The sequence below is a fragment of the Mirounga angustirostris genome, unplaced genomic scaffold, assembly GCF_029215605.1.
Source record: "Mirounga angustirostris isolate CCGP_5_RB_7025 unplaced genomic scaffold, mMirAng1.0.hap1 SCAF_9, whole genome shotgun sequence".
Lineage (NCBI taxonomy): Eukaryota > Metazoa > Chordata > Mammalia > Carnivora > Phocidae > Mirounga > Mirounga angustirostris.
Genome location: NW_026991717.1, coordinates 86925151 through 87213508, shown reverse-complemented (window position 1 = coordinate 87213508; position 288358 = coordinate 86925151). Strand labels below are relative to the sequence as shown.

The 288358-nt window shown below is 37.5% G+C and overlaps 6 protein-coding genes across 49 annotated transcripts in view; 2 read left to right on the top strand and 4 right to left on the bottom strand.

Annotated features, from left to right (window-relative positions):
• LOC123861542 (uncharacterized) overlaps positions 1 to 63960 on the bottom strand; it is a 1204655-nt gene extending 1140695 nt beyond the window's left edge. For 2 of the 22 annotated variants that reach the window (XR_008508113.2, XR_008508116.2), the window contains exons 1-3: positions 63834 to 63960; positions 46283 to 46312; positions 45543 to 45578 (exon numbers count right to left, since the gene is read on the bottom strand). The gene's annotated coding sequence lies outside the window, so the exon portion shown is untranslated. The other 20 variants (XR_010405161.1, XM_064570981.1, XR_010405160.1 and 17 more) reach the window with 17 other exon arrangements.
• Positions 63961 to 64138: 178 nt separating this feature from the next.
• On the top strand, positions 64139 to 98247 carry FBXO33 (F-box protein 33). The gene is made up of 4 exons (XM_045900760.3): positions 64139 to 64927; positions 93270 to 93380; positions 93919 to 94604; positions 96197 to 98247. The coding sequence occupies exons 1-4, from the start codon at positions 64320 to 64322 to the stop codon at positions 96466 to 96468; spliced, it is 1677 nt and encodes a 558-aa protein (XP_045756716.1). The 5' UTR covers positions 64139 to 64319; the 3' UTR covers positions 96469 to 98247.
• Positions 98248 to 108891: 10644 nt separating this feature from the next.
• Positions 108892 to 218285, bottom strand: MIA2 (MIA SH3 domain ER export factor 2). 13 transcript variants are annotated; one of them, XM_054513689.1, is made up of 29 exons: positions 218183 to 218285; positions 202140 to 202273; positions 199399 to 199485; positions 195549 to 196764; positions 187419 to 187622; positions 187212 to 187312; positions 174727 to 174855; positions 170827 to 170848; positions 170642 to 170730; positions 161309 to 161380; positions 158087 to 158197; positions 157226 to 157297; positions 156572 to 156676; positions 152122 to 152244; positions 150293 to 150398; positions 147825 to 147871; positions 146965 to 147055; positions 144740 to 144878; positions 140488 to 140589; positions 139475 to 139535; positions 138916 to 138951; positions 134731 to 134798; positions 133384 to 133466; positions 131755 to 131883; positions 127687 to 127845; positions 114834 to 114956; positions 111411 to 111469; positions 110535 to 110769; positions 108892 to 109460 (listed from the first exon to the last, which is right to left on the bottom strand). In XM_054513689.1, exons 4-29 carry the CDS (start codon positions 196489 to 196491, stop codon positions 109294 to 109296), a joined length of 3576 nt encoding a protein of 1191 aa, XP_054369664.1. In that variant the 5' UTR covers positions 196492 to 196764; positions 199399 to 199485; positions 202140 to 202273; positions 218183 to 218285; the 3' UTR covers positions 108892 to 109293. The 13 variants fall into 13 exon arrangements, 11 of the variants coding, with proteins under 11 accessions (XP_054369664.1, XP_064427042.1, XP_045756708.1 ...); XM_064570972.1 differs by lacking the exon at positions 218183 to 218285 and adding an exon at positions 208516 to 208667; XM_045900752.3 differs by lacking the exon at positions 218183 to 218285 and adding an exon at positions 204869 to 204984.
• Positions 218286 to 233569: 15284 nt separating this feature from the next.
• PNN (pinin, desmosome associated protein) lies at positions 233570 to 240583 on the bottom strand. Its single transcript, XM_045900745.3, has 9 exons — positions 240324 to 240583; positions 239576 to 239647; positions 239109 to 239177; positions 238549 to 238621; positions 238337 to 238431; positions 238093 to 238168; positions 236992 to 237147; positions 236772 to 236910; positions 233570 to 236113 (listed from the first exon to the last, which is right to left on the bottom strand). Exons 1-9 carry the CDS (start codon positions 240434 to 240436, stop codon positions 234651 to 234653), a joined length of 2256 nt encoding a protein of 751 aa, XP_045756701.1. The 5' UTR covers positions 240437 to 240583; the 3' UTR covers positions 233570 to 234650.
• A 72-nt stretch (positions 240584 to 240655) lies between these two features.
• Positions 240656 to 258372, top strand: TRAPPC6B (trafficking protein particle complex subunit 6B). Of its 7 annotated transcripts, none has more exons than XM_064570979.1 (8): positions 240698 to 240842; positions 244587 to 245136; positions 252433 to 252500; positions 253235 to 253352; positions 254588 to 254671; positions 255991 to 256084; positions 256554 to 256702; positions 257192 to 258372. In XM_064570979.1, exons 3-8 carry the CDS (start codon positions 252466 to 252468, stop codon positions 257204 to 257206), a joined length of 495 nt encoding a protein of 164 aa, XP_064427049.1. In that variant the 5' UTR covers positions 240698 to 240842; positions 244587 to 245136; positions 252433 to 252465; the 3' UTR covers positions 257207 to 258372. The 7 variants fall into 7 exon arrangements, with proteins under 7 accessions (XP_064427048.1, XP_054369659.1, XP_064427049.1 ...); XM_064570977.1 differs by having other exon boundaries at positions 240700 to 240842; positions 244587 to 245111; XM_064570978.1 differs by lacking the exon at positions 254588 to 254671 and having other exon boundaries at positions 240656 to 240842; positions 244587 to 245111.
• A 4091-nt stretch (positions 258373 to 262463) lies between these two features.
• GEMIN2 (gem nuclear organelle associated protein 2) lies at positions 262464 to 284331 on the bottom strand. 5 transcript variants are annotated; one of them, XM_045900747.3, is made up of 10 exons: positions 284129 to 284331; positions 283660 to 283744; positions 282183 to 282272; positions 281273 to 281332; positions 278235 to 278348; positions 276530 to 276574; positions 275331 to 275399; positions 270057 to 270167; positions 268066 to 268124; positions 262464 to 262921 (listed from the first exon to the last, which is right to left on the bottom strand). In XM_045900747.3, the coding sequence occupies exons 1-10, from the start codon at positions 284296 to 284298 to the stop codon at positions 262882 to 262884; spliced, it is 843 nt and encodes a 280-aa protein (XP_045756703.1). In that variant the 5' UTR covers positions 284299 to 284331; the 3' UTR covers positions 262464 to 262881. The 5 variants fall into 5 exon arrangements, with proteins under 5 accessions (XP_045756703.1, XP_045756704.1, XP_054369656.1 ...); XM_064570975.1 differs by lacking the exon at positions 262464 to 262921 and adding an exon at positions 264982 to 265422; XM_045900748.3 differs by lacking the exon at positions 270057 to 270167.
• Between the last annotated feature and the right edge of the window lie 4027 nt (positions 284332 to 288358).

Below are 288358 nucleotides of genomic sequence, written 5' to 3'. Positions count from 1 at the left end.
CTAAACTCCATTTCTGCTGTTACCTGGCTCCCTGTGAGGCTCTACCAGTAGGTGGCATTAGAGGGAGAACAGGAGATTGAAGGAGAAAGAAGGGACTTGCTCCATCCTGTCGGCTTCTAGTTTTCTTCCTTTCTTTCTATTCCTGTGAGCATTAGTCCATGACACTTCACCAAGCAGCTGCAGTTCCCTTCTACAGTGTTAACTGAGACCGTTTGCAGGCTTTCCAACACTGGCAACGTCTCCAGCCCCCAACGTAGTAAGCACCAGGCATGCAACATCCCCCTCCTCAGAAGTTGGAGTCCCCATAAGGTCCCCCCTCTACATTTCCAGATTTTAACAACCACTTTCCTTGTTCCCCTAACCCTAAGGGTGGTGCTAGCTGCTTCCTGCAGTTGCTATTTCTGTAATATCTTTGAGGTTTTTTTTTTACTCTACTAGTTGCCTGTTCTTTAATTTAAAATCCCTCTGTTCAAATAACTGGTGTGGTTTCTGCCTCCTGACTGTACCTAGACTGATGTAATTGTCTTACTGATTTTTAAATTTGTGGACAATTTAGGGTTATATCTTAATTGTATGTAACATGCATTTATTGTATAATGTTATTTAGTGTAAATAACGTATTTTTCAAAAAAATTAATTTTAACAAATATTATAGATAGAAATGAAAATCAAATAAGTTTAATTTTATGAAAAACTTGCTGCTTTGCCCTTATTTCTTTTTTTTTCATTTTACTGCAGAATAATGAATATTTCATCAGAGCCTCACTGGCCTGTGGACAGCCATTTGGGAACTACCTACTTAGTACAAAGGACTAGGTTTTAAATTAAAATGTTTCACTTTGGCCCAGACTCACACGTTTAGGTGATATAATTGACATTTCTGAGCTCCAAAATAAAACCAGATTAAGTCCTAAATTTACTTTTGAAAGATAGGATATAAATGCCAATCATAAATATTCAGTTTGAGGTGGTTAATTTGTAAATCTCTAAGATCAGCCTTGCTCCTTTGGTATCTTTCATCCCTACAGAACTCTTAAATTTAAGATAAAAATCTTCAGTTTGGTCTCAGTAATGTACTTTCTTCCTTTATCATTTACAAACCCATAAAGTTAAAGATGAATAAGTTATTACATGTAAAAGACTTCTGGGAAGGAGACTCCTTCCTGGGACTCAACCTGTGCTGGGGGTTCTGATTTTAGCTATGAATTAAAAATAGATCCGTTCTTGGTAGCCAAGGGCATCACTCATTAGTCTGCCTCTATCTACCGTTCTTGGTAGCTAAGGACATCACTCATTAGTTTGCCTCTATCAATGGATTGTCCGACCGATCAATCGAAAGAATGTAGGAATGAGTAAAATAATGAATTAAAAAAAACCTTCTATCCCAATCTTTCCATTCTACTTGCTTAACTTATCTCAGAGCACCACCTTATTTCCATTATTCATGCTCACATATTCTTTTCCTCTTTTTTCTCATCACACATCTTAGTGATCTAGAGCATCTTATCTTCTGTATTCTATATCCGTAATTTTGCTTTTATCTCTGAATTTCCAAAGTAACAATATTTACCTCATAAAAGGCTAAATTATATGGTCTCAAGGGTTGATCTAGCATGGATGTGGTCTCACAATAACCTAATTTATTGGACAGGGATTATGTTTTGATTAACACCAATATTTAATTTTTTTATGTATGTGGTAATAGTGAGAGAGCCAGTGATGATTTTATTTTTTTCTTTCCATAGAGTACGTCTTTTCTGGCTAGATAGGAATACTTCACTGATCATAAAATTGTTTTGGTGAGCATAGATTTTAGGTATAGGGGAATAGTATGATCCTAAAACATATTTAAACCAAACGGTTTCAAATTGTCCAGTTAAGCCTTCCAATTTCTGGGATGTGTTATTTTGTTAAACCATAATTATATTGACTCTTTTTTTGGATACTTTAAAATTTTTATTACCATTTTCTTTGTTGAAACTTGTCATTTTGAATTACATTTATTTCAACCAAAGATAATTAATTTTCTCTGAACTTTGATCTCACCTTCAGTGTAATTCTAGAAACATGCCATATTTTGGTTGTCTCAAATGGATATGATTTTTTTTAGCTACTTCTTTTTACTTATTTATAAAACCTTTTGAATGTTTGTCAGGAAAAAATCACAAATGATCCTTAATGATGAAAAAAGTCAACAAAAGAAATTCCATCAATTTACAACAAATAAATGAGCAAAGGTGATTAAGTCTATGATGATACCTGTGGTGGACACCTCATGTGATTACTGTCTAAATGTCCAACTCAGAAGAGTTGCTCATTACCTGGAATGATCTTCAATACATGGAGTGGGTACCCAGTGACTACATCTATATACTGACCTTGACTTTCTATCTAATTGACTTATCCAGGATGGTTTATCTGATTTGACCTTGCTCAATCAGATTCTTTCTCTCAAGAATTTAAAATTTGGAATTGAGACATAAAGAGTAGAAATTTTAGGAACTGGATCAGATCAATAGCAACTTAAACACAGTTTGTGAACTCCTGTGTTTGAGATCTCTGGTTCCTTTGCTCTTGCCCTTTCTTGGTATATGCTTTCATATTATTCTGGAATTCTGTGAGCTATCCTAGTATCCTATAAATAAGGGTATATTTTGGTTTAGACTAATCAGGATTGACTGTAGTTTCTTGCAACAAAAATACCTCAGTGGAAGAAAAAGGAGATGAACACTGAGTGAAAGGGGTGTTCTTAAATTACCAGAAATTAGAAAGTAGAAATATGCTGATTAAAACTATGTTGAAAATAAAATCTTAGGTTGTTAAGGCTTGAGGGAATTTATTCTTTAAATGTTGCCTTTAACAAACCCTTTTGTAAATAGTAAATGCTATTCTGCTTTGATTTAAGCGGCTCATTCCTGTAACGGCAGCATATCATTAATCAAAAAATATCTTTTAGTCCAATTCATGATTATTAGAACTGCTGAAAAATAGGAGAAACATATTTTATTTGACACCTGTATTATAAACAAACAATCTTGCAGTCTCCCAGAGGGGAGAGGAATAACTTTAGTTACTTTCAGAGTGTTTCAGAGTAATACCAATCTATAGATTTGGGGAGAAATATGAAATAGTTCACTATGTTTGACCCACATAACACCTAGCTTTCCAAACTGTTAAAGATGAGCACTATTGTATTGTCTCAATCAGAAAATGTGGAAAAAGGGCGCCTGTGGCTCAGTCGGTTAAGCGACTTCCTTCGGCTCAGGTCATGATCCTGGAGTCCCTGGATCGAGTGCCGCATCGGGCGCCCTGCTCAGCAGGGAGTCTGCTTCTCCCTCTGACCCTCCCCCCTCTCATGTGCTCTCTCTCATTCTCTCTCTCTCAAATAAATAAAATCTTAAAAAAAAAAGAAAATGTGGAAAAATAACTCACTTCGGTAAATTTTGGTTGTATATGTTGCTAAGATAATAACTTACCTTTATTCATTCATTCACTTATTCTATAACCATTTATTGCATGCCTATTATGTGTTAGGCTCTGTACTAGTGTCTGAGATTCATCAGTTAAAAAATAAAGATCTCTGCTCTTGAGATGCTTACATTCTAGTTTTAGAATGGATTTACTTTTTTGTTGTTGTTAACTCAGCTATGTTTCTGTTGGCTTTTAACCAGTTTGAAGCTCATTCAGATTGTATCAGTCAGGATTATTTAGGGTACTGGTAATGTGTGGGGGAGAGACCGATAGTGGACAAGCATCCACTATACAGACATCAAAAATTATTTAAAATGTCTATTATTTTGTATTGGAATTCATTGAGAATTGTAGAACAATGTTCATATTTTGATTTTGGTTAAAAAAGAGGAAATTAATATGGCAAATTTAGGAGACTAGGAGATTCATGAATATATATGCATATTTATAGATGCCAAATAAATATCCATTTGCCCCCCCATACACACACACACACACACGCACTATATTGTATGAATGGTCTTCATTAGCTATTTTGTCAGATCCAGCTCACAGGTTTATTTAACTATTCTTAGGAATTTTAGCACATAGGTATTTTAAAAAACACAAGATGAGCAGAAGCACAGTTTATCACTTTTATAAGTTACAGTACTGATATGTAATTAACTCTAATGAATTCAACAGTCATAAAGAAATTATTAATTGATTTTTAAAACTAAGACCATTGTCATGGTTAACTAATTGCTGATGGGCATTTTCATTTCACAAACATTACTTCTGTTTATGAGAGTATCCATGCTGTGTTGTTGCTGGTTCAGTCTGCGGACTTGATCTATGTGTCAGGTTGGAAGCTGCAGACCTTCCTTGTTTTTAGTCATTAGGCCTGGGCTCTTTGTGAAAACTCTAAGAACTGGCATGGTTCATTCTCTGTTCATTCTCCTGAAAACTGCATTTTCTTCTTGATAGACAAATTCAACTTCTACCAATAAGCAAAAGATTTAGAGCAGCAGTTTTTTTATTGTTAATTTAAATTTTACTTAGTTAACATACAGTGCAATATTGGTTTCTGGAGTAGAATTTAGTGATTCATCACATACATACAACACCCAGTGCTCATCACAAATGCCCTCTTTAGTACCCATCACCCATCTAGTGCATCCCGCACCCCCCTCCCTCCATCAACCCTGTTTGTTCTCTATAGCTAAGAGTTTCCTATGGCTTGGGGTGCTCGGGTTGCTTAGTTGGTTAAACGTCTGCCTTCAGCTTAGCTCATGATCTCAGGGTCCTGGGATCGAGCCCCCCATTGGGCTCCCTGCTTGTCAGGGAGTCTGCTTCTCTCTCTTTCCCTGCCCCTCCCCCTGCTCATGCTCTGTCTGTCTCCCAAATGAATAAATAAAATCTTTTTTAAAAAGTTTCCTATGGGGGCGCCTGGGTGGCTCAGATGGTTAAGCATCTGCCTTCGGCTCAGGTCATGATCTCAGGGTCCTGGGATCGAGTCCCGCATCGGGCTTCCTGCTCCTTGGGAGCCTGCTTCTCCCACTGCCTCTCTCTCTCTGTCTCTGTCTCTCATGAATAAATAAAATCTTTAAAAAAAAAAAAGTTTCCTATGGCTTGTTTCCCTCTCTCCTTTTGTTCTTTCCCCCCTTCCCCTAAGTGCATATGTTCTGTTTCCTAAATTCTACATATGAATGAGATCATATGGTACTTGTCTCTGACTGACTTATTTCACTTAGCATAATACACTCTAGCTCCATCCACATCATTGCAAATGGCAAGGTTTCAATTTTTTGATGGCTGATTAATATTCCAGGGTGTGTGTGTGTGTGTGTGTGTGTGTGTGTACGTACATATCACCTCTTCTTTATCCATTCATCAGTTGATGGATAGACTCTTGGGCTCTTTCCATAGTTTGGTTATAGTTGATAACACTGCTATAAACATCGGGGTGCAGGTACCCCTTCAAATCTGTATTTTTGTGTTCTTTGGGTAAATACCTAGTAGTGCAATTGCTGGGTCATAAGATAATTCTATGTTTAACTTTTAGAGGAACCTCCAAACTGTTCTCCAGAGTGGCTGCACCCATTTGCATTCCTACCAACAGTGTAAGGGTTCCCCTGGCTCTGCATCCTCACCAACACCTGTTGTTTCCTGTGTTGTTAATTTTAGCCATTGTGATGGTGTGAGGTGGTATCTCATTGTGGTTTTGATTTGTATTTCCCTGATGATGAGTGATGATGAGCATCTTTTCATGTGTCTGTAGCCATTTGGATGTCTTCCTTGGAAATATATCTATTCAGATCTTCTGCCCATTTCTTTCTTTCTTTTTTTTTTTTTTTTTTTACTGGACTGTTTGGGTTTTGGGTGTTGAGTTTGATAAGTTCTTTATAGATTTTGGATACTAACCCTTTTCCAAATAGGTGATTTGCAAATATCTTCTCCTATCCCATAGGCTGCCTTTTAGTTTTGTTGACTGTTTCCTTCACTGTGGAGAAGCTTTTTATCTTGATAAAGTCCCAGTAGTTCATTTTTGCTTTTGTTTCCCTTGCCTCCGAAGACGTGTCTGGTAAGAAGTTGCTGTGGCCGAGATCAAAGAGGTTGCTGCCTGTGTTCTCCTCTGGGATTTTGATGGTTTTCCTGTCTCACATTGAGGTCTTTCAGCCATTTTGAATTTATTTTTGTGTATGGTGTAAGAAAGTGGTCCAGGTTCTTTCTTCTGCATGTGGCCGTCCAGTTTTCCCAACACCATTTGTTGAAGAGACTGTCTTTTTTCCACTGGATATTCTTTTCTGCTTTGCCAAAGATTAATTGACCATATAGTTGTGGGTCCATTTCTGGGTTCTCTATCCTGATCCATTGATCTACGTGTCTGTATTTGTGCCAGGACCATACTGTCTTGATGACTACAGCTTTGTACTATAGCTTGAGGTCCAGAATTGTGGTATCTCCAGCTTTGCTTCTTTTCTTTTTGGAGACTGCTTTGGCTCTTTGGGGTCCCTGCCGAGCAGGGAGCCCGATGCGGGACTCGATCCAGGGACTCCAGGATCATGACCTGAGCCGAAGGCAGTCGCTTAACCAACTGAGCCATCCAGGCGCCCCGGGTAGTAGAGACATTTTAACAATGTTTGTCCTGCCAATCCACGAGCATGGAATTTTTTCCCATTTCTTTGTGTCCTCTTTAGTTGCTTTCTTTCATAAATGTTCTAGAGTTTTCAGAGTACAGATCTTCTACCTCTTTAGCTAGGTTTATTCCTAGGTGTCTTATGGACTTTGGCGCAACTGCAAATAGGATTGGTTCCTTGATTTCTTTTTCTGCTGCTTCGTTATTGGTGTCTAGAAATGCAACAGATTTCTGCACATTGATTTTATATCTTGCAGCCTTGCTGAATTCGTTTATCCGTTCTAGCAATTTTTTGGTGACGTCTTTTGGGGTTTCCACATGGAGTATCATGTTGTTTGGAAATAGTGAAAGTTTGACTTCTTCCTTGCCGATTTGGATGCCTTTTCTTTTTGTTGTCTGCTTGCTGAGGTTAGGACTTCCAGTACTGTGTTAAATAGTCATAGCGAGAGTGGACATCCCTGTCTTGTTCCTGACCATAGAGGAAAAGCTCACAGTTTCTCCCCATTGAGGATGATATCAGCTGTGGGTCTTTTGCATGTGGCCTTTATGATGTTGAGGTATGTTCCATCTATCCCTATGTTGTTGAGGGATTTTATCAAGAATGGATGCTGGATTTTGTCAAATGCTTTTTCTCCGTCTATTGACAGGATCATATGGTGCTTATCCTTTCTTTTATTAATGTGGTGTATTATGTTGATTGATTTGCAAATATTGAACCATCTCTGCGGCCCAGGAATAAATCCCACTTGATCGTGGTGAATGATTCTTTTAATGTACTGTTGGATTTGATTTGCTAGGGTTATTGAGAATTTTTGCATCCATGTTCCTCAGGGATGGTGGCTTGTCATTCTCCTTTTTAGTGGGGTCTTTGTCTGGCTTTGGAATTGAGATAATGGGGGCCTTGTAGAAGGAGTTTGGCAGTTTTCCCTCCATTTCTATTTTTGGAGCAGTGTGAGAAGAATAGGTATGAATTCTTCTTTAAATGTCTGGTAGAATTCCTCTGGAAAGCCATCTGGCCCAGGACTTTTGTTTGTTGGGAGATTTTTGATTATTGATTCAATTTCTTTGCTGGTTATGGGTCTGTTCAAATTTTCTATTTCTTCCGTTTCAGACTGGGTAGTTTGTATGTTTCTAGGAATTTGTCCATTTCTTCCACATTGCCTAGTTTGTGGGCATATAATTTTTCATAATATTCTCTTATAATTGTGTTTGTGTGCTGTTGGTTGTTATTTCTCCTCTCTCATTTGTGATTTTATCAATTTGGGTCCTTTCTCTTTTCTTTTTGATAAGTTTGGCTAGGGGTTTATCAATTTCATTAATTCTTTCAAAGAACCCATTCTTGGTTTTGTTGATCTATTCTACTGGGGTTTTTTTGTTTTTATATCATTTATTTCTCCTCTGATGTTTATTATTTCTCTACTTCTGATGGCTTTAGACCTTACTTGCTGTTCCTTTTCTAGCCTCTTTAGGTGTAAAGTTAGGCTGTGTATTTGAGACTTTTCTTGCTTCTTGAGGTAGGCCTGTATTGCAATATACTTACCTCTGACCGCATTTGTTGCATCCCAGAGGTTTTGGACTATCATGTTTTCATTTTCATTTGCTTCCATGTATTTTATTTCTTCTTTAATTTCCTGGTTAACCCATCACTCTTTAGTAGGTTGTTCTTTAATATTCATGTATGCGTGGTCTTTCCAAATTTTTTCTTGTGGTTGAATTCAAGTTTCGTATCATTACGGTCTAAAAATATGCATGTTATGATCTCAATCTTTTTGTACCTGTTGAGGGCTGATTTGGGACCCAGTATGTGTTCTAATCTGGAGATGGTCCATGTGCGCTGAAAAAGAGTATGTATTTGCACTGCTTTAGGATGTAATATTCTGAATATATCTGTTAAGTCCATCTGGTACAGTGTGTCATTCAAAGCCATTGTTTCCCTGTCGATTTTCTGCTTAGATGATCTGTCCATTACTGTAAGTAGGGTGTTAAAATGCCCTACTATTATTATAATATTATCAATGAGCTTCATGTTCTTTATTGGTTGATTTATATATTTGGGTACTCCCAATTTGGGGGCATATTTACAGTTGTTAGATCTTCTTGATAGATAGACCCCTTAATTACGCTATAATGTCCTTCTTCATCTTGTTACCACCTGTGCTTTTTTTTTAAGATTTTAATTTATTTATTTGAGAGAGAGAAGGAGCAGGGGCCAGGGCAGAGGCAGGGGGAGAAGCACACTCCTTGCTGAGCAGGGAGCCCGATGCAAGGCTTGATCCTGGACTCCAGGGTCATGACCTGAGCCAAAGGCCGACACTTAACCAACTGAGCCACCCAGATGTCCCAGTCTTGTTACCGTCTTTGGTTTAAAACCTAGTTTGTCTAATATAAGTATGGCTACTCCAGCTCTCTTTTAGCGTTCATTAGCATGATAGATGGTTCTCCATCCCCTCACTTTCAATTTGCAGTGTGCAGAATCTCTTCGGGGCTGGTTGGCTCAGTCGGTTAAATGTCTGCCTTTGGCTCAGGTCATGATCATGGAGTCCCAGAATTGAGCCCCGGGTCAGGCTCCCCATTCAATAGGGAGTCTGCTTCTCCCTCTCCCTCTGCCCCTCCCCACTTGTGCTCTCTCTCACTCACTCTAATAAATAAAATCTTTAAAAATAATAATATAAAATAAAATAAAATGGGTCTCTTGTAGGCAGCATATAGATGTTTTTGTTTTTAATCGATTCTGATACCCTGTCTTTTTTTTTTTTTAAAGATTTTATTTATTTATTTGAGAGAGAGAGAATGAGAGAGAGCACAAGATGGGGGAGGGTCAGAGGGAGAAGCAGACTCCCTGCTGAGCAGGGAGCCCGATGCGGGACTCGATCCCGGGACTCCAGGATCATGACCTGAGCTGAAGGCAGTCGCTTAACCAACTGAGCCACCCAGGCGCCCCTACCCTATGTCTTTTGATCGGAGCATTTAGTCCAATTATATTCACAATGATTACTGATAGACATGAATTTAGTCCCATTGTGTTACCTGTAAAGTTGGTGTTTCTGGTGATGTTCCGTGTTCCTTTCTAGTCTTTGTTTCCGTTGGTCTTTTTTTCCCCAAAGAGTCCCCTTTAATATTTTTGCAGGGCTGGTTTAGTGGTCACAATCTCCTTTAGTTTTTGTTTGTCCTGGTAACTCTTTATCTCTCTTTCCATTCTGAATGACAGCCTTGCTAGATAAGTATTCTTGGCTGTGTATTTTTTCCATTCAGCACATTGAATATATCATGACACTGTCTTCTGGCCTGCCAAGTTTTTGTGGGCAAATCTGCTACAAGCCTGATCTATCTTCCCCTGTAGGTTAAGGACTTTTGTTTTCCCTTGCTGCTTTCAGGATTCTTTCCCTGTCTGTGTGTTTTGTGAATTTGACTATGATATGTCTGGGTGCTGGCTGGCTCTTATTGAATTTAAAGGGAGTTCTCTGTGCTTCTTGGATTCCAATGTCTGTTTTCTTCCCCAGATTAGAGAAGTTCCTTCCCCAGATTAGGGAAGCTATAATTTGCTCAAATAAACCTTCTGCTCCTTTTTCTTTCTCTTCTTCTTCTGGGACTATGATAAAAAGGAATTTAAGGAATTGCTGGGTTCCCTAAATCTACATTTGGGATTGAATACCTTTCTTTACCTCCTTTTTTCAGCTTCATTATTTTCCATAATTTTATCTTCCGTATCACTGATTTCTCTACTTCATCCATCCTCATTGTCATGGAATCCCTTCTGTTTTGCATCTCAGTTACAGCATTTTTTATTTCAGCCTCACTAGTTTTTAGTTCTTTTATCTCTGCAGTAAGGGATTCTCTAGTGTCTTCTATGCTTTTCTCAAGCCCAGCTGGTATCCTTATGATTATTGATTAAATTCTGGTTCAGACATCTTACTTGTATCTGTATTGATTAAATCCCTGGCTGTGACTTCTTCTTGTTCTTTCTTTTGGGGTGAATTCCTCCATCTTGTCATTTTGCCTGGGTTACTGTTTTTTGTGTGTGATTAAGAAAGCCTGTTGTATTCCTGCCCCTGAGAGTAATGGTTATATTAAAAAGAGATAAAAAGAGATTTAAAAAAAAAAAGGAAGCTAGATCCTAGGTCTGTTTTGGTCTGCTTGTTAAAAGAAGCTAGATCCAAAAAACAAAAGAAAACAAAATAGCTGGATCCAATTTCCCTTAGAGCTGAAGCTTTGCAGCACTCTATGATCAGTAGATGTGGTCCATGCAAAGGGTTTGTGCTGGTGTTCTGGGGGAGAGACCTGCTGAGCTGATTCTCAGGCGGACTTGCTCTAGTGGATATGCATTTGCAGGGTGCAGTGGGGTGGGACTTGAGGTAAGTGACTCCAGTCTCCACTGGGGAGGTGCTGCGTTACTGAGGCTCCCTGGTCATTGCTGATGGACAGTGGGGAAAATGGCATCATCCCGCTCTCTCCTCCCTGGAACAAAGAGTTTGAGCCCACCACTCTTTAGGAAGCCCTCACAGAAGAGCAATCACCCCTCTTGTGTCCCAGACTTCCATCAGATCCCTGCCTTCACCCTATGTCCCACCTGTCTGCCTGCCAGGTAGCACAGTACTCTTTTTTTCTCAGTTGTGCAGTTCGGTTTCAAAATCAAATTTTATGGACCCATGCCACACAGACCTGCACTGATCCTCTGGGGGAGGGTCTTGCTGCACTTTTGCCATTTGCCAGTTTGTCCCAGAAAAGCAGTCACACAGCCGAGCAGTGGTTCAGAGTCTATGGCAAAGCATAGCAATAAGCTGGCACCAAGGCTTGCTGCCCTCAGCTGGTGTCTTTGTTCCTATGGTAGGGAATGGGCAGCATGTTGGCACTGCCAGGTCTTCTGTCCCCGGAGAGGCCGTGCCACCACTCCCAAATGCACTCCAAGAAGGGGTACTCTTTCTCCCCATGCAACCCAGGAGATTCTCAGACCATGCTGCCTGCTCCCAGGTCTCTGCCCTCCTTCCCTGCAAAAGCACCATTTAGCCCCCAGGCACGACCCCATGACTCAGACTTCTAAAACTTCAGACTTTGCACTCCACTGCTTATAATAACTTGAGGTAGGCAGCCCCTCTCCTTCTCCCAGTCAATGGTTTGGGGGAAGTTTTTAATTCTCTGCCTGTTGCTTCACTTCCTCTCTCACTCCTCTCTCTACAATCAAGTCTCCCTCCCCTCCATAGCACCTGTAGTTTTCCTCCCCCAAATCAACTCTCTGCAGTCCCCATCTTCCACAAAGTGGTTGTTTTTCTACTTGTGGATGTGCAGTTTTCTCAGTCCTCAGACTGATTTCTTGGGTGTTCAAAATGATTTGATATTTATCTAGCTGGGTTCAAGGAACGAGCCAAGTGCAGGGTCCCCCTACTCCTCTGCCACCTTAACTCCTTTCCAATCACCCCTTTTGACAAATGTACTTCATTTACTAAGTGCTTACTGTGTATCAGGCAATACTAAGCATTGAGGATAGAGATATGTATAATACTGAACTGAAAACAATCATAATCTAGTAATCAAAACAGTAACAAAGTGCTCAGTGCATGCAATAATAGAAAAATATATGCAGTAATGAAATGGTCAGGAAGATATAAATATCTTGGAAGGGTGAGAGTAGACAAAAGCTTCACAAGAAAGTGGAACTATATCTGTTTGTTGTTAGTGTATAGAAAAGCAATTAAGTTTTGTATTTTGATTTTGCATCATTCAACTTTATAGAATCCATTTGTTCTAATGGTTTCAGACTGGATCTTTAGGTTTCCTATATATGTCATCCACAAAAAAAGACTACTTGTTCCTTTTCAATTTGGATTATTTTATTTCTTTTTCTAGTCTAATTGTTCTAGGTACGAATTCCAGTACTATGTTGAATAAAAAGCAACGAGTGGGTACCCTTGTCTTGCTCCCAATCTTAGAGGAAAAATTTTCAGCTTTTTACTGTTGAGTATATTAGCTTTAGAGCTTGTCATATATGATCTTTGTTATGTTGAGGTATCTCCCTGCTACATCTAGTGTGTTGTTTTTATGGTGAAAGGATGTTGAATTTTATAAAATGATTTTTCTGCATCTATTGAGATGTCATAGGAGTTTTATCCTTCATTTTTAAAGTGGTGTATGATATTATTTGTGGATGTGGAACCATCACTCCATCCACAGAGTAAGTCCCACTTGATCACAGTGTATAATGCTTTTACTGTATTGTTGAATTTAGTTTGCTAACATTTCATTGAGGATTTTTCATCTACACTGATCAAAGATAATAGCCTGTAATATTCTTTTATTGTAGTGTCAAGATCTAGCTTTGATATCAGGTAATACTGACCTATTAAAATGAGTTTAGAAGTGTTCCCCCCCACCCCTATTTTTTTGGAAGAGTTTGAGAAGGATGGGTATTAATTCTTTAAATGTTTGGTAGAATTCACCAGTAAACCATCTGGTCCTGAACTTTTCTTTGCTGAGAGGCTTTGGATTACTGCCTCAATTTCCTTTCAGTAATTGTTCTACTCAGATTTTCTATTTCTTCATGATTCAGTATTGATAGGTTGTGTTTCTAGGAATGTATCTGTTTATTCGTTTCTTTCAATTTGTTGGGGTAAAACTGTTGGTAGTGTTCTCTTATGATCCTTTGTATTTCTGTGTATATCAGTTGTTAGGTCTTCTCTTTCATTTCTGATTTTCAATCTTTTTTTCTTGATGAGTACAGCTAAAGGTTTGTCTATCTTTTCAAAAGTCAGCTCTTACAGTGATCTTTTCTATCATGTTTTCAGTCTCTGTTTCATATATTTCCACTCTAATATTTGTTATTTCCATCTTTCTACTAACTTTGGGCTTAGTTTGTTCTAGTTCCTTGAGGTATAAAAGTAGGCTATTTGAGATCTTTTTCCTTAATGTAGACATTTATCACTACGTCTCTCTTAGAACTACTTTTGTGGTAATCCCGTAAGTTTTGGTATATTGTTTCCTTTTTCATTGTCTCAAGATACTTTTATTTCTCCTTTAATTTCTTTCACCCATTTGTTCTTCAGAATCATGCTGTAATATCCAAATACTTGTAAATTTTTCAGTCTTCTCATTGTGATTGATTCCTACTTTCATACTACTGTGGCCAAAAAAGATGCTTGATATGATTTCAATCTTCTTAAATGTATTAAGACTTGTTGTTGCCTAATGTGATCTATCATGGAGAGTGTTCCGAGTGCACTTGAAAACGTGGATTCTGTTGCTTTGGATAAAATGTCCTGTATATGTCTGTTAGGTCCATCTGGTCTAATATGTCATTTAAATCCAAGTTTCCTTATCGATTTTCTGTCTGGACAATCTATTGTTGAAAGAGGGATGTTGAAGTCCCCTTCTATTATTGTACTGCTATTTCTCCCTTCAGATCTGTTAATATGTGCTTTACACATTTAGGTACTCCTATAATAGGTGCATATTATTTACAGATGTTATATCCTCTAGATGAATTGGCTCCTTTATCATTATAATATTGACTTTTCTCTCCCAGTTTGACAGAGTGGTCTCATGTAGATGAAGCTTGTCAATTAGTTCAGCCCAGCCTCCTCTCTCTCAAACTTTTATGACTGCCCAAGCCATTACCTCTGTTCTTAGTGGCTCCCAGTATGGGTATGCAAGACCCATCTGTGTCACAAGGGGGAGGATTATAGTCAGCACTTAAATGCAGGCTGATTACAACCTTGACCTTCAGGCAGCAACTATAAAAGTATGTAGTTCAGCCCCTTTCAGGGAGAACCTGGGTAATGGGCATTTTTGCCTTCCCTCTTTGTGCCAAGCACAGGTTTATAGCCAGAGAGGGGTATTTCTGTACCCATGTAAAAACTGCTTGTTTGCTATAATCCTATGGGATTCATGCATGCAACCCTGTTGGCTATCAGAGCTAGGTGGCTTGGGGGCCCATCCCTCAGGCTGTAGCCACAAAAGCTGGGGGTCCATACATGTGTACAAGCTTCTTCCAGAGAGATCTTGGCCACTAAGTTTAAGGCTGTGGAAATTTCCAACAGCTTTCCCAGTCTTTAGAGGATATCACAGCCAGTCACTAGATACATGCTAAATTAATAAGCCAGACCCTCAGGGCACCTGGGTGGCTCAGTCCTGGGATCAGCCTCAGTGGGGAGTCTGCTTCTCCCTCTCCCTCTGCCCACCCCACCACCACCCCTGCTGGTGCACACCATCTCTCAAATAAATAAAATCTTAAAAAAAAAAAAAAAAAAGCCAGAGCCTCAAACAATAGCATGTATACAGTCAGACCCTTTTCAGGGAAAGACTAGAAGATGGGTGTTTTTTCCTGCTCCCTCTACTCTGAGCCTAGGGAGACAGTTGTGTCAAGCGGTCACACACCCATTAAGAACAGCTTCTTTGTATGCAATAGTCTTGTGGGTCTTGTAGAGGTAAGCCCTGTTGGCTTTCAGATCTAGATGTCTTGACTCTGCTGGTTTCTGCACATTAGATATAAAAGCCACCTCTCCCAATTTAACAGAGTGGTCTCAGGTAGATGAACTTCATTAATCAGTTTAGCCCAAGCTCTTGGTAATCTCTCAAACCTTTATGATTATCCAAGCCACCACCTTTGTTCTTAGCGGCTCTCAGCAGGCAAGGGTGTGCAAGATCCATCTGTGTCACAAAGAGGGAGGATTGCAGTCAGTCCCTCAGTTGGGAGTCATAAGTTGGGGTGCTAGATGTGCAGTCCAAAATCTTTGTTCCCCAAAGAGAAGCTGGGATTTGGGGGTTCCCTCTCAATTTTATGACACTCTACAGGAATATGATTTGTGGTGAGTGTGTCTCAGCCCTTCCAACCACTAGGTATTTTCTCTTCCGCCCAACGTGTGGAGTTGGCTCAGCTAGTTTTTGGATTTCTTCCAGAGGGTGCTTCTCTCAGTGTAGCTGTACATTTGGTACATCCATGAAAGGAAGGATGTTCAGGAGCCTCCTATATGGCCACCTTGGTCAAATCTCCAAATGCTGGCTATTTCTACTAGACACTGTGGAATGGCTCATTCAGTACATGTTCTAACACCTTCTTCTAGTACTGGGGCTAAAAAGCTTAAAAACTATTGCCCAATCTCTTGCACTTAGGGTTCTAGATTTCATTTAAGTTCCTACAATCAGATGTTAACCTTGACTTCGGCATCCACTTGCATTGATGACTTGAAACAGCAGTGGCATAGTCTGGGACGGCAGCTTTAAGTGCAGCTTCCTAAGGTGGCAGGTTATTTTTTTGTTCATAGTAGAAACACTGGAGCTGATAGTTGTGGTGGTGTCTTTCTGCTTTAGCGCATCCCAATTGTGGCAAACGCAACAATCCCTCTTCAGCCAATGTGGGTCTGGGAACTATTCCTGGAAGCTCAACCTACAGTCTGTAAAACATTTAATACTCCATGATGAATCTCTTTCTGCTTAAACAGTTAGAGTGAATTTTTATTTTCCACAACTGAACACTGACCAAAATACTATTGTTATTTCTTCAGGAGAAAATTTCCATCTGGAAGAAAATGATTTGTGACCAAGATGGCAATTCAGAGACAGAATTCATCAGATATTTGACTTTAAGTCAGTGAAGTGGGAACCACACTCATAAATAAAGAATGGCAAGCAATGGTTTGTAATGTGCTTTGGCAGGCATTTGGGGTATTGAAATTTGGTGTAGCTTTTAAAAGTATATCTGAATTCCTTGACTATAACTTAGTTTAATTAAAAAAAATGCTACCGTTTTTTTGCTATATATTCCTTCTTATAAGCATGTATCAGGATTGTTCCACATAAAAAATCTTCAAGGAGCAGTAACTACTCATCTGCATGCACCAGCAGAACCTGGAAAGGTCAAGCACTGGGTCTGAACTCCCAATAGGAATCATAAGAGAACTCAGAATCCAGGTCTCTTTATTGCTGGGACTTGAAAGCTGTTCTGTCTGAATTTAGCTGCCCTTCTTTCTTCACCTCTGTGCCCATGAAAGGCTCTCAGTATCACATCCTCTACCTTTAACCCTACTTCAGTAGTGATTGATGAACAGCTGAGGAAGATGTGTGACACTTTCTGTGGCTTTGACTTCATGATCATTTTCTAGGTGAACAAGCTATAGCTATAAAATAGACCCAGTAAATTTTTGTAGCAGATAGTCTGGAGACAACAAGTATTTATTGAGTGCCAAAGTATAAAGCATTCCAGGTAGTTGAGATGATAGATGATAGATAAGATAGATAGACAGATAGATAGATATAGATAGATAGATAGATAGATAGATAGATAGATAGATAGATATAGATAATATAAATATAAATATAAATAAATAAAACAAACAGATCTAGTTCTTGCTCTTAACTAACAGACACTGATCATTTTGTTTCTGTTTCTGCTTACTTATAATGTCACTGTGATGGAAATGAAACAAAAGGCACAGATGCAGACCTTAATCTGAGATGTGTTTCTGTGTTACACATACAAAATAAAACTCAGCTAAAATCTCTTTTACTGTAAGTAATTTCCTCCCAATAATTTATGCAGACCTGAAAAAGTCTATAGAGTTTAACCATTTTATACTCCCTATGTGTGGAAAAACTAACAACCAAATAAATCCTCTATGGAAATTTTCTGTATCTTGACAGGGGTTTGGGCAACCCTGGCTTTCGCATGAGTCAAATTTTATCTAATGGTACACTTAAGATTTGGATATCACTGTGACATAAATTTTACACCCCCCCACACACAAATTGAAAATAAATATTAAACTCCAGTTAATTACATGCATGCTAAAATGTCTAGGAATGAAGTATACTTATACCTGAACTTAACTTTGAAATGCATCAAAAAATAAAATGGATGGGTAGAAGGCAAATATAACACCATATTAAGAATCATAGAATCTAAGTAAACAGATTCTTTCAACAACTCTTTCAAATTTTCTTTATGTTGAAAATTTTCATGAAAGTTTGGTAGGGGGGAGGGAATGGTCCCCTACAGCAGACCAATCACAATTTGCAAATTGGTACCAATCCTGGGACCACACTGAGTTGTACAAATAACCCTATGAAAAAATAAAACAACAGCAGAAAATAATACAAATATGATAGATCATGGAAAGAATGGATTTATTTTCTAGGCATAAAGAAAATGGAAGGAGGAGGAAAGAACATAAGAAGTTCATTCAATAATACCCTGCTAAAGAAAAACCTGCAACCACCAGCTGAAAACCCTGATGGAAGTTCTTACAAAAATATCTGCAGGGTGTTTTTTAAAGTATTTTTATTACACTTGAAAACAGAAAGATTGTTTTGCTTTCTACTTCAGGGTAATAAACTGCCACTACTAAAGGAGGGGGATCGCACTGAGTGAAGGGCCCTCTACTGTAGAGCACCTTGGTAGGTTTGGAGGTAGGGGTAAGATAGGGAGAGAAAAGGTGGGAGAGGGAAAGGAAAAGGAACAGAGAAATATGACGGAGATGAGAAATATGAAAAGATGAAGGAGAGAGGGAAAAGAATTTGAAGTTCCAGGGCCAAGAAGAGAAAAAGAGGAACCCACTAGATGAAGTCTGAAACAAATGAATTCAGTAAAACCACATGGTGGTGGGTGGCCAAAGGACATTCTGAAACCTGAGAAGCTGCCTGATTCATTTGAGGTTGTTTGCATTGCTGCTATATAAATTCTGCTTGCTATCCTTTCTTCCAAATCTTCACTAAAGGCTCTTAAACTCATGAATGTTTAATGTGAATAGGCTTTTAGGCAGGGAGTTCAGTTTTGTTTCTGGGTCAATGGAGTGCAGAAATCTTGAGGAGGGCTTCAGATTCCCACAGGCCTTGGAATGAGAGGTGTCTAAGTCAATTTTACAGAAATCTCTAGGGCTCAGGATGAATGGGAAGGAGGGAGAGCAGACATTGGTTTATTCAAGGAAAAGCTGGCCTGCAGAGAAAAAAAAAACTCAAACCCACTTTTTCTCTCCATTTTTAACCCAGAATACCCTCATTACCAGGTTTGGAAATTCAGGAGTCAGTAACTTTTGGTGATCGTCTTTTTTTCATGGGGCAACACTGCCACCTACTGGTAATTGTAAAAAAAAAAATTTTTTTTTTTTTTTAAATTTTATTTTATTACGTTATGTTAGTCACCAAACATTACATCGTTAGTTTTTGATGTAGTGTTCCATGATTCATTGTTTGCGAATAACACCCAGGGCTCCATTCAATACATGCCCTCCTTAATACCCATCACCAGGCTAACCCATCCCCCCACCCCCCCTCCCCTCTAAAACCCTCAGTTTGTTTCTCAGAGTCCATAGTCTCTCATGGTTCATCTCCCCCTCCGATTCTCCCCCCCTTCATTTTTTTTTTTTTTTTAAGATTTTATTTATTTATTTGAGACAGAGAGAGCACATGAGAGGGGGGAGGGTCAGAGGGAGAAGCAGACTTCCTGCTGAGCAGGGAGCCTGATGCGGGACTCGATCCGGGACTCCAGGATCATGACCTGAGCCGAAGGCAGTTGCTCAACCAACTGAGCCACCCAGGCGCCCCGTCCCCCCCTTCATTTTTCCCTTCCTCCTATCTTCTTTTTTTTTTTTTAACATATAATGTATTATTTGTTTCAGAGGTACAAGTCTGTGATTCAACAGTCTTACACAATTCACAGCGCTCACCATAGCACATACCTTCTCCAATGTCTATCACCCAGCCACCCCATCCCTCCCACCCCTCACCACTCCAGCAACCCTCAGTTTGTTTCCTGAGATTAAGAATTATGAGGAATTCTTAATAATTCTTAATCTCAAAAAAATATTTTATAATAGTTTTAAACTTGCAAACAGAGAACTGGGGAACTTTTGTCTTTCATTTACTGACAAACTCTTTCTTTGTGATGGAACCCAAACTTGAATAAGGTTCTTTGTCCTCAAAGACTTTATATTATCTAATGGAAAACTTAATAAAAACACCTTCTTACCTTTAAGGATTCAGGCATCATTTCATCAGGATAATCTTTCTTGACAGCAGGTCCCCACCCTTCTGAGGGAGAAAAGGACTACTCTCCTTCCCTTGGGCTCTACTCCATCCTGTACACATTTCTTTTTTAACACATACTATATACTACTGTACTTATTTTATCACAATTATCTGTCTCCCAGATCAGACCATAAGCTCCTTAAAATTCAGGTACTGTATCCTTTCCACATTTATATTCCCAGCACCTAGAACAGAACCTGCACCTTATAGCTAATAAATATATGATAAATGAATAAATTAATGACAATCAAAAAGCACAGGCAAGGTAAGTAGCACTCTATAAAACTTTTATTAATTAAAAACAATTTTAAATAAATATTTGAACTCCAGATGTGCACATTATGTACTTCTTTGTGTATGTGGTATCTTTTACCTTGTCCAAAAAAACTACATTTTACAAAATCCATATACATGAAATCAACAGGATAAAGAACATAAAGTTACCTTATCAGACAATTTTCCCATCAGTCTATAATCCATAAACTCTTAATTATCATAGGATAATCTAAAATAAGACACTAGTGGGCTCTGTCATCAGCTCTTAAGAGAACCAAGTTAAGAAGAAACATTCAGAGTAAATAAATTTTATCTGATAATGAGTCAGCACTGCTAAGGTATAAAGGAATCTGAAACATGTTCTATCTGAATTATCCATATTAATTACATAACCCAGGATCACAGAGTTGAGTTTGAGATCTATTAAGATCCTCCTATCAATTCTAGGGAACTCCAGAGCACCCAAGTCTCTCCCTGGAAATTAATTTCCCTATGGGGAAAGATAATTGGCCCTTGACTAAGCCTCCTGAGTCTGAATAAGAACTAAAGAACTCTCTCCTTCAGAATTCTCTGGGAACACATTTCCAGGGAACATGGCCACTCACCTTCAGTCAAGATAGGGACAAACAGGGGCACCTGGGTGGCTCAGTCATTAAGCGCCTGCCTTCGGCTCAGGTCATGATCCCTGGGTCCTGGAATCGAGCCCCGCATTGGGCTCCCTGCTCAGTGGAGAGCCTGCTTCTCCCTCTCCCACTCCCCCTGCTTGTGTTCCCTCTCTGGCTGTGTCTCTCTCTGTCAAATAAATAAATAAAAAATCTTTCAAAAAAAAAAAATAGATAGGGTCAAAGAAATATGCAAAAGAAGTGGCAGGGGGCCAAGCCTTATGACACAGCCCTGTTTCACAGTGTTTCACAGGGTTCTGCACACATGCATCGTCAAGCAGATAACCTGGACACCTTATTACACAAGCAAAATCTGATGCAAATCCCTTCATGTTCTTCCCATTTGCTTCAGATTTTCTACTTTCCATCCATTCTTCTTTCCTTATCTTCCTAAGGTTGATCTCATCCTTTCCCAGTTAAGTTTTGAGACCTTAATTCATAAACCATCTCTTTAGCCTTCCTCCATTTCCTCCACCAGGTCTCCCTACATACTGAAACACCAAATCTCTTTCGTCTTGAAGGAAGAGAGCCCCCATGAGTCCTGTTTCTGAAGACCCCAGTGACGTATCTTAATCTCTTCTTCCCTTCACTGTCAACCTTCATAAAAGACTTTACTTGCTGCCACAATTCTCTTCTCCCTCTTATAGTACAATTCTTTGAGATCTGAGTTTTTGCAGATTCATGTGTTGGTACTTTACCCAAAATTACCAATAACCTCCAAGTTGTCATATTCAGTTACTCCTACTCGATTTCTGAAGCCTTTGACAATGATTATTGCTCTTTACTGACACATACTTCTCCCACTTTTTTGCACTCCATTCTCTTCCTACTTCTCCAGATCAGTTCTTCTCAGTTTCCTTCCCTGGAACTTCCTCTGCCTTCTACCTCTAAAATAGAAGGTAAAAGATGTACTAAGCAGTTTAATCCTCATCTTGTTCTCACATGACATATTCTTAGGGATTTCACCTATTATTTCTGTCCTTCATTGATCTGATAAAGATCTATTAAAGGTCAACCATGTGACAAGTACTTTCCTTAGAGCTTGTGATTTAGCAATGAACAAGAACTAATGAGATCCCCATTATCATCCACTGATACTCTAGTGTGCATGTTTGTTGGAAGGGAAGGGTGGGTAGTGACAGATACCGAACAAATTAAAAAGCAAATGAGTAAGAAAGTATCAAAATACATTTCTAAGCCTGTCAGAAAAAGCCTCTCAGTTTAGTTCCCAAGGCTGGCATAGATCAGCCCCAGAACATCTAGCTAGGGAGCTTGCCAGCTGAGGTTTCTGAGTATGGGAGAGGATCACAGCTCAAAGTGAGTCCACTTAAGCTGAGCTGACTCTAACTTCTGGCCAGCTCTCTAACACTAGAGGCCATGTCAGCCAAGAAACATTACTAGGCTCTGACAAAACTGCAGGAGAGGAGTCCCAAGTGTTGACAGGGAGAGCAGCAACCAACAAAGGACATCGCCACGGCAACACTGGGAGCCTTGAGACAATATGTGAATTGAGAATCCTGATTGCTTCAAGCAATAAGATCATAGAAGTCACCCCTCCATCACATACCAAGATGCTATCTTAAAGTGACAGGCTAACTGAGACCCCAAGCAGTTATATTAAGACATAAGCATTGTTGAAAGGAAATTTTAAAATTCTTACATAAGCCTAAGTTTTAAACCTGATTTAAACAATTTCCTTGTATTTTTTGCTGCTGTTGTTTAATTTGCTCCCTCATACTCCCATTCTCCCAGTAAGCAGCTGGTTGAGGACTGTAAATGGTATATTAGAGCAGTGATAGCACATAAACTCCTCCCTGCAGTTGAGTTTTGAAATGGCTATGTAGACTTATGACATGGCTACATGTTTGTTTCTAATTCTGACCTCCTGCGTAAGTTCCAGACCAGGATCTTTATAGTCTGGTGGTCCAAAACAAAATGTATCTCTCCCACCTACAGACCAACTTCTTCCTAAATCCCTCCCATCATTAAAATGGATTCCTGATCCTCCTATTGATTGAAAACTCTGAAGTCTCCAAACTGTCACAAACCTAACCTGAAACACTGCTCAGATATGCTTATTTATATATTCACTGGCACTCTGCTAACTCAGGACTTCTTTAACTCTCATCTAAAATATTACAAAGTCTCTTAACTGGTTTTCCTGGGGACAGGGTATGAAGACTGGCGTGTGGGAGTGGACACAAAGTATGAGGATCTTTATGTCACATATTAATACTACACTAGAGAACACCTACCAAAAAAGAGGCACGAAACAACCAAGTATACAGAATACTAACCACCAAAATCATGTAGCTTCTGCCACTGTCACCTTAGTGCTGGTTTAATGGACAAAGTAGCCATGGTGGCAGGCTCCGACAGTATGGGTTCCTTCTCACCAAGGCTGATCTAGCCAATTATTACTGCAGATTATCCAACATGCCAGTAACAGAGACCAAAGCTGAGCCCCTAATATGGCACACTGCCTCAAAGAGATCAAGCAGATACTTAGTACAAATTGATTACATTGAACCCTTTTCACTCTGGAAGGAAGTGATTCACCTGACAAGAATCAACACATATTAGTAGTATGGATTTGCCTTAGCACCACTTCCGGAGAGCTAACATTTCAGGTCCACTTTAACTATATCCTATGTAACATTACTTCAGACCAAGGGACCCTCTTTATAGCAAAGGATATAAGCAAAGACCATGGGATCCACCAGTCCTATCACATACTGCAACATTCAGAAGCTGCCGGCCTATGAGCAATGGAAGAGCATTCTAAAGGCATGACTGAAGCACTCCTTTGGAGATACCATGTGGATAGTATCCACCCTCCTCCAAGATGCAGTTAAACTCTAAATCAATAACCATTATATATGCTGCTGCATCTGTAATAAGTAAAATACATACAGCCATGAAACAAAGAGGGGGAAAGTAGGAATGGCCTCATTTGCCATCATTCCCAGTGACCCATTTGGCAAGGTATATGTCCCTTCCCAGCAATGCTAGGTTCTATGAACCTACAGATCCTGTTCCTGTTCTTACCAAGGGACACACACAGCCCATTAAACTTTAAGTTACAACTGCCACCTGGTCACTTCAATCACCTTGGGCCAAGAGACCAGAGGGCAAGGAAAGAAGTCACCAATCTGGGAGGAGTAACTGACTTTAGTCATCAGGAAGAGATAGGACTTCTATATTTTTATCAGCCAGGGAAATATATTTTTATCACCCAGATGATAAACACGTTTGTCATAAGAAGAATATATATGAAAGGTGTCTCTTCATACTCCTTGCCTAATTTTGACAACAAATGGACAAATACAACAGCCACAGTCTGGAGACTATGGTTAGCATGATGACTAGGCCTCAGAACCTCTCAGATATAAGGGACTCAATGACCTCAGGTAATCTGCCTAGGCCAGCAGAGGTGTAAGCCAAAGGTAAGGGGAAATCTAGAATTGGTATCAAAAGGATATAATGAATTATTAGTTGTGGCCCCAAGACCAGCGGTATCAAGAAAAACTGGAGTTAAGGAGTTAAGTCCTACTTACCTACCACTCCTATTTCCAGAAAGAGATCAACCATAATCCTGGAGGAGCTATTCCCAGATGGGATAAACTTATCATATGAAGCAAACAGACGATAATGGAAACTGTCAGGATGCACTATCCAGGACTTTCTTCAGGACCGAGGCACTCTTCCCCAGGTATGAAAATACCGTATGCAGCAGCTCACAACTGGCATCTCCCCAGCAACTGTCCTCGATGGAAGGGAGCTTCCTCACCCGAGGGTACGCCCCTTTCCAGAGGAAGCCCACATCAAATAAATGGACCATGAGAGGTACAAGAGTCAGCCCCCTTGCCTCAATTCAGAAGAACTCTGAAGAGCCATCTCAGGTCCAGAGTTCCACATTTAGAAGATGAACTGCATCACAGTTCAACTTCTCTCTCTCTTCCAATCCTGCCTTATCCACTCCCTTATGGGTGTGAATTCTTCCCAAAGTACTCCCCAGTAGATCTTCTGCATGCACTCTCTGTCCTTTCGACATGTTCCCATTCATCTTTGAGCAACTCCTTGCTTCCTGGCATGTTAAAACAATGCAGGCTCACCTTCTACTTTTCCTGCCCTGGAATTAGTCATTTCTAAAGTAGTAGTATTCCTGAATTAGAAGAGAAAGACTGTAAGAGAAATTGGTGAATCTAGTTTAAAGCCTTTCAAATCTCTTATTTGAAAAATCTTCACATTGAAAGCTGGAGAAATCCGAATGCTTCTTTAGAACTTAACAGTAAGCATTTTCCATTTGTCATTATTCAATGAGACTGAACCATGTACATACTGTCAACTTTATTGCTTACCACTATTTCCTCTCTTTTTTATCTTCTCATATCCTACAGTTACTATTCACTTTTGTTAGAGTATTTCCTCAAGACTTCACTAATCTCTGAACCTTGCACATCTGTAAAAATCTTTCTCCCTGACAAGTAACTGACAGTTTAGCCTACTATAGGACTCACGGGGTATAATTCTCTCACTATTCCATTCATATTATCCTATCAGCTTCTAGTCTCCAAAGCTGCATACAGGAAACTCAATCTCAGTCTGAATTTTTTTCCTTTGCAAGTAACATGGTTTTTTTAATCTAGAATCCAGTAAGATTTTATCATTAACCTTGGAGTTTGAAAATTTTATAGGCATATCATATCAGTTTTTCTCATTAGCCCTAATTAAAACTCAGGTTGGGGTGAGGGAATGGGGTACCCTTCAAGATACAAACTTAGGTCTTTCTTCTGATACAAGGTCTATTTTCTCTCTCTTTTTTTTTTTTTTAGTTTTTTAGTTTTTGTGGAACTCCTAATATTATATCTCTTGGATCTATGAAGTCTGTCTTCTCTCATTATTTCCTTTTAATTTAGGTTTTTGGGGATTTTATTTTTAACAGAGTTACACATGTGCATCATTTAAAACTTTACAAGACTTTTTATAGAAAACATCAGGCCCCACAGATTTCAAATCCCCCATGTTCTCTAAAACTTATGTAAATCTTTTCTCAATACATGCAAACCCATTAGGTATTTTACTAATTTCATCTTCTTAAAGAAGTCTCTCCTTGGGTTTTCTGACCTGTTTCAGTCTAAATTGGTTTATTTTCAGGCCTGCTGCACAGCTGTCATTTGGTATCTCTCTTCACCAACACTCAGTAAATTCCTTTGCCTTTCTTTTCTGTTAGATCCTATTTCTTAAATTTTGTTTTCTTCTCCCTTGGCTTACATCATTACTTTGATAATGCACAAGTTCCAGTAATTTCCATAGAAACGGTGTATGAAAATTGAGTTTTTAAGTCAATGTCTTTGTCCTAATTCATTTTTTTTTTTTTTTGGTATGTATTTATTCTTAGTTTTTAGATATTTCTTCCTCTTGATTTTTCCAACCCACTAATTCAGGCATATCTCCAGGGTAATTCTTCCTTAAATTCATCTACTTGAGTGGCCATGGAGTGCCCATATTAAACATTATTTCGGAGTGTATCTGTGAGAGCTGTTTCCAGAGATTAGCATTTGAATTGGTGGACTAGTGGATTGCCTTTCTCAGTGTGGATGGATTTCATCCAATCTGTTGAGGGTGTAAACAGAATAAAAGATGGAGGAAGGAGGAATTTGCTCCTTTTTTCCTGCTTCATCATTTGAGCTGAGACCTCTTATCTCATCTCCTGACCCTGGACTGGGATTTATACCACTGGCTCCTCTGGTTCTCAGGCCTTCAAATTTGGAATGGATTACTCCACTGGCTTTCTAGGGCCTCCAGCTTCAGACAACAGATCGTGGGAATTCTCTGTTTCTCTGGAGAACCTTGACTATGACAGATTTTGGAACCAAGAGTGGGGTGCTGCTGTAACAAATGCCTAAAAATGTGGAAGTGGCTTTGGTACTGGATAATGGGTAGTGGCTGAAAAGGTTTAGAGGTGCATGCTCAAAATATGAGCATTAAAGGGTAATTCTAGTGAGGACCCAGAAAGAAAAGAGGAGAGCCAGAGAGAAAACCCCAATCATCTTAGAAAATACTTAAATAATCCTGAATGGAATGCTGATAAAAATATGGACCACAAAGCCCACTATGATTAGGTTTCAGATGGAAATGAGGAATATGTTATTGGAAACTGAAGAAAAGATGATCCTTATTATAAAGTGACAAAGAACTTGGCTGAACGGTGTTCATGTTTTAGTGTTTTGTGGAAGGCAGAACTTGCAAGCAATGGAACTGGATATTTAGCTGAGGAGATCTCTAAGCAAAGTATTGAAGGAGTGACCTGGTTCGTCCTGACCACTTACAGTAAAATGTGAGAAGAGAGAAATGATTGGAAGACAGAATTATTAATTAAGCAAAAAAAAAAAAAGGAACTAGAACTTAAAGATTTGGAAAATTTTCAGCCTATCCATACTGCAAAAAATGAAAACGTATTTTTGGAAGAGGATACTAAAGGTATAGCAAAGTGACCATTTGATAAGGAGATTAATACCTAAACCACAGACCTAAAACATCCATCTCAAGAGAAGCCAGATGCTGTTCTTTAAGACAAGGAAAGACTACCACCACCACCCACCATCAGGGTAAATCAGAAATCATCAGAGCTCCCACTGCCATCACAGGCCCAGAGTGCAAGAACTCAGGGGACAGAATGGTTTCAAAGGGTGAGGCTGCCTTTCTTATAGCAGTCTAAACTAAAACAATATGCAATCTTACTTCACTCATTGAGAGAATTTACATTTTAATTTGTTCATAGTTTTATAAAAATTTCCATAGAGCAAACTATAACAAATATTTAAAAGTAAGTATATTACAGGCCATAGTCACTGATCATAATTCAATAATACTAGAAATAATTTTTAAATGGTTTGAAACATCTTAAGACTTGAAAATTAACTGTTGATCAAAGAGGAAAAATCACAAACTCCCTAGAAATTAATGAAAAAATAAGTACATAAAAATGTACAGAACACAGCAAAAGCCATACTTAGATAAAAACTGTTTCCCTAAACCCTTTCATTATGAAGACAAATGACTACAACTGCAGGTATGTTACATTTATCTTAAGGTTTAAAAAAAAAGGCACAAAATTAACCAAAAGAAAATATAAAGAGTGAATGAATAAAAATAACAGATATAATTGGTGATACAGAGAAAAAGTAGGAGAACTGATAATTCCAAAAGATTTTTTTTTAACTGCCTAAAGATATAAAGCAAAACAAATATTAGCAAGACTGGGAATAGAAGAAATGTATGATTTCCCAGAAAATAACAAATAGCCCAAATTAAACTAAGTAGAAAAGCCAAACTGACTAATTACCAATGAAGAGACTGGAAAGGTGACCATTATTTTTTTAATTAATTAATTTATAAAGATTTTATTTATTTGAGAGAGAGAAAGAGACAGGTGCAGCACACGCCCAAGCTGTGGGAAGAGCAGAGGCAGAGGGACAAGCAGACTCCACGCTGAGCACAGAGCCTGATGTGGGGGCTCAATCCCATGACCTGAGATCATGACCTGAGCCAAAATCAAGAGTCCAACGGTAAACTGACTGAGCCACCCAGGTGACTATTATTATTATTATTATTATTGTTGTTTTTTTTTTAGAAACAGGGATCCCTTTAACACCATTTTAAGAGCTATTTTTTTTAATTTTTTAAATTAACATACACTGTATTATTTGTTTCAGGGGTATAGGTCTGTGATTCATTAGTCTTACACAACACCCTGAGCGTGACAACACATACTCTCCCCAATGTCTATCAACCAGCCACCCCATCCCTCCCACACCCCCTCCACTCCAGCAACCCTCAGTTTGTTTCCTGAGATTAAGAGTCTCTTATGGTTTGTCTCCCCCTCTGGTTTCGTCTTGTTTCATTTTTCCCTCCCTTCCCCTATTATTTTAAATAACACAGCCAAAAAACCTTTAAATCTGAGTTCTAACAATTAAGGAACAAATAATTACAATGTTATTTAAATTATTCCATACCAAATAAAAGATGAAATGTTTCCCAATTCATTTCATGAAACCAGCAAAACCTTATTACCAAAACTTAATTAAAAAACAAACTCTGAAACTATATACCTTCCTAATTATTTCAGTTACTATGGCTATATGAAAAAAAATAAATAACCCTAATACTTACTGACCAAGACACCACTTACTTTGCTCATGAATCTGCAATTTAAACAGGCCTCAGGGGCGCCTGGGTGGCTCAGTCGTTAAGCGTCTGCCTTCGGCTCAGGTCATGATCCCAGGGTCCTGGGATCGAGCCCCGCGTCGGGCTCTCTGCTCCGCGGGAAGCCTGCTTCTCCCTCTCCCATTCCCCCTGCTTGTGTTCCCTCTCTCGCTGTGTCTCTCTCTGTCAAATAAATAAATAAAATCTTTAAAAAAAATAAAATAAAATAAACAGGCCTCAGAGAAGATAGTTTGTCTCTGCTCCACTTAGTATCAACTGGGGTGGTTCAAAGGCTGGGGACTGAAATTAAATAAAGGCTCATTCACTAACACATCCGGTGGCTGATGCAGTCAGATGAAACCTTGGCTGGTTTCACATAGCTAGCTTCTGTATGTGGCCTAGGCTTCCTTACACTATGGTGGCTAGGTTCCAAAGGTAAGCATTTTTTTTTATTATTATTATTTTATGTTAATCACCATACATTACGTCATTAGTTTTTGATGTAGTGTTCCATGATTCGTTGTTTGCGTATAACATCTAGTGCTCCATGCAGAACGTGCCCTCCTTAATACCCATCACCAGGCTAACCCATCCCCCCACCCCCCTCCTCTCTAGAACCCTCAGTTTGTTTCTCAGAGTCCATAGTCTCTCATGGTTCGTCTCCCGAGAGAGCCAGCCAGAAACAGTACCACCTTTTATGACCTAGCCTTATCAGTCATACAGTATCAGCTCCTCCACATTCCATTAATCAGTTCGAAGGCCAGCCCAGGTTCAAGAGGAGAGGAAATAAACTCAGTTTCTAAGTGGCATGGTTCTAGAAGAACATGTACGACTACAAATATTGTTGAAACCAATTTTGAAAAATACTATATGCTACAGTCCACCTTCTGGTCACAGCAGTTCACATCCCTCCACATGCAAAAATATATATACTTGTTCCCTCCCCCAATACCCACAACTATCAGGCTCAGGCTTGAGGTCCAGGTATGGATTAACTTCTTGGGTACAGTTCCTTAAATATAGCCCCTTGAGTACAGTTCCTCTTGATCTGAAGAACTATAAACAAAAAAGATAAGTTATCTTGCTCCACAAACGTGAATACACAATAATGGAGCAGGCATAGGCCCATTAAAAGTTTAAGACCCAGCTGGGCATATGCTGCTAGTTCCTCAACTAAGGAATGAACCATGTGACTCATGTCTCCCCATTCTGGGCTGTAGGTTTCATGGTAATTAGCTATGTTCTTGGCATGCTTCTTGATTGTACAACTTTGAGATCCAAAGGCCTTTTTTTCATTTTGTATTATCTTTGTGCCTTTCAGTCTAAATTGATATAATCCTTTTAAAAACTACGTGGATCATGAGAATGAGAAAACAAGCCACAGGGGCGCCTGGGTGGCTCAGTCGTTAAGTGTCTGCCTTCAGCTCAGGTCGTGATCCCAGGGTCCTGGGATCGAGCCCCACATCGGGCTCCCTGCTCAGCGGGAGGCCTGCTTCTCCCTCTCCCAGTCCCCCTGCTTGTGTTCCCTCTCTCGCTGTGTCTCTCTCTGTCAAATAAATAAAATCTTTAAAAAAAAGAAAAAGAAAAAAGAAAACAAGCCACAGACTCAGAGAAAATATTTGCAAAGACTCATCTGATAAAGGACTATTACCTAAAATACACAAAGAATTCTTAAAACTCAACCGTAAGACAATGAACAACCAGATTAAAAACTGGGCAAAAGATCTGCATAAAGACCTACCAAAGAAGATATACAGATGGCAAATAAGCATATAAAAAGATGCTAAACATCATATGTTACTAGGAAAATGCACCTACTCTGCACCTACTAGAATGGCCAAAATCCAGAAAACTAACAACACTGAATGCTGGTGAGGATATGAAGTAACAGGACATCTCATTCATTGCTGGTGGAAATGGAAAATGGTACAGAAACTTTGGAAGACAATTTGGCAGTTTCTTACAAAACTAAACATACTCTTATAATACAATACAGCCATCACACTCCTTGGTATTAACCTAAAAGGCTTGAAAATTTATATCCACACAAAAACCACCCTGGGAACAACCAAGAGGTCCTTCAGTAGGTGAATGGATAAACCATGCAGACAATAGAGTATTACTCAGTGTTTAAAAGAAATGAGCTATCAAACCATGGAAAGACAGGGAAGAGCTTTAAATGCATATTATTACTAAGTGAAAGAAGCCAATCTGACAAGGCTATTAATACTGTATGACTACAACTGTATGACACTCTAAAAAAGGCAAAACTATGCAAAGAGTAAAGATTAGTTTGTCAGGGGCTGGGGGGAGGACTGGATGAATAAGCAGAGCTTAGAAGATTTTTAGGGCAGTAAGAATATTCTGTATGATACTGTAATGGTGGATATATGTCATTATACACTTGTCCAAGCCCACAGAACATACACCAAGAGTGAATCCTATTGTAAACTATGGGCCAGGAGTGATAAAGATGTGTCAATGCAGGCTCACTGATTTTAACAAATGTACCATACCAGTGTATGAGAGGGACAAAGAATATGGGAACTCTGTGCTTTCTGCTCGATTTTGTTCTGAACCTAAAACTGCTCTAAAAAGTCTTTTTTTTAAAACTGTATGGATTTCTTATGAATCAATTCATAATCCACTCCATTAGACAAAAGCCACACCCATAAATTTCAAAATAACTCCTTGAGCTTCCTATAAGGTCCTGAGGGACAGTGCTCTTAAAATTCTTAGAGAACCTTTTGTTTAATAAAGAAGATCTATGAAGCACTGCAGGTCCTCAGGTCCTTAAAGAGAATACTGTCTTTGTGAAGCATGACATTAAGTTTCCTAAGGCCTCAAAAAAGAGTTTTATAATCATTCCCTTGGCTTCATTGTTAAATGACAATACTCTAGATTTGATCTCTTTCTGACAATACTCTAGATTTGATCTCTTTTCATTAGACTTTTCTTTTTTCTTTTTTTCTAAGTTTTTTTTTTTTCCCATTAGACTTTTCTTAATTTGAGAATTGTCTGCCATCTGGAGAAACTAGAAAAGAGAGTTTTATTTTTGAACTCAGTAAGTTCTAGTTCCTTTATATTTAACAATTCTCTCCTTAGTTTATCTTTCTTACTCCAATCAGACTACTTTAACAAAATGCCAGAGTGGCTTATAAACAACGAAAATTTATTTCTCACAGTTCCAGAGGCTAGAAGCCCAAGATCAGGGTGCCAAAATGGTTGGGTTCTGGTGAAGACCCTCTCTTACATTGCAAACTGCCAAACTGTCACTGTATTCTCTCATGGTGGAAGGGGCTTGTCAGCTTTGTGGGGTCTCTTTTATAAAAGCACTACTCCCATTTATGAGGGCTCCAGCCTCATGACCCTAAGCACCTCCCCAAAGGCCCCAACTGCTAATATCATCACATGGGCATTAAGATTTAACCTAAGAATTTTGGAGGACACAACCATTCATACCATAATACTCTCTTCTATCATATTTTACTATAAGCAGCAAGAAACAGCCAGAAAATACCCCCTGGAAATACCTTTATCATGCAATTCATTGCCATCATGCAAACCATTTCCTATTTTCCACATTACCATAGGTGACAATGTTGCTGAACTTTCTGCTATTACATATCAAGGATCTTTTCACTAACTTCAAATTATATTTTTTCACTTTCCTTTAAGCCTTCACTGACTTCCTCAAGGGCTATCAGGTTTCCACCAACAATCTTTTCAAAACCCTCCCATCTTCCGCCCACTGTCTAGTCCTAGTTTGGTTTCAGCTACTGCTATATTTTTAGGTTTCTGTTACATGGCACCCCACTTCCAAATACCAGAATTATTTCAGTTTCTATAACTGCATAATGAATTACCCCAAAATTTAGGGGTTTAAAAGAATATTATTTATTTTGCTCAAGAATCTGCAATTTGGGCAGGGCTTTCTGCTCCACTCAAAGGAGATATAAACAACAACAAAAAATTATAGACGCTTATAACAGATGTCAGTGTATATATGAGGGGCACAAAGGATTAGTGGTTAATTCCATCTGGGAAATCACAGAAAAAGTAACCCTGAGCCAAAGTTGGGTGCTGACATGAAGAGGAGAAGTAATATCAAACAGGGGATCATATACAAAAAAACTGCAAGTGTATTGATATAAATAAGTCCATTGAGGAAAGAGAACAGAAAGGAAAGAACTAGTAAGAGGTGAGGCTAAAAAGGAAGGCTGGGAACAGACAATGTTTTTATAGGAGTAAGCAAGAGGCCTGGAATCAAATCAGCTCTAACACTACCAGAAGCTACACCATGCAGAGTAGCTGCTACTGGGAACTATTGGGAACTGTGAAGAACTGCAGCTGCTAAAGAAAGGCCCCTAAGTTATAAGAAAGAATGCCAGGAAGTGCTGTCATGGAGAGAGGTTGTCAAAAGATACCACTTTAGTGGTACCTGATAGAAAAGCTACCAGGAAGAAAAGCAAGAAATGTCTTCAGCTGAACAGCCACAAGGTCAGGCTGGAGTTCCCTATGCATTCTGTATCTCTAATTCAAACACCCACCTTCTGCTTAAAGAGAAAGAAGGCTGCTCCCACTATCTACTTAATACGCAGAGGTAGTAGTGACTATGAGAATTTCAATACAACTTCTCTCCAAAAAGTCAACAGAAACTCAGTGAGGCCTACAGTTATTTATACAGACTGGATTATTCTCTCAGGTTCATGATGAAAAGCATAAACCTGGAAAAGAAGGTGGTATTTCTCTCTCCCTCTGTCTCTCCATGTATGCACATCAATCTCTCTTTAACCTATTAGATTTCTTTTTTTTTAATAGGAACTCTGTGCTATTTTATTTTTTTCATAACCACACATTAATAGCTTACTTCAAAGCCACCAGAAGCCAACAGCATGAACCTTATACTAAATCCTGGCTGTCTAGTACATGTTTTCTCTTAAAAGTGAAGTTTTTATTTGGCAGTGGCACTTTTTGGAATAGAAGTGAGAACAACATTTAAGAAAAGATTATTACTCTATAAAATAAACACTATCTTAGTGAGCCTTCCTTTCCAGACAGATACAAAAACTAACTGCACTCCCTGTGCCTAAAGGAGTCATGATAGCAACAGAAGATCCTGTCAGTTCTTATAGCTCAAGTGGACAAGAATTATACTGGAAACTTCAAATAGAATCACTGGTGCAACAACTGTAGCCACTAAGATAAGGATTTCAAGTAGATATGTATAGAGAATGGAAGCAGGAAAAATTGTCTCACGTTAAACTGACAAACCAGAGCACTACTCCCCATAACCTAAACCTCACTTATACTTAAAAACAAGCTTGTACAAAACTTACATAGAATCTAATCAGATAAAAAAAATTTCTTTTTTTTTTAAGATCTGGATTCAGGCAGCTCTCGCAGAAGTTGCTGGATCTCTATTTTACTGTTTCAATACAGATATGACTCAGTTATTTATCTGTGTTTTTCTGATTTCTGCTCCTGTAACCAACAGCCTTATTGATGTACTTCTGTTAAAAAAAAAAAAAAAAATCACCCTCAACAAAGTAGAGATAGAGTACATAGCTCAACATCATAAAGGCCATATACGAAAGACCCACAGCTCCACAGCTAACATCACCCTCAACGGGGGCAAACCTGAGAGTTTTTCCTCTATGGTCAGGAACAAGACAGGGATGTCCACTCTCACCATTACTATTTAACATATACTAGAAGTCCTAGCCTCATCAATCAGATAACAATAAAAGGCATCCGAATCAGCAAGGAAGAAGTCAAACTTTCACTATTCACAGATGACATGATACTCTATATAGAAAATCCAGAAGATTCCACCAAAAAATTGATAGAACTGATACACGAATTTAGCAGAGTCACAGGATATAAAATCGATGTACAGAAATCTGTTGCATTTCTATACACCATTAATGAAGCAGCAGAAAATGAAATCAAGGAATCAATCCCATTTACAATTTCACCAAAAAACAGTAAGATACCTAGAAATAAACCTAACTAGAGAGGTAAAAGATTTGTACTCTGAAAACTACAGAACGCTTATGAAAGAAATTGGACACAAAAAAATGGGAAATAATTCCACGTTCATGGACTGGAAGAACAAACATTGTTTTGTTTTGTTTTTAAGATTTTATTTACTTATTTGACAGAGATAGACACAGCGAGAGAAGGAACACAAGTAAGGGGAGTGAGAGAGGGAGAAGCAGGCTTCCTGCTGAGCAGGGAGCCTGATGCAGGACTTGATCCCAGGACCCTGGGACCACAACCTGAGCCGAAGGCAGACACTTAATGACTGAGCCATCCAAGCGCCCCAGAACAAACATTGTTAAAATTTCTAAACTACCCAAAGCAATCAAACCTTTAATGCAATCCCTATCAAAATACCACCAGCATTTTTCTCAGAGCTACGACAAACAATCCTAAAATTTGTACAGAACCACAAAAGACCCTGAATAGCCAAAGCAATCTTGAAAAACAAAACTGGAGGCATCACAATTCCGGACTTCAAGCTCTATTACAAAGCTGTAGTAATCAAGACAGTATGGTACTGGCACAAACACAGACACATAGATCAATGAACAGAATAGAGAACCGAGAAATGGACCCACAACTATATGGCCAACTCATCTTCCACAAAGCAGGAAAGAATATCCAATGGAAAAAAGACAGTCTCTTCAACAAATGGTGTTGAGAAAAGTGGACAGCAACATGCAGAAGAATGAATCTAGACCACTTTCTTACACAATACACAAAAATAAATTCAAAATAGAAGAAAGACCGGATGCCTGGGTGGCTCAGTTGGTTAAGCGTCTGCCTTTGGCTCAGGTCACAATCCCAGGGTCCTGGAATCAAGTCCCACATCAGGCTCCTTGCTCGTGGGGAGACTGCTTCTCTCTGCCTGCCACTCCCCCTGCTTGTGCTCTCTACCTCTGACAAAAAAAATAAAATCTTTTTTTTTTTTAAAGATTTTATTTATTTATTTGAGACAGAGAGAATGAGAGAGAGAGAGAGCACATGAGAGGGGGGAGGGTCAGAGGGAGAATCGGGCTCCCTGCTCGGCAGGGAGCCCGATGCGGAACTCCATCCAGGGACTCCAGGATCATGACCTGAGCCGAAGGCAGTCGCTTAACCAACTGAGCCACCCAGGCGCCCAATAAAATCTTTTTTTAAAAAAATGGATGAAAGACCTAAATGTGAGACAGGGAGCCATTAAAATCCTAGAGGAGAACACAGGCAACAACTTCTTTGACTTAGCCAAAGCAACTTCTTACTAGAACTAAAAGGCAGCCTATGGAATGGGAGAAAATATTTGCAAGTGCAAATATCTGATAAAGGTTAGTATCTAAAATCTATAATGAACTTATCAAACTCAACACCCAGAAAACAAATAATCCAGTTAAGAAATGGGCAGAAGACATCTCCAAAGAAGACATCCAGATGGCTAACAGACACATGAAAAAATGCTCTCAACATCACTCATCATCAGGGAAATAAAAATCAAAACCACAATGAGATACCACCTCACACCTGTTAGAATGGCTAAAATTAACAACACAGGAAACAACAGGTGTTGGCGAGGATACAGAGAAAGGGGAACCCTCTTACACTGTTGGTAGGAATGCAAATGGGTGCAGCCACTCAGGAGAACAGTTTGGAGGTTCCTCTAAAAGTTAAACATAGAATTATCTTAGGACCCAGCAACTGTACTACTAGATATTTACCCAAAGGATACAAAACTATGGATTTGAATGGGCACATGCACCCTGATGTTTATAGCAGCATTAACAACAATAGCCAAATTATGGAAAGAGTCCAAATGTCCATCAACTGATGAACTGATAAAGAAGACGTGCTCTCTCTCTATATATGTGTGTGTGTGTGTATGTGTGTATACATATATAATGGAATATTACTTAGCCATCCAAAAGAATGAAATCCTGCCATTTGCAATGGTGTGGATGAAGTTAGAGAGTATTATACTAAGCAAAGTAAGTCAGTCAGAAAAAGACAAATACCATATGATTTCATTTCTATGAGGAATTTAGGAACAAAACAGATGAACATAGGGGAAGGGAATTAAAAAAGAGAGGGAAGCAAACCATAAGAGACTCTTAATTACAGGGGCACCTGGGTGGCTCAATCGTTAAGCGCCTGCCTTCAGCTCGGGTCATGATCCCAGGGTCCTGGGATCGAGCCTCGCATCGGGCTCCCTGCTCCGCGGGAAGCCTCCTTCTCCCTCTCGCACTCCCCCTGCTTGTGTTCCCTCTCTCGCTGTGTCTCTGTCAAATAAATAAATAAAATATTCAAAAAAAAAAAGACTTAATTACAGAGAACAAACCGAGGGTTACTGGAGGGGAGGGGGGAGGGGGGATGGGCTAAATGCATGAGAGCACTTGTTGTGTTGCGCACTGGGTATTGCATGTAGGTGATGAATCACTAAATTCTACTCCTAAAACCAATATTACACTATATGTTAACTAACTAGAATTTAAATAAAAATATGAAAAAAAAAAAAAAAGAAAGAAAGAATCTCATGGACCAGCAACTAGGTCAGGGCCCCTATGAGGGCAGTGCCTTCATGGCTGCATCTCGTAGGCTCCTGACCTGGCTACAGCTGCAGTGAGGAACACTGGATCCAACAATCACCAAGCAGCTGTAAATGAGTTGGCAGTTATATGAAATGCACAGAGCCACCATATACCAGGAACTGCCTAGAACTGCTTCCATGGCAGAGACCGTAACCATAACAAGTTCTACACAAACAGAGCAGTATCCCTCTTTAGAATTTCCAGGCACTAATATATTCTCTTCTCAGCTCTAAGACCTCAGCCCCAAATCAGAGGGAACAGGAAAGTCCCACTTACCAACTTACTGCATTAGTGTCCTCTGAAATTTACATTAAATTATCTTTTAATTATTTATGTAGTAGTTCTATTTAACAGCCTTTTTAAAATGGAAATCTTTGGATAAAATCTTGTAGACTGCTGGGCAGCACAAATCCTTATATTCTTTTGATGTACGCAGTAGTTTCTTTACCCCAAAATTGTCCCTGGAAAAATCCTAATACACCTAAAAGGACTCACATTCCACTCCAAAATAAATAAGCAAAAAGTTCCCCATTCTATCCAAAAGAAAATAAACGAAGATATTTTTCCTTTGTTCAGCTAAAAACCTTTTGAAGGTCTTCTAGCTGCAACAGAGCTACAATAGTTACCATTTGGACTAGATGATTAGAATCTTGCATAATCTGTTCTCAGGAGTGAACAAATATATTTTGGTTATTGACAAAAGGACAGACAAGCAGAAAAATAAAAGCAATTGTGTTTGGCTAGTGGTCTGGGTAGGAGGAGGTTGGGAGAAAAAGGAGAACATTGCAAACTACAGCATTAGACACCTACTACAAAGCACACTCTCCATCACCCAGCTTAAAGATTCTCAAAAAAAAATCTATTTTCTGCAAAATCTTCCTAAGACACCTCACAGAACTGCAATACCCATTTTGGAGGCAAGTGGTCTAACAATAAAGAAACAAGAAAAGGGAAAATACACAACCCCTAGAAGAAAACATAGGGGAAAAGCTCCTTGATATTGGTTTTGGAAATGATTTTATATCACACCAAAAGTATAAGCAAAAAAAGAAAAATAAGTAAGTGGGACAACTTCAAACTAAAAATTTCTGCACAGCAAAAGAAACAATCAACAAAATAAAAAGGCAACCTACAGAATGCAAGAAAATATCTGCAAACCACATATCGGTAATGGGTTACTATTAAAATATACACACAAGGAACTCATACAATAGCAAAAAATAATCCAATTTAAAAAATGGGCAGAGGACCTTAAGAGAAATTTTTCCAAAGAAGACATAACAAATGGCCAACAGGTATATGAAGAGATGCTCAACATCACTAATCATCAGGGAAATGCAAATCAAAACCACAATGAGATAACTAACACCTCACACCTGTTAGAATGGCTAGTAACAAAAAGACAAAAATTTTGGCAAGGATGTGGAGAAAAGGGAAGACTTGTACACTCTTTGTGATAACGTAAACTGGTGTGGCCACCCTGGAAAACGGTATGGAAGTTCCTCAAAAAATTAAAAACAGAAATATCATACAATCTAGCAACTCCACTTCTGTTTATCTGAAGAAAACAAAAACATTCATTTGAAAAGATATATACACACCTATGTTTACTGTGGCATTGTTTACAACAGTAAAAATATGGAAGCAACCTAAGTGTCCATCAAAAGATGAATGGATAAAGAAGATGGGGTAAACATACATATACAATGGAATATTACTCAACATAAAAAAAAGAATGACATCTTGCCATTTGTGACAACATGGATGGACCTAGAGGGTATTACACTAAGTGAAATAAGTCAGACAGAAAAAGGCAAATACCATATGATTTCACTTATATGTGGAATCTTAAAAAAAAGGGGGGGGAGGCAAACAAACAAAACAAAACAGAAACAGACTCATAAATACAGAGAACAAACTGGGGGTTGCTAGATTGGAGGGGTGTAGGGAATTGGCAAACAGGTGAAGGAGATCAAGAGATACAAACTTCCATTTATAAAATAAATCACAGAGATGAAAAGTACAGCATATGGAGTATAGTCAATAATATTTTAATAATGTTGTAGGGTGACAGATGATGACTACACTTATTGTGAGCACTGAGTAACATATATAAATGTCGAATCACTACTGCTTCCTGAAACTAATATTGTATGTCACTTATACATATCCAATTACATATATATATATATATATATGCGCACACAAATGCGCACACACACAACAGAATATTATTCAGCCATGAGAAGGAAATCCTGCCATTTACTACAACATGGATGGATCTTGAGGGCATTATACTAAATGACATAAGTCAGACAGAGAAAGACAAATACTATATAACCTCACTACATATGGTATCTGAAAAAAGGCAAGCTAATAGAAACAGAGTAGAACAGTGGTGGGCAGGTGCCATAAGGGGCTGCAAGGTGAGGGAAATGGGAAGATGCTGGTCAAAGGTACAAACTTCAGTTATAAGATGAATAAGTTCTGTTGATCTAATGTACAGTATGGTGACTATAGTTAAAAATACCATATTATATATCTGAAAACTGCTACAAGAATAGATCTTAAGGGGCACCTGGGTGGCTCAATCGGTTAAGCATCCGCCTTCAACTCAGGTCATGATCCCGGAGACCTGGGACTGACCCCACATCAGGCTCCCTGCTTGGCTAGGCATCTGCTTCTCCTTCTCCCTCTGCTCCTCCCTTCTGCTCATGCGCACACACATGCTCTCTCAAATAAAATCTTTAAAAAAAAAAGAATATGTCTTAAATGTTCTCACCAACAGACACAAAAACAGTGATTATGTGAGGTGATAAAGGTGTTAACTAACCCTACTGTGGTAGTCCTTTCACAATATATATCTGTATCAAATCATCACACCGTACACCTTAACCTTACACAATGTTATATGTCAATTGTACCTCAATAAAGTGGGAAAAAAAGAAAATGATTAACAGAAAAACAGTGTCTATAACACACAAATAATGAGCAATTAAAAATGTCCATTAATTTTACAAATTTATCCACCTATGTAAAATCTGTTTGCCTTCACTGACTAAACATTAATTTAGAAGAGTATCATCTTTTTTTATTTTTTTTGAAGATTTTATTTATTTATTTGACAAACACAGAGGGAGAGAGGGCAGTAGCAGCAGAGGGAGAGGGAGAAGCAGTCTCCCCACTAAGCAGGGAGCCTGATGTGGGACTCGATCCCAGGACCGTGGGATCATGACCTGAGCTGAAGGCAGATGCTTAACCAACTGAGCCACCAGTCCTTAAATGAGTTCAAAACCATGCCATATTAGAAACTGTCTCACACACAGGAGTCCATCAAAATCCTAAAGGAGAACACAGGCAGCAACCTCTTTGACCTCAGCCGAAGCAACTTCTTCCTAGAAACATCGCCAAAGGCAAGGGAAGCAAGGGCAAAAATGAACTATTGGGACTTCATCAAGATAAAAAGCTTTTGCAAAGCAAAGGAAACAGTCAACAAAACCAAAAGACAACCGACAGAATGGGAGAAGATATTTGCAAATGACATATCAGATAAAGGGCTAGTATCCAAAATCTATAAAGAACTCATCAAACTCAACACCCAAAGAACAAAGAATCCAATCAAGAAATGGGCAGAAGACATGAACAGACATTTTTCCAAAGAAGACATCCAAATGGCCAACAGACACATGAAAAAGTGCTCAATATCGCTCAGCATCAGGGAAATCCAAATCAAAACCTCAATGAGATACCACCTCACACCAGTCAGAATGGCTAAAATTAACAAGTCAGGAAACGACAGATGTTGGCGGGGATGTGGAGAAAGGGGAACCCTCCTACACTGTTGGTGGAAATGCAAGTTGGTGCAGCCACTCTGGAAAACTGTATGGAGGTTCCTCAAAAAGTTGAAAATAGAGCTACCATATGATCCAGCAATTGCACTACTGGGTATTTACCCCAAAGATACAAAAGTAGGGATCCGAAGGGGTACGTGCACCCCGATGTTTATAGCAGCAATGTCCACAATAGCCAAACTGTGGAAAGAGCCAAGATGTCCATCGACAGATGAATGGATAAAGAAGAGGTGGTATATATATACAATGGAATATTATGCAGCCATCAAAAGGAATGAGATCTTGCCATTTGCAACGACGTGGATGGAACCGGAGGGTATTATGTTGAGTGAAATAAGTCAAACAGAGAAAGACATGTATCATATGATCTCACTGATATGAGGAATTCTTAATTGCAGGAAACAAACTGAGTGTTGTTGGAGTGGGGGGTGGGGTGGGAGGGATGGAGTGACTGGGTGATAGACATTGGGGAGGGTATGTGCTCTGGTAAGCGCTGTGAATTGTGCAAGACTGTTGAATCTCAGATCTGTACCTCTGAAACAAATAATGCAATATATGTTAAGAAAAAAAAAAAGAAGAAGAAGGTAGCGGGAGGGGAAGAATGAAGCGGGGGAAATCGGAGGGGTAGACGAACCATGAGAGACGATGGACTCTGAAAAACAAACAGGGTTCTAGAGGGGAGGGGGGTGGGAGGATGGGTTAGCCTGGTGGTGGGTATTGAGGAGGGCACGTTCTGCATGGAGCACTGGGTGTTATGCACAAACAATGAATCATGGAACACTTCATCTAAAACTAATGATGTAATGTATGGGGATTAACATAAGAATAAAAAAAAAAGAAATACAGAATAAACGTTTGACAAAAAAAAAAAAGAAACTGTCTCACACATTTATACATTTCTCAGATCTCAACAATAATAGCATTTCCTTGTAGGCTACAGTAAGAATTATGATCTTCACCTTGAGGGTCACAAAAAGTTATTGACACTTTTTAAAGAGAAGAGGATGTGATCAGATTTGCATTATAAAAGGAAGACCCCAGATGTAGTATGGAGAATTAACTTCTGATATGTGTAGGGGTGGAGGGGGGGTTACAAGGGGTAGATGAATGATGCTATTGTAAAAATTGGTTAAAATATTATTGCAATGGTACATGAGTAGAATCTTGGATAATAATCTATGTCCAGATTATTATTATGCTAGTGTGGTAGCAGCAGGAAAAAAAAAAAAAAAAGGATGAATTGCAGAGTAGTTAGAAAGTAAAACTGACAGGACTTGGCTTTGCATAGCATACAGGGAATGAGGGTGAGGGAGCTCTCAAAGACAGACAGCTGACCTTAAACAAAATGGTTTCAACTGTGCAAGTCCACCTACATGCAGAATTTTTTTACAGCACAGTAAATGTATTTTCTCTTCCTTATGATTTTCTTTTTTTTTTTTTTAAAGATTTTATTTATTTATTTGAGAGAGAGAGAATGAGAGACAGCATGAGAGGGAAGAGGGTCAGAGGGAGAAGCAGACTCCCTGCCGAGCAGGGAGCCCGATGCGGGACTCGATCCCCGGACTCCAGGATCATGACCTGAGCCGAAGGCAGTCGCTTAACCAACTGAGCCACCCAGACGCCCCTTCCTTATGATTTTCTTAATAACATTTTCTTTTCTCTACCTTACTGTATTATAAGAATATAATATATAATACATATAACATACAAAGTATGTGTTAATTAACTGTTTATGTTACCAGTAAGGCTTCCAGTCAACAGCAGGCTATTAGTAAAGTTTTGGGAGAGTCAAGAGTTATATGCAGATTTTCAACTTTTCAGGGTCAGCACCTCTAACCCCGACATTGTTCAAGGGTCAACTGTATACAGGTTATATAGATACATACATACATACACACACACATACACACACACACACAAAGGAAACTATAAAACTTTATTTTCAAAAGTAAATTTTTAAATATATAATGTAATATATCAATTCCTTAGAAAAGATGGCTGAACATAATTCTCTACCTCTCTTTGAATTAATACCCTTTGCAATATGACTTCATAGCTCTTCCCATCAAAAGGTACAGTCTATTCCCTTATTCCCTGAATCTAAGCTGGCTTTTTCACTTGTTTTGCCAAGAGTCCAACAGAAGTGACACTGTAAGTTCTAAGCCAGTTTTAAGTCTGTATTTCAGAAGTCCTTGCAATTCTGCTACCTTGCTTAGATCCCTGAAACTGTCATGTGAATAAGTTTAGATTAGCCTGCTGCAGGATGAGAGAGACACAAGGCCCAACTGCCCCCAATGCCTCAGCCAAGAGCTCATCACTCTCATAAACACAGCCATCTAGTTAAACAGCTGAACAGAAATGCATGAGGGAGCCAGGCTGAGACCAAAACCATCCAGTTAATCCCAGCCTAATCTCCTGATCCACAAGATGGTGAGCTAAGTAAATGGTTGCTGTTTTAAGCCACTAAGCTTCGCTAAACCTTAGGAAGTTTCCTACACAACAAAAGACAACCAATAAATCTATCTAAGCTTTTCAGAGATTTATACTGGCCAGCTAGCTAGATTTAGTGATTGACTGAGTGATAAGAACCAGAGTAAAGTCAAAGAGCAATGAAGGAACACTGAGAGCATCCAGGCCCCTGCCTATACATCCTAAACTAAGCTTTCCAGTTGATGTAACTCACCCACAGAGACAGAGCCCTCAGTCAGCCTTCCACTCAGAAAGGAAACCTATCAGAAGTATATCTATTTATTCAATAACAGAGAAAACTCACATCAGCTTCCAGTAATCATCAATGTATTCTTTATTCTTAAAAACAAGTTTGAAGAATTTCCAAACATATAAAGAAAACTGGGAGCAGGGAAGAAAAAAAAAGAAAGAAAGAAAGAAAGAAAAAGAAACTAATTTCAGAGATCATTCTCAAAGATTATTAGTCCCAAAGAATATTCAGGAAGAAGACAATGTAAAAAAATTCTAACTAGTATCTTTACAGAATTTTAGGATAATGTATCTATAAAACATGAACAGGATGCCATAGAAACAAAGAACACTAAAGGAACAGAGTTCTTTGAAAATAAATATGACTGCTGAAAACATTTTTCAAAAGAAGGACTGAAAAATAAAGACAAGGACATTTCCTAGAACATACAGCAAAAAGAGAGAAAAATACAGAAGAACAAATGATACAAGAAATGGAGAATAAATTAAGAGATTCAATATCAGACTAAGAGAAGTTCCAGAGAAAGAAAAGCAAGAAAATATAGAGGAAATAATCAGTATGAGACAGGAACCCATCAAAATCCTAGAGGAGAACACAGGCAGCAATCTCTTTGACCTTGGCCACAGCAGCTTCTTACTAGACACATCTCCAGAGGCAAGGAAAACAAAAGCAAAAATGAACTATTGGGACTTCATCAAGATAAAAAGCTTTTGCACAGCAAAGGAAACAATCAACAAAACTAAAAGGCAACCTATGGAATGGGAGAAAATATTGGCAAATTACATATCAGATAAAGGGATAGTATCCAAAAATCTATAAAGAACTTATCAAACTCAACACACAAAAAACAAAAAATCCAGTCAAGAGATGGGCAGAAGACATGAACAGACATTTCTCCAAAGAAGATATACAAATGGCTAACAAATGAAAAAAATAAGATCAATATCTAGACATATTCTTTAGATTTCTGAGCATAAGTTGTATAAGGAAAATATCTTAAAACCTCCCAGAAAGGCAAGAAATAAACTGGCATCAAGCTTCTCAGTAACAGCACGAAATTCTAGAAGGCAATATGGCATGTCTTTAAAGTTCTGAAGGAAAAATGTTTCGAATTTAAAATTCTATATCCACAGGTCCATCAAGTATAAGGATCAAAAAAAAAAAAACATTTTCAGACACTTAAGAACCATAAAATTTGTTATCAGGCAATGTTCTGAAGATACTGAAAATGTTATTCAGTAAAATGAAGTGAGAAACAAAGAAAACACTGGATCTAAGAAACAGAAGATCTACCCCAGGATCATAGCAAAGAAACAAAAAATCCAGAATGATAACTCTGCAGCCAACCTAGAGAGTAACAGATTCCAAATGGATCAGAAAGACAAAAGGCTCTAAAAGGACTGTCACCAAGAAGAAAGTAGATTTTGTAACCCAGTATGACAGAGAAGGCAGATAATTTTCAGAATGAAGGTTTCTTATTCTTTTGTTAATCAGAAGAAAAAACAGTTAAGTCCTAACTCTAAAAGGAAAAACAATACATAAGAAAGTCAAGGTTCAATTATAAAGAAAATTAAAATATTACATAATTTTGAGAAACTTACATAGAAGAAAAAATAATCCATTTACCTTGATCCCAGAAGCATTATCCTCAGGGTGATGACTCTGAACACAAAGAAATACAATCACAATATATACTATTTGGTTCTGTATTATATAATCATAATAAGTTAAACAGTTAAAAGTTGTTTAATGGTTTTAACTTTTAAAATAAATTGAAAGCATGGAAGAGTTAACTACAATTACAAAAAATTTTAACACTAATAGAAATTACTCATATAGTACTTATTATGTACCAAGTCCTATTTTAAATGTTTTACATATATTAAATTATTTAAGCATCATAATAATCTTGTGAAATAAGTACCATTATTATCCCCATTTTACAGCTGAGGAAAGTGAGGCACAAAGAGATTGAATAACTTGCCAGTTCATACAGCTAGGATGTTCTATGGCCTGGATTTGAAACCAGGCAGCTTGGCTCTAATGTTTACATTCTTAACCACAATGTTATATTGCCTTCTTTAAACAAAATATAACTATTATCAACTGATAATTTTAAAGTAAATAGATATCTGACAGAAGTTAAAAGGCAGAAAGGAGGTAAAAGAGTTGAAGTAAAGGGTATAAGTGATAATACCCTCACTTTATAAAATGAGAAATAAGAGATACTGTTAATAGCTAATGGAACATGAAATGGAGTTTTAGGTATACTGGAATTGCAAAGATAGAGAAAATAACATCAATAATATATAACTATATAAAATTTGAAGTAGCACAAGAGTAGCATAAATGAACTAAATCCTCACCTTTAATGGCAGGTCATCAACAGTTATTGCCTTAGATGATGAATCAAGAAACAGTGATGTAAGTATATTATTTTAAATTATAGAGGCATTCATTAGAGGACAAAAATAATTAAAACCTGCTTGCAGCATTTCAGACAGGCTAGTATAGTACAGCATTTAAAAGTATAAGCTTTTGGGCGCCTGGGTGGCTCAGTTGGTTAAGCGACTGCCTTCGGCTCAGGTCATGATCCTGGAGTCCCGGGATCGAGTCCCGCATCGGGCTCCCTGCTCGGCAGGGAGTCTGCTTTGCCCTCTGACCCTATCCCCTTTCATGTGTTCTCCCTCATTCTCTCTGTCTCAAATAAATAAATAAAATCTTTAAAAAAAAATAATTAAAAAAAATAAATAAATAAAAGTATAAGCTTGGGACACCTGGCTTCAGCTCAGGTCATGATCCCAGGTTCCTGGGATCAAGTCCCACATTGGGCTCCCTGCTCAGTGGGAAGTCTGCTTCTCCCCCTGCCTGCTGCTCCCCCCTGTGCTCACCCGCGCGCTCCCTCTCTCTCTGACAAAATCTTTAAATTTTTTTTAATAAAAATAAATAAATAATAAAAGTATAAACTCTGAGGGTGCCTGGGCAGCTCAGGCGGTTAAGCGTCTGCCCTTGGGATCCCAGGATCCCAGGGTCCTGGGATCAACCCGCATGGGGCTCCCTGCTCTGCGGGCAGTCTGCCTCTCCCTCTCGCTCTGCCCTTGCTCGTGCTCACTCATGTGTGCACGCTCTCTCTCTCTCTCAAATATATAGAAAAATAAATAAAATCTTTAAAAAAAAAAGTATAAGCTCTGGATCAAAACTTCCTGGGATCAAAACCCAACTCCTCTACTTAGTATTAATAGCATTACTGAAGAAGGTTACTCACTCTTCTCGATTTCCTTATCTGAAAATGGCTAATTCATTTGGATATTATGGTTAAAAGAGTTAATACTTATAGAGCATTAAAACTGTGACTAGCCAATGTAAGTTAAGTCCTAAATAAAGGTTAGGTAGCAGCTATGAATTAGAAGAAAGAACACAACACATGAATGAACAAGGACGCTCACACAAGTTTAAATTTAGTTCCCGATTACTTAGCCGAATATCCAAAATCTTATCAGTAGTGAGACGGACGCTCAGCAGGCATAGATGTAGAATATCTCAGCACTGCTTCCACTGGCCTCTAGAGTCCTGCACTACCAGCAGGAGGGCAAGGTAGGGTCTGGCAATATCGGACAAGCCGAATTGTTATGGTTCTACTTCTCTTTTAAATTCAGGGCTTACATCATCATTTTGGGAAGAACCACCCCTAACAAGCCATATCCTTTAATGGGAAGAAATTACAAACATGTGGGTTCCTGCTGGTTCTTGAGCCAAATCCAGTGCCGATAAGGCCGCAACTTTATTTAAGAGGAGAAAACAGAATCAATATCCAGATGTTCCCAAACATCCTTGCTTCCTCCAAGTCTCTAGTGTTTGGAAAAACTGTTTCTCCACAGATTGCCTCTGAGGAGTAGAACTGGGATTCTGATCTCTGTAGAAAACATTGAAAATCATGGCCCCTGTGATATATCTCATTAGCTCACGAGGAAAAAAGGACACATATAAAAATATGACTTTACAACACAGACAAGATAAAGGGAATGGAATAAAAGATACAGAATTTTACAAAATAAAACTGAGTAAAGAGAAGTCAAAGCATTCTAAGTAAAAGGAATACAATGAGCAAAAATAGGAAAGCAACAATGCAAAAGGAGAGCTTAGGCAACATAGGTACTCCAGTTTGACTGAAAGAAAAGATTTATATGAAAATACACTGTGAAAGGCCATGGAGAACCTGCAGCCTTTGTGGGTATGCAACAAGCAGAGTTATGAAGGAGTAAGGTATTTCAAAATGTTTAATCTTTCTTTCTACACTTATCTCTCTAGATGACTCAAATGGTCTCATAATCTTAAATATTATCTCTACACTGATGACTTCCAGACCTCCTTCCTGAACTTCAGTCTAGTATACCCACATGAACCTAGACAGTCTTTCTCAGCATGGATGTCAAGCAGGCATCACAAACTTAGCACATGCCAAGCTTAACTCCCGAAAATCCCCTGCCAAACCTGCTCCTCTCGGAGCCACCTACATTCCCAATTAATGGCAATTCCATCCTTTAGCTGCTCAGGCCAAAGACCTTCAAATGATCCTTGACTCTTCTTTTCCTTTTGTACCTCACATCCAATCCATCAGAAAATTATGTTGGCTCTACTTCAAATATTCCCAAACCAGAATACCTCTCACTACTCCCACTGCAATCACTGAGGTCTGGGCCAGCGTTATCTCTGACCAGGATTGATGTCAAAGATCCTAACTGATCTCCCTATCTCCCTTTGCTCCTCAATATGGGTACCACAATGATTCTGTTAACATGTAAGTCAGATCATTTCACTTGTATGTTTCATTAAGAGTAAAACCACACTCCTAATATTGTGACCTACAGTCTGTGTCTTCCCACTCAAATCTCGCTCCCCTTGATTCCTACTACTAATCTTCCACTCTGCTCCTCCCCAGTATTCAAACATGCCAGGCACACCTGTACCTTGAGGTCATTTGCACCTGCTGTTCCCTTTGCCTGGAACACTCCTTCCCCAGATATTCCCTCCCCACTCAATTCAAGTCTCTATTCGAATGCCACCTTTACAGAAGGGCCTTCATGGCCACTTTATCCAAAATGTCAGCCTTTCACCCTTGATACTCCCTTCATATTCCATCATTTTTTTTTCTCCTTTGCAGTTATCACCATTTAACACACTATATATTTTGCTTACTTGTCATTCTTCTATCCTTACTAGACCAGGAGTCATACATATCTGTTTGTTTTGTTTGTTGATTACTCTATCCTTAGCACCTAAAAGAGTCCTTGACACATAATAAGCACTCAATAAATATTTGTTAAATGAATGAAAGAACATGACAATACTGTATAAAATACATTACAAGGAAAAGAAGTTATAGTTAGAATACCATATTCTCAAAAACATTTGTTGACTACCAACCATGATGCAAGTCTTTTGTGGGATACAAAGATGAAAAAGACAATGATGAGAAAGAGACACAATCAACTATAATCCAAAATAGCTTTTCACAACTTTCATGTGAAACTTACAGAGAAAGTGGTACGGATGGAAGTGGAGGGAATTATGCTAAGTGAAGTAAGTCAAGCAGAGAAAGACAAGTATCATATGATTTCACTCATATGTGGAACATAAGCAATAGCACAGAGGACCATAGAGGAAGGGAGGGAAATCTGAAGGGGGAGAAATCAGAGAGGGAGATGAACCATGAGAGACTATGGGCCCCGGGAAACAAACTGAGGGTTTCGGCGGGGGAGGGGATAACAGGGTGATGGGTACTAAGGAGGGCACATGTTGTGATGAGCACTGGGTGTTATACACAACTAATGAATCACTGAACACTACATCAAAAACTAATGATGTACTATACAGTGGCTAACTGAACATAATTTTAAAAAGATACTATTCATATTAACAATGAAAAAAAACAAAGTGGTATAAAAACTCAAGAGAAAATTCTATTGCTAGGAAACTACTGCACTAATACAGGCATCAGGTGACCAGGCACTATACTAGATAGAGTGCAGTAACAATGGAAAAGAATTAGAAGTGATAATGATCATAACAACGGACAGAAATAGTAGGATTTGATGACCAGCTGAATAGGGAAAGACATGACCACTAAGTGTCAAGCTTAGATAATATAAAGAATAGCGGTGCCATTTAGAAGGAAGGAAGGAAGGAAGGAAGGAAGGAAGGAAGGAAGGAGAGAGAGAGAGAGAGAGAAAGAAAGAAAGAAAAGAAAGAAAGAAAGAAAGAAGAAAGAAAGAAAGAAAGAAAGAAAGAAAGAAAGAAAGAAAGAAAAGAAAGAAAAAAGAAAAGAAAAAAGATAAATAAAAGGAGGGATGGGGGAGGAAAGGAGGGGGAGAGAAAGGAAAGGAAAGAAAAAGAGAAAAAAGAAAAGAGGAGGTTTAAAGTGGACGGAAAAATGTTAAGTCCAACATTAGACACATTTTGTTTGAGGTAATAGCAGACCATACAAGACAAAATTTCAGGACACAGTTCTAGATTCAGAGCTGTAACTCAGGGTTAAGAAATACAGACTTAAAAGTTATTTTCCCACAGAGAGATAACTGAACTTTCTGAAAAAGGTAAGATTTCTAAGCAAAAGACTAAAGGCAAAAGCCATGGGAAATAGGCAAACTTACAGACAGGGGGAGGAAGAGGTACAAATGAACATGACAGAGAAAAACTTGAGAGGAAGAAATAAAACCAGGACATCTCACTATATATACATATATATATATATATATATATATGCCACAGCTATAAAAATTTATCCTGGCTTTTAAAAAATAACAAGTTACCATCTACTTTCATATTTAATAATTTTGCAAATATGTTCATTAGGTACTCAAAATCTCAGATGAAATCAAAGCAATATTTCAGTTCAATTTTGTCTTCAGAATTGTCAGACTAGTGCAATGAGACATTTTCCTGGTAGCCTCTGAAACAAAAAAAAAAACAGTTGTACTTTTGCACATCTAATGGAGCGTGGATGTAAGATAAAGAATATGATACAAGACTGTCACCTAGGAAACCACTTAATATCATGGCAAATTGCTCAGCTTTATAATGTAATTCAACCTTGCTCTGTATCTGCCCCAGTTCTATATATAAAAAGTATTCAATATATATTCATTTATACCGACAGCAAACAGGACAAGTAACAAAACAGAGAAATAGGTAAATTTTAAATAATTAGTTGAGGGGAAAGAAGGGAAATGGGAAGCCACTGTTTAATGGATAGTATAGAGTTTCAGTTTGAAAAAATGAAAAAGTTCTAGAGATGGGTGGTGGTGACAGTTGTACAATGTGACTATACCTACTGCTGCTCAACTATACACTTAAAATGGTAAATTTTATGTTATATATATTTTTCTACAGTTAAAAAAATAACTAGTTCAGCTCATATTTTGTGCTATAAGCTAAATGTTAATTCTCCAGGAGAATATAGTTATATCAATATTTTTTTAATCCTATGTCTCTGAATTCATAACTATAATTCAGCAATGAGGAGAAAAAGCTTTGATCCAAGATGAAACTGACAAAGGAAAATAGAGAACAAGATGAAAACAGGTTTTTTTAACATTTATACTTTTTTTTTAATTTTAATTTTTTTTAAAGATTGTATTTATTTGACAGAGACAGACACAGCGAGAGAGGGAACACAAGCAGGAGGAGTGGGAGACGGAGAAGCAGGCTTCCCGCGGAGCAGGGAGCCTGACGGGGGGGCTCGATCCCAGAACCCTGGGATCATGACCTGAGCCAAAGGCAGACGCTTAATGACTGAGCCACCCTGGCGCCCCTAATTTTTATTTTTTAAGTAAACTCTACGAACTGTGGGACTTGAACTCAAGACCCCAAGATCAAAAGTCACGTGCTCCACTGAATGTGCCAGCCAGGCACACCAAAAACAGGTTTTTTTAATTCAAAATAATTCTTATGAATTATTCTTCCTTATTTTGCTTAGCTTCATATTAAAGCTTGAATAAATTTGGCAACAACATACCAATAAGCCAACCATCTAAGTTCTTAAAGGCTGAATTAAAAAGAAATGCTCAAAGAGGCAAAATTTAAAATGTACTCACTACTACTAGTGCCATGAGAAATCAGCAACAGACATATGGGAATGAATGATCTTTAGCATACAATAGCTCAAGCAGTCACCAAATAAACAGGAAATGGTCATGGTATCTAGTATCTGGTTAGCTCCCTGTGTGTGCACTTGATTTTTAACTCTGCCGGGGCTCTTCTCCCTCGCACCTCCTCTGTGGTACAAAACATATCAGCACATCTCCTCCATTTGTAGTCTAAAACCTTGTTATCCCTCGTAGAAATGATGCAATGCTTTACAACCATCCAAATCCTATTCACCCTTCAAGAAGAAATCTCATCTTCTTCATGAAATCTTCTACCAATCCAAAATACACTGATCTCTTCATTGCTAAATTCTCATATCCTTTGTAGTCTAAATTAGTACTTCCTGAACTATCTGTAGTAAGATGCCATTTTTAAAAATTTTCTAATCCATTTTGGACTGACACTTTCAAAAATGAAATTACCAGCAATTTTTTAAACCTGGAAAATAGAAGTAAAATTTTTTATTATAAATTCAATAGACATAAAATTACTGTCAAATTTCTTTTTTTAAAGATTTTATTTATTTAGTAAGATAAGAGTGTGCATACAGACAAGTGCGGGGATGGGCAGAGGGAGGGAGGGGGAGAGAGAGAAAGAATCTAAAGCAGACTCCGTGCTGAGTGCAGAACCAGATGCAGGGCTCAATCCTGGATCCTAAGATCATGACCCGAGCAGAAATCAAGAGTCAGACAACCGACTGAGTCACCCAAGCTCCCACTGTCAAATTTCTATAAATGTTTCTAAAGCTAATTCTCAACTTCCACACTTATATTCCAGCACAGTGATAACAGTTAGTGCACCAGTGGTCTGCAGTCTGCACTTTGAGTAGCACTGATTTAAACAACTCTGGGCTTCAGTCAATGAATCTTTATTATATACTTAGCATAAACTCTTCACTATCCTAAATACTGGAGGGTAATCAAAGAGGTACATACCATAGGCTTTTTCTCTAAAACTGTAATTTCTCCTCTCTTTTGTGGGAAAGAACAAGTGTGAATCAATGATAAATAATACAGATAAATAAGTTTTGTTTCTGTTCAAAGGAAAAGATCACTGAAGTCTGGAATAGTGAAGACAGTACACTTAAAAAAAAAAGTGAATGGGGCACCTGGGTGGCTCAGTCGTTAAGCATCTGCCTTTGGCTCAGGTCATGATCCCAGGGTCCTGGGATCGAGCCCCACATTGGGCTCCCTGCTCCGCGGGAAGCCTGCTTCTCTCTCTCCCACTCCCCAACTTGTGTTCCCTCTCTCCCTGTGTCTCTCTCTGTCAAATAAATAAAATCTTTAAAAAAAAAAGTGAAACCTTAAGCCAGCATCTCTATTTAAATAGGACTCAGATATGAAAAAGATGGTAACTCCAGAGAGTGGAGATTACATGTACAAAGGCACAGAAATAAGAATCAACATTCTATGTTGATAACACAATGAACTGAACAGCTCTCACTAGAAAGTCAGGTATTGACAGGCAGGGGACTGAAAGCCAGGCAGAGTTTACATAGGGAAAACTAAGCAATGCATCAAAGTTTCTCAAGAAGTACCACAACAGAATTAGTGTTCTAGAAAGGTAAGCCATTAGTGGTATCAAAGTTGGAATAGAGCAGGTGGAAATTCTTCACTTGCAGGGATCATATATCATACTTTTTTACATATCCTACAGAATGTAGAGAAGTGCTCAGCCCCTGGTGGATAGTAAATGCATCTTCCTTAAGTAGCACATATTACAAAATATTTAAAATTCTACTAGAAGTACTAATTGAAGATATTCCATCTTTACTTCACCTGACTCCTGAAGATTAAAATAAAAAACAATGGGGGCGCCTGGGTGGCTCAGTCGTTAAGCGTCTGCCTTCAGCTCAGGTCATGATCCCAGGGTCCTGGGATCGAGCCCCGCATTGGGCTCCCTGCTCCGCGGGAAGCCTGCTTCTCTCTCTCCCACTCCCCAGCTTGTGTTCCCTCTCTCACTGTGTCTCCTCTGTCAAATAAATAAAATCTTTAAAAAAAAATAAAATAAAATAAAAAACAATGTATAGATACTTAAGCCTGTATAACAGTAAAGAGAACTCAGCTTGGAAAGAGTTGGTCATTGGCCAGAAAGAGATTTCAACAAGTTTCTGAGAGACAGAAAGTAGACAGGAGTATACTGACAACTTAGAACATAATATACTAGGAGGAAGTTGCAACTGAGCTGATAGCTGACCTGCTCACTGAAAGCCCAGAGAGATTCTAAGCTCAGAGACACGTTGTTTCCTAAGGAATATTAGGAAAGGGGTGAGAAGATTGGCTAAGAGCAGAGATTAATTGAAGATCTCAATATAGAAAAATTGTACCAATCAAATATACTACCTACCCTCCTCTTCCACCTCCACTCACAAAGCATACAAGGAGCCTAATATTTACCCCTGGCCAAAAACAGTAAGAATGTAAATTATTCTTTGCAGCAAAGATGGCCATCTGTTGACCAAAATTCATACATCTCCTCTTACAGTATAAAGTTGTCCCTAAGAAGTAACTGCTTAGCCATAAACAGCATCTCTCAGACCCTCCTGCATGTAGGCAGGCACATGTGACTAAATTTAACCAATGGAAGATAAGGAGAAATAATGTCATTTCCTTACCAAGGCAATCAAGTGCCTTCTCCAATCTTTCCCCCTTCCACTAGGAGACAGAGAATCACAAGGCATTTTAAGGATGGCAGAACCACAAGACAAGAAGGAATTCTCAGCAGGCAGAGAAAAGCTACCTGCTGAAAGGAAGGCCCTCACTGGACCATTAAACAAGTGAAAAACTATTTTATTAAAACATGGAAATTTTCAGGTTTATTTGTTTCAGCAACTAGTAGCCTTATTAATTAGAGCCCTTCTCTTAAAAGGAAAAAAGAAAAAAATATCACCATAAAAATTAACTTTACACTATGGTTTTAGTGACTCAGAGACAGGCGTTCCTCTTTGTGGCATCTGGAAGACCAGCAGCCTGACAGCTTTCTGTACACCCACACTAAAGGAAAGACTGCCAACTGGCATGTCCCACCATAAATACATATTAAGATGACAAACTAGGCAATTGGAATGGGAGTGACATGAGTAATTAGGACCAAGAGGTCAGATGTGGTAGACTGAATTGTTCTTGTACCTTATCCTGTAAGGCTATAGGCAACCAAATCATGCTTTCAGTATTCTGCCTTGAAATTTCCTTGCCCAATGCTAACTTCATTAGTTACATCTGTTATCTTCTATGTTACTATAGACAACAATTTTATAAAATGTTTTGCTACTGCATAATACAGTTTACCATTTTTTCCAGCCTTCTATAATAGTTTTCTTATTGATCACCACCCAGTCCCAAAACAAATGACATATTTTAAATTTCTGTTACAGCAACACCTTATTTCTAGGTACCCATTTTTATATTAATCAGTTTTTTTATGCAAAATAAGCAGGCATAAAATCTCAGTAGCATACATAAAATAAGCATATATTTCTCACTTAGAAATAAATTCTTCAGGTGAATTGAGGCAGCTCTGTTTCAGGCTGTCAGTAAAGTTGACATCCTCTCCATGTCTCTCCATCTGGGGCTCAATGGTGGCCAAAAGATGACTGGGACATATTTTATTATACAAAGGTCGGAAACCCCCAAATTAGAAACATTTAATGCCTCTTAAGGCCTACATTCAAAACTGGTGCACTGTCACTTCCTACATTCTCTTAGCCAAAGCAAGCTGTAAGAGCAAGCCTAAAATCATTAAAAGGGGTATGGGGGAAATTATACTCTTCCCATGACAGTAGATGAGAGAGGAGTAACTGCTGAATAGTTACCTAATCTGCCATAATCTACCCTCCTGTATACAAAAGACTGTGATGCTGTGCAGCAAAAGCTGATTAATCTAAGAACCAAGAGAAGAACTAAACTTGTAATTAACTATCCAAATATTAGTAGGAAGATAAGGAGAGATGGGGGAGTAATTAATTGAACTAAGTCTTCATCTTTTATAAAATGGAGTAGATAGATGATATTTAAAGTTAATCAATCAAGGGATGCAGGAAAAGCATGTAACTTAAAATTACCTAAAGAAAAAAAAAATTTTTTTTTAAATTACCTAAAGAACAAAATACCCAAATAGTTTAAAATGTTTGTTTCTGGGAGTAGGCCTCACAGCGGCAGACAAGGAATGAGAAACTGTTGTTTTTCATCAAAAGTATTTTTTGTTGTTATTACCATGTTCATGTATTACTTCAGTTAAAAAAATATATATATGAATTTTCTAAATTTCTAATTTTCTAAAAAATTAGAAACTTCTTGTTTAAAGGCTAGATTTTAGAGATGTTAAAATCTTCCTGTATATAAAGTAAATACCATGGAAGAAACTGTATCCTTCAAGTGAATGGAAAACTTATTGTATTTTATTTGTGGTGTAAAAGAATGAGTTCCCCTCACCCCACTCCTCCCCTATTAATATTCAACATATGTGAAGAAGTAGTTCATATTCCTAAAGAATCCAGTTAAGAGCTGACAAATTTTTATATTTAGAAATCTGATATCATTGTGGCTTTTAAAAATTCTTAATTTGAAAAAAAATTACTTATAAAATTTAATACATGATATGCCACTACCCACAATATAAGGAATTGGCACAAATACAATCCACTGAAGAATGTATTATACATACAACAAAAGCAAAGTAGAAAACAAGCACTAATATATTGTATCATTTAGACAATAATTAACTCAGACTAGGGACAGAAAATATAGGTCATTCAGGTCAAGAATTCCAACCATGGCAGATGTCACAATCAAACATGGCACTCTTCCCAGTAGAACAAGAGAATAGTTTCAAAATCCAAAATCCTCAACATAGTACTCCTCAGCCTCTAAAACTGATTACAGTTGGCCTAGCAAATGGAACCCCTTTGCCCTGGAGCAAAGTAAGATTCCAATTAATGTTACTGTATGAAAATATTCACTTCATTTCTCCTTTTCAGTACCTAATAGCCTTAAGAGATTTTCCCAAAGGAATAAATAATAAATTCCTCAATGAGAATATTGCACTAATTGCACCTATATACCATGAAGTATATAGGTCTTCATGACAAAGTCTTACAGCTATTCAACTACTATGACCTGGAAAAGTCTGGTGGGTATTCCCAGGAGTAAGGAAAACCAAAGAAACTATTTGAAGACTAGTCAATAACTATCGAAAAGATCTGTTATCAACATGGGCCATTTTTGTTCAATACAGAGTTCAAGGCATCTCTGGATAAAAAGTCACTGAGCCATGGTACCCACTGTTCTAGATAGATTTCAGAGTGGTTGCTGGCCCACACCATTTCTGAAGAAAGCTTCCCCTCTTCATCCTTAATCCCCACATCTATCTGTACAAAGCATCAGCACATTACTCCATCCTCCTAAATTCAGCTAATTGGACTAGGGCAGTGTGAAAATTAATTAATGGAAATCTCACTAAAATAGAGTCAGAGGTTCCACAGAGGAGTTCTCATGCCCTACCAGTCATCATCAATTGCAAATCCAACAGGAAGAGATGGACCTTGCAGGTGGATACTACCCCATTGCCCCAGCAAGAGGAAGAAAGCCTTTCCTCCTCCATTGGCAACAGCTCAGCCAATGAAAAACCACTATACTTCAAATTCCCAGTTTACTATAATGAACTTTTTGTTTATAACTGCCTTTCCAACTTCCCCCCTTCCTCTATAGAAGAGTGTTCCTCTCCTTTTTCAGGTTCTGGCATCAGTTTTGCCATAATTTGCTTGTCCTAGATTGCAATTCTCTGCTATTCCTGAATAAACCTATTGTTTACTGGTAAAATAACTGGCAGTTTTATTTTTAAGGTTAACAGCAGGAACACTTCGCTGTAATCAATAGGAATGCCACCAACTTTTTAGTATCCTATCTCCCAAAGATGACCCATTCAGATTCTCTCAAGAATTTCAGGTGGAGACAAAGGACTAATTTGCAAATGAAAGTGAATATTTGCGATAGAAGACCTTGTAGACCAGTAAGGGCCAGCAATCTGGGGCCCTGGGCAAATGAGAAAGTAAAGGAAGCTTACTGAAAAAAAATGAAAGACATACTACTGAACTCAGAGATGAAGAGAGTAAGCTTAACTCATGTTTTTATTTCCCCCTTCTAGTCCCTGGGAGGCTCAGGTATGCTCTGATATGTGTTTATGGATATCCCCTAAACTCCCTATAGTTTCCATTTAAAAAAAAAAAAAAAAGAAGAAGAAAGGAAAATAAAAAAGTTCCCTAATTATTTAAGCTACTTAAGCAACCAAAGGAACCCAATTAAAACGATTACTTAGAGGGCGCCTGGGTGGCTCAGTCGTTAAGCGTCTGCCTTCGGCTCAGGTCATGATCCCAGGGTCCTGGGATCGAATCCCACATCGGGCTCCCTGCTCGGCGGGAAGCCTGCTTCTCCCTCTCCCACTCCCCCTGCTTGTGTTCCTGCTCTCGCTATGTCTCTCTCTCTGTCAAATAAATAAATAAATAAAACGATTACTCAGAGACAGTGCCCCTTGAGTAATAGTCCTATGTACCCCATTGCGGGATACTACAATGTAAGCTGTACAACTCCAACTAAAATAATTAAAATCAGCCAGTTACTGATTTTAACGAGAAGTCAAGGAACTCTATTGGTTGAATCAACTGCATCAAAAACAGCAATACTTAGTTTTTAATATATTTTTAGCAACACAAATTACCTCTTAAAACACCCATCCTCTAGCATAAAGGCAAGAAATCAATAATGCTATAAAATAGACACACTAAACCTTTTTTTTCCTTTAAATTCTAAAGGTAAGAATGAAAAAAAAAAAAAAAAAACTCTGGAAGTGGACTTAAAGCACAGGAACTAGCTAGTAGGCCTGCTATTAGAACACAAAGTGACTCCAGCCCACATGTATGAGAGCTCTCAGGTAAAGAAGCTGTAACCTGGTATCCTACAGGTAATCTGGTTTTGTGTAGCCCACAGAATATTCCTAATGTGAATGAGCTAGCAATCAGGACATTTCTGTCTTTTTTTTAAAAAATTAGTATTTTAGTGTCTTCTGAAAATCTAGAAACCTTCAACTTTCCCAGTGGGGGAAGAAGCATCCTCTGGTAAGTTACAGTCCTCCCCACTCACTATCACATTGCTCAGGACCCAATTCTTCTCTCACTGCCTCTGTCTCTTTTAGAAACAGATTTTCCAATTCACAAACTTGCACAACAAATTTGTGAGTGGCTTGGTTAGAATCAGTTCTGGTATCAGCAACATGGTGCACCTACGGGGGGGAAAAAAAACTGATCCTTTCTCCTGCAGCCAGCTCACCAGGGCAGACCTTCCCTACCCTAAAGATAAATTCCCTTCAATCCTTCACTTCTTTTTCCTATAATATGACCTCACTAGGAACCATTCCAATCCATCAGACAAGGGTGGAGAGAAAGGAATCTGGTTCCCAATTCTATTTTCCCAGGAGGCTCCTGTGCCTCTAAGTAAATTTATGGATGCATGCTAAGAGATAATTGGGAGGAAGTTATGTCATCTCAATTTGCCAACAGTATCTGAAACCCAAACCCTGTTCAGAAAAAAACATTTTTTCAAAAGATGTTTGCATTTAGGCAATTTTCACACTTATTGGTAGTCTTAAGCATCTTTTTATGATGTAGCTAAAATAAAATCTGTCATGGGTTTTTTTCTGCTATAATATTGCAAATGATTCAGCATAATAAAAGTTATATTTTTATAACTACTGTTTGACAACTTGCCAAACAAAAATGGAGAAAAGGCTACAGTACAAATATATTTAATAACCTAACAAGAAAAAGCACCAAGCTTCGCATGTTAGAAAAGGAAGAATATAAGAATAGTAAATGTTTAGTTTCTCTCCAAAAAAACTCCACATTAATACAAATTAAGATAACTTCATAAAACTTGAATCAATCACAATAAATATAAGAAAAATGGAACAAACACTTGACCAACAACAGATCAGACCACATCAACCCACCAGGGCACACATCTATCTTGATGTTATAGCCTTATCCACCATTCACTGCCTGGGTTTCAGATCCAAATAAGTATGGGTAGTTGCTATAGTGACAATATGCCGCTTTTGGAACCAGGAGCTTAGTACTACTGAGTATTTATGAGCTTTGTAACGTCAGTACTTCCTCCCACACTTTGAATCCTAGTTCAGACATTATAAAATGCAATTTCATGCTGCTGTTCAGAAGTCAATTTTGTTGGTTTATCATAAAGTTTATACTTTAGTATATATGTCAAGAGAAATAGTCTAACTCGTAAAATTAACATGCTAAGAATACACATACTCAATAAATATTTGATTAATGTTAAAGATGTTGGCTTATTAAACAAGTTGTATCCCATCATTGGAATTTTTGGTTTTATTATGGTAACTAGGCAAAAACCATCTTATTAATTCATGTCTTAGCTTTTCATTAATAATAGTATTACCACCATTCTTCATTTAACATGAAAGTAAAAAATAAAAAAAAAAAAACACTGAGAAGCTGACTTATTTTATAGCAGATTGATATATTTTTATTTCCTTTAGGAACAATTCCTAATAATTAAAAACTAAGTATTAATGGTATCCAAGAAAAATGCAGTTTGTTTCTAGCAAAATGCTAAGAATAAGGAAAAATAATCTCAAATCCATCAGAGGATATCTCAAGATCTTCAAAAAGTCAGAGCCTGGAAACCCTCATACATTGCTTCTGGGAAGAAAAATGATACAGCCACTTTGGAAAACAGTTTGACAATGTCTCAAAAAGTTATACACAGAACTACCATATAACCTACCATACACTTTCCTAGGTATTTACCCAAGAGAAATGAAAACACATGTCCACAAAAGACTTGCACATGAACGTTCACAGAAACGTTATTCGTAATAGCTGAAATCTGGGAACTAAATATCCATCAACTGGTAAATGGGTAGATTAAAAAAAAAAAAAATCCATAAAATGGAATACTATTCAGCAATAAAAAGGAACGGGTTCATGACACATGCTACATCATGAGTGAACCTCAAAAATGTTATGCTAAGTGAAAGAAGACACAAATCATATATTGTATGATTCTATCAGTATGAAATGTTCAGAAAAGGCAAATTTATAGAGACAGAAAGTGCATTAGTGGCTGTCTGAGGAGTGGGAATTAGCTATAAATGGGCACGAGGTATCTTATTAAAGGGATGAAAATGTTCTAAAACTGATTTACAGTGATGGCTGCACCATTTGGTAAAATTACTAAAAATCACTGACTTGTATACTTGAAATGGGTGAATTTTATGATATGTAAAATATGTCTAAATAAGTTTTGTCTTCTTAAGTCAGAGAATATCAGAGCTGCAGGGAACTTTGTCAAAACTCTCTATTTGTACAGATGGAGAAAATGAGGCCCAAAGAGGTTAAGCAGATTGTTTAAATGTCACCTAGCTAGATCATAGCAAAAGCAAAAAAGATCAAAATCTAGCCTCACTTTCCAACCCAGTCCAGGGTAACATCTACTAAAAATGCTCAAGGAATTTTTTTATTATAATAATAATCACACAGAATTCTTTGAGACGCACTCTAGAAGCATCAAATTTGAGACTCAAAAATAACTACGGGCACCTGGGTGGATCATCGGATTAAGCTTCTGACTCGATGTCGGCTCAGGTCCTGATCTTCAGGGTTGAGATCAAGCCCCTCCACCAGCTCTGCACTTAGCTCAGAATCTGCTTGAGACTCTTTCCCTCTCCTTCAGCCCCTCCCCCTGCTCCCACTATCTCTCTTTAAATAAATAAATATTTTTTAAAAATAATAACTAATTAAAATATACCAAAAATCAATGAATACATGATGTTAAAAAAAATAAATAAAAGCTAGAAAAACTCATTTGTCACTCCTTGAGGCCCTAAAACTTACTTTCAAAATTGGTAATAAAAGAAAAACATCTAAGTATTTTTTTTCTAACTTTCCAACAGAAGCTGTATTTTGGAGTAACTACATGTTGCCAGTTTATGAAAGAAATTCTTTCTATCCAGAAGAATGCAAATTAATAAATATAGATGAAAGAGTTAGAAACTATCATTTTGCAAACCCTAATAAAATTATGATTCCAGCAAGAATTATCAATTATTATTAAGGGCATTAAGTGAGTGGTTGATAGGGGAGTTAGACATTTTTAGGAAGCCAAATAACATGTTACAGATTACTTTAAGGAGAAAAATAAAGCATAAATTTAGGAGGGAGATCAAGATGTCACCAACTTAAGCCATTAACATTAATGTCCAGTTTTATTAGAAATTCAAGGACTAGAGAGATAAGCTAAATACCAAGAGAAAATAGTCAAAAAATTATAGAAGGGGAGATATTTTACAGGATAATGTCTCCTCTCTTTAGCTAATCAAAGGGGAAAAAATGTGTTGGGGGAATGACTATTCTAGATTAACAGAGACTTGAAATACATAAACAAAAACAAGTGTGGTCTTTAACTGGATTCTGGTTTGGATAAAACAGCTGTAAAGGTCATTTGGGAGATAAATGGATAAATATGAAGAATTATAATATTAGATATTAGAATATTAAATAACATTAAGATGTTGTTTAAAGTGTGATAATATTTTTGTTATATAGTTAAATATGCTTTTATGGAGATGCGTACTGAAGGACTTAGAAATGGAATATCTAGAGTTCTATGGTTTTACTTCAAAATACTTCAATGAGTTTAAGAAATAAAAAATTAAAATCCAAGTCTCAACTTCCTAATTCACTGTTGTTGCCATAAGTATTCGTTATTCATTAAGATATAATAATAATTACATAGAAAGAACACTTGCAGACAGAGGTTCAGAGAAGTGACCTACCAGAATGACAGCTTTTTTTCTTACAGGTACTTAGCTGATGAGAACTCACAGGTAACACTATATCGTTGGCAACATGTTACGTGCAAGGCGCCAAAAGCCATCGAAGCAGCATGAATGGAGAGTTTTGCCCTCAAAGAGCTAAAAATATTTAGAACAGTTTCTTGGTGTTTACTAAGAGAACAAGGCTGTTCCAAGATCATAGTGAAGGCTCTGGAGCGGCAGCCTCACTAAAGCAATCCTCAATTATTACATAAAAATCACTTACTCCTTTCTGACTTCACCGCCCTTTACAACCAGCTAACTACTTCCCAAGTTGTGATCAAGTTAAGGGACACTTTTAAAAATCCTTCCCTGAAATTACGGGCTCCAAACTAAAGAAAAGCTTTACCATAACCATCAGCTTCTTTTCAACTAGTGCTTTTAAGTCTCAGAACCGGGAACTCAGAGCCTCCCTCAAATCCCGGAGAAGAGGCTGATAATCCACCACAGACCGAACTCATTTGCCTCTTCTTCCCTCTCTCCCTCAAAATCCAACGGGGGGCGCTCTCCTCACTCCTTCCCCACAGACCAGATGTGCGCAGAGGTCATCTGCACGGCCGGACCAGTGATGAAGGTCCACCTAAGGCCTCGGTCTGTGCTCTCGGCCGCCCCGCGCCGCGCTTCTCCTCTCCCGACACAGCCCGCCCGAGTTAGCCCGCGAGTCCGCCCGCTCCCTCTCCTTAGCGGCTCTTTCTCTCGCAAACTCTTAACAGTACCCTGCGCGGGTGGGTCCGCCCAGAAACCCTGTGCACGCTGACACTTTGGCTCTGAGTCCCCGGCCCAGCAACTGAGAAACTGCGAGACCCCTCGCACTGACCCGAATTCCGCCAATGCCACCGCCCGAACGTCCAAATTAACTAACTGACTTACACACTTGATGGGACTCAGCCGCCACTAGGAGATGGGACGAGCCGCCTAGCGCCCGCACCAACCGCGCTTCCCACCCCGCCCCGCCGACCTGCGTGCGTCAAAAGTCACGTGCCGCGTCTCCCTTCCCTACCGGCAACCAGGCGCTCCCCTCTTCCGGAAGTCGCGCTCCTCCTCACAGGGCTCCTCCCACCACCGCTGACGTCAAACTCAGCTTCTACCACTGCTCTGCCTCCGCCTCCAAGCGCGGGGAGGTCTGCCGTTTCTTTACGATAAGTCCCGCGCTTCCTGGGCCCTAAACACTACAAGAGAGGATTCTGAAGTTACTGAGTGTGTAGGCCTCGGACTCGCGTGAGTACAGTTTAAGGGGCCAGAAGCTGGCTATCTAGAAGCCACCCCCTCAGAGACCTTCCCCCCTCTCGGCAACTTCTGCTGCACTTGGTTCCGCCAAGACCCACGACGGTTCCGCCCCCTTCTTCCTTGTCATTGATGTTGTTGTTCTTGTCAGTACCGCAGCCCCGACCGCCGGGAGCTCGAACCCGAGCCGGGGCCGCCCGGGTGGCGCGGTGGCGGCGGCAGCGGCTGCGGCTGCAGCAGCTGCGACGGCTGCGGGGGCTGCTCCGGGGACTGCGGGGGCGGCCGGGGGCTGGCAGCCGGCGGCGGGGCCGGATGGCTCTGTGCGGGCAGGCGGCAGGCGCCGCGTCGCTGCCCAGCGAGCTGATCGTGCACATCTTCTCCTTCCTGCCGGCGCCGGACCGGCTGCGGGCCTCAGCTTCCTGCTCGCACTGGCGCGAGTGCCTCTTCTACCCTGCTCTCTGGCCCCAGCTCCGCATCTGCCTCCGCGTCTCCCCCGCGGAGCAGCCTCGGCTCGAATTCCTCATGCGCAAGTGCGGCTGGTTCGTGCGAGAGCTGCGTGTTGAGTTCGCCGCCGAGAATTACCTGAGCGGTGGCGGCGGCCCGGGCGACGGAAGCGGCGCGGACACCGGGACTGGCGGGGAAGAAGTCGAGGCCCTGCAGCTCTCAACCCGTTGGCTGGAAGTGCTGCGCACCTACTTGGAGCTGGTGCTGTGCGTGCTGGTCAGCATCCGGAACAACAGGTAGGTTCATCGTGGACCTTCCATCCATCCTCCTTTCCCCTCTCCCCTTCTCCCGGGGCCCCTTGTCGCTTCCCGCCTGTCACCCCGAAATAGATTCGGTGCGGATACGCCCGTCCGGATTTAGCTTTGCTTTCTTCAGTGATTGCGGGTGTCAGTTCCAACCCGGCGATTCACTTGAGGCGGGAGGGCATAACGGGACTCATCATAATACTTTATAAACAGTGATGGGCTTGGTGTTTGTCAGACACCAGTCCTGGCGCCTTTCAAGAACTGTCTCATTCATCCTCTCCGTGGCCCCGGGATGAAGCTGACAGGCGCCGTCATTCTTCATTTTACAGATGGGAGAGCTGAAGCTTGTGGGGGTGAGGCCTGTGAGTCTTGAGAGAAAACAAAACATAACCTGGTTTTTCTGATTCTGAACTGTCCATTCAAAATAGTTCGTGGTGGGGGGAGAAATAGGTATGCTACTAGTGTCTCATAGTTACAAGACTCTCCCTAAAAGAAATCTCTGACAGCCATTTTCTTACCAGGAATAGTTTTCATTAACTGGGCCAGGCACAAAGAGTAGGAGGAGTGTTTGTTAAAGGGATGGGGGAAGAGCCTGATCATCAGGGTTGGAAGTCCCTCCCCTTGCACCTCCAGACTCAACTTGTCCCCAGTGATTCACCTAAAAGTAGCACAGTACAGCTTAGTGTTTGTGTGTGCTAGGGGAACTGCCCAGTGCCTGCAAAGAGTAAGCACGTAACTGTCCTGGTTTTGCACCAGGACTTTATTGTAATTCTGGGACTAACTTCCTATGTTCTGACCTATTATCTTTATCAGCATTTCCCTTTATTTGTTGTTCTCTCCAAAATCCTATCAACTTAAGTTTTTTGTATCTGGATGTTCTAAATAACCTTACAATTAAACTGTGAGTCGGAAAAAAGTTCAGAAGTTCTAAAAGGAGCAACTGACGTGGTAATAATAGTTTAGCAGTTTACAAGTACACTATCTTATTTGATCCTTTCAGTGACCCTGGGAGTTAGGCAAGGCAGCTTATTATCCCTATTTTATAGAAAGGAAACTGACGCAAGTGATGTACACATTGTCATACAGCATCATTTTTCTACAAGGGCAGTGTCCTTCCTTTTGCAATAAATACATCGTGTTTAACATCACAGGTTATATTGAACAGGGTTGAGAGAAGGTACTGATTTAATATGATTTCTGGATCTGAATCAAATGAGTGGAAGATAAGCATGTAGCTCCAACTTGTACCTGGAGCATGGCTCCATCATTCCGGTGGCCTGTGTATTTCCCCAGCTTTTCACATCAAGCCATTCCATTTTCTTACTTTGGTTGTATGTAGCAAGAGAGGCTGTAAATTGGAGACTCTCAGAGTTGAATGTATGACTAGAGGACCAAATGATCCAGAGTTTAAAAGATTCAGAGTCACTGAGCACTTAAACTACTGATGAGACCAAGAGTGGGAGTGAATTCAGTGAGTACTAATTAGATTTTTCCGTTCTGAGATCAGATGGCACTTCTGAGCGAACATCCAAAAAAAAAAAAAAAAGCTAGCCTTTGGTCCAAGTACGAACAAGCCTTACAGAGTGCCTAGTTCCTTTTAAGTGTTTCAATAACTGGTTGGTTGGATGGATAACGTTATATAGGCGAAATAGTGGTACATCACCTCTTTCCTTTGTTTAATTCTTCTCTTTCTCCTTTTCTTACCCCTACCACTTTTTTTTCAGCTTTGTTGAGGTATAAATGACCAAAATGTACCTACCACTTTTATTAGCATCCCAATCTACCTGTCTATAATGCCACCTTACGCCTGCCCATTTGGGTCAGCTCTCACTTCTATGCAAATACAGCACACTGTCATCTCTGATTTTAAGGTTTTCTTGTTATTTACAGTAGGGATGGTACTGTGTGTTGTGCTGCTTTGGTAGCACATTCATGTGTGTGTCTGGAATGAAAATATAGTATTATTACATGTATTATCTGTACTAGTGATACTTCAAAGGGTTTTTTAAAATAAAATATCTTTATATGTTTGGAAATAAGGTAATTTAACCTTTATTTTTGAAAATGTCTTGAGATATTCTAGTAATATTGAAAGTGCTAACATGAATGTTAAAAACATAAATGGGACTAGTTTTCTCTCAACTTGAACAAATTTGAAGTGTTTTAGATCAAGTTGTTTATTTGGTAATTTTGTTAAAGCCTATACTTATTTCCTTCTGTAAACACTTAAACTACAGGCTCAGGTTCAGTGAAGAAGAAAACAATTTCATGTGATTTTGGGGTTTTCCAAAACCATTAAATTTAATAACTAATGAGAAAAATGAACATTTGATACTGTTCTTTACACTTCCAAGTTAAATTTACAGTAGTTTTGGGTCTTGATTTCTGCCATTTTTATAAGTACTAAAGGGGGAATTGAAACCTACCAGTTCACCAGCCTGATGCTTCCAGCCTTTGTGGTGAATTCCTATATATAATCTGTACAACTCAGACTGTTATTTTGTTGTGTTCCAGATATTTTCATGTCCTCCACAAAAAGAACTAAAACTATAACCTTGGATTGTGGGAACTTTTCAAGGGTACATTTTAGTTTTGCTTGATTCCTGGGTTTCATATGCACAGGTACTCTCAGAGTGAGTGTAGCCTCTTTATAGATATCTTAGATGTTAGGAACAACTGATGAAGATCAAAGAGGTGCAGAAATGCCTCTCAAAGGGCAAAACACAGTCCTCTAGGTTTCAGAGTTCCCTTCCCTACGGGAGTCTACAATATCTGCCAGTATTGTAGGAAACAGAAAGTAAGAACAGAAATGCAGTAGGTATTTCTCATTAACTGTATTATAAGTTAAATAGGCTGAATTTCTTCTGCAGTTGTTCCATAAGAAATTGTTCTTAAAAGTTCAAAACAACACATGTAGATATTCATTTTTAGAATTTAATCTGGTTGAGTACTGCCTATTGAAAAGCTGTATTTGACTACTTAGAAAAAATGAGTTCCTGGACAATAAGATTTATAATAATAGCTAATAGACTCAATTACTAAAAATACTTTTTTTTTTTAAAGATTTTATTTATTTGTCAGAGAGAGAACAAGCAGGGGGAGCGGCAGGCAGAGGGAGAAGCAGGCTCCCTGCTGAGCAAGGAGCCCGATGTGGGGCTTGATCCTAGGACCCTGGGATCATGATCTGAGCTGAAGGCAGACGCTTAATTGACTGAGCCACCCAGGTGTCCCTAAAAATACTTATTTTTAAACAGCAGGCATAGGTATATTGTCATCATCCAGTTCATGCTTTTCTGGACTGTATAAGTATTTTACATGAGCTTTGTTGGATGAAATTCTAAATTGGGGGCAGTACTTTTATTAAAGATAAATATTGCAGTAAGCCATAGAGATTTTGTACAGGGGACATTTTCTTGTTAAAAATCTGGGCTACAACTCCCAACTACATATATGTACATTGACCATTTCATGGCTCTGCTGGCTTACATAACCTCTCAGTAGTAGAAGTTCTATTAATAATTCTTAGATTTTGTCTTGTTGATTGGCATGTGCAATGAAGAAAAGCCTTACCTTTGTATTATTTTCTCAACATCAGTCTACAAGATCCAAAAACAGATAATAAGGCCATTTAAAAATACATCTTAAAATAGTTTAAAAATTCTTTGGACATTTCATATTATTATCTACCATGGTAGGAAATGCCTTGAAGGTGTTGTGTTCAGCAACCCTCAGCCTTATTTTTCTAGAAATATTTTCCCTTCTCATAATGTAGTAAATACATGTAATAATAGCATCTTTCTTATGAGAGCTTTTATTATTTGTGTAAAAAGCCCATTTGCAGAATAAATATTAAAATATATTGGGACTCTGGGGCTCCTGGGTGGCTCAGTCGGTTAAGCAGCTGCCTTCGGCTCAGGTCATGATCTCAGGGTCCTGGGATTGAGCGCCATGTGGGGCTCCCTGCTGAACGGGTAGTCTGCTTCTCCCCCCCCATCCCTCCCCCCTCTGCTCATGCGTGCTCACTCTCTCTCTCTCTCTCTCAAATAAATAAATAAAATCTTTTTAAAAAAATAAAATATATTGGGACTCTGACCAGTATATACTGTCCAAGAGGTGATTGCCCATAGAGAGGAAAGCTGAGATGATGCATATCCAACAGACTGCTTACCTTAAAACTGACAATATAAAGTGGTTCCATAGGTCATTGAGAAAGGAGGAGATTCTAACCTGTTAAAGAAACTAACCTCCTAGGAGGGCTGCTGAGAAGAATTAGGGTTCTCCCTAGTCCATAGGTACATTCTTACAATGACTGAGAACTGATAGTTGGAGAATATGAAATAAAACTCATCAAAAGATTGTTAAAGTAAAATGTTATTTTTTCTGTGTTAAATGAAGCTGTGAAGTAGCTTTTGAGTGAAGTGATTAAATTATTACCATTTTAATGTGTTAGTTCTGAGGCAGCCTTGAAAGAGCTCACCCAACTTGATAAATTTATTTAGGGCCTAAAATGATAGTTATAAAAAATTTGGGTTTTTTTCCTCCAAATATTGAGAGCCTACTATGTGCCAAACAGTGAAGACAAACTTCCCTTTCTCGTGGAGTCAACATTCTAGAGGGGAAAGAAAGAAACAAGTAAATAAGTGAAAGATTATTTCAGTTGTGAAAGTAAAAGAGGACTACGTAATAGTGACTAGGTGGCAACAATAGAGTAGCGAGGGAAAACATGTCTGAAAAGGACATTTGAGCTTCAATGTGAATGACACAAGTCACCCATCTGAAGATCTGAGCAAATAGCATTTTAAGCAAGGGGGGGAAAAAAAAAACACACTAAGCACCAAGGCCTTGGGCCAGACAAATTTTTGCCCTGTTGGAGCAATAGGAAAGAAAGTATGGCAGGACCATGAGAATGAAAATGGGAGAATCAAATATTTTCCTATCATTACTCTAAGAAGCACTGTTTTCTTTATATTGTTAAATGATATATTAATAGCATGTTCAATAACAATTTTAAATGTCAGTCTTATTTAAACCTTTTTTGTGTAATATCTGGGATTGGAGGATGATGGTAATTCTTAGAAGGTAACTGAGTAAGTGAATTGTAAACCAAATGCTAGGAGATTGCTTTTAGCTACCAGATCCTAATAAAACTAATAAGGAATACTATGAGAGGCTGATGACTTATATCTGGTCCCTAAAATTGTGCTGTAGAGTTTGGTAGCCGCTAGTCACATACAGCTTTTGAATTTTTAATTTCATAAGTAAAATTAAAGATTAGTCCTACTAGCCACATTTCAAGTGCTCAATAGCTATATGTGGCTAGTGGCTACCATTATTAGACAGCATGAACAGAGTATTGCCATCATGGCAGAGAGTTCTGTTGGACAATATTTCTTTAAAGTGTTTGTTTTTGTTTGTTCCATTTGGCTGTGGTCATTCATTAGCATTTGTGAGAGGAGGAAATATGTTATAAAAAGTGTTATGTGGATGTAAATATACTTGGTATTGAACATGGACTAAGAATGGAATTGACCTGAAAGAATTTCTTGCAATGATGTAGATTATTTTAGCTTTTATCAGTTTAGAAAATGAAAACATTACATTTTATGAGCTCCTTTACCGCACTGGGAAAGGTTTTAACCTTTTTAAGAACATTATTTTAAAGTATCAAGTTTTCATGTATGTAACTTTTCCATAGGGAATTGGCTGTACTAACTTCAATTCAGAGTGGCTGTGTTTTGCATTTTTCCACTGATACTATTTATTACATCAAAAAAACAATTTTGGGGGTGTGTGTGTGGCTCAGTTGTTAAGCATCTGTCTTCAGCCCAGGTCATGATCCCAGGGTCCTGGGATCGAGCCCCACATCGAGCCCCGCCCCGCATCGGGCTCCCTGCTCAGCGGGAAGCCTGCTTCTCCCTCTCCCACTCCCCCTGCTTGTGTTCCTTTTCTCACTTTGCCTCTGTGTCAAATAAATAAATTTAAAAATCTAGAATAATAATCATAATAATAATTTTGGATCCTCTGAAATAGAAGGAAACATGCTAAACTTACTGCCACAGATAAAGTTCCCCAATTCTGAACCACGAAAGAGAGAACAAGGTCATTATGACCAAGATATCAAACTTTTAGGTCCCGGTTGTACTAAACAGTCCAACAGAATCCCAGAAAAAAAGATGAAAGGTCTTTAGCCTTCTGTAGTTAGAACTTAAGGAATATTTCTTCAGCTTATAGGTGGTTAATATTTTTTTCTTTTCAAAGAATTGCCCAAACTAAACCATTGAGTACCACAGGCATACCTTGTTTTATTGTGCTTTGCTTTATCGCACTCGGCAGATAGTTTTTGTTTTTGTTTTTGTTTTTGTTTTTGCAATTGACATTTTGTGGCAACCCTGCATGGAGCAAGTCTGTTGACACCATTTTTCCAACAGTACTTGCTCACTTTGTGTCTCTGTGTCATATTTTGGTAATTCCCACAGTATTTTAAGCTTTTTCATTATTATTAGATTTGTTATGGTGATCTATGGTTAATGATCTTTGATGTTACTACTGTAATTATTTTGGGGTGCCACAAACCATTTCCACATAAGATAGCAAACTTAGTAAGCGTTGCGTTTTGACTGCTCCAGTGACCAGCCATCCCTTGTTTCTTTCCTTCTCGGGCCTCTCTTAATCCCTGAGACACAATATTGAAATTAGGTCAATTAATAACTTTGAAATGGCCTTAAGTGACAGGAAGAGTCACGTGTCTCACTTTAAATCAGAAGCTAAAAATGATTAAGCTTAGTGAGGAAGGCATGTCAAAGGCCAAGATAGGCCAAAAGCTAGACCTCTTGTGCCAAATAGCCAAGCTGTGAAAAGAAACCTTCTTAAAGGAAATTAAAAGCGCTGGGGCACCTGGGTGGCTCAGTCAATTAAGCGTCTGGCTTTGGCTTAGGTCATGATCCTGGGGTCCTGGGATCGAGCCCCACGTTGGGCTCCCTGCTCAGTGGGGAGTCTGCTTCTGCCTCTCCCTCAGCTCATGCTGTCTCTGTCTTTCTCTCTCTCTCAAATAAATAAATAATAAAGTACTATCCCAGGGAACACACAAATAAGTGGAACAGCCTTAATTGCTGATATGGAGAAAATTTTAGTGGTCTGGATAGAAGATCAAACCAGCCACAACATTCCCTTAAGCCAAAGCCTAATCTAGAGCAAGGCCCTAACTCTTTTCAGTTCTGTGAAGGCTGAAAGAGGTGAGGAAGCTACAGAAAAAAAGTTTGAAGCTAACAGAAGTTAAGGAAAGAAGTTGTCTCCATAAAATCAAGATACAAGGTGAAGCAGCAATTGCTGATGCAGAAGCTGTAGGAAGTTATCCAGAAGATCTAGCTAAGACAATTAATGAAGATGGCTACACTAAGCAACAGATTTTCAATATAGACAAAACAGCCTACTGTTGGAAGAAGATGCCATCTAGGACTTTCATAGCTAGGGAGGAGAAGTCAGTGCTTTGCTTCAAAGCTTCAAAACACAGGTGGACTCTCTTAGGAGCTAATGCAACTGGTGACTTTAAGTTGAAAACAGTGCTCATTGACTGTTCCCAAAATCATAGGATCCTTAAGAATTATGCTAAATCTACTCTGCCTGTGCTCTATAAATGGGACAATGAAGCCTGGATGACAGCACATCTGTTTACAACATGGTTTACTGAATATTTTGAGCCCACTGTTTAGACCTACTTCTCAGAAAAAAAAAAAAAAATCCTTTTAAAATATTATAGCTTATGGTAATGCACCGTTCACCCAAGAGCTCTGATGGAGCTGTACAATGAAATCAATGTTTTCCTTTTTTTTTTAAAAGATTTTATTTATTTATTTGACAGAGAGAGACACAGTGAGAGAGGGAACACAAGCAGAGGGGAGTGGGAGAGGGAGAAGCAGGCCTCCCGCAGAGTAGGGAGCCCCATGTGGGTTCATGACCTGAGCCGAAGGCAGACACTTAATGACTGAGCCACCCAAATGCCCCTCAGTGTTGTTTTCATGACTGCTAGCACAACATCCATTCTGTAGTAAAAAACTTATATTTTGGCTCGAGGAGTAATTTTGACTTTCAAGTATTATTATTCAAGAAATACATATTGTAAGGCATTCACTGTCATGAATTATGATTCCTCTGATAATCTGGGCAAAGTAAATTAAAAACCTTCTGGAAAAGAATCGCCATTCTAGATGTCATTAAGAACAATCATAATTCACTTGAAGAAGTCAAAAATAGCCAACATCAGAGGAGTTTGGAAGACCTTGATTCCAATCCTCATGGATGATTTTGGGTTTTTTGGGGTTTTTTTGTTTTTTAAAGATTTTATTTATTTATTTGAGACAGAGAGAATGAGAGAGACAGAGAGCACATGAGAGGGGGGAGGGTCAGAGGGAGAAGCAGGCTCCCTGCCGAGCAGGGAGCCCGATGCGGGACTCGATCCTGGGACTCCAGGATCATGACCTGAGCTGAAGGCAGTCGCTCAACCAACTGAGCCACCCAGGCACCCCTCATGGATGATTTTGAGGGGTTCAAGATTTTAGTGGAGGTAGTAACTGCTGATGTGGTGGAAAAATAATAAGAGAACTAGAAGTAGAAGTAGAGCCTGAAGACATGACTGACTTGCTGCAATCTCGTGATAAAACTTTAATGAATGAGGAGTTGCTTCTTATGGATGGGCAAAGAGAGTGGTCTCTTGAAATGGAATCTACTCCTGGTGAAGATGCTGTGATGATTATTGAAGTGACAAAAGATTTGGACTATGACATAAACTTAGTTAATAAAACAGCAGGATGGTTTGAGAGGATTGACTCCATTGTGGGTAAAATGCTATCAAACCTTGTATGCTACAGAAAAATAATCTGTGAAAGGAAGAGTCAATTGATGTGGCAAACTTTATTGTCTTATTTTAAAAATTGCCACATCCACCCCATCCTTCAGCAGCCACCATCCTGATCAGTCAGCAGTCATCAACATGGAGGTAAGACCCTCCACCAGTAAAAAAAAAAAAAAAAAAAAATTGGTGAAAGCTCAGATAATGGGTTTTTAGCAATAAAGTATTTTTTAATTAAGTCATGTACACTTAGACATGATGCTATTGTACACTTGATAGTCTACAATATAGTATAAAAATAACTTGTATATGTCCTGACTGGGAAACCGAAAAATTCATTTTGACTTGGCTTTATTATAATATTCACTTTATTGTGGTGGTCTAGAACCAGACCCACAATGTCTCAGAGGTATGCCTGTATATGTATAAGTTTTTATAAAAGGCATCATAAAAGTTGTGATGGTTGTTTAATTCATAGGGAAATTTTTATGCTAAAAAGTAAAAAGATACCTCTTTTCAGTGGAATTTTAATATATATATTTACAGTATACATGCTGCAAAACATACAACTTAAATATGTATATGAAAATTATACATATATTGAAACTGTTGTTGAAAAGTTAAGTGCACACAACCTGTTTGAGAAAAGAAGGGAGGGAGCAGCCTTCTGTGTCTCTCTGGGAAGAGATTCCTAGAGTAAGTAGCAGTAAGTGGAGAAGCTCTACTGTGGGACTTTGACCAGGGGCATGCTTGAGTAAAATAGTAGGAAATGCCTTGGGATATAGAACACTGCCTACCACATAAAGGGGAAGATGAAGTAGAAATCAGTAGCCCATTATTAGGCTCTTGTAAGGACTTTGACTTTTACTCTGAGATGAGGAGCCATGAAAAAGTTTTGAACCGAGGAGTGACAGGATCTAATATTTCAAAAGGAACATTCTAACAGAACAAACTTCCCCCAGAGGGAAGGGGAATGGAGGGATGGGCAAAATGGGTAAAGGGGAGCAGGAGATACAGGCTTCCAGTTATGGAATGAATAAGTCATGGGAATAAAAGGCACAGCATAGGGAATATAGTCAATGATATTGCAGTAGCATTGTATGTTGACAGATGGTAGCTACAATTGTGGTGAGCCTAGCATAATGTATAGAGAAGTTAAATCTATTTTGTACACCAGAAACTAATGTAACATTGTGTGTCTACTCAAATTAAAGGATTAAAAAAAAAAAAAAGAAGAACATTCCAGATGCTCTGTTGGGAATAGTTTGTAGCAGGACAAGGGAAGAAGCAACAGGCTGGGCCAGGAGGCCTTTACTGTAATCCAGGCAAGGGATGATGGTGCTGTGGACCAGTGTGGGAGCAGTAAAAGTGATGGTAGTCTGATTCTGTATTTTTATCTGGATGCCTTCTAGAAATAGAATGTAAGTGTAAAAAATTAGACATAACTGTTTAATGAATATTACAGTGTCCTTTTAATTACTCTCTAAATATGTCTAAAAATATTTTTCCATTGGCTATTTTTTTTTTAAATCTTTTTTTTTTTTTAAAGGTTTTATTTATTTATTCATGAGAGTCAGAGAGAGAGAGAGGCAGAGGCAGAGGGAGAAGCAGGCTCCCTGCCGAGCAGGGAGCCCGATGCGGGACTCGATCCCAGGACCCTAGGATCATGACCTGAGCCGAAGGCAGATGCTTAACCATCTGAGCCACCCAGGCGCCCCTCCATTGGCTATTTTTATTCATTTTGTTTTCCTTTTGTGTTAATGATTTATGTATTTTTTTTAAAGAAAATACCTAGGTATGAACAGTTTGCTTTCCGAAAACATGGCTTATCTTTGCTATTTAGCTCCTTGTACCACGAAATACTTTCAAACAATGCCCTGTTCATATAGGCCTTATGTAAATTTTGATCAGTCTGTTGAATTGCTCCAGAAACTTCCTGGTCTTCCTTACTGCAGTCACTTGGAATTTTCCTTTCCCTCTTTTCTCCTCCCTCACTTCCTGCTTCATATAAACCCATTACTTCTTTTTTTTTTTTTTTAAAGGTTTTTATTTATTTAACAGAGAGAGACATAACGAGAGCAGGAACACAAGCAGGGGGAGTGGGAGAGGGAGAAGCAGGCTTCCCGCAGAGCGGGAAGTCCGATGTGGGACTCGATCCCAGGGCCCTGGGATCATGACCTGAGCCGAAGGCAGACGCTTAACGACTGAGCCACCCAGGCGCCCTAAACCCATTACTACTTTGAATTTGCTTAAGTCTGGCCCTCATATGAGTTACAGGCTCAAGATGATGGGACTAAGTGGAAAGGAAGAAGCAGGTAGTACTCTGCACAAGGGTTCTTTGCCCCAAATCACTGGTCTCATCACCTGTAACCGTAAGCCCAGATAAATCTGTTTTCCTACCCAGACATTCATCATGTGTACTCTTCTATTACATCTCTTCAGTGGACAAGGAAAAGGGGAGGAAACAAGGGCAGAATTGAGCTACCTTTTATTCAGATGTTGCTAGTTACTTGAAAAAATAATCAGAATCTCACTCTTAGAAACCTCAAAAGGACAATTTTGCTTCAAGGCTAAGAAGAAAGGTAGTCACCTGAGGCAAGAGACTTTGATCTTCCATAGCTTAGACCTACCTTCTCAAGCCATCACCCTCCTGATATCAAACTCCAGTTAGAGTCACCACAACAGTCATGGGCCTGGGTAAGGTCCAGGCATATTGCCAGGACTGCAGAGAGCTGAGTAGATGTGTTCTTTTTTTTTTTTTTTTTTTTTTGCATTTTTTTTAATTTTATTATGTTAATCACCATACATTACATCATTAGTTTTTGATGTAGGAGTAGATATGTTCTTAACAACCCACAAAATGCTAAACTAGTTTTCCCAGAGAAACAACAGTATTAAACAACCATAAGGGTAGGTACCATTATTATTGCTATTTTTTTTATTATGTTATGTTAATCACCATACATTACATCATTAGTTTTTGATGTAGTGTTCCATGATTCACTGTTTGCTTATAACACCCAGTGCTCCGTGCAGTACGTGCCCTCTTTTTTTTTTTTTTTTAGATTTTTTTTTTTTAATTTATTTATTTGACAGAGAGACAGCAAGAGAGGGAACACAAGCAGGGGGAGTGGGAGAGGGAGAAGCAGGCCTCCTGTGGAGCAGGGAGCCCGATGTGGGGCTCGATCCCAGGACCCTAGGATCATGACCCGAGCCGAAGGCAGACACCTAACCGACTGAGCCACCCAGGCACCCCAGTACGTGCCCTCTTTAATACCCATCACCAGGCTAACCCATCCCCCCACCCCCTCCCCTCTAGAACCCTAAGTTTGTTTCTCAGAGTCCATAGTCTCTCATGGTTTGTCTACCCCTTCGATTTCCCGCGCTTTATTTTTCAGAGGTACAGGTCTGTGATTGCTATTTTACAGACGCTAAAACTGAACCACAGATTAGTTAAGTGAACTTGCTAGTTATACAGAGAAATTACTGCCTGGTTTTCTAATTTTTTTAATGAAATTTTGTAACACACACAAAAAATAGACACTATGAACCAACCTGTCACCCAGATTCAGTAATTTAAGGATTTTGCCACATTTGCATTCATTTTATCTTTACTGAAGTACTTTAAAACAAATCCAAGATATCAATGTCCTTTTACACTACACACTTCAGTATAAAGCTCTGAAAATTATGGGTTTTTTTTTTACATAAACACAATGCCATTAATACACACTAACAAAGTTATTAATAATTCCTTATTCTCATCCAATTTTTTTTAAATGAGTCCTTTTAAAACCTTTATTTCTATGCCAAGAGACTAACCCACTCATGGACACTGGGAGTTTAACTGCCATAACTTTTCACATCATTGACACATAATACATATTTTAGTAATTGAATGAACAAAGAGTAGGAGAGAAGTCTATAGGCTGAGTTTCTAAGTTGTAAGTTCTTAATATTTATCTGACAGCTCTAGATCTAAAACTGATGGCTTTTTGAAATAGGATTAAAAAAATGCAATTAGGTTGAAGAAATTCATTCTCTTTTGGCAGTAGTATGGCCTATTGCATGGTTCAGGAGATTGATTATCAAACATTGTTTATGGTTTTGTGCTTTCACAACACATCTAAGATGTGTTACAGGGGCACCTGGGTGGCTCAGTCAGTTAAGCATTTGCCTTCGGCTCAGGTTGTAATTCCAGGGTCCTGGTATCAAGTCCCGAATCAGGCTTCCTGCCCCGTGGGGAGTCTGCTTCTCCCTCTTCCGTGCCCCTCCTCCCACTGTTGCACACACTCATGCACATTGTCTTTCTCTCTCTCTGTCTCTCAAATAATAAAAAATCTTTTTTAAAAAAAGAGCTAAGATGTGTTGCAAGAAGGACTAGTAATAGTAAGTAGGTTGTATACTATTAATATTACCTTAGGAACAGAGCTAAACTAATTTGAAGAAGTGAGATGAAAGAAAACTTTGTAACCAACTGTAATGTTTTCCCAATATGTTTTTATTACATGTCTTTTGAGCAAGTGCATGTTATAGACATTGTGCAGGAAAGAACCCTGTTTGTTTTTTTAGTTCATTTGCTGATTCGACAACAGATAAATGAGTAAATAAACTAAATAAATAAAAAGTAGGTCAGATTTCATATTTAAGTAAAAGGATTATGTGGCACAATTCCCTAGTTACTGGTATTATCTCATGGCCTCCAAATGAGGCATCTGTTTATTGCCATGGTTCAGTATATTCTATTCTAGTGTTGTTGCCAGATGTTCTTTTCAGTCCTGTTTTTACCATCTGAAACAATAGTGAGCCACCTGGAGGCTATATGCAGTTTTCTTGGCTTCACTGTATGATCACAATATATTTGAAAGCTGCCATTGAGTTGTCAGTGTTTGTTTTTTTCCCTAAAGGGAATCAACAGTAGTTTAGAGGTTTTCAGAGAAACATATCAGCAGTCTGGAAGACAGGATAATAGAAAGCACACAAGCTAAACATCCAAAAAGAGGGAAAAAAAATTTAATTTTTAAAATTAAAAAAATTTTTAAATAGAACAGATTAAGAGATCCCTTAAAATCCAGTGAACAAGTGTTCACATTATAGGGGTCCCAGAAGAAGAGGGAGAAAGGTGTAAAAAACTTATTGAAGAAGCAATATCTGAAAACTCCCCTAACCTAGGGAGAGAAAGAGACATCCAAGTCAAGAAGCAGAGTTCCAAACAAGATGAACCCAAGGAGGTCCACACCACAGCACATAATAATTAAAATGTCAAAGGTTAAAGATAAAGAGAGAATCTTAAAACCAGCTAGAGAGAAACACAAAGTTACCTAGAAAGGAAAAACTATAAGACTATCAGCTGATTTTTCAGCAGAAACTTTGCAAGCCAGAAGAGAGTGGCAAGTGCTAAAAGGAAAAACCTACAACCAAGAATATTCTATCTGGCAAGGTTAGCATTCAGATTTGACGGAGAGATAAAGAGTTTCCCAGAAAAGAAAAGATAAAGGAATTTATCACCATTAAGCCAGCCTTGTAAGAAATGTTAAAGTGACTTCTTTTTAAGTGGAAAAGAAATGGCCATAATTAAACATAAGAAAAATGAATAAAAACACATAAAATATGACATATACACAAAAGTGGAGAAAGGAGGAACACCTGGGTGGCTCAGTCAGTTAAGCATCTACCTTCGGCTCAGGTCATGATCCCAGGGGTCTGGGATCAAGTCCCACATCAGGCTCCCTGCTCATTGGGGAGCCTGCTTCTTCCTCTGACTGCTGCTCTCCCTGCTTGTGTGTTCTTTCTCTCTCTCTCTCTCCCTCTCTTTCACCTGCTTCTCCCTCTGCTGCTCCCCCTGCTTGCATGCACACGCGCTCTCTCTTTCTGACAAATAAATAAAATCTTAAAAAAAAAAGTGGAGAAGGGAGTAAAAAGAGAAAAGAAGGGGAAAAAGAAAAAAATCTTTTTCTTTTAAGAATGTGTTTGAACTTAAATGACCATCAAATTAATATGGACTGCTATTTACTTCAGGTAACATAGATGAACCTCATGGTAACCACAAACCCAAAACCTACGATAGATACACCAAAAGTAAAGAGAAATAAAGCCAAATAAAACCCTATAGATACTAATCAATCAGAAAAAAAGAGCAAGGAAGAAAGGAACAAAGGAGAACTACAAAAACAACCAATAAGAAAAACTTTTAAGTGGCAATAAGTACATACCTATCAATAATTACTTTAAATGTAAATGGCCTCAATGCTCCAATCTAAAGACATAGAGTGGTGGGATGGATAAAAAAAAAAAAATAGGACTGGGGCGCCTGGGTGGCTCAGTCATTAAGTGTCAGCTTTCAGCTCAGGTCATGATCCCAGGGTCCTGGGATCGAGCCCCGCATCGGGCTCCCTGCTCGGCCAGGAGCCTGCTTCTCCCTCTCCCATTCCACCTGCTTGTGTTCCCTCTCTAGCTGTCTCTCTCTCTCTCTGTCAAATAAATAAAATAAAATCTTTAAAAAAAAAAAATGGGACCCATCTATATGCTACCTACAAGAGACTCACCTCAGACCTAATGATGCCTACAGACTAAAAGTGAAGGGATGGAAAACATTCACCATGTAAATGAAAGTTTAAAAAAGCTGGAGTAGCAATACTTATACAGAGAAAACAGACTTTAAAGCAAAGATTGTAACGAGAGACAAGGGCATTCCATAGTGAAGAAAGGAATCAATCCATCAAGAAGATATAACAATTGTAAATATCTGTGCACCTGATACCGGAGCACCTAAATACATAAAGCAGATATTAATGTACATAAAGAGAGAAATTGATGGTAATACAATAACAGTAGAGAACATTAATACTCTATTTACATCAATGGATGGATCATTCAGACAGAAAATTAATAAGGGAATGTCTTTGGTTTTGTTTTGATTTGTTTTAAAGATTTTATGTATTTATTTTAGAGAGAGACTGCACATGAGCGGGACGGGCAGAGGGAAAGGGAGAGAGAATCTCAAGCAGACTCTGTGCTGAGCGCAGAGCCTTACATGGAGCTTGATCTCACAACCCTAAGATCACAACCTGAGCTGAAGCCAAGAATTGAACACTTAACCAACTGCACCACCCAGGCACCCCCATAAGGAAGCAATGTCTTTGAATGACATGTTGGACCAGCTGGACATAACAGATATATACAGAACATTCCATCCAAAAACAACAGAATACACATTCTTTTCAAGTGCAAATGGAACATTCTCCAGAAGAGATCACATACTAGGCCATAAAACAAGTCTCAATAAATTTAAGAAAATTGAAATCATAGCAAACATCTTTTCCAACACATCAGTATAAACCTAGAAATGAATCACAAGGAAGAAACAGGGAAACCCACATACAGTGGAGACTAAACAACATGACACTAAACAACCAATGGGTCAATGAAACAATCAAAGAAGAAATCAAAAAATACATGATGACAAATGAAAATGAAAACACAATGATCCAAAATCTCTGGGACACATCAAAAGCAGTTCTAAGAGGGAAGTATATAGAATACAGGCCTAAGAAATAAGAAACAAGAAAAAACTCAAATGATTAATCTTACACCTAAAAGAACGAGAAAGAGAGAACAAAACCCAAGGTGAGTAGAAGAAAGGTTTAATAAAGATCTACCATAATATAGATCTTACGCAACTTATAGAATAATAAAGATCATGGTAGATGTAAATGATATAGAGACTTAAAAACAAAAACCTCAATGAAACCAAGAGCTGATTCTTTGAAAAGATAAACAAGATTGATATACCCTTAACCAGACTCATTAAGAAATAAAGAGAAAGGACCCAAATAAAATCAGAAATGAGAGAAAAAATAAATGAGAGAGGAAAAGTAACAACTCATACCACAGAAATACAAAAGATTGTAAGTGAATACTATAAACAATTATATGCCTACAAACTGGACAGCCTAAAAGAAATGGATAAATTCCTAGAAACATATAATCTTCCAAAACTGAACCAGAAAGAAATAAAAAATCTGAACAGACTGATTACAAGTAATGAAATTTAATCAATATTCAAAAACAATCAAAGAATACAAGTCCAGTACCACATGGATTCACAGGCGAATTCTACCAGACATTTTAAAAAGAGTTAATACCTATTCTCAGAGTATTTAAAAAAAAAATAGAAGAGGAAGGAAAATTTCCAAATACATTCTATAAAGCCAGCATTACTCTAATAACCAAACCCGTACAGACACCACAGAAAAAACTACAGGCCAGTATTCCTGATGAACCTAGGTGCAGATATTCTCCACAAAATATTAGCAAACTGCATACAACAATACATTGAAAAGATCATGCACCACAATTAGGTGAGATGTATTCCCAGGATGCAAGGATGGTTCAGTATTCTCAAATCAATCACATCATACACTATATCACAAAATGAAGGATAAAAGTCATATCGTTTCAATAGACACAGAAAAAGCATTTGACATGATTCAATATCCATTCATGATAAAAAAAACTTTCAACAAAACAGTGTTAGAGGGAACATACCTCAACATAATAAAGGCCATATTTGAAAAGCCCACAGCTAACATCATCCTCAGTGGTGAAAAACTGAGAGCTGGGCGCCTGGGTGGCTCAGTTGGTTAAGCGACTGCCTTCGGCTCAGGTCATGATCCTGGAGTCCCTAGATCAAGTCCCGCATCGGGCTCCCTGCTCGGCAGGGAGCCTGCTTCTCCCTCTGACCCTCCCCCCCTCTCATGTGCTCTCTGTCTCTCTCATTCTCTCTGTCTCAAATAAATAAATAAAATCTTTAAAAAAAAAAAAAAGAAAAACTGAGAGCTTTCCCTCCAAGGTCAGGAACAAGATAAGGTTGTCCACTCTCACCACTTTTCTCCCAACATAGTACTAAAAATCCAAGCCATAGCAATCAGAGAAGAAAAAGAAATGAGGCATCCATATTGGTAAAGAACAAGTTAAACTGTCACTACTTGCAGACAACATGATGCTATACATAGAAAATCCTAAAGATTCCATCAAAAAATTACTAGAAATACTAAATGAGTTGAGTAAAGTGGCAGGATATAAAATTAATACCCAGAAATTGGTAGCATTTCTATACACTAACAATGAAGTTGCAGAAAGAGAAATTTTAAAAAAACAGCGCCATTTACAGTTGCACCAAAAAGAATAAAATACATAGGAATAAACTTAACCAAAGAGGTGAAAGACCTATACTGTAAAAACTATAAAACACTGATGAAAGAAACTGAAAATGACTCAAAGAAATGGAAAGATACTCCAAGCTCATGGATTAGAAGAACTAATATTGTCAATATGTTTGTATTACCCAAAGCAATCTACAGAGTTAATGCAATCCCTATTAAAATACCAACAGTATTTTTCACAGAACTAGAATAATACTAAAATTTGTATCAAACCACGAAAGCAATCCTGAGAAAGATTAACAAAGCTGGAGGTACATAATTCCAGGCTGCAAGTTATAAATCAAAGCTGTAGTAAAAACAGTCTGGTACTGGCACAAAAATAGACACATAGACCAATGGAACAGAGTAGAAAACCCATAAATAAACCCACAGTTATATGCTCAATTAACCCTCAGCAAAGCAGGAAAGAACATCCAATGGGAAAAAAGATAGTCTTTGCAACAAACAATGTTGGGAAAACTGGTCATCTACATGCAAAAGAATGAAACTGGACTACTTTCTTACACCATACACAAAAATAAACTCAAAATGAATTAAAGGCCTAAATGTGAGACTGGAAACCATAAAAATCCTACAAGAGAACACAAGTAGTAATTTCTCTGACATCAGCCATAACAATATTTTTCTAGATATGTCTCCTAAGGCAAGGGAATAAAGGCAAAAATAAACTATTGGGACTACATCAAAATAAAAGCTTTTGCACAGCAAAGGAAGCCATCAAGAAAACAGACAACCTACTGAATGGGAGAAGGTATTTCTAAATGATATATCTGATAAGGGGTTAATATCCAAAATATATAAAGAACTAAATACAACTCAACACCAAAAAAAAAAAAAAAAAAAAAATCCAATTAAAAAATGGGCAGAGGACCTGAATAGACATTTTTCCAAAGACATACAGATAGCCAACAGACACATGAAAAGATGTTCAACATTACTAATTAGGGAAATGCAAACCAAAACTGCAGTGAGATATCACCTCATACCTGTTAGACTAGCTAAAATCAAGAAGACAAGAACAACAAGTGTTGGTGAGGATGTGGAGAAAAAGGAATCCTCTTGCACAATTGATGGGAATGTGAATTGGTACAGCCACTGTGGAAAACAGTGTGGAGGTTCCTCAGAATACTAAAAATAGAAATACCATATGATCAGATAATTCCACTATTGGGTGTTTACCTGAGGAAGATAAATATATATGTAGATAGACAGATCTATATAGATATATGCTCCCCTTTGTTTATTGCAGCATTATTTACAGTAGCCAAGGAATGGAAGCAATGGAAGTGTCCATAAATAAATGGATAAGGAAAATGTGATATATATATATATACATATACACATATATATACATATATGTACAAAGTGGAGTATTAGACAGCCATAAAAAAGGATGAGATCATGCCATTTGAGACAACATGGATGAACCTGGGGTATTATGCTAAGTGAAATAAGTCAGACTGAGAAAGATACCATATGATTCCACTCACAAATGGAATCTAAAAGAAGTGCATGAAGAAACAGTAAATACAAACAACAAACTGATGGTTGCCAGAGGGGCGGGGGCAAGGGGGTTGGGCAAAATGGGTGAAGGGGAGAGGGAGATACAGGTCTCCATTTATGGAATGAGTAAGTCACAAGGGTAAAAAGTAGAGCATAAGGAATATAGTCAGGGATATTGTAATAATGATGTAATGGGACAGGTGGTAACTATACTTGTGGTAAACATAGCATAATGTATAAACTTGTGAAATCACTAAGTTGCACACCTGAAACTAATGTAATATTGTGTGTCACCTATACTCAAATAAATAAATTGCTTTTGTGAATTCCTAAGTAATATTTGTTTGTAAAATAGAATATTTGAAAAATTCAAGAGGGGCGCCTGGGTGGCTCAGTCGGTTAAGCGGCTGCCTTCAGCTCAGGTCATGATCCTGGGGTCCTGGGATCGAGCCCCGCGTCCGGCTCCCTGTTCAGCAGAGAGCCTGCTTCTCCCTGTCCCTCTGCCTGCCACTCTGCCTGCTTGTGCTCGCTCTCTCTCTCTCTGTCAAATAAATAAATAAACTCTTAAAAAAAATACAAGAAAAATAAAGTAAAAAATTCACCAGAGATGATCACTGGCAAATATGATGTATCTTTGCAAAACTGGAATAATAATCTATGTGTGGTCTTGTACCTTTTTCCTTTAATATTATACCTTGTTCATTTTTCACATCATCAAAATCCTGTCATGCACTACAAAGGTAAAAATCCAGAATACTGACAATACCAAATACTGGCAAAGATGTGGAGTGATAGGAACTCTTCTTGTTGCTAGAGGGAGTGCAAAATGGTACAGCTACTATGAAAAAAAGTTGGCAGTTTCTTAGAAAACTAAACATACTGTTAACCATACAATCCAGCAGTTGTCCTACTTGGTATTTACTAAAAGGAGTTGAAAACGTATGTCCACACAAAAACCTGCTCACAGATGGTTATAGCATCTTTATTCATAATTGCCAAACCTTGGAAACAACCAAGATGTCCTTCAGTCGGTGAATGTATAAATTAACTTTAGTACGTACAGGCAGTGGAATTATTATTTAGCACTAAAATGAAATGAGCTATTAAGCCATGAAAAGACATGGAGAAACCTTAAGTGCATATTACTAAGTGAAAGAAGGCAATCTCAAAAGGCTATATACTGTATGATTCCAACTATGTGATATTCTGGAAAAAGCAAAACTGAAGACAATAAAAAGATCAGTGGTTGCCGGGGGTGGGGAGAAGAGAAAGATGACTAGGCAGAGCACAAAGGATTTTTAGAAGAGTGAAAAACTGTGTACGATATTATAATGATGGATATATGTCATTACACGTTTGTCCAAACCTGTAGAATGTACAACGCTAAGAGTGAGCCCTAAGTTACACTGTGGACTTTGGGTGATTATGATGTGTCAGAGTAGGTTCATCCTTGCTTAAAAATGTACCATTCTGGTGAGTGATATTGATAATGGGGGAGGCTGTACATGTGTGGGGATAAGGAGTATATGGGAAATCTGTACTTTCTGATCAGTTTTGCTATCAATCTAAAATTGCTCTAAAAATCAATTTTAAAAGATAGGTGTATATGTGTCTGTGTGTGTGTGTGTACACACAGACACGTATGTTTAAAATTCTCTAAAAGAAGACTATATCAATAAAGCATCTTCTGACAATTCGGTTTCAGAGAAGTAAACTCCATAACCCAAAGGGATGATTAGCCCTAAAATTGTTTATATTGCAAACACTTTGTGTATTAGTCCATAACATGAAGAATGAGCCCAGAAATAAACCCATGGTTTTATGGTCAATTAATCTTCAACAAAGCAGGACAAGAATATACAATGGGGAAAAGATAGTCTCTTCAGCAAGTGGTGCTGGGAAAGCTGGACAGCTGCATGCAAAAGAATGAAACGGGACCACTTTCTTAGAGCATACACAAAAATAAATTCAAAATGGATTAAAGACCTAAGTGTAAGACCTGAAACCATAAAACTCCTAGGAGAAAACATAGGCAGTAATTTCTTTTCAGCCACAGAAACATGTTTCAAGATACGTCTTCTCAGGCAAGGAAAACAAAAAATAAATATTGGGACTACACCAAAACACAGTGAGAAAAACCATCAACAAAACAAGAAGGCAACCTACTGTATGGAAGAAGATATTTTCAAATGATACATCTGATAAGGTGTATCAGGTGCCCCTTAAGTTAATCTTATATACCAAGTTATCTGTGAAAGAACCCAACAATGTAAATTAAATTTGCCCATTCGCTTACATTTTTACCTAGGTGTTAATGAAGGTTTTACCAGGGCGCCTGGGTGGCTCAGTTGCTTAAGCGACTGCCTTCGGCTCAGGTCATGATCGTGGAGTCCTGGGATTGAGTCTCACATCAAGTCCCACATCAGGCTCCCTGCTCAGCAGGGAGTCTGCTTCTCCCTCTGACTCTCCCCCCTCTCATGCTCTCTCTCTATCATCTCTCTCAATAAAATAAATAAAAATCTTTTTAAAAAAATGAAGGTTTTACCAAAAAATACAGCCTGAAAATATAAAAGTAAATTGTCTTTTAAAAATCCTAAATTAAGATTACCTTGTGAGCTAATGTGAACAATACCAAAACAGCATAAAAACCACTTAAAGTGGGGCGCCTGGGTGGCTCAGTCGGTTAAGCGTCTGCCTTTGGCTCAGGTCATGGTCCCAGGGTCCTGGGATCGAGCCCCACATCGGGCTCCCTGCTCAGTGGGAGGCCTCCTTCTCCCTCTCCCTCTGCTTGTGTTTCCTCTCTCACTGCCTCTCTCTGTCAAATAAATAAATAAAATCTTTAAAAAAAAAAAAAACTTAAAGTGCCAAATTTAAGAGGCCTTATTTTCTTTGAGGGGTTAACTGAGAAGACAATAGACAATCCAGCATTTTTGTAGAGAAAAGGTACAGCTAGGATTTTTTTAGGATAATAAAATGCTATATATATGACAAAGTTCTTTAAAAAATTGCAAAGTAAGGGCGCCTGGGTGGCTCAGTTGTTTAGTGTCTGCCCTCGGCTCAGGTGATGATCCCAGGGTCCTGGGATCAAGCCCTGCGTCCGGCTCCCTGCTCAGTGGGAAGCCTGCTTCTTCCTCTCCCACTCCCCCTGCTTGTGTTCCCTCTCTCGCTGTGTCTCTATCAAATAAATAAAAAATCTTAAAAAAAAAAATTCCAAAGTAAAACATTTTTATTTCCACCAAAAATTGAGAAACTCCTTGTAACTTATATATATATATATATTTTTTTTGTGGTGGTGGTGGTTGATAGCTGTGACTTGGGTTGGTTGAAAAGTGACATTTCTGATAGAAAAGTGCTTTTCTTTGAATCTGAAGACTTGCCAACAAAATTGACAGCACTCTAGGCCCAAAATAAATTAGGTGTTGGCCCTAACATAAATGTACTTAATTTTGCTTCTCCTTTTACCTACTTTTGTGTGCAAGATTTCAAATAACATGACTAAAGTATCATATTTAGAAGAAATTAGGGTTGCTAATGTGATAGGTTTTTGTCTTTTTAAGTAATTTAAAAACTTGAAGGGGGGAAATCGGAGGGGTAGACGAACCATGAGAGACGATGGACTCTGAAAAACAAACTGAGGGTTCTAGAGGGGAGGGGGGTGGGAGGATGGGTTAGCCTGGTGGTGGGTATTGAGGAGGGCACGTTCTGCATGGAGCACTGGGTGTTGTGCACAAACAATGAATCATGGAACACTTCATCTAAAACTAATGATGTAATGTATGGGGATTAACATAAGAATAAAAAAGTAAATAAAAGCAAAAAAAATAATAATTTAAAAACTTTTATTTCACAAGTAAGAAAACTGCAGTCAGTGGATTTTTTTGCATTTTGGACACTTGATTTCTCACTCATTGTTCTTTCCACACTACTTTTATTTCTCCTGAGCAACCCTTTAAAAATCTGGATAACATTATTCTTGCTGATTATAATGTGGTTTATGTTGATTGTCCAATAAGTGACACTAAGTACTTCATTCAGACCAGTGTGGATAGTATATGAGAAAGAATTATATATACTTAAATATTTGTGCCAAGCAAATGTGATATTTAACACTTTTGGGCATCATTACTTAACAGTGTGAGCTTAGCAATGAGCATTACTTGGTAAATAGATTCCAGCTAGGGAAAGCTATTGGACTGGAGAGGGATAAGTGTGATATGGGACTTAAAATTAATGGACAAAATCTTTCATACACAATTTTGTAGTGGAATTGTGAAGTTCATTTTTGGGTAATATTATCTAGGTTATTTGATTACATATGGAAGCACTGAGTTGTGGTCTGAATGATAAGGATTTTTAAATTGCTGAGTAGCTAAAGAAATTCAGTGCTGCTTGTCAATAAAATTTAAGTGCTTAGGAAAATGACATTGCAAGAATATCTTAGTCACAGTTGAAAAGGAAAGCTGAGGTAGAAAAAACTTGTTTTATATTCAGTAAATCTAAACAGATTAATTGGGACAAATTAATTGGGGCAATGTTTTATTAAACTCTACTTTTAATTTTAAATGCTAGTAACTATGATGGAGATACAGTCACCATTATGCCAAGAATTGCCAAAATGTCAAAACTTTTTGTTAATAGTCTTGGCTATTAGCCATGATTGTGAAAGACCACTCTTCTGCTTTTGTTTTTTTAATTTATGAGGACTTTTATATTCCATCAGTAGGAGATAGGTGTTCTTTATTTACCACATATAGTACAGCAAAATTAAAACCACAGTTCATTAAATTAACTCCCTGTTCTGTTGTGGCACCTTGATAAGTAGGAGTCTTTGATATTATACTTAAGGAAGTTTTTGGACTAAAAGAATTGAAGTAGTAGAAAAAGAGGAGATTAGAGAACAGAAGAGAGGATAGATCTCCTGGAGAATGTGGATGATCTCTCTCTCCACTGTAGCCGGGACACCACAATGTGGGAAAAAAAGGAACATCCAGACCTGATGCCAGTGATATAGATTAAAATGTTTGGGAAAACTAAAAAAATAAACACCAGCATAGTCATCCTAAATTCTCTGGGCCTTATTATAGTAAATAAGTGGAGAAAAATTGCCCCTTAGAGGAAATATATAATCCATGGTTAATTTCATTTCCCCTGCCTATATGTTTTTCCATTCCTGTTTCTCTCAAGAGAATAAGAAAATGAGGATTCCTCTCTCCTATGGGAGGATTTGCTTTTGAATCAGTCATAGCTGGCAGGCTGCATTTTTCCAGGTCTGAGATACAGACAGTGGAAATTAAATATGATGTCTTCAAAATAAATGAGTTATAGTAAATGGAAAGTCAGAAATGACATCACAGGTGAAGAAAGGTGAGTTTATTTGCTCCATTCATTCAAAATGGTTGTCTTCTTGATCATTTGCACTTTTTTTCAAGGGATGGATTTGGTTTGTATTTGAGTTAATGGGAGAAATGGGGGAAGACTGTGTGTTTTTCTGTGTACTTTATAATATCTGCAACATACATTAGCAGTATAATCAAGATATGTTTGGGGTTGTAGGATATTTTTTTAATTATGGAAAACATTTTCTGAAGTCAACTCCTACTTTTTTATAGTTAAAAACTAGTCATTGGTCTTAAGAGTTAGAAAGAAAGCTGAAAAATAGTGTGGACCTTCTACTAAATATTTTAACCATAAGAACAGTAGTATTAGCTATATATACTCAATTATATTTCTGCTGATGACAGTATGTTTTTAAATGAAGCTAACCAGAAAACTAGAATATGTACATTATATTCTTTAGAGCAGCACTGTTCAATAAAAATACAATATAGACCACACACGTAATTTAAATTTTTCTAGTAGCCACATTAAAAAGTAAAAAGAAATGATGAGATTAGTTTTAATATATTTAACCCAATATATCCAAGTATTACCTTTTCATTATGTGATCAGTATAAAAAATTTAATGAGATTTTATATTTTTTGTACTAAGTCTTTTAAATGTATTATTTTTATTATTTTTATTTTATTTTTACATCATTAGTTTTTGATGTAGTGTTCCATGATTCTACTTAGAGCACATCTCAGTTCTGACTACCCATATTTCAAGTATTTAGTAGCTATATTTCCTATATTGAATGATGCAGATTTAGAATATGATAGGAAGAATATTACTACTATGATATTAATAATTCAGGTTGGTGGGGCACCTGGGTGGCTCAGTCGTTAAGCATCTGCCTTCGGCTCAGGTCATGATCCCAGGGTCCTGGGATCGAGCCCCAGTCGGGCTTCCTGCTCTGCGGGAAGCCTGCTTCTCCCTCCCCTCTCCACCCCCCCGCTTGTGTTCCCTCTCTCGCTGTGTCTCTCTCTGTAAAATAAATAGATAAAATCTTAAAAAAATAATAATAATAATAATTCAGGTTGGTCCCCATCTATCATGGGTCCCTTAAAAAGTCTTTTTATTTGTGAAAAATTTTTTTATCAATATCTTTTTATAAATAATAAATTTAAATACTTTTATGGGGGTATCTTGGTAGTAAATTTAGTGAAATATTTTCTACTCACCTGATATTTATCGCCTTACTATTCTATGGAAATATATGAAGAAGTGTTTCTAAGCCCTTTGAGGTGCTAACCTTTTACTTAGTCTTTTTTTCCCCTTTAAGGCAGATTTAGTTCTCTATTTCATAAAAGAACTCCTGATAAGAAACACAGTCAAAGTAATGGAGGACATAATTATTTGGAATAGCTGTCAGTACTCATAAACTCATCTTTAATTTCCCTTTACATAGATCTATCCAGAAGAAAACTTTATTTTTTTTAATTGATTGAAAACATTACCCTTAAAATAATGCTCCATATGATGTGATTATCTTTCCAAAATCTATCCCAGGCCCACCTCCCCTTATGTATCTATTTCCCATTGTTCTCATTTATATTATGGTCTTGATTACAATTTCTATCTAGGTAACTCCTGAACTTACCTTCCCAAAGTATTCATTTGTTTAACAAATACTCATTGAACACCTGTCTTGTGCCCAAAAGTATTATAAGAAACAGGAGTTTACCCTCTCATGAGAAAGTTAGGTAACAAATCACAGTAAAGCATATTAGTTTAATAAAAGCATTTTACAAAGTCCCATGGAATGGCTAAATCTACAGAGGCTGAGAGAATGGACTCAGAAAAGACTTTAGTAGAGTGGCATTCAGGTATAGAAGGCTGAATAGAGATTTACCAGGCAGACCAGGAGAGTGAATAATATTACATTTAAAAAATAGTAAGTAGAGGCGCCTGGGTGGCTCAGTCGTTAAGCATCTGCCTTCGGCTCAGGTCATGATCCCAGGGTCCTGGGATCGAGCCCCGCATCGGGCTCCCTGCTCCGCAGGAAGCCTGCTTCTCCCTCTCCCACTGCCTCTGCTTGTGTTCCGAACTCTCTCGCTCTGTCTCTCTCTGTTAAATAAATAAAATCTTAAAAAAGAAAAAAATAGTAAGTAGCCCAGTATAGGTTTTTTTGAACCAAATTTTGAAGTCTCTCATTGTATCAAGCTAGCCATTTGCCATTTTCTTATAGCCAGTAGGGGTATGATCCCTTAGGGATTTTTAATCAAGGCAATACAAAATTCAAGTTTGTGTACAGCTATGATCCAGGAGCATTCCTACTTGCCCAGGAACCTATTGGGAGATACCTATTTGTGCCCCAGGGCAAACCCACCAACATTGGTCTAAATGGATCCTGAAGCAGCCCTGTGAACCAACTCCATCCTCACTCAGCCATGGTTTAGGGCAGTCGCACACATCTAGAAACCCAGCAGATGGCGTACCTGTCAGTGCCCCGGGAGACAGGTCTGCAGAATCTGGTCCCAGCTCTGGACCCTGAAACAACCCTGACACTCAGTTCTAGCCCCTCCCAGCTGTAATCCTAGGCACTCCTGCCCTCCCTGAGACCCACCCAGGGGCAGAACAGGGGCCGTCCCAGGGATCTAGCAGAAACCACTCCTGCCCACACACCTAGTAACAGGCCAGCTGTCTGCGGACCTAACAGCAGACCTTGTCCCAGCACCAGCCCTACTGACCAAGGACTCAGAGGCAATCCTGTCTGCCAAGAGATCAGACACCAAGTGTCTGGTAATGGGGTCCACAAACCATAGACCCCAGTGCAGGCCCAGCAGCAGCCATGTGACCTGGCCTCAGCCTAACTTGACTGCGGTCCTAGAGGCAGTCTCATCAGTCTGGAGACCCAATAGGAGGAGATCTTTACCCGCAGAAACCTACAAAAATTCGAAGAGATGTTTGTTCCTCCAAATTCAGACACCAATTCCAGGCTACATGGATCATTAAAATTATCAGGCAAACATGGAACCACCAAAGGAAACTAATAAAGTTCCAGTAACCAACCCCAAGGAAATAGAGATGAATTGCCTGACAAATAATTCAAGGTAATCATCTCAAAGAAGCTCAGTTACATGCAAGAGAACATAGACAACTAAATAAAATCAGGGAAACAATGCATGAACATTTTTCCATGGTCATTAAAATACTGAGTTCCTGAACTAAGCTTTATACCTCAGTCCTCATTCTATAAAACTTTTGCTATTTCTCCTGTATTATGTTGTTTTTCATTGTATGTAAAAAGCAATCTGAAAGTACTTAAGTGGATTTTAAGTGAGTTATAAGGTAGAAACTTTTGTAGATATCCCTTCTACATTTCTATTTTTAGTATTTATATTTTCATATATTAGTTATTTTAAATTACTTTTCTTGTAGGAACCTCCAGAAGTTTAGCCTTTTTGGAGACATAAGTGTTCTACAACAGCAAGGAAGTTTGTCAAATACATACCTCAGCAAGGTGGATCCTGATGGCAAAAAAATTAAACAGTAAGTTACATAGTTGTGGAAGGGGGCTTACGCTAATAATAATTTTAGTTTTTTTCTGAGAAATTGTAAGATACAATCAGAAGAGTAGTATTTTTTCTAAAAAGAACATATGTCCTGTAAATTGGAAATGTTTTACCTATGAAATATGCTATTCCACATTATAAATCTTTAAGACAGAGAATTTGCTGGGTAATTATTGCTATTTAAAACTTATTTTTCTGCTTGCCTTCACTGTAACATAAATTGCATATCATCAGTCTTTTCTACCATACTGGTACAAAATGCTGCTTTCCTTGGGTGAAGAACATATTTTTATATGTTTAATATATCCATGGGTCTGATACAGTTTATTCATTAAATTTGAATGTGAATTTTAATGGTATTTATGATATTACTACTTGGGGGTTGGTTAGAAATTAACTGAGAGAAAATGGATCTCAACATTGCATGCCATTTCACTGCCCAGTTTCAAAAGTCGGTGTTAAAAGATTAGCACTAAATGTTAACAGGATCGTTGTGGCATGTGTTTTCCATACAGAATTCAGCAGCTGTTCGAAGAAATACTGAGTAATAGTAGGCAACTGAAATGGCTGTCCTGTGGGTTTATGCTGGAAATAGTAACCCCAACATCCCTGTCATCTCTCTCAAACTCTATTGCCAACACCATGGAGCACCTGAGCTTGCTGGACAACAATATTCCTGGTAACAGCACCCTTATCACCACAGTCGAACTGGAGCGATTCGTGAATCTGCGCTCACTTGCCCTGGATTTCTGTGACTTTACAGCTGAGATGGCAAGAGTCTTAACCGATAGCAACCATGTGCCTTTGCAGCGACTGTCTCTCCTGGTCCACAATGTCTCCGTGATGCACAAGTCTCTGGACAACATGCCAAATGATGAGCATTGGAAAGCCTTGTCACGGAAGAGCACCAGCCTTCGGGTCTACATAATGGCCTTTGATATCAAGAGTGAAGATATGTTAAAGATTCTGAAACCCAGTATACCACTAGAGAGGATTCATTTTGACAGCTACATCACTTGTGTTTCAGGAGCTATTGTTGATCTTATATCCAGGCAGTATGATAAGTTCCTCACTCATTTTATATTAATGAATGATGTAATTGACACGTCTGGTTTTCCAGATCTTAGTGACAACCGAAATGAAGATCCGTTGGTTTTATTAGCATGGAGGTGCACAAAGCTCTCTCTTCTGGCAATTCACGGTAGGTGATTTTTGCTCAGTTTAATTTGTTATTTATATTACATCTAAAATATTTTAAACCAGTAAAAAGATAGCAATGACATTTATAGTGTTGAGTAATCTAAAAAGCTGAAATGCAGGTTTTTATACTTTTTAATAATTTATAAGATATACCACTTAACAAGTAGAAAGTCATATTACTATAGCTCTAAGTGTTCTTTTTTTTTAAGATTTTTTTTTATTTATTTGTCAGAGAGAGAGAGCACAAGCAGGGAGAGTGGCGGGCAGAGGGAGAAGCAGACTCCCTGCTGAGCAGGAGCCCAATGTGGGACTCGATCCCAGGACCATGGGATCATGACCTGAGCCGAAGGCAGACGCTTAACCTACTGAGCCACCCAGGCGTCCCTCTACTCTTAAGTGTTCTTGCTCCGGCTTCCGTGTTACTTTTTTCTTCCACCATGTGATTGATGGTATTTCATGAGAATGGCATTTGAAATTAATTGATCTATCGAAGAAAACATATCTACTTGCAGTAGATATATTTCTTCCTCTAATCACAAGATCTCTTAAAAACATAATACAGAAGGAAGAGAAAGTATGATTTCTTTCTTGCTTGCTGCCTCATCTTCTAGATTCTAGATATTAACATATTAATTTGTATATTTTTTTAAATGATGATTCCATTGATTGGGTATATGCTTTTTTCTTACTGGTGCCTTTCATCTTAATGTTAACTATTTTCATTTAGAGAGAGTTGCTATTCTGACAAGTTAGAAGAACATTTTACTTCCTTTTCTGGAACATGTAAGATATTTACAGAATACAAAATAGACTATACAAATGTCTTAAACTCTTTTAGTTGTGTTTCCTTGTTTTTTAAATTAATTTTTTAGCCTGCATTAATGCAGGAAAGTGTGCGTCTTGCTTTTCAAGTTTTGCTTTATAATTTGGCCAGTCATCAGAGGTAGCAGCAAAGAAATGCATTTCAGCTTGTTATAAGATTACCCAACACTATATATTAAAGGTTAATTTCAGCCAGTCTAAGCTTTTATTTTAAGAAATAAGAAATAAGATATTAAATACAGCTGAAGCCCCTATACCCATTCCCCTTTATTCATTCCCAGAGGTAATCCATGACTGTTTTATACTTTACATATTTTCTACTGGCAATTAACAGTTTAGAGTGTCACTTCTTAACTTTGGACTGTGAAGCATCATAGGAGAGGATTTTTTACTCACTAAAAATAAGTTTCCTATGTATCATTAATGGATACATATATGAAATAAAAATTTGTTTATGATACAGCACTATCCAAAGCTATAAAGTTTTACCTTAAATGTCTTCAATCTTACTAAATGTACTGATATCGGAATAGGATTACAGCACCTACCAATTCACCAGCCACAGTGATGTTGGAAACAATATCAAACTTAGTCTTTTTTTTTTTTTTTTTAGCTAAACAATCATACTTCCTTTTCCAATCTCAGTATATTTTTAAAAGAAAAGGACCAAAGTGGTCAGTGAGATACAAGTTTGTGGAAAAGACTAACTTATCAAATAGATAAAATAAAATGCAAGGAAATGACAGTGTTTGTCTTTGGTTTATTTTGAAGGTTACACAGTGTGGGCGCACAACCTCATTGCCATTGCTCGTCTTCGTGGCTCTGATCTCAAAGTACTTGAAGTCACTGAAGAAAGCATTGATTTTGACCAAGGTGAACTGGCCGACCAGGATGTGGATCCAGTGCATAACCTTATTGAGCAGGTATCCCTGGGCCTGGGTCAACCTTGGCACGCTGTCATGGACATCGAATCACTCAGTGTCTTCACTGAACCAAATCGTCATTTTTACAGAGAGATGCAAAGCTTCAGCGAAGACATTTAGCTTTTTTTTAAATGTACAATTCCTGTGGTTACATATGCAAGTAGGGTCCTATTATGTTTTTTTTTAGTAGTGTGAATTTAATCCCTTTGTGCTGTGTTTAATCAGTATTAGCTTCATAGAATTATATATGTATATTCTACTTCTTGATCAAAGAACGTAGTCGGGTATTGGTTTAGAAGTTCAAAGTGACAATGTGTAGGGCTTTCACGGTTAATGGACTTGTTATCACACCTTAAGGATATACAACCGAAGGTTGTCTGAGGTTGCTGGCTAACTTTATTTTTCACTGAGTTACTCTGCCTTTTGATGTTTTTATTCTTTGTGTGTCAGAGTTCAGAGCTCAGGAGCCAAAATATTTTTATACATATATAGATATATATCCATAGCCTGGTGGATTTGTATGCAATGCACCGCATTCATGCTTCTGATAGCATTTCATTAATTTTTATTTGAAATGGAAGAAGGGAGGATAGTATGATCCCAAATGAGTTATCTCTAACAGAAAAGCCAAGACTTTAACTTTCATTACATATATAATAGTTGAGATCACCAATTACCATTCTGAATTTTGTATAGTACTAGGTTAGAACACTGCTTAATCCTTTTTTTAAAAAAATGCATTTACATAAACATGAATACTCAAATTGTTAGACTTTTTTTAAAACTACATCTGACATAATTTTATTCATCAATTACATTATACATTCAAGTTAGCTTTTTAGCCCAGATTTCAAATAGTGGAGGAAGAAACTGTATTCCAGGTTAAAAACCTCCTTAAAAGAAAATAAAAAAACACAGTTGTAAACACACATGCTTGCAAACACACATTAGTCGTGAAATCCCTAGCAATGAGTCACTGGATTTTTCTCTGTCAGCGCGCGTGTCAGCTGCCAAAGAATAGACTTAACTGAAGAAGTGCCCACATGCTGGCAGGGGCCGGCCCACTCTGGCCAGCCAGATACTGCTAGATTGTAATATTTAAGGTCGAATTTCGACCTGTGGTACACAGCTGTGCTGTGGCTCAGTCAGCAACCTCAGAACTCTGAAAAAACAAAACAAAAAAAAAAGAAAAAAAAACCATGCACCTGTTTCACTGTGAATAGTGAATGTAAAGGAAAGAAAGGAAAAACTGAAAGCTTGTTCTATCACAGGTATGAGCTGCTATGATACATGAAGAACATTCCATGAAGTATGTTTTAAAACCTTGTTATATCTGAGAGGCTTTAAAAGCCGACTTAACTGTTTCAGGGCAACCGCGGTACAGACGTGGTCTCTGTGAGACTTCCACCTGACCCCAGTTTTAAGTGGTACGAATGTTGTGCATTTAATGTTAAAGGACAGTCTGCAATAATAAAGTAAGTAGCCAACGTGGGTGCCCAGCAGTGCTGAGACCTGGCTGCTCTATCGTAAGCTTTGGAAACACAATTTATGCAACAGATGTCCAGATATGATTCTATTTATGGAAAAAGTTTATATGTATTTTACAAATGGTTTTACCATCTTATATTAAAATGACCTTTTGACAGGTGTGCACTGTTTTGTCTCCAGTGAGCACATACCATGAGGATTTTATATGTACATCAGTAGTGTGAATCCACTGGCACAGTGTGTGTAAATGCCAGATGTGGTGAGATTTTATCTTATAAATGTGATCAGATAAAATAAATCCTGACAGAAACTGTAAGGAAACCAGCTGAATGTTTGACCTGATGACTGATGTTGAATGGTTTATGTTAAATGTATATTCTTTTAATCAATGAATAAAGCATTAAAAAGTGACCATTGTAATATATTTTATTGTATACAAAGCATGAAAACTTTGAGTGTTAAACTGTAATAATCTTTATATCATGTGTAATCATGTAAGCTATGTTGTAGTCTGGTGCAGCAAAGCTGAAATTTGGGAATATTTCATAAACAGTCCTAGGTTAGGGGCACCTGGGTGGTGCAGTCAGTTAAGCATCTGACTCTTGATTTCAGCTCAGGTCGTGATCTCAGGGTCATGAGACTGAGCCCCGAGTCGGGCTCCATGCTCAGTGGGGAGTCTGCTTGAGATTCTCTCTCTCTCTCTCCCTCTGCCCCTCCTCCCCCTGCTCATGCACTTTCTCTCTCTCTCAAATAAATAAATCTTAAAAAAAAAAAAAAGTCTTAGGTTAAATAGTTTGAAGGGTTTTAATTTTTTTAACTAACTTTGGCAAAATACAAGCTTAAAAGCAAACAGACTGGTTAGCACAAAACCCAAGTGTATTATGCATTTAGAACATTATTGATATGGTAAAACATAATTTATAGACTATAAGAACTTTTTACAGTTCCTATACTGGATGCAAAAATACTTCAGTATGCCCGTATTAAACAGTTCATAAACCCCTATATTGCTTTAGTTTGGCTTTGTAATCTCTGTTCTTGGTTGCTGAGACAAATAGCTATCAGTTATGAGATAGAAAATGGCTCTTTTCCTTCATCTGTCTTTCCTTAATCATTCCAGACACTCACTCTTCTTTCAGACACTGCCTCCTCACCTTGGAATAATCTAGTGTTCACAAGCAACTGTCATTATACCTACTGCTTCCTTGTTTTCTAGGCATATCTCTTTTGAATGAATCAACATGTTTATTATTTAAAATAAAAAAATAGTACCCAAAATACATGAAAAAAAAGTCTACTAACATGTATGAATAGTACACAAGTGAAGGTTGGTATAGTAAAGCACTAAAGTGGGAGGCTCAGCATCTATTATACTGTAAACTCTAATGCTACATAAGCAGACTCTCCCTTGAGCTTCAGTTTCCTCATCGGTAAAATGAGGGATTGGACTTGGTTATCTAAAACTCTGATTCTTCCCTAAAAGTTTTAACTGTTGACCTAACAGCTCAGAGACATACATAAGATCCTCTCTGAACAAATGTATTAAATAAAATATTTTCAAAACATAGCTTACTAAATTATATGAGATTTACATAGCTAAAACTGTTTCCCCATTTCCCCCACTACCCTAGGAATAAAGAAGGTAGGGAGTTGGTGGGGTGGGTCTTGGGAAGGACAGTGTGCTTATGGCTAAACAAGGATTCAGAAACTAACTTGGCAGGGGCTATGGCATGCATCAGACGGGATCTTTTTGAAGCCAGTAACAACATGGTGCAAATGGAGTAACAGACAAGCAGGGGTGAATAATAATATCCAACCATCAAACTACTCTATACCAATGCTTCCTAACCTTTATCATGCCCTGACAGCTACAGAAAATATTGTACAGCATACTGGTATAAACTGGAAAAAAACTGTACAGGGTGGAAAATCATTGTTTATTATATAATTGATGAGACAACATACAGATTAGGGGAAATACTAAATTTGTATAGAACTTTCAAATAAAATCTTGTCGAATGTTTTAACTGATAACCTCTTCAAATTTTTAATATTGCCACCAATGAGAAACACCCCACAAAGAGGTGATAATTTTTAAACTTTTTTTCACAACCATTCAAAAATTTATGCTGCTGAAATTATACTTAAGTCTAACAGCAGGGCACCTGGGTGGCTCCGTCGGTTAAGCATTTGCCTTTGGCTTAGGTCATGATCTCAGGGTCCGGGGATCGAGCCCCGTGTCAGGCTCCCCACTCAGGAGAGTGTGCTTCTCCCTCTCCCTCTGCCCCTCCCCTCACTTGTGCTCTCTCTCTCAAATAGCTAAAATCTTAAAAAAAAAAAAAAAAAAGTAACAGCTCTGAACAAAATGGTAAATGTAACGTTGAGATTTCTTGTGAATTTCAAATTCAAGTGATTTTTTCATTTGAAAATAATGACGAAGCTCTAATTTGCAGTCTCCCACACGTAATCCTGCTGCTAGTTTAGCCGCCACTGAGAGCACTCATCAGCCGCCGACAGACAGAAACACCTGATTTATATGAAGGCAGTCAGAAGCCTGCAGGGAGCCCTCCTCCCCCTCGGGCCCAAGCCCCTCAGAGCCAACCAGCTACATCTGGGGTTTCACACCCGGCTTCCTACCTGCTCCTCGGACACCTGGGACACGCTTCTCTCTCAGCTTCACAGACACTCCTTGCCCGTGATGGACAGTGGAGCCTGTGCAGCTCACAGGCGAGTAGTGAGTGCGCACGGCCGTCCTGTGTGCAGGGCACACTGTCAGACCGGGCTCCACTCCAGCTGTGCTCCAAGAAGAAAATAAAAGCATGGGGAGGCACCCAGCCAGGGCTCCCAGCCACCCCGGAGCTCAGCGTGGAAGGGCATCACTCTGGTACAACCTACAAGCTAACCTGGGCTGCGGGTTGTAAAAAGAAAATGGAAGGTATATTATGGTGAATACATTTTCACTTGAGTCATCCTTCCTGTCTGAAAAATGAGGGCAGTATAATTCCAAGTGTTGACTAGGAAGAGGGAAACACTGACAGTTGGAACTTGAATATCCACTTTAAAGAGCAAATTTGCAACATCTTGTAAAGTTGAAGTTGCCTCTGCCCTATAACCCAGCAATGTCACTTCTAGATGTATTCTCTAACACCGTATACCTTTGATCTTTTTGGTTCTCACAGCCCTAAAAATCCTAAAGAAGTTTTGAAAAACTCCTTTGCACATTTTTAAGTTAAACATATAAAGCTGGTCATAATCATAGTGTATATAAACGTTAACTATAATTAAAATGAACTATAAACATCACTTTTAAAAATGTATATAACGGGATCTAAATGCCCTAAGTCGTTCAGTACCTACTTCCACCCATCCATTTAAAAACTGCAATACGCTCTTGATCATTTGAAAATTTTACATCATTCATTTTCCTCCTCAAACTCATATATTGTGTCAGTTATCAATTTATTGCCTCAGCTCTGAATGCACTGTTCAATATATACTCTCCAATAACGGAACTCCTTTAAGTAGTGCACCTTAAGAGTCGCACGCTGTTACCTTTTTTTTAGTAAAGGCCATGGGGGGCATGTTAACAAGTCTTTCACTGATTGCTTATTTTCTGTAACAAACATATATACAATTTAAAATGTAAAATTTTTTATTTTTACTTTTTACAGATTTTATTTGTCAGAGAGAGAGAGAGAGCACAAGCAGGGGGAGTGGCAGGCAGAGAGGGAAGCAGGCTCTCCACTCACCAGGGAGCTAGATGGGGGACTCGATCCCAAGACCCTGGGATCATGACCTGAGCCAAAGGCAGACGCTTAACCAACTGAGCCACCCAGGTATCCCTGTAATTTTTTATTTTAGAAAGCTGTGTTAAAATTTTTTCTCCTACATTTAGTTTTTATACATGATAAATGACTGATAAATAATTGATCAAAAATATGTCATTTGTCATGACCCTGAATCAATAGGAAAATACATTATCTTCAGAACATCTGTACAATCTAATAGAACATTTAATACTTTTTAGAAAGGTTTTCACAAAAGACGGTTAAAAGAAAAGTTTGTGTTGAAAAGAATGGACTTTAGGGGCACCCGTGTGGCCCAGTCAGTTGAGTGTCCAACTCTTGGTTTCAGCTCAGGTCATGATCTCAGGGTTTTGAGATTGCACCTTGCATCAGGCTCCACTCTCAGCACAGAGTCTGCTTGAGATTCGATCTCTCCCTCTGCCCCTCCCTACCATGCTCTCTCTCTCTCAAATAAATTTAAAAAAAGAATAGGCTTTAATAAAAAATATCCACTTTAGTGAAATTTTCTGAGAAAACATTGAATACATTAGCTAGGAAATATAATGACTGAGGTATACTGAATGATTATGTGCCAACCATTATTTTAACCACTTCACTAGAAAGTACACTATTTAATCCTCACAGCAACCGTGTAGTACCTATCACCCCCATTTCACATATGAGGAAATGGAGGCACAGAAAGGTTAAGTATCTTGTCCAAAGTCATAAAACTAGTCAGTGGTAGAGCAAAATTTGAACCCAGGTGACAGGACCCCAATATTATACGACTCCTACCACTCTTTTTTTTTTTTTATAAGGGAAATGATTGTCCCTTCTTGTACTTTTTTTAAATTTATTTTTATTTTTTTATTCTTATGTTAATCCCCATACATTACATCATTAGTTTTAGATGAAGTGTTCCATGATTCATTGTTTGTGCATAACACCCAGTGCTCCATGCAGAATGTGCCCTCCTCAATACCCACCACCAGGCTAACCCATCCTCCCACCCCCCTCCCCTCTAGAACCCTCAGTTTGTTTTTCAGAGTCCATAGTCTCTCATGGTTCGTCTACCCCTCCGATTTCCCCTGCTTCATTCTTCCCCTCCCGCTACCTTCTTCTTCTTTTTTTTCTTACCTACCACTCTTAAATACTACAACTATACTATTATTTGACAGATAATAAAGTTTTTCAACTTAGTTTTTCAAATACATAGACATTAAATTTTAAAGTCCATACTCTCCATATATCAGTATTCTTGCTATATTTCTTGAATTGTGTTAACTGCCCTTGGTATATTTCAGCAGGTGTGTGTGTATCACCAATTCTACTGAATCACAAAGCAACAGAAAATTCATGCAGGAGGTATAGGAATTTATGCCTAGCACGTACAAAGTGTGTGTGTGTGCACGCACATGTGTGAAAAGACACTGAAAATGTAAATGCACTATATAGTCTATGTGTATAATTTTATTTCACTCTTCTTTTTAAGAAGAAAAATTGTACAGTTAGTATATGGTTAGCCTTCCTACTAGCAAGAGACAGGCAGTAGAAATATAAAATTAGTCACTACCTTGTAATTATTTGCGGAAGCTAAGAACTTTACTTACCTGAGAATATGAATATATATGTATATATATTCATATTTATATATATACACACATTATCTTAGCTATCTATGTTTGTGGACCAAAAAATGTAGGAAACTTTTTAAAGGCTGGTTGACCAAGTTGTAGTTTTTTGTTAACACATTATTAGTTGACTGACTCAATCATGTTTTCTACTAAATTAGTAAAATCAACAGACTATTTTGACATCTTGCAGTCCAAGGGATCATCAAATTAACAGATCCAAATTTTTCAGACTAATTTCTTCAGATTAATGTTGTTAAAATGTACATACTACCCAAAGTGATCTACAGACTCAATGCAATTCCTAATCAAAATTCCAATGGCATTTTCCATAGAAATAGAAAAAAAAATCCTAAAATTTCTATGGAACCACAAAAGACTCCAAATGGCCAAAGGAATCTTGAGAAAGAACAAAGCTGGTAGCATCACACTTCCTAACTTCAAACTATATTACCAAGCTATAATAATCAAATTAGTATGGTATTGGCATACAAATAAACACATATTCCAATGGAATAGGATAAAGAACCCAGAAATAAACACATCCATATATGGTCTATTAATTTTCCTCAAAGGCACCAAGAATATTACAGTGGGGAAAGGACAGTCTCTTCAATAAATGGTGCTGGGAAACCTGGATATTCACATGCAAATGAATAAAACTGGGCCTCTATCTTGTACCATACATACAAATCAACTCAAAATGGACTAATGACTTGAACATAAACCTGAAATTATAAAACTCCTAGAAGAAAACACAGTGGGGGTAAGTTCCTTCACACTGGTCCTGCAGTATTTTAGATCTGACACCCAAACAAAGGCAACAAAAGTAAAAATAAAGTAAAACTACATCAAAGAAGCTTGTGCACAGCAAAGGAAACCATCAACAAAATGAAAGGGCAACTTATGGAATGAGAGAAAATATTTGCAAACCAGCAATCTAATAAGGGGTTAATATCCAAAATATACAAGGAACTCCTACAACTCACTAGCAAAAAAACAAATAACCCAATTAAAAAATGGGCAGAGGATCTGAATAGACATTTCTTCAAAGAAGACATATAAGTAGCTAACAGACACATGAAAAGATGCTCAACATCACTAATCAGGGAAATGCAAATCAAAACCACAATGAGATAACACCTCATACCTGTTATCCATTATCAAAAAAAGAGGTAACAAATGCTGGTGAAGATATAGGTAATAGGGAACTTTGTACACTGTTGGTGGGAATGTAAACTGGTCTAGCCACTATGGAAAAATAACATGGAAGTCCCTCAAAATATTAAAAGCTGAACTACTATATGATCTAGCAACCCCACTTCAGGGTATATACCCAAAGGAAATGAAATCAGTAGCTTGAAGAGATACTTGCACTCCAATGTTCATTGCAGCATTACTTACAATAGCCAAGACACTGTAACATGGAAACAAACTGTCCGTCAACAGATGAATAAATAAACAAATTGTGGTATATATACAATGGAATATTTTTCAGCCCTAAAAAATAAGGCAATCTTCCCATTTGCAACAACTTGGATGGACCTAGAGGGCATTATGCCAACTGAAATAAGTGGAAAACAGAAACAGTAGAATGGTCATTGCCAAGGGCTGGGGGATGGGAAAATGGGAAGAGGCTGTTTAAAGGGTATAAACTTTCAGGAGGAATAAGGTCTGAGGATCTAATATACAACATGGTGAGCAGAGTTCATAATATTGTATTGGAGGGGCGCCTGGGTGGCTCAGTCAGTTGAGCGTCTAACTCTTGATTTCCACTCAGGTCATGCTCTCAGAGTCGGGAGATCTGAGTCCACCTCAGGGCTCCGCTCTCAGCAGGAAGTCTACTTGAGGATTCTCACTCCCTTCTCCTTCTGCCCTTCGCCCCACTCACATGTGTGCGACTGCACGCACTCTCTCTAAATAAATAAAATCTTTTTAAAAAATACTGTATTTGATAACTGAAATTTGCTAAAAAAGTAGAACTTAAAAGAGTTCTCACACAAACACAAAAAAGTAAATAGGTAAGGTGAAGGATGTGTTAATCAAGTTGATGGTGGGAATACTTTCATGATGTATACATTTATCAAACTGTCACACTGTATACTTTCAATACAAGTATTTGTCATTTATAACTCAACAAAGCTGAACAGCAACTAAAAATCTACTCCCTGCAATCTTGTCCATTATTGACAAGAAGGCTATTATCAGTCTATTATTTGCTTCTAGGTAATATGTCTTTCTCACTGGTTGCTTTTAGAATTGTATACATATTCCCAATGATATGTCTACATGTAGGAATACTTTTATTACTCTGCTTTGGACTTACTCTATCTTTGATCAATTCAGGGAAATTCTCAGCTATTTCTTTGAATGTTGCCCCTCATCCTGTCTCTGCCTCTGGAACTCATACAAGGCTCCTACTAGACATTTCATTCTGTCCTCCAAGTCCCTCAACCTCTCTTTCATATTTCCACCTCTATCACTGCACTACATTCTGGTAATTTCCTCAGCTCTATATCTTAGTTCTCACTTTAGGTAGGCCCAATCTGCTGTTAATCATCCCTTGAGTTTGTTTTTCTAGTGACTTTTTTCATTTCTAGGCATTTTATTTGATTCTCTACAATTACCTCTTGGCCCTTTTTATACTCTCCTGTTCTGTCTTTGAGGCTTTTATTCATTCTTTTCTCTCTCGTGTTATTTTGAAATATACTTTAAAATCACATTCAAATTATTCTTTTGCTCATTTATTTGGGCTGCTAATTTTCCTGTCTGTTGTGTCTGCTGGTTTTCCCTCAGTGGCACACTTATTTTTTATTGTGAGCTCAATTTGTGTAGAAAGCATGGGCCTGCACAAGTCATGGCTAATGGAAGTATCCCTACAGTGAAGCTTCGGTCAAGTCTTTTAAAGATTTTATGTAGTTTGTAGTGCTCTTTTAAGAGTCCTAGCTTTGTGTAGGAGCCTCTATACCCATTTAGACATTGAAACATCAGTCCTTAGGATTTATATCTGATCCACTGTATCAGTGCAAGCCTTTCTCAAGTTTTAAAATCCCATCTCCCCCCCTCCCAGGATATTTCCTCTTTCTACGCTCTTAGATCTCTCTTCTTAACTAAACACCCTCAAATCATTTAATATTTACTAAACTGATACTGCCTACAGGCCCATTTAGTGTATGACATCCAGAATAGAACAAAGTTATCCAAAAACTGCTGCTTAGTCTAATTTGGATACTGAATATCTTTTATATAAATCCTCAATTTGTTCTAGCAACCACATCATATTATGCTGCATACATACTAGGTTCCATTCACTTAAAATCCATGGTTCCTTGACACAGGAACTAATGCCAAAACAATTTCTGACATCTAAAAATGCTTCGCATTTATCCTTCATGAATTTTGTTTTTTACATTTTTCACACAAAGGTGAAGTCAGTACTATACAGCAATTTGGAAACCTTAAAAACAAACAAACAAAAAAACACCTAGCTTTCTAAGAGGGGTAAAACTGTTCCTGTGTGTGATAGACCCTATTATTTCTGCCTGCCCACCAATCCATACAGAACCCTTATTCTAAGAGAAAATTTATTCCACTGGGGCGCCTGGGTGGCTCAGTTGGTTAAGTGTCTGCCTTTGGCTCAGGTCATGATTCCAGGGTCCTGGGATTGAGCCCCATCGGGCTCTCTGCTCAGCAGGGAGCCTGCTTCTCCTTCTCCCTCTGCCTGCCTCTCTGCCTACTTGTGCTCTCTCTGTTGAATAAATTAAAAAAATAGTTTAAAAAAATGTATTCCATGTAATTCAGATGGGGATTATCCTGCCCAACCACAGGCAAGAGCTCCTGATCCCATGCCCCAGCCACAAGGGACTGGTTTGGAAATGGGATTTTCTCTAAGCCAGAAAAGTAAGAGCCGTCTCCAGGAATTTTGCTGGCAATTTCAAAATAAGGGCTCTTTCCTTTCCTGAGATTTTAAACACTGAATATGCCATCCATGTAAATCTAAGATGCTGCAACTATATGGACAGATAATATACCTGGGAATGAAACTGAAAGAGAAAACTGGAGCTAAGAGATTAGAAGAGAAAGACCAAGTTTTGATGATATAATTTAAGCCACTGGATATAACTGTGAAATTCCTAGTTACACAAACCAGTATTATTCCATTAATTTTCTTGAACTGGGTTCAGCTGCTTTTCTGTATTGCAAGCAAGGAACACAATACAATGTAGTAAGCTTAACTTACTACAGTTATCAAAGAGTTCCCATATTCCACCAAAAAACCCACCATCTCTTTTGTAGCATTCATATCAAATTCTGTCACAGTAGCTGCTACTCGGGGAAAAAAAATTGGTTAGTTTGCAAAGGTTATAAGGCTAGATGCTTTTTAAAATAGATTCATGGTAAACCCTGAACCATATCTGTAGAAGCAGAATAATCATCAACTACTTTCTTCTGTTTTAAGTCAAAAGAGGTCTCCTGCATCCTAGGGCAAACAAAAGTTTCACTTGACTGGAATGCTCTACATCACTATTCTGTTTCTCTTCTTCCTTTCACTTTCCAAATTTCCAACTTTAAAAAAGCAATCTATTTCCCCTAAAATCTGGCTTCTAAACACTAGTGTAATGATGATTTTACAGTCCTCAATCTACATAATACCTGATCCAAGCAATTCACTTCATGAAGCCCCTCTGTTTCACGTTCTCTCCTAAGGCAGAGGTAAGAATGGAGAGGGAGTAGGAATACCTCACAAGAAGTGTTCCAGAGAACATCTACGGAATGCTGGCAGGAAGTGTTCCAATTACAAGTGCATGATTGCTTTGTTCAAGAATATTTAATCTTCTGTCTTTTGGCATGGAAGAAAAGTTCCAAGTAAACAACTAAAAACAACCAACTTCTCAACAGAAGTATTGTAAGACTGGGGCGCCTTGGTGGCTCAGTCGTTAAGCGTCTGCCCAGAGTCCTGGGATCGAGCCCCGCACTGGGCTCCCTGCTCCGCGGGAAGCCTGCTTCTCCCTCTCCCATTCCCTCTGCTGGTGTTCCCTCTCTCGCTGTCTCTCTCTGTCAAATAAATAAAATCTTTAAAAAAAAAAGAAGTATTGTAAGACTTATTAGCTATACTTAGCTTTCCTTTCATAATCATATTAATGTGGGAGAAGACTAATAATAGAATACAAACCTGAGGAAACAGGTTAAGAAGGTTAAGGAAACATTCTAAAGATATTAAATTGAGTCTAAATACAATGTTCCTAAAGTAAATTTCAACATTCCTCACTAAAAACAGTAAATATCTTGCAAATTAAGAGAAAAGGAAGCCAGAAAGAAAACTGTACAAGATGCTAGTGAATGAACTAAGAAGATCCAATTACCATTTAGACAATATCCTGGTTTTCTTTAAAATATTAATCAATTAAAATATAATCAATGTTGACTTTCAAGAGCATATTAATTTATTGCTTTTGGTCATTCATGTCTACTTGCAAGAAAGACGGCACATTCTTGGTAAGATAATCGAATGGGAAAAACCCATATAAAGCATTAGTTTTGAGCCTCAAGGCTATTGAGAAAAGTAAAAAACTAACTAATGGAGTCATATTTATGGAAAACTAGCTGATTTTATTATTATTATCAATATCAAACAAGTCTTTAAAGTCAATTAAAATTTATTTAATTAAGCATAAAGTTACTTTCACATTTGTCTACAACCATAGTAAATACAGTTCTTGGCAAAAAGACACAGCCTTTGGAGTTTAAAACATCCCCAACTGCAAGATTACACATATAAAACTCCCATTATTGTTTATGTGATAGTGGATTTGTTAATCAAATTAAAATAATTATACTATCTAGAATAAAATAAAATGGAAATAATTTACTCATAAGTTTCATATTTAAATCATCTTTATTTACAAAATACTATCCTGAGAATTATAATTCCATCAAGCTTCAATTTGAGCAAAAGTATTATTACTTAAGTAACAGCAGTTACTTAAACTGAAAATGAGAGAGAAGTCAAAATTATTTTTGAAGAGAGATCAAAAATATTATCAAGTTTCTCGTTGTGGTTCTGGATGCTCAGTAGTAGGCTCATTTGAAGGTGGAATCAACCCTGATGGGAACTCACTTCTACCCTCAGGATGTGGGGGTGGAGGAAAAAATCCAGCTCTTGGGGGAAAGTAATGAGGAAAACCTCTCGGTGAATAGACATTTCTCACTGTTCAAAGAGATTGGTAAAAGACATTTTTTAACTTTAAGTACCTGTACTGCAAATCTAATAAATGATTAGCTTATAACTTACAATACCTATCTTTACATTCAAAAATTGACACCCAAATAATTACTTGATCTAACAAATGAATTTTTACAACATCGAGAAAAAGCATACTCTCTTCAGCTACACACAATTAAAGGGAACATCATTAATTTTAGACACAATTTTCATCCTATGAAAACCTAACATCTGAACACTTTTTAAAAAGAATTATTTCAAAATGCATAATAAAACTTTCTTAAAAGTTTTCACGTCATATAATTTTCACCAGACTTAAAATTTTGATCAGTAATTTCCAATTCTAATTTTATATTATCCTAAAACATTTACAGTTATATTAAAGACTATCTTGAAATTCCCCCAAATTCATTTTATTTCACCTTAAACCTTAAAATAGAGGAGAAATGAAGGCAGAAATACCACATTAGGCATATACTAGCCTTTCTCCTAGTATTTGGTTAACTATGTATTTATTCTACAGAAATATACAGTTCTAAAGTTCTATCTATAGATATAAAAGCAAAAAACTTTTTTTCTTATGTGAGGCTATGAAAGAATTTCAATAAATTCAACAATTGGTCTAAACATGATAAACATATTTTAGGTTCTAAATAAGTAGGACTGCATAGGAACTACTTACGAAAAAAAACTTGGAAAAATACTTCTGCCAGTAATTTTAATGCTAAAATATAAGCTGTAATTATTTTTACTAACTGATGCAGTAACCAGTTTCTAATCAGATAAGGTATAAATAATTTTGGTCTTAATGTAAGACTGCTGCAAAAAGCCAATGATTTTCCTGATTACTGAAATACAGAAATAATTCCATATCATTAGGAACAATCATGTGGAAGCCTCATTACAGTCTACTAATGGCTGGCTGCCTTCCCAATTTGGAAGAATAATGGTATACTCACAAGTGAGAAAAACTTACTATATGAATAGGAAGTAGAATTATATCTTTGATTTACTCTATAGAACACATACTAAGTTTAAAAAAAAAAAAAAAAAACATACTTGCAAATGGAGGATGTGGTGGGCCAGGGAAATCCCTTGGTGGAAAATAATCTCGGGAAGCTCCATACATGCTTCCTGGAGGAGGTGGAGGAAAAGGAGGACCTCTTCTCATGAATGGGCCCCTTGTATCCATTGGGAACAATGGAGCCCTGATTGGAACAAGAGGTGGAGGAACGAAGCCAGGGCCCGTTGCTTCACTTTCGGCGGGGAAAGATGAATCAGGCACATTTAAATTCTGTAACAAATTGACATACAGCAGTCACTAAAACAATGGCAAAATTTGCAATAACCTTCCTGAAAATCTTAGGTTTAGAAGAAAGCACCTAGGCAGAAAGCAGTCTATGATAGTCTTAATAGTCTCCTAAGATTCCGCTTTCTACATCAGACAGAGTTTGCAATCACAAATATTAACTCAAAAGAAAACATCTTTAACCAAAACAGAGTAATACTCTGGCTAAAGATAAAACACAAGAATAGTCCAAGAGTACCGAAACATACGTATTTTTATCAAGCATGTACTGAAAACAATATGTTTGTTTATATTTTCAACACAAAGTGACTAAAAGCAAAAATTGTAAACATAGTAACAAAAATATACTTTAAAACATTCAAATAAAAATTCAAGGGGGAAAATCCAAATTCTTGGTTAACTTTAGTAAATGAACTCAAGCCTCTAGTCTATAAGTTGTACTTTATCATAGTGTGCAATCCAGAAAAGAAACAGCTATAATGCACATAGGAAGTATATATATTTGTCAAAATGGGAGAAGCAGCTTTATTTCAAGAACTAGATTGCTAGCTAAATCTCTCTTCTAGTAAACCAAGAGACTGGAAAGTTCCTGAACACATGGATAAAATTGCACTTTCAATACTTACACCAAGGTCATCCTTTTTATCATTTCTACTGGATTCCATTTCTGAAGACATTGGACCATCTAAACATAAAAGTTAAACCATGAAAAATACATGACTGATCACTCTATTCCTAGATTATCTCCCGATCACAAAGGATTGTTGTTATTTCCCCATTCCCCCTGTTAGCATATAGACCAGCCTGATACCAGCATCCTGCATTGTGGCCACAAGAAAGCTTTAGGTCACTGGAAATTCTGGCACACTTAAAGTTCTGCAAAGGCATGTGGCAATGATTTCCGTGGCTTGGTCCTAGGCAACCCTGCTAAAGAGCATCATTAGGAGACTTCTGGAAGGTGGCTCCCCTCTCCCTTTTCCTTCTTTCCTTCCTTTCTTTTCACCCTCCCTCCCTTCTTCTCTCCTCCTTTTCCCCCTTCCATCCTACTTTCCTAATTCCTCCATCAGGTAACATATACTAGCATTTGAATTTAGCTACTGTTCAAAATAAATGTTCCTGGACTTTGTTATCACCAAGAACTGCTCAGTCCATGAGAAGGTAAATTCAAACAACCCTCTCTCTGACCACAACTACCTATCCTCATCTAGCCTTCTCATTTAGTTATTCTCACTACACTTGTTCTTGTCACTGAAGCTTCCAGTCCTCTGGTCTCTCTTCATTTTCTTCAGTTTCCTCTTTTCTTCATTTCCTCCCCCAATTAACTAGACTTCAAAGTCCATCACTGCATCCAGTCATCGATGTCCTTACCCCACTGGCCATATTTCTACATGTGCTTGACAACATTCTAGCCCTATATTAATCCAACTCTCCACTTCCACTCTGCCTATTCCTGAGCCACTCAGCACTTCTGCAGGTAAAATAAATCACAAATTTGTGTAAACAGGGCCCACTCCAAGCTGATGGATTTCCAGCCATACTTGTAGCAGCTCAATGACTAACCGTTCTGCATCTTCCAAACCACATTTCTCCTCAGGAATTTTAAACCTCCATTCTCTTCAAACCTACTACACCAGTCACTTAGAAACCTCCCTTAACTTTTTGTAATCAAACAAACAAATGTATCAACAACTATATTCCTCTGATCTTTCCTCCTATTATCATGGAAAAGGATCCTTCTAGATGATCTATGACCCTGGTTCTGTGCTCAGAATCCCTCCCCTGTAGCTTCCTAAGAAATCTTCCTCTTTCTGTTGCCTCCCTTCTCCCTTTCTGCTAGACGCATTCTATTAGCAAGTCTCTCCCAACTACTATTTAAAAATGAGACAGAAAAAGAAAATTCCCCTACGGCTACCCCTCTCTTCTATAGTCAATAATTGTTCTCTATATACTGTTCGGAATTCCTCTCATTTTGTCCTCATTTTACTGCAATCGATTTGCAACATCTACCACTCCACCAAAATTATTCTCCCCAACATCAAAAAAATATCAGGAATGCTGAGCTCCTATTCACCACTGAAATACAGCAACTACCGTAATGCCTGTCATATGGTAAGCTTTCTATAGACATTTAGTGCATCAACTGATAGATCCACTACCCTCTCAATTTCAATAATGAATAGGGATCGAGACCACAGCTCTGGAGTCAGACAAGCATGGGTTCAAGTCCTGCCTCTGATACTTCCTACCTGAGATACTGAGCACCTTTTTGAGCCTTGATTTCTTCATCTATAAAATGAGGATAATAGTGTCTATTTCATAAGTTCATTGTGAAGATTAAATAATTCACTTTCATTCAATAAATGTTTATAAGCACTAGTGCTAGTCAATGTGTTTGAATCAGATCTCTGACCATTCTCCTCCATGTAACATATACTGACAAACCAATAATAATATATTACATTTATACAGAACTTTTCTATTTACAAAGTACTTCAGCACACATTAATTCATTTAACCCTCATAAGACTTTGTCAAGTGATTAATATCTCAGCTTTACAGCCATTATTCATCAATGACTTGTGTTGTCTCTTTTGCTTTTACTTATGGCTGTTCATCATCACTGGCGCAGACCCTCATCTCTCAAACAATTTCTCAAAGTCCCTCAAAAGTAGCTCAAATGCCACTTCCTTCATGGAGTTTTCCTTGACCCTTCAACTAGATGACAGTTCTTTCTGTGAACACAGTATATTTTCTAATGGAACTTAACTATTCTGATCAGTATTAGTTAAAGATATATATTTCTTTCTCCACATTTAATTATTAGCTTCTTACAGGCAGAAACTATACCTTATGATAATTATATTCTCTGCCATGTCACGTAGGGCAGCAGACACTTAAAAATTATCTGATTAATTGGATATCGTTCAATAACAACAAAAAAGGACATGTAAAAAATTTTAAATAGCATTAGTTTAAAAGTAGATATTCAATCACATATATACTTTCACTACATTAAGCTTGAATTAATGGGGGGAAACAATTTCAAAATCCAAAGGTTAGAATTTAATTATAACTAATTATAATTAATCCAGGCCATAGATCTCCTTCTTTGATTATTCAAAAAAGACTGATTTTCTAAAATAATAAATATTTCAACTGGATAATGCCCACCCCCCCTGCAAATATATACCCTGTCCTGAAGAAACCGTTTACCAATAAATTTATTTTAAGTTTCTACTTACTTTTTTTTTTAAACAATTAGTCTTCTTCTTTTTTTTTTTTTTTAAAGATTTTATTTATTTATTTGAGAGAGAGAATGAGAGACAGAGAGCATGAGAGGGAGGAGGGTCAGATGGAGAAACAGACCCCCCGCCAAGCAGGGAGCCCGATGTGGGACTCGATCCCGGGACTCCAGGATCATGACCTGAGCCGAAGGCAGTCGCTTAACCAACTGAGCCACCCAGGCGCCCCTAAGTTTCTACTTACTTTTAATCTTTTTAATGTTATACACTTCTGAATGATACACTGGATATATATATTTTCCAACTTCAGTGGGTTGCTGTGAGGTGGTTTGAGGAAAAGAGTGCCTGATAGATAGTAGGTTGCTCAATAAATGTTAAATCTATCTGAGTATGTAATGTTTAAATAAGGTACTTGATTAAAGCAGCAACAAAGCATGCACCCAAATTATTTTTCTGGTGGATTTTCACATGTCCATTCATACTAGCTTAACTTCCTGATTACTAAATAGGATATATGTAAGTGGGCTGGAAAATTTTTAAAAAATTAATCATGCAACAGAGTAAAATCTGCCATCACAGCTAAATATAGTAAACCCATTACAATGATGCCCACATCAACCATTAACATGTATGAACATGCCACGGATACCTACAATATAACAAGAAACATAAAATAGAAAGTTTTCAGGAAAGATTTTGGCATTAAGAGCTACCAGAGATATCAGCTATTAGTCCTTTTTTCAGCTTCCAGTTCTTCAGTGTGCCACCATTATTAAAAAACATACACATACACAAAGTATTTCTTACCCACTTTATCCAAAGACGGCATATTAAAACTTCTGAGTTCTGCTGGCCCAGATAGTCTGCCAGAATTAGAATAAAATCTGTCTTGCCTTTGTGGAGGAAGAGCTGCATCAGGATATGCTTGGCCTAGAAAACAAGTTTGTAGAATATTTTCATTAGTATAAAAATAAATCATGTTTGGGGCGCCTGGGTGGCTCAGTCGTTAGGCGTCTGCCTTCGGCTGCGGGTCATGATCTCAGGGTCCTGGGATCGAGCCCCGCACTGGGCTCCCTACTCAGCAGGAAGCCTGCTTCTCCCTCTCCCACTCCCCCTGCTTGTGTTCCCTCTCTCGCTGTGTCTCTGTCAAATAAATAAATAGAAGCTTTAAAAAATAAATAAGTCACATTTCTTTAAATTTAATATATTGAACATAGACATTTCTCTTGCTTCCTAAAAACTGACCCATATTCTTGGTAGACAATAGTAAATAATTTGAGGAAAACTATTTATTTTCTAAAGGCAACAACTTTTGTAGTAAACACAAGTATAACATGCTACTCTGGATTTGGAATTTTCAATTCAATGAAGGAAGTAAATATATCAACCTATCAAAACCAATATTGAGAAGATAGCTACTAGCAAAGAAAGAAAAAAAGGAGTATGTTGTAAGCATATCAGGAAATTTAGCAGAACAAACAAGGAAAAAAGAAATAGCAGATACAATTCAGAGGTCATCAATGATCAAATTTTCAGTAACTTCAATATTTTGGAATTTAGCACCCCTCCAAAACTTAAGGGGAAAAACTCTCACTCAACAGATGAACAGAAGGTTCACAATGCTCAGATTAAGGACACCTGGACAGACACAAATCCTGGCACAGACTCTGACTCGGGTGCTTCCACAACCACCCTTCGTTGAACCCAGAGGTCACTTATGATGACAAAATTGTCATTCCTGGGTCCTTGTAGAACTCATCATTCTCGAAAAAATATAGGTGGTCTATCTCATCTTTGACAGGTGATGGCAGATTTTGACAGATTAGGTATGCATATGCCCAACTCCAAAAATAAGAGGAAAGTCAAAGGGGGTGAACTATGTGACTCTTTCTTATCCATACAGATATGGAAAAACAGCTGCAAACCACCTTCCATGACCGTCCTAAGCAGTGGTTCATAATGTGAACTCCACACAATGTTGGATAGGTCATTCCTCATCTGACTCAGCCACATGGGACCGTACTGACACACCTCTCCCACACAAAGCCAAGGAAACCACTCAGCATCAACCAGAGTTAATGGAGAGAATTGTATTTAATGAGCTCCCAAGGGCCAAGGGATATGAATCAGGAGAGAAAGATCTGGATGGATAGTCTCAGGCTCATTCCTCCCTCTTTCAGATTCTTAGCAAAAAGCTGTCTCAATGGGTCTGAATTATTAGCCCAATGAAAGAAAAGGCCAATACCAACCACTGAGATCTAAACTAAGTTTTCCCTTTCTACTTCAAACATGGGATTAATTAAACGGCAGAGTTGGGCAAGGTGATAATATGGGGAAGCCTGAAAACTTCCAACTCTTTCTTAATCAAGTCTCAAAATCCCATACTATATCATTATTTTGCTTCTAAAATACATCCACACAGTATCAGCAACCTCAGAAATACAAAATTAAAAAAAAAAATACAAAATTTTGCTACAGGCTTGCTATTTTATAAATCATATACCCATGGTGCTCTCCACTGGCCAAAATAATTTATTCTTCAAGTCTACCAGGGCCTATTATATATATGGCACTACTGATACAAAGTTGGTTTTGATACAGTCCACACTTTTATAGTCTATGGTGACAGAAATAAATACAATGTGACCAATGCCTTAATCAAGAGGTATACAAATTATGAGTGGCGGCCTACTGAATTCTGATTGGAGGAATCAGAAATGGTGGTGTTATGGAGGATGTAAAGCTTGCCCTGAGAGAAAAGGAAGGATGAACAAGTAAACAAGGGTATTCTGGTCAAACTCAGATACACAGACACACGCAATGTAATAAGATAAAGTGATGTGGAAGGCATATGACCAATGAGACTGAAATATAGAAAATAAAGAAAAATGGTTCCTTCCTTGCTTTAATACCTTTGTTTTCTACCACCCTTATAAGAGAAGAAATGATTAAAAAGAAAGAATGGGAGAAGGAAAAGGATCCAGAAAAAAATGAATAAAGGCTGCAAATAAGTATACACAGCATTCTGAGGCAGTTTCATAAACTAAGAATTAGAATAAAATCCAAGATGCCTGGGTTAAACAAAAATGTTGTTTATCTATTTTCATTCCATAATAAAACTTGGACTGTAATAGCTCCCCAAGTACTTCTTTTAATACTGGATTCTATCACATAACAGAAACAAAAGAGAATTATAAAGATGGATAAAGAATTAGAATTTTTTTAGGTTTAATACTGGCTAGTAATCAAGTACAATAAACATCTTCATTCACAACATGATGAAATAGTTTATTCTAATAATTAAGGAATTTAAATGGAATGAAAAAGCAAAACTTCCAGAAAGTAGATGAAAGCAGCATTGATACGGATAGGTTAGGAGTCTGGAAGAGACCAATGGTATAGAGAGAATGTCTAAGAAACAGATGTATGCAAATATGGACATTTAATTTAAGATAAAGTGGTATTTCAAACTGATGAACCAATATATAGTATCAAAATAACTGTCTATTCAATGGGAAAAAAAAAGAACTCCTCACACTAAACACTAAAACAGAAATAAAATATAGATCTAAAAACAAAATTTTAAGTTTTTAGAAGAAAACAGAGTATCATTTTGATCTAGGAACAGGTCTTATACAAAACAAAAATTCCATTAAAAAAAAAACATGGATTAACTTACCTATAACAAAATTTGAAACATATATAACAATAACATACATAATAACAAACCGAGAAAATACCTGCAAAAGACAAGATTAACATCCAAAATATACTAAGAATTCCTATTGGGGCTCCTGGGTAGCATATTCAGTTGAGCATCCGACTCTTGGTTTTGGCTCAGGTCGTGATCTCAGGGTTGTGAGATCAAGCCCCACATCGGGCTCCACATTCAGCGAGGAGTCTGCTTATCCCTCTCCCTCCCCCTCTGCCCCTCATGCCACATTCTCTCTCTCTCTCTTCCTCTAATAAATAAATAAATAAAATCTTAAGATAAAAAAGAATTCCTATTAAGCAAGAAATAAAAGAGGTCAGGCAATTTACAGTAAATAAATACAGATAATACAAATTACCAATAAACATGAAAAGATACTCAAGCTCATTAATCAAAGAACTACATATAAAAATAAGATTAAAATTTTAACTCTTATCACTGGAGATATTCAAAAAAGTTTTACACCAAGTACTGGAGAATTAACTACTCAAATATTTCATGCACAGCCACTCTCTTGAGGACAATGTGGCAGTATCTATTAAACTAAAAAAATATGCTTATCCTATTACTCAGCAATTTCATTTCTTGGACTCATCTCTAAAGAACATGTATGCAAGGGGTGTTAACTACAGCACTGTTAGTAATAGTGAAACACTGGAAATACCCTAAATGCTCATCAAAGGACAGTAGATAAATATATTGTGGTATATTTATATACAGAATTACTATAAAGCAATTGTAATAAACTTTATATTAAAATGGAAAGAACTCAAGAACATAATGCTGATTTAAAAACTTGATAAAAAAGAAAAATAATATATATATATATTTTTTTATTCATATATGGATCTAAGTTTACACACACTGAACTCTTTCCTTTGGGAAAGAAAGCTCCTAACGGCCCCAGGAAAGGAAATAGAATAGACTTCAACTAATATATACATAGTGTGCTATTTTTTCTTTTTTTTTTTTTTAAGATTTTTATTTATTTATTTGCCAGTGAGAGAGAGAGAGGGCGCTCACAGGCAGGGGGAGCAGCAAGCAGAGGGAGAAGCAGACTCCCTGCTGAGCGAGGAGTCCAATTCGAGACTAAATCCCAGGACCCTGAGATCGTAACCTGAGCCAAAGACAGACACTTAACCAACTGAGCCACCCAGGCATCCCTTTTTTTTTTCTTTTTATGTTTTATTTACACATTCTCTCACACACATACACAAACACACACACACAAGCACACCCAAAGCAAGTATTAACATGTAAATTCTGGGATGTAATAGACAAGACTTTACTACATTATCTTTGTTTTTGTTTCTTCTTCTGTAAAATGGGAATAATATTCCTAAGAGTGTTAGAATGATTAATAAAAAGCACTTAACATAATAACTGGCACAATGTAAACACCCCAAAGTAACTGTAGAATGAATTAAATTTTTGTTTATAAATCATATTAAAATATAATACTGACTGGTTTCATTCAAATTTATCTAGATCCTTGCTGAACTGTCTAGTTGTTCTACCAATTGTTCAAAGAGGTGCTGAAGTCTTCAACTATAGCTGCATTTATGTTTCTCCTTGTAGTTCTATCACTTTCTGCTTCACATACTTTGGCTTGCTGTACATACATTTAGGTTAGCTATGTCTTCTTGATCTCTTTTATCATTATTTTCTTTGCTCTTAAGTTTACTTTATCCAATAGTAATAATAGCCACTCTTGCTTTCTTTTGATTAATGTTTGCATAGTGTATCTTTTTCCATCCTTTTACTTTCAACCTATCTTCCTATACTATTATATTTGAATGACTTCTGTAAAAATAGTTGAGTCATGGTTTGTTTTGTAATCCCTTCTGCCAATCTGTTTTTTAACTATTGATATTAGACAATTTACATTTAATGTAATTAATAATGGAATTATTAATAAAAATATTAGGGTTTAAGTCTGCCATTTTTTTGTTTTCTATTTGTTCCCTGTGTTTCTTTTTCTTTTTTATTTTCCCTGCTTTCCTATGGGTTACTTGGACAGTTTTCAGAATTCCATTTTGATTTATCTGATCTATAGTGTTTTTTTTTTAATTTAAATATTTTTATTGGGGAGCTTGGGTGCTCAGTAGGTTAAGCGTCTGCCCTCGGCTTGGGTCATGATCCCAGGGCCCTGGGATGGAGCCCAGCATTGGGCTCCCTGCTCAGCAGGAAGCCTGCTTCTCCCTCTTCCATTCCCCCTGTTTGTGTTCCCTCTCTCACTATATCTCTCTCTGTCAAATAAATAAATAAAATCTTTTAAAAATAAATAAAAATTTTTATTTATTTATTTGAGAGAGACAGAAATAGCGAGAGAGAGCACAAGTGGGAAGGAGGGGGAGAAGCAGACTCCCCACCGAGCAGGGAACCCGATGCGAGACTCAATCCCAGGACCCTGGGATCATGACCTGAGCCAAAGGCAGACGCTTAACCCACTAAGCCACCTAAGTGCCCTGATCTATAGTGTTTTTGAGTATATCTCTTTAAATAGATTTTTTGGTGGCTGTCTAAGCATTACATAATTTATCACAGCTTACTGGTACCAATATTCACCAGTTCAAGTAAATTGTAGTTGGCCTGGTCCAGGAAATCTACCAGTAAGTTCTTAAAAATTGAAAAAGGTGTGTTCATCAATTGAGTTTAGAAAAGACAGCTGTAAATAGTCTTTGGTTTTACTAACATTACATATTATAATATGTTATTTGATCTACCAACTAGATTGAAAATTATCTAGCAAATCTGAAACATTACTACCTGGCTACATTTTATATTACTCGGCTAAACAGCTTACATAAATCACTTAGTTTGTCTCTCTCACTGTATAAAAGGACTGAGGTCCAAAGATGAAGTAAGTTTCAAAAATCACACAAAAAGATAAAAAAGTGAAGACTGGAAACCAGATTTTTTTTTTTTTAACTAATCTCTACATCCAACATGGGTCTTGAACTCACAACCCCAAGATCAAGAGTCACACACACTACCAACTGAGCCAGCCATGTGCTCCATTTTTTTTTTTTAAGGAAAAAAAAACCAGATTTTTTTCATTGCCAGTCTAAATGCTTTTTTACCTAAACCATTCCTGATCTACAATATGTAATCTAAGTTTTAAGTACATAGAAGAATGTTAGATGAACAGATACATGGCACTGCACACTACTCAAATCAATTTTGTGTACAAACTGTACTGAAGCAGAATCAGTCTTATCCTAATGTGGTAGCCAAATCCGTATATTAACCTTTAATAATCATTAATACTTCACACAGAATTTTGAAAGAAAAGATAATTAAAATATGTATTGGTCTGTAAGAAAACTGAAACTGCAGCTAAAAATAATGACAATAAAACATTAATTATAGTAATTGAAGAAAGCAGGTCTACATTTGTTAACAAACCCTCAAAGCAATAAAAATGTCTGGAATAAAATACAAAGGAAAAAGACAAGGTACAGGCTATTTTTTCTGACTATGTAATAAGGCAAGAAAGGTTTTCCCCCCTTCAAAGTATTTAACAGTGAAAAACAAATGATTCCTTAGAATTACAGAATCATTTAAGATTATTTTTCCTTACTCACCTTAAGTCAATAAAAATTTTTTTTTTTTTTTTATAGATTTTGGAGAGGCTACTTCTCTGGTTTCCAGCCTCTCTTTTTTTTTTTTTTTAAGATTTTATTTATTTATTTGACAGAGACAGAGATAGCGAGAGCAGGAACACAAGCAGCGGGAGTGGGAGAGGGAAAGCAGGCTTCCCGCCGAGGAGGGAACCCGATGTGGGACTCGATCCCAGGACCCCGGGATCATGACCTGAGCCAAAGGCAGACACTTAACGACTGAGCCACCCAGGTGCCCAAGTCAATAAAAAATTTTAAAATTTATGCCAAATATCTGATATTTATAAAATATCCTTAACAGGACTAAATTACAGAAAATCTCAGATAACTACAGAATCCAAACCCCTCAGAAATTTAGTTATTTTAGTTGTCATCTTTTAACAAGTGCTTTTTAATGAAAATATTTTAAAACTTAAGAAAAATCTTAAAGACACAATTATTACTAGAAAGCAGGATACTTCATGAATACTGATAATTCAACATAATAGAAAATGGGGGGTGTATCAATTTGGAGTATTGTAATCTGTTTTATGGAAATCCATATTTTAGAGCTGAGAAATAGTGATGGGCAAAATGAAATGCTCAAGATTATACAAAAAGTTAATAGCAATAAGATAAAAACCGAGGGCTCCTCGTTCCTTATACCAATTAGCTAATTTTAATACAAAATAAAAGAACCAACCTGGAAACCTGTTCAGTAACTACTTAGAAGGGATAGAGATATACCAAGGGCAAATGTAGAATATGTTTATAATTTTACTCTGGTGGGAATAGGGCTAATAACTAAGTGTATTTCTCAGCATTACTCCAATTCAAGCTAGAGTCTCCGGGGTCATTTAGCCCCACTCATCCAATAAGGTTTAGTAGTCCCTGAAATCCCTTGCTGTGCCTGTACAATTATCCTATTTCACTGAGATTAGAATTCACACAGGCAACCCCTGTGTTATCCTAAATAGATCAGGTACATTATTTGGAGACACTTTCTATAAAATGGATACATATCTCCCCTATGAAGACATTAATTTAGAAGCTCACAATTTTGAATTTTAAGTTAGACTTAGAAAATAACACAGATACCAGGTTCCATTTCCGGTATGGCAGAGTGAGCTTGTAACAGACTGATTCTCCCACATATAATACCTCCTAACAATTTACAAAAAAAAAAAAAAGTACCTGAAGCATAGCTACTATAGAATAAAGTACAGAGATTCCTCAAAAAATTAAAAGTAGAACTGTCATATAATCTAGCAATTCCACTTCTGGATATTTATCCAGAGGAAACAAAAACACGATCTCATAGAGATATCTGTACCTCCATATTCACTACAGTGTTATTTACAATAGTCAAGATATGGAAACAATCTAAGAGCCATCAATAGATGAATGAATAAAGAAAATGTGCTATAGGGACACCTGGGTGGCAAGGTCAGTTAAGCATCCGCCTTTGGCTCAGGTCATGATCCCCGCGTCCTGGGATCGAGTCCCGCATCGGGCTCCTTGCTCGGCAGGGAGCCTGCTTCTCCCTCTACTGCTCTGCCTGCCGCTCCCCCTGCTTGTGCTCTCTCTCTCGCTCGCTCTCTCTCTCTGACAAATAAATAAATCTTAAAAAAAAAAAAAAGAAAGAAAGAAAATGTGCTATATCCACACATTACAATATTATTCGGCCATTAAAAAAGGAGGAAATCCTGCCATTTCTGATAACATGGATGGACCTTAAGGACATTATACTAAGTTAGGCAGAGAAAGACAAATACTGTACGATCTCACTTATATATATGGAATCTACAAAAACAAAAAACAAACTCTAGAAAAAAGAGATCAGATTTGTAGTGACCAGAGTAGGGAGAGGGAGAACTAAATGAAGATGGTCAAAAGATACAAATTTCCAGTTATAAGATAAATAAGTACTAAGGATATAATGTATGACACGATGACTGTAGCTAACACTGCTGTATGACACAAAGGAAAGTTAAGAGAAATCTTAAGAATTCTCATGACAAGGAAAATACATATATATACACATATTCTTTGGTACTTAGATGACAGATGTTAACTAAACTTACTGTGATAATCATTTCACAATATATATATATAAGGCAAATCATTATGCTGTACACCTTAAACTTATACAGTGATGTTTATAGATTATAGCTCAATAAAACTGGAAAAACATTAAAAATTTAAAAATAGTAAAATAAAATAACTACCTGAAGGCTCTGAAGCATGAACAAAAATAGACAGATTTGGTAAAAGGTTGAGAACTTGGAAGAAGGTACCACTATGTGGTGAGTTTTCCATTTTTTATAGTTTAGCCTGAAGGCAGACCATAGTCAAGCTACAGCACAGAGCAGTCAAAGCCCATAGAAATTGTGGCTTGAAAAACCAAAGGACAGAGCCCAGGAGAGCCAAAGAAGTGAGCCTAAGAATCTGAGATTTTTGCCCAACTCAATAGCTGACCCCTGAACCACAAATGTGTGAAGTAAGCTTAAGGCATTTTCAGCTAAGGCAAAAAACTGAACAATATTTGGACTGCTGTCTATTGAGGAAAAAAATCTAACTTTGAGTTCCTCAAAGAAATACAGTAAAATCTAGAATCCCCATTATGTCTAGGATACAATCCAAATTACTCTGTATAACAAGAAAAGGTGACCCAATTTGAAGGGAAAAGACAATCAAAAGAGGCCATCCTCAAAATGACCCTAATATTAGAATGATCATACAAGGTCTTGGAGCACCTGCGTGGCTCAGTCAGTTAAGCATCCGACTCTTGATTCCGGCTCAGATCATGACCTCAAGGTTGTGAGGCCAAGCCCCGTCAGACCCTGCACTCAGCCAGGAGTGTGCTTGGGATTCTCTCTCTCTCATTCTCCCTCTGCTCCCCCCAACCCCATGCTCGTGGACTTTCTAATAAATAAATAAATCTTTAAAAAAAAAAAGAGGGTCAGGGGATTAACATAAGAATAAAAAAATTAAAAAAAAAAAAAAAAAAAAAAAAAGAGGGGCACCTGGGTGGCTCAGTTGGTTAAGCGACTGCCTTCAGCTCAGGTCATGATCCTGGAGTCCCGGGATCAAGTCCTGCATCAGGCTCCCTGCTCAGTGGGGAGTCTGCTTCTCCCTCTGACCCTCCCCCCATCATGTGCGCTCTCTCTCTCTCAAATAAATAAATCTTTAAAAAAATAAAATTAAAAATTAAAAATTAAAAAATTAAAAAAAAAAAGATCAATCAAGGTCCTTAAAGCAGCTATTAAAAAACTATACTCAGGGGGTGCCTGGGTGGCTCAGTTGTTGGGCGTCTGCCTTCAGCTCGGGTCATGATCTCAGGGTCCTGGGATGGAGCCCTGCATCGGGCTCCCTGCTCGGCGGGAGGCCTGCTTTCTCCCTCTCCCACTCCCACTCCCCCTGCTTGTAGTCCCTCTCTCGCTGTGTCTCTCTCTGTCAAATAAATAAAATCTTTAAAAAAAAAAAAAAAAAAACTATACTCAGGGGCGCCTGGGTGGCTCACTCAGTTAAACGTCCGACTCTTGGTTTCCACTCAGGTTATGATCTTGGGGTCCTGGGATCGAGCCCTGAGTTAGGCTCCCTGCTCGGTGTGGAGATGGCTTGGGATTCTCTCTCTCCTTCTCCTCTGCCCCTCCCCCACTCATGCATGGTCTCTCTCACTCTAAAAATAAATAAATATTTTTTAAAAAAACTATGCTCAATGAGATTTAGAAAATGCTTATAATGAATAAAAAGAAATCTCAGGAGAGATGGCAAAAGTATAAAAAAATGAAAATTCTAGAACTGAAAAATATAGTATCTAAAATAAAACTTTTACTGAATGGGCTTAATATTAATAGCAGAATGGAGATGACAGAGGGAAGAGTCAGTAAACTTAAAGAAAGATCAACAGAAATTATTCAACCAAAAGAATAAAAAAAATTGGAAACAAAATGAAAAGATTCAGCGATCTATGAAACAATTTCAAAAGGTCTAAAATTATAGGTTTCAGGCAATTTTTAAAGAACATGTAAAATATTTTCTAATTTTATGAATGGACAATAACAAAGTCATTACTGTCTGAGTTCTAGTCTCTGCTATTTGCCTAGCTGTTTTAACCTAAGACTGTCAGCTAATCTCTTTGAGGACTCAGTGTTCTTTCTGAATAATAAGGGAAATGAATAGATTAGTGGAGTTTGGGGGGAGGTTTAGATTAGTGGTTTTTAGATGTAGCTGCTCCTCAGAACCTCCAAGGGAGTTTTTTTAGAAATACAGGCTTTACTCCAAAATTCACATTCAGAAGGCCTGATCTGAGGTGAGACCCAGATGTATCTGCATTTTCCTTGAAGTTTCCTAAGTTATTTCTGAAGATGAGCCAACTTTGAGCCACTACACTAGATTTTCCTGAAGAGCTATGCAGTGCATGTGACAGGGACTCTTGGTACTAATAGCTTGTAAATTCTCAAAGTTCTGTATGTAGAGATATGATATCCACCAAAATCTTGTAACCAAGTCCTTTGAGAAAGGAGCTGTGGTTTATTATCTTTATTTTTATCACAGCAAAACTTTTTAATGAATATTAAAGGTATGAAAGAAGATGTTCTATGCTATTCCCTAAAAGATTCTTAAGTATGTACGTCACAGCAAATAGATTTCCAAATATAAAAAAAATTCTCAGCTTTGTCAGAATCATTTGGGTAGTCATTCATTCAACAAATATTTGCTGAGGGGCGCCTGGGTGGCTCAGTTGGTTGAGCGACTGCCTTCGGCTCAGGTCATGATCCCAGGGTCCTGGGATCGAGTCCCGCATCGGGCTCCCTGCTCGGCAGGGAGTCTGCTTCTCCCTCTGACCCTCCCCCCTCTCATGCTCTATCTCATTCTCTCTCTCAAATAAATAAATAAAAAATCTTTAAAAAAAAACACCAACAACAACAAATATTTGCTGAGCAAATACTACATGCCTAGCATTGTGTTAGGTGCTGAGGCTATAGCAGTGAACAAAGTGACACAACTCTCTGTCTTCATGAAGCTGATATTTAGTGATAGCAAACAAAGCAAAACCACAGTATAGGCAGCCACCATATCTTAGAACATACACACACTACTACAGCAAGAGCTGATTCTTGGAATTAAAGTTCTTTTACTATAATATTCTTACTCTCTCCAACTCCTCAGGAAGGAATCGGAAATATTTTTTTTTAAATGTAACTAATGTATACAAAGCAGGCATAGCTCACTTCACATAACAGTGTCCCTGAAACACTATGCCTAAATAAAGTTTAGCAAACCAAATAATTTTAAATATATTTCTTGGGAAAGTAAGAGCTATTAGGAAAATAGCAGTTATCGCCTTCCTTTGGGATATTCTGCTATGACTCTTCTGGTAAATATATTTATTTTAGCCGTTAATCTAAGACATTTTGTTCAATGAGAAAAGACAATCTCAAGAAGGTGAACAGTATAATTGCAGAGAAGTGAAGGAATTTTTTTTTTTAAAGATTTTTTTATTTATTTATCTGAGAGAGAATGGGAGACAGAAAGCATGAGAGGGGGAGGATCAGAGGGAGAAGCAGACTCCCCGCCGAGCAGGGAGCCCGATGCGGGACTCGATCCCGGGACTCCAGGATCATGACCTGAGCCGAAGGCAGTTGCTTAACCAACTGAGCCACCCAGGCGCCCCGAAGTGAAGGAATTTTTATATTTATGTTTATGAACATATGCTCAAAAACAAAACAAAACAAACCCAAAAAGTACAACATGCACCTTTTAAAAGATATAAAATTAAATTCTTAGAAAGGTATGCTAAGATGATGATGGAGATTTTTTCACTTTCCTAATTACACATTTCTCCATTGTTTAGGGTTTTTTTTTTTAAGATTTATTTATTTATTTGAGAGAGAGAGAGAGTGGGGAGAAGGAGCAGACGGAAAGGGGGGGAGAATCGTAAGCAGACTTTGTGCTGAGCGCAGAGCCTGATGCAGGGCTCAATCCCACAACCCTGAGATCACGACCTAAGCCCAAACCAAGAATCTGATGCTTAACTGACTGCACCACCCAGGCGCCCACAATTGTTTGGATTTTCCAAAATAAACATGTATTACTTCTATGAGCAACAAAAATAATAAAGATATTCCATGGGAGGGTTTGAGGGGAGCAAAGCAGATTTCTGTAACATGAACAATTACCCCTAATTTTTATGTTTGGAGATTTATGTTACTGTTGTTTTCTAATATACATCATGGTTTTTCTTAAGACAGGACATACATGTATTCCTCTTTTCTTCCATTCCTCTATGTTGCACAGACTGGTTGCCTTTCAAATATAAATAATTATATTCTTTCCATACCTGATGGAGGGATCATCATCCTACGATCCTGTTCCCATGGAGGTGAAAGGGACCCAGTGTCAGAAAGTGCTCTATGAGCATCAGCTAACCTATCACAGCTTGATTCTCCTCTTTCATTGGTATTCTGATGGTCCAGAGGATTCCCTGGGCCTCTTGAACCTAATTAAAGAAAAAAATACAATTCTGTTTTACCTAAAAAAGTATTATAAGACCTATCATCAAATGAAATCCAGGTAGCTTTTAAAAAGTGAGAACAATCAGATTTCAACAAAGTTTCCCTAAGACACATTAGACTACAATTCTATCCTACCAAAGCCTAGGACAAAGTCTAGGACAATGAGGAAATAATAGTTTTGCCATGTATATAAACAAACAACTGCCCATTAAAGTCATTTATAAATGTTATAACCATCATCATTTATACATAAAATCAGTAGCTAAACTGTGAATTACACATACTAAGTCTGAAAAACAGGAGTATAAAGTAAATTGCAAAGTAAAGATTTCTATATCAGATGGAATAATTATAAAATGAGGTTTTTGTTGCTTACACTAATATGCCAATAGTCAAAGAGAGCATGATTCTTTTAAAACAGTCATCTTAGGCGCTATACACCTATTTCACTAATTCTACAACTACTCACAGTATTTTTTAGAACAACTCTTTTAGAAATATACTCAGATTAACTTAAGAGCCACTCAAGAAACTACATCTCAATGTTGAAACAGGACTCTACTTCTGTCCAAAAATAATTTTAACCAGTCTGATTACAAACTTTATACCCACCAGATAAATGTGGCTTTAAAGGGCTTTTAGCAATTTCTGAATATCAAATTCACCTTCAAAAAGAGCTCACAATTCTGAAGGCAAGTCTAAAACAAGAGTTTTAAAAACAACAGCACTGTTGGGATAAACACTTTGAACAAGGTAACATTCACATGGATAAGGAAATCAGCATGCTTGCATTTATAAAAGAAGATAATCATTATAAAGTTCCCTTCTTATGATCACAAAAAGGACAGTACCTCAATTAATAACATATTCAATTAAAATGGAAAAAGTAAATACAAAATTTTTTAAAAATTAAATAACAAAATATGTTAATACTTCATTTATCTGTCACTGAAGGGAGAATAAGGTCTTCTCAAAATTATATTGCCCAGAAAACAAAAGCTTTTTCCTTTCAAGGAATAACTTTTAATTTAAAAAAAAAAAAAAAAAAAACCTTTTTAATAGAAATCTTCCCAAAATGTTTCCCACATTTCAGTATACCTCTAACAGACTAAAACCAATTTAATGTTTTCTTGGTAACTTGCTCAAATCAGTGTAAGAATCCTTTTATATATATAATAAATATATATATATTATATATATAAATATACAGTGATCTTTTAAAAATTTTTCTATCTACTCCCTTTGTACAGTCAGGAGGTAAACTGACTTTTATATTCAGAAGGTCAACTATCTCTTTTCCTTATAGTTGTATATTCTATTAATTTCCCCCAATCTTTCCTTCTAGCTTGTTCATCCTTCTAAATAAGTTCATTAGAAGAAAAAGGCTGGGAAAGCAGAAAATTAAATTGGTAAAAAATGTGCCGAGAGTCAATTAGGCTGAGTTCATCTAGAGTGAAGCACAGATCTTTAAAGGAGACGAAGGCCTTCTCTTGATTGCTTCCTTTCAGAGAACCAAAGCACAGGCCAACTGACTACCAGGTGAAAAATTACAAACTTGAAAATGCTAAATGTTAAAATTTTCATTCAGACCAAAAGTTACATGAAATTTACTCTAAAAAGAAATTATTTTCCTTATACTCCATCTTATTTGAACATATATCTCACCCAAACTTTCAAATTTAAAAAGATAATAAAAGGAAAGAAAAGGGCACTCATCATGCTTCTTTGGTAGGTCACAGGAACTTTTACTTCAAAGCAACTCTTTTAAGACCTACTGATAACTTACCTAAAACTTCTGTAGCTTTTCTAACAAACAGCAAAACACCCTTGCAAATATTCTAAACACATCATTTCTTGAAAGTAATTAAAGGAAAGTAATTTAAATAGGAGAGGAGAAATCAAAGGTAATTTTTACTCTTATTCCAAATATTCAATTGACTACAAGCAATCCTTGACTTATGTTACTCAACTTTCAGTGATTCACATTTGCAGTTTAGCCAATTATACCTTTATTTCTAGGGCACTATTTTTCAGACTGCTGGCTGCAACCCATCATGGTGCATGAAATTAATTTACTCTTAATCAGCAATTTTTTTTATTGAAATGGAATAGAAATGAATAGAAAATAGCAGAAAGCATCAAAAATAGTAAGGGTAGTACTATTTCATATAAATAGTTTCTATTACATTTATGTTGGTGTATAATAGGACATGATATAAAATATATTTCTTACTGGGATCAAGGTGAAAAATCAGGGGGAAAATGAATTTCAGGGCACTTATAGCACACATGTGAATTTCAAAATTAGTCCCCTTCCTAAAGTGCTCAAGGCAAAGCTCGCCCAGGGCTTCAAGTGTCAGTCTGCAACTCACTCTTTCCCTAGGAGTTTTCAGTTCAAAGCCAACACAAGCAAAGATATCTGAAATGTCTCCAGGCTGTGGGTCCAATCAGCAGTGGGACTGGGAAGTAGGAGAGATCAGCGCTAAGTATACCAAACTGAGAATAAGGAAAGAATATGTAAATAGGAAATGGGCAAAGGGAGAATATCCCATAACCATAAAGTAGAAAATTCATTTTCTTATTCTTTGAAGGTAATCCCAAAGAAATAGCTCCAAAGAAAGAGCTCCAAAAATATTTAAAATAATGGCACTTCAACAAGGAAGTACAGCCTCTGTGAGAGACTATTTTGATAAGTAGTATCCATTTCAATATATGAGCTTTGATAAGTTGGGTTTAGTTTGGTGTTTTGATTTAGTCTCATTACTTTCTCTTCCTATCTTAGATTCAATATGCTAAAATCACTAATAAAAGGGGGGGAATGGGATCACAACACTAATGAAGAATACTATCAGCTCTTATACAATACACACTTAGGGCTAAAAACCTAAGACTTTTCATTTGGGAATAAACAGTGCTCTCTATATCTTTGCATTTTGCCACAATTCAAGGGAAAATTTTAAAGCAACTTGACGAAGTGAACAAAGTATGGTAAAAGATCAAATGAGGAAAACTCCAGGTACATAGGTAACACCAGGGTTAGTGCTGATGAAGTAAATGCACAAAGACCAAGAGCTAATGCACAGGCTTGAAATAGCTGCTGAAATTCTCAAAAATCCATACAGGGTAACAAAGCAGACAATCCTGAGTCAGTTTCTCCAAGTATTAATAAATCATTTAGGTCTCCTTTAAGGCTCTCATCAAAACTGCCTACAAGATAGTACTTCTGAATTACTCTAAAAAAAAGGTTCTTTCTTTCACTTTCTGATTTTCTACAATAAAAAGATCATGAAGTAAAAAAAGATTTTGGAAATTCTCCATTTTAATAATGTTTCATTAAAATACAATTTTTTAAATTTTTTTTAAAGATTTTATTTATTTGAGAGACAGAAAGGGACAGAGAGAGAGAGAGCACATGAGAGGGCAGAGGGTCAGAGGGAGAAGCAGACTCCCCGCTGAGCAGGGAACCTGATGCGGACTCGATCCCGGGACTCCAGGATCATGACCTGAGCCGAAAGCAGTTGCTTAACCAACTGAGCCACCCAGGCGCCCTAAAATACAATTTTATGCTAGGTTAGATTGTTATTGTATTTTATGCATTCTTTATATAGTGCTGTATTATGTAGTATAATATATAGTTTTTAAGAAGTCAAAATGATTTAAAGAGATATACATCAAGTGCTTGATCAAAATGTAACCTATTATAATCCTATTTCTAAAAGTATATTAAAATTAAATATCACAGAGCTCCTTTTCCAAACAAAAGCAACCCATAATAAGTGCAAGGAATGCCTGTATCCAAAGGTTTATTTTAAAGATCATTTTAAAGATAAGTTGAGATGAAAATATAAAATAAGGAAGAAATCTAGAGTAATAAAGATGTTTAAACAATATACCTCTTCCTCCTCCCCCTGGAAGCAAAGGTGAGAGTCTGAGTGGACCCTCCAACAAAGTTGGAGGGGAGAGAAAAGCTCTCGTTTCGGATGAAGGTCGACCCAATGGTGAGGGACCATATGGGGAATGCTCTGGAATAATTAAAACAGCATGTTTAAATTCATAGTTTCAATTAGCTACACTATAGATTAGAATTCCATTTCAACAATTTCCATCAGGTCACCCTATTGCCAATTTAAGTTTAATCCACATCCTGAATACTAACTATGCCTTGGGTTTTGCTAATATGGGATAGAATTAAATATGGAACCCTGTGTTTTTAAAGTCTGTCTACCAAATGGATACTGCAGTCAATAAAAACATTATCCTCTTGGTAACTAACACACTTAAATAACCATACAATATTAATAAGCAAAGGATAATGGTGATATTTTAGAGGTATAAAAGGATTTGGGGGCTATGAAGTTTGTTTGGTTTTGCTTTTAATGGCAGTATGCTTCCAGATAGTTCAGCTGGTGAGGGTTGTAATATAAAAGGGCTCGGTTTAAATTAGAGCCAGATAGTCTGTGTTGGGCCATGAATTATTTGAGTAAAGCTCAGATTTTGAAAAGTAGAAGTGCAAAATCCTCTGAAGCATCAGAAACTACTTTTGATTCATTCCCACTGAAAATTCAGATTGCATTTATTCAGCAAATAAATCACTTTATAAACCATATAACCAAGAGCCCTATCATTTTACAAACCTCACCACTCCCAAGTAATGATTATGCTTCCAAAGATCAAAAATCAACAACATTAAAAAACAAGCTTAAGTACCACCAAAATAATACTTTTAAACATGTTAAATTTTATTATGTAGCTTATATAATAGTCAAATGCAGTTACAACAAAAGATCAAAGCATTATTTAATCTTTCTGAAACTTCTGCATTAGGTTCAGAAGAGAATTCCTTCTGTATAATTCCCACCACTCCAAACTTTATTACTATTTGAAATTAATAATAATCTATTTTGTTAAATGTAAAAATATCTTCATTTTAATGAAATTAGACTCTCAAAAGTGATTTTTATTCCTTCAAAGCAGTTATTAAAATGGGATTCCACCTTTATAAAGATAGTTTTTTCACTGCCTTAGATGCTTAATTCCAATTCAACCAAAAATTATTTTGAAAAATTTAAACTATTTGGAACAGAATGAGATCATTAAAAATGCTAACTCATTAATGAGTGGACAAGAATATTAAATACATCTTCCAAAGAACAGGTCCTCTCTTGGAGGTAATTAAAGCAATGAAAGCTCAGATTATTAATGTTTTCCCACCTTAATTGATACTTTTAAATAATTAAAAACAACTGTTATAATTCTTGTTTTTATATTTCAAGCAAATTCCAAAGAATAGTGGATATGTAAACAGTCACTGAGAAATGGAGGCAGCAATTATTTACATTTTTGCTAGGGAAACAAAACTCAGAAACTTGGGAGATTATGATAGAATTCAGATTAGAATCCTGGCTCCAAAATCTAAAATATTTATAAAATAATAGTATTAATTTACACTAATACAAAAGGTATGTGCAATATATACATATGTATATATGTATTTTAAAGGAGGGTTTAAAAAAAAAGACTACCTCTGCCAAATGCTGTATTTGGAACATCAAGTGCATAAGGATCTTTTTCTAAAAGTTCAAATTTAAACTCTGTTTCAGTTAATCTGCAAATAAAGAACAAACATCTCTAAGTTACTCATCCAAGAAAAGCACCCACATTTCAAGAAAAATGCCACTACCAAGTATAAGGTACTCTTCACTACCTCAATATCTACATAGAAGAAACAGATCTTTAAAATTATTCTTATGAGTAATATATATAATCGTCAAATAACTATATTGTACTCCTGAAACTAATAGAACACTGTGTGTTAACTAGACTGGAATTAAAATTAAAAAAGAAACCAATAAACAAACATTCTGACCAAAATACCTTTCTATTGTTCTGTTTTCAAAACTAAACTACAGTGAATACTATTATCACAGAACCCAAATTTTAGAAATAGCAGGGCCTTCCAAGGTCAACCAGTTCAAATCTATCACTTTATAACCAAAGAAACAGGCTAAAAATTTACATGATTTATTCAGAATGAAAGTGCAAGGATTAAACACAGGGCTCCTAGCTCTGAGTCATGTCTGCTTTCCATTTAATGTTACCCACGATTCCAATCATAACATGAAGAATTCAGTGAACTCATCCTACTATTTTACTCCTAAACCTTTTATCTGAAAAATGTGACATTTTAAAAGAAATCTTATTTCTAGTTTTTGATCATCGGATCTGAAATAAAACATAATAAAACATTTAATCATGGAGTTTTCATTTCAGAGTAGAAAAGACCAGCAAAAAGACTAAACTAATATTGGATAATGTTAATAGTACATTCTGGCAAGAAATTTTAACACCTGGGAAGACTATTATAATCCTCCTAGAAAAGTATTTACTCTTCCTTTTGATTATACATTGTAAACTTTTATTCTCCCTTTCATTTTATTATTGTAAGGCACTGTCATCCAATACAAGAAAACCAGAGAATGAGAGAAACAATAAACATTTATTCTACCCATTCATCTACTAAAAGATGCCATTACTCTGAGAATTACTACATCAGAGATTTGTCCTTTCTCTTTCCATCCTTTGTAATCACCTTCTTCCTATTCTGGTTTAAAAAAAAATTTCTTTTTAAGTTATGCTTTTTACAGAAAAACATGTGAACAGTTTACCTCTGTTAAAATAACTTCTCTAAGACAAGTGTTTCAAACAAAAAAAAATCTAGTAACTCATAGTAAAACTAATAAATATTTCACCACCAGATATGCTGGATCCATGCAAGTTTTATTTATCCCTATAAAAGTACTACATAATAAATAACAATTAAAAATAAAGTAATAACTAAAGCTTTAAAGTGTTCCCACAAAGAAACTTACTTTTGTCTATTGTGAGCATTTTCTTTCCTCAAATCATTAAGATTTCTTTCAGCAGTCCGAGCTGCCAACTTAAAGAAAATAATACATTTTTTATCTTTTTTTGAAAATACATTTTAAAAATAACACATACAAACGTAAAATGAGAGATAAGTATTCATAAATATCACAATCACTTAAGTATCCATTTCAGAAACTCATCGTAAAATTTTTTTAATTTAGGGAATTGTTTAAAAGGGTATGAGTTTCCTATAACCAGAAGACATGAGTCTCAAGGCTGGAGTCTGATCACATACTTGCCAATGAATGCTGTCATCTAGATGTGAAGTCAAGGATTAGCACTATTTCCTGCTGTCAATATCCAAGTAACATGACAAAAGCAATGTAAGAGGACCCAAGCTTAGGGTGATGGGAATGGAGACTCAGAATCATTAGGCATGGGTACACTGGCTATAATATCATAGACAGCCGTCTCTGGAGAGAAATCACTATTTGCAATGAAACCATAAAGGTCTATAACAGTTTCACAGCATGCCCATATAGGCTATTTTTTAAAATGGCTGAATATAATCAAAGCATGCAGCATGTCTGTTAAGTGAACAGCACTGTTAAAATCAATTCCTATAGTCTTTTACATTTGTTTAGTGAAATTTTTATTTAATAAAATGTTAGAAAATCACAAAATAAACTTACACTTATAAAAAATACCAAGAACATATAATATTCCTAAGTAGTTTGTGGGCAAAGGTTAAACGTGTATGGAATACTGCATGTTTCCCAGTCATTCAGTGAACTTTCCAGTTAAGTAGCAGTGTCTGGAACATCAGACCTGGCCAAACTAATGCAATCCACTTGGGCAAATGTATTTATCATACAAAGGTAGGCAACTTCACTCAGTCTATAATCACAACTTTTTACAAGTAAAAAGAACTATCAAATGTATTCACTTAAAATTATGAACTACACATTAAAACTGACATTAACTGGCCAAAGAATAAAGTATGTTAAATATTCACACACACATACACAAAAAAAACATAGCTTAACCATATTTTAGCATTCATTATGAAAAAGACTCCACGTATAAATCATTTTCTAACATAACCATATAATCAATTTTATACTAAAAAAAAGAATATTACACCATAACAATTTTAGTTAATAAAATACCAATTCATTTAATAATGCAGAAACAAAACTACTTCTTAATGTTTTCTATACATTTAATATAACCTATTTATTCTTAATTATAAGGCACAAAACAATGCAAAGTTAGTAAGTCCAAAGTAAATTCTACTATGATTATAGTGCTATCAATACGAAAGACATAGCTACAAAAAATATAAATATAAATGCACTGATGCTAAATGATTACAAGCTTTTGAAAAGTTACACTTCAAAGGTTAGGTAAAACTGTGCTTTCAATGAATGACCACACTGTATTCAGATATTAAATACTTACAATATGCAAAAAAGCATTCTATTAAGTACAGGTATTAAGGGAAAAGAAACAGTCCCTATCTTAAGAAGCTTAAATCTGTGGTAAAAACAACTATAAATGACCAGAGTACTTGCCATAGAACACATAAAAACAAAGTATTATGTGAATTCAAAAGAAGAAAAGATTAGATCTAATGGGATGGAGCAAAAAAATGCTCAAAGGAAAAAGTAACATCTGAAATTGTGAAATTATTTATAACAGTAAAAAAGTAGAAACAGGGGCGCCTGGGTGGCTCAGTCGTTAAGCATCTGCCTTCGGCTCAGGTCATGATCCCAGGGTCCTGGGATCAAGCCCCGCATCGGGCTCCCCTGCTCAGCAGGAAGCCTGCTTCTCCCTCTCCCACTCCCCCTGCTTGTGTTCCTTCTCTCTCACTGTGTCTCTCTCTGTCAAATAAATAAATAAAAAATCTTAAAAAAAAAAAAAAAGTAGAAACAAAGGAAACATTTATCAAATGGGAAAGGTTTATATAAATTATAAAATATTCAGGGGCGCCTGCGTGGCTCAGTCGGTTAATCGCCTGCCTTTGGCTCAGGTCATGATCCCGGAGTCCTGGGATGGAGTCCCACATCAGGCTCCCTGTTCAGCAGGGAGTCTGCTTCTCCCTCTGCCCTTTACCCTGCTTGTGCTCTCTCTCACTCACTCTCTCCCTCTCAAATAAATAAAAATCTTAAAAAAAAAGTTATAAAATATTCATAGAAAAAGATCTACAATATATTAAATAAAGCAGGATATAAAACAGTTATATATAGCATGTTTTCAGTTTTCAAAACATACATGTGATTTATGTCTAAATATATTTTTTTAGGTATAGAATAAATGAAAGTGATATTGTTAATTACTTCTTTGTACATCTTTTCTATATAGTCTGAACTTTTTATTCACTAAGTATACATTATTTTTATAAAATCTAAAAAAAAGTCATTTTGAGGGCTGTCTGGGTGGCTCCGTTGGTTAAACATCTGCCTTTGGCTCAGGGCATGATCGCAGGGTCCTGGGATGGAGCCCTAGATCTGGCTCCCTGCTCAGTGGGGAGTCTGCTTCCTCCTCTCCCTCTGTCCCTCCCCTTGCTCATATGTGCACTCTCTCTCTTCCTCTCTCAAATAAATAAATATTTTTTAAAAAATCTTCATTTTGAGACATAAAGGATATTTTTTGCATTTTCACATTCCCCCGCAGAGGGAGTGGCAGGCAGAGGGAGAGGGAGCAGACTCCGGGCTGAGCAGAGAGCCTGACGTGGGGCTCAATTCCAGGACCCTGGGATCATGACCTGAGCCAAAGGCAGCCGCTTAACTGACTGAGCCACCCAGGTGCCCCCTTTTTGCATGTTTTAACATAAAGTCAATGTCATTATTTACTAAACAAGAAATGCAATATGTACAGTAACAGAAAAAGCTCAGACTTGGAATCAAAAAGGTCAGAATTTCAATCTCTACTCTTCACTCTTTGATCATGTGACCTTGGGCTGTTTCCTCATCTGTAAAATTTGAGTTATAATACCTATTCTATAGTTATTATGTGGATTGAATGAGTTATATATGCAAAATGCCTTTAAGTATAGTGTCTAGAATACAAGAGACTAACAAACATCAGTTCTTCAAATAATCTGTTCTTAATATTCAGAAAGTAGTGGGGAGTGGTGCAAAAGATTAAATTCATCTCCAAGCCCAGCTTAATTCAATAACAAATCTTCACTTGAGCCCTCAACACAAAATCTGAGAAATGGGAAGAGCCCTGAAATTCAACATGTCTAATTCTCAACCTATGCTGGAATCTCCACTCCCAGAAATATCCACATCTAAGAAATATCTCCCAAGCTTCAGTGCAACAGTATAGTAATAGTTAACATGTACTGAGTGCCTACAATGTGTCAGGCACCTGGCTAACAGCCTTACGTGAGTTATCTTACTTACTCATCATAGTAACTCTATGAAATAGGTACTATTGATATTATCTATCTTTCCTTACAGGTAAGGAAACAACAGATGTTGTTGTTACAGGTGATGGAACCAGGATACCAACCATAACAGGCTGACTCCAGACTCCATGTGTTCATCCACTGGGCAAACTGTCTCCCCTTGAAGACTCCTAGGGACAAGTCCTATAAACACCAGCTATTACAACAGTTCTACATATTAGACAGACCATTCCTACAATTAGTAAAACCTATATCCTTATTATTTCCTTACACAGTCCTCCTCTGGAGCACTGACATGCCATTTCTCACTATGATCTTTTTCTTGATGTGTATCAAGTAATTCAACACTGAGAATCAGATACCCAAACTGTATAACTTTCACAACTAGAAGAGGCTTTCAATATCACTTAGTTCAATCTTTTGTTTTTACAGATGAGTAAACAGGCCCAGTAATTTTAAGTAACTTGTCCACAAGTATCAGTGGTAATCCAGGGTCCTCAAACAATTAATCCACAAACATTACATCACCTCCCCCAGAGAGAATATAAGCTCCTTGCAAAGTAAAAACAAAGAGGGAAAAACTAGATTTTGTGAATAACTGTGTTATAACAAAGTATTTAGTTCATAAAGAACTTAATTTCTCTACCAGTAAAATGAAAAGAAACTGATTTTATTTAATACTAACCTAATTTGCAGTGTGAAAGTGTACCTTTTAAACTGCTCATTTCAGTTAGGAAAAAGAACAACGTGACAAAGAGAATTTAAAACTCACCCAATTATCATGTGCTTTTTTCTCATGGGAAGTAATCTGAAAAAGAAATTCATTAAAATACTACTGATTTTCTTAAGTAAAAATTTTCACATCTACCACTATGATTTAGTACACAACTCATAAACTCAAAAATAACTCAAGCATCTCTGAAAAGTACATTTTTAAAGCAAATTTTCATAAACACATGATTTATTTTATTATATTCTTAAAACAAAAACTGAATGAAATTTGTCTAGTAAATTTCTGTTTTATGCAATAATCAACTACAATGAGTTACCAACTAAGAGATAATTAGCCCAAGTGAATATGAGACCCCCAATGCCCATATGTTTATTTATTTATTCAATCCACATTCCCAAAGAAGCAGGAGACATGGTAATTTTAAAAAAGGTCTCTTATTCCAGAACTTTGGCTCCCTATAAATGTCCCACAGACATGTGCAAAGCTTCAAGAAAAGTGTACAACTATCAAGTAACTATACTCCTATATCAAAATAGAGATAAACAATTCAAACAAATCATAATTGTTTTAATTTATACACACACACACACACACATACCTGCCCTTGATAAGAATGAATGGTTCTCTCCAATTCTTCTTCAAGATCTTTGGCTCGCTTTCTATAAGGAACAATCATTCTACTATTAACATATACTAAGAAATGAGAGAATACACTGTATCTACTGAAAATATCAATTAAAACACCTAGAGTGCTTTGTTTAATATAAAAAATGACTCCAGAACTCTACACATTAATCAGCTTTAGAGGTTCTAAAGCAGTGTATTTTTCTTGATATAATTTTAACATTAATTATGCTTTAAGAGTACTATTACTTGGGTTTACCTAAACCAAGGGTCATGCAAGGATTTATATGGTATATTGGTTTGTCTTTATTTTTAAGAAGCATGAACTTGGAAGACTTATTCAGATGCCTGTAATCCTAACAGAATTCTAGGAAATTAACCAACTGTGTGAAATAAAATGTTACTTACTACCTTTACACTATTAGTAAGATAATTTCTTCTTTTGGACAAAACCCAAGCTTACTCTTCCTAATACAAAATGAAATATCAGAACTGTTTGGGACACTGCTAAATCTTGCCCCTTATCTTCTCTAGGTTTTCTTTTATTTCCATGGAACTAATGACAAGTGAACCAAGGAAAAAACTAGACATATAAACACTTCTTCAGACCTTTAGCTGTGGCTCACTCTTTTTGAGGCATACTTCTCAAATTCCTTAATATTGTATGCATTCTTCCCCATTTGAACCAAAGAGTAAAGACCTTGAAATTAACAGCTATTCATAAATTTCTTCACATTAACATAAAATAGGATTTCCCATGTTCAAATACAACTAATGTGAGAGATTCAAAATCATACACACTGAAAGGAAAACATTTTTTCCTTCTTATATTTTCTGTGTAATTGCATAATAGCAAGATATCCAAATGAAAAATAATCAGAAAAATGTTGGGTTTATTTTTTTCGGTTGCTTTATTATTTTTTCTGATATTAGGTTTTTGGATACCCTCCTCACTTCAAAAAGAAAGGAGTAAAATATGTTCAGTACCTGTAGGTCTCCAGCTCTTCAGCTGCATGGCTGATCTTTTCATCTGCTTTGGAAAGTTTCTCCTCTTTCTCTAATCGGTAATTTTCCTCTACTGTTAATTTCCTTAAAACAAAAAGTGTTGCTTTTTTACAGTATGTCATAAGATAATCAAATATATCTTTTTAATTATATGGCAACTGGTGCTTCCCATAAAACAATTTGCATAACACCACTAAAAACATCACATGCAAGAAAAAAAGTACCTGCGTAAATATTTCTCGTGTGGAACTTAATATTATAAACTGAAATTATAAACCGTCTTGTCTAATATAGTACTACTAATATAAAAGTTTTAAGAGTTTTCTATAAAACTTTATCATAAAAATAAGACCAAAGGTAAATATTAGTAAAAACTATCATGACTATATATTATTTATCAAGACTTCTCATATAAAGCTTCATTACATTTACTAGACAAGAAGTCATCAAGTAATGAACTGTATTTCAATCATTTTTAAATTGGTTGTTAAGTCATTAACATAGTAATTAAGTTTCCAAGACAGTTCACATACACCAAAACAAAACAAAACAAAACCTAACTTATAAAGAACCCAAAGTAAATAAAAGCAGTAGTAACACTCCTTCTTACTACTTCTAGTTCTCTTAGTAATAATAGCTAACTTAGTGAGCCATTAGTATGTGCAAGAAATTGTTTTTAGACTTTTACATGTATTATTATCCTATTTAATTATCATAATAGCTCTACAAGGAGAGAAAGGAAGCAAAGAGAAACTAAAGAAGTGAACCTAGGCATAGAGCTAGCAAGTAGTGACTCCATTATACTATATTACTCATTGTTTCACATGGTATCATCAGTAACACTGGTCCTTCAAGAAATACTTATTGACCACCACAGGAAAAGACATTTGGAATCCTAAATGTGAACATCTCCCCTTCTTCATGAACTTTGGGGAGGCACATGACAAACTACTGAAGAAATTCTACAGGGCAGGACTAAATGTTTTTTTTTTTTTAAAGATTTTATTTATTTATTTGAGAAAGAGAGAATGAGAGAGAGCACATGACAGGGGGGAAGGTCAGAGGGAGAAGCAGACTCCCCGCTGAGCAGGGAGCCCAATGCGGGACTCGATCCAGGGACTCCAGGATCATGACCTGAGCCGAAGGCAGTCGCTTAACCAACTGAGCCACCCAGGCGCCCAGGACTAAATGTTTTATATTCCACAAACTACATTACCAATTGCTAAGAAAGCACTTGCTAGGTCAATCGTTTCATAGGTGTTAGAAGAAAATAAAAATCATCTCTTCAGAAGAAGTATGAAAGTATAATGGGCTTGGAGATAGAAGGAGGTGTATTTTTACAGAATCTAGATTAAAAATGGCCAGAAATTCTTTGACACCTCTGCTGCTAAAAAGCAGTCTATGAACCTTCCCCTTGAATTTGGGTAGGCTCATTAATGATGGAAACTGCACTATAAAAGAAGCCTGATGATTTGACCAAAAAACAATTACATCTTACTTCACATATTTAAAGCAACTTATCAGGGCATCTGGGTGGCTCAGTCAGTTAAGCATCATTTATGGCTCAGGACATGATCTCAGGGTTGTGAGATCGAGCCCTGCATCAGGCTCCACGCTGGGCATGGAACCTGCTTTAAGATTCCCTCCCTCTCCCTCTGCACCCTCCTGCATGCTCATGTGCTCTCTCTCTCTAAAAATAAGTAAAATAAAAATCTGAAAAAAAAGATTCTCTCTCCCTCCCTGCCCCTCACACTCTAAAAAAATAAAAATTAAAAATAAAATAACAATAATAAAGCAACATATCAAGCTTCTATGTTACACTATTTCACTTCTCTCCAATATTAAATCTGGAAAAGTGCTAGTAATGTAATATACCTCATGGAAAACATCAATCTAGCATCTAGAAAATGACTGAATCTAAATCATACTGGTATGCAGGCAAAAATATTAATTTAACATTTTACTAACACTATCAACTCTCTATATTCTACTCTAAAGAACAACCAGTGGCACAATTCACTGAATTTGAGTAATGAATATTTTAATTTAAATGTAAGAATGGAATATACAGTATTTTGGGAATTGAAAATATTTCAGATTAATGAATGAAATCACAATGTCAACAACATACACAGAGCCAAAATTCTACTCAGCTTCCCACCCATGCTCTGAATATCTACAGAGAACACCTTTTCTTTTTGAAATTTTAAACATTCCACATCGAAATTCTATAATTAACCAATCAATCAAGTTCAAAAGATACACTCAAAAGTATTCCTTTTACCTCAACTAACCAAATTTACTCACAATATCTTTCATCCTAACCTAAAATGAAGGGTCGTCCATTCCTATGTTTACTGATGAAAACCATGAGCTGTCCACTCTGTAGCTCTTCCGTTTAGTCAAGTATATTTCTCTTTCATATCCTGAGCAGTCCCAAGTGGCCCAAAAGTCCATGATGAACAGCAAGTTTTGAATTTTTGAATGGACCCCAAAGAATGATTGAAGTATACAGCTTGGCAGTGACAGAGCTAAACAAATCCCCCAGCATCCTGATGGCAATGTAACGTTGGTATTTTCTACCAGTTTCCAAATACATAAAAAAGAATCTCATTCCCATTAGTTATGTTTTCTAAAGTCACCACAAATCCTAAATTAGCAAATACTGAACCAGTGCTCTTAAGGGAAGCAGAATTAGGTTTCTGTATGCTCTGGTGACAGCATTTTCATCTACCAGTCAATACATAACCCTGTTTTATGTGTGTTGGTTTAAACACACCTTATTTAACATCTATTGTTGGTTTATTAATAATGAACTCATGGCCAACAGCATTATAACTCATGTCCGAACAAAGGTTATCTTTTGACAAAAAGCACAAAAACATGGCAACTACATATAATGCAAAAAGGACACCTGTTTACAAAATAAGAGCTGAAATACAAAAGCAGACTGGGAACGTGCACACTGGGCAATTCACATTTTTTGCCATTCTGTGCATGTCTAAGAATGACCACCACAGCTCCATGAGTACTGGTTTGGGGTTAAAAGTAAGTTTTCTCAAGTAGGTAAATTTGCAAATACAGAAACTACAAATGATGAAGATCGACTGTAATAACTTTCATTAAAGGGGCTTGAAATTACATTAATTAAATCAAGTTATATTTTATTTCCTTTTATGATGAAAAATATGTCCTATAGTGGTATTTGAAAATCTGGAGTCTCCAGATAGGTATCTTAACAGTCTTCTGTGTTTCTATGCATTTAGGCATCAGTACACACATGCACAGAAACTTTCACTCTAATATATAAAGGTACTAACATATTTATTCATATATTCAACAAATGTTTATTGAATAACTACCATGTGCCAGACAGAATATTAGGAACCAGAAATACAGAAGAAAAGAGAATAAAGTAATTCTCTCATGGAGTTTACATTTAATGCTGGGAAGATTAAAAAAAAAAGACATTCATCAGAGGACTATAAGGGCTATAAAGAAAAATAAAACAAGACAAGGGGATAGGGAATTGCAGGTATTATCTTAATTAGGGTAACCAGGGAAGGATTCTTTGAAGCAACATTTGAACCTAGACCCAAATGAAATGAAGGATTTAACCTTATACAGGGGAATACCAGTTCAAGGCAGAAAGAGCAAGTGCAAAAGGCCCTAAGTATGCCAAAGATCATCGAGAAAGGCCAGTGTGCTGGAGGGTAATGAAGGAAAAAGAAATTGAATAAGCTAAAATTAGAGGCATAACCAGGAAAAAGGGAAAAAAAAAAAAAAAAAAAAAAGAGGTAGCCAAAGGTCAGATCTTACAGAGTCTTGTAGGCCATATAAAAGCTTTGGATTAAATTCCAAGTGTTGCATGAAGGCACTTGGAGTTTGCAAACAAGACAGTGACAATACCTGTCATTTATGTTTTAGAAGGGTCATACCACTGGAGACAACTGTGCAGGAAGTTAAGTGGGAAAAAACTACTCATAAGGCTACTGCAATAAACCAGGCACTAACTGATGATGGTTTAGATGAGACTCATAGTGGGGGAGGCATGAAAAATGGTCAGATTCAGAAGAAAAAGTGTTTCAAGATCAAATAACTTCCTTAAAAATGAACTGATGAAATATTACCCAATCATAAATTGAGTACTTTGAATATCACATAAGCTGAATATGCACTATTTTTAACTATTTTACTTGCCATACAGTGAAGTTATCAATGTAATTTTTATTACCTGTGAAGTGTCATTTCATTTTCTTGATACAATTCGGTCATTACTTTAAGTTTCTGCTGAAGCTTTTGATTCTCACTTTCAAATTGTATATTTTCTGACTGCAAAGATGCTTGTTCAGTCTGGAGATTTTTAATACACTCTATAGAAAATTTTTAAAAACCACAGAGGAGTAAACATTTTGAGATGCACATTAATATTTCATAAAGATTAAAATTATCAAAAATAATAAATTATTAATAAATGAAATTCTTTCCAACAGAAAATGTGTATTTTGTTCACCTAAATGCTTTTTAATATTTTAATTAAAGAACTAGATAAACTGTTACAACTTTTTTATTACTCCAAGATTTCCCAAAACCTTCAATGTTCTAATTCCAGCATCTAATTTTCATTTTTTTTTTTTAAAGATTTTATTTATTTATTCATGAGAGACAGAGAGAGACAGAGGCAGAGCGAGAAGCAGGCTCCCAAGGAGCAGGGAGCCCGATGCGGGACTCGATCCCAGGACCCTGGGATCATGACCTGAGCCGAAGGCAGACGCTTAACCGACTGAGCCACCCAGGCGTCCCTCCAGCATCTAATTTTCAGTTAGGGTGCCAAAAACCAGTAAAATTCTCATGAAGGTTATGGAGATGAGAGGTCTGAAGGGAAAGAAATATTTTAGTTCAACATTTCCTGTGGCGCCTAAGTGGCTCCGTTGGTTAAGTCGGTTAAGTTGGTTAAGCTCCTTCTCAGCAGGGAGCCTGCTTCTCCCTCTACCCTCCTGCCCGGCTCAGGCTAGTGCCGCTAGCAGCGCCCTGTCACACACACAAAAAAATCTTTACAAAAAAAAACCATTCCCTGGGAAACTACTTCCACATGATGAGCAATTCCTATTTTTATCTAGCAAAAAGTTTATAGGTTAATACTTAACTTCTAGCCATCCCTCCTTTTAAGCAAAATTGAGATATATAAGTCAGGCCAGAAATTTCAATCTTCTGATAAGAAATGGTACAAAATCATCCTAGCTTAATCCAGATCAAGATTGGAGAGAAAAATATCAGTTTTAACTTGTTTCAAATGCTAACCCACCTAAAAGAATTATTTATAAAACAAAAATTAACAATTCTAAGTAATTACGAGTGCTAGATAATTAGTGCATTGTTATTAAAAACCATTTATCTTCCAACATCATAACTCCACCTTTGACTTCCTCTAAGACTGAGGTGCCATCTCCCAAAACATGTATATAAATCATAACCACAAATCTTTTTTATTAAGTAGGCTCCACACCCAATATGGGGCTTGCATTCATGACCCTGAGATTAAGAGTCGCATGGTCTACCGCTACCGACTAAGCCAGCCAGGCGCCCCCACCACAAATCTTAATGAAAGGCAAAACTTATTGGGCGCCTGGGTGGCTCAGTCGTTAAGCGTCTGCCTTCGGCTCAGGTGATGATCCCAGGGTCCTGGGATCAAGTCCCACATCGGGCTCCCTCCTCGGGGGGAAGCCTACTTCTCCCTCTCCCACTCCCGCTGCTTGTGTTCCCGCTCTCGCTATCTCTGTCTCTGTCAAATAAATAAATAAAATCTTTAGAAAAAAAAAAAAAAAGAAAGGCAAAACTTATTCTGTGTAGAGGGCAGTTTCAAAAATCACAAAATCATACTAACAAGCATTAAAATTTTAGTAATCATATGTAATGGCATTCTAATTACTCTTAAGGCATATAATTATTCATCTATCAATTAATCATATATATCAAAAGGAAAGTTTAAAGTAAATATGCTAACATTAAATGATTTTAATGTGCATACCTGTCTTTCCACAGAAATTTTTAAATCTACATCAGAAGAAATCTGTTGACCTAGGCTTTAAACCAATGCCAAGAACAGTCATTTAACAGACATTAATGCTGGATATCATCTCTGGTAAAACTGGATCATAGGGATGATCTTTTAAAAGTTAACAGTTTTAATTTGCTACTTTTTAACATCTAAAACCATATCACACATATAACACTGAAATTCAAAGATAAGTATGGTTTTACATGGTTTTTTTTAATAATTTCATTATTTTTATTTCATATGGAGGAAACTGATAATCAGGCTTTACCACCAACAAAAAACTCAGTACTAATTTTTCACAAATCAGAAACAAAAGTAAAAGTTATAAAAACAATCGAACTGGGCTTTTGCATAATTGATTCAGTTAACAGTACCATTCTGGATAAGGAGATATAACCTACCTGTAAGCTCTTCTTTTGTCTTATCTACTTCAGATAATTGAATGTAAATTTGGTTTCTTTCTCCTTCCAGGGTTTTTAAAGAAGCATTTAACTTCAGAGAATGGAAGAAGGAAAAAAGCAACATTAATCAGTTATACCAAAAAAGGAAAAACAAAAAATCTCAATATACTATCCCAACCTTTTGAAGTTCTTTTATCACTCTGATGAAATTATCACCTAGAATGCATTAATCAACAATGCAGCTTCCATCTTGAAAAGTTAAGTCATCAGTAGTTGTAAATATCAGAACAGAGAGAGAAGATCAATGACTGATCCTTAAAAAGTGGGTATTTTCATTCTATTTACTTTCAACACAGAAGTTTTAATCAGAGCAAGCTTCAAAGTACATTACCAAGACTTCACATAGTTCAGTAAAGATCAAGATAACCACTACTACAATGGAAAAGAGAAGGGATAAAGTAGAAGAAATTGAACCCAGCATTTACTTCTCAATTTAGGATATAGGGCAACAGGAATAGGAAAATACTGAGACCAGAGGAAGAAGAATGTTCAAAGTCAGAAATATGAGAGAAAATACACTAAATATTTTTAATATATTCCTTATCTAAAAACATTAGTCCAGACCTTAAAAATTTGTATTCTGATTAAATTCTAAAAATTAACAATATGAATTTCTAAAGTTATTATAAAAAAGAAAAAAGCAGTTGATAAAGAAAATGCTGATCACTTCTGAAAATCTGCATCACTTCTATGGTGGCAACTATAAAACGGACTTTTAAAATAATTACTAAGGACCTACAGGTTTAATCCAAGTTCTATTTCCTTCTCTATATTCTTTATATTTATGTAGTAATGCAAACCTTAGCAGCATGAATCAGCTTCTTCAAAGCTCCTTCTGGTTGATTATCTATGTAAAAAAAAGAAGAAAAAAAAACAATAAATTGGGAAAACAGTGCCACGCCACAACAGACATCCAAATGATTTTTTTAGTTCAAGCAACTAGGGCCTTATAATCCCTCTTCTTGCTTTAATAAAGAATTTGATATAAGGCAGGATAGCCTTGGACATGCTCCCAAGAAGCTAAACAATAAAGTACTGGAAGTACCATAATTTCATTTAAAGAGGTTCTTCACTACTCACTCCAAGAACAAATTTATAATAAGAATCTGGTATTCACCTAAATACAGTCCACAGTCTCGACTATTCTTGGAATCTTTCAGCATACAAAATGTAAGTGGAATCATACTCCAAACTTAAATAACATTAAACAAGCACACATTTTCTCATTACAAAAGGAATTGCTTCTTGTAAGATAAAGCAGAAGTGAAAAAGTACAAACAGAACACATGTGTTCACTTTAGGAATGCAGTCTTCTTCAGTGCACTAATGCTATCACCAAAGAAATATACAAAAAAAATCGTGTCTTCTGCTCCTTAATAAATTTGCTAATTATGCAGGGGGTAGAAGGAGAAAAAAGAGACAAGACACAAAGTCAGAAGAGCTGTGGAAAACTAATAAAAGATACACAAAACACTTCTGTACTCTTTTTGCAACTTCCAATGAATCTATAACTATGTCAACAAAAAATTCTTTTTTCAAGTCAAAGGAACTGGTCTGAAAATACAGTGAGCGGCTATATTGAACCTAACTCCTGCCTGAGTTTCCAGACTGCAACCAGCAGTGGTAATAACAGTTTGGGATGGACAGGATTAAAGTACTGAGCCATCTAATTTAAACAAACAAACAAAAACAGTATCCTAAGGTATTCATCTATATAACACTCATTTTTTAAACTACCCACCCATCCATCTGATTAGCGGACAGGGAAAAACAGGCATTGAAATTATTATGGTGCAATGTGAAAATTGCTGTAACAAAGATGGACAATATATAAAAAGAACAGGGAGGAAAGAAGCTGTAAATCTGTCTGAGGAGTTGGGAGAAAGATTTACTGAAAAGGCAGTATTCCAACTGAAGCTTAAAAGTAAGGGATGGTGAGAGAGGGACAGAGTATTAGAGACAGATGAAGAAGATGTGCCAAAGAAGAACTACATAAAGAACATGGTGCACACAGGGGTGCCTCGGTGGCTCAGATGGTTAAGCATCTGCCTTCGGCTCAGGTCATGATCCCAGGGTCCTGGGATTGAGCCCCACATCGGGCTCCCTGCTCAGCGGGGAGCCTGCTTCTCCCTCTCCCTCTCCTGTTCCCCCTGCTTGTGCTCTCTCGCTCTCCCTGTCAAATAAATAAAATCTTAAAAAAAAAAAGAAAAAAGAACATGGTGCACACAAAAAACAAATAATCCAATCAAGAAATGGGCAGAAGATATAAACAGGTATTTCTCCAAAGAAAACACACAAATGACCAACAGACACATGAAAACATGCTCAACATCACTTAGCATCAGGGAAATACAAATCAAAACCACAATGAGATACCACCTCACACCAGTCAGAATGGCTAAATTTAACAAGTCAGGAAACCAAGGATGAGGAGAAAGGGGAACCCTCCTACACTGTTGGTGGGAATGCAAGCTGGTGCAGCCACTCTGGAAAAGAGTATGGAGGTTCCTCAAAAAGTTGAAAACAGAGCTACCCTATGACCCAGCAATTGCACTACTGGGTATTTACCCCAAAGATACAAATGTGATCTGAAGGGGTACCGACACCCCAATGTTTACAGCAGCAATGTCCACAATAGCCAAACTATGGAAAGAGCCCAGAGATGTCCATCAAAGATGAATAAAGAAGATGTGGTGTGTGTATATATTGTATATATACACAATGGAATACTACTCAGACATAAAAAAAATGAAATCCTGCCATTTGCAACAACATGGATGAAACTAGAGGGTATTATGCTAAGCAAAATAAGTCAATCAGAGAAAAACAATTATCATATGATCTCACTGATATGTGGAATTTAAGAAACAAAACAGAGGATCATAGGGGAAGAGAGTATAAAATAAAATAAGACAAAACCAGAGAGGGAAACAAAGAGACTCTTAATCATAGGAAACAAACTGAGAGGTGCTGGAGGGGAGGGAGGTGGGGAATGGTGTAACTGGGTGATGGACATTAAGGAGGGCACGTGATGTGATGAGCACTAGGTATTATATAAGACTGATGAATCACTGATCTCTACCTCTGAAACTAATAATACATTATATGTTAATTAACTGAATTTAAATTAAAAAAAAAAAAACTTGAAAGCCAAAAAAAAAAAAAAAAAGGACCATGGTGCACATAGGGAACTAAAAGAAAATACAACAGGCTCATCATTTTTAGCAAAAGAGGATGAATCATGACTTAATAATACCCAACTGCGTACCATTTTCTGACTCACTCATTTCCAACTCCAAGTTATCATCGTTTGTTATGTCTTCTCCCAGCACAGCAGCCCAATCTTTCATCTTTATCAAGCGTTCAGTAAGAGACTTGACATTTAGCAAAAAAGGGAAAAAAGAGAAAGAGGGTAATGCCTTTTGCTAATTGATTTACAACTTCTGAATGTGCAGTCACAGTTTAAAAATCAATCTACCTAGATAACAGTATATGAGCTCTTATTCACCAGCTGATATTAAGATATGTAAATACTCTGAAAAGCTGTAACATTTATTGACTATTAAACTCTACAAGTTAAAAAACAAACCTGTTTATTCCTAAATCAAATACAATACTTGATAATGGCCCATTTTTGCTAAATACATCACATGACTATAAAGTAACAAAACATTCTCTTATAGGACATTCTTCACATGCCACAAATAAGAGTGGCCATTAACATGAGAGTAAATTTTGTGTGAGGTCAAACAAATCCGCAAGTGAGACACATGATATATAAAAAGATCACAGACTTTACAGATCTGATTTTTTTCTAAAATAAATGATTAGGTGAGGAGTTCAATTGAGATAAAGAAAAAAAATTATAGAACAGAATCTGAATTGGTACATTACAGGTTTTCCAACAGTACTTTTTGAATTTTCTCGAATAAAGAAAGATTTTCTAGCACTATAGGTAATAAAATGACTGTGCCATGCATTTCTGTGGAAGGACCCACCTAAAAACCCATTCTGCTCTATAATTTCTACCCTTCAATCTCTTCCCTCTTGAGAATTCCAGGCATAAATAACATGGCTTACAGCTTTGACTGAGCTTCTCATTCTTGTTCTGTTTAGGAAGAATCCCAAATTCTTTAGTAGGGTAAGATTAGGGAAAAAAATAAAGCAATATCCTAAATTATGAATACAACTCCTAAAGTTGGAATCTTAAAAACATTCTTAGTGGGGGGTGGGGGGATACATAATAACATAATAAAATAAAATTTAAAAAAAAACATTCTTAGTAACAACATAAAGAGCATAAATATATAGGTTTCAAGATGGCAACCTCCACTTCACTGCGTAGATTACAGAATATTAGTTTTACATTTTATTACTTGATACTCACACCTGAGTATCTGTTTGCAGCTTGAAAGCATAAGATTTAAAAGAACAGGAAAGAAAAAGGGTAGAATGAGGCAAATAAGGAGTAGGAAAAAATGAACAAATCCTACAATAATATCAATTATTATATTCCTATTAGAGTCAAGTTTCAATTAGACTTATTTTTGAAAAGTATTCATCTCCATGAAAGTACATACACCAGCTAATCTAGGTATTACAGACATCTAGCCAATACATATAACTTCATCTGTCCAATTTCTAAAATTCTTTCCAACATCTTATCAATAGAAACAGATGGCAGTCTAAAGACAAAGGTAAAATCCACTATTCTTTTTCTTTCTTCATTAAATACCTAGGGTAAAATACAGAGCAAAGGAGAAAAAGGACACACAGAATAATGATTTATATAGATCATATATATAAATAATATATAATATCAATAATATACATTAATTTATTATATATTATATAATATATAATTAGTATACACTAGTATATAATATATACGTTACAAATCTGTGAGTCTTCAAGGAGCATTTGGGAGCAAGAATGACAATACTGGTACAAATTAAAATGAATGCCAAAGAAGTACACATGCTCAAATTTGACCAAATAATTATAAAAATAAAAGTTACTAAGACAAAAATTTTCAAATTTCAGAATTAGTACAAAATTCCAGCTGACTCAGTCACTAAAACCAGGGGGGCCACTTACCTTGATCTGATTTTCTTTATCACACAGAACTTGTTCTGCATATACTTTGGAGTCTTCAAATGTTATTTTCTGTTTATTAAGTTGACTCACTTGTTCTTTCCATTCTTCAGCATCTTGTAAAAGCTAAAATTCAAACCCCACCAAAACAAAAAAGCAACTCATTATTTTTCATACTTATGTGTAAAGGAATTTATTTATATATTTAGATGTATCATTAATAGATATTATACAACACAATATGTTGCTAAGAAGTAAAGGGGAGAGGGATGAAGGAAGGAAAGAAGGGAATGAAGGGCAGGCTCCTGTTTTCAAAGAATTTTCAAGAAGGATAATGTAAAATAAGAGACACTTAAAACTTAAACACTGTTCAACTGATTTACATAATAAACTTAGAGCAAAAAAAAGCTTTTTGAGACATATATATGTTAGATTTGGTCATTTCTTACCATCCCTTAAGTCCTATATTTTTTTTAAATCATGTGCTGTTTTGTAGTTAATTAAACTTCCAGAGATACCACTAAACTGGAATAGATCAAATTCTGCATAAACAGTCTTTTACTGTATATACTTTTATAGGAAATACTTTTTGAACATGATGCAAAAGGTAAGGATTGTTATAAAACAGACTTGATTACATAACACTTAAAAGCTTCACAAATCAAAAAATAACACAAAATCTAAAAACAAACAAGTAACTAGAAAGGAATTCTTACACATATGCGACAGAAGATTAATAACCTTAACATGCAAAAATCTCTTAGAAGTCAGTAAGAAAAACAGGAAAAAGATGAATGAGCAACCAATTCACAAAAGAAATGGGCCATATAAATATGAAAGAAAAGTCTAAATTTATTAAATCTTTAAAACTCAATTCTATCGAACAGTAATTATTGGATTTCTCTGCAAAACTAAGGCTTCATAAGCATATTTCCTAGCACAAGAAAACTAAACTTTTTCTACACGTGTATAACAGAATTAAGAGGACACAACAGATTAAAAACAAACGAGGATTGAAGACAAAAATCTGAATTTTGTGATTAGATGGACTCTAGAGAGTTACTAAAGAAACTGGATACCCAGGGGCACCTGGGTGGCTCAGTAGGTTAGGCATCTGCCTTCAGCTAGGATCATAATCCCAGAGTCCTGGGATGGAACCCCACATAAGGCTGCCTGCTCAGCAGGGAGTCTGCTTCTCCCTCTCCATCTGCCCCCCTACCCCCGCTCGTGCTCGCCTTCTCTCACTCTCTCTCTCAAATAAATAAATAAAAATCTAAAAAAAAAAAAAGGAAGAAGAAGAAATTACATACCCAGCAGTCTTAAGAAATCAGGGAAGGAGTGAATTAGAACATGGCATCAGTGAATATATAGTAGTTGATTTCAAGAACTTTAGTTATTAAAAAGGAGTTAGAGGTGCACACCAAGGCCCGTGTCAGGTTCCATGCTCAGCATGGAGTCTGCTTAAGTTTCTCTCTCCCTCTCCCTCTGCCACTCCCCACCCCTCTCTCTCAAATAAATAATCTTAAAAAAAAAAAAAAAAAGGACAATCTAGGTGAAATTTTTTCAAGATAGAAAAGGCCAGTTTTTATTTCAACAGAGCAATTTAACACAAGGTTTACCACCACTTCCTCCTGCAATCTATTAAGATGAGAGTAAATCTACTAAGAGACTTCAGAAAAGGAAAAAAAGCAGCAGCATAAACCCACAAGAAAAAAGAAAATAGGCGATAAGGAAAAAGGTAATTCTAGATGTGGAAAGTAGAAGGGCACCTGGGTGGCTCAGTCAGTTGAGCATCTGACTCTTGATTTCGGCTCAGGTCCTGATCTCAGGGACTTGAGACTGAGTCCCATGTCAGGCTCTGCACTGGGCGTCCTGCTTAAGATTCTCTCCCTCTCCCTTCTCACTCTCCCTCCCGCCAACTCACTCTCTCTGTGGGGGAAGAAAAGTAGAAAGAGAAAGAAGCATAGTAAAAGATTTAGCAGACCATCAAAGCTGAAATTTACTCAGAAGATGGGAAAGTCCAAATGCAGGTTGATTTCATACAACCCAAAATGCTCATAATTTGGAGGCACTAACACTAGGGGTGTAAGTGGGATTGAAAAGAGGAGGACTGCCTGAAAGTACGTATAAAAAAAGTTAGAAAGTCCCTCGTGTTCTCCCTGCACATACATATACATACATTCTTACTCTCCATCCATCCCTCCCACCCACCCTCATCTTTCACATGCATGCACACATGCACACACACATATTTACACACATATACACATCTGGCAAAAGCCCAGAAAGTTATTCTCTGGAGAAGTGGAAAATGAAACTCTGGGATACCTGGCCCAGGTGAAAGTGTGAGTAAAATATTGAAAACATAAAGGTATTAAGTGAAAGATGACTTACTGAATAGTGACAAACCAACAAGCCTTACCTCTCTGTTTATCTCACTGTTGGCAAATGGGCTTCTACCTCTCAAATAGAAACTGAGGAGGTATCACCCCTGTAGAAAATGATCTTCAGATAACAACAATTGGGGATCATCCAATGAAACATCCTAGGCAGATTACCCTACAGAAGAACCTCCCAATAACACACACAGAGCTTCCAATTAGACATGGAGAGTTTCACTATTAAATGAACAGACTGTGGGCACCTGGGTTGCTCAGTTGGTTGAGCGTCTGCTCGGGTCATGATCCCAGGGTCCTGGGACTGAGTCAGCGTCGGGCTCCCTGCTCAGCGGGGACCTGCTTTTCCCTTTCCTCCCTGCTCGTGCTCTCACTTGCTATCTCTCTCTCTCAAATAAATAAAATCTTTTAAAAAAATAAATAAGCAGATTGCAGTGAATCACCTAATATCTGCTTTAAAAAGAAGCTCTTAAATAAAAGACATAGACCAAAACAGAAAATAGAGGAAACAAGACAACTCAGGGAACTGAAACAAACACTTCAAAAAGAAAAAAGAAAAAATATCCTCAGCAAGATAAGAACATGGCATCCATACATAAAGAAGAGGCATAAGCAAAGCAAAACAAAACAAAAATACTTAAAATTGAAAAATATAGAATAATAAGTCAACAAAACTTCCATATAAACAAGGAAATCAAAGAGGACATCTTCAAATAATTACTGTATAATCATATAAAAATCCCCAAAAAAGCATGTAGCAATATCCCAGAACTGAATCAAGAGCAAGAGTTTCCAGACTAAGAGTTCCAGACATTCCAACAAATGTATGAAAAAAGACCCTGCATCATCATGACATTTTGGAGAACTAGAAACAATGAAAGATATTAAAAGGTTCCAGGGAGGAAAAGAGCAGATCACAAAAACAGATCCAATAATCCAAGTAGCATTTGACTTCTCAAAAGCAATACTGGAAAACGAACACCACGGATCAATAATGTCAAAATTTCAAGAAAAAAAAAAAATTTAAGCCCAGAAGATATCCAACCAAAATGTCAGTAACTTTGAGAGAAGACATTCTCAAGAAGATGCAAATTTTTTTAAAAGTTAGCTTGTATACCTTTTTCTCAAGAAGCTAATCAAGAGAATTAACCACAAAAGAGCAAGTCTTGGATACAGGAAATAGAAGATCCAACATAGGAGAAAGACAAGGGGAAAGATGGGAGTGAAGTGAAATCTCAGGACAACAGAAGCATTAACAGACCCAGAGAATAACTTCCTATCAAATCAGGAGGATGGAAGACCCCAGAAAGTATTGCTTCAAAAAAAAGAAAAAAATCAGTCGATTATCAAAGCATTTGAATGCATAAATATTTAAATCTCCAGAAAACAGCATTTGAATGCATAAATAAGATATTCGGCATCTCCAGAAGACAGACATATAGACAGGTATATAAGAAACAAAACAATTACTAACCCTAGAGCAAAGAAAATGTTGGGTAAAACAGAACATGTAGTCAGAGCACATCGTGTGGCTCAGCTGTAACATTTAAAGAACTGTAAATAATGTAATCAATGAAAAATTTTCCCAAGGAAAAATTTTAACTATACTGGGAGAATAGTGGGACAGAAAACATATTTGGGTGTCTGAGAGTGCCTAATATATATGAAGAAGGAAGAGGGTAAAAGCTAAATCCTCATTTGATCTACCATCAGAACTGTTTCTATCTTGAGGCCTCAGACCCATAGCTTCAAGATAATTCTCATGTGTATTCTCTGCCCTCCTTCAGTCTGGCTTTGACGAGTTGGTACTAAATGCTATTTGCTATGATTACTAAAATTTGCCCTGGATTACTCTAACTACTGAAGAAACAAAGTGCCAGGAGTATACACTTTGCACCCTATACAAAAGAGACATCAAAGGATATATGGGAGATTGTCCTGCTCTCCTGTTTTCCAGGAAAAGCCTAACCTTGCCCCTAGCATGGGTCAGTCTTGAGTATGCCCAGAACATTTATAATTACATATTCACAGTTTAAAAGTCCCTATAGAGTACAAACCTGTTTCTGGCTTTCCTGAAGTTGGGAATTTTCACTCAAAGCATCTTTTATAGCTATCTTAAGTCGTTCTTCATTCATTTGAAATATTTTAAAGGTTGTTTTGGCCTAAGGAAAACACAACATATCAAGCTTGTAAGAATTAATTTAATACAATAGCTCTTTTTTATACATACTCCCTAAAACATGGAATTAAAGTCAAAAACATGCAATATTAATAGAAAAGGCAGCATAGGGATAGCAGAAAAAAGGCTAGTCTAGAATTAGGGTCCAATCATGGCTCTGCCATGAACTTGCCATGTGGCCTTGGATAAAGGATTTAACCACTTGTGATCTTTTATGTACTATGTAGCAAATTTTGTTAACTTTTTATTACCTGCCTCTCTTACTAGAATTTAAACTAGATGAGAGCTTTCCTATTTTGTCTACTAATGTTAAGTGCCAAGCACTTTCAACAATGACCAGTACATAGGAAGAACTCAATAAATACCTGTCCAACAAAAAAAATGAACCTTTCTGAAGTACCTTCTACAAAGGAACTATATCTAAGACCCCAGTATCTCAAATTCTAGTATTATATCTTCTTCTTTAAACATAAAACAGTAAAATTAAAATGATTTTCAAACGCAACAGACCTTCTAGGCTAATTCAACTTACTTCAGCCACTTGTGATTTAAGAGATTTTGATTCATCTTCTAGGGACTGTATCCTTTTTGAAATATCCACCATCTGGAAAGACAGCATCAATCAATAAACGAGTATTTATTTACTAAATTTCTCCAGCTTCCAAGACACCACATAGCTTAGATATATTGTTAACCTAATACATCTACTCAAAAAAAAAAGAGGATTCTAAGAAAACTTGTCAGCCATAAAAGAGATTTTATATGAATGTGAGGCAATAATATTTCATCTCATCTTTAATATTTCATAACATTTAAGTTATATAGGTTCAAGATAAGTCCACTGACATCATATCTTACTAAATAATCACACACATCTAGATCTTCCTTACAATAGATTTTAAAATAAATGCCAAAGCAAAGTTAAAATGTTCTCAAAATACCTTTTGAGTAATTAAAAAAAATCCACCACGTATGTGATTATTCAACTTTATTTATGTGAGCCACTTTATAGTACATATAGAAAATATAAGGATGTGCAAGAAACTTAACATGGTAATGGTAACCTCTAACATGTAAAAAAAAGCTAGTGGATCTCGAAAATTTTACTCTGTACTTAACAGCCTTCTGTATTTTGGGGATTCTTTTTAGAATGCATATAATACTTTAACTGATACCACTATATATATATTTTTTTTTAAGTGGGCTCCATGCCCAGCACAAAGCCCAACACAGGGCTTGAACACATGACGGAGATCAAGATCTGAGCTGAGATCTGAGATCAAGAGTCAGACACTTAACCGAATGAGCCATCAGGCACCCCGATACCTACTAATATTTTAAAATTCAGTAACTTTCTTTTCCTACAGTCTCCTCATTTATGTAAAAACCTTACCAATTCATCTTGTTCAGAATGTTTAGATTTCTCTTCTTTTAATTGGTTTTCCAGAAAAAGTATTTCATCCTCAAGTTCAGATTTAGACTTGTTCAGATTTTCACAGACTGCCTAAAAGAGGAAGCCAACTTTATAAGACAGGCATAGAACTTTTTGGTTATGATAAATCAGACAAGTATAATCAAACACATATATTATAAATCAAATAAATTTAGTTTACATATTTGTTCATTTTTATACCATTTAAATAATAGCAATTCTAGCAGGGGTCAGCAAACTTTTTCTATAAAAAGCCACAGAGTAAATATTTTAGGCTTGCAGGCCATGTAGTCGCTGTCCCAACTACGTCTATGTAGTAAGAATGCAAAGACATGTAAATGAATGAGCATGGCTGTGTTCCAATAAAATTTTATTTACAAAAACAGGTGGAGAAGCCAAACAATCTGATTAAAAATGGGCAGAGGACCTAAATAGACATTTCTCCAAAGACATACAGATGGCCAACAGACACATGTAAAGATCCTCAACATCACTCATCATCAGGGAAATGCAAATCAAAACCACAATGAAGTGTCATCTCACACCTATCAAAATGGCTAAAATAAAAAAGACAAGAAATAACAAGTGTTGGCAAGGATGTGGAGAAAAAGGAACCCTCGTGCACTGTTGCTGGGAATGTAAATTGGTATAGCCACTGTGGAAAACAGAAATACTGTATGATCCAATGATTCCACTACTTTTTATTAAAAAAATAGTAAGTCAAAAAGACATACATACCCCTATGTTTACTGCAGCATTATTTACAATAACTAAAATAGGGCAGCAACATAACTGTCCATCGATGGATGAATGGATAAAGAAGATGTGGTATATACACACAATGGAATATTACGTAGCCATAAAAAAATGATGAGATCTTGCCATTTGTGACAATGTGGATGGACCTAAAAGGTATTATGCTAAGTGAAATAAGTCAGACTGAGAAAGACAAATACCAAATGATTTCACTCATATGTGGAATCTAAAAAAACAAAACAAATAAACAAACAAAAAGCAGAATCAGACCTATAAATTCAGGGAATAAACTGATGGATGCCACAGGAAAGATAGTGGGGGATTGGGCAAAATGAGTGAAGGTGAGTGGGAGATCAGGCTTCCAATTATGGAATAAGTCATGGAAATAAGAGGTCCAGCATAGGAAATACAGTCAATGAGACTGTAATAGCATTGTATGATGAGACAGACTGTAGCTATACTTGTGGTGAGCACAGCATAAAGTATAGACATGTTGAATCACTACGTTGTACACCTGAAACTAATCTAACATTTGTATCAACCATACTCAAATAAAAAAATTAAAAAAAAAAAATAGGTGGAGAGCCCAGATTATAGTTTGCCAACCTCTGCTTTAGAGCATTATAAAGGAAAAAATGAGAAATAAGTCTGATTTAATAAAATTAAAGACATAATAAAAATTAAACTCAAAAAATAATGAAGATTGCTTCAGAATAATGTTCTGCATTGAATTATTTTCTGGGACCTTTTTAATTTTAAATGATTAGTTACTGAATTATTCCAATTGGATTTTAAATACTGTAATAAACATACCTCTGATATTTGTGATCCTTCAACAAACTTGTTAAAAAAAAAACCAAAAGATTCAAAGAATTTAATGGAGACCAAAATAAAAAAAGAACAAGTACATACTATATTATAGTGGCTAAAAACTTGTTTATATGTATTTTCCCAACTTTGGTTATTTGATTATATGAATTCCCTGACTTGAATCAAAATTACTGTACTGTTTTGATTTTATCTACTGATTCAACCATCAAATTTGTTTAATTCCATCATATATAGTTTATATTATGTTTACCAAGCTTAAAAATAAACACTACATGTTTTTTAAAATTACAAAAATCAGAGGAAAAACTTCCAAAACATTCATTTAAATTCTACTGTTAGATCATGTAAATTCAATTCCTTAAGAATAAATTGGTGTGTTTTATTTTATCCACAATATTGCCAAACTTGAATAAATGCCTTTTCTGTCCAGGTTAGGCTCTTCTATTAGCAAGCTAAATGCCTTCTACAATTCTTTCTTTTTTAATCAAACTAATAAGTTACTACTGGAACAGGAGATAAAACAGAAGGTCAGTAAATAAAACAATTTCAACAAATTCTTGAGGATATTAATAGGTAACAAATGAAGAAAGAAAAGATTAAGAAATTTGCTCCATTTGGAATTCAATTTATAACTTCCTTTGGACTCTACCAGGAAATTCTGAAACATAAAATATAGATTTTTTTAAATTTCTATTTTAATTCCAGTTAGTTACCATCCAGTGTTATACACATAGACTTTCTGATGGTTACAGACATCAGTGATTGATAACAGCCGAGCTGGACTGTCTGACCACATACACCAAAAAAAGTACAAAGTCCATTGTTTTCTACTTTAGTACTAGTATGCTTCTGACAACACTTCCATCTCTAAATAGTAACAAACAGCATTTACCCTAATCTGTTGTAGATTAGCTAAATGACAAATTTTTATTATTTCCCTTCTTACTACTAGCCAAAATCATACCTGGCTCAGGAGAGCTGACTAGACATATCTCTTCCAAACCCTGCATTCAGTGACATCATGTTGGTACCTTGAAATTGAGAGTATTTACCCAACAGAACCAAGCAAATGCTACAAATAAGGACTCCTGCTTTTCAGAGAGCCAGCTGTTAAACCTTTACCAGCACACTGCTGCTTACAATATAAATCTTTGGTCTAATTCTAGTCCGCTCCCAATAACAATGGGGATGAAGTGAAGGCACGTACTGCCACAATTTACATAATTTATTCCTGCCAACTATTCCTAAATTTATGAAAATGAATCCTATTCTTCCTTTCTAGAGCAAACGGAATTAAAAAAAGGAATGGTTACTTAATACATTTCATTCCTAAGAATGAAAAATAAAGAGCTCCTATATGGCCCTCGGTTCCAGTAAACTGACTATGTTAGCAAGGAGAGCTCAAATTTTTAAGATACTTTATGCTACCTAATGTTCCATTTCCTATAATTAACTTTTTCTTTAAGTTTTAACATCTAGCAATGTTCTTTCACATTTCCTTTAAAATAGTTTTCAGGAGATACATTTTTCTTCAAGTTTGTGTTATTTAGTAAGAATCTTACCCCCAGCTTTTATAATTATATTATTTGTTTTTACCTCCAAACTTTGTGCTTCTGTTGATTCCTTCTCAAAACTGGCATCCTTTAAAGATGATTCTAAGCCTTCACACTGAAAGAAAGCAACACTGTAAGGAAAAACTCTACAAATTTTATTCTAAATTTATCTGGAGAGGTGTCTAAGACACAAAATCCACTTCCACATGTATGCTTAATTTACCTCAATTTACTTAGCTTTAAGTTCTTCAAATATGAGCACTATAATAAAGCCAGGGCAGCTAACATACCACAACCCCCCATCTTGAGTAACAAATGGCAGAACTTCACCCTTAAGACTAAGAGAACTGTCCTAAGTCAGCCTATTCATTAAAGAGAAATTAATACAAACTGGCCATCAGAAATTTTCACTTGTAATTCAAATCATATTACAAATAAAGCAAGCAGGCAATATAACATCTTTAAACGTGCAAAACAAAGAATATGAAACATAAAATGCTGTAAGATTTGGCAAAATAAACTTATTTCAATGCTTTAAAAATAGTGATTAAATGGAAGACTAGGCTATTTGGACAAACCTCACCAGAACAAGAAGAGATGGACAAAAGCACACAGAAAAATAGGGTATGTTTGAAGGCTTCAGAGTTATCCAATTTGTGATAGAAGAGGGAATCCTCAGAGAAGCAAGACCAGCATTTGACATTTCCTTCTCCCTGTCCAAAAGCAGAGGATGATAGGCCAAAAACTGAGCAGAAACTAATACCAACCCACACTAGCTACCTTATAAGAAAGTCTAAACCAGAAACAGAACAATCCCTTGAAATAAGGGCAAACTTCCAAACATTTCAATCTGTAATTAAAGTAATCTACGATTTCTGATGTCTCAGCCTAGCTGCCTATGAGAAGCAACAGTAAATCCTCACTGGAGAAAGATAAAATCACTCACAGCTTCAAATTTTTCTCTTATATAACCCGGCATTGGTGAACACAAGATTTGACTAAGAACCAAGAAAAAAAAAATGAGCAAGAGAAACAGACTCTTGAAGGACACAAATAATAGATTTTCAGTCAGGGGGCACCTGGGTGGCACAGTTGGTTAAGCCCCCCACTCTTAGATTTGGCTCAGGTCATGATCTCAGAGTCGTGAGACTGAGTTCCACATCAGGTTCTGCACTCAGCATGAAATCGGCTTTAGATTCTCTCTCCCTTTCCCTCTGCCCCTCCCCACTGTGCTCACTCTCTCTCCCCCTCAAATAAATAAATAAATCTTAAAAAAAAAAAAAAGAACTATCAATAAGATATTAAAATAAGGTTAATATGGGATGCCTGGGTGGCTCAGTCGGTTAAGCAGCTGCCTTCAGCTCAGGTCATGATCCCAAGGTCCTGGGATCAAGTTCGGCATCAGGCTCCTTGCTCAGCAGGGAGCCTGTTCCCTGTTTGTGCCCTCTCTCTCTCTCTCTCTCTCTGACAAATAAATTAAATCTTAAAAAGAAAAGAAAGAAAATAATTGCCAACTTAGAATTCTGTAAACAGCATTACACAAAATGTACATTATACATTATCACACAAACAAAAACTGAGAGAATTTATCAACAATATACTCCACAAAAGGAAAGACTAGTGTGAGGCACCTGGGTGGCTCAGTTGGTTAAGCGTCTGCCTTCGGCTCAGGTCATGATCCCAAGGTCCTGGCATCCAGCCCCGCATAGGGCTCCCTGCTCTGCAGGGGAATCTGCTTCTCCCACTCCCTCTCCCTCTGCCCTGCTCCTGTTCTCTCTCTCACTCTCACTCTCTCTCTCTCTCAAAAAAATAAAATATTAAAAAATATATTTTTTTAAAACAAAGGAAAGACTAGGGTATTCTTCTGAAGTAAGGAAAATCATCCCAGATGGAAGCTGAAAATGAAGGAAAGAATAAATAGCAATGGAAATAATAAACATGTGGATCGGCTTTAGATTCTCTCTCCCTCTAAACCAGAAACAGAACAATCCCTTGAAATAAGGGCAAACTTCCAAACATTTCAATCTGTAATCCAAATAAATGGTCACTATTTCAAATAGTAATAAAATGATTTGGAGGTTTAAATAAATATAAAATCAAAATATAGTGCAATAACACTTGGACAAAAAGGGACAAGTGGAATTAAAGTATTCTAAGATCTTTACATCATCCAGTAAGCAGTAACAGCACTTACTTATATTAGATTTTAATAAATTAAGGATACATGTTGTAATCTCTAAGGTAACCATTAAAAGAATATAAAATAATCCATTAGTAACAAACCCATTGATACAGATAATATTGAAATAATAAAAAATAAACTATTTTAATAAGAAAGAAAACAAGAGAAGAGAGAAAAAAGAACATGGAATAGGTGTCAAAAAGAAATAGTTAAGATGACAGATTTAAACCCTAATAAATTAGAAATTACATTGAATGCAAATGAATACTCCATTAAATACAAAGATTTTTTTAGACTGATTTAAAAAAGCAAAACCCAACTGTATACTATTTCTAAAAGAGACAACATAAATACAAGTACATAAAAAGGTTAAAAGTAGGGGGGCCTGGGTGGCTCAGTCGTTAAGCATCTGCCTTCGGCTCAGGTTATGATCCCAGGGACCTGGGATCGAGCCCCGCGTTGGGCTCCCTCTCCTACTCCCCCTGCTTGTGTTCCCTCTCTCGCTGTGTCTCTGTCAAATAAATAAAATCTTTTAAAAATCTTTAAAAAAAAAAGGTTAAAAGTAAAATAATGGGAAAAGATCTACCGTGAAAATACTTACCAAATGAAAGCTTGTAATAGCTACACTAATAACAGACAAAATCAAAAATTCCTAAAGATAAACAGGGGTATTTCATAATGATAAAAGGCTCAATCTAACTAAGAAGATAAAACAATTCTAAATCTGTATGCACCTAACATAGCCTCAATATACATAAAATTAAGAGAAAAACAAATGCGGGGCGCCTGGGCGGCTCAGTCGTTAAGCGTCTGCCTTAGGCTCAGGTCATGATCCCAGGGTCCTGGGATCGAGCCCCACATTGGGCTCCCTGCTCCGCGGGAGGCCTGCTTCTCCCTCTCCCACTCCCCCTGCTTGTGTTCCCTCTCTCGCTGTGTCTCTCTCTGTCAAATAAATAAATAAAATCTTTAAAAAAAAAAGAAAAACAAATGCATAGCCATAATGGGAAACATACTTCTCTCAAGAACCAATAGGTAATATGAATTTAAAAGTAACAATTAATTTTTATATTTATATATCAATAAACTAGAGTAAATAAAAGTCTGTATTAACACAAGGGTAATGAATGTATGTATTTCTGTCATAGACAAAACATTTACCAAAATCAATCTTATGCCAAGCCATAAATTAAGTCTCAACAAACAACAAAGCACTGAAATCATAGAGCGTATACTCTGAATTAAATAGAATTAGGTAGAATTAAGCTAAAAATTAATAAAAAAGAAATTTTTAGGAAATCTCTATTTATTAGGAAATTAATAAGTACCCTACCAAATAACTAGTGTTTCAAAGAAGACAGCACAATAAAAATTTTAAAATATTTTATACTGAATGATCAAGAAAACATGACATACCCAAACTGGTGAGATGCTTTAATGAAAGCCAAAGTAAATTATAGCTTTAATGCAGAAATTATAAAGAGTAAAAATTCAATGATTTAAGTACACATCCCAAAAAGTGAACAAAAAAGAAGAGTAAAATAAACCAAAAAAACATGGAAAAAAAGAAGTAATAAAGTAATAAAATATAAAACAAAGTAAAAAGAATCAACCAAGCCAAAAGATTGTTCTTTAAAGGCACTAAAAAGGAGCGCCTGCATGGCTCAGTCGGTTAAGGGTCCCAGGATTGAGCCCCACATCAGTCTCCCTGTTCAGCAGGGAGTCTGCTTCTCCCTCTCCCTCTCCCCCTCCCCAACTTGTATGCGCATGTGTGCGCACACAGTCTCTCTCTCTCTCTCAGATAAATAAAATCTATAAATAAATAAATAAATAAATAAAATAAAGGCACTAAAAAATTTGATAAAACAGTGACAAGGCTGATAAAGGATAAAAAAGAGAGAAGTGCAAACAACCAATTATCAGGAATAAAAATGTAGATACTTCACTAAAGGTCCCACAAATGCTTAGAAAATAAGAGGAGAATAAACACTATTCCAGCAATGAGCAAATAAAAAATGATATTTAAAAAATTCATTTGCAATAGCATCAAAAAGAATAAAATATGTAGGAGTAAATTTAACCAAAAAAAGTGTAAGCATTATACTCTATTTTTTGTTTCTTTGTTTAAGATTTTATTTTTAAGTAATCTCTACACCCAGCATGGGGCTCGAACTTACAATACTGACATCAAAGATAGCATGCTCTACTAACTGACTAAGTCAAGTGCCCCGTAACTCTAAAAACTATAAAACATTATTGAAATAGAGAAGACCCAAGTAAATGGAAAGACATCTCGTATTCATAGATCAGAGACTTAATATCATTGAGATAGCAATACTCCCCAAATTGATCTACAGATTCAACATAAGCCCTATCAAAACTGCAGCTAATCTGGGGAGCCTGGCTGGCTTAGTCAGTGGAGCATGCAACTCTTGATCTCAGTGTTGTGGATTCAAGCCCCATGTTTGATTCAGAAATTACTTAAAAATTAAAAAAAAAAAAATTTTAAGATTTATTTATTTTAGTGGGGGTGGGGGAGAGCAGAGTGAGAGAGTCCCAAGCCTACTCCAAGCTCAGCGTAGAACCCGATGAAGGGCTCGGTCCTACAACCCTCAGATCATGACCTGAGCCGAAACCAAGAGTCATATGCTCAACCAACTGTGCCACCCAGACGTCCCAAAAATAAAATCTTAAAAAAAAAAATTCTGGTTAATCTACTTGCAGAAATTGCAAGCTGATCCCAAAATTCGCAGAAAATGCAAAGGACTCAGAATAGTCAAAATGATCTTGAAATAAAGGAACAAAGTTAAAGGACTTACATTTCCCAATTTCAAACCTTACTACAAAGCTACACTGATCAAGACAGTTTGGAACTGACATAAAGATAGACATAACAGATCAATGAAATAAGTTGAGAATCCAGAAATGAACCTTCACAATTACAGTCAACTGATTATCGACAAGAGTGCCACGACAATTCAATGGGGGAAAGAATAGTTCTTTCAGCAAATGGTGCTAGGAAAAACTGGATATCCACATGCCAAAGAATGAAGTTGGACGCACCCCTACCTCTCACAATTTCTAAAAAGCTAATTCAAAACAGATCAAAGACCTAAACATAAGATTGAATCCCACAAAACTATTAGGAAGAAATACAAGTGTAAATCTTTGTGAGCTTGTTTTAAGCAACCATTTCTTAGATATGACACCAAAAGTAGAATCAACAAAAGAAAAAGTAGATAAACTAAGCATTATCAAAATTAAAAACTCTTAGGTACACCTGGGTGGCTCAGTTGATTAATCTGTCATTAATCATGATCTTAGGGTCCTGGGATGGAGCCCCACTTCGACCTCCCTGCTCAGTGGGGAGTCTCCTTCTCCTTCTCCCTCTACCCTTCCCCACCACTAGTGCTCTCTCTCAAATAAATAAATAAAATTTAAAAAAAAAAATTAAAAACTTTTATGCCTCAAAGACACCACCAAGAAAGTGAGGAGACAACCCACAAAAATGAGGGAAAATACTTGCAAATCACATATCTGATAAGAAGCTCATATCTACAATATATAAAGTTACAACTCAATAATAAAAAGATGAATAACCGGGGCGCCTGGGTGGCTCAGTTGGTTAAGCTCTCGGCTCAAGTCATGATCTCAGGGTCCTGGGATCGAGCCCCGCATTGGGCTCCCTGACTGGCAGAAAGCCTGCTTCTCCCTCTCCCACTCCCCCTGCTTGTGTTCCCTCTCTCGCTGTGTCTCTCTCTGTCAAATAAATGAATAAAATCTTAAAAAAAAAAAGAATGGGAAAACATTAAAAAAAAAAAAGATGAATAACCCAATTTAAAAATAGGCAAAGGAACTGAGGAGACATTTCTCAAGAGAAGATAAATAAATGGCCAATGAGCACATGAAAAGATAAATGTTCAACACAATTAGCCATCAGAGAAATGCAAATTAAAACTACACACTTCACACTAGGACAGCAAGGATGTGGAGAAACTAGACTCACAAACTTCCAGAAGGAATGTCAACTGGCACAGCCACTATAGAAAACAATTTGGCATTTCCTCAAAAAGTTAAATATAGATCCAACAATTTCATGCATAAGTATATGCCCAAAAGAATTAAAAACATATATCCACACAAAACTTGTACATGAATGTCCATAGCAGCATCATTTATAGCACCCAAAAAACAGAATAACCAAATTGACAAAGAGACATATAAATAGTGGCACAGAATATTACTTGGCAAAAAAAGAAAGTAAGTACCAGTACATGCTACAACATGGATTAACCCTGAAAACATAATGTAAGTGAAAAAAGCCAGTCACAAAGGATCACATATCGTATGATTCCATTAATGTAAAACGTTCAGAATAGGCAAATCTATACACAACATGGATGAACCTTGAAAACATTTTGGTAAGTGAAAAAAGGCAGACACAAAGAACCACATGTTACATGATTCCATTTATGTGAATGGAACCCAGAATAGGCAAATTTATAGAAACACAAAGTAGATAAGTTGTCTAGGGTTTGGCAGTAGGGGAAACTGGGTGAAGGGTGATAACTAAGGCATACAGGGTTTCTTTTTGGTGTAATAAAAATGTACAAAAATTATGGCAATGGATGTACAGCTGTAAATATACCAAAAGCCAGTCATTTGTATACTTTAAATGGCTGAACTGCATAGTGTGTGAATTATATCCCAACAAAGCTGTTACGAAAAAACTGTACTATTTAGAATAGTTTCAAAAGTCATCAGATACTAGGGAATAAATCTAAGAAAAGATGTTAAACACTGCAACACAAAAATGTATACAACAACAGTGAGAGAATTTTAAAAAGGTATAAATAGAGGGATATACTATAGTCCATGGATAAGAATTCAACATTATAAAGACATCAGTTCTCTCCAAATTGATCATATATTCAATGTAATCCCAATCAAATCCCTAGCAGGCTATGTGTGTAAACTGATGAACTGATTTAAAAAAAAAAAAGGGGGGGGGGGGGCGCCTGGGTGGCTCAGTTGGTTAAGCTACTGCCTTCGGCTCAGGTCATGATCCTGGAGTCCCGGGATCGAGTTCCGCATCGGGCTCCCTGCTCTGCAGGGAGTCTGCTTCTCCCTCTGACCCTCCTCCCTCTCATGTGCTCTCTCTCTCTCATTCTCTCGGTCTCAAATAAATAAATAAAATCTTTAAAAAAAAAAAAATTTGGCGGGGGAGACACCTGAGTGGCTCAGTCAGTTAAGCATCTGCCTTCAGCTCAGGTCATGATCCCAGGGTCCTGGGATTGAGCCCCACATCAGGCTCCCTGCTCAGCAGGGAATCTGCTTCTCTCTCTCCCTCTGCTGCTTCCCCTGCTGTGCTCCATCAGCCCTCAGCAAATAAATGAATAAAATCTTTAAAGAAAAAAATTTTTTAAAGATTTTTATTTATTTATTTGTCAGAGAGAGAGAGAGAGAGACTGAGCAAGCAAGGGGAGCAGCAGGCAGAGGGAGGAGCAGGCTCCCCAGTGAGCAGGGAGCCCGATGTGGGGCTCAATCCCCGGCCCCTGGGATCATGACCTGAGCTGAAGGCAGACGCTTAACCAACTGAGCCACCCCGGCGTCCCTGATTTAAAATTTACATGGAATAGCAAAGTGCCAAGATCACCAAGACAATCTTTAAGAACGAACATGGAGGTTTACACTGTCAGCTATCAAGAATTGTTATAAAAATACAGTAGATTAAAATAGCATGAAATTGAAAAAAAAAAAAAAATAGCATGAAATTGGCACAAGAATTTTAAGAAACAGACCAACAGAACAGAAGATATCATAGAAAGACTCAGATATATATGGCCACTTGATTTAAGATGACACTACAGAACAAAGGAAAAAATGGGTCTTTTCAATAAATGGTACTGGCTAATTCAATATTCATATGAAAAACACTGACTCTTAACTTCCAAATCATACCATCACAGATTCAATTCCAGATGAATTAAAGACTAATTACATTTGGGCTAAACTGTTTTCCCCAAAATTTATATGTTAAAGGCCCAGTACCTCACAATGTGACTGTATCTGGAGAGAGGCCCTTTAAAGAGATGATTAAGATGAGGCCTTTAGGGTGAGCCCTAATCTATCTAATCAGACTGATGTCCCTGTAAGAACAGGAAACATTGGACACCTGCGTGGCTCAGTCAGTTAAGCCTCTGCCTTTGGCTCAGGTCATGATCCCAGGGTGCTGGGATCCAGCCCTGCATCAGGCTCCCTGCTCAGCAGGGAGCTTGCTTCTCCCTCTCCCTCTGCTGCTCCCCCTTCTTGTGTTCTGTCTCTCTCTCTCTCAAATAAATAAATAAAATTTTTTAAAAAAAGGGGGAGGAAATATAGACACACAAAGACACCAGAAATGAACACCTGAACAGAGGTAAGACCATGTGAGGTACGGGCAAGAAGGCGATTACGTGCAGGCTAAGGAGAGGAGCCTCATAAGAAATCAAACCTGCCAACACTTTGATCCAGAACTGTGAAAATATTAATTTCTGTAGGATAAGCCAGCTGGCCTTCGGTATTTTGTTATGGCAGCCCTAGCAAACTTATACAAAGACTAAATGAGAAAAGTAAAACAAAGTTTCTAAAAAATAGCACAAAAGAGTATTTCCATATCCTTGAGTAGTCAAAAATTTTTAAATAAGAAACAAAAAGCAACCATCAAAAGACAAGATTGACAAATCAGACTATGTTAAAATTAAGAACTTCTGCTTACCGTTTGAAATAAAAAGGCAAACCACACAGTGGCGGAAAATATTTGCAGGACATATATCTGACAAAGGGCTCGTATTCAAATATAGAAAATATTCTACATACCAAAAAGGAAAAAGAGAGATAGCCACACCTTTTCAAATATGAAAAAAAAAAAAACCTCGAGCAGGGAACTTCACAAAAAGGATATCCAACATGACCAATAAATACTTGAAAAAGTGCTTAACCTCATTATCAGGGAAATACAGACTGAAACCACAATGAGACACCACTATATACATGTACCACAATGGTTAAAATTAATAAGATTGGTAATATAAAGGGCAACTGAACGCTCACACTTTACAAAGCATTAATAATCTCAAACTTACATTGAAGTATCTGCCTTGAAAAGTACTAAGTCCTCTGACTCTAACATGAATGTTAATATTTTCAAAAATATCTTACCTCTTTTTGAACAAGGCTAAATTTTTCAAGTAGTTTACATTTTTCATCAATTAGTGTAGAAAGTTCTATAGCAAGCTTGTTCTCTCTCCCTGAAAAGAAAGTTCATATCATCATCATATGTAAATTGTTTTAAGTTTCAAAATTATGAACAATAATGATGAGATCTAGAATAGAAAAAAGCTTACCCACATAAAGCCGGCTTCTAACCTGAAACAAATTTTTAACAAAAATTACATTAAAACAAATATGTATTCAAGTAAATCTAATCTATTTAACTTCTACCAACTGAAAAATAACTGGTTTCTTATTGCCTTAGTATGAATATACATTAACTGAAAGTGTTCTTTTTTCAAAAGGAAAGAAATGCTACATATTAGAGTCTCTCTACTGAAGAGTCACATTATGTATTAGCATATTAAAGGCTCTGAAATAACTCTACCTTAAAGAGACCTGTTTCATTTCATTTATCCCACTGTTCTTCAAATATACTTGACCCTAAAACAAACTATTTCAGGAAGCCCTTAGTATCCTCTCCCCCAGTGATAACATCCAAAATAACAGAGTTTGAGAAAATGTTACCATAGGGCCATGGATTGAACTGACTACAAAATCTTTTTCTTCTTTAATCTCTTTCTCTCTAAAAAAATGAAGGAAAAATCCCATTTGTAAAGGTGAACAGGCTTAGAAGACTAAAATCATCTACAGAAGATTATATAGGGATAAAATTTTAAAGTTTTTTTTTTTTAAGTTTTAAAGTCAAAGTACAGTAGAATCAGTACTGATGAAGACTAAATTAGTGAACTGAATCATCACATTGAGGACCTATCTCAAAAGGTAATAAGAACCTATAAAAAAATTGAAAAACCAAAGTTAAGAAATATGGAAGACAGAAGTAGAAGGGGCAGGATCTAAAAACACAGTCTCAAAAAGAGAAAAACAAAATGTAAAATGCAGAAGGAATCTCCTAGGATTAAAAAAGGATGAAAGATCTCATATTAAAAGATTCCAAGGAATTCTAAAAAGAATTCTAAAAAGACAAGGAAGTAAGGGTTTAAAGTATTAAAAGGAAGTAAGGGTTTGAAGTATTAAAAGGACAGAACTTGAACTTGGGACCTAGAACGTTTATATCAAACAAATTACGATTCCAATGTGGGAGCTTAATTCAAATATCCTCAAGCACTCAAAATAAAGTCTCAAAAAGTTTGCCACACAAAGATCTACACTAAAAACAATTTCGAAAGAAGTATTCAAATACGGGAAGAAGTAAATCCAGGAGACCCTGCAAGAGATATGTCAATTAAGAGTAACCAAATATCAGGGCGCCTGGGTGGCTCAGTCGTTAAGGGCCTGCCTTCAGCTCAGGTCATGATCCCAGGGTCCTGGGATCGAGCCCCGCATCGGGATCCCTGCTCAGCGGGAAGCCTGCTTCTCCCTCTCCCACTCCCCCTGCTTGTGTTCCTGCTCTATCTCTCTCTGTCAAATAAATAAATCTTAAAAAAAAAAAAAAAAAGAGTAACCAAATATCTTGGTAATATTTTTTTGTGGTCGTACGGGATAGGGACAGGGTAGAGGAGAAAGTTAAAAACAAAGAAAAGAAAAGGAGAAAGGGGAGCCTGGGTGGCTCAGTTGATTAAACGTCCGACTCTTGATTTTAACTCAGGTCATGACCTCAGGGTCATGGGATGGAGCCCCACGGTCAGGCTCCTTGCTCAGTGTGAAGTCTGCTTGTCCCTCTCCCTCTGCCCCTCCCCCTGCTCATGCATGCTCTCTCTCTCTCAAATAAATAAACATCATCTTTTTTTTTTTAAGATTTTAATTTATCTGAGAGAGCAGAAGCAGAGGGAATGCAGGCAGAAGGAGAAGCAGCAGGCCCCCCCACTAAGCAGAGAGCCCGCTGTGGGGGTCGATCCCAGGACCCTGGGATCATGACCTGAGCCAAAGGCAGATGCTTAACCAACTGAGCCACCAGGTGCCCCAATAAATAAAATCTTAAAAAAATTAAAAAAAAAAGAAAAGAAGAAATATGTCTGGGTTGGAAAGTGAAAGAAACCAAGGGATGTGAGAGTATGCTAAGGTTCTTGTCTTCATTGCAGGAAGATTTACTTACCAATGCAAAAAGAATTTAAAAGAAACATAAAAAGTGGAATAAATAAACTAAACTGAAAGAAACTCGTCCAAATACATCAATAAACATAATATATATAGTTAGACTAAACTCAATAGGGAAAAAAAACAGAGATTTTCAGATTAGATATAAAAGAAATTTACATAGGATGCACATTAAGTAGAAGACCATAGGAAGGCTGAAAAGCAGAAGATGGAAAAAGACCCATCAAACATCACCCAAAAGAAAGTTGATATGGCTATAACAAGAGATAAAAGAAACCATAAGAGAGAAGTAACACAAACATTAAAGAGGATCGCCAGATATTGATAAAAAGTTCAATCCACCAAGAAGAGATATAGCACTTCTAAACATATATACACCTAATAAAATATGCTCAAAATATGTAAAGCAAGAATTGATGGAACTGCAAAAAGAAACTGATAAATCTATCATGAGAGTGAAATTCAGGCAAATTCTCTTCCTTTTTGATAGAGGAGAGAAACAAACAAAAAAGAGCAAGAACATAACACATGAACACAAATTAGATCAAGCAAGCTTGATCTAGTTGATGGATACAGAATGATATACATATATCTGCTTTCAACAATAAACAATGGAATAGAATAAAGAAAAGATCTACATGCATGTGGAACTCTAATATGTGGCATGGCAGATGGGTAGGAAAATGATTATATTCAAGATGGATCAAGAACTGAAGTGTTGAAAACAATATTTTCAAATAATTTCTGTTCCTAAGAAAACATCTTAAAGAAGATGAAAAGATGTTTCATACTGGTACATTGATTTGGGACATTTGGGTTATTTCCAGGTTTTTTTTCTATTACAAATAGTGCTGCTGTGTATATTCTTATCCATCTTGAATACAACTTTTTTGTCTGGCATGAGGTAGGGATTCAGTGTATTTTTAACCCCAAGGTATAAACTAGTATATTCTTACAATGTAACATTCTAAAGCAATCAAAATGGAAAAAAACACACCCTCATCTAAAAACATGGATGAATCTTAGTAATAGAGGATAAACTAAAAAAATTCCAAAATATGACTTATGGCATGATACCAAACAAAATTACATACTATACTTCTGGGGAATATATGTAGATATGACCAAAAAAATTTTTAAGGCATATGAATAATCAACACAGAATCCAGAACAGGGTTACCTCTAGTACAAGGAAGAAAGGGGAAAAGGGGATGCAATTAGGGAATATCACCTAAATATAAGTAACAGTCAATGGCTTTGCTTGCAGAGTGAGTGGTACATTCACAGATGTTTAGTATACCCTTTACACAGATCACAGGGCGCCTGGGTGGCTTAGTCAGTTAAGCACCTGTCTTCAGCTCAGGTCACAATACCAGAGTCCTGGAATCCAGCCCCACATCAGGCCCCCTATCCCTCTGCCCCTCCCCCCTCATAATCTCTCTTTCTCTCTCTCTCTCTCTCTCTCTCTTGCTCTAGCTCTCAAATAAATAAATAAAATCTTTTTAAAAATAAACAGATCAAAATAAATAAATAAAATATAAATGTAGGATTTTAATATTAGTGTAGAATACTTCTACAAATAAAGTCTTTAAAATTTTTACACTTAAAAAAATTCCTCTGAATCCATAGTCAGCTTCTAGTAGCCACACATTAACGTGAGAAATGCATTTAACAATAAGCTAACTTGGGGCACCTGGGTGGCTCAGTCATTAAGCATCTGCCTTCAGCTCAGGTCATGATCTCAGGGTCCTGGGATCGAGCCCCACATGGGGCTCCCTGCAGGGTGGGAAGCCTGCTTCTCCCTCTCCCGCTCCCCCTGCTTGTGTTACCCCTCTCACTGTGTCTCTCTGTCAAATAAATAAAATCTTAAAACAAACAAACAAGCTAACTTGTTTCCTTAAAATAAAAGATCTGTTTCTCATATTAACTGTTCAACCTTAAGACACATGTATATTCTCTTAGCATTCGTTACTTACCGATTGAAAACTTCTCCACAAAAACAAGAGAACAACAAAAAATCCAACAACACCTGCACATATCACCAATTCCCATGGGAAACCATAGGGCTTAGGACCTCTCATATCTTCAGGCAATGCTGCCACAACCTTCAAGACAAAGAAAATTAACTTTTCAAAAATGCACGTTTGATAAAAAGTGTTGATTACAAACTGATATACATGGAATGTTTGTATCCCCCCAAAATTCATATGTAGCAACCTAATCCCCAGGGTGATGGTATTTGGAAGTAGGGCTCTGGGGAGGTGATCATGAACGCAGAGCCTTTGTGCATGGAATCAGTGCCCTCATAAGAGGCCATAGAGACTTCCCTGGACCTCTCCACCATGTGAGGTAATAATGAGAAGAATGAACCAGGAAGTGTGCCTTCACAGACACAGGATCTGCAGCTCCTTGATCTTGGCCTTCTCAGCCTCCAGAACTGAGAACAACATTACTTGTTTAACCCACCCAGTCTGTGGTGTTTTTATCAATAATAGGAGCCCTCAGAAACTAAGACACAAACATAAGTACAAGTTTATGTGTAAACACTATTAACACCCTTTCCATGAAATGGGCTACCAGACTACCAAACAGAAGGTATCACAGTATATTTTTCTGGCAGGTGATGAAAAATAACACTATGGTATAATGCAGTGACTTGCAAACTGGAATCTACAGAGACACCTCAGAGCTTCTCAGAACAAGCGGAGAGAAGGCCAAAGAAAGAATCTGAGTTCAGGTCCTCTAACACTGAGATCAACCAGTTTAGGTTTTACGTGTAGAGTATACTGGATTCCATTTATGATTTCCCCACAGTGGGGGAAAAAATAGATCTGCAGCTTAAAAAAAAAAAAAAAAAAAGTTTGAAAACCACCGATGAAGCTTTGGGTTTGGAATCTGAATGCCTCTACCCTACTTCTGTGGCTCCCTTCTCTTATCTGTCTTGGGAATAATGCTGTTTCAACATGCAGGGCAGGTACTCAGTAAAGGTAACTATTTCTATTAATCCTTCAAAGACCATGATCCTGTAACCATGGCCTTTCCACACTACTTCTCTCCCTAACAGGTCTTTGGCATAAAACAGCTTAAGGCTTTTACAGTTCCTCCTGTATTTCATCTTTCCCTGGGTCAGTTCATTATTCATCCTCACCCAATGGGGTTATTCTTTTGTTACCAGGCCCCAGATACTACTCAACCACAGAAAGAAGAATGGTAGGGGGAAAAAGAAAAATGCGCTTTTAAGAAAAACCTGAAGTCTAATCAGGTTTGATTCTTTCCAGGGTTCAACCCAAAACCTGTATGACCAATCTCCCCTTTTTAGGCCCTTTCTACCTAGAAAAACACCCTTTAATGTCTATTCTCCTCTCCAAAGTCTGTTTCATAACTCTGATCCATATAAGTATTCCTTCCAAATTGCTTTCTATACTTCATTAACCTGTATTAAATAAACCTGATTATACCTTTTCTAAAAAAAAAAAAAAAAATACCCCTTTACTCTGATCTCTGCCTCTCCCTACAATACCCCAGTTACCAATTCACAAGAAATGTGTATTTAAAAAAAAAAAAAAACTTCCAACCTGGAAAAGCTCAGGACCAGACGGATTCACTAGAGAATTCTACCGAAAGTTTACAGAAGAATTAATGCCAATCATTCTCAAACTCTGCCAAAAAATAAAAAAGGAGGGAACTCTTCCTAATTCATTCTATGAGGCCATTATTACCTTGATATGACAGCCAAACAAATATATCACACAAGAAAAGAAAACCACACGTCAATATATGATATAAATGCAAAAGTCCTCAATCAAATACTGGCAAACCAAATATAGCAGCATATAAAAAGAACTATATACCATGACCAAGTGGAATTTATCCCAGGAATACAAGGTTAGTTCAACATACAAAAATAAATCAATGTTATATACCATATTAGTAGGAAAAGAAAAATCACATGATCATCTCAATAAACACAGAAAAGACATTTAACAAGATCAAACACCCTTTATGATCAAAACATTCAATAAACTAGGACTGAGGGGCACTTTCTCAACCTGATAAGGGGCATCTATGAAAAACCAACAGCTAACATCATACTTAGTGGTGAAAGACTGAAAGCTTTCACCTTAAAATCAGGAACAAGATAAGGATATTCACTTTCTCCATATTCATTCAACATTGTACTGGAGGTTCTGGCCAGGGCAGTTAGGCAAGAAAAAAGTAAAAGGCACCTATATTGGAAAGGAAAAAATAAAACTATCTCCATTTGAAGATGACATAATTTTACATACAGAAAAGCCTAAATAGGCCTAAAATTCTAAAATAAGAATTCTAAATAAGAAACTATTAGAGCTAATAAACAAGCTCAGCAAAGCTGCAGAATACAAAATCAATACAGAAAAAATCAGTTCTATTTCTATACAATAACAATGAGCAATGTGAAAATGAAATTAAGAAAACACTTCCATTGGGGTGCCTGGGTGGCTCAGTCAGTTAAGCATCCAACTCTTGATTTCGGCTCAGATCATGATCTCATCAGGGTCCTGAGATCAAGCCCCACATGGGGCTCTCCACACTGGGCGTGAGACCTGCTTAAGATTCTCTCTCTCCCTCTCCCTCTGCCACCCCTCCTCCCTCTCTCTCTGAAAAAAAAAAAAAAAGAAAGAAAGAAAGAAAACATTTCCATTTACAAGGCATCAAAAAGAATAAAAGACTTAGGAATAAGTTTAACAAAGTAAGTGCAAACCTTACACACTCTGAAAACTACAAAACACTGTTGAAATAAATTTAAGTTCTAAACAAATGGAAAGATGTCCCATGTTTATAGATTGGAAGACTTAATATTTTGTCAAGATGGCAATACTCCCCCAAAGTGATCTACAGAATCAATGCACTCCCTATCAATATTCCAACTGCCTCTTTTGCAAAAATGAACAGGCTGATCCTAAAATTCATGGAAAAATGCAAGGTATAGCATTTCCTTCTCTATAGCTATACAGCCATAGAAAGACACAGACAGACAGACAAGGAAGGAAGGAAGCAAGCAAGCAAGCAAGCTTGGACTACTCATACTTTCCTATCTCAAAGCTTACAGCAAAGCTATCATAATCAAGACAGTTTAGTAATGGCCTAAGGATAGGCAAATGAACAATGGAATAGAAATGAGTATCCAGAAAGGAACTTAAATTTATGGTCAATTGATTTTGAACAGCAGTACCAAAACAAATCAATGGAGAAAGAATAATATTTCCAACAAATGTTACTGGGACAAGTGGATCCCCACATGAAAAGGAATGAATCTGAACCCATACTCATACCACATATAAAAATTAATTTAAAAATGGATCACAGACCCTAAGGTAAGAGCTAAAACTCTTAAAAGAAATCACAGTTGTAAAACTTTATGACCTTATTTTTAGCAATGGTTTCTTAGATATGACACCAAAAGTACAAACGACCAAAGAAAAAAATAGTTTTCATCAAAACTGAAAATCTTCATACTTCAAAGGTCACCATCAAGACAGTGAAAAGACAACCCACAGAATGAGAGAAAATATTTGCAAACCATATATCTGATAAGGGTCTAATATCCTGAATATATAAAAGAACTCTTATGACTTCAACAATAAAAAGACAAATTACCCAAATTTTTAAATGAGCAAAACAAATGAATAGATATTTCTCCAAGGAAGATAATGGTGAATAAGCATATGTACAGATGCTCAACATCATTAAAATTACAGGAATGGAAATCAAAACCACAATGAGATACCACTTTGCATTCAGTAACGTGGCTATTAAAAAAAAAAAAGTGTTGGAGAGGATGTGGAAAATTTAACCCTCTTGAATTGCTGGTGGGGATGTAAAATGCTGCAGCCTCTGTGGAAAACAATTTGGCAACTCCTCAAAAAGTTAAACATATGGTAAATATGACCCAGTAATTTCACTCCTAGGAATATATCCAAGAGAACTGAAAACTTGCACAAAAAACTTATACACGAATGTCCATAACAGTATTACTCATAATAGCCAAAAGAGTGAAAACAATGCAAATGTCCATTAACTATGAATGGATATTCAAAATGTGGTATATCCATACAACGGAATATTTTTCAGCCATAAAAAGGAATGAAGTACTATTACTTGGGGTGAATCATGAAAGCAGACTAAGTAAAAGAAGCCTTAGACAAATGGCCACATATCACATGATTCCATTTACATGAAATATCCGGAATTGACAAATTCATAGAGACAGAAAGTAGATTAGTAGTTGTCAAGGGATAGAGAGAGGGGAAAATTGGGAATAACTGCTAGTAAGTACAGAGTTTCTTTTTGGGGTGATGGAAATGTTCTGGACTTGCAATGGCTGCACAACATAGTGAATATCCAAAGAAAAATAACTGAATTGGAGACTAAAAAGGGATGAATCTTACATGAATTATGGTTTAATAAAAAATAAATTAATCTTTTAAACTAAAAGAAAAAATTTAAAGCAGAACAGTGTTGTGCCATCCTAGCCCCCAGGCCCATTTGGTGAGCACAGTGGTTTTTAGCAAAGAAATCATCCAGGTAAAGATACATTTATAGGACTAGAAACAGTTCTGCAAAATCTGGCTACCCCTCTCCATGTGTCTCTTCATTCACAGTCCTATAAAAACTAAGTTTTGGTTATTACAGGTTTTAGCAAAGAAAAGGAAATATGTACAATCTAAAATCATCTCTTGTTCCACAATACGCTTCTCTTCCTATAAACCCTATCTCTGTGAATGAATAGGTTGCCATAGCCAGAAACCTGGCAGTCATTCCGGATTCCTTCACATCCAATCAGCGAAATCCTACCCATTTTAGCTCTTAGCTACTAAATATTTTCCCCATTCAGCACCCTCTTCTTTATCCCTAACTTGACTACTCTGTCATCCCTCCCCTACACCATTTCTAGTTTTGTTTTCCTTACATCTAACCTACATGCTACCATCAAGAAGCTATTTAAACCAAAAGTCTAACCACTGAAATTCTTCAAATGCTCTCCAGCACCTACATCGACTGGAATCTACTTACGTCTCCAACAAGTATCATTGTGCGCGTCATTCCCTGAGTCTACTTTGTATTCTAGTAAAACGGTTGCGAGCTCCCTTCACACACAATGCTGTTTCATGTCCCCTCTGCTTAAACTATTCCGTTAGCTTGAAAAGGCTTTCCTAAACGTTTACTCAAGAAAATATAATCTCTCCTACCCTTCAATTTCCCTAGCATTTTGTGTATGCTTTGGTAAGCAGTTCATCAGTTTCTACTTGGTACTATTTTTTTGTCTTCTCTCCCTTAACAGACAGCATGATACCAGTGGCCCAAACCCAGTCCATTTAAATTCTCACAGAACTGTCACACACACACACACACACACTCACGAGATGCACTTGGTTGAATGCTTGAATACCATGACAACAGTACTTTTTAATTTAGGTAACAAGAAAACAATCCTCTTAACTGACCCAATATTTTAAAAGACTTTTTTGATTTTTAATGCACACATTTTAAAGCACGGGGATATAAATACCCTTAAACGTGTCAACAAAGACACATAAACACTTAAGAGAGAAAAATCTACGCAACCTGTTATAAACTGACCTTAAAAAAAAACTAAAGACATTTTGAGCGCTGGGAGTTCAGTATCTCCAGATTTTAAACCAGCACGATCTTTTTACATTAACACACAGAAAGAAGCGAAGACAAATCTCACTTATGGTAAAGTATCTCAAAAGAGCATTCTTTATTACAAGAAAATGCAGAATTACAATCCCAACTCCCCGTCCAGACTTAGGTGTCCTTTCAAGACAACGAGAAGTTTCATCACTAAAAGGAATTCATTTCCGAGGATCAGTCCTCAAGTTTCTCACAGTCGGGAGAACCACGTGTCATTGACCCCTGTTCAAAACGAGTAACATGACGGAGAAGCTAATTCGTTTCAGGATTCCGAAAACATTTAACACACCTTTGAAAAATCCCGCTAGGCAAATGCTCTCTTCACCTTCCGGATCTCCAGATCCCCTTCCACCACACACACACATACACACACACACACAATCCACCCAAGCAGCCTACGAACCTGGCTACTGCCTCGGACACAGGCCGGAGCCCGACAGCAGGTGAGGACTGGCTTCAGGACCTCTAACCACGGCCGCTCAGACCGCAAAGCCAAAGTCTGCTGCTTCCTTCCCCAGGAGGCTCCTGCGACCCCTGGCCCAAGTAACCCTGATCGCGCCTGAACTCACCCTGCGTAGCTCTTCCAGAACCAGCCCCAAGTACGACTGAGGGGCCGTCCTGGGCGCCTCCATGGCGCCAAGGCTGCCTCAACTGAAGTGGCCGAAGCCAGGGCCTGGCGGAGCCACAACAATCAGTAGAGAACACACCGCGTTCGGTCCGGAACCCAAACCTGCACCCGGCAACCGGAGCAGACCACTGCGGAGCCGGCTGCGGGGGGTTGCTGGAGGGCACGGCACCGACAGGCCTCAAGTGTCCAATGCTGCCCACCCGGAGAGCCTCGCCCCTAGTTATGCTCTACGTCCTGAAGATCCGAAGGTCCAAGCCCGTCCCGCACGAGCCTGCGACCTGCCCTCTCCTCACCGCCTACCCCCCGATTTGGTTTCGGCCAGGCCGCGGCGGGGAGGAGGGGACGCGGGGAGGCGGGGACGCGGTAACTTACCCCTCCTTCTTCGCGCGACGTGTCCTTGCCTCGCGTCCTTAAAGGGGCCGGCGCTCTACTTGGCGAAGCCAACCGTCCTTGGAAGTCGAGGGGCTCGAGGCAGACAGTGGAATTGGGCCTCAGGCTCTGCGCTGTGGTGTGGGCCGCACAGCCCAGAAGACTAGGGCAGTGGCTCAGGGCCCCCTCCCTTCGGGTGGCCGCGATAGCGGCGAGGTTCGTCTTGGAGGCCCCCTGGGCGTGGAGCGCCGCGGGGTGAGCGCGGCACGGCCCCTCGACCCAAGGGTGGACGCCAGGTCACGCACCAGCACCCAGCGCTTTTCTCTCGCAGTCAAGAGCCTATCTGCACCCCACTGAAGCCCAGCGTAGCCCGGGGGACGCTGCCGGCCCAAGGAAACCGGCCGCCGCCTTCATTCCAGCCAGAAAACGGCCTGCAGGGCCTGTGCCGGTGCGTCCTGCCAACCGCGTCCGGGCTTTGGACAGGAAGGGGTCGCGGGTCAGCTGTGGTTTGGGCAAAGTTTAACCTCTCCCACGCAAGAGAACATCGATCGGGTCTCCTCTGCCCAGAGGAGGACTGCAGGGATTTACTCGCTTCTACCTAAGTTACCTGGACACTCGCTAGGCAGAACTGCCTTAAATTCCACGAGTTCCTAGTTAGCCAAACGCTAAAGCAAACCCCTGTGGACCTTGGCTGAGCGACTGGTGTTCTCCCCCGAGAAGGGGAGCTAAAAGTAGCACCTTGCGGTCTAAATTTAGGACCCTATTTTTAGATCTGTTGAATGAAGTATGGAGTGCTGGGTTTGTTCCTGGGAGACTTGTAGCTGACATAGGTGTAAAGGATAACCCGGAAGGCTTCCTTGCCAGCAATAATAATCGGCAACAAACTCGGCCTGCTACAAGTCCTCAGTGAAGCAACACAGAAAGGAGCAGGTACTTCTTCCTAAACAAATCACCCAAGAGAACTCAGTAGTTGAACAAAATCTTAAATCCTTAGGAAATTTCCCTAATGTATGCTGGCAGCAACAGAACAACCGTGCCAAAAAGAATTTTAAAAAAGGCCCAAGTTCACAACAGTTGATTTTTAGGACCAAAATGGGGCCTAGTTGTTTAAAACTCAAAGTGCTCTCTTTTGCCACATCAGCCTGCGGAGTTTCCAGGAACTATCAGTATCAAAACGTAGCAGAAATTGCTTAATATTTCTCCATTTTTAAGGTATTACACAACATTCCTATATGTTGGACAGTGTGTATTGAAATTATATTATGTGAATACCTTATTAAAGTCAAAACAGAAGCATAACCAAAATTTTATATTTAAAATTTCAGAGAATCATAGAACGATATATATCAAGTAGAGCATTGTATTGGTAAAAAATTCTTCAATGTCTGAACATTTTCAGAAAACTCTAGAACCATTTTCAGCTTTCAGGACATATTTATAACCTAAAACATTTTTTTTAATCCTTTTGCCCACCCTAAGGCAGTCTGTGCCCTTTTCCAATTTTTCAATAATTACCATTCCAAATATAAAAACATAGATTAAAGACAAAATAATAAATGAAAATTTTTAAAAATCTAAAAGATTCCCCAATAAAAACACAGTAAAACTTCAACTCAGTGCAAAATTCAAACCTAATTTCTCTTCTGTACACTTACTAGTCATATAGAAACTTACCTCTTCCTCTAGATCGTTCAGTTCCATTTTTTAAAAAGTTCATGTTAAAATATCTTAACGTGTAAATAAAGTTCTACTAAGCACCTCATATTCTTGAGAAAGATTTCAGATTCTCATACATCTGATACACTCCTGTTTCCACACAGATTGTGATCCTGTTTTGACACTTGCGTGGTTAAGGGGTGCTGTAGGTGGAGTTGTGACTACCAACACAGAATCCAATTTCATGGCCGTCACTCCTGATTAAATATGGCTTTTTTCTAAAATATCATATACATTACTACCCTCATAAAAATCTACAATTGAAAAGAGACATCCTGAATTTGATAACTGATAAAAATTAAATTGAATGTTTTATTCTATAGTCAATTCATATAGAATACATGATTTTTACCATGTAAAAGATATTCAAAGATTGTTCTCAAGTAGATAAGGGATTTTGCTGTCTTATATAGACCTGCTTTAAGGGAAATGGAGAACAAATGCTGTTAGTGACAGCTACTAGGAGGCATCAAAGAACACTGAAACATGCTAACCAGTAAACCTTGTCCACAGCCTAGAAACTGATTTCCCTTATGAAGGGCCCTGTTGCAAAGCTGTAGGTACTAGTTACGCCCATTTAATTAAACAGGCAATGTCATGGGCTACAGGATCCAGTCCTTTGGAAGAAAACCAAACATGCTGAGCCACATTTTCATTCTCTGTACTAGTGAAGTAAGAGTTGTTCTCAGAACATATTGAATCAGGAGTTACCTGTTGAACAAGAGCTAGGTAATTTCCTTGGTTAATTTCACATATAAATGAAGCATTCTAATTAAGAATAGATAAATGTTAGAACTCAAAGAGCTTCCTCAATTATAAAGTAGATAAAAGGTAGTATTAATTCCTATTACTTGAACAATTCAAAGAAAGTATGTTGTATAAAAATCTAACTGAAATTACTAGCAAATAGAAACAATTACCTGAAACATTTAGGCAGAAGAAAAGGAAATCTTTTCACCTAAATTTAACTGGAAAATTGCTCAGATTTTCCATTTACTGCAACTATTCAAAGCTATATTATGGGAGCTTAGTAGATGCACTAATATTGTTAAAATTCTAGGTCTGGCAGGAATTCTTCAGAACATTTAGTCCAAACATTATGAACTTAAAGCCCTATAGAGGCCATACAGATGAAATAAATGAAGGGAAATGAAGAATTCATGTCTATTCAATACAAGTACTATTCCTTGAGCTTCTTGTTGCCATATGAAAATGGGAGACTATACATTACAGTCTTCTACTTTTTCAAGAGAACCCAGAAATTCAGATTTTTGTTATGAACTCACCTTTTAAATATTGGTAACCGGTTCTTAATTTTTTAAACAATGCACAAGTCAGTTTTGACCAGCAGCCTGTCATCTAGTCTCAGCTTCTGATGTTAGAGTTTTAAACCTGAGACTGCCCTCCAGAATAAGTAACTTTCCAAGGTCACAAGATAATTACCATAAATTTAAATTCAATATTCCCATGTCTAAAAAATTTCAACCAAAATGGTTAAAGTAAAATGTGTTTGACCATATTTACTGAGTCCACAAAAATAAACATACTTCATAGCCTTTATTAAATAAGCACTTTATATGAGAGGTGAATGTGACATACTGATTAATAAATTATTATTATTTTTTAATTTAGTAACTTCACTAGTATAATTTGTGGTGGAAGGGTTGACAGGGGAGGGATGTGTCAGTAGGACATACCAGTATACAACTAATTCCATGGGTCGTTGAAAGTTTTATTATGACTTTTTATAATCATCATTCTTACTGGTTTTTATTTTCTCCTATGATGGAGCAGATTTCTAAGTAAAGTTTTTAATCAGTGTCTTTAAGAACAAATCGTACAGGGCGCCTGGGTGGCTCAGTCATTACGCCTCTGCCTTCAGCTCAGGTCATGATCCCAGGGTCCTGGGATCGAGTCCCACATCGGGCTCCCTGCTCGGCAGGAAGCCTGCTTCTCCCTCTCCCAATCCCCCTGCTTGTGTTCCTGCTCTCTCTCTCTCTCTCTCTCTGTGTCAAATAAATAAAATCTTTAAAAAAAAAAAAGAATAAATCGTACAGGGTAAGTTAATCACTTCTCTGGGCTTATTTGCCAGGTAATATCAACTCTCTAGAACCTTAGCAAAGAAATAAAGTGAAGAGGGAGTCTCTGAAAGCAAAATAATATATGTTATTAAGCCCAGTTTTCACAGACTCTTATCACAGACACCACCATCTACCTGGTCACCCAAGCTAGAAACCTGGTAAGTTATCCTCACTTTTCTATTTTCCTCTCCATGCTACATTCAATCAATCATTAAATCCAATGAATTCTATCTACAAAAGATCTGTCTAGTTTGTCCTTCCAATCATTTTAATAACCACCATCAGCTATTAGACCAAAGGTTAAAAAAGATGGCTAGGGGGCCAAACTTCATCCACAGAACATTTTGTCTGACCTGTATGGTATTTCTTTTTAATCTGAATATTTGCCAGCACTCAAAATCAAGAGATTTCACACAAAATATACAGATTTCCAACTTTTCTTGAAATATCAAAAGATCTGGCAAAACCAAGCTAAAGGTAAATAGTAGCTACATCCTTTGGAGAAAGCATACACACTCTGTTGGTTACAGTTCTCTTTACCTATGCTTCATTCATTTCATTTGAGTTTATATACCCTGATTTAGACCTTCACCATTTATTTCCTAAGCTAATGCAATAACTTCTTGACCATACCTGCCTTTGGTCTTTACCTGTTAAATCCTTATTTGATAATATTGACAGACAGACTTTATAAATGAAACTTTTTCATTTTACTCCCTGCTTAAAATTCTTCAGTAGTGCCCCATTATCTACAAGATAGAGTTCAACTTCCTATTATAACATTAGAAGCTATTCTTGATTCAATCCCTGTATAATCTTCATTATCATCCTATATTCAGTCAAACTGAATTGCTTATAGTTCACCAAAAAAATGGTCTCTCTTCCACCTAGAATGCCGATCCTTTCTTTGTCTGGCTAACTCCTCCTCTTCCTTCAAGGTAAGTATGATCTCCTCTGAGACAGTTTCCCAGGCCCCTCTTCCCCATCTACCTACCACTTCCAGTCAGTCTTCTAGGGCATCAGTAGGCTGATCAGTCTATTAGTAGCATCCTATGGCTATTACAGCACTGTATTATAACTACTGCTTTTTTTTTGCCTGTGTCCTCCAACTAGAGTAAGCTCCTTAAAGCAGCCACTGGTAAATTTCATCTTAAAAAGAAGATAAAAGTGCTTCTTCAATTATTTATATGTTAGGAGTAGATAAGAAAAGGAAATAACATTTGTAAAAGGCCTTCTGTGTAAAGCACTATAGCTAAGTCCTTGGCAATATCTCATTTACAATAAATGAGATAGGATTTAATAGGATTTACAATAAAAAATGGACAGATTTTGGAATTTTAGCTATGGCTTGGTTAAATTTTGAGATATTAGTTGCTTTTGTAGGATTCTCACAATACACCATTTTGAGATCACAGCTGTCATTCAGATATTAATAAGATGTGCTTAAGATTCATTTTAGCTCATATTATTTCCAAGTTAATTCATTTAGCATAATTTTCCCTGATATGAAAAAAAGGGAAGAAAATAGAAAAAAAAAAATGCTGAAGATCAACAAAACTTAAGGAAAGGTTAAAAAAAATCCTTCAGCGGCACCTGGGTGGCTCAGATGGTTAAGCGTCTGCCTTCAGCTTAGGTCATGATCCCAGGGTCCTGGGACCAAGCCCCACATCAGGCTCCTGACTCAGCAGGGAGTCTGCTTCTCCCTCTCCCTCTGCCTCTCCCCCTGCTCATGCTCTTGCTCTCTCTAAATCTGTGTCTCGAATGAATAAATAAAATCTTTAAAAAAAATCCTTAACAATATCCATGCAACAAAACATTCATGTAAGAGAAATCGTACAGGCAAGATTTTATGGAAAGAGAAACATTATGTAACATTTGCATAGGGAGGATTCACTCAAACATCATTTTCAACTACTCCTATATTTAGAAAAATAGATAAAATTATTGCAAAAGATTTAAAAGGTCAACTTACCCTTTTTGTAAGAATTATAATTGATGAAAATGCAGAATTCATGAAATCACAAATGTCAATTTGAAATAAATATTTCAGAATCTGATACTCAGAAGCATCTTCTGTCAATTTATAAATAAAAATAAGTTAACAATGTGATGTAACTTTTGAATCTAATTTCTTCCTTAATTGCTGCATTAGAAAACAAATAACTTTTTTTTCTTTTACCTTCTTGAGAAGACAAAAAGTAATCAGTTGAAACTGTTTCACTATTTGGGAGGGTATTTTCCACAGATCTGTCTATTTCCACCTGAGTAGATCCTTCAGTACCTAGTGATGTTTTTGATTTTTCATCATTATTTTTAGAAGATGGAGTTTTGAAATGTACTTCTTTATGAATTCTCCCGGGTGACTCTATTTTAGAAGCCATATCTGCAAATAAAATTAGAAATGTTCATTTATTTTTTAAGATTTATTTATTTTAAAGAGAGAGAAAGAGCATGCGTGTGCACTGGGGAAAGGCAGAGGGAGGGAATCTTCAAGCAGACTCCCTGCTGAGCGGGGAGTCCCACACAGGGCTCCACATGGGGCACCATGCAGGGCTCAATCCCACAATCCATGAGATCATGACCTGAGCAGAAACCAAGAGTTGGACACTCAACCAAATGAACCACCCAGGCACCCCTGGAGTTCGTTTAATACTTGCTTTGTTGTGGGCTTCCCTTTTGTTTTCTAGGCAGGCCATTCTTTGAATTTCTGTGGTCATTGTGACACGTTTTTATGGAAAGAATCCACTAAAACATAAATTGCAGCCTGCATTAGTTCCTACTGCTAATGTAATAAATTACCACACACTTAGTGACTTAAACAATACAAATATATTCTCTTAGAGTTCTGGAGATCAAAAGTCCCAAAACCAAGGTGTTGGCAAGGCTGTAGTCCTTCTGTAGGTTCTAGAGGAGAATCTATTTCCTTGCCTTTTCTGCCTTCTGGAGGCCACCTACATCCCTTAGCTCATGGCCCCTTCTTTCATTTTCAAAGATAGCACTGCAGCATCTTTTAACCTCTCCCTTACTCTGACCCTCCTTCCTTCCACCTTTAACAAACCTTGTGATTATAGTGGGCCCACTAGGATACTCTCTCCATCTGAGGCTGCTTAATTTAATCATATCTGCAGGTCCTTTTTGCCATGTCAAGTAACATAGTCACAGGGTCTGGGAATTAAGACATGAACATCTTTGAATGGTCATTATTCAGCCTACACAATGCCTTTCCTTTATTCTTTTACCAAGGAAGAATTTTTAAAGCTGTATACAATTCTATTCTCTACATTGCCTTTTTGTCCTAAAAACTATTTAAAAATACATAACTGTCAACAACTCTGTTGTGCTATATAAGCTTATGACTAAGAGCAAGACATTAAATAGCTCTCTATAGGATTTCATTCCTCTTAGAAACATTTATTACCGGGCGCCTGGGTGGCTCAGTTGGTTAAGCGACTGCCTTCGGCTCAGGTCATCATCCCGGAGTCCCTGGATCGAGTCCCTGGATCGAGTCCCTGGATCGAGTCCCGCATCGGGCTCCCTGCTCAGCAGGGAGTCTGCTTCTCCCTCTGACCTTCCCCCCTCTCATGTGCTCTCTCTCTCATTCTCTCTCTCTCAAATAAATAAATAAAAAATCTTTAAAAAAAAAAACACATTTATTACCCAAGAAAGTGTAATATTTAATTGCCATTGCAAATATATATATATATCCCTGCCATTCAAGAAAATTGGTAAGATAGATTATTCCTACTTTATCTGTTAGATAACCAGAAAGAGTCAAAATGATCAATATTATTTACAGTATCTACAGCCTACCTTTTTTTTATACAAAAGGATTTATTAAAAAACCAGTAAGACACTACAACATCATGACACTATAACAGGGCTTTTAACACAAGACTTGCTTTACAATACTGAAGGGACATAAAACACAAATTGATTCAGAAGCATAGCAATTAAATAAAACAATGAAAGCAAATTTCTTTTAATGAGAACTCAGAATCAAACTTTAGAGGGACTCAACGTGATACTTCCATTCGGGGACTTGATACAAAAAATTGTTTGAACTGCTATGAGCAGGTGGCAAGAGCCACCTTCAAATGAATCTTCAGATTGGAAAACACTGTTTCACCACATGTTGGGGATAAGTTGCAAATGGAATAATTTAGTATGATCAGTAGCTATTTTGATGATCACCTCGCCTGGATATTTTCCCATAACAACTCTGCTGGTTGCTGTAATCACCATATCCACAGTAGTTGTTGTAAGCAGTGTAATCATAGCCTACATAACCACCTATCTATTTAATAGGTAGAACAAACTGAGCCAGTTACACAAAGAAAGGCAATATTAAAACTTAGAGCAATCAATTTCCAAGGTCTGCAATCTAGTCCACTGGATCATGCATATCTACAACACATATTTGCCAGTATGTACTATTAAATATAAAAGCCATTATCACTCAAACTTTTTAAATTTTATCTATTTATTTTAGAGAGAGAGCATGCAAGCATGAGAGGGGTAGGGGCAGAGAAAGAGGGAGAAGCAGACTCCCTGTTGAGTGCGAAGCCTGACATGGGCCTCAATCCCAGGACCCTGAGATCATGATCAAGCTGAAGTCAGACGCTGAGCCCACTGAGCCACCCAGGCACTGTCTCTCTCAAACTTTAAATGAGATTGCTCCAAAGATGGAAGAACCACCCACTTCCAAAGAAACTGTATTAGCCATTTGCACAGAAAGATACCCATAGGCTTAGGGTGTTTGAAACAAATTTGAAAATGACAAGGTACCAATCAAATGTCAGGTATTGTACTTTTCCCACTCTCTTCCAGTTTTGTTAATTTCAAAGTCAATCTTTGTTTCCCCCTTCATCCCATCTCCAGTATATTATTATATAACATATTATCCAGTAGGTATATTAGAAGAAACAATGAATAAATAGAAGCTTTTTAAATCCTAAAATCAGATACATCTTTTATATCAAGCGAAAATTTTGAATGATTGAGAGCAATCTTTATTGGCTAGTAATTATAAAATGTTTTATATTTTAAAGTACATTAGTTACTAATTTATTAAAGTGTGTTGTATAAAACAAATATAGATAATGTAAGCTCAAACTATATTCTTTTTTTTTTTTTTAAGATTTTATTTGTTTATTTGACAGAGAGATAGGGAGCACAAGTAGGCAGAGTGGCAGGCAGAGGGAGAGGGAGAAGCAGGCTCTCCGCTGAGCAGGGAGCCAGACGTGGGCCTCGATCCCAGGACCCCAGGATCATGACCTGAGCTGAAGGCAGCCGCTTAACCGACTGAACCACCCAGGCGCTCCTCAAACTATATTCTTTACATCATTATTTAAGTTATTTTAGCAATTAAGCAAAGACTGACAGCATTAAAATAACATTTTGTATGTTTATGTTGGCTCAGTACGCATTGTAAGTAGAATATAAAAGTAAAAAACTTCAAGATATTCTCATTCAACTGTGAGTAAAATACATGCTTCCATGAGTATACACAGGTATATGCTTATTTTCTCTTTCAGACCCAATAACAGCATAAAGTTGTGCTGAGAAATCAAATTAAAATCAATAGTAAACTATATTTTGGATTTCATTCCTATGCTATGAATGTGTCTGGCAAAGGCAAAATTATACATGTTTCCTTAATTTGATGATCTCATGAAATTCACATAATTCTTCAGTGAGTGCCATAAATTTCTGAGAAGGAACTCCAGATTTTATAAATCTTATCACTGCTTTTTTTACAGAAGTCATAAATCTATAGTGGCAGAGAAAAACTTTATATTATCCAATTGATAATATGATCATTAGGGAAAATATAAGGTTTATTTTGCATTTCAGTGTAACAAGGCTGATAGAGATTTAAATAAAATATTCCTGATTTTTCTGATTTTTTGCTACATATTAAATATTTAAATGATTTATACCTTTAAATGATAAATACCTGAGTTCAAATTTAGAATGAAAATATATATGCACATCTTTTGAGAACCTTCATTTAAAAAGGATTATCCATGGGGCACGTGGGTGGCTCAGTAGTTAAGCATCTGCCTTCGGCTCAGGTCATGATCCCAGGGTCCTGGGTTCAAGTCCCGCATAGGGCTCCCTGCTCAGCAGGAAGTCTGCTTCTCCCTTTCCCACTCCCCCCTGCTTGTGCTCCCTCTCTCACTGTGTCTCTCACTGTCAAATAAATAAATAAAATCTTTTAAAAAATAAATAAATAAAATAAAAAGGATTATCCGGGGCATCTGATTTAGGCTCAGATCGTGATCTGGGGATCCTGGGACCCAGCCCCAAGTTGGACTCTCTACTTAGTGGGTTGTTTGCTCCGCCCTCTCTCTCTGCCCCTCTCCCCCGCTTGTGTTCTCTCTCTCTCTCAGATAAATAAATAAAATCCTAAAAAATAATAATAAAATAAACAAAAATAAAAAGGATTATCCTTCCCCAAAATTAATTGAAAAATTTTAATTTGAACCATGTCAAAATTTCCCACATTTGTATTATTGTATCATATATTCATGTGCATACCATATCAAATAGCCATTTATTTTAAGACAATTCAATTTTCAAACATAGTTTAAACTGATCATTTGATTGAATTAACTAATCAGAGTTAAAGGGGAAAAAAAAAGTTTTAACCAGTCCTAGCCTGAAGTATAGTATTCAGGTAAACTGGGATTTACTTCTCAGTTACTTTTTAAGATAAGGATAGGAAAGTATCAGTGCAGTTCTGAAGAGCAGGATTAACAATTAGTAAGAGAATTATTCAGTGTCTAATTTTGCACTTTCAATTACAAATTTAACATAGCACTTTGATGCTGTCATTTATTTGGCATTGTTCAAAAGATGAAAGTCCCAAGTAAGCACACATATCAGTAATTTAATAATGCCCCCTGTGGACATCAAAGCTAAAAATGAGCATTAGGGGGCCTGGGTGGCTCAGATGGTTAAGCGTCTGCCTTCAGCTCAGGTCATGATCTCAGGGTCCTGGGATCAAGCCCCATGTTGGGCTCCCTGCTCAGAGGGGAGCTTGCTTCTTCCTCCCCCTCTGTCCCTTCTTCCCAACTCGTGCTCTCTCTGTCTCTCTCTCTTTCACAAATAAATAAAATCCTTGATAAAATATCGTTTTAACTGCATTTAAAATAAATACATATGTTAAGAAAAATTAATACTTCCTATAGTATTTTTATATTTAATTAATTAAATTAATTTCAGGGTATTATTTTCACATGACTTAAACCTAAGCTTTAAGATTTACCTTAGATACAGACATGCCTTTTTTTTTTTAAGATTTTATTTATTTATTTGAGAGAGAGAATGAGAGAGAGAGAGCATGAGAGGGGGGAGGATCAGAGGGAGAAGCAGACTCCCTGCTGAGCAGGGAGCCCGATGTGGAACTCGATCCCGGGACTCCAGGATCATGACCTGAGCCGAAGGCAGTCGCTTAACCAACTGAGCCACCCAGGCACCTCAGATATGCCTTTCTTACAATTGTTTATAAACAGAATTTTAAGTCAAATAAAATAATGAGGAACTTTTCATATTTAACTGTACTTGGGAAACTCATTATTTAAATAAGTTCAATTGGAGTCCTTTTGTAAAATAGTTACTAATATTGTAATAAAAATAATTGTTCCCTAATTTATCTGTTTTGTAAATACCTATATCAGTATATTAGTTTTTCTGTAAATCTGGTTATCTTGGGTCTCAGCCTTTCATAAATATGATTTAAGATCAGTAATTCATTTTTTTATGCACTCTTTCTGATTAAGGCAAATTTTCATTTGCTATTTCCTAAAAGATTTGCTGAAATTATCTGAAAATTTTGGCTGTTGTAGCTATTTCTCCAATAGCCAAAAAAATAGGGCCTGTGGCTTTATCTGAATTTCTTTTAGTATTTCTTTTTAAAAACAAATTTTACATGACCCCAGGTCATTTTCCATTTAATTAATATCATAATATTTGGGAATACTATACTTTGTATAGAATGACATATCGTTTTTAGAAACAGAGTAATTTCTGAATATTTTCATGAAAGTCCCTCAAAACTAGTTATAATTGCATAAATGCCCTATTCTCATTTGACTGTTCTTGAAATTTCCATATTTAGAAATTCTCTTAGCATTACTATATGAAATAATAAATAAATTCTACGTAAGTGATATTCAGGCTGTCCTTGAGTTTCTATACATGCTCTAAATATTTTCATATGTCTGTATTTTGAAACTTCTCTATTTCTGGGCCTGATACTGTTTTGCTTTATTTATTTATTTATTTTTATTTTTTTAAAAGATTATTTATTTATTTGAGAGAGAGAGAGAGAGAGAGCATGAGAGGGGGGAGGGTCAGAGGGAGAAGCAGACTCCCTGCCGCAGGGAGCCCGATGTGGGACTCGATCCCGGGACTCCAGGATCCTGACCTGAGCTGAAGGCAGTCGCTTAACCAACTGAGCGACCCAGGCGCCCTGTTTTGCTTTATTTTAGTCTCACTTATTCTTCCCAATTACTCTTATCTGCTTTTTCATAAATATTCCTTTAGGATCTAACAAGTGTAGAACAAAATAATTTCCTCTTTGCCTTTGGCAATCTAGGTCTTTAATATTTTTAGTCATTAAAAAGCATTACACCTACACCTTTCTCATTTAGAAAAGGGGCAGAATCTAAGTATACATTCTGGTTAAGGATATTAATTAAGTAAAGAGTTCACTTTTGGAGCATATTAAGAAATGACATATAGTTCTTCTGGAAATTCAAGAAAATCAACCATTTCTGATGGAAATAAATGTGTTTTCATCTGAGTTTGCAACACTGTTGATCTCTTCTTGTGAAAGGCTATCTGTTATTCTAGGGTTCAATCATTCCTGTATTATTGGGCAATATTTGCAGAGTTCCTAATCTGTCCATCAGAGAGACATCAGAATGGAGATGTGGGAAAGTCATGTTATATAATTCTTTACTTAAAATAGAATCCATGGGAGCCTGGGTGGCTCAGTTGGTTAAGTGACTGCTTCAGCTCAGGTCATGATCCTGGAGTCCCTGGATCGAGTCCCGTATCGGGCTCCCTGCTTGGCAGGGAGTCTGCTTCTCCCTCTGACCCTCCCCCCTCTCATGTGCTCTCTCTCATTCTCTCTCTCTCAAATAAATAAAATCTTAAAAAAAAAATAGAATCCACAGGTTTTTAATCATAGGAATTACTAGATACCTAGACATCTAGATCTAGAAGTATCCTCTGAGACTCTGCCCTCTTCCATTGCCTACTCTTGAGCTCCCAGAATTGAGAGAAAACCATTCAAATATAGTTATACTGGGAAGGTGTTAATGAGCTAAAAAGTTAATGTAAATGAGCAGAAAGAAATCCTCATTTACCAAAATATAAAGTCAATGGACATCATCTAATATAAATCAAAGCAGAACAATATAAAGAAATATTTAGAAAATAGAGATAAATACTAAAAGAAATTTGCTTCAAAAAAAAAAAAAAAGAAAAGAAAGAAAGAAATTACTGTCCCTGGAAGAAAGGTTAGAGTAGAGATGGACACAGGGAACAGAAATTGCTTTTGTTTAAAAAGAAAAATAGCCTTGGGGCACCTGGGTGGCTCAGTTGTTTGAGCATCTGCCTTTGGCTCAGGTCATGATCCCAGGGTCCTGGGATGGAGCCCCGCATCAGGCTCCCTGCTCAGCAGGAAGCCTGCTTCTCCCTCTCCCATTCCCCCTGCTTTGTTCCCTCTCTCACTGTGTCTCTCTGTGTCAAATAAATAAATAAATAAAATCCTTAAAAAAAAAAAGAAAAAAATAGCCTTAGTACTATTTATATTTTTAAACCTGTTAACATATACTACTTCAATATAAATAAAAATATATTGTAAGCTACCTTAAGATCTTCTTGGAACAGCTATGTATCTCCATTCTTTCTTCCGTAGTATTTTATTTTATAATATTAAGATCTAAGTCCCAGAGTAAACCAGAAATTAATAAAAGGGTAGTTGATAAGGTTGTTGTTAATTATTGAGTATACTGAGAAACATGGATTTCTGGACTTTTTTATCCGATTTGTACTGATAAAAATAAATTATGTTTAAAAAAGTAAATTATATTAGGGGCGCTTGGGTAGCTCAGTCGGTTAAGTGTCTGCCTTCCGCTCAGGTCATGATCCCAGGGTCCTGAGCTCCCTGATCAGCAGAGAGCCTGCTTCTCCCTCTCCCTCTGCTGCTCCCCTGCTTGTGCACTCTCCCTCTCTCTCTGTCAAATAAATAAATTAAATAAATAAATAAATAAAATTATAGATATTTTATACAAACCTGATGGACTGGATCTGCTTTTCAGCATCATAACTTCCATATTATCTGTGTGATAATTTTCAGCTGAAAATTCTTCTGTTTCATCATTTTCAATTACATTATTTTCATCCTGTATCTGTTTGGAAAATTGCAATTCTGTTTCCTTTGGAATGTCCTGGAAGTTCCAATTATATAAAAACTTTTTAAAATATGGTAAGGTATCAGAATCATCTGTTTTCTCTAGGGCTCTTTCCTTTCCTACTTGCTCTTCAGCTTCCATAATTTCTATTGTTTTTATTTCTTGTTCCTTATCAGGGTCAAATTTACTTGTTGGAAGACGTTCATGTTTATCTCCTCCACTTCCTTCTTCACTTTTTCCATCATCTGATATAATTTTATCTTCATTGTTATATACAAAGCCTAGCATACCAAAACCAAAATCAAACCAACTTGGCTTGAGAATTGAGGTATCATTGACGATTGTGTCTTCTTTTTCTGTTAATATTTCTGTGCATGGAACTGTGGGTTCTTCCTCAGATGATAAGGAATTAGGAACATCTTGTAGTGGTGGATCGCTTTCTTTGGACAATAATTCAAGCCCTGTATACTCACCTCCAAAACCTAAATAACTTTTAAAACCACCCCCAAACCAACTAGTGGCTTCAGGACTGATAATGTTCTCTGACTCAGAACCTAGTTCAGACTGTTTCTTTGGCACTGAATTGAATTCCAATTCAGGTTCTTGCTTTTGTTCTGTTTGGGGTTCATCATTATTTAATTCCTCTAGGTCATTCTCCTCTTCTCCTGCTATTTTTCTACTTTGAAATGAACTTTCTTGTAGAGGTTCAATAACTGATTCAAAAGCCTTTCCTTCAGCTAGTTCCCTTCCAAATCCAAACCATCCTGTCACTTCAGGCGAGGATGGTGGGATGTGATCCACTTCTGGAACATAATCCTCTTCCATACTTCCAGCTTCCACTGCTTCCCAGTCTTTTGATTCACTAGTACTTCTGACATCTTCAGAAGCTTCCGATACTGGAAACCGATCTTCAAACAAAGTACTTTCAGAAGTTGAATAAAATCCAGATTCTGTCTGAAAGTCACTTTCATATACACTAGATTTTTGGTCTTTATCTTCTTCATATGGACATATATTTTTGCCATCATCATTGTTTAATTCACTGTCTTCATTTTCAAATGTGTAACTTACTCCAAGAAGACAAAGAAAATCAGATTCCTACAAGAGAAAAATTGATTGACATAAATATACTAAAATTCCTTGTTTCTCCCTAAATCACTTAAAATAGATGACTATGCAGCACAACAAAAACTAAAATCAGATCTCCTAATCTCAAACATTTATATCACAACTGACTCAGGGTCAATGATATAAATCTAAATGAAAAATCAAGGCTTTGACTATATTCTGGAAATAAACTCTTGATGAAAAGGCATACAGGTCCACAAAATCTTGCTTCTTTTAAGAGTACACTAACCAGACACATGCAGCTGTGTGGTGATTTGAGAGAGGGGAGTTTCACAGCACATGGTGACCGCTCAGACAGCCCAGAGATTCTAAAGCATGAAGGCCTTGTTAAAAGTTGCCTGGGTGGCTCAGTCGTTGGGCGGCTGCCTTTGGCTCAGGTCATGATCTCGGGGTCCTGGGATTGAGCCCCGCATCGGCCCCGCATCTGGCTCCCTGCTCATCGGGAAGCCTGCTTCTCCCTCTCCCACTCCCCCTGCTTGTGTTCCCTCCCTCGCTGTGTCTATCTCTGTCAAATAAATAAAATCTTTTAAAAAAAAAAGTTGCACTACAACATTTAGACTTCTTTTATTGAACACTGTATATGGCCAATTGTGGTGGGGAATCCTCTTGTTCATCTCATAGAACAACCAGATCATCAAGAAGAAAAATGGTGAAGTTAATATTTTTTTAAATTTTATTTTCAGTAGGCTTCACACCCAATGTAGGGCTTGAACTCACGACCTGGAGATCAAGAGTTGCATGCTCTACCAACTGAGCCAGCCAGGTGCCCCAAACTTATTATTTTTTAATCTGAAAGTATGAAACAGTGAGATGTGCTGCTCTTTGGATATGATCATTATGAAATGAGAATAAAGTTCAGAATTTTTAAAAAGTAAACCTCAAAACTGAAATTTTACAATGTTTTAGGCACTGCAGTATAGTATGTGATTGGGAACAGACTCTGGAGCCAACTGTCTGCGTTTAAATCCTGACCCTGCCATTTACTAGCTCTGTGAACTTGGGTGAATTATATGACCTTTCTATGCCTCAATCTCCTCATCCATAAAATGAGGATAATGACAGTACCTATCTTATAGGGGTGTTGTGTTGTGAGGATTAAATGAATGAAGTGCTTAGAATAGTAACTGTCTGTAGTAAACACTAGCCTAACCTGGCCCAAGTTACACTACCCTAGATGAGCCAGTAATGTAAGGGTAAAAAGACCCAACACCTTGTCTCTATTCAAGGCAACTCTGAAAGGCCATCCCAGGTTCAGAGTTCCTTATGGAATCAACTGAGACCTTTGTTGCAACTGCATCACAGTTCAACTTCTCTGTGCAATCCTGCTTTTTCTTTTGGTCTCTCACAAGTGTTATTCCTAAGAGTATTACACCCCAGTAAACTTCTTGGGTGTAAAGGTCTACCTCAGAGTCTATTTCCCAGGGAACTTGACCTAAGAATGTAGGGCTTCTGTATGCTTACTATATGCTATACACTGTGCTAGGTGCTGAAATTCTACAGTCAACAAAAGGAAAAAAGTTATTATGAATTGTGGTAAGTGCTATGGAGGAAATAAAGAGGAATCTGTGATTAAGATGCAGTAGTTCCACGAAGATCATCATGGAAGGCTTTTCTGAGGCACTTATGTTTACATGGCGATGTAAAGAATAAGAAGGAACTAGCTAAGTGAAGAACCTGGGGAAAGCATTTGAACCAGAAGGAGCAGCCTGTTTAGGTCTCTGGGCTAGGAAAGTGTTTGGCATGTTCAAGAGATGATGAGACCTTGGATTAGTGGTATAGAGAGAGTGAAAATGACAAGAAGACAATATAGTCCATATATATTTTGGAGATAAAACTGACAGGACCAGCAATTATACATTAAATTGACTGTTAATCCCAGAATTTATGATGGGAAAGAGCCAGATAATAGTTTTCTTGACTAGGCTAACTCACTTCACATTGACCTTATTTAAGGTAAGTTGCCTTTACCTGGAATCTGAATTAAATGGGCTAATCAAATTTACATATTGAAAAGTCACTTTCTGATTCCTTTTCTCATTATCAAGCCCAACATTATCAAACCCAACATTATCAAGTTCATTTAAAACTCAACAGAAAAAAGAAATTGTACAGTTATGAGACCTAGAGAGAGTGATGAGAAATAAATTTTGTCCCAATGGGATAATAACATTAGTAATAATATCTAATACTTATATAGCACTTACTAAGTGCTGTTCTATATACTTTACATATGTTCATCTTTCCCCAATAAGTTTAAAAAGTAGCACTATATTATAATCATCATTCTCATTTTACAGATTAGAAAATTAAGGCATACAAGGCCACAGTCAGGCTTTGAACTCAGTCCAGAATCCATGATGCTCTTAACCACTTCACTCTACTACCTGTCTGTAAATTTTTCAGAAAGCAGTATGCCTGTCATCAATTCTGTCTTACCTAATTTTATTCACATACTCAAACTATTCCTAGAGTGAGTTCTCAGACCAACTATTTTATGTATTCACTATACAAGATACTTAACCAATGGACACTTATACTACAGAAAACTGCTTTAGCCAAGAAATTTTAAATTCAATTAACAACAGAAATGTTATTAATACTCACTTTAGTTGATATCTGAACTTCCTCAGATATGAACACCTCTTCAATCTGGACTGCATCTCTGGGAAAATATCCAAAGTCCTTTCCTTTCTGCCAAAATGAAGAATAAAGATTAGCAAGGAAGAGTGATCAAAGCTATAATAACCATTGAGCCTAATTTTGCCCCCATGTCCTTGGCTTTCATCTATCCCAAATCACAAACATTAATTGGCTTTCACTTGCCATCTAAAAGAAAGTGAGTGAAATCATATTCCTTTTTTTTAAGATCTTATTTTTAAGTAATCTCTACACCCAGTGTGGGGCTCAAACTTAGAACCCCCAAGATCAAGAGTCACACATTCTACCAACTAAGCCGGCAAGATACCCCTATTATTCAAAAGAATAGTATTAATTTGAGGGAACAAAGAGCCAAGTTGTAAAAGGCCACTTTTTCAATCTTCTGAGGGAAAACCACCCCACACACCGATTTTCTTCCTTTTTATGTTTGTCAATGACCTTCCTTACCGAGATGGACCCCAGACTTATACTGTCAACCTGGAATATCAAAAGGCAAAGGAATGGTGACAGTAGCCATCTAGACGGAGCTGTGACATGTTCAACATTTTCAGGATGTCAAAATCAAGTAAGAGGTTTAAACTCTGAAGGGCAAGATGGATTCATCAGAACAGCAAAGATCTATGAGTCCTCCTGGGAGCATTTGGTTCCCTTCAACTTTTCTGGGGCTACCTTGGTAATAGGGATCTTCTTAATCCAGTTTAAGTACATAGAAGATGTCCTCCAAGAGTGAAGCTTTCACCACTCTCAGCCCATTTCCTATCCCTGGCAAAGTTTAAAGACCGTCTTTTGGTCCTTTGATCTAGCACCATTACACCTCAACTGTGATTCTTCCAGCTCTGTAGTTGCTGCAGCTACTTGGAAACTGATAGTCTGTGAGTGAACTCTGCAGTCTGCAGTATGGTTTCTTAAACAGCTGCCTGCCTGGATTAAAACACCTAATGCAAGGAACTCACTATGCTTGAAACTTCACCCTGCCTTCACACAGTACACGCTGCTTTTGCGTGGAACTATCATTTTCACACATAGAAAACAAGAAAGAATGCTTTCCTTTCCTCTTACGATCCCTACCGTGTCACTTTTCTTACAGCTGCATTGGTTGCCTCTAATTTGTTCAAAGACATCCACTGGCATGTGTAAGAGACCATAAGCAGTAAGGAATCTTGGGAACTGCAAAAGCCAAATAATTCTGGCCACTGACAGTCAGGGGTTCAGTCATACAGCCCCTAATGCTAAAAAGCAGGATCCAAACAGAACCTGTTCCTTCGAATAGTGATCACAGGGATTACACAACAGAAAAATCTGTTGCATGTTCAATATGGAAATGATGTATGCATCAGGTTGGTCACGCTTGTTCAGCTTGGAAGTAAAATTGCTTACAGCATCTTTTCATTATAAAGCATAACGATACCATCAAAGATACAAATGTGTTTCCAGTTGAAAACATTAATCATTAATTTTCCTGTTATATATTTAGAGAGATTACTCAGGCTTCTAGGAATTTCAGTGTAATAGGACTCTGGGCCAAATAAAAGGCTCTCCCAATTGTTGTCATTGTTGTTTTTCATGAAAAATTCATATACCTTGATTCTCTAGGCTACTCATCTCTCTGGATCTCTTCAATAAGAACTCCATCCTTGGGGCGCCTGGTGGCTCAGTCGGTTAAGCATCTGCCTTTGGCTCAGGTCATGATCTCGGGGTCCTGGGATCGAACCCCACATCAGGCTCCCTGCTCCGCAGAGAGTCTGTTTCTCTCTCTCCCTCTGCACTCTCCCCCAACCCCACCTGTGCTCTCTCTCTCTCTTTCAAATAAATAAAATCTTAAAAAAACCTAGCCATCCTTTATTTGCTCAGAAAGACATGTCTTTTAATCTGATTAACTAAAACTTCCCAGTCTCTCTTAAACTAAGCCATTGACAGCACCATGGGATCACTGGTGTTGCCTAGACATCCCATAATCTCCACCTCTAAATTTTATTCTCCAAGTAAATATAAAACTTAACTTCAAAAACTATGCATGCTATGTAAAAATAATTTCAAGGCACTCTTAGTTCTCTATCCCAACCAGAATGTCTTCTGAAAATATTACTTTTATAGAAATTCTGGAACCGGGGTGCCTGGGTGGCTCAGTCGTTAAGCATCTGCCTTTGGCTCATGTCATGATCCCAGGGTCCTGGGATCAAGCCCCGCATCGGGCTCCCTGCTCAGCGGGAGGCCTGCTTCTCCCTCTCCCATTCCCCCTGCTTGTGTTCCCTGAACCAAGACTGAACATGACCATTTTTTATTTGTTTAAATATGTTAAGGGTGGGGTGCATGGGTGGCTCAGTTGGTTAAGCATCTGACTCTTGATTTTGGCCCAGGTCCTGATCTCAGGGTCATGAGGTCAAACCCCATGTGGGGCTCCACACTCACCGGGGAATCTACTTGAGGTTCTTTCCCTCTGCCCCTCCCCCAACTCATGCACATGCTCTCTCTATCTCTCTCATTCTCTCGAACAAATAAATATTTTTTTAAAAATATGTTAAGGGTTTTAAATATATATATTACATATATACTATATATGTAAAGTGCTTTAAAATTATTAAAGTTCCTTTAGAAATGAAAACCAGGTATTCTGTACAAGCTAGTCATTTATTCTACATTCAGGTTTTTTTTTTTTTTACATTCAGTTTTTAAAACTAGATACTTACACTTCCTGCCCACAAATCTTCCCTTTCTCCTGCAAGTTTAACATAAACAGATATCTCTTCTCCCTTAGTGAAGTTCAGGTATCGGCAGTCAGGTCCTTTGTAATCTCTCACAGCTAAGACTCTGCTTATTAAAGCTATGTAAACGTGAGAAAAACACACAATTTAAATTAAAATGTTATTTCTCCCCCTCCCATCTTGCCCTCCTCCAGTCTACCCTATGTATTTCCAAATGCTAATTTCTTCATATTATTTATCACCTCAAAAACCTACATAGACTTCCCACTGCACACAGAATCAATTCTAAGTTCTTTGGCTTGGTATCCAAGGCTATTCATAACCTGATCCTCTTCCTTATTTAAAATGATTTCCTCTTATTCCTTTACAGTCAAGTTCATCTATCCATTGTCCCTGGAATATGTCATTATCATTCTTGTCAGGAAGGAAAGGTGAAGATAATTTGTTTTCTTCCTAGCACCTACTACAGTAGTCCCCCTTATCTGTGGGGGATATGATCCAAGACCCCTAGTGGGTGTCTGAAACCACAGAGAGTACTGAACCCTATATACACTATGTTTTTTGCCTATGTATACATACATATAATAAAGTTTAATTTATAAATTAGGCACAGTAAGAGTCAACAACAATAATAGTAAAATTGAACAATTATAACAATGTATTGTAATAAAAGTTATGTGACCAATCTCTCTTTCTCAAAATATCTTATTCTTCTTACAATGACGTAAGATGATAAAATGCCTCCCTAATGAGCTGAAGTGAGGTACACAAGGTAAGCACTGTGACATAGAGTTGGGCTACTATTGACCTTCTGACTGCATGTCAGAAGAGGGATCATCTGCTTTTGGACCATGGTTGACCCCAGGTAACTAGAACCATGGAAAGTGACCCATGGGTAATGGGGACTTCTGTATATTCCAGGCATTATGATAACTCTTTCATATCTTTATTTTATTAAATCCCCAAACAGACCTATAAGGTCAAAAATCTTATAACAGTCTAACAAATGAGCCTTTAACTAAGTCTTAGAGAGTTGGTCACACACCTGATAAATGGTGGAGCCAGATTTTCACTGAGATTATTTTTACTGCAATATCTGCCTTCCATATTCTGAGATTTTTCTTTCTGTTCTTTCCTAAGCCTAGAAACCCTTCAGTCTCTCTTTGTGATGAGCTCATATCCTACTTCTTCTGTGAGACATCCCAAATTGGTCCAGCCTATTCTGCCCCTTTTCTGAACTTCAATATTATCTATTATCCTTATGTTGTATTGCTATTTACTTTTTCATGTTGACCTAATTCCTGGAGGTCAAGAAACTTAACTGACATTTCATTTTGTTCCTCTTAAATCACACTCCTACCCCTCCAGACTCAGCACATAATAGGCCCTCAATAACTATGATCAGAACTAGATACACTAAATTTAACCCTTCAATACATAAAGTAATATACATACCATATTACCTATTACAATTATACTAACATGTAAAACATTTTGATTAAGTCATATGATTAAAGTTAAAATAACATTATAAATTACTATAAATTTGAAAGTTCCCTTTCCATGTTTCATGTCTGGCCCTAAGGAAACTAAAATGAAGTTGTAAAGAGGGAAAGAAAAATTATTACTATTATAAAACATCATCTAGTAAATCTCTATATATCAAATTACATATCCAAATGATTAAGGAAAATGTTTACTCAAAAAAATTTACTTATAAATTATTACTTTCCCACTAATAATATTTTGCATTTTTAATTTACATGTTGCAAATCAGAAATAATTCTCACATACTGAAGAGACAGAACATATCTGAAACAGATGTAATATATTGTGATACTATTCATCTTGCACCATAATGCTAATAACAGAAAATACTTCTTAAGCAATAAAATGAAAATTAGTTTTTCTTTGTAGAAGATAGGAGAAAGTTAATATTCAAGTATATAAATAAAATTATGTACTCTTAACACTGATTTCATTATTTTTACATGATAAATGAACATGGAAATGATTAATGTTTGATAAAGCTTAAACGATAAATCATGGTGATAAGAAATAAACGCATTTTTAGAAAACTTGTGAGAATCAGAAAGTTCTGATTGAGAAATAGAAACTAAAAAATAGGGGCGCCTGGGTGGCTCAGTCGTTAAGCGTCTGCCTTCGGATCAGGTCACGATCCCAGTGTCCTGGGATTGAGTCCCGCATCGGGCTCCCTGCCCTGCTGGAAGCCTGCTTCTCTCTCTCCCACTCCCCCTGCTTGTGTTCCTGCTCTCGCTGTGTCTCTCTCTCTGTCAAATAAATAAATAAAACCTTAAAAAAAAAAAAAAGAAACTAAAAAATGTAAGAGCTTCATAAATAAAGAACTATCAAATGGCTTGAAATCTTTTTAATACAAATCAATACAAATCAATTTAGCTACCTTAAAAAACAGTAAAAGTGCTGATTTGTTTTTGAGGCCTGGATTAATACCTTCATCATTTCTGATATATTTATATATCAGGCTGATCTTTGCCCCTTGATACACTTACATTAAAAATTATTACAATATGCTTTGCTTCTAGCACTTTCTTTTTATAGGTAAGTGTATTTTATAATGGCAAATATTTCTCAATGACATCACTGCTCACTTCTATCCTACATGTACAAATAACATGTCATTTCAGAACCTTAGTTTAAGAGGAAAAGAAGGAAGAAAAGAAAAACAAACTTACTTTCACACTCCAAGTCACCACATTTTTTAAAATCTGCCAGCAGTTTTGTGCCCTCCAGACACTTTATCAGAGAAATTACCAAAAGGAAGATTCTGTGAACTCCAAGCTCCGCCATGCTAAAACAAGCAGGAATCCCAAACAAGGTTTAAGCCAATTGTTTAGGCCGTATATATGTCAGCCAAAACAAGAGATATCCCACTCTCTCCACTAAATTTAAGAGAAAAGGTTTGTTTTTCTGAATCCCTTGACAATTACATTTTTCAACTGGTGTTTAGGCTTAACTTGAGGGACAAGTGCTCTCTGTTTGCAATCTGCAGTGTCAGGTATCCAGATAATACATAAGGGTTTAATAATTAACAGAGATTTTTAGTTGGACTCATGGCTTATAAAGTTGACCCATGTAAAACAGTCTCACTTAAAGGTACCTTGCACTCAACAGAACAGTTCTTAAACAGGCCTCTACAAAAAGGTAGCTCATCTCTTTATGTTAAAGTCTTTAAATCAGTCAATAAATACAGGGTATTTGCTGCATGCAAATAACAGTATCAATGGAGAAAGTATATAGTTATATGTAGAAGCAGTAATAACTTATATTAAAACCATGGCTTTGAAATATGATGAAAGTTATTTTTAAAAAATCCCACTTTCATATTTCAAAAACCTTCAGTGTTACTATGAAACTGAAACTTGTATTTAGTTAAGAATAATAGTTCAAAGTGGTAAGTACTTCTTATGTTCCAGGTATTGTCTTAAACAATTATGTGATTTAACTCTCACATCAACTGTCTAAGGTAGGTAATATTTTGCTTATGAGGAAACTGAGGTACTATTAAGCTAGCTAGATATTACCTAATGTTATTGCTGCTTAAAGGGGATCAAAGCCCTATATTGGGACTTTCTATGTAAAACACTAGATCTCGGTAGATTTGGGGAAACCAGAGTTGTCTTATTTCAACCTTGAGAAAGTATCTTTCTAACTCCTTCTTTGCTGTACCCCTTCCCTATATTTGGGCATGCCACCAAGTGCATGGCTTCCAGAATACAGCAGTTGTATGACACCACACTCCCCTCTGGTTGTCTGACATAACAAAGCAAATATCCAGCACCTGAGCAAGCTAAAGTGAAGGACTTTTGCTTTCAGGATCCTAAAAACAACAACAACAACAACAAAAAGAAAACAGTGTGTTTGTTTTCCAAAAACAATAGTAAGAAGCCCCCCCTCAGATCAAAGATTTTTACATCTTTAGAAAGAATCTGATAGAACATGAATTTGAGGATCATTTGGCTGGCAATCAGATCACTGTACAGTTGTTCACATGCACACTCAAAAAGCTTTAGATTAGTTTCTTGGGGCGCCTGGGTGGCTCAGTCGGTTAAGCGTCTGCCTTCGGCTTGGGTCATGGCCCCAGGGTCCTGGGATCGAGCCCCACATGGGGCTCCCTGCTCAGCTGGGAGCCTGCTTCTCCCTCTCCTTCTGCCTCTCCGCAATGCTTGTGCTCTCTCTCTCTCTCAAATAAATAAATAAAATCGTAAAAAAAAAAAAAAGATTAGTTTCTTGAACACTTTTACAAGTCTATAAGCTATGTTGTCAAAGACATTTAAAGGATTAACTCTTCAGCTTCAAAATTTGGTGCACAATTATTTGCATAATCTATAATATCAAATCAAGAATATTTAATAATTAATGTTCTTTTTCCTTTTTTGTATTCAATATTAAAGACATTACAGTTAAATTCTGAACTAATTATTTGAATTTTGTTTTTTTTTTTTTTAAAGATTTTATTTATTTATTTGAGAGAGAGAGAGAGCATGAGAGAGGGGAGGTCAGAGGGAGAAGCAGACTCCCCGCCGAGCAGGGAGCCCGACGCGGGACTCGATCCCGGGACTCCAGGATCATGACCTGAGCCGAAGGCAGTCACCCAACCAACTGAGCCACCCAGGTGCCCGAATTTTGTTTTTTTTTTTAAGATTTCTTTTTTTAAGCAATCTCTACACCTAACGTGGGACTCAAACTCACAACCCCAACATCAAGACTCGCATGCTCTACCAACTGAGGCAGCCAGGTGCCCCAATTTTGTTTTAAGTTAAGAACACAGCTAAATTTAAATTTGTCTATTCATTGGACTTAAGGAAATTTGAGTCAAGAAAAATAGGAGAGGGCCCTTGGGTGGCTCAGTCGGTTAATCGTCTGTCTGCATTCGACCCAGGTCATGGTCCTGGGGTCCTGGAATCAAGTCCTGCATCAGGCTCCCTGCTCAGTGGGGAAGTCTGCTTCTCCCTCTGCGCCACTCCCCACTTGTGTGATCGCTCTCTCTCTCCCTCTCTCTCACAAAAATAAATAAATAAAACCTAAATTAAAGAAAAAAAAGAAAAACAGGAGAAAAATTTTTGCCTAAGATACCAGCCTGGAGATTTTCTTCTACTAGAAATGTTCCCACTTTCTTGTTACTTAATGCACTCAGATTATTTCACTTTATTTTCAGATCATCACTTAAATATAATTTAACAAGATATCTGAAGTGTGATAGTATAATGTTAACCTTCTCTAATAGACCCAGGTGAAGAGGTGGTATGTGAAAGGGGTAAGAGCATTTGGTTTAAAGAAATCAAAGCATCAATTTCACTATAAAGACAGCCCTATTAAGCTAATTAGATATTATCTAATTGCTGATGCATTTTGCAGGTCAACTGTTGTGTCAATATTAAAATATACTGCTGCTGAGGAAGATTTAATGGTAACAGTCAGGAATACTGATTTGGAAGAACTATGGCATTCTTCAGAAACTGTATATACAAGAAGTAAGAGTACTTCCTGCATAAAGCTAAAGAATGAATCATCAAAACCACACATGTTCAGTATCTTAGAGATAATGTCACAGAGCAACCCTTTCCATGACAATATGAAGACATAATCATCAATGCTATACTTCTACTGCTTGATAGTATTATTTCTGATACTATATAGTACTATCTTGTCTCTTAGTACATCAGATTTCCTAAAGTAGGAACACATTTCTTTCACCTAGCTACCTGTCACTCTGGAAATTTATTAGATAGAGAAATTTGATCAGAAGTACATGGGAGAAGCTGAACTAATTAAGCTGGGGTGGTTTTTACTAGGGAAGGGAACTAGAACAAAGCCTTTGAAAACAGTTCCCATGGTAGACAGTGAGAGATAAGGCCCAAGAACGATTAAGATTCAAACTGGTGTGGAAGACATAGAGATGGCCCCCCATATTCCCTCTTTAAGGTAAGACCTTCTGTTCAGCTGCAGGGAGTACAGGTGGCAGGTTAGCCTCTGGCAGACACCCCTCCCTGTGTGATCTAGTGGATCAATGACAAGGGAGTACAAAGGTGGGGTCATTTGAACCTTCTGTGGGACACTGGCAGGCATTCCTCACTCCAGAGCTCCCTATTGGGTTTACTGAAGCTTTGTAGATCCTGCACTGTGGTTTGACTTTGCCCTTTGCCTAATCCTGCTTTCTCCCTCTTCTTTTCACAAGTGGTGATCCCTTGAACCCCAAAATCTTCTCATCATCTACTTCTGGAGGACCCAACCTCAGACACTAGTGATCCAAAGACACTAAACAGGGAGATGGCAGAACACACACATTGTTTTGTGTGTGTCACTCCATGGCTCCTTTTACCTTTGTTGCTTTTGTGCTGCTGAAGGCCATGTTTTAGGGGCGCCTGGGTGGCTCAGTCGTTGGGTGTCTGCCTTCGGCTCGGGTCATGATCCCAGGGTCCTGGGATCGAGCCCCGCATCGGGCTCCCTGCTCCGTGGGAAGCCTGCTTCTGCCTCTCACACTCCCCTTGCTTGTGTTCCCTCTCTCGCTGTCTCTCTCTCTGTCAAATAAATAAATAAAATCTTTAAAAAAAAAATCTGAAGGCATGTTTTAATTCTGTCCGCTTTTTCTTATTCTGTCTGTATTAGAGTTCTAACAGGAAACAGATGAGTGTTCCATTTTGAGGGATGACACTACTCTGTGATTGAGGAAATTTTCAGGAGGGACTATTTGCAACAGTGTAGAGAGGGTTCAGGGAAACCAACAAGGGATGTAATGTCCCCAGGCATGAAGGTACAATGAGCACTACCTGGAGAGAACTATAGAAGAGGTCTGCCCAACAGGAACTCAGTCAGGAAAACCTCACTCTTCTACTTTCTGAACTCCCAGCAGTAACTTCTATTGACCAAACCCAGCCAGATGCCAGAGAATAAGGGAACCCCTTTGGAGCAGGGGACTGAGGAGTGGATTGGTAGAAGCAAAAAGAGAATATCCCATACATGCTCATTATTTCTTTACTATGTGTTTTTGAATAATAGTACACAACATCCTTGACATCCAAGATGATACATGTGAGATATTTGCTGAGCAGGGGATTGAATTGATTAGTCTCATCTATGCATAGGAAAGGAATTTAATGTTTGTTGAGCACCAATTTTGTACCAGTGAGCTTAATATTTCACATACAAATCTCATCCTTCAGGGTAGATAGGTATTATTTATTGAATGCCCAGAATGTGTCAGACACTCTTCTAGAGATTGGAGATATAGGAGTGAACAGGACAAAGTCCTTGTTCTCATGAACCTTGCATGCTAATGAAGGAAGACAGACAAGAACAAGCAAACAAATAAATGAACAAGATAATTGCAGGTAGTGATAAGTTATTACGGAGAAAAGTGTCTACTTAGATAAAGTTGTCAGGGAGTCATCTCTGGTGAGTGACATTTGACTTAAGATAGGGGAATAGGAAAGCAGAACATTCTGTGCAGAGGGAAGAATTAAGAAGGAGGTCATACTTCATTGTCTGAAGCTTGATTACCAAAGACTTAAAGAAAAAAAATGAAGGAGGCATAGCAGATGCATTCCAGTATGTAAGAGACAAGGCTTTAAGGTGGAAAGTAAGTTGGCATATACAATCAAGAAACAAAAAGGCAGGTGGAGAGTGGTAGGAGATGAGGTAGGAGACAGAGGTCCAACCATGCAGGGACTTTGGGCTGTGGCAATAAGTGTAAGTTTTATCCTAAGTGCAGTGGGAAGCCATAGGAGGTTTTAAGGAAGAGAATAACATTATTTGTGTTTTTATCATATAACTTCACTTTTTTTTTGCTTTGCTAACTTCTACTTATTCTTCTAGTATCTTAGGTTAAATCACTTGATAAATAGATGACTCAATAACTTTTCTGAATGAACGAAAAATACATGCATGAATGAATAAATGAATTGATTTACTTTCTTTTTTTTTTTTAAGATTTTATTTATTCATTTGAGACACAGAGATACAGAGAGAGAGAGAGAGCATGAGCAGGGAGAAAGGCAGAGGGAGAGGGAGAAGCAGGCTCCCCGCTGAGCAGGGAGCCCGATGCGGGGCTCGATGCGGGGCTCGATGCAGAGCTCGATCCCAGGACGCTGGGATCATGACCTGAGCTGAAGGCAGACGCTTAACCATCTGAGCCACCCAGGCGCCCCGAACTGATTTACTTTCAAGAGCAAGATTCTTTATGCCCCGTGACTAAATGAAATTTTATCTTCAGCTGTGCTGCTCAATTGCTCTCTTTCTCTCATTTCAAAATGAAAGTCAGGTAATCCTTTTGATTAAATTTTCTTTTAAAAAATTTGACAAAAGGAATTGGATCTCATATATATCTTGATCTTTGCATTGGTATTAGTAGCAGCAGTGTTAACCTCCAGCAAGCAAAGTTTTGGAAAACCTTTGGATTCCCAAACACTGTAGGTAATGCTTTGACAGGTTGCTATATGAATAAGTTAATGAGCAATAATAGTACAGATGTATTTAGTATTCCAATTAATTCCTAGTCATCAATAGCTTAATGTCTTTTAAGAACCAATATGGGTTAATTTTATGTACTCTTACGCCATCCCTTCCAAAATCATCCTCCTTCACTGTCTGCCACCATCCTGTCCCCATTTATATACCTTTCCTTCCTACTTCGTTTGGTGTCCATGTCCCTAAGTACCTCATACTCTCAAGCTTCTTTAAGAAAAAAATTAACTCACAAAAATATCAGTAACTTAATTTTTTTTTAAGATTTTATTTATTTATTCATGAGAGAGAGAGAGAGAGGCAGAGTGAGAAGCAGACTTCCCGCAGAGCAGGGAGCCCGATGCGGGACTCGATCCCAGGACTCCGGGATCATGACCTGAGCCGAAGGCAGACGCTCAACCATCTGAGCCACCCAGGCGCCCCAGTAACTTAATTTTTATACCTCCCCCAAATAAGTAAATTTTTAAAAGAGTATATAGAATAAAATTTCTGCATAGAAATGAATAGATATGTTATTTTTGCTTATTTATCTACTTCTTTCAAAGATGTATAGAATAATGGATCTACTACTATCTTTCTCGTTTTGTTTCATTCTCTCCTCTTTCTTCCAGGTTCCCTGGGACATAGGAAAAAATGCCCTCTGTCAATGGACTCATGCTAGGATATGGCAAAATACTTAGCGCCTTGGAGCTTCAAAGTCTTTGCTCATAGAACGAGAAACTTGTGCTAAAGGACCTCTACAAGTCCTTCCAGCTCAGCTATCACATGATTCTCTGAAATATCACTGACTACTGCAATCAGAACATCAAATTGGACTTGGTGAAACTTCTGTTAATGTGGTCTCATTAAAACCACAGATTAAAAACAAATAAATAAAGGAGATATATGGATGCATCCCACTATCTTGGATAGAAGGGATTGGGATGTGAAAATACCATTAAATAGTAACATACAATAAAATGTGCATTCATTCTTTTCTTTAACAATAGCTTTTGAGTGTTTGCTATGTACCAGATACTGTGTGAGGCATGTGGAACACATGGGGGAATAAAGCAGACAGAGAACATCCTTGCCCCCATGGAGGTTATAATCTACAGGAGAAGACAAACAAGACAACTCATTTCTAGAATATAAAGGAGATATTCAGGATTTGTGATTAGGTATTGGTGATTAATTTTTTGTGAAGCAAGGGAGAAGGAAATGTCAAGGATGATTCTGTTTCCTAGTTGGACAACTGAGAGAGAATGTGGTCGCTCCATTTACTGACACAGGAGCACAGGAGAGGAGCAGGTTTGGAAGAGAGGTGGAGGAAGATCATGAGTTTGGTTTAGGACATGTGAAGTAAATGAAAGTAAAGCAATGCAACTTATTTTCAGAAAAAAATTAAAATTTGATGGTTTTGAGAAATTACTCACAAGCCTGTTTTCAAAAGGCTTACTTAGGGGCGCCTGGGTGGCTCAGTCAGTTAAATGTCTGCCTTCAGCTCAGGTCATGATCCCAGGGTCCTGGGATCAAGTCCCACATAGGGTTCCCTACTCTGCGGGGAGTCTGCTTTTCCGTCTCCCTCTGCCGTTCTGCCTGCTTGTGCTGCTCTCTCAAATAAATAAATAAAATCTTTAAAAAAAGGCTTACTTAGCCACCCCATCCCTCATGGAACACTTCATCAAAAATTAATGATGTAATGTATGGTGATTAACATAACATGATACTAAAAAAAAGGCTTGCTTATTTTGAAACAATTTTAGATCTTCAGAAAAGTTGTAAATATAGAGTTCCTGTATACCCTTGACCCAGGCTCCCCCCATGTTAACACCTTATATAGCCTTATATAAGCATAGTACAATGATCAAACATAATAAATTAACATTACTACAATATATTAATAAATTACAGACTTTATTATGATTTCCCTAGTTCTCCAACTAATGTCCTTTTTCTGTTCCTAGATCAAATCCAGGATACTACATTGTATTTAGTTGTCATTTCCCCTCAATCTTCTAGGACAATCTTCTGTGACAGTCTCTTATTCTTTCCTTGCTTTTCATATATTGACACTTTTTAATGTCCCTCAATTTGGATTTATCTGATGCTTCCTCATGATTAGACTGAAGCTATAGAGTTTATGGGAAGAATATCAGAGTGGTGTACCCTTCTCATCACAGCCTATCAGTGGGTGTACATGATATCAATATATCTAATTATTGGTACTATTAATCTTGATTACTTGGTTAAGGTTCGCCAGGTGTCTCCAATGTAAAGTAACTGTTTTTCCTCTTTCGTATTCTGTTCATTTGACGGGAGTTACTAAGTACAGCCCACTTTCAAGAAAGGGGAATCTAATTCCATCTCCTGGAGGGAGGACTATCAAAGAACTCAACAGTAAGTTGTCCAACAGTAAGAAAACTGGCTCATTATCTATATTTACTTATTTGTTCAACCCTAACATACATGTAAAATAGTTTCAAAATTGATAACACAGACCCTGTGATAAACAAATTTACCAATCAGACTTAAATGTTTATGAATAACACTTTTTGTCTTTAGCCTTACAGTAGCTAATCAAAACACTTTTTTACAAAGCTATTTAGGTCAGCTCCTTTCCTCCCCATCCCCTTCAGTGTGGTTATGTCATTCATTTGTAATACAGCTAGATTTATTTGCCATAGCCTACATTCCATCTTGGGTTCCCTTGCCATTCAAGTTGATTTTTTTTTTAAGGATTTTATTTATTTGTGAGAAAGAATGGGAGAACGGGGGGGGGGGGGGAGGGAGAGGGAGAAGCAGACTTGCCACTGAGTGGGGAGCCCGATGTGGGACTTGATCCCAGGTCCCTGGGATCATGACCTGAGCCGAAGACAGACACTTAACCGGCTGAGCTACCCAGGTGCCCTCAAGTTGATTTTTTAAAATTTGCATACAGTAAAATTATCTCTTTGTAGCATAGAGTTCTATGGGTTTTGACAAATGTATAATCATGTATCCATTACCATTCTACCATACAGAACAGTTCAAAGTCATTTTAAAGTTAACATTTAAGCCAAAAGCTTATTTTATCTGAATTATGTGGAGAACTCTTAATTTTGCCAATTCTCTTCATGAGGTTTATTAATTCTTTAGCAGAATAGAAAGATACTTAATATATAAGATTACTGAAAGCAAAATAAATATATCTTTTCACTGTTGGAAGACAAAATTCCAATAAAGGTTACCTTTGAGCCTTTCTACCAGTTCAAAGTTGAAGGTGTTTAAACAAATAAATGGATCTTTTGTGACTTTTTTCATTAGATAAATCACAAGGATTAGATAAATCACACAAATATGACAGTGAGTGTGCAAAAAGAAATGCAAAATAAAAATCAATTACAACACTCATCAAATTTAATTAAAATACACTTGGAAACATAATAACTAGTTTTTAAAATGTTGTTTCTCAAATAAATAATTTCCATGACCCATTCTTGTCCCAATACACTACCAGGCAATTTTGTCTCTTTTTACATAACTCTCCTCCAAATAAGCTTTACTCCTAATGAAGTGGTGGCAGAAGGTGGCAGTGAGAAAGGAAGAGAGAAATAACTGGAAGGTTGGGAAGGGAAAAAAGCAGAGACCTCAGTCTCTGCAGGTTTAATAAGGGCTGAATGAGGTGAGGTAGGTGCTCTGGGCTGTGAATGCTGGCCTCTCCTCCATAGGCAGCCTCACAGAGCAGAAAGGATTAGAGATGGAATGGATCCAGCAGGATCCATAGTTCAAGCAGACATGTTTTTTCTTCTCCTAAGCCTGTATCTACAGGATAACAATCAATGAGTCACCACACACAAGCCTACTATTTAGTTTAAAAAACAACAAAAGTATACAATCTGACTAACCTCAGGAAAATGCATATGGTACCATTTTAATTCAGCAAATTCTATTAACAATGCACTGTTAATGATGAAGACATTAAGAAACCATTTGAGAAGGTCTTTTCCAAGGCTTTGTCCATAAACCAGAATTAATCCACTAAATTCACTCTAATAATACTACTAAATATACCAGCCTTTTAGCCTCAGGAGTAAATATGACTTGAGCTCACCAAAGCTTCATAGAAGGCAATCATATAACAAAGGTCCCAGACATTTTGTATTATTATCACCTCAGGAGTTTATTTTACATTTCCTCAGGACACAGTATTTTTAAACACTCCCATTTATGATGTATGTAAGTATACATTTTTCATTACAATAAGATTTCACACAACAACCATCTTAAGTATATGTTTTCTCCACCAAAAAATATTTTGACATCAAATTAATAAGATTTTTATTGACTTACAAAGTTTTTGTGGGGCAAGGTTGCTAGTTGAGACCCCAGAAAATGTGGCATGATGTCATCCCAGCCAGTGAGTCTAAGCTGACAACTTACGATTTTTTTCCTGGGTCATGTGGGACTATGTTTTGTTTATTTCTTTGTCTCCCACAATGTGATGAAAAAGATGTTGGGAATTTATCTTCACAAGCCACATTATTTTGGAAGTTTCTGGAACTGTCTGAATATTGTTAGTATTATGGTTGGTTTAGGAATGACAAATTCCCTTTCTAGTTATAAATTTTTCTCAAAGACTTATTTATTTTAGAGAGAGAGTGAGAGAGAGTGCAGGGTGGGGGAAGGGCAGAGAGAGAGAAAGAGAAACCACGCAGACTGCTCGGAGATCATGACCTGAGCCAAAATCAAGAGTCCAACACTTGATCTAACCTACTGAGCCACTCAGGTGTCCCTCTAGTTATAAATTTTAAAGCATGTTAACTATGTCCTTGCTCACTTCAACACTGCCGATCTTGATATCACTTAAGGAAATTCCAAAAAAGTCTCCACTATTGTATTAACTTTACTGTTATCAGTAATTTTTTTTCTTTTCTTTTTTCTTTTTTTTTTTCTTTTTTACAAAAGTTACCCTCTGGACTAAGCAGTATTCTCTAACTGAAGGGACATTGGATACCAACTTAGTTAACCTCATTAACGATGAAAATAAGTGAGTAATTGATATTTGGATTTGGAACATATTATGAGATTCCAGAAAATACCTGCCAATACTTTTCAAGTAGCATGTTTCTTGGGGCATCTGGGTGGCTCAGTCAGTTAAGCAGGGTCACGGGATCCAGACCTACCTCATACTGGGTGCTCAGCGGGGAGTCTGCTTGAAGATTCTCTCTCTCTGTCCCCCCCATTCATGTGCGTGCTCTCTCGCTCTCTCTCTCAAAAATAAATCTTTTAAAAAAGTAGCATGTTTCTTAAACTTATATTAAAATGAATTTATATTTCTCAGCACATATGTAAACTGTGGCAAAAAGAACCATCTTGGAAGTAATCTTAGAGGCAAGAGAAATTTGGTTGGGAATTAAGTTTCCTGCAAATAACCACAGAAGTAAAAATTCACATTATAACCATTGTATACTATGACTAAGCCTGACTCTGTTATAACAAACTTTTTTTTTTAAGATTTTTATTTATTTATTTGAGAGAGACAGTGTGCACAGAGGGAGAAAGACAGGGAGAATTAGACACCCTGCTGAGCAGAGAGCATGACGAGGGGCTCAATCCCAGATCCCAGCCCCCAGGATCATTACCTGAGCTGAAGTTAGACACTTAACAGACAGCCACCCAGGCACCCTTGACTCTGTTATAACTTCTAATATTTTCAAGATATCATACCTATGCCATCTTAAATATCTCATTCCCAAAGCCCTCAGTGCAGACATTTTGCATCTCTCAGCATTAAAGTCCCTTGTGATTAGTCCTCTTGAACTTTAAAGCATGTGTATTATTAGAAACAACACTACAGGAGACAATGACGTTGTCACTAGTATAGCTATGAGGTGTATGATTCTGTGACTCAGCTGGACAGGACAAAGTACGGAGATATCCTTCTGAACTCTGGGGAAAGTAATCACTCTACAAATGTCTTCTGTTTATCATTCTTCATGGTCTTTTCTTCCTCCTCTTATCCGCACCCCATTTCCCCCTTCAAAAAAGTACAACTTTGGCTTTGTCAAGTGCTGCTATACTTGACATCAATCTAGGATTCTAAATCAAATGTCATTTCCCACTATAGTTGTGTGATAAAAGTATAGAAAAGGGTTTTTGTGGGGCACTGGAGTGGCTCAGTCAGTTAAGCATCTGACTCTTGGTTTCAGCTCAGGTCAAGATCTCATGGGTCCTGGGATAGAGCCCCAGGTCTGGCCCCCAGCTCAGCGGGACTCCTCTTAAAGATTCTCTCCCTCTGCCCTTCCCCCCACTTGTGCATGCATGCTCTCTCTCAAATAAATAAATCTTTAAAAAAAAGGGGGGGGTTCATGTGTTTGTTTAAAAGTAAAAGAATGGCCTCATTGGCTTGTTACAAGTATAAATACTATATAAACTTTAAAAGCTTCAGTAGTAATGTTGGTGTTGATCTATACTTAAAATTCCTATTCCCTTTTCCAAGAGCTGACAAGATAGTGGAAGTGGAGCAGAAGAAGCGCAAGTTCAGCTACTGCGGCGCAGACCTCGACCAGCTGCTGGACAGCCCAGGAGCCCTTAAGGCAGCGGTACAGCGCCCAGCAGCAGCGCAGGCTGAACCGCGGTTTGTGGAGGAAGCCACACTCACTGCTGGAGCGCCTCCAGAAGGCCAAGAAGGAAGCTCCCCCAATGGCATAGCGCGTGGTTAAGGAGCACCTGCGGGACATGATCATCATGCCTAAGAGGGGGGCAGCCTGGTGGGTGTCTACAAGGGCAAGACCTTCAACCAGATGGAAATCAAGCCCGAGATGATTGGACACACCTGGGCCAGTTCTTCACCACCTACAGGCTTGTGAAGCACTGCAGGCTGAGCATCCCCCGCCACCCACTCCGCTTCATTCTCATGTAGCCTGTTCAGCCAATAAAGGCACAGACTTCTCTTAAAAAAAATAATGAAATAAAATAAAATTCTTATTGATTACAAAATAAATATGTAAAACAATAACATCAAATAAATCAAAAGGGTAGAGGTGCTTTGCCTTTATTCTTTGAGCTGCCAAAATATCTAGAAATACTTAAATAATGCGACTACCCAGAAGAATCTAGGAACAGAAGTACTTTTTATTTGGGGAAATACTAAAACCCTGAAATCATGAATAGAAACAAAAGAAGTGCCACCTGTACTGTCTTTGTTTGAAATTTATAAGTACCTATCTTCCAGTAGATCACTAAACTATAACTTCACAAAATTTATCATCCTCTTCTGATATGACTTTATGAATTGTCACATCAGCCTCCAAGGACACATGGAGCATTTCCACATTTTTGCATGAGTTATATTTCAAGAGCTGTTCTCCTGCTGATTGATGGGCATATGTACTTTGCAAATTATGTGTAATTGGAAATCAACTTACCCATGTGATTTCCAATATTAACCCCTAAAAAGTCAGTATTAAATATAACTATATTAGTTAGGGTAAGCTAAGATATGCTGTGGTAACAAACCGCAAAAATCTTTGACTTAAAAAAGCAACGGCTTCTTTCTTACTCACAAAGTCAGTCATGCAACTTCACATGGTGGCTTTCTTCCAGGTGGCGCCTCAAGGATCCAGAATCCTTCCATTTCATCATTTTGCCATCTTGAAACTGTGGCCTCTGAGGTTAACATAGAAGGGATAGAGAATGTGTGAATAATAATGCGTGGGCTTTTATGGCCAGGCCTGGAAGTATATCTCCTTTGCCCACTACCACTGGAAAGTACCTAATCACATGGCTACACGCTATCTCCAAGGAAAGCTAAGATATATGCACCCAGGAGGAAGAAATACTTGATGTCTAGATAGTGTCTGGCTAGCTAGTTTCTACCACAAGAAACCCTGTAGTATGTGCAAACATTTATTGTTAGTCCTGAACTAGGCCTATACAAAGATGTGTAACGTTTATCTTTGCTTCTGTAATTTCAGCAATAACATGACTTGTTTAAACAAGCACTAAAATGTGATTTTGTTCAAATGGTAAGTACTGAACAACTGTATGAGGTCATGTTCCCTGACAATATATAGAATGTGACTGTTCTATCTTGACTGATGATGCTGAATCATACGCTTTAATTCAGCAGAGATGAGCCTGATATTGTTTTATGAAAGCTAAGGAGTTCAAGAGGTCTAACGACTAAATAGAAAGTCACCTCCCAGCCCCACCTTGAAAGTAATCCAAAGGAAGGCTTGAGGATAGTCCAAGACTTCTCAAAAATTAATTTTGCATGGGTCCAACATACAGAATGATCCAGACATAATGTTCTAAATCATCATTGTCCTATAGAAATAAACAGTGAGCCACATTTGTAATGTTCTAGTGGCAACATTAAAGATAAAAAGAAACAGGTGAGGGGCGTCTGAGTTGCTCAGTTGGTTAAGCCTCTGCCTTCGGCTTGGGTCATGATCTCGGACTCCTCTGCCTGCTGCTTGCCCTGCTTGTGTGCTCTCTCTCTCCCTCTGTCAAATAAATAAATAAGAATCTTTTAAATATATAAAAAATAAAAATAAGCTTTTATTTATTTATTTGACAGAGAGAGAAAGAAAGAGAGAGAGCACAAGCAGGGGGAACAGCAGAAGCAGGGGAACAGCAGAAGGAGAGGGAAAAGCAGGCTTCCCGCTGTGCAGGGAGCCCGATACAGGGCTCCATCCCAGGACCCTGGGATCATGACCTGAGCTGAAGGCAGACGCTTAACTGACTGAGCCACACACGTGCTCAGGTAAGCATCTTTTTTAAAGATTTTATTTTTAAGTATGTGGAGCTCAAACTCACAACCCCAAGACCAAGAGTCTCATGCTCTACCAGAGCCAGCCAGTCACCCCTCAAGGGAGCATTTTTTACTGTCCTGGCCTCCACTCTCATTTGACTATTTTTTTAATGTGTACTAATTTTTAATTTTAATTTTCAGTTGAAAATATGAGTCAGAAGTTAAAATTCAAGCCTGCAGAAACAAGAAAAATACCGAGGAAAACAACCTGAAATCATAAAGAAATTTGTGATGGATATGGTGGTGTTCCCTTAAGCTCCCCAGCCCAGCAAGCAAAGGGATATCAACAGAGTGGTTAATCATCCTTAGGGTTTTCCACAGAAATAGAACCAATGGAATGTGTGTATATATATACACACTGTTCTTTGTTTTTTGACACACACACACACACAAAGAGATTATAAAGAATTGGATGAAAAGTCCCAAGATGGGCAGATGGCAAGCTGGAAATCCAAAAGAGCCAATGGTATAGTTCCAGTCCAAGTCTGTAGGTTTGAGATCCAGGAGACCCAATAGGGTAAGTTTCAGTCCCCAAACCAGCAAGCTCAGAACTAAGAGCCAATAATTCAGTTCAAGTCCAAAAGCTGAAAAAAAACTCTATGTCCCAGTTCAGAGCACTCAGGCAGGAGGCGCAGCCTTTATGTTCTATTCAGGCCATCAACTGATTGGATGAGGGCCACTCACATTAGGGAGGGCAATCTGTTCTACTCAGTCCACCAATTCAAATGTTAAATCTCATCCAAAAACACCCTCACAGACACACCCAGAATAATATCTGACCAAATATCTGGGCACTTGTGGTTCAGTCAAGTTGACACATAAAATTAACCATCACATAATCCAAAAAGCAGAGGATGAACTTGAGTGCTTATTTAATATTGAGATTTTTATTATTATAAAAATGAGAATCATTTCATTCATCACCCATCCTAGTGTTTTTTGTGGTCCAAAACCCCACAAAAAAACAAAAAACAAAACCTTTGATAAATGTAAGTAAAAAGCCTATAAAACCATCATTTGTACAGTGTCGCTTAAGAACAAATTTTTCAGAGAAAAAAAAAGCATATAAGTGAACTCCTGTAAAGCACACTTCTTTCTTGATAGACATCCAAATGAGTAAAGAGAGGAAAATGTCATTTATTTTGATATTTTTTAAAAGTCCATCTCATATTACAAGCTCCAAGGAACAGTAGATCCATAAAGGATGTTTTACATCAAAATTTTAAAAGGATGTCAGGAGCTAACAATAAATCCCTATTTTATTGGCCCGGTTAACTATTTCAGGTAACAAGTGAAAAGAAATTCAGAAAGATCCTATTAATGTCCCTCCAGCTGGAAGGGATGTGTGCTGGAGGCATAAGCAGACGACAGAAAGGACAAGACACTCTTTCGGAACATATTTGATAAGGGCAGCTCTAGAAATTTCATACAGGAAATGGCACTCTGGTTGGAACAAGAAGATGGGGGATTTGTCTTGAAATCACGTTTGTAGAAGCAGCACACTGTTTTTATTTAGGTCACACATTTATTAGGGTGGCTAGAGAGTTTATAAGGAGGATAAAGTCTCCTGAGACACCTCTGCTGGCATCTGTTAATAGATCGCAGAGAAGGTAGCCCAGGAAGATGAGCCATTTGGCTGAGTAAGGACTTCTCTCCTAAATTTTTATTATGAAAATTTTGAAACTAACACAAAAGCATATGAACTCATGTATAGAAGTTTCCTGTAGTCATCATTTAGCTTCAAACATGACCAGCTTTTTGCAATCTTACATCACCTCTTTCCCCCACTCACACTATGTTTTGGGAGGGCTAGATATTAAAGTAAATCCCAGATGTCACGTAATCTCACCCATAAATAACTCCAGTAATAGTAACAGATAAAAACATAACTACCGAAGCATCATCACATTTAACAAATTTAACCCTTTAACACACATTCCTTAACATGTTCTAACACCTAGACTATGTATAATTTTTCCCAGTTGTTGCAATTAAAAAACAAAACAAAACAAAACAAAACAAAACCCTTTTATAGTTGGTTTGTTTGAACAAGATTCAAAAAGATCCACATTTGGTTGATATTTATCTCGTAAGTTCTTTAGAGTATATAATAGTTTCCTCTCCCTCCTCCTCTTTTAGAAAAGGCAGGGCAAATAATTCTTTTTTTTTTTTTTTTTTTTTTTAAGATTTTATTTGACAGAGACACAGCGAGAGAGGGAACACAAGCAGGGGGAGTGGGGGAAGGAGAAGCAGGCTTCCCGTGGAGCTGGGAGCCCGATGCGGGGCTCGATCCCAGGACCCTGGGATCATGACCTGAGCCGAAGGCAGGCATCTAACGACTGAGCCACCCAGGCGCCCCAGGGCAAATAATTCTTGTCCTTTATTCATCAATTCTCAGAATGAGTTGTTCCAGAAACCTCTAAAAGTGCCTCTTAGCATCCCTTCTTTCTGTCATGACAAGGTGTCTCAACTCAGCTTGTACATTTCCTGCTCCAGATTTACAATCAGCCATTTCTTCAAGGATCCCTGCTTCTTTTTGTTGGAAAATAGCATTTAGAGACTGCAATTGGCACTGGGATGCTCACCATTATTGGACTGTCCTTATTTCTATGCCCTCTCAGTAGACAAAGCTAGGAAATATGTGAATTTTAGAAAGAAAACTGAATCACAAATTCATACGGTTATTTCTAATTCAAATGAAATATTGTAGCGTTTTTCCTTAAATTCTCTGATTTTTAAATTCTTTGATTTTATATTTTTATTTATATTTTATATTTTTGTATTTTTATTACACTGAAAATCTTTATTTTAATGACATTAACATAATTACTTGTTTATGCATATAATATATACATGTATATAGATCATAAAGTAGCTTCAAAGCAACAATACTAATATTACTACTAACAATTAGAACTACCAATTACAGCTGAATATTTCATTGTGGTTCTTTGTATTTCTTAAGATATATCCCGCCAGGAAGGTACATCAACTGATTGAGTTTTAAAGTCATTTGAAATATTTTTTTCTGCGGTTATACCATCGATCTGATATACTCCAAGGCTCATTTGTATCTATTTGTTTCAGATTTTTAGGAATTTTTTTTTTCCTTTTTGAGTCAAGATTTTTAATTATATGAACTGTTCACATGGTTCCAAAGTCAAAACTATAAAACAAAATGTAGTCAGAGAAGTCTTTTCAACCCTTTTTGTCCCTCAATTTTACAACAAAGGCTTTTTTTAAAGGTACAGAATTGGACCAAATTGTTAAGAAAGCCTAATACCAGTGGGAGGCTCAACAGAGCATTGCTGGTAACAGGCATAGGGGGAAAATTAGGTATTAATTAATTAAGACTTATTATCCACATCAGTTAAACATGTTATAGGTCCAACATATAACAAAAAGAAATTTTCTTGGGGCGCTTGGCTGGCTCAGTCGGAGCATGAGACTCTTGATCTTGGGGTAGTGAGTTCAAGCCCCCGTTAGGTGTAGAGATTATTTAATTAAATAAAACTTAAAAAGAAAAGAAAAGTTAAAAATAAATAAAAATTAAAATTAAAAAAAAATTTCTTGTCTTCCTGATGAAGTGCCTTACTTGGTCTCTTTAACTATGATTCAGTCAACCACTGGATGGGGGGAAAATAGAGTTACAGAAATCTCCACTGTAAACAAGAGGAAAGCAAAGGAGCTTCCTACAAACTGGAAAAACTTCTCCAAATTTCCTATATACAAACAACAACTAATTGAAAATATAATGCAAGAAAGAAAAGTCCTATTCAAAATAGGAACTCATTCACACACATGAACCCTGGGCCTAAACTTAATAAAAACCTGCAGAACCTGTATGAAGAAAACTATAGAATTTTACTAATATACATGATAGAATAAATGGAGAGACACTAGTTTCTGCTTAGAGTCAATAGTCTAAAGATGTTGATTATTCCTAAATTATAAAGTCAATTTAATCACAATCAAAATTACTTGAAAAGTAATTTTTCATTAAAGTTTTCATTAAAATAAATACATAAGTATTATTTGGGGAAATTTGGAAAAGCATAATTGGGGGCATCCCCACAGGTGTGCCTGTAATCCCAGCTAGTCTGCCTAAGACCCCCTGAGCAACAACCCTAGTTCCCTGCACAACTCCATTTCCACCCCAACAAGGAGAAAGGATCATGAGCCAGGAGAAACTTGCCACACTGCAGGTACAATTGTGCACTGGGAGAAAAGGAACCGCTTGCAGAAAGAAGGTGGTTCACAGAACAGCTACAGCAGATGACAGAAAAGAAACTTTAATTCTCCTTAAAGGATATTAGGGGTAAACACTATCTCTCATATTGAAGAGGTGACTATGTTTACAAACCAAAGAACAGTGATGCATTTTCGTGACCCTAAAGTTCAGGCATCTCTGGCCACCAATACTTTGACCATTACAGGCCATGCTGAGACAAAACTGCTGACAAAGGCTACCGAGCGTCTTAACCCAGCTTGGTGCAGATAGTCTGACTAGCGCAAGGAGACTGCGGAAGTTCTGTCTAAACTATCTGGGGATGGAAAAGCACCACTTGCTACTGAAGAGACTGATAATGATGAAGTTCCAGATCTTGTGGATAATTTTCATGGGCTTCCAAGAATGCAACAAAGTGAATTGAGTCAGCTTCTGAAGAGGACAAAACTCAAAGAAGTTACTGAGAGTTGCTACTTTATATTGTAACTACTTTTTAAATTTTTGTTCATGGATCTGATAAAACTTACCTCTTGATATTTTTAAGCCCAAGTCCCCTAGACACTGCAGCTCTTTTCAGTTTTGCTTATATACAATTCATTCTTTGCAGCTAACTAACCTGAAGAAGCCTCGGAATAAATTTTGAAACAAAGATTAATGAAGTTCTGTGCCTAGTTTAAAAAAAAACAACAACAACAAAACACTGCATAATTGGGGGAGAATCTAGCACACTAGATACTAAAACCTACTATAGCTCAACACTCATGATCAGGGAACTACAAATCAAAATCACGATGAGATACCACCTCACACCTGTCAGAATGGCTAAAATTAACAACACAGGAAACAACAGGTGTTGGCAAAGATGCAGGGGAAAGGAGAACTCCTTGCACTGTTGGTGGGAATGCTAACTGGTGCAGCCACTCTGGAAAACAGTATGGAGGTTCCTCAAAAAGTTAAAAATAGAACTACTCTACAACCCAGCAATTGCACTACTATGTATTTATCCAAAGGATAAAAAAATACAGATTCGAAGGGGTACATTGCACCCCAATATTTATAGCAGCATTATCAGCAATAGCCAAACTATGGAAAGAGCTCAAATGTCCATAGACTGATGACTGGATAAAGAAGAGGTGGAGATTAGACAGACGGATAGATAAATGGAATATTACTCAGCCATCAAAAAGAATGAAATCTTGCCTTTTGCAATGCTGTGGATGGAGCTAGAGTGTATTATGTTAAACGAAATACATCAGTCAGAGAAAGACAAATTCCATATAATTTCACTCATATGTAGAATTTAAGAAACAAAACAGATGAACATTTGTCAGGAAAAATAAAATAAGATGAAAATAGGGAGGCAAACTGTAAGAGATGCTGAACTCTAGGAAACAAATTGAGGGTTGCTGGAGGGGAGGTGGGTCTGGGGAAGGGATAATTGGATGATGAGCATTAAGGGGGGCACTTGATGTAATGAACCTCTCTCTCTCTCTCTCTCTCTCTATATATATACATACTCCACCTCTTCTTTATCTATTCATCTGTCGATAGACATCTGGAAGTCTTTCCATATTTTGGATATTGTGGACATTGCTGCTATAAACATTGGGGTACAGGTGCCCCTTCAGATCACTATGTGTGTATCATTTGGATAAATACCTAGTAGTGCAATTGCTGGGTTGCAGGATAGCTCATTTTTAACTTTTTGAGGAACCTCCATACTATCCTCCAGAGTGGCTGCACCAGCTTGCATTCCCACCAACAGTGTAAGAGGGTTCACCTTTCTCCACATCCTCATCAACACCTGTTGTTTCCTGAGTTGTTAATTTAGCCGTCTGGCAGCTGTGAAGTGGTATTTCATTGTGGTTTTGCTTTGCAAATCCCTGATTAGTGATGTCTTGAGCATCTTTTCATGTGTCTCTTGGTAATCTGTATGTCTTTTTGGAAAGATGTCTATTCAGGTCCTCTACCCACTTTTAAATTAGATTGTTTGGGGTTTTTTTGGTGTTGAGTTGCTTAAGTTCTTATATATTTGGATATAATCCTTTATTGCATATATCATTTGCACATATTCTCTCCCATTCCGTAGTTTGCCTTTTAGTTTTGTTGACTGTTTCCTTTGCTGTGCAAAAGCTTTTTATTTTAAAAATTGTTAAATATTTTATTTATTTGACAGAGAGAGAGAGAGAGCACAAGCAGGAGGAGCAGCAGAGGGAAAGGGAGAAGCAGGCCTCCTGCTGAGCAGAAAGCCCATTGAGGGGCTCAATCCCAGGACCCTAGGATCATGACCTGAACGGAAGGCAGACACTTAACCAACCGAGCCACCCAGGCGCCCCAAAGCTTTTTATCTTGAACCAACCGAGCCACCCAGGCGCCCCAAAGCTTTTTATCTTGATGAAGTCCCAATAGTTCATTTTTAACAGCAACTTTTTTTTAAGCCTTTTTTTAACAACTCAAGATAAATTAAAAATTAAATGTAGGGCGCCTGGGTGGCTCAGTCATTAAGTGTCTGCCTTTGGCTCGGGTCATGATCCCAGGGTCCTGGGATTGAGTCCCACATCGGGCTCCCTGCTTGGCGGGGAGCTTGCTTCTCCCTCTCCCACTCCCCCTGCTTGTGTTCTCTCTCTCGCTGTGTCTGTCAAATAAATAAAGTCTTAAAAAAAAAAAATTAAATGTAAAGAAACCCCAAAGTATACATGTACTAGAATATGTTTGATTCTTTATTAAAGAAATATAAATCAGTACAAAATTTTAGTTTAAGATTGAAAAAAAAAAGAATACAGTTCACAAAACTCAGCATCGGTAAGGATGTGGAGAGAAAAGTAATCTTATCTATAGTTGGTAGAAGTATAAATTTGTATATTTTCCAATATGTTTCAAATGTCTCATTGACCCATCAAATTTATATATGTGAATTTACTTAAGGCCAGTTTCAAAAATGTCTCAGAATTAAAGTGAAGCTCACATTAATTCTGGAGAAAATTTGGCTAAGCATTAAGATGGATTAATTTTTATCACAAAATGACAGGCAAGCTGAGAAAAGTGCCCTTGTTAAAAGACATTATAAAGTGATGGACCTTAATATGCTCAAAGACATGAGAAAACTTAATTAAAAACTTAAAAGTTGATGCTGGGTGGTGGAGGAAGAGGAATGAGGAACATACAGGGCTATCATTGTATTTGTCACATTTTATTTCTTAAATTGGGTGATAAGTTCACAGGCATTTGCTATAATTTTGCTTATGTTTTAAAAAAAAAATTTTTTTTAAGTAAACTCTATCCCCAACGTGGGGCTCAATCTCATGTCCCCAAGATCATAGTCATACCTACTAAGCCAGCCAGGCACCCTTGGCTATTTTTTTTAAATATCAGCAATGTCATTACAAAGTAAAAAATATTTTAACTGGATGAGAGACAGTGATTAAGTGAATTCTGTTTGGATAAAGTTACATACTGTACTGATTTATTCGATATATTGAAAAATTTATAATTTATTCAATTATTTGTTTGCCATGTTTAAATAGTATCTAAGAAGACATGTTTATTTTTAAACTGAAGACATTTTTAATTATATATGAAATGTTTGGGACCTTGGAGTCAAACAGAAAAAAATGTATAGTTGTAGCCAAACCTACTATAATAAAAACTTCAGGAGTAGTAGCTGTAAATGAGGGTGCTATGCATTTGTTACGCAAGTATATCCAGCTTGTATGACATTCTACAGGAATGCCTCTCACCATAAGAATAGACATGTATCATTTGAGTATCTTTAATTGGACTTTAATTTTTATCTTTATTTTTTAATTTTTTTTTTTTTAAGATTTTATTTATTTATTTGAAAGAGAGAATGGGAGACAGAGACCACGAGAGGGAGGATGGTCAGAAGGAGTAGCAGACTCCCCGCTGAGCAGGGAGCCCGATGCAGGACTCGATCCCGGGACTCCAGGATCATGACCTGAGCCGAAGGCAGTCGCTTAACCGACTGAGCCACCCAGGCGCCCTATTTTTTAAAGATCTGAGAGAGCGTGCACTTGCACACGAGTGGGGGAGAGGAAGAGGGAGAGGGAGAGAGAGTTTCAGGTAAACTTCCTGCTGAGTACGGAGCCCAACGTAGGGCTCAATCCCATGACCCCGAGATAATGACCTGAGCCAAAACCAAGAGTTGGATGCTCAAGGGACAGAGCCACCAGGCGCCTCTAATTGGATTTTTAAATGACAAGATTATGTGTGTTTGCACATGTGCACCCATATATATGCATATGAATGTGTATATAAACAAAATAAAATAACAGTGGTTTGAATACCTGCCTTGAAGACCTGAAACACTAAGTTGTTTCACTAAGGGGAAAAACATAGGATTCCATGACATGAATTAATAAAATAGTATATTTATCTGAAGAAATCATCCAGAATTGAGATACATAAAGATGCAAAAAACAGATTCAAAGATACTGAGGAAAGACTGACATCTAACGTAAGTTTAAGCTGAAAACAAGGAGAAAAGACAAAATCAGATAGGAGTATTTAAAGAGATATTGGTTAAGAATATAATTCCATCAGGGCAGAGATTTTGTCTGTTTTTTTCCCAGTACTGCATCTTTAAACCTAGAAGATAGCCTGATATATAGTAAATGGTTAATAAATATTTGTTGAAAAAAATATTTGTTAAATTATATTGATTTCTACTCCCAGTAATATGGAAAGATAGTCACCTAGGCTAACCATCCCACTGAAAACATTCAAAATGCCTGGGTAAAATGTAAAAAGAAAATCTTTAAAACATTTATGAGAGCACAGGGAACTATTGTCAAATGAGGTGAAAGATGAATGAGTTTTTCCAGGGACAGATACCAAAGAACTCAAATATGTCTGAGAAATGAACCAAAGGAAAATAAATGAGAAATGAGGAGGAGAAATAAGCATTTTATGCATGATAAAGTTGATAGCGTGGATTGTTGGATCAGAAGAGGAAGAAGTCACAGGCACAGCACTTTCCATTTTAACTTAAAAATCAGGTGGCTTATATATATACCATAAGAAATGTATGCATATGTTCATCAAAACATGTGAACAAGTATTACTGGTAGTAGCACTGTTCATACTGGGGCTTCAAACTGTGTGGAAACCACACAAATGCCCATCAACAACAGAATGGATACACAGATTGTGGAATATGCACACAATGGGGTAATACACAGCAAAAAAAACAGTTACAAACTGCAAAATTAATGAACCTCAAAACCTAATGTCAAACTAATATAAAAGAATCCATTTATATAAAACACAAAAACAGGCAATAACAATTATCCTGATTCCTAACAAAATGCCATGTTCATAGATTGGAAGACTCAATGGGGTCAATTCCCAAATTAATCTACAGATTCAAAGCAATTCAAATAAAAATCCCAATTTTTTAGTGTGTGTGGATATTCAAAGGCTCTTTGAAACTTGTATGAAAATGCAGATAGGCAAGAAAAGTCAGGAGAGTCAAGTAAAGCAAGGTGGGAGAATCTGTTCCACCCGATATTGAGACTTAATATGAAGCTAATGTATTAAGACAGTAGTATCAACTCAGGCATTGAACAGACCAGTGGAACAGAATAGAGAGCTTAGAAAGAGATGCATGAATATATGGATACTAGATATAAGAGAATGATGGTACTGCAGAATAATGTGGAACAAACGTTTCTATAATTGAAGTTGGGCAATCTGACATTCATCTGGAAAAAAGGAATGAGACTTAACCCCCAGTTCACACCATAACACAAAAACCAATTCCAGGAAAATAACCGAGTTATTTGTGAAAATAAGATAATAAAGCTTCTCAAAGATAAAATAGGAGACTATCTTTTTTTTTTTTTTTTAAGATTTTATTTATTTATTTGACAGAGAGAGGCACAGCAAGAGAGGGAACACAAGCAGGGGGAGTGGGAGAGGGAGAAGCAGGTTTCCTGCAGAGCAGGGAGCCTGATGTGGGGCTCGATCCCAGGACCCTGAGATCATGACCTGAGCCGAAGGCAGACGCTTAACGACTGAGCCACCCAGGCGCCCTGGAGACTATCTTCTTGACCTTGAAATGGGGAGAGGCATTTCAAGTCAAATGCATAATGTATTAACCATAAAAATATGGATAAAATGAACATTATAATCAAGAAATCTTCATCAAAATATACCATTTAAAAAGTGAAAAACCAAGCTACAAAAAGATATTTGCAGTGCATATATTCAATACTCATTTCCAGAATAAAAACAGAACTCAGAAGACAGTCCCCAGAGGATATCTAAAGGGTTTTTTTTTTTAAATAGAAAGCATTAGTCATCTAGAAAATGCATACAAAAATATGTAACTTACGACCTAGCGATTACACTCTTAATTATATTGTATATCCATGCATATGTTTACCAAAAGACAAGACTGTTCTATAACCAAATTATTTGTAAGACCCTAAAATTGAAAACAACCTCGATATCCACATACTGGTGATAGGTATCTACAGTGACATACAAAAATGAGTCACAGAAACATGTGGGCAAAAGTTAAAATACAAAATACAGGGGTGCCTGGATGGCTCGGATGGTTGGGCGTCTGCCTTCGGCTCAGGTCATGATCCCAGAGTCCTGGGATTGAGTCCCGTGTCGGGCTCCCTGCTCAGCAGGGAGCCTGCTTCTCCCCCTCCCTCTCCTTCTACCCCTACTCATGCTCTCTCTCGGTTATCTCTGTGTCTCCAATGAATAAAAAAAAAAAAAACCTTAAAAAAAAATACAAAATACATTATGATTTCATTTACGTAGAGTAAAAAATAGATGAAAAAATAAACCATGGTGTTTAAGATGCATGAATCACTTTCAAAACCATGAAGGAAATGACTACCATAAAGTCAGGATAGTGTTGTTAAAAGATAAACTTGAGATATGTTAAAATTTTGAAATTTGAGCAAACATTGATTTGGATCTGGGCAGCACTAAACCCGTCAGGAGCTAGGGGAAAGGCTCTTATATTCAGATATTGTGCTTTGACAGGAAGCAACGCAAGGAAATTATTTGGTTGGCTATAGCTGAAGCAATTGCCTTATCTGTGAAAGCCAAGTTGGCAATCTGGTTGTCCTCAAGTTTTTCAATTTCCTATCCTGAGGCACTTAGAGGAATTTACTCTGGTTTAGGTTTTGGTTTGCTTAAGTAGGCTGCCATCAATTAGATCTTCCTTGTTTTATTTAAAAATGGTTACCTCTGAGGGCGGAAAAGGGAGGGTGAAATCACTGGAAGAGGTACTTGGGTCCTGGCAGTGTTCTAGTTCTTCACCTGGGTGATTCCGTATGTGTTAGCATTCTGACAATTCATGGAGCTGTATATGGTGTTTTGTATACTAGTCTGTTTTCCAAAATAAAAGAGCAATCTATTTGTCCATGTGAGTCAGTTACCTAGTAATACATTTAACAAATGAGGTAAACAGAAGACCTTTATGGGAAAGGCATTAAAGGAAACCTGCATTATGAAGATATTCATGTTCATAGTTTGGGTCACTCGTGATCCACTCCTCTACTATCCCCAAATCTGTTCCTTCTCATCTCAGCTAATGGCAATTCATTTCTAGTTGTCCAGGTAAGATCTTTGCTCATTTTGACTTCTCACACCACATAGTCCACTAGCATATCCTTTGGGAGCGATCTTCAAAATATACCCAAAACATGATCACCACTTCTACTACTTAACCATCTTGGCTTAAGTCACTCTATTTTGCCTAATTATTGCAGATAAGTCTCTTGTCTTTGTTCCTGCTCGTGGCCTCATTTCCTCTTTTCTCAGCACAGTAGCCAGAGCAATTGTTAAAATAAATTTTATTACCCCTTAACCTATCTGCCCCAAACCTCTGACTCCCCATAGGTAAAAGCTAAGGGACTTAAAATGGCCTGTAATGTCCTATACAAACTAGGCCCCCCAATTACCTCTCTGAAATACTTCACTGCTTTTCTCCCTGGTTACTCCGCTTCAGCCACAATGGCTCCTAGCTGCATCTCAGCTCACTGTTTCGAACAAGCATACCTGGATGTGCTGCAAGAGAGGAAACTGAAGTTGGAAAGACAAGAGCTTGAATCACAAAAGCCATGTTATGGACCTGTCATAGTTTACTGGTAACATTGCCTATAACGCACAAGGCCCTATTCTAGGTATTTGAAATAAGAGTAATGGGTTAAAAATAATTTTTAAAAATCTTGCTCTCATGGAGCTTGCATTCAAATGGGAAATAGCAAACCAGAGTGGGGTAACTATACATCATGGTAAACGTTATGAAAATAAACCAAGTGGACAGTGAGGGCAAGTGGTGGTTATTACAAAATCAAATAGAACACTCAAATGGCAATAGGAAGCAGTTGTAGGCATTTGAGTATCATTTTTGGGAAAAGATCATGCTAGGGAACATAAAGAAAAGTGTAAGAAACTTTCAGATTCCTCACATTTATTCTTATCAAGTTTCAGTCTTCCCCATTGACTTACTAGCAGGAAGATCCAAGCACGTAAATAGCAAACATGTTTTCTGGGCTAGGTGCTTTAATGGCATTACCTCAAGAAGGGAAACTGGGTGCCTTTTACACAAGGATTTCTAGTTATTTTTTTAATTCATATTAAGTATTTGAACCCTGAAACATTTAATGACTTCTTTTGACAGCATCGGCTCCTATAACCACACCATGTAATCATCAGTAGCTTTACTTTTAAATTTGTCAATTTATAAACAATTTATTACTTTGGTGGGTTTTGCTTAGCCTAATTACTAGAGTATACATGTGTACAGTCACCAGAGTTCTAGACCCAGTACACAGATGAGCTCTAGGATGGAGGTACAGCTCACTGAAGATCAAACTATCTTCCCATTTCTGTGGTTGTGCAAACCTTGGAATTTTAGAATAAGCAAATGTTTCCTTAATAGCTCCTTAGATGCCTCCAAACTAATTTCAGTCCTTAGTCTCTAGCCCTATCCACCTTCAACTTCTACGTTTTCCACAAACAATAATCTGAAACATCTAATAAGACCCGTTATCTTTTTCCCCTAGGAAACTGTCATTACTTCTACATTCTAACATTTCTTATATCTTGGTAAGAAACCAATTACATGGTTCTCTGAAAATAAATTCGTATAATTTCACTTTTAAGGGCAAAGCATTAGTTGGAAACATTAAAAAAAAAAGCCAACCTTGTTTTAAAAAAATGAAGTCTTCCAATTTATAAGTGCATACCACTGGTTAGAAAACTTAAAATAGAATTCTACATAGAATTTAAAATTGCTCTTCCTATTCCAAAGATCTTTTTTTCTCCTCATGCTTTTATAGTCCCATTACCGCTCTCAACAATTGAGCTTAAAGCCAAAATTATTTCTAAAAGCAACAAATTGTTCAAATTTTTCAGGTAAAAATGAATGAACAAAACTTCATCTGTTCAAAGGATCTTAATACATTATTTTAGATTCATTGAATGAGGATTTTAGGAACTAAGTTACGTTTATGGTCGTCCCCTTTAAGTTTTTACCAACCTTTCCACCATCATGTTTCACAGTATAAAATTTATACTGCATGCTAGAGATTATTAAACCCCTGGAGGAAGTGACTCTTGGTGGAAACTGGCCCAGGAATGCAGGTAGCTAGCTCTGCAGTTTGAAAAGTTCTACTCATTTACTGTTTAAAGGACTTTTTAAGGAATACTTTAACATGTTCTCTTATATTTTTACAGTGCTGGAAATGCTTACTGACATTTTCACTGTCACCAGGTACTTGTCAAGGGAAGAAATAATAAACACTCAGTCAAGCCTAAGGCTAGTCAGTGTTAAGTTATGAACTCAAAGGCCATTTGCAATTAAAGTGCTCTCTTGTATAAAAGCATCAAAAAGTTAATACAAGTACTAGTCTTAAGCAGTCACACAAGTCTAAGCCACATTTATTTGCACATGTATAGTAATGGCAACAGATACTCCAAATTCATACAAATTTATAAAACAACAAAGTTAATAATCAGTTGGTACACTTGTGTGTTATCTTGCTTACAGATTCAAGTGTAGATGAACTTCCTTCATTCTGTAAACTTTCATACAATACTTAACAAAAACTCTTGAGAACACATATTGGCATGTTTCAGTTAGAGCCAACACAAAAGTTAAGACAAGACCACAAACTCAAAAACCAAGTTTGGAATATACTTTTCTACCTCCCTCCCCTAGAATGTGATTATTTTCTTCAACAGATGTATATGCTATATCACACAAGTAGCCATGGAGACAAAAGAATGATGCTCCCATAATCATGAAGAAAATGCCAACCAAATCATACTGTTTTATCTACCAATAATGATTTATATAGGAGAAATGGGGGAAATGCTTAGATTAAAACAACAAGGGAGATTAGAAAAAAATAGTAAATGATTTTGAGAACTATGTTCCCCCTGAAAGCTGCAAAGATCTGACTATGACACCTCAAAATCATCGCCTAAGGCAAATAAAAGTGAAGAAACCTTCAAAGACATTCTAATCACGTTCAGTATCTAGTGATAAAAGCTGAAAATGGTATCAAGAGGGTATTTATAATACAAGTGTCAACGAGGACATTCCAAAACTAATGAAAGAAATGCACATTTATTTCTACAAAAGCAATGTATGATACAGAATTAGAAGGGAACAGACTTAAAGATTTACCTATTAAAATATACAGATTCTTACTGAAGAGTATAGGATATTTAAAAAAGATGACAAGGGATGTTAATCTTTTTTTATTATTATTATTTTTACATATTTTGGAACCTCACATAATTTTGATAAATAACTCTTACAAAATTATGCAAAAAGTACAAGAATGTCTGGTAAACAAACAGTCTGTATTTTCCAAAAAGATTTTTTACAACATGCAATTCTTAAGGCAGCATCCTCCTTACAAGGAAAGGTAATCCTTTTACTCATCAAGAAATCTTCTGCTGCAAAGAATAGGCTAAGAAAGCCTGGCTTCTTCCATTAACGCCTTTTGTCTTTCCTGTCTGATTTTCGGTCTCTTTCACTTCTTGAAGATCTTTTGCCTGATCGACTACTCTCTGACATAGACCTCTTTCTGTCGGACCGGGAATTCTTATCCTTTGATCCTTTTGTATCTCTACTACCACCACCTTTTGAAGATTTGTGACTTCTTTCTAGTCCTGATGTATCCCTTCGCTTCCGATCCACGCTCCTTCTGTGCTTTCTATCTCTATTATGTCCCCGGCCCCTACTCCGACTTCTACTCTCACTACTACTAGTGCTGCTGCTGCTGCTGTCTCTGCTGCTGCTGCCACTGGTGCTGGAGCTGCTACTGGAACTACTTCGGCTACTACTGCTGCCACTGCTGGAACTGCTGCCACTGCTGCTACTGGTGGAGCTGCTGCTAGAACTACTACTGCTACTGCTGCGGCTTCTACTCTTGCTGGTTTTATTTCTAGCTCGACCTCTACTTCTGCTCCTAGTTTTTGTTTTGGTTTTGCTCTCCGGATGTACTGCCAAGACTGGCTCTACTGCCACCTCAGTGAGTTTTACAGATTCCACAGGAAATTCCTTCCTCTCAGGTAGTAAATGCCCTTGCTCCTGAAAAACCTGAATTGGTGGCTGTAAAACAGCTAATGGCAAAGTCTCAGGCTGAGAGAGAGGCTGGGGTTGGAGTACTGCTTGGGGGTGGGGGTGGGGGTGGGGGTGGGGCTGGGGCTGGGGCTGGGACTGGGGTTGGGGCTGGGACTGCAGCTGCAGCTGGGGCTCAGGCTGCGGCTGTGGCTCAGGCTGAAGCTGAGGCTCAGGCTGAGGCTGAGGCAGGGGCTGGAGGTGAGCCACAGGCTCAGGCTGGGGCTCAGATTCTTTCTCTTCTTTTTCCTCAGGCTCATTTTCCATTTCTAGAGCACTGGCATTCTCTTTCACGGGAGAAAGAGATTTACATTCTTTATCTGGCTCAACTTCAAATTCCATCTCTGGCTCCAGTTCTTTGCTAGTTTCATTTTCTGAAGGTTCTACACTTTCCACTTGATTGGTTTCCATTACCTCCTGCTCAGCAATTACATTTTTGACACTCTCGACCATCTCTAGCACATCCATAACTTCTTCCGGTTGACTATCCTGCTGCTTCTCACTTTCCCTTACCTCAGTTTCCTCCTCCATCTTGACCTCCATTTCCTGTTTTTGTTCCTCCTCCTCCTGTTCTTTCTCTGCATCACTATGAACTATACCTATTTCCTTTTCCTCTTCCTCTCCTGCTTCCTCTATTTCTACATCATTGTGCTGATTACCTGTCTCCTCCAACTCTTCCTCTCGCTGAGCCACCTTACCCTCTTCTTGTTCCGCCTTCTGTTCTTCATTACGCACCACCTGATGCTCTTTTTCCTTCATTGATTGTCTTCTAGGCCTAGCCTCCATTTTATTTATTTGTTCTGCAAATTCGATGCGTCTACCTTCAAATAAAGCTAAAGGATAAAAATTTACTTGTAAATAATTAAGAACATTCAAACTCACAATCTGACACTTAGGCACAAATTGTCATCAAGCTTTATCTAAATTTTTTTTGTAAAGAGATGATGACACAAGACTGATTATGGCAAGTAATTACAAACGAATAAAATGACACAAGCAAAGACCCCCAGAAACCTACATACTAAGATATTAGTAGCAGGTAACTACACCACATTAACTGATGGAAAAACAGGACAATTTTTTGCTATTGTACTTCACACTAGATGAGAAAGAATAAAACCCATCTTTGAAATAAAATCATTCTTATGCTATCATGTCATGCATTAATTTTTCCTGATCCCAGAAAGACTAATTATCTAATCCCATCTCAGTAGTGTCTATCCTTCCATGTATGCTCCTTCTCTGGATTACATCAATGTTCACTTTTTTCTTGCCTCATTAGCATTTACATCTGGCTAAAAAGAAGTCATCTTATTCAAACGCTTAAGAAATACACATACATCAAGCACTACCTACAACATGGTAAATTTCAGGTTAAATTCCATCATAAGTCAAATGCTGAATCACAATTATAGGAAACTAACATGTATGTGTGAGTAGATTACCTTAGCCATTTAGAAAATTTCACTGGACCTCTTCATGTACACTTACCATTCATTTTTCTCTGTGACTCTTCTATTAATTTTTGGGTAGCTGGACACATTCTTCCAGGAATATAGAACAAATGGGGCTTTGTCTTAGTTCTTATATATTTAATTATCTTGGCATTATGTTCATTCCATTCTTCTTGCTAAAGAAGAGGTAAAAGGTCATGTTTTGTAAACATGAAGGATTACCAATCTTAAAATTCCAATTCCAAACTACTACTCACCAGCTGCGCAAGCTCAACCTTCTGTTCTAAAAGGCGCAGTTCTGTCTGTTTAGCACGCCTCTCTTCAAACAGTTCTCTCCTCTCATTTTCAACCTGCTTTCTTTCTTCTTCTGCCTGCACTTCAAGTTTTTGTTCAATTTCCTGGCGCCTCTTTTGCTGAAGATAAATAATTATCTTTGAAAACTCATTACATATCCCGATTATGTAAAACATTACAACTTTACTAAGTTATCTTTATAGGTTTCATATTTGCAATTCAGGATACCAGTTAATTCAAACTTAGTACTCAGCATTTGAGGCTAATTGCAATTTCTTTCAGGAAATGGGGACTAAAGCCTTTCCGTGTAAAAATCTAAATGTCAAGGACATTAGACATATTATCAATAACTGTTCCACTTAAATATAACTGTTAGCAAGACTCTTTCATAAAACCTAAAAAAGAAGAGCACTGTCTCAGTTATCTTCACAGTTAGTCTTCCTTTCAAATCAAAGAATGTGAGAGAAGTGACATCCTGTCTTCAAACACTGTGCTTTGAAGTCTTTTATGTTCCCTAGGAAAGTTAACATACAAAAGCTGTAATAAAATTTTATTAATCTATAACTGAATTGTTATCTCCCTTTCCACCATAGTTCTCCTTTGAGAAGCAGTAACTTGATATTGAACACCAAGGACCCAATTTTGTAGCTTTAATAAAAAACCTCCAGAAAGACTGCAGTTAAGTAAACTGTGGAAGGCAGGTAATGTTTAGGCTTTTGCTTCCAGCGTGCCAATTGTTGTCTGAGTGTATAAATAACTTAAAAGTTACAATCATTGAACTAGTTACAATGCTGAGTTCAACTCCCTTGTTTGAAAGAAAGCACTCTGAGGTGTAAAGAAATGAAGAGTCTTGTCCAAAACCACAAAATGAGATGGTTGTAGAGCTGAGATCAGAACCCAGGTTCTCCTGAGTCACAGACCAGGGCTCTTTGCACTGGAAGAGGACCCAGGACCCTGGAATCATGACCTGAGCCAAAGGCAGACACTTAACCGACTGACCCATCCAGGCGTCCCTGTAATAAACTACTTTTGAATAAAGAATCAAAGGAAAACTGTATAAATACCCTTTCAGTAGCAACAGTGGATTCTTGTTTAAATTTCTGAAGAGTGCCCATCAGTAAGCCAAATATTCGTCGGTTCCTAAAGAAGAGAGAGAGAAAATTCAATTTCGGTAGGTTCCACTTCATTTAAGCCTGCCATTTTGTAAAAGAAACATACCACAGACACTTGAACAATTCTTAAATATAAATTTTCTAAAAATTGCATTGTTTGACAGGAATTTTTCCCCATAAAAAAACCTAAAGATACCTTTGCTTTCCCTTTTCATCCATATTTTGATCCTGGATAAGGTCTCTACGTGTGCGCTCTTTGGAGGTAGCTACAACTGAAGACTGCAAAGCTGGCTGCAGGAGAAAATAAATCTCAGTAATTTAACAAGCACATGAAAAGGTAGCACTCTTAAATGTAGCAAAGATGGAAAAACCGCTCATCCCGTAAGTAGTTCTTTTCATCTCAATTACCTTTTTAACATCATCATCCTCTGGGTCGCTTTCTTGGCGTGATTCTCTCCTTGTCCGACGCTCCCCGCCCAGCCTGACATAGGAAAAAGAATTTAAAAGACCACTGTAAAATCTGACTTAATACCAAGGACAAATGATTACTTTTACTATGACTTATTTCCAGAAGTCTCATTTTTATCAATCTCCATCCCATTTTACTCTTTCCTGTAGTAGTAAAAGGATAAAATGTGTCACCAATGCCCAATCCAAATACTGATCTATATTTCTCAAGGGGATCAAGTTTTTACAGTACAAGACAGAAAAGTAGCACAAACTATTTTCTCAATCTTATTCTCGTGATCTTTATTTTGGTAAAGTTTCTGTTACTGTTAGTGAAAAACTGAGTTCTGAGGAATACAGACTTAGTTCAGCCAAATACCAAGGGAACAGACTCAGTTGAAGTGGTATACTACTTAATTCTAACACAACTCAACAACATTTATTAAATAATTATATCTGCGGCTACCTCAGAAAAAATAAAGCATACAAGTATGTCTTGAGAACCTTTTCCTCCAACGTACCTACTGACTGCCCCTTCAAGGTCTCTCTGTTTGGCTGGGGGTCCTCCTCCACTATCTGAGAATCCACGCCTGCAATTAAAAATGTGCAATATAAAATAAATGAAATTTAAGATAAATGATATTTACCTTTAGCAAGATCATTTAGTTGAATTAAAAAAAAAAACCCTTCCAATTACAACAACCTTAAATGGGCATCCACTTCCAAGATGCTTTTTAGCACTTTAAAAAAATATAAAAATTAAGTGTAAACAAATTGGGTAGTTTATGTATTCTTCAGTCTCTAGTTTTGCATATAAATGAAGTTCCAAGATAACTATATAGGAAACTATAGCTGATCACAACTTTAAACGAAACAAACACAAATATATCTAACGTGGGCTCTACCACCAATTTTGTTTAAACCAATACTTAATTAATAAAAGTATCTATGGTCTTAGCATATAAATTAAGTCCTAAGAGAATCTTACCTCAGCAATAAACTACCACGTCCTCTACCTCCACCAGGACCAGAAAGGGCCAGCAATCTGGCTTGGATGGGCCTAAAAGGTATTTACAAATCAGTATGAAAATCACTTATTTAATGTCACCAAATACTTTCATGGATGCGGTACATCATAAAAAGAAAAATAACCAGAAAAGTTCTAAAAATACGGTTTCAAATCCACGTGCTTGAAACAAGACAGGAAGTCCTATTTTAACTTCCTTGTTTTTTCAAGACCAGTATCACAGAAATTACATTTACTTCATTGCCACTACACATTAATAAACTTTGATCAGGCCCTAATTTCGCCAACTCCGAGGAAGCTGCACGTGGGCAAGAGGGCAAAAGCGCGAGGGACAGGCGGCGGACCGCGCGTCCCAGGAGGGTCTCTGGGCCAGCACCCGGCCAGGTAGCCGCCGGATGGGGAAGGGGCTTTGTGCTGCAGTTCCGGGCCTGCAGGGCCGAAGGCGGGAATCGGCAGCCCGGGCCTTCCTATAGACCAGGGAGGCGTCCCGGCATAGGTAGAACCCACTCTCTTTCCTCGCGCACCTGAGCTCCGAGACCGACGGCGAGGGCGTGGGAGACTCCCCACCTCATCCAGGACCGGATTCTACCGCCGCCCCGGGAACAGGCCCAGATGTTCTAGCCCTCTCAAGGCTAGCCACCCTTCCCGCCCCCAAGTCACCCCGGCATGATGGCTGTCTCTCAGCCGGCCTTTCTTATCCGCCTCTTACCTCACGTCATTCGGATCCCGTCCGGTGAGCTTGCGAATATTCTCATCTACGTTCTTTAGGCTCTCTTTGGCCTTTTCTAGCTGCTCCTGCAAAGTTCTTACCGCGACCGCCATCTTCTCTCTGCAGCAGGCTTCCAGACGGCTCTACAGGCCGCGACTGGCTGTGTCGCGCCGCGAGACGCGTGAGGACTGACAGCACGGTCCAGCCAATGACAACAAGCGTTGTTTTACGGCCTCAACCACTCAGCGTCCGGAAGAGGGAGAAGCTGCCGGCCTCTGTGACTCTGGGCCAATGAAAAGTCTTCTGGGCGGTTGGCTCCCTCCCCGAATTAGCTGCGGTGGCCGGGCTCGCTTCTAGCGCAGAGCCTGGGCGCGTTTGAGAGTCTCAGGGTCCTCGGAGGCGCCGGTTCACGGCCCTGCTCCTGTGGCGCGGAGCGCGGAGTTTTCCAGCCCTTTTAACCTGGGATATGACGTGCCTTGTATCTTTTTAACCACCTAATTACATCAGAGTGGGATGAAGGCGAGTCTTTTCCCCTCTTCCCGGGTAAATGATCAGATTAGGAAAGGGTGCGGCCATTCTGTCGGTGCGCATGCCCAGAGAGGGGTTGGAGGGGGTGGTGCAGGCGTCTCCATTGGGTTAAACCAAAATGAGCAGAGGGAACCAAAAAATGAACATGAAAAGTCATTAATCCTAATAGATAACAATTTTTTTTTTCGGCACGGTATGAAACGTTTTATATACCTTGTCTTTAACTCAAAGCTTGAATAAAATGCTTGTTATTACTGATAAGGAATTTGAATCTGGAGATAACTAACTCCCTAGGTCACGGCAACTGATAATCACTATTTCATCAGACCCTGTGGAAGGGTGTACTAGATTTAAAAAAGCAACGACGAGACCTGTGAGGCTGGCATTATTGTCTACACCTGGCCTATACGGCTGGTTAGTTTAAGATGGAATGGATGGGGTCTGGAGCTCATTGTTACCTGTGTGTATACGACAGTGTCCTCTAACTTGTGGTTCTGTTCTATGTACACAGACAGCATAAGAACCGTTTTGTTCCAGAAATGCATTTGCAAATTACTGCTCACTGCTCACAAAGCATTTCCCCACAGAAACAATGTTATGAATAATCTTGGTTCTCATCATCTTTTAGCCGGGCATCAACCTTGCATCAAGCATTAGGACAACAGTGTTTAACTCGAGTTACCATCTTAATTTGTCTATCTTTAAAAGTTCCTTTGTGCATCAGCAGTAATCTAGGCTCTGAGGATAAAACCTAGAACAAGATCGCTGTGGTTCCTGTTTTTGTGGGGTTTGTAGGCTCCTCGGGGAGCAAAAATCATTTATGTACTCATTCATTCATTCATTCAGTAGTATTTGCTGAGCGCTTACTATGTGCCGGGCACTTTTCTAGGTACTTGGAGAGTGCAATAAAGATCTCTGCCTTCAAGGAGCTTGGGGGCAGGAAAAGTATGGAGACAGAGGATAAATATAAGTAAATTACATGGCATGTTAGAAATGGAGAAGTTCTTTTGGAAAAAAAAATAAAACTGGGTAAAAGGGATAAGGGTTGTTAAATTGATTGATTGTAAGCATGAGAATGTTGTAATAGTAGATACTAACCACCAAAGGTAACAATGTTTCCATGAGAAAATGCTTTTATTTATTTATTTTTAAGATTTTATTTATTTTTAAGATTTTATTTATTTATTTGACACAGAGAGAGGAGCGAGGGGACATAAGCAGGGGCAGAGGGAGAAGCAGGCTTCCCACAGAGCTTGGAGCCTGATGTGGGGCTGGATCCCAGGACCTTGGGATCATGACCTGAGCCAAAAGCAGACGCTTAAGGACTGAGCCACCCAGGCACCCCGGGAAGAGGCAACCAAAAACATAGGATCTTTTCCTGCGTCCCTAGGACCTATTACTAGGATCCTGGGCAATTTAATGTAGTCAGCTTTATGGGGGACCCCCCATTAGGGGGTTGTTGTGTTCAACATTTAGTAATAAATACTAGTTTCCCATCAATTCCAAAATACTCTAAGAACCCCATGTTATTTGAGAAATCAACCTTAGTAAGTTGGTCAGTTGGTTACTCTTTGACCTCAATGGTGGGCTTGGACTCCTTTTCCTTGATGGTAATGATAAAGGGAGAATGCAGTCAGGACATAAGGAATATGATTCCACATATGGGAAATTTGGGTGCTAGGAAAATTAAGATTATGGCTGCAAAATAATCTCTGAAATTACACTAGTATTATTAAATAACAAAAATTCAACAGAGTAAATTTTAAAGATACAATTAGTTTTATTAATTGATTCATGAATTGGGCAGCATTCCATCTAGCATGCAGAGGAGAGTTCCAAAAGTCTACAGAAAGGGAAAGATTTTTACAGGTAGGACAAGGAAGTCATAAACAGAAAAAAGGATTATTTCAGGTGAGGTCACCTTCCTTTGGGAACAAGAGGGTCTAATTAGGTGTATTACTACCTCATCTATCTTTGGGGGTTGGAGAAAGCCTCTCTGACAGATTATCTTATTGGTATTGACCAGAAAAGTTCGTAACTTACCAGTTAAGACTACGTTTCTGGTGGAGGAAACTGCAATTAGGTTAAGTATTAAGCTCTAATTTGATGACATGGCGTAGCAAAAATGACTCCCATTTTTGGGCCTGTGGTTTTCTTTTTAACAGTGTTTTCAAAGGCTTAGGTGGAATGTTTATGTGATCAAAAAAACATGCAAACATTAGAAAGGACATATTTAAAAAAAAAGAAAAAAGTTGCCATAATTCCAATTATGGAACATCATCTTAATTTTTTTTTAAAGATTTTATTTATTTGAGAGAATGAGCAGGAGCAGAGGGAGAGGGAGAAGCCGACTCCCCGCTGAGCAGGAATCCCGACCTGAGCCAAAGGCAGACACTTAACTGACTGAGCCACCCAGGCAACTCTGGAACATGATCTTAAATTCCTGTGAAAGAATATGGAGAGTTGAGCGGTTATTGTTTTTTTTGGGTTTTTTTTTAAGACGTTTATTTATTTTTTTTTTAAAGATTTACTTATTTGACAGAGACACAGCGAGAGAGGGAACACAAGCAGGGGGAGTGGGAGAGGGAGAAGCAGGCCTCCTGCGGAGCAGGGAGCCCGATGTAGGGCTGGATCCCAGGACCCTGGGACCACGACCTGAGCCGAAGGCAGACGCTTAATGACTGAGCCACCCAGGCGCCCCTGAGCGGTTATTGTTAACAACTAGAGAAAATTGAATATGTAAACTTGGGGGAAGCATTAAATTAAATTAATTATATTAATTGGGAAAGAATCTTCCTCGTGAATTACTAAGAAAAGAATCAATTACAGGCTAAGCAACAAGTTTAAGCCAGAACTTGACAAATTTAAAAGGTGCATATATATGTGTTTGCATCTCTGTAGGAGTTAAATCCCATATCTGCCATAGATAATAGGCTCCTTTTCTAAAAGATTTTATTTGTTCATTTGTCAGAGAGAGAGCACAAGCAGGGGGAGCTGCCAGGCAGCAGGCTCCCTGCTGAGCAAGGAGCCCTATGTGGGACTCATCTGATCCCAAAATCCTGGGATCATGACCTGAGCAGAAGAGAGACAACCGACTGAGCCATCCGGGCGTCCCTGCCATAAATTCCTATGAGCTACTTCCCACAGTGAGGTTGCTTTTCTGGTCTTCGCACTTTTTCATGCACCTAATCGTCTGGTTCTGTATTTTGTTTCAAGTGCACCTTGTTCTTTGCTTACTTCATCCCCCTTAACTCTTTTTTTTTTTTTTTAAGATTTTATTTATTTATTTGACAGAGAGACACAGCGAGAGAGGGAACACGAGCAGGGGGAGTGGGAGAGGGAGAAGCAGGCTTCCTGCAGAGCAGGGAGCCCGATGCGGGGCTCGATCCCAGGACCCTGGGATCATGACCTGAGCCGAAGGCAGACGCTTAACCGGCTGCGCCACCCAGGCGCCCCCATCCCCCTTAACTCTTATACCTGACTCCCAGTAAACTTCTGGTGGCCAAAATGACAATCTTTTTGCATACCAGGGTTAATCCACAGTGGATTGGGACAATTTCTCAATATCTAAACTTTATAACCTGAAAAAATGATTTATTCATTCACTCTCTTTACTCTTCATATTGAGGAACATATGGCAGAAATGAAAACTTTTGATGAAGCTAATTCTTGTCAGTTCTAACACATAGCTGGTTAACACATTTCATCGGGCGTTCCTTTGTCCCCCCCTCACAGCCCCGCCCTCGCTCCCCGCACCGCGTCTGAAGTCGTTTGTGAGAGGAAGCTAACCCCCTGTCTGGACACCAGCCGTTGGTCCCAGGGAAGTAACTGTGATCATAGAGCTGGCGAATGCCCGGATAGACGGGACCGGAAGTTGTTTTTTTCGCCCCCCGCCCAGGGGCCGGATAGGGTCTCCACTGGCTCTATTTCCGCCTGCTGTCAGAGTTGTTGGGCCTGAGGTCTTGGTGGCCCTGCGTTGGGCTCGCCCCGGTACCGGGCTCACACTTGTACCAGCCTTGGGGAAGCGGAGTGAATTCCTCGGTCTCCTAGCAACCAGGAACTGGCTGTGGACTGAAGGAGTCGCGGTGCCGCCGTCCAAATCGCTCAGGCGCTAGCCGGAATCTTTGAGCCCTGCCCAAACGAGAGCCGAAACCCGGCGTTTGGAAGACTAAGCAGGAAATGGCGGACGAGGCGTTGTTTTTGCTTCTCCATAACGAGATGGTGTCTGGAGTGTACAAGTCCGCGGAGCAGGGGGAGGTGGTGAGTGCTGCCAAAAGCCCTTGAGGTCATTTTGCGGTGACACTCTTTGTTTCCTCTCAGTTCTTTCCTTCAACCCTTGTCCTATGGCCACCGAAGGCCTTCCGAAGAGTAGACAAACTGGTCCACGTCCACGTATCCTAAGCCCAGAACCTGTCATGACAGTCTCTTCAGTCTTCTTTCATCCTTTTCTCTTTGGCATTTTCTGTTTGATCTTTTTTTTTTTTTTTTTTGTCCATTCCCATATTTGATTCTGCAGGTCACAGATTTTACTTTTAGCGTTGTCGCTACCGTAATTTATGGCAGGGTTAACCGCACAGCTGGTTTTGGCACCCCTACGTAATTCTGTCACTTCCAGCACCCCGGAGCCATCCACTGGACAGACTTGAGAAACTCCCCCCACCTCCTATCTATAACCATCAGCATTACTGCACGCACCTCGAAGACAGAAGGCTAATGCGATTTGAGATTAAAGGGAAGTTTGCAGGCGTTACTATAATTAGGAAACACATTTAATTCAAAAAATAGTTATTATTTAGTGCCCATTATATGTCAGAGGTAGTTCTTCGTGCTGGGGGTATAGTAATGAAACAATGACTCCATTCTCCAGGGAGTTCCTTCTAATTTGTGGGAATCTTCATTCATTCATTGATTCATTCAGAAAATATTTATTAAGTGTGTATTGTGAGCCTGACACTGATCAACCCCCCACCTAACAGTCATTGCGGAATAGGGGTTCAATGAATAATTAATGTATTGGGTAGTAATTAGGTATAAAATCATGGAGTTCTAATGAATACTATAAATGAGATACTCCAAAGTCATGCTCAAGTCAGAAGCCCTTTCTATAATGCTGTTGATAAAGAGGGGTGGAAAGTGGGGGTAGGGAAAGCATCTTAGGAAAAAGTAAAGGCATAGGGGTATGAAAGAGTGTAGTGCATTTAAATATGCTTAAGCATTTCACTGTGACTAGATTGACTGGGTGGAGAGTGAGAAATGTTGAGAACTGAAGCTGGAAAGAGCCCTGTATGCGGTATGATTAAAGAATTTCACATTCGCAGTGGAGATTTTTATTTTTAAAGATTTTATTTATATGTTTGACAGAAAGAGATATAGTGAGAGAGGGAACACAAGCAGGGGAAGTGGGGGAGGGAGAAGCAGGCTTCCCACTGAGCAGGGAGCCCTATGCAGGACTCAATCCCAGGACTCTGGGATCATGACCTGAGCTGAAGGCAGACGCTTAACGACTGAGCCACCCAGGCGCCCCAATTTTTTTTTTTTTTAAGAGAGAGAGAGAGCACGAGCTGGGGAGGGGCACGGGGAAAGAGAGAGAGAGTGATGGGGGAAGGGGTAGAGAGAGAGGGAGAGAGAATCTTAAGCAGGCCCCACACTCAGTGCAGAGCGCTATGTGGGGCTGTCTCACAATCCCGAGATCTTGACCTGAGCCAAAATCGAGAGTTGGACACTTAACCCGACTGAGCCCACCCATGTGCCCCAGTGGAGAATTTTAAAGATCAGAATGGTGTGGTCGATTTGCATTTTAGAAAGATAATCCAGTGTTTGGGTTGGTGAGAGAAGATCCTTGTAGTGAGAAGATTCATTATTTCAGGAGTCGGCAGGAGATGATGAAGATCTGAATTAAGACAGAAAAGGAGAGAATGGTTTGAAAGTTAGGAGGTAGAATTTCTAGGACTTGGTTAGGTATAGGATTGAGGATTGAAAATTATCCCCAGGTTTTTAACTTGAGCAGCTGTCCTGGATGGAGAGGAAATAAAAGAAAGAGATAAAGAATGAATTATTTTGGGGCACCTGGGTGGCTCAGCTGGTTAAGCGTCTGCCTTCGGCTCAGGTCATGATCCTGGAGTCCCGGGATCGAGTCCCGCATCGGGCTCCTTGCTCAGCGGGGAGTCTGCTTCTCTCTGTCTCCCTCTGGCCCTCCCCTGCTCGTGCGTGTGCGCACTCTCTCTCTCAAATAAAATCTTTAAAAAGTTTAAAGAATGAATTATTTTGAACAGGTTGAATTTCTTAGGTGTCTGTAGGAATCTGGGAAAGGTACTGCTCATGTGTAAACCACAAGAAGGATAGTGTATTAGTCTATTCAGGCTGCTGTAACAAAACACCGTAGAGTGGGTGACTTTATTTCTCACAATTGTGAAGGCTGAAGAGTCCAAGATCAAGGCACCAGCAAATTCTGGTCTGATGAAGGCCTTTGCCTGGTTCATAGATGGATGTCTTTTGGCTGTATGTTCACATGGTGGAAGGGGGCTAGCTAGCTCTCTGGGATCTCTTTTATAGTGGCATTAATTCTGTTTTTAACAGCTCTATCCTCATGACAGAATCACCTCCCAAGGCCCCTATTTAATACTATCACATTGGGGGTTAGGATTTCAAAATAAGAATTTTGGGGGGGACACATTCAGTCTATGGCAGAAAAGCATGATGCATTTGGAGATATTAGAAAGATACTGGGAAGAGTATTGGAAATGAAGCAGATCTATTCTTATTCAGACCCATCTGTAATAGAGATTTTTTCCAAGTTACACACTTTTGACTTCATTATCATCAACAACCAATAGTTATTAATGTTTAGCATCTATGCTAAGTGATGAGTAGCAGACGTTTACTGTTTAAGCAAAGTTAGCCTTCTTTTTACCCTCTTCCCAAAGAATAATGAGCAACACACCTCTTTTACTCTTTTGTCATTAAACCCCTGCTCCCTCAACAGCATGTGTGCAATCAGTTCTTTTTACTCCTCTCTCTCTACTTTCCCTCTTTCAACTTTTAGCCTGGAAAATCTTTTTTTTTAATCCCTCTTTTTTCCAGTGGATTAACCAAAATAAAACAGAGCTATTGTAATCATGACTGATAATATTAAGAGATGTGCTCGTCATATAAGGGAGAGGAAAGCTGTAAGTTTTGAATCATTTAATCTAAACAGAACTTTTGGGGGGCACCTGGGTGGCTCAGTCGGTGGGGCCCTACTTCTCCTTCTCCCTCTGCTGCTCCCCCTGCTTGTGTTCTCTCTTGCTCTCTCTCCTGCTGTCAAATAAATAAATAAAATCTTTAAAAAAAATAAAAATAATTTTGGGGTGCCTGGCTGGCCCAGTGGGTAGAGCATGCGACTCTTACTTTTTTAAAGATTTGTTTATTTCTTTGAGAGAGAGAGCACAAGAGTGGGGGGGAGGGGTTGCAGAGGGAGAGAGAGAGGGAAACTCAAGCAGATTCCATGCTGAGTGTGATCCCACAACCCTGAGATCACAACCTGGGCTGAAATCAAGAGTCGGACGCTTAACCTACTGCGCCGCCCAGGTGCCCCAACTGAGCATGAGACTCTTGATCTTTGGGTTGTAAGTTTGAGCTCCACCCTGGGTGTAGAGATTACTTAAAAATAAATATTTAAAACTAACTAAATAAAAATATATATTTTTTCTTATTGCACTTTGTTTACAGTGGGGAATTGAAAGTGCATATAAGCAAAAAGGATTTTAAAAAGTTAATGTGGCGGTGTTGATTAGAATTCATTTCGGAATCTAGGTATATGAGGGTTCGTTGTATTAGTGTCTCTACTTTAAGTGTACTTCAGATTTGTCATAATAAAAAAATGTAAAAGAAAGACACATAAGCCTGACATTAAGCAATCATTTTTATATATCTTTTAAGAAATGGTCATAAGTTTTGAAGTGAAATAAAGGAAAGAACCAGTGTTCTCACCCTCCGAATCAATGATTTTCAAACTATACTTAAGGAGGAATTAAATCTTTAAAAGCTGAATAATTGGGCATTTACCAATTTATGGAGAATAGATTTTTAGTTAATAGATAAAATATCCTCAAGTTTAATTTTTCTTAAAGATTTGGTACCCACTCATTAATATTCACAGATACCAAAGTGAATGAACAAATAGCAACATCAGAAGGTATTTACTAGAGCATAATTCAAAAGCTCATGTGATCAATAGTTAGGATTTGAGGATGTCTACATATAATCATATTTCCTGCTAATCAACATACTCCTGGCTGATTCTACAAAGACCAGATTGTCCCACAAAGGCTGACAGGTTACTTATTCCACCTGAGCATTTTTTTTTTCCACCTGAGCATGTTTTGAAGTGAGCTGGAGAATAACAGAAAGACGAATGATTGTGGTAAGTACAATAATAGATTTATGTGCAGAGTGTTATGACAGCATGGGGCCTAAAGGAGTGTGAAGGAAGGCTTTTGGGAGGATATGATACTTAGGCTGAATTTAAAGGATATACAGTCTATTGGGTGGCTCAGTTTGTTGGGTTTCGAACTCTTGGTTTTGGCTCAGGTCATGATCTCAGGGTTCTGAGATCAAGCCCCATCTCAGGCTCCATGCTCAGTGGGGTGTCTGCTTGAGATTCTCTCTGTTCCTTTCCCTCTCCCCACTGCACACACACGCTCGCTCTCTCAAATAAATCTTTAAAAATAGAGGTGCACCGGGGTGGCTCAGTCGGTTATGTGTCTGCCTTTGGCTCAGGTCATGATCTCAGGGTCCTGTGATTGGGTCCCGCATCCAGCTCAGTGGTGAGTCTGCTTCTCCCTCTTCCTCTCCCCTTGCTCATGCTCTCTTTCAAATAAATAAATAAAATCTTAAAAAAATAAAAAAGCTATACAATGTATGGAACAGCATGTGGTATTCCATATACCGTATGTGGCATGGCTGAAGAAAGCATGGAACTCTGGAGTTGTTGCATAAATTTCAGAGTGGTAGAAGGAGAGATGTTTGTGGATATGTGGCTGTTAGTGAATCTGGTTAACTAGCCAGGATCATTTAAGGAAAGGCACATAATGCCATGCTAAGGAGTTTGATCTTTATTTTGAAGAAAGGGGAGAGGGTGCTGAAAGGTTCAGTAGAGAACATGATTTGGTTTTTAGAAAGTCTGTACCAGAAATACCGAAGACAGAAATCAAAGGAGGAAAAAACTAGACAAAAGGAGATCATTTGGAAAGCTCTGACTGAAAACCAGGAGAGAAATGAGAAGGGCTAACTTAAGTAGTAAGGATGGAGAGAGAAGATAAATTTTGAAAACATATAGACGATAGGCTCCATAGGACTGCAGTGCATGTGGAGGATTGGGAGTAAAGAGGTGAAGAAAATGGAAGTTTTCTGGTTGGGGTTACTGGGTGGATGGTGGTGCCATTAATGAATTTAGGGAATTTTAGAGGCAGCACAGGCTGAGGAAATTAAGATAATAACTTTTTTTAAAAAGATTTTATTTATTTATTTTTGAGAGAGCTAGAGAGTGCCACACACGCACCTGTGGGAGCCAGGGTGGGGGTAGGTAGAGGGAGAAAATCTCAAGCCGACTTCGTGCTAAGCATCCAGCCAAATGCAGGAATCGATCCCACAACCCTGAGACCACAACCTGAGCCGAAACCAAGAGTTGGTTGCTTAATTGACTGAGCCACCCAGGCGCCCCTCATTTAATTTTTTTAAAGATTTTATTTTTAAGTAATCTCTACACCCAGTGTGGGGCTCAGACTTACAACCCTGGGATCTAGTTGCATGCTCTTGTGACTGAGTCAGCCAGGTGCCCCGAATATCATTTTGAATGTGCCTTATTTGAGGGGGCTGTGGGACCTCTCTATAGCTATGTCCAATAAACTCTGTAATATAAAAGTACAGATTTAGTAGTCACAACCTTATTAGTAGAATACATGGTTCCTTAGAAGAAAGTTCAGCAAATAATGAGGTCTATGATATACTTAGTGGAGACTAACAAGCTTTAGAATATATAAATATCCTGCCATTTTGGAGCTGTATTCTAGCAGAGGTTGGGGATGTGGAATTAGTAAAATGTATATTGTATGTTAAATGGTGAAAGAAGTTCTTTGGAGACTAATTAAGCAGGGAAATGGGATAGGGCATCAGAATCATTTTAGAGGGCTTTTTTTTTTTTTTTTTACTTTATTTTTAAGTAATCTCTACACCCAGCGTGGGGCTTGAATTTACAACCCAGAGATCAAGAGTTGCATGCTCTACCCACTGAGCCAGCCAGGCACCCTACTTTTAGAGGGCTTCTTAAAACACAGATTACTAACCCCACACGTACAGTTTCTGATTCAGTAAATTGGGTTTCAGAATTTGCAGTTTTTACAAGTTCATACATGATGCTAATGTTACTGGTCTTGGGGCACACTTTGAGAATCACCAGAACGGAGAATTTCTGAAAGGGAATAATGTTGCAGTTTTAAAGAAGATCGTTAAAGTGAGCCTCATTGATGTGGGTGGGTAGGGTGATGCGTGAAATAAAGGTGATTAAGAATATACTTAAACTGTGATGAGCACTGAATAATCTATAGAATTGTTGAATGATTATATTGTATACCTGAAAAAAAAAATGGGCATGTGACATGTGAGTGAAGACTTGAAGCAAGGGAGTTCGTTATGTGGATATCTGGAGGAAGAGCTGCCTGTGCAGGAGACTTGAGATTGGAGCATGCCTGGCATGTTTAAGAACAGCAAGACTAGTATAGCTAGAGCCCATGTGAATGAAAAAGAGTAGAAGGTTGAGGCCTGCGAGATAGAGAAATCTGGATTATATACGACTTTGTAGATTCAGCATATGAGTAGTATTTAAAGTCTGAAGACTGAATGAGATCGTCAAAGAGCAAACCAACTCAACTGCATGATTCCTGGCATAGGATGGTGGGGTCATCAACTAAGACACTGAGAACTGGAAAGCTTGGATGACTCTAAGAGACATTTTGAAGCAAGGAACAATAGAATTTAATGACCTCCCAAAGGGAATGACTGATGGAAAGGTGATACTTTGACTTCATTTTTATAACTGAGGAGAGAAGAATAGTTGAAAATGGGAAAAAAAAAGAAAGGTTAGAGGGAGTAATTAGGAAGAGGGGTTGGCATTTCTGAAAAGTAGTAACAGTTCCCTGTTTACTTTATTGCCTTATGAAATGATTAGTACTAAGAAAACTCAAATATAAATTGTAATTCACTTTTTCTTAGAATACTTTAGTAAGGGTGCCTGGGTGGCTCAGTCGGTTAAGTGTCTGCCTTTAGCTCAGGTCTTGATCTCAGGGTCCTGGGATCTAGCCCTGTGGCAGGCTTCCTGCTCAGCAGGGGAGTCTGCTTCTTGGTCTCCCTCTGCCCCTCCCCCTACTTAGGCTGTCTCTTGCTCACTCTCAAATAAATAAAATTTTAAAAAAAAGAAAAAGAATGTTTTAGTGAAAAAAGTGTAACCACTTACATTAATATTTTTAGTCAACATCTTAAAACAATTTTTTAAATATTAATATCCTCACATTCTAAAAATATTCCAAACTAATATTTTTTAAAATAGGAAAATGGACGCTGTATTACTAAGCTGGAAAACATGGGGTTTCGAGTGGGACAAGGATTGATAGAAAGGTGAGCAGTATGGATTTGAAAATTTTCTTCCAGGTAGGTTATAAACAAAGATGATCCATTTCAAAAGATTGTATAAAATTTGAAATACTTTAGTTTTAATTCCTAAATTTTATTTATTCTCTGTTCTTTAATTCACAGATTACAATTTGTTTTTAGGTCTGATGCTATTTTAACTCCGTTATCCAACTTTCATGTTTTAATATTTGAAGAAAATGTATATGTATATTTTGTATTTTAGACTTCTTTCCTAAAAAATTTGGTGTACTGAAACAACTATCCAAAATCTTGTTGCATTTTCTACTTACGGTCTAGGAGGTTCTTTAACGTAAATGGATTTTTGTTTAGATGCAAGGGATGGAAATGCTTTAGAGTCTATGTTCATGCATTTAGTAATCTTCTAATTTATAGATCAATTCATAATGTATTCCTTTCTCATTATCTGAATAACTGAATCTGGTTATGTTTTATATAACAATACCATGATTATGCTCAGCATTTTTTTTTTAGTGTGCTAGAATGAATCGTACCTAAAATTGCAGCTTACTGTTAGACTAATTTTAGCACCATAATTACATAACAATGTGAATTGAGATGGGATCTTCTTTGCTTGGTGCTTATCACTTTATGACTGTCAGTAAATGTTCAGTGCTATTTTGGCATTTCAAAATTAGTGAATAATATGACCCTCCTGCTTTCTTTGGAGGAAAAATACTAATTTAAGTTGGTTTTTTTAGGTTTACAAAAGATACTGCAAGGTTCAAGGATGAGTTAGATATCATGAAGTTCATTTGTAAAGATTTTTGGACTACAGTATTCAAGAAACAAATTGACAATCTAAGGACAAATCATCAGGTATTTAGACAAATTAACGCCTATTTTTTAAGTCTTTTAACTTAACATAAATATTCTATTTTAGTCATTTATTTATTATATAAAACTTTAATTTCTAGTCAACTTTGAAATGTTTCTTTTATATGTTATTAATACATCATTACTTTTCTCTATAATAGGATATAGTGAATAAAAAAAAGACAATTATCGGTAATGATAGATGTTTCTTTCCCCCAATTAAATAACTTATCTTAGGTTTTAAAAAGTAGCAAATGTCAGAATGCTAAAGGTTTTAGGATTTGGTTCCTTAGTTATTATTACTTGGTGGTGGTTTTCTGCAGAACCACAAATATGTCACATTTGTCTTTAGAAGGGTGCCGGGGTGGCTCAGTTGTTAAGCATCTGCCTTCGGCTCAGGTCATGGTCCCGGGGTCCTGGGATCGAGCCCCACATAGGGCTCTCTGCTCAGCGGGAAGCCTGCTTCTCCCTCTCCCACTCTCCCTGCTTGTGTTCCCTGTCAAATAAATAAAATCTTAAAAAAAATAATTTGTCTTTAGAGTAATTTCTAAAGTTTAATTTATAGAGCATATTTAACTCTTAAGTAACTCTTGCAATATTTAGTTGATGTCATTTTTCTCTTCTTAAAATAATTTGTTAATATAAGGTTTAATAGATTACATGGAAATTTATGCATTTAAATAGATTTGTTTTATAAAACTCAAGGAAATATTTAGAGTGGATTTGGCATTTTGATTAAGGATTAGAAAGTGAAAATAATTTAGTAGCTACCAGTAGCTTTCATTTTTTCATATAACAATATTTTACTTTGTAAATATTGAAATGCTGATGGGAAGAAGTGACTGATTATTGGCTTTCTTGATATGAGCTAATAATATATAACTGCTAATTCCACCTGGAAATGTATTTCTGATTCCTTTACACTAGACTGTGGGCTCTTTAAGGGTAGGAACTATCTTAACGACTAAGTCACCCAGGCGCCCCCAAGGGTAGGAACTATCTTATGCATCTTTATATCTTTAGTATCTTAAAGCATTCAATAAATATTAGTGTTATAAAGTTCTGAACAACTCTTCAGCTTGAACACTGCAAAATTCCTTCATTTAAAGAAATTTGACCAGTGGAAAGGAGAGTTTTAATAACTTAAAAAAACTCTTGAATTGTTTTGAAGGGAAGAGATCATTTTTAAGGACTACAGACTACACTGACTTTGGATGTTTTTTCTATTTTTGAAACAGGGTATCTATGTACTTCAGGACAACAAATTCCGTCTGCTTACTCAGATGTCTACAGGAAAGCAGTATTTAGAACATGCATCTAAGGTATTTAATGGAGTAGAAGATGGGGGTTTTCATAGGGAAAGCACAATGCGAACCACAACAGACTTTTGAATTTAGAATAGGTTTTAAAGTTGTTCTTTTTTGTTTAAGCACTTTTTTTTTATTTGACAGAGAGAGAGACAGCAAGAGAGGGAACACAAGCAGGGGGAGTGGGAGAGGGAGAAGCAGGCTTCCTGTGGAGCAGAGAGCCCGATGCGGGGCTCGATCCCAGGACCCTGGGATCATGACCTGAGCCGAAGGCAGACGCTTAATGACTGAGCCACCCAGGAGCCCCTCTTTCTTTCTTTTTTTTAAAGATTTTATGTATTGGGATGCCTGAGTGGCTCAGTTGGTTAAGCGTCTGCCTTTGGCTCAGGTCATGATCCCAGGGTCCTGGGATTGAGTCCTGAAACTGGCTCCTTGCTCAGCGGGGAGCCTGCTTCACCCTCTGCCTGCCATTCTCCCTGCTTGTGCTCTCTCTCTCTGACAAATAAATAAATAAAATCTAAATAAATATTTTATTTATTTGAGAGAGAGAGAGCACGAGCAGGGGAGGAGCACACTCCCTGCTGAGCACAGAGCCCGATGTGGATCATGACCTGAGTGGAAGGCAGATGCTTAACTGACTGAGCGACCCAGGCACCCCTTTATTTAAGCTCTTTTCAATGAAATAGGAGACAGGTGTTCATCATATTAAAATAACCTATATTAACCTCTAGCTGAATAGGCTTATGATGACTAATGAAACACTATAAATAAATGCCATTGAAATGTAAATTAATGTTAGATTCTTGAATATAGCATAGATATATCAGAAAAGATAGTCAAGCTTGTAAAACTGGCATTAGTTGTACGAAATTACTCACCTCAGAGTTTATATTTACAATCTCCTTTAGTTAATTAAAAAAACAATTTTTTAATATTGTTAGCATTTGTTTCTAAGAATACATGTTTTGTGTTAAGTATATCTGTGTTTCTGGGTTTTGTGTATAAGACAACTTAGGTGGTGATTCTTAACTTTTATTTATTTATGTATTTTATTTTTATTTATTTGAGAGAGAGTAAGAGAGAGAGAGAGCACAAGCAGGGTGAAGGGCAGAGGGAGAAGCAGACTCCCTGCTGAGCAGGGAGACTGATGCAGGGCTCAATCCCAGGACCCTGAGATCATTACCTGAGCTAAAGGCAGCTGCTTAACTAACTGAGCCATCCAGGTGCCCCAGCAGTGACTTATTAATAGCAAGGCTTAACTAAATGTCATATTTATCAGTAGTATTGCTATCTTAGTAAATCCTTAATATTCTTTACATTTTTGTCCCTTTCAGTATTTAGCATTTACGTGTGGCTTAATCAGAGGTGGCTTATCAAACTTGGGGATAAAAAGTATTGTCACAGCCGAAGTGTCTTCAATGCCAGCCTGTAAGTTGAATTCACATTTCTTAAAAATGTTTTCAGTGATTATTTTTCAAGTCTGGTGTTTTTTTGTTTGTTTTTGTTAATTTAAAGAAAATTTAAAATGCTAAAGCCATTTTGTTTTAACTTTTATCAATTTTAACTTTTAATGTAATATGTAGAATTCATAATGGACAGTGATTTAAGAAAGTGTGCTAAAGTAATCCAAATGTATAAGACAGTTTAAATGGTGATTCTTTTATATATTTATGTATTTATTTTTGTTTATTTGAGAGAGAGCAAGAGAGAGTGAGTGACAGAGCACGAGCCAGGGGGAAAGGCAGAGGGAGAGGCAGACTCCCTGCTGAGCAGGGAGCCTGATACGGGCTCGATCTCAGGACCCTGGGATCGTGACCTGAGCCAAAGACAGATGCTTAACTGGCTGAGCCACCCAGGTGTCCCTATGTATTTATTTTTAAAGATTTATTTATTCTAGGGGCAGGGGAGGGCAGAAGGAGAGGGAGGGAGTCCCAAGTGGACTCTGTCTTCGGTGCGGATCCTGACACAGGGCTCAATCCCAAGACCCCAAGATCACGACCTGAACTGAAACCAAGAGTCAGATGCTCAACCAACTGCCCCACCCAGGTGCTCTGGTGATTCTTAACTTTTAAAGGAAAAATTTCTGCATTATTCTTTTAAGATAACAAATTTCCCTATAGCATTGAAAATGTCTTTTTTAAAAACAATTTTCTAGAATAAAGCTAGATAAAGCCACTAGTCTTTTATCGCTAAACTCCTTTCCAAAGATCTTTTTACCAAAGCTACCAACCAAGAATAAAATTGACTTGAGCTTCACTATATTTCCTTTCTATTCACAATGATAATAGGCAGTGAAATACCCAAAAGGTAGGAATCACAAAGAGAAGCAAAGACACCTATTCACAAAACAAATAATCATCTCATAAAAATGAAATTGACTTTATTGAGTATTATGAATGAAAAGTGTGAAAAGATGTTTGACATAGCAAGTTTCTTCATTGGAACTACTCTCTAATACAACAGAAAATTGATGTTTAGGCTTTTTTTCCTTGTACCTAAAAATCAAGGAATGATTTTTCCTTTTTCCTTTTTTAGGTAAATTTCAGGTGATGATACAGAAGCTATAAAACATACTGAAATGCAAGGCAAGGCTTCAACAATGTAAAGAGATAAATTATTCATGTATAAAGTATTTCAAGTAGCAATGATTTAATTATTATTGGACATTTGTATTGATATAAGCTATTTGCTAACTTATGTAATGAAAGATGCACTCTTAAGCAGGAGTAAGGTTTTAGTTTATTAATTTAACAGACCTTTTTAAAGCAGATAAAGAGACATTCTATCATAACATAGATTTTACTGTAACTATTCAGAATGAAAAACCTGATTTCAAATAACTAAACCCCAAGATGTAGGACCCTTATTTTAAACGTTCTTATTTGCTTATAGTGGTGTGTATTTAACCACAGATAGAGAAGCAAAATTCAGGGTTTGATGAATTAGCATTAAGAAAAGTATGTATCAATCAGAATCATTTCTGTAAGAATGAACAAATTCTGATTTTGCTTTATGAATTTGTTTTAGTTATTTAAGAAAAGCAAACAGTACACTAAATTAAACAATTTTTATTTTAATTTATTTCTATTAAGAATTTTTATGCCTATAAGGATTTTATTATATACATTGTGTATTGTGTGTGTGATACATACATCCTATCTAACCGCCTAAATTGCTTAAAAGGTTCATTTTACTTTAACAGAATTTAGTCCTTAATTTTACTTTAATAGAATTCAGTCCTTGAGAGCTCCATTAATGTAATAAGGTGTAATATAGATTAGTTTAAATGTGAATTCAGTGACTCCAGGGCCAAAGAATATTAGGTATTTGAGGAAGGAATTTTATACTTACTCCTGTTACAGTCTTGACTTCAGCTTCTCTCCCCATGTGTGGAAGGGCTGGTGAAGGTTCTAATTCTCTAATTACTATTTCCGAAGAGCAGAGGGGTGGATAACCGGATTAGGCACACCAACTTTCATTGGACCCTATCTTCTCAGTGTGTTGGCGTCAGTGCTCATCTCGTACATCTGTCATTTCCTCTTCCGTCTGATAACCGGGAGGATAAGCATAAAGATGAAAGCCATCATATTGAGGATAGCAGGATGCATAGATAGAAAGCACCTTAATTGTGCTTCTGAATTAACCAATCCTGGAACTGCTTTTTCTTTGGACTTTTTGTTACATGAGATAATAAATTCCTTAACTTGTTCAGTCTACTTTTGGTTCTGTATTTTGTTACTTGCTGTACATCTTAAACTTAAAAAACAATGTTATATGTCAAGTATATCTCAAGCTGGGAAGAATGAGTACACAAATTTGTATGTATAAGGATTTTCACTATTTAAGTGTTCACTGATGGCACTTGATTAAATTATGGTACTGACATATAAGATAATATTGTGCAGCTGGTGAAAAGGATGAAATCTACATGTATATATGCTATTAATTAACATTAAGAGAAAAAAGTTTGTTATAGGATACAGCACATACAATGTATAAGTATACATGATTCTGAGTATTAGACTGGAAAGTTACAAGTAAATTGTACAGTGGATAGATTTTTGACTTTTAGCTTTTTATTATTTGGGTTTTAAAATAATCATTTGCCACAATAAAGGTATTTCTATTTGAGGTGAGAAATCATGATAAATCAGTGATTTTCAAGCTATGTTTTTTTGAGTCCTAGGTTTCACAGGGTGACCTCAGCTGAGAATTTGGTGGGGGGCAGAGTACAGGCCTAAAGCTAGCGGAAGTCAGGGAGGCCACCTAGTGGAGGCCTTGGGTTTGGGAGAAAGGCATTATAGTGTCATCTGCAGAGGGGATTTATTGTACATCAAGTTGCTCAGTGCCACAGAGAAGAGATTGTTTACTACATGAAAGACAAGCCAGTGATACAGATCAAATATTTAAGCCACTTGTGCCCAAGGAACCAGGTAAGCCATTGTTTTCTCTTTCAAAAGGGGGACTCTTTGGGTCATCAGCTATAGACCACCTAGCAGAAGGAATACTTCTCCACTCTCGCACAAAGTTGTATCGAGCCTCATCCAAACTGCTGCTTTTGGATAATAACCCCTTCTTTGCAGCAGGAGTTCTTGGGAGAAATGTTGGAGAAAACTCTCAGGACCCATACCTGGGATGGGATAGGACAGTGGTGAAAACTCATTTTCTCATGGTATAGGATTCTGTTTTTTTTAACCTTTTGGGGGCCATGGACTCCTATTTGGTAGTGTGATGATGTTTATGAACTCCTCACAATGTTTTTATTGCACAAATAAAATACATAAGACTACAAGGGAAACAATTATACTGATATGTTATCAAAATATTTTTAAAATTTGATATATACTTTAAGCAAGGCAGTATATTTAAAATATAGGCAAAGGGCCAAAAAAATAAATGAATAAAAATAAAATACAGGCAAGGGGCACCTGGCTGGCTCAGGGGGAAGAGCTTATGACTCTTGTTGATCTCTGGGTCATGAGTTTGATCTGCTCCGTTTCCATACTGGGCTGGTTCACCCCTCCATAGACAACCTGGTGGACCCCTGCTCCTGGGAGGCCACCATATTGATGCCAAACTTAGTGCGGACACCTGATCGGCATAGCGCACTACAGCCCAGAACTCCTGGGCTCAAGCGGTCCTCCTGCTTCAGCCTCCTGAGTAGCTGGGACTACAGGCACACGCCACTGCGCCCATGGGTCGTGAGTTTGAACCTCACATTGGGTGTAGAGAATATTTAAACTTAAAAAATATATATGTATGTATATATATATAGGCAAGTTAATTTTTTAATAAAGATGAGTATGACAGCTGTTGTTTAGCTTGCCTAAGAACCTGTGGGGTGGTCTTGTGGCTCAGTTCCTTCCATTTATAGATCAATCATACATAGGGAATGGTGGAAAGTAATGCAAATACCAATGTCACCAATGTGAGAACATACACCTACAATGTTGGGTGTTGGCTTCCAGGCCTATGGTTATTTGGTACCAGAAGCTATAGACAGGAAGTCTGCAATCACACATGATCTAGAGGTAGGTTTAATAGCTACCATATTTTGAACTACTGTGTGAATATTCTAAAACACCTGCAACTACAATTTGATATGAAAACATTTAGGACTTCTAATGCTAAGAGTCACAGTTATCAATGAATGCTGCTATGGTTTGTTGCCTATGTTTGTAACTGAAGGAAATGCTACGTAACGGGAGGATAGTAAAAGTAGAGATGTAATTTTTTTCCCATTCAAGTTCATGGACTCCAGGTTAAAAACCTGTTAATGAGGGGCACCTGGGTGGCTCAGTCAGTTAACATCTGCCTTCGGCCCAGGTCATGATCCCAGAGTCCTGGGATCGAGCCCTGAGTCCGGCTCCCTCCTCAGCGGGGAGTCTGCTTTTTTCCTCTGCCTCTTCCCCTCCCCACTGCTTTTATGCTCTCTCATTCTCTCTCAAATAAACAAAATCTTTTAAAAAAAAACCTGTTAAGAGAGATAAAATCATAAGATTGGTATAAACATTGAGATAATCCATGTAAATAGCACAGTGTCTGTTGTGTGTATATATGGAAATAAAGAAAACACAGAATATTCTGGCTTATAAGCCTATTGCAATTAGAAAGTAGCTTCAATTTCAGTATCCTTTTGCATGATTTCATCTTAAATATAGTCATCAAGGACCCTTAATGAATAGCATACCTGTTTTAAAGAGCAGATGTATTTTTCAAAAGTAGAAAACTATATGGGGGTGATGGGGTGGCTCAGTTGGTTAGGTGTCCCAACTCTTGACTTTGGCTCAGGGTTGTGAGATTGAGCCCTGCATCAAGCGCCACACTGGGCGTGGAACCTGCTTAAGATTCTCTCCCTCTGCTCCACCCCTCCCTCTAAAAAAACAAAAACTATACTGTATGAACTATACTGTATACTGCATACATAAACTGTTTAGTCAGTGGCTTCTACTAACCGTAATGACACAGCTTGATCTCTCAGGTCTAGCAGTCCAACCTCATAAGAGGACTTAGGACTGGAGATGTCATCAGAATCAGTCTGTTTGGGGGCGCCTGGGTGGCTCAGTTAGTTAAGCGTCTGCCTTCGGCTCATGATCCCGGAGTCCCAGGATCGAGTCCCAAATCCAGCTCCTTGCTCAGCGGGGAACCTGTTGCTCCCCCTGCTTATGCTTGCTGTTCCCCCACCCCCGTGTCAAATAAGTAAATAAACTCTTTTTAAGGAAATAAAATCTTAAAAAAAAAAAAAAGATTTGAGAGTGAGAAAGAGCATGCATGTGCACGGGGCAGAGGGGGGGGGGGGGCGGGCGGGTAGGAGAGGGAGCAGCAGACTTCTTGTCAGTCCCAGGACCTGGGGATCATGACCTGAGCCAAAGGCAGATGCCCAACTGAATGAACCACTCAGGTGCCCCAGATCCGCAGATATTTCCAATCCCCTTTTCTCTCCACCTCCCCCCCTTTTCCTTTTCTTCCTCCACTGGAAAGACTGGAAAGGCTTACAATTTCATTTCTCCACCTTCCTCAGAGCTAGAGGTGATTATGTTGTATACTTATGGCCAACAAATGAACACATATCTGCTGTGAATTTCTGGGGAGTTTTCCTTTTACGATAAAAGAATCAGATATGGAAGGCTCTGAGTCCTTCCACCTTTTTCAGTCTTGAATACAGACACATTGCCTTGAACTGCAGTGGCCATCTTGTTACCCTTAAGGGAAAGGCCACAAGACTCTCAGATACATTGGTATTGTGGAGTCATCGACCCAATGCCAGTAGCCAGCTCCTCTTGACTTCTGGTTGTGAGAAAAATAAATCCCTACTGAAAAACCACTGCTACTGGGATCTTCTGTTAAAGTAGAAAACATTCCTACCTGATAAAGAAATAGATAAATTTTAAGTGATATGAGCAAGAGATCTGACAGACAAAACAGATGACTTATTAGGGTATTATACAAAATGATTTAAGAAAGTTTTACGTAATAAAGCAGTTGAGAAGTATTGAGCTTAAAGGGAAAACATTTGATTAGTTTTGTTGCTGACTATGAAAACATTTGCCATTTAACCAATTATCTTAATTCTAATACTAAGGACATTTATCCATTGTCTTTTGTTTTGTTCAAGAGTCAAAGAAGGGGCGCCTGGGTGGCTCAGTCAGTTAAGTAACTGCCTATTGCTCAGGTCATGGTCCCAAGGTCCTGGGATCGAGCCCCGCATCAGGCTCCCTGCTCAGTGGAGAGTCCACTTCTCCCACTCCCTCTGCCGCTCCCCCTGCTTGTGCTCTCTCTCTAAAAATAAATAAAATCTTAAAAAAAAAAGAGTCAAACAAGATTTTAATAACCAAAACACATTTTCAGTAAGAGTTTATGTGTATATGTACAAGAAACAATGAAAAAGCACCAAGGATCTCTGTAAAATTTCACCATACAGTTTCTGTACAGGATGCTTCATCAATAAATGGCACTCAATTTGTTTTAAAAACATGTAATTACAGAAAACTGTTTTAACTGTTCATCAAAAACTGGCTGGTTGGGATTTTCCAAAGAATACTTCAGATACTCAAATCAATACAATTTATCTTCTAAATGTCAACTTGAGATGCACAGGTTAAGATGAAGACCCTTCGAATAATGTTGAAGATGTAATTCAATTCTCACTTGAGTTGCCCCTGTACATCCTCAGACTCAGGCTGCCTTCATCACAAGTATCTTCTATCCCTGAGAGGCCAGCTACATCAAGATGGTTCATCAGCTAAATCACGTTGGTCAAAATACCTAGTAAAAAAAGAATTTCATGTATGTTTAAAAATATTAATAGCAGCACTACTTGTAATAGCAAAACACCACAAATAACCCAAACATCCATCAATAAGGGCACTCGTTGAATAAACTATGGTACATCTGCACAGTAGAAGACTCGAGGCTTTTTATAAAAGCCTTTTTTATAAAAAGAAATGAGGAAAATACACCGCTATATAGTGTGACTTCTAGGATTTATTAAGTGAAAACAACAAGGTACAGAAGAGTATGTTTAGTATGCTACCTTTTGTAAGGATGTGTAGGAATTCAGATATATTTATATATACTTGCTTATACTTTTAGAAAGAGTGAATGGAAGGATAAACCAAAAATTAATAATAAAATGGAAAACTACAGAAGGGACAAAGGCTAGAGAGGATAAAGGTGGGTTCTAAAATACTTCAAATGTACCTTGAATTAAAATTTTAACTTTGGAACAATGTAAATATTTTATGTAATTATAAAACAAGATTAAGTAAAAAAGAAAATCACCAAACCCAACCAAATGAATCTTCTCATTTATCAGATTGCTGGCATAACCGTTCACACAGAAGGGAATAGTTTCTTTTTTTTTTTAAGATTTTATTTATTTATTTGAGAGAGAGAATGAGAGAGAGAGCACGAGAGGAGGGAGGGTCAGAGGAAGAAGCAGACTCCCTGCTGAGCAGGGAGCCCGATGCGGGACTCGATCCTGGGACTCCAGGATCATGACCTGAGCCAAAGGCAGTCGCTTAACCAACTGAGCCACCCAGGCGCCCTGAAGGGAATAATTTCTTAAACGTGATGTTCTGGTATATGTCCCTAGTGAGATATACCAGAGACCAAAAGAACTGCAAAGAACTCTTAAACTGATTTCAACAGTTGTATTATCAGTAACACTGTTAGTATATTTATTCTGAAACTATTATGTGCATATTGTTGGATAAAGCCAATAATTGTTAATGTTAGAAACCAGAATTTTCAGCAGAGGAGAAAAGAAACATAGCTTAAAGAAAAATCATGTAATCTTAAATCAACTGAAATTTCAATTTGAAGTCACGATTTCATTTTTCTCTTTCTAAAAAATACATACTTCCTACCTCTGGTCATTGAAAAGGCCTAAGGGCAATGACCAACCTAATAACAGCTAGCTTCCCTAATGTCCAAATTGTGGACTCTTAACCATTTTCTAATTTAAAAGAGGACCCAGCAGTCCTGGGAATAAAGACTGATTCCAGATCTGGGGCCAGAAATGTCTTAAGATACATTTGAACCATCCTGACATACCTGAAAGCAAGCAAGCTATAAAAGACCACCAGGGTTATATAGAACAAAAAGCACAGGAATTGACCTAATGGGTTCCTACCGGCCAAAGACGGAACAATTTGAGCATCAACAAAGATAATGACTGCAATATCCCTTTACCTGAATGAAGTGATCAACTTCATCACACTAAAAGTGGAACAACCAGACATCATGTGCCTCCTGATGTGCACAACAGCACTCATGGAGTCTTGCCAAACAACAAAAAAACACTATATATAATAATCAAACCTTTAAACCAACCTACCAGCTTATAGAAAATATGGGGGATAAATGAACACATTAAACACTATCATGAAGATAAGATACAGCTGTCAAAACCAAAACATGGGAAATTTTACAAGTCAAAGGACTGTTTTTTTCAATAAATAAATGGCAAAGAGATAAACCCAGGAAATTGATGGGGAGACTCGAGACATATCAAACAAAAGCAATGAGTGCATTTAACTTGGATCCCGATTTGGGTTTTTGTTTTGTTTTTCGGGTTTTTTTTTTTAAGCAACTGTTTATTTTCCATCAACCTTATTTCCATTTTGTTTGACTTTTTGGAAGAGCAGCTTAAGGCTGCTCAGTGGTTGTTTCTATACATTCAGTAGCCTAAGCAGTGGAAGCTGCAGGCTAGTCTTCAGTGGCACGCTGAGCACTCCAGTTTTCATTCAGTAAGGAACTGTCTGTGACCAGTCTGTGACTTCAGGTTGAGGCAGTGAACTCAGGAGCTGGAGCAGTCCATTCACCCTGAAAGTCTTCCTTGATCACAGCCTTTTCAGCAGCAGCCTGCTCTTCCTTTTCAATGTCTTCAGGATCTCTGTAGTAGTAGAGATCAGGCATGACTTTGCACGGGTGTTCATGGGAAATGGTGCCAAGCATGCAAGAACTTCCCGGGCCAGGATCTGCCACATCAGACCAACTGAGTGAGCTCCCTTGTTATAAGGGATGGCAATGTCCATATAGCACACAGCAGAGTCTGCATTACACAGAGCGATGGTAGGCAGGTTAACATAAGACACCTCTGTGACAGGCTGTGTCAGTCCTAGGATCAGTAACCACCAGAAGTCTTGGCTCCAGGAAGGCTGCCTGGATCTGGTTAGTGAAGGTTCCAGAGGTGAGGCGGCCAGCAGTAGGGAGTGGCTTCAGTAGCAGCAGCAAAGTTCAGCACAGCTCGCTGGCTAATATTTCTGGATGACAGGACACTGACATCAGCTGGGTTTTCAATGGCGGCAATGGCACGAGCTGCCAGCAGAAGCATCTCCCAGGTTCTCTCCAGATTTTTTTTTTTTAAAGTAGGCTCCACGCCCAGCATGGAGCCCAACATGGGGCTTGAACTCACGACCCCAAGATCAAGACCTAAGCTGAGATCAAGAGTTGGATGCTTAACCAACTGAGCCACCCAGGCACCCTTCTCTTCTGATTTATGATGTAGATACTATCACTTTTCCTTCTGTAGATGTACTATTCCATTTCCAAGTCAAGGTTGGTGCTACCTAAGTGGGTTCCTCCTGCAAGGAATTTGAGGACATCCTCCTCCTTCATTTGCAGGATATCAAGGGCTCTGGACATGTGAAAGTTTCTCTTTAAGTTACCATGGGAATGCAGAACAACAGCATGTGGTCGGACCCCTCCCTGGCTAGTATAGAAAGGGAAAGGGTTGAATTCCAATTTGAACAATTCAAATGTAAGAAGACATTTTGAGGACAATTAAGGAATATGAAACATAAACTGGGCATCAGATAATATTGTGGAGTTATTAAATTTATTAGGTTCGTGATACCAGTATTAGAGTCATATTTTTAAAAGGTCCTAATCACTCAGATACACTAAAACAGGAGAAATGACCTGTCTGAGATTTGTTTAAAATACATTAACAAAAAAGATGAGACAGATGAAACATTCTGGTGAAGTTAGTAAGTGCTGAACTTGGGTGGATTGCTTGGGGCAGGGGGGGGACATATTATTCTACTACATTCGTATGTGCTTGAAAATCTCCGTAAGAAGAAGCTTAAAACATTTTTCACTGATAAAATAATTAAGGTGGCTAACATATGGCTATCAGATCCCATTTGAGTAGGTATTTCTATCAATTAGCAGTTTTTGCTTTAAACCTATAAGACAAACAAGACCAAAAAAAAAAAAAAACCCAAAAAACCACAACAGACTTAAAACAATATTTGGTACTTATATTGAAATGGCTACTGCAAAGAGTCAAGGTCTATGTTATCTTTTTTCAAACTTTCTAGAATCCTCTTTAAGTCTGCTTTTCTTTTTTTTTTTTAGAGAGGGCCCGCTGTGTGGGGCAGAGGGAAATGGAATCTTAAGCAGGCTCCATGCCAACATGGGCTCCATCTCATGACCCTGAGATCATTACCTGAGCTGAAATCAAGAGTCGACGCCAAATGAGCCACCCAGGCACCCCTCTTCTGCAAGTTTTCTTAAGTGAAGCCTATAGTCTAAGAAAATTTTCTAGCTTAGAACTTATCTTCCATTTTTACATAATGTTCTCAGGAAAAAAAATAACCATGACCAATTACTTGGATATTTCTTTTCTCATAATTGCACATTATAAACTATCAGTGGATTAGTAGTCAGATGATATGTTTAAGTCTCTGGTTCCATTCAGTACTAGTTTACTGAACCTTAATTACTTAAGTTTCTGAACCTGTGTCTTCATCTGTGAAAGGAAAAGAAAAAACTCTGAGTTGCAAGGATTAAAGACCCAGTATACATAGCACCTAGGGCTCTCATTTAATCCTTATTACCAAGAGATGAGGTAGTTTGATACGGGCATAGTCCAGAACTTAGCTCTGAAGCAAGCTGCCTGGTTTTGGATCCTAGCCCTACAATTTACTAGCTTTGTGATGGCAGGAAACTTATTTTATCTCTGTGCCATGGTTTCCTCAAATGTAACTGATCACAGCACCTACCTTCTAAGGATTAAATGAGTTTCTATTATGAAGCACTAAGAAAAATGCTTGGAACAAAGTGCCTAGTTAAGTATTAAGTTTCACCAGCAGCATAATTATTATAAATTTAGAAACTATATGTTGAACATGTGTGTACTCTGAAAAAGTGTCTTGTTTGAGGAAGGATAATGGACACAGATCATTTACCTTCTATTTAAATATAATATAAAGCTTTAAAAAGTTATTGGCATTAGATTAAAAACACCGACCAATGTACAAAAATATCAAGCCCAGAAAGAGACCTAAAATAAATATGTGTGCATGCATATGTGTAAGTATAATACACACATACTCATACACATGACTTCAGAATATGAGAACATTTTCAATGTGGAATTTCAATGTAAGAAATAAAATCAAACACATACTAAATAAAAATATGTCCTAACTGAAAATGAATAAAGAACACAGGCAATTAAAAAAAATTGCAACAAAATGAAGTATTTTTTACCCTCACTGGTAATTAAACAAATGCAAATAAAAATAATTTGTATCTTTTTGTTATTAGAATGGAAATATTTATATCAATCGAAAATGTTGAATAGAAGATGGGCAGTCTGACACTTTCATGGGAACACAGAAAGGTATGAGTTTCTGGAAGGCAAACTATTAATAAATATCTCAGTTTTAAAAGTACATGCATGCCCTTCAACTTATTTCTAGGAGTTTGCCCTTAGGAAATAATAGAGCTATAATGTATACAGATCTACATGGCGTTACTTATAGAGAAAACTCAAAATACAGGGAATTGTGATACATAAAATATTGTTTCCTCACACCTCAATTTCCTCTGCTTGAAAATGAAAATAGTATTTTCCATTAATAACACTATTACAAAGCAAGGAGTCAAGGATTACTTACCTACTAACCAGGCAGATTAATAAATTCAAAGCAGGAACCCGCTCATCATCTTTGCTGTCCTAAAGAAAAAAAAAAAAATCAGAAAAATGTAGTGTTCTCCTTAATATTTTTGAGAAAATTTCCTTTTAAGATGCAAAATATGAAAATTTTATTAGATAATAGTAATAATCACATGGAAGTAGAAAACCTCAAAGAAAAAGGAGAAAATTATAGAGTTAACAACCTTTGAGAAACATCTGACATGATCTTTTTTAAAGATTTATTTATTTGTCAGAGGAGAGAACGAGAGAGAGAGCAAAGCAGGGGGAGCAGCAGACAAGGGAAAAGTGGCCTCCCTGCTGAGCAAGGAGCCCGATGCAGGACTCGATCCCAGGACCCCAGGATCATGACCTGAGCCAAAGGCAGATGCTTAACAGACTGAGCCACCCAGGTGGCCCCTGACATGATCTTTTAAAGAAAGGTCCTTAACAGGGAAAAGAAAGAGTTGAAGGTTCAAAGGAGAATAACTTGGGAGAGAGATTTTTCCTGGTTCCAAGCAGAGGAGCAAAAAAAAAAAAAAAACAACCCCAATGTCCTAACTAGACAGTAGTGAAAATAAATTATATAAAAATATTTTAAAGAACTTAGAATTGAGGAATGAAATCCTGGCTTCTAGCATAAGACATACCAGAAAATACTCCAGCAGATCAGGGTTCTCGATTACGATGGAGGTAGTTGCTGAACTATATATTTTATAAAGTGGTATTACAGAGTGTGAAGTTTATTTTTATACATTTCAAGATATAGTTACAATAACCTATCGAGTAATGTTATAACAGACATGTCACATGTTAATTCAAACTTGGGACACACTTCCATAATGTTAGTGTACTCAACTCTATGTGTCAAGCACTATATGGAACAAAGCTGAATAAATCATATTACCTGCTAATAGCAGAGAAAATGAAATATCCACATTAATTTTAATGAAAGGAAAAATGTGTTAAGTGCCCATAAAAAAATATGAAGTATACTGAAAAATCAGAGAATGCAGAAATTCTTTTAAATTGTTAGAGTCAGGGAGAGTGTCACAGAAAGTGGTTGAATATGAGCCAGACTGTGAAAAGTAAATGGTATTTAGATGCAGATTGGAAGAGTGAAAAGGCACTTCTGTAGAGGAAATAAAGTCTAGGAACAAAACATGGGAAATATTTACCGAGTAGCAAGTACATTTTGCTTGGAGTACAAGCCATAGAAGCTAATTTGGGCCATATCATAGATGTTTAACAAAAATATTTTTGAGTAGTCAACAGAGAACGAGTATACATTTTGTGGAAGAGAAAGGGATGAAAGAAGAAAAAAATCACACGTGGACTTAATCTGGCATAAAATTTATATTGTAATGCTGCAGGCATGAGTTAGTGAAGCGTCTGATAGGAGAAATTCGAAACAATCATCCTGCCAGAGACTGTTAGTTGACCACTCTAGCTTCTTGTTTTCCCTTACTCTTTAGCAAAGGAAGCTCATTTTTACCTAAGCACACTGCCCCCAGGTAAAAGTAAACATTTCCCATAGTTCCTTATGGCCATGTGACTAAATTCTGGCTAAATGAGTTCTATATATAGCCAGATATACTTGTGGAACCTCTGGGAAGCTTTGTTAGAGGACAACCTTCTCTTTCTAGTTCCTATAACCGAATATAATGGCTGACCCCAGCAGCCACCATGGACCATGAGGTGAGCTTGACAACGGAAGCTACACATGAGTCAGAACTCAAAAGCAGGGTTACTGCCATATTAGACTTGCTCTGTCCACCTGTAGACTTCCTTTATCTAAGAAAAACATGTCCATTTCATCTAAGCTACTGTCATTTGGGGCTTTTCAAAATTACATGGCCAAATCTAATCTTGACTAATAAAATATTCCACATTTTCCTATTTCAGTGGCATCCTTTTTTATCACCACATAAATCAATGAGCGCTCTCCATTTGAAACAGCAAGTTGGAACTTACCACTAAGAGCCTTACTTCAGAGCACCTTCTTGCAAGCTGCCGAATCAGTGAATGAGCCTCAGGTAATAAAGGTTTTTCAAGACAAGCCAATAAAGCATAAAGCCACCTTCCCTAAATAGGATTTTAAAAAGTGGTAAGTAGCAAATACTGTACCATAAGTTTAACTTATTTTTAAAAATGTCCAAAGTTGTATCTGGTTATTTGCTATGAATAAATTAATGTAACATTAACTGTATTATATTTGGATACAGACAACAAGGGATCATCTAGACAGCCAGCTGATATTTTCTGTATCTTCTTACTACAGACACAGAACACTGAACACTTCAAAATACCCTTAGTTCCAAAGAGTTCATTTCAGAGATTCTTACTATAATTGAAGTCCCAATTTATAGGTAGAAAACTACATTAAGATGTGCGTAAATCCTTGCAAAAATTAAGACACATATTTTTCCTTTGCCCTTTATAGACATGTATACAAATAATTTTATAACTTTATAACTTTGCCCCCTGTGTCTATACAAAGGAAGTATACTCTAGATGAAATCATGTTTTGAGGGGCACGTGGCTGGCTCAGTCAGTGGAGCATGCGACTCTTGATCTCGGGATGGTGAGTTCAACCCCCACGCTAGATATAGAGATTACTTAAAAAAATAAATCTTAAAAAAATTATAAAAAATGTTTTGATACTTCTGTAAGTACCATGGCAAACTAAATCTATCCCCGTCCTTTTTTTTTTTTTTAAAATAGGCTCCAAGCCCAGCATGGAGCCCAATGCACGGCTTGAACTCACAACCCTGAGATCAAGACCTGAGCTGAGATCAAGAGTCAGATGCTTAACCAACCGAGCCACCCAGGCGCCCCATCCCCATCCTCTTTTATTTACCTTATTTTTTCTCAAGATTTTATTCATTTATTTGACAGAAACAGACACAGCCAGAGAGGGAACACAAGCAGGGGGAGTGGGAGAGGGAGAAGCAGGCTTTCCACAGCACAGGGAGCCCGATGCGGGGCTCAATCGACCTGAGCCAAAGGCAGACACTTAAAGACTGAGCCACCCACGCACCCCCCCCAATCCTCTTTTAAAATGAAATTTTTTCAATTACAAAAGAAATACTCAATGCTGAAAAACTGAATACAAAAAGCACAAAGTAAAAAACACACCTGCAACCCCACCATCCAGATAGTTTCTAATTTTAAAAATGCTAATTTTTATCTTTTTCGTATTTATATGTACAACTTTAAAAAAAATGAAGTTCCATTATCGTATTAACATTAATAATGTGGTAATAACATTTTGTAGCCATCTTTTTTACTTGCAATACATAATAAATATCCCCCATGTTGTTAAATGGGATTTGGGAGGGAATGTTATTAATCTCAACACAGCACTTATACTCTTTAACCAAACACTTATACTTTCCTGTCACTGCTGGTTTATTCTTTCTTTCCCCAAACTCTGTGAGAGTATAAAATTAGATATTATACTCCTAGGGCCCAGACTAGAGTTGGAACACAATAGGAGCTTAAATTAAAATATCTGTGGAATGAGTGTTCCATTTTGGATGCACCATAATTTACTTAACCAATTTCCTATTGTTGAGCACTTGGGTTTAATTTGTTGCTGTTATATAAAAAATAGTGTGATAAATATCGTTGGACATAAATTTTAGATCATCTCTGATTGATTTTTTGGGCTAAATTCCTAGAAATAAAATGGCAGTATCCAAGGGTATGTATGTTCATAAATGTTTCTAAGATATAATCAATAAATTGTACCCCAGAAAAGTTATATGAAATTATATTTCTACCAGCAGTGTTATATGACTGAGTTTATTCTGAGCAACGCATCACTTTGGAGAAACCTAAAGAATATTAAACAATGTTTACATAGCAATTAATGGAATAAAAAAAATTAGCTCCTCAAGCTACCCCAAATCAACCTTTTTCTTAAACAAAAGATTCACATCCAGGTTTCTTTTATAAATAGTAAGTGGAATTCTCTTCTATATCAAAAAAGCTATTATACATTTAAACTTGGCTCAAATTCTGAGGGCTACATTTACCAAATATAACTGGTATTCAGGTATTGAAATGGTGCTTAAACCTCTACTGATTGTCTAAGATGTATTTATACTGAGAGGTGCCTTTTCTCAAAGTCAGTGAGCTCACTGTGGCAATACTAAATGTAAAAACAAAACCCAAAACAAGATAGCTGAAGATATTCCTTCATACCTCACATTTGGATGAAAAATAAGGTTGTATTTATTTCTCAAGAAAAAATTAAAGTAATCCCAAGTAAAGACATTTAAAAAAAGAGATCCATTTTCCTTTTGCTAGTTTATGATAAGCAAACTTTGTGATACCGGTTTTTATACACTGATATTCTCAATAGTAGAGTTCTGATAGTACAGTTAATTGGATAGTGAAATTGAACACTGTTGGGCGCCTGGGTGGCTCAGTTGGTTAAATGACTGCCTTCGGCTCGGGTCGTGATCCTGGAGTCCTGGGATCGAGTCCCGCATCAGGCTCCCTGCTCGGCAGGGAGTCTGCTTCTCCCTCTGACCCTCCTCCCTCTCATGCTCTCTGTCTCTCATTCTCTCTGTCTCAAATAAATAAATAAAATCTTTAAAAAAAAAAAAAAAAAGAAATTGAACACCGTTGATTTAAGAGACAGATTGACTCCAGGTTAGAAGCAAAGGATTAACTAAGTTAAAATTTAGTAAATCAGTTGTCAGTTCCTCTGGCAAATATAGCTACTTTTTGGTAATATGCTCTCACTAATTAATAGGAAAAGTCAAACTTATCACCCTCTTCAGTGGGTAATCTTTAGAAGTTTAAAAAAAAAAATCTTACAACAAAGAGTTGAAAAAATAAAGATTAAAGGAAGAGAAGGAAAACAGGTCAGGTAATAGTGCTAAAACGTCACTATCAGAGAGAAAGAATGGATATGGAATTTAAAGTTCAATATCCAGATTCCAATGAATAAGTAATATGAATATGAACAAAGTTATCTATAAAAGGTATACCTAATATACCCATGATGGAAAAATATTCAGTTTCACTGACATTCAAGGAAATACAAATTACATTTACTTTGAAGTGCTACTATAAATTCACTAAATTTGAAAATAAACAGAAATTATAAAATGTTAGATGGAACCATATGGAATTACTGATCATCAAATTTTTTAACCTACAAAAATGGCAAATGCACATGGTTCAACTTAAACTGGAATTGCAGGGAAAAATAAGAATCCTTTGCCAATGGTATTATTAACTGGTTCATTCCTTTTGGAAAGCAATGTAGCAGAATGTAACAAAAGCTTATGAAATCTTGGGGTGCCTGGGTGGCTCAGTCGTTAAGCATCTGCCTTCGGCTCAGGTCGTGATCCCAGGACCCTGGGACCGAGCCCCACACTGGGCTCCCTGCTCCGCGGGGAAGCCTGCTTCTCCCTCTCCTACTCCCCCTGCTTTTGTTCCCTCTCTTGCTATGTCTCTGGCAAATAAAAAAATAAAATCTTTAAAAAAAAAAAAGCTTATGAAATCTTGATCCAATAATTATGTCCTAGCAATATCCTGAGAAAATAATTAAAATGAAATTAGTATAAATGTTTTAATTTAGTCATGATTATAAGAACCCAGATGGTCAATAATGAGAGAATCAAAGTAAACTATGAGACATTAAGACAATGGAAATTATATGAATTACATTATCATATAAAAATATATATATGTATCTAAGCTAAAAAACCCAGAATAGTATATTAATTACACTATGTAAAAGACATGTTTGACCACTGAATCAGAAACTGTGATTTTATCTTTCTCTATTTATTTATTTTTATTTATTTATTTATTAGGTAGGTTGCATGCTGGGCATGAAGCCCAATTCAGAGCTTGAACTCACAACCCTGAGATCAAGACCTGAGCTGAGCTCAAGAGTTGGATGTTTAACCATGGTCTTGAAATCCAATTTACAAAAGAATATCAAATACCAGTAATAATAGCAAGCACTGTGTGCCAGGCATTACTCTAAGAACTTTGTATAGAGTAATTCCTTGAATCCTCCAATAACCTATGAGCTGTTATTTGCATTTTACAGAAAAGGAAACTAGAGTACATAAAGATTCAGTACTTGCTTAAGATGACACATATCCTTACTGGTGGAACGAAGATTCACACCCCAGCAATCCAGCTATACTCTTAAACAACTATGCTGCACTGCCCCTCTACTTTATAGTTTTATATTCACAGCTCATTTTCACCTTTAAAAATGGGTCAGTTTGGTGGACATTATATAAATAATCTGCTTAATCCCCTAGTAAGAAATTTTATTATCAAGTTAGATTTAATTTTTAGAAACATGTATTTTTTATAGTTAAGGATATTTGCAGAAGAGTGTACCTGAAGCTCCAAAGCTCCCTGTCAAAGCATAAGATATAATCTTTGCCCACCAGAAACTTATGGTCTGCTGGGAGAAACAGATAAACCAACACCGCAATACAATGTACAAGTTTTTAAGCCTGCCATTCATCTAAGTAGCTTAGATAAGTCTTTTATATAAGTATAATGATCATATTCTTTACCACTAGATTTTCATTTTTTGTTTTTGTATTTTATTCTTTTAAATCTCTACTATATAACATGTACATTTAGGGGGAAAAATTAATGTTTAAAGTCACTGTTTCTGGGGCACTTGGGTGGCTCAGTAGGTTGAGCATCTGACTCTTGATTTCATCTAAGGCCTTGACTGATTCAGGGTCATGAGTTCAAGCCCCATGTTGGGCTCCATGTTGGGCATGGAGCCTACTTAAAACAAACACAAACAAACAGCCTACTTAAAACACACACAAACAAACACAAACAAACAGCCTACTTAAAACACACAAACAAACAAACAAAAAAAGAAAATGCATTTCAAATTTTTTTAAGCCAGTGCTACTCAAAATGGGATGTCCAAACTGGATGTCAGTTGGTGATCTATTTGTTATTGGACTGCAGTAAGATAAGTTGCTTCTCCCGGATATAAATAAGCTCTTTAACTGACTTTTTCCAAGGCAAATCTTTCTCAATGAAGGAAGTTTAATGTTGATTTGCATTCTCCTATAAGTTCCTTATTTCACTGCAACCAAGCATAGTTTGCATTGTACACAGTTATATGTACAAGTATAATACACACATATACATAAATATCTTAGAGCCGTATCTCATATATAAAATAAGTCTATACAATTTTGTCTGCATTATGAAAATAAAAAGATGAGATATTACCAATTCTGGAGTAAAGTCTCTTTCTCCAAACCAATTACTCAGATATTCCAAGACACTAGTTACTGTTGCCTAAAAAAAGGGGAAAGGGAAGGTGGAAGAAATGTTATTAGTAATAAAACAAAGACAAGTTCAACATGGGTTTCATTAAGTTTGGTTAGAAAGCAACTCTGATATCTAAAATAGTCCCATTCTTTAGACTTCCAGAGAAAACTGACTGTATTTAGTAATTTGGTTAGGTGGCTCACTCAGAAGAGGCTTTTTAGACACATATTTTTATATACTTTCAAGTATCAATACCTTGGTTTAAATACCAGGATTTAGTTTGTAACTACTAATTTAGTTTATAAATACTTGAAAAATTCCACATGCTCTTAAAAAACCTTTGCATAAATACCTTCAAGTTATTTTCATTAAGTCAAAGTCAAAATATAAGGAGAAAATTAGCTGGAGAAAGATCTGTTTTTAAAGTTATATAGATAGAATTTATTAAACTGTTGAAAATATTCTCTTGTTTCTTCAAGCATAGTTGGACAGTTAACAAAAATCACTCATTGAATTTAGTTTAACTACTACAGTATTTTAATGCAAATGATCAAGTAAGTGAGACCAGTATATGATTTACAACAGAGCACAACACTTAAAAAAATTTATTTTCCAAGGGCACCCAATGCTATGTGAAGGCAAAACAATCCAATTTTCCATTTGCTCTTTAAATGGTAACAGAGTTCTTCATCCTAAAAGAGTGAAGAAGCTTTTGATCCAAGAAATTATGTATTTCATTCTTAATGGGATGTGCAGGACATCTGGAACTAGGAATAATAATCTAACCTTAGTTTTACTTCAAACCCCAGAATCTAAGACTTAAAACTGAAATGTATACAATTGAAGAGTTTAGCAACATGTTTTAACATGAGCTCTGGAATTAGATCAAACAGGGGTTAAATCCCAGTGTTGCCAATGGAACTTGCTGAAAAACCACCTGAAAGTCACTTAACTTTGAATTTTGTTTCCCAATCTATAAAAATTGAGTATTAATAATAATTCTCCATATAGGGTTGTATTGGGGCTTAAATAAGAATTGTTAAAGAGGTTAGGACAGGGCCTTATACATTGTAAGTATTCAATAAATGTTTTCATATACTCTCATACACATTGAAAACAACAAAATACATACATCCTTATTATTAGATGGATTTTACCTGATTCATTCTGCTAACAATACTAAGCAAGGGAGGAAAACCAATCTGAAAGAAAAATCAGACTGAAATTTACTAAATGATATTATAAAGGGTGATTCATTGTTTTCAAACTGGTGAATTTCTTACCACACTTTTTAAAAACAAAGAATAACAGGAAATTCCTTCATTACCCATTATAATAAAACATTCCATCAACTATTATGTTGGTAATGCCTCAAAAAATGTTTTGCAATTTGAATATATAAATTTAAAAATAATGACTTTAGTAATTAAAATATGAAATTTCTTAAACTGATAGTACGATTAACATGCTGCACACACTTTTTCAAAATCTTCAGCTAAACCTAACATTTTCAGGAATTAAGGGTACTAAGAGTAATTGTTTTTCAAACCTAATCTAATTCAATTAAAAAAGTATTTTGAAGGTTAATGCTGGGAGCCTTCATTATGAAAATAGCACTGACTTAGAGGAAGTTAAGAGGATGTGCATTAACTCTGCTTCCTTATGGTTCTTCCACATGGTGTATTTTCCTTGTATATATTTTGTAGTAACAAGCTAAATAAGTCTTAATTTTTTGTCAAATTAAAACACATTTTGAAATGTAACATCCATTAGGGGTATTATCCAAAAGAAAAACAGATTGTGTAAGAAACAGGGCCAAATTAGTTCACTTCCAGATCTGAATCTATTTATACCCCACCACCATGTGTGAAAGTGCCTATTTTCCCAGCCCTTGTTAATACAGCGTATCAAATTTCCTTTGCCAATGTTACCAAAAATAGCAGCTCAGTGGAGTTATGAGTTATATTTCTATTGTGAGTGAATATGGCATCTTCTCACATAACAGCAATTCATATTTTTCTTTCTGTGAGCTATTTATTTCTTTTGCCTTTTCTGTTTTAATTGGGTTCTTGGTCTTTTAGTGACTTTTGGTGTTTGTTTGGTTTTTTTTTAAAGTAGTCTCCATTGTGGATCCCAATGTGGGGCTTGAACTCATGACCCTGAGATCAAGACCTGAGCCAAAATCAAGAGTTGGATGCTCAACCTACTGAGCCACCCAGGTGTCCCAATTTTTAGAGCTTTTACATTTTTCAGATCAATTACTTTTAAATGGGAAAAACACACACCTTGTGGGGCCAAGAACCAGTTGGCCACATAATTTATGATTAGAATAAAGCCATGGGAAATTTAAATATACCTTTAAAACTTCATTCCAGAATATGAAATCTACCAAGCATTTTTAAGCACCTAATTGTGTCATGTTTTCCTTTGTTTCCCTGACTACTCACAAGTCGTAACCCATGCTTAATCATTAAAAAAACAAACAAACAAACAAACCCTGACTCCTATCTAACTCACGAAGTTAACACATAGCTAAAACCTAAGAGATATGAAGCCCACCTAAGAAAAGTCACAGTACATTGTTTCGGAAACTGGGCTGCACATTTTTAAGTTAAAAAGCCAATTAACTAGGTCATAGGTTGGCAAACATTTTCTGTAAAGAGCCAGACAGTAAGCATTTTAGGCTTTGCAGGCCACACACTGTCTCAGTGACTTTGTATTATAAAAAAAACACTCTTAGCTCATGGGCTGTACAAAAACAGGCTGCAGACTAGATTTGGCCTAGGTTGTAGTTTGCAGAATCTTTGCATTAAATCATGCACCAAAAGTAGAACCCTTTTTATTTATCCACAGATCACCTACTTGCACATAATCGATTCCAGGACCTTCACTTGTAGCTGGTCCAACAGCCCCTTCAGCACATAACCTTTCACCCAGACAAAATTTTTTCCAGCCTTCTTCATCTTCAGATTTTGGCTAAAGAAAAAAAAAAAAATTTACTTATTCTATGTTTTGTTTTTTTTAATGGAATAGTAAAAAAGAAGTCCTCTATATTCCTACCACTTCAACAGAAAGATATGGTGCCTGTTATGGGCTGAATTTGTCCCCCCAAAATTTCTATGTTGAAGCCCTACCCTCCAGTATCTTAGAATGTGACTGTATTTGGACAAGGCCTTTATAATGGATTATGTTAAAACCAGGCTTTTAGGGTGGCCTTTCATCATCTAACCGATGTCCTTATAAGAAGAGGAAATTTAGGGGCACCTGGGTGGTGCAGTCAGTTAAGCGTCCAACTCTTGATTTATGTTCTAGTGGTGATCTCGGGCCCCTCGTCGGGCTCCACACTCAGTGTGGAGTCTGCTTGAGACTCTATCCCCATCTCCCTCTGCCCCTCCCCACCGCCCCCCCATATGTGCACACACTCTCTAAAATAAATAAATTAAAAAAAAAAAGAGAGAAAATGGTAGACATAACAAGAGGCACTAGAGATGCTTGTGCACATAGGAAAGACCATGTGAGGACATAGCCAGATGGCCACGTGCAAGCCAAAGAGGACTCAAGAGGAACCAAACCTGCTAATACCTTGATCTTAGACTTTTAGCCTAGAGAACTGTGAGAAAATAAATTACTGTTTGCTAAAACACCCAGTCTGTGGTGTTTTATTATGGCAGCCCTAGCAAATTAATACAGTGCTCAAGTGTTACACATTATGTGGGATGTGTTTAGTTTGGACACTGACCAATAAGGGTTTGTACAAGAGGGTGATAAAGGTGGAAACTGGTGTGGGGAAAATGCATTAAAAACACAAGAATGAAGGATGTTTATACCAGGGAAAGAGACAGAATTAAATGCTTCACATACTTGGAAGGGCAGTCCAATCAAAGAAAGAATAGATTTATTCTACACTACCAAATGCAGACCAGTGGGGAGAAACATTGACAAACCATTTTTAATTGTACACAACACCTTACACATTACTTTGCATAGGTGTAGTTTCTCCCCGAGGATAAATAGCTTTCATTAGATTCTCAGGACAAACAACAGACCCCTGAAAGGCTAAAACCTATTGTACTAGAACACTGTATCTGCCCTTTCCCTTTACTCCATTAGGTCAGAGACTATTTCTATTTCGGGTAACACTGAATACCCTGATTATTATTTTTTTAAAGATTTTATTTATTTATTTGACACAGAGAGAGAGATAGCAAGAGCAGGAACACAAGCAGGGGAGAGAGGGAGAAGCAGACTTCCCGCTGAGCAGGGAACCCGATGCGGGGCTCGATCCCAGGACCCTGGGATCATGACCTGAGCTGAAGGCAGACACTTAACGAATGAGCCACGCAGGCAGCCTGAATACCCTGATTATTAAAGATAGGTGCTTAATAAATGACTGAATAAGTCAATAAATAAATGTTTATATTTATCTAGTTACTTTAAAATGTCAGAGTGCTTTACTTGAAAAATTTTTCATTTTATTATTTACATAACATTTACTTTTGCCATGATGAACATGCTATTAATATTTCACTGTTTTGATGGATCATGATTTATTCAATCAATTATGTTTGGTCATTTACATTTCTGACAAAATTATATTGTCATAATGTTACTGATGCAGCTTCTTTTTGAATTAGTAAGCATGTACCCAAAAGTCCTTATACTGAGCAAGAAAAAAATACGTCTACTTACCTACCCCGTCCCCCTACCCCCTTTTCCCAGGAGGCCTCACAGCACAGCAAAAAGCTTTACAGCCAAACTTTGGTTTGAATCTCAGCTATACCTTTTATGAGTTAAATGATCTTGGGCAAGTGATGTTAGTTCGTTTCACACATTTCCTAGAGCAGAGCTTTCAAATGGTATGGAGAAGCAAGTAGAGTCCATATCCTTAATTTCTCAGCTTTCAGCTCATAGTCTAGGGCTATGTAAGCAGCCTCCTCCATTTATCCCAAGGTATTACAATGTAAAAGATATTATGAAACACTGCCTAGAGGAAGCTTCTAAACTCTGAAATCTATGAATTACCTGAAACTGGGAGCAAAACTGTGTGCCCTGGTGCACACAGTTTTTTCCTCTGAAGATAAATAGCTTTTGTATGATTCTCAGGAACAATATGAGACTCCCTAAAAAGTTAAAAGTTTTGTCCTGAAGCAATGTATCCATCCCTTCTCCAACTCCCTTTTTTATTCAGTAGTCCAGATATGACATATCTCCTGAAGTTGAAAATTATATCTAAGCTGATAAAGCACAGAAAATACTACTTTCTAATATGCACAACAGGCTTTACTAAAATGTCTCTGGTATTGGCACCATTACCTCACCAGGAAAATCCAATAAGCCTTTATTCAATCTTTTTGTAAATACTGAAAATGCCTTTATTTTCTAAAAAGGCAATGTCTAGAAGAACCCTTAAAAATTTGTAGAGGCTGGGGTGCCTGGGTGGCTCAGTCATTAAGTGTCTGCCTTCGGCTCAGGTCATGATCCCAGGGTCCTGGGATGGAGTCCCACATCGGACTCCCTGCTTGGCGGGAAGCCTGCTTCTTCCTCTCCCATTCCCTCTGCTTGTGTTCCTGCTCTCACTATCTCTCTCTCCGTCAAATAAATAAAATCTTAAAAAAAAAAAAACAAAAAAAACTTAAAAAAGAAATTGTAGAGGCTGAACAATTACCTATTCAAAGTCTCTCAAGACGCTATGGATTAAAACTGTCATAAAAATAACAACTTGCATTACTGATTCTATACTTTTAAGGCTACTAATACAACAGAATTGTTTCTATTAATGGTCAATGAAAAAGAACAAAAATAATATAAACTAAGCAAGTGAATCTTTAAAGACTGGCAGTAAATACGGACTATTTCAAATAGGTAAACACTGTACAACTTAACCAAAGAAACTTACATACCATGGTCACGTTACTGTCTAACTGTTGTGACTTCCAGTGACTTCTATGTCTGATCACACTCTAAAGGAAGAAAAGTTAGGCAAGTGATCTTCAGAGAATGGATAACTGAAAAGAAATCAATTATGAAACATCCTAACAATCCTGAAACTTGGAAGACATGTTTCAAACTGTATTATGTCTAATGATTATAATCTGGTAATTGATTTATAAATATTTTAACTTTATCCTTCAGAATAACGAATCTTGGGGCGCCTGGGTGGCTCAGCCGGTTAAGCGATTGACTCAGTTTTGGCTCTGGTCATGCATGATCTCCTGGATCATGGGATCAAGCCCCTCTTCGGGCTCCACACTCATTGCCATTGGGGAATCTGCCTGAAGATTCTCTCCCTCTGCTCCTCCCCCCACTCACATGCCTGCCTGCATGCGTGTGCGCTCTCTTTCTCAAGTAAATAAATCTAAAAAAAAAGAAAAAGAAAAAAAGAAAAATGAATCTTATTTTTCTAGCTTCAGTCTAAGAACAGAAATAAATCTTGAGGGAGGAAGGCAGGAAGTCGTCTAATTTAAAATTCAATTAGCCAACATATATTACATCATTAGTTCCCGATGTAGAGTTCAATAATTTATCAGTTGCATATAACACCCAGTGCTCATCACATCACGTGCCCTCTTTAAAGCCCATCACCCAATTACCCCATCCCCCACCCACCTCTCCTCCAGCAACCCTCAGTTTGTTTCCTATAGTTAAGAGTATCCCATGGTTTGTCTCCCTCTCTGATGACTTCCCGTTCAGTTTTCCCTCCTTCCCCTATGATCCTCTGCACTGTTTACTATATTCCACATATGAGTGAAACCATATTTCTTTCTCTGGTAGAAGGGGTTTAATTTGATTAAATAATTAAAGTACACTTACCTGTCGAACAGATGAAAACTGTGCCACTTGTTGTTGTTGCCACTGAAGTGTGGGAGAATATCCTTCAGGAGCAGGTTGGCATCCTGAAAGCTGGAGATCAGTTCATAAATATTAGAATCAATGTTAGTGTTATAACTAGAATCTCATGCCTCTGCAAAGTAAAAGCAGAATCAAGATGAAGAGTAATAAAGTAAATGATTAAGGTTATATAAGAAAGAAACTATACTTCTTGCAGATGCAAAAAAGTAGGGCTTTCACTTCATTATTTCTGTCCAAGTTTAAACATTAGGAAAAGATCCTTGTAGAGTCACTTCAATAAGAGCAATCTGGAATGGTTCATAGATGGGAGTTTCTAAACTAAGAAATCTAAATTATATGAGCTCTGAAGATATAACTTAGTCCTACCTTTCTATAATAAAGAAACTGTTTGAAACAAAGAGATATATCCCAAATAAAGAATTTGGTATGGGCAGAATGTACTCAAATAATCTAAGACCCTTGACTTTACAAAGCCTACTTTAGCTTGCTAAGACAGCAAAACAGTTCAAAATTGATGACAGATTGCCTTGAAATAAAAGTGTACTTTTCAAAAGCTAGGTATATAAGACATTCTTGTCCATCAATTAAAAATTTCTGAAAAAAAATTATATGAAACATTATAGTATCTGAATTAAAATATCCTGATAATAAACATCAGATAAAGAAATTACTTGGAACATAAAAGGAAAAGGACCTATCACAATTTAAAAACTGCTGCTCTCCTTTGACCTTAGGTTAAATAGCACGACCTTAGAGAGACCTTCTGCGACAACTCTACCTTGTTACTTATTGGTCATTATACATGCTAATTTTCTTCATATCAGTAGTCACAATATATAATTACTTAGTTTGCTTGTTTACTCTGTCTTCCTCAGGAGAATGTAAACTCTACAAGGGTGGGGATTTTTGTGTCTCATTCTCTCTTGTATTCTCAGTGCCTGGCACAACCTAGTCGCTTAATAAAAAATATGCTGGATAAACAAATGAACAAAAATGTTCAAGGTGTGCAAGTAGGTAGAAAAACGTAAGATACCTGAGTTTCTCTTCTTAAAAAAAAACCCAGTCAAATTCAGAACATGCAAACTACACTAAATAACATTAAACACCAGCCCAAGAATAATTATGAAGACAAATGGAAAAAGGTTCCCTAAATATAAATGATAACGTAAGTAACCTATTTAAAGAGTCTTTTAGGACTGCCCTAAAGTATGATGAGTCTCCACGAATGCCAGCGTTACTGAAAACCTCTCTGGAGGCAGTAAATGACAACTGTCTTTTTGGGGGAAAAGTACAAGCTAATATCTAACGTCACAGAGAGTAGTCAAATCTTACATATATCATAAAGATACTGTGGGATACCATAGGAAAAGCCTTGATCTTTCCATTTGGGCGGGGGAGGGGGAAAGGGGAGAATCCCCTGCTGGGTAATAAAACTCACAGAAACATTCACACTTTGCTTCCTTTTCAACTTCTTTGGGTCAATTTGAGCTACCACAACATCTGGACATTGAGCTGCTTCGATCCTACAAATAAGTAATAAATGCAAGAAATGTGATTACGGCTGTGCTTTGTTCATGTGTAGTAAAACGAGCGATCCATTTCTACGGTTCTTTACGAAATGAGAAAAAAAGTTCAGAATTGCAATTGACGTACTAAACAACGTATTTCCGAAATTAACTGGATTGAAAGCAAGGAAATCTAAAAGTACACATCTTCACACAGGTAAACATAATTAAGCTCATAAAAACTCGCCCAGGTAAAGATGTAATCAAGTGATCTTGATTCGACCCTACCTCGCGTGAGATTGGGAAGGGAAACAGGCGGGGCTTTATCACACTTAGGGAGTTGAGCTGTGCCCAGGGGCAGAGCGGACGACCGGCCCACCCGCACAGGGCCAAATCACTCACTGGACCCGCCTCAGGTATTCCTGAGGCGTCCTCGGTGGTACGGAGGGATCAAAACTTTCTGTCAAGTCGCAAGGCTCCACTGGCAACAGCCTGGGCATCAACTCTTCTACTGCCGACTCCACTGGTATCCACGCCATGGTTTTTAATCCGGCCAGTCCCACCCAGCGCATGCGCCAAATCTAGGTCACGGCGCAGGCGCAGAGGTAGGCACTTTAGGCGCGGAGTTTAGGGAGGCAGGGCTTAGGGGGCGTAATTGCGCTTGAGGAAGCCTGCTGATTGTCCCAAGGTTAAGGGTCCGGTGGTGTAAGAAGACAGTGAATTTAGTTCCTTGCAGAAGTGGTTCTGAAGTGTTCCTGTGTGTTTCCCTTCGTTCTCTCTTAAAAGGCGAGGGTAAAGACAGAGGATTATTAACCTTTATGCATCTGCAGTAGTGAGGGATCCTTGAATATTTTTTGAATTAACGAGCAGTGTTACTGTAATTACCATTTACTGAGCTCTAGATTCTTTTTTTAAATTGTCTACAAGAAATCAATTTATTTATTTATTTATTTAAGCAAGCTCTGGATTCTTAAACCCTGGTAGACACGTCACGTGTATTTCCTCGTTTAATTTTTAATCCAACCTTTTGAAGTAAGTGGCATTATCCCGGTTTTGTAGGGGAGGGAATCGATGGAAAGACTGTGTCACAGCTGTGACTTTCTTCCGAAGGGGAAGAGCCATTTCCAAACCAGATTTATCTGATGCCAAATGAATGAAAAATAAATTTTCCAGAGAAATTTCTTGTGCTTGGCTACTTGAAAGATCACTTTATACTTTCCGGAAATGAATATTAGACCTTGCTTAGCCATTACTTTCTTCTTTTTTTTTGGAGAGACCACTTTGTTTAAATATGAGTAGTGAAAGGATAAAGCTAATGCCAGTACCCAAAAGTTACCATGATTAATCTTAGGGCCAATCTTGTGAGGCAGGTACTATTATCTCCATTTCGCAGGTGAGGAAATAAGTCAGAAATGGATTAAGTAACTTGTGCTGGGTGACAAATTCCAAGAAACAGTGAAAGTATTATATTTTATTCTTTCTAAACAAGCTCTAAGTGAATACAATTGACTTTTATTTTCTAAGATTATGTTTCTTTTTAAGGCTTTTTTTTTTTTTTTTTTTTTAAAGCACTGCCTTTAGCTTGCAAGCAGTTGATTTCAATACCAGAATGTAACTCTCTCATTTGAAGATAAAGTGAGAACAAGTACTTGGGTTAAGAGCTAAAGAAATTTGTGCTTATGAACAGTAACTAAACAATTGGGAGACTCATAAACACACTGCTTGGGGGCAAACTGGAAGGTTATTTGGTTTAAAATGTTACTGATTTTGTAATAACTTTGGTGACAGATGGTAACTACACTTATGGAGGTGAACATTTAAAATTTTTTACTTTATTTATTTTTTTTACTGATTTTGGAAGAAACAAATTTGAAGAGAAATATGGAGACTCTTGTCCCCAAACATTTTGGTAATAATCAAGAAAAAATTAGAAAATGTAAGTGATGACTTCATTTCTGGATTTTCTTACAATTTTCTTTTTTTGGGGGGGAACTAATTTGTTAGCAATTCCCACCCACTTTTTGGATAAAAGAACAGGTAATTACCTAGGAGACCAACCTCCAAAGGAACCATGCTTGACACTGAATTTCATGTATAAGTACGTGGCAGAACTACACATAGATGAAGAAAGAAAGGAGAAGAACAGCAGAACGGAACACAGGTTGTCCTTGACAATAATTATTTTCCAAAAGAAGAGGTGAGTAATAAAGTACACAAATGATTTGAAATGATTCTAAAATTTTAAATACATAGGAATAAATTCATTCAGGAAAGAGGAAAGTAAATTAAAAATTTATAAGGGTTGCTTTCTGCTACTGCAGTGGAGTAAGAAAGCTTTATACTGGAAAAAAAGGGAAGGCTTCGATATGCCCTGGTTGGAGGCTGTGGCACGGGAAAGCTATAGGTGGGCTACTGTAGGAGAGGTAAAATTTCTCCTCCACTCTCTTAGAGTCTCTGACTGGGCCTAATAATTAAACTGACATAAGACTTATGTCAGGAGACATAACAGTACAAAAGCATATAAATTTTATTTAGTATTTCCTACATGTACATGGGACCCGTCACAAGAAAAATCAAGACCCCAGTAAGGTAGGACTGAAAGCTGATATAATAGGTTGCACAAAGAGTAGTGAATTTTGATAATGTAACAAAGGGATTTGGGCTGGGGTAGTTAATTGTGGGAAAGTAACTAGGAACATAAGGGTTTAGTTTAATAAGGTTTGTCTACACATTTATCTCAGCTTCAACTTCCCATCTCTGGTGATAGGAAAATCCTACTGGTATAGGGAGGGTACCTTTCACATGAGAGTTTTATTTCCTGCTTTCAGGGAAAAAAAGGAAGGTTAGAGGACCCTTCTTGTATATGCTTTTTTTTTAAGTGACTTTAACTCAAAATAATATGCCAAGGGTGGCATATTTGGGAGTGGCGTGCTCTGACTCCATATTCTACCTAGAAGAGGGACATCCTATGAAATTGGTTAGGGGTGCATATTTGCTTTCTTTGGTTGGTTGGTCCTAAATTGGAAGCAGGGAAAAATATTAGGAAAGCTGTCAATTGTTAATCAAGTCCTGGCTATCATGGGACAATTATTATGAAGTTTTTGTTTGGCTTTCTGGATTGTTTCTAGAGATAGCAGTATGACTTCCTACAAGTTTGACTTCTAGGCTGCTTTTCCTGGCTGGTTACTGTAGAATAATAGGTTGATTTCCTGGGATGGTTACTGCAGATTGTAGGTCAGAGTCCTATTTATATATATATGGTCTGGCCATTGTCCATTTGTATATTCACTCTCAGCAGGTAGAGGAAAGGGTTTGTTCAGGGCCTTATTACTAGAAGAAATAGGTCATGTTGGAAAAATTGGAAGGAGGTCAATATGGCTGATGCATAGAAAATAGGGAGTGAATGGTGCTAGACAGGGTTGTGAGATATGTAGCTGTACATAGTTATGTATGGGGCACCTTCTTACTGTGTGCTGGGGGCTGTCAATGCCCTCCAACCATAGACTACCAGAACACTCCTGTAGTCACGTGATTATTGAGACTAGGGTATGTCTCAGTAAAAGGATGCTAAGACTAACTTATTTATCATAGGATTAGGGCCTTGGTGATTTGGGGATGTCAGGAATTGGGGATATTCTGAGTCTGACTGCTGGTTAAAAACCTATGGGTAGGGGCACCTAGGTGGCTCAGTTGTTAAGTGGTTGCCTTCGGCTCAAGTCATGATCACAGGTTCCTGGATGGAGCCCCACATCAGGCTTCCTGCTCAGCGGGGAGTCTGCTTCTCCCTCTCCCTCTGCGTGCTCCCCCTAGCTCATGCTCTCTCCCTCTCTCTCTCTCTCTCTCTCTGTCAAGTAAATAAAATCTTAAAAAAATCTAAAACTATGAAACGAAACAAAACAAAACAAATTAAAAACACCTGTGGGTGATTTTTCATGCCTGACCATAGCAGTTAAAAAGGCTTTACCCCTGGGGCGCCTGGGTGGCTCAGTTGGTTAGGCAACTGCCTTCGGCTCAGGTCATGATCCTGGAGTCCCGGGATCGAGTCCCGCATCAGGCTCTCTGCTCGGCAGGGAGTCTGCTTCTCCCTCTGACCCTCCTCCCTCTCATGCTCTCTGTCTCAAATAAAATAAATAAAATCTTAAAAAAAAAAAAAAAAAGGCTTTACCTGGCAGGCTTCACAGGGGAAAACTGCCCTCCCCATACCACACTTGGTGCACAGCCAGTGCATTGCAGGCTCTGAAGGGAGTTGCCGTCAGACTCGGCCCCTCCTGGCTGGCCATGCTCTTATGTATAGTTGCATTCCTAGCCAGGTGTCCCCATTTGGAGGTCTCTTTATCGGGAAACTGACCCACTCTCTCAGTACCCAGTACTTTTCCATTCCTACTTTTCCATTCCTTTCTTCCCCAACCCTTCACAATGGCCTAGTTGCATAAATCTGCAGAAAACACTTATTAGGGACTCCCTCAACAGTGAGATGATGCCCAAGTTTGCACTGATCCACTTGGCCCTCAGACAGTGGGGGAATTGGTTCCATAGGGTAATGGAACAGACTCTTGCTCGTACAATCATAGTAAGTGATTAAAAGCTTCACCGGTAATTCCGTTTTGGCTCATTGTTGCTTTGCCTACTTTG

Excerpts from the sequence above, each read along its gene's own strand:
- GEMIN2 (XM_064570975.1), bottom strand. The coding sequence starts at position 284,298 with ATGCGCTGGGTGGGACTGGCCGGATTAAAAACCATGGCGTGGATACCA. Across the intron at positions 283,745-284,128 it reads GAATACCTGAGGCGGGTCCA|GATCGAAGCAGCTCAATGTC; the intron begins GTGAGTGATTTG and ends ACTTATTTGTAG. Across the intron at positions 268,125-270,056 it reads CTGAAGTAAGGCTCTTAGTG|GACAGCAAAGATGATGAGCG; the intron begins GTAAGTTCCAAC and ends TTTTTTCTTTAG.
- MIA2 (XM_045900752.3), bottom strand. The coding sequence starts at position 204,983 with ATGGCGGAGCTTGGAGTTCACAGAATCTTCCTTTTGGTAATTTCTCTG. Across the intron at positions 174,856-187,211 it reads TTATAATTCTTACAAAAAGG|GTTGTGGCAGCATTGCCTGA; the intron begins GTAAGTTGACCT and ends TTTGTCTTGAAG. Across the intron at positions 140,590-144,739 it reads AATGAAATGACACTTCACAG|GAAATTAACAGTAGAGGAAA; the intron begins GTAATAAAAATT and ends TTTTGTTTTAAG.
- PNN (XM_045900745.3), bottom strand. The coding sequence starts at position 240,436 with ATGGCGGTCGCGGTAAGAACTTTGCAGGAGCAGCTAGAAAAGGCCAAA. Across the intron at positions 238,169-238,336 it reads GATGAAAAGGGAAAGCAAAG|GAACCGACGAATATTTGGCT; the intron begins GTATCTTTAGGT and ends TCTCTTCTTTAG. Across the intron at positions 237,148-238,092 it reads CCACTGTTGCTACTGAAAGG|CAAAAGAGGCGCCAGGAAAT; the intron begins GTATTTATACAG and ends ATTTATCTTCAG.
- FBXO33 (XM_045900760.3), top strand. The coding sequence starts at position 64,320 with ATGTTGTTGTTCTTGTCAGTACCGCAGCCCCGACCGCCGGGAGCTCGA. Across the intron at positions 64,928-93,269 it reads GTCAGCATCCGGAACAACAG|GAACCTCCAGAAGTTTAGCC; the intron begins GTAGGTTCATCG and ends CTTTTCTTGTAG. Across the intron at positions 93,381-93,918 it reads GATGGCAAAAAAATTAAACA|AATTCAGCAGCTGTTCGAAG; the intron begins GTAAGTTACATA and ends TTTTCCATACAG.
- TRAPPC6B (XM_064570977.1), top strand. The coding sequence starts at position 245,031 with ATGGCGGACGAGGCGTTGTTTTTGCTTCTCCATAACGAGATGGTGTCT. Across the intron at positions 252,501-253,234 it reads GGACAAGGATTGATAGAAAG|GTTTACAAAAGATACTGCAA; the intron begins GTGAGCAGTATG and ends TGGTTTTTTTAG. Across the intron at positions 256,085-256,553 it reads AGTGTCTTCAATGCCAGCCT|GGGCAGGGGAGGGCAGAAGG; the intron begins GTAAGTTGAATT and ends TATTTATTCTAG.